Below are 288,358 nucleotides of genomic sequence, written 5' to 3'. Positions count from 1 at the left end.
CTATCAAAAAAAAGTTGAACGGTTGGGGGGATCATCGTGCTAACCACACGATACCTCCATTCTGGTTGGATGATCGTCCACCTCTGCTTCGGCATGTGGGCGTGAGGCCAGCAGCCGGCTGGTCGGTCTAGGCCCTTCACGGGCTGTAGCGCCACGGATTATTATTATTATTATTATTATTATTATTATTATTATTATTAGGCCTATTACTATTATTATTATTATTATTATTATTATTATTATTATTATTATTATTATAAAAAAGTTGAGAAAATATTTCTTTTGAATAAAAAAATCAAACTTGTGAAAAATGAACATCAAAATTAAAACTTACATTCTTATAATGCACATATACTTTTCAGTCAAATCTAAAAATTAACATGGATACAGTTTTAATAAGTTCTCTTCCCTTTATCCATTGAATCAGTGCTGGCCATCCCTGAATATAGTTCGACCAAGCGGCATATACTATCTCCTTCGTCTGTCTCTTTCCTTTCCGCTGTCAAGCACTCAGGCTCTCCTGGGCTCTAAAGCGCGCGCTTGCTCCTATGGGCATCAATTGACATGACTACTCTAGAGGATCCTGGTTACATTTTCTCTGTCATAATATGTTTAAATCTGCTATCCCACAAGAATTAATAGATTTCGTGAGTGCTCTGAATTGTCACTCTATAAATAATTCAAGGATTCTTTCTTAGGCAAACTTATTCTTTGTATTGAAAATTACGTATAATATATTTTCTAAAATCGTGTAATGCTACAATCCTTTGTACAGAGCAGAGGAGGGAGTCTTTGAGTTCAATGTATCTGCAAGGTCGTTCTTTCACATTGTGAATTCATTTGTACTTTCACTTCCCTCGAGCCGATCACATTTAATGGCTCTAAAAAATGTATCGAATTTGACAAACTTGCACTAAACAGCTGAAATGCTGGTCTGGCGTTCATTCTTGTAAGGAATTACGGCCAATATAACTAGACATAATTTTTGACATCCAGGTATGGAGTAATGGCACATACATGCACACAAGCGTAAGATTAGCGATGATGTTCTTCTGATTTTCGGGTGTCATGTCCAATTCTTTTTTTACTTTGTTATTAAACGATGCTGTATCAACTAGTGGGATATTTAGCGTCGATGGAATTGGTCATAGCCAATCGTATTTGGTAAAGGTGCATTGTTATGAGAAAGAATTGATGTCCTCTTGGTTGGAGATTTTCTCTTATTTTCATTTTTTAAGGTATCGAGGCAAGTTCGGGAAAATATGTAGTATGGCTTCCGGTTTTGGTCGCCAGTAGTTCCGTGGAAGTTCTACCGCTTTACCGTCAATAATAAATTTATCGGCTCTTACAATCAAAACCGCAGAAAAGTGGATATCACAGATATAAGAACGAGCATACAGTTTTCTGTCTTTGTGGAATTGCTCTACATCACTTCTGAAAAATAGCCTATTTTTGGATGGAAAAAAGGAACGTCTTACTTCCTTACAGATTATATAACAGAATTTACACCAAGAACAAAACAATAATTAGGCTTATTACTACTCGCTCACATAAACGGTAAAATAAAAATCCCCCGAACACCATAAGAAATATCTCCTTAATTCCATAGCAGAGTCAGTTCTACCTCCTCTGTCCACAGTATGAAGAGGAAAACTGCAGTATTAAAACGATCGTCACGCCAATGTTTCGCTCAGTTGCCGTGGCGACACCGTGGCGATACTAGGGCGTTTAAAAGTTCAATTAGATCCTTTCTGAGTTACCACACTTTCTATTCTAAATGCTCTGCTATTACTACTAGGTTTACTATTACCACTACTACTAGGCCTACTATTACCACCACTTTTAGGTCAACTACTACTACTACTACTACTACTACTACTACTACTACTACTACTACTACTACTACTACTACTACTACTACTCTCATACTACAACTGCATTAAAAAGCCTGAACTAACCTCTAACATGGTGATCATCAGCTAAACAATGAATAGATTGTTTTATGATAAAATTTGTTCTCGATGTGTTTTAAATCAGTTTTTCTCGAATTTTTATGATCGCATATTCCAGCAGTAAACATTTCCTAAGCATCATATACTTTCCTCTTCTTTTGCATGAAAGGACTGAAATGTAGATTATTTTAAATATTACAGTACATATAATATTATGTCCTTAAAACAATACCGATAACACTGGAATTTCATGTTGCCATTATTCAATATTTCACTTACTTATTCCGAGTACAATTTTATTTATTTTATAATACTGCCAAGGATCAGTCATATATATACTACTTCAATAAATATAGCGCAAGTCTGTGATTCGTCTTAATTTCATCATGACCCATTTTTGGTAAAATATGCTTAAAATAGGGTTTGTCACCAGACTACATCAATGAATTGTGGTACCGTACTTTTTTCGAATTTCGCGCCGCAAATACTCCCTTTAATGGCGGATACTAGGCGATTCAATTCCTGACATTTTCTTTGACTGCCACTCACGGATATGTGTCTCTAGTAAGCATTACAAACTCTTCGGGTAGGCGTACAGAGAAAACAATTCCCTCCCCTACAGGCATTTTTGTGTAAGTCCTTCAACAGGGGAAGTTAAACGAAAACGAAAATATATAGCCTACACTCACGCGCGCAGTGTTACCTCTAAACAAATATACACTCTCAATGTTTCATAAATGTGAAACTATTAATACTATCAGGAATCAGATTACACTGTTTTATGAAGTAAATCTTCAACCTAACTTTGGCAACTTCAAATGGTGGATGTGTGTCCCTTGTGTCACGCGACACGCATCAAGGCGATAGTGTAGGTCAGGAGAGGGCTCGTTAGAGGTATAATAGACGAGGCAAGACCTGTCTTGCGACCCTATCATGCACCTTGTCTATATTACCAGTGTGTATGGAGGGGGAAGATAGGTTTTTATTCTGAGCTGAACTTCCGTGTCTGCAGATTAGTGTAATATTAACGACCGTCACACCTCACACTCCAAACTCTCTTTCTGTTCGCTAACCTTTCCCTTCTCGCGCAACTCACATACCAGGTCTCGCCTCCTGAACTGTAGTAGGGACGTAAATGAAGAGAGGGGGTTAGAGAAGCAAGTCCACTCGACATGCAGAGTCAAGTGCCTTTGATATCGACTTGCAATCCGATGTAGAGGAGAGCATGCATATATATTGTTGTTAAACATTAGACAGTACACACCTATGGAGTAACGGTTAACTCGCCTAGTCGAGAAACCAGGTGGCCAGGGTTCGAATCCCGGTTGGAGAAAGTTACCTGATTGAGGTTTTTCCGGGGCTCTCCCTCAACCCAATATGAACAAATGCTGGGTAACTATTGACGCTGGACCCCGGACTCATTTCATCGGGATTATCACCTTCATCTCATTCAGACGCTAAATAACCTATGATGTTGACACAGATTCGGAAAATAACCTAAAAAACACTAGACAGCCTTTCATTTCGGTCTTGCTGTTCGTGTGATCAACGTGGTATAAGGCGACCGCTGAAACAACACAGGACAAAAAATAACAAGGGACAAACACCAATACCATGAATGGAAAACAAATCTCTTATGTTGTTCACGCTGAGAATCGAACCATAGACATCTTGGATGGGAGGCGCATATTCTGTTCACAGAACCCAGACAGTGAGCTCTCTTACATATATCTTTCTAAATTATAGCTGGCATATGTCATACAAACAGGTTGTAACTCTGAAATTACATAATCTTTATAGTTTATGAGCAACGAACATGAACAGCTAGAGGCTGTGCATGAAGCCGGCAATTTTGAATGATGTTAAACACAACATGAAAAGAATATTATTATTTTTGTATCAGCACCATAAAAAGTGAATGCATCGCAACCAAATGTTTCTTTCATGGCTTTGTGATTTTAATTATGATTTAGCATCTCTTTTAAAATACTACATAATCACTCATCTAATTTTAAATAAATAAGTTTAAAAATAAACTCGTAAAAACTAATGAATGTACAAAATCTATAGTTCGAGATAAATTTGTAGGCCATTTTAATCATGTTACTTTATTTAATATGGAACTAAATATTATTTATTTTTATAAAGAATAAAGTCTATAAATTGTAACATACTATTAAAACATAACTACAGCACGGATTTGATGCATTTCATCTTTTCCTCCTTACATCCTATGCCAGGCATGGGCACTCTGTTCCCGCACGGCCACTGTATATACCATCCCTTCATTTACACTTCCACAAATATAGTACCTGTCTGCGTGTACTCATAGTAAGCTGAGGTTGAACTCAATACCATAGCGTTCCAATCAGGGGTGCGTAAAGTGGTAGAATATGGCAAACAAATTGTTGGTTTCGTTTCAATTTCCAAGAAATATGGGGACAAGGCTATTTTGTTATTTTGAATAAAGGTAAATTTCAATGCCTCAACTGTTCAGTTAAGATTTGTATAAAATATAATATCAGGCGCCCAGGTAGCTCATTTGGTAGAGCAACTGACTACGGACTGGAAAGTTTCGGGCTCAATTGAAGATGGTGACGGGATTTTCTCGTTGCCAAAACTTCCAGAAAGGACTCGGTCGTCTGTCAAATAGAGCACCGGGTCTTTCTCGGAGATAAAACGCGGTCGGAGCGTTATGCCGACCACACCACCTCATTCTACTGCAGATGTCGTGAAAGTATGTAGCTCTAACTCCACGTCCCCCAAACGCCTTAATGACCGTCTTGTGGGTTGGGTTATAGCTACCTTTACCTTACATTCATATCCGTTTTCTTCTTTTCTCTTTTTGCAATATGATCGTTCTTTTCCAGTACCAAGATCACAATACAGGTATTTTTGTTCATTCATTTACCTGTATATAAATGTAGCCTATTATGTAAATCGTACTTCATCGTTGGTTTTATGAAACCTTCTATGTGACAGTATAGAGCATAATTATGTATGTATGTATGTATGTATGTATGTATGTATGTATGTATGTATGTATGTATGTATGTATGTATGTATGTATGTATGTATGTATGTATGTATTTATGTATGTATGTATCCAGTGCCTACCCACTTCATTTTATGTGATTCGGGTTCCGCTTATTGCGGATAGATGGCAGGACTGTGACCCATTTTCTAGTAGTACACCACTTCGGCGGGCCACACTGTACAGCTTGATTTAGCGATTTTGGCCCCTGCAAAAAGTAAGTAGATAGACTAAGAGCGAGTTACTCATCACTGCTGGTGGGCTGGGTCATACAAGTCAGGCCACGCAGTCATAACACCTAACACTTCCTTCTTATCATGTCGCGGTACACTCCGTCTTAAAACACAATATTCTTCCACATGTTCCGTTACTAACCACTACGTCTGTTGACTAAACAATGTCCTTCACCTATGAGCACAGATATTATTTTCATTCTTCCTCTTCCTTCTTCCCCTCCCAAGCACGTTTGTGATTAAATTTCTATCTTATGGCCCAACACACAGCTCGCTCACTAGCCAAACAACCAAGGACAGGGACCATTACCGTTGAATTGAGCTGTACATAATGCGTATTTGTGGAGAGTTATGTCGTGTACTAGGGTAAGTGTATGTGTAAGTGTTCGTGTAAGTGTAGTGTCTGGAATGAGTGAAGATGAGGAAGGAAGAAGGGGAAACCCGGTGCCGGCACGTAGCCTACTCCTGTCGAATAGCACCAAGGTGAGACCGCCAGACTTAACGTCCCTGTCGACCGTCTGACGAACGAACCATTATCAACAGTGACATATGCCTTCTCTTTATATGAACTGTGAAGAGATTTGGGATATAACCCAGGCATATTGGTGCACAGTCTAGTGATTAGAAGTTGCGCACCGCCATCTCTCTTAGTCCCGAGGTAGAAATTTTACATGAAAATTTCTGACCCCGCCGGGAATCGAACCCTGGCCGGCTAGTCTGGAGGCAGATGCGTTAACACAGAGTTAACTCGGTGGACTTAGAGCATAATTATTAGAAGACAGAAAAATATATTCAACTTCTGAACAAGATGGGTGACTATAACTTCCATTAAAATCACGGAAGAGGAAAAGAAACGCAGATCGTCCTGATGAGATATGACATCCTCGAAGCTTGAAATAACTAGAAGTAGAAGTGAATAATATTTGTAAGATCTTGAGATAGGCACCGGAATACTTTGTCATCACAGTTTGAGAGGTTTAAACCATGTCTAGGGAAGAAGAGAGAGACGTGCAAAGCTTTCTGTAAATAAGATCTGCACAAACACCGGAGGAGGAAATGCGGAATCAAAAGAAGACAGGGACATAATCCCTGCCAGAAGAATGACAAAGGAGGAAAAAGAAGCACGAAATCTCCTATAAAAGAAATCTGATTGGGACTTGGAAAAGGGGGATGAGAAATGAAAAGAGCGTCAGAGATCTAAATCCTGACAGGAAAAAAGAGGGGAAAATAAGGAGATGAAAATGTAAGGAAAAATATATCAATTAAGGTGTTTAATATTTAAATATGTGCAAAACAATTTACTAAAATTCTCAGTGGTAAATAGACGAAAAACATGTTTGGATCTACCACCAAAATAACAGCTGTCTTTTGGAAAGTACCGAAAACTGTGTGATTTTGAATTACGTTCCTTGAGAAAACATAGGTCTACTTAGTTATATATAGGCATTGGAATGTAGGTTATACGTAAAATATAATAATGTTTGAGTATTATAAGTTTTACTTAAACGTAAATAAGTAACCCATGTAATTGATGAAACGAACGTTTATGCTATTCGTGATTGTTATTGTTAGCATGGTTGGAATTGTAAGCATGTGTGTGACGCATTAAAATGTGTATATATCTTTACCTTTCTGTCTTTATATTAATCTCGTTTAAATATAACAAGGCGTAGCCTAATCATTAATTACTTTACAATTGATTGCTCATTCCATGAGGCCTACTCTTCGAGAAAACAATGCAATTGATAGTCGAAACGATTCAAACATCAATGGGACACTAATGAATTTTTGAAGTTATGAGTAATAATAATAATAATAATAATAATAATAATAATAATAATAATAATAATTCGTATGAAAATTGATACAACAGTAGTTCGATTGATTAAAATATCTCAGTGAAACGTACAGCAGAGTTCGTATAGGTCAGTTTCTGTCAGATGCGTTTCCAATTCACTTTGGGCTAAAGCAAGGAGATGCACTATCACCTTTACTTTTTAACTTTGTTCTAGAGTATACCATTAGGAAAGTTCAGGATAACAGAGAGGGTTTGGAATTGAACGGGTTACATCAGCTGCTTGTCTATGCGGATGACGTGAATATGTTAGGAGAAAATCCACAAACGATTAGAGAAAACATGGGCATTTTACTGGAAGCAAGTAAAGAGATAGGTTTGGAAGTAAAAAAAAAAGGTAAAGGTAAAGGTATCCCCGTAACATGCCATGAAGGCACTTGGGGGGCATGGAGGTAGAGTCCCATGCTTTCCATGACCTCGGCACTAGTATGAGGTGGTGTGGTCGGCACCACGCTCTGGCCGCTTTTTACCCCCGGGAAAGACCCGGTACTCAATTTCTATAGGAGGCTGAGTGAACCTCGGGGCCGTTCTGAAAGTTTGGCAACGAGAAAAAATCCTGTCACCACCTGGGATCGAACCCCGGACCTTCCAGTCCGTAGCCAAATCCCGAAAAGACAAAGTATATGATTATGTCTCGTGACAAGAATATTGTACGAAATGGAAATATAAAAATTGGAAGTTTATCTTTTGAAGAGGTGGAGAAGTTCAAACATCTTGGAGCAACAGTAACAAATATAAATTATACTCGGGAGGAAATTAAACACAGAATAAATATGGGAAATGCCTGTTATTATTCGGTTGAGAAACTTTTATCATCCAGTCTCCTATCGAAAAATCTGAAAGTTAGAATTTATAAAACAGTTATATTACCGGTTGTTCTTTATAGTTGTGAAACTTGGACTCTCACTTTGAGAGAGGAACAGTGATTAAGGGTGTTTGAGAATAAGGTGCTTATGAAAATATTTGGGGCCAAGAGGGCTGAAGTTACAGGAGAATAGAGAAAGTTACACAACACAGAACTGCACGCATTGTATTCTTCACTTGACATAATTAGGAACATTAAATCCAGACGTTTGAGATGGGCAGGTCATGTAGCACGTATGGGCGAATCCAGAAATGCATATAGAGTGTTAGTTGGGAGGCCGGAAGTAAAAAGACCTTTAGGGAGACGTAGATGAGAGGATATTATTAAAATGGATTTGAGGGAGGTGGGATTTGATGATAGAGACTGGATTAATCTTGCTCAGGATAGGGACCAATGGCGGGCTTATGTGAGGGCGGCAATGAACCTCCAGGTTTCTTAAAAGCCAGTAAGTTATAAGTAAGTAAGTAAATAAGAAAGTATACTACCCGCATTTAATAATGTCTCCCATCTAATTACGAATAAAATTTTTGTTACTTTAATATTAAGTGTAAAATTTCGTTAAGCTTTTATAATTCCCTTAAAAATCAGAATGAAAATAAGAATAATAACTAGAATGGGGATGGAAATATGAATGAGAATAAGAATACGAATGAGAATGGGAAAGGAATTGAGAATGAATATGAAAATTAAAATGGGAATTGTAATGTGAATGAGAATTGTAATGTGAATGAGAATAAGATTGGAAATGGGAATGAAAACGGGAATGAGGATAAGAACGGGAACGAGAATGAAATGCAAATAAATTGGGAATTGGAATGAGAATGAGAATAAAAATGGGAATGCAAATAAGAATGAGAAACGGAATAAGAATGAGAAAGAAATTAAGGATGAGATTTAGAATGAGAATTAGAATGAGATGGGAGGGGAGGAGAGGGAAGAAGAAGAGAGAAGCGGAAAAGAGGGGACGGGAGATGAGTGGAAGATAAGGTTGGGGAGGGGAGGAGAGGAGAGAGAAACGAAGGGGATGGAATAGAACGAAGGAGAAAAATAAAAGTCGAGAAAGGGGTGAAGAAGAAGAAGAAGAAGAAGAAGAAGAAGAAGAAGAAGAAGAAGAAGAAGAAGAAGAAGAAGGGTTTGACAAAGAGAAGCTAGTTGGACGATTAAACGAAGATAAGAGGAGAAGAAATAGAATAAGGAAGAACAAGGAAGGCAAGAAGCACAGAAGCAAGATGTAGGAGCATAAAAAAGAAGAAAAGCGTATAATAAATAGAATAAAGGTTCACAAGGAGGGCAAGAAGCAGAGAAGCACGTTTATAGGAGGATGAGAAAGAAGATAAGAGACGAAGAAATAGAATAAGGGGGAACAAGGAGGGCAAGAAGCAGAGAAGCAAGTTTATAGGAGAATAAGAAAGAAGATAAGAGACGAAGAAATAGAATAAGGGGGAACAAGGAGGGCAAGAAGCACAGAAGCAAGTTATAGGAGAATAAGAAAGAAGATAAGAGACGAAGAAATAGAATAAGGGGGAACAAGGAGGGCAAGAAGCAGAGAAGCAAGTTTATAGGAGAATAAGAAAGGAGATAAGAGACGAAGAAATAGAATAAGGGGGAACAAGGAGGTCAAGAAGCACAGAAGCAAGTTTATAGGAGGATAAGAAAGAAGATAAGAGACGAAGAAATAGAATAAGGGGGAACAAGGAGGTCAAGAAGCACAGAAGCAAGTTTATAGGAGGATAAGAAAGAAGATAAGAGACGAAGAAATAGAAAAGGGAGAACAAGGAGGTCAAGAAGCACAGAAGCAAGTTTATAGGAGGATAAGAAAGAAGATAAGAGACGAAGAAATAGAATAAGGGGGAACAAGGAGGTCAAGAAGCACAGAAGCAAGTTTATAGGAGGATAAGATAGAAGATAAGAGACGAAGAAATAGAATAAGGGGGAACAAGGAGGTCAAGAAGCACAGAAGCAAGTTTATAGGAGGATAAGAAAGAAGATAAGAGACGAAGAAATAGAATAAGGGAGAACAAGGAGGGCAAGAAGCACAGAAGCAAGTTTGTAGGAGGATAAGAAAGAACATAAGAGACGAAGAAATAGAATAAGGGGGAACAAGGAGGTCAAGAAGCACAGAAGCAAGTTTATAGGAGGATAAGAAAGAAGATAAGAGACGATGAAATAGAATAAGGGAGAACAAGGAGGGCAAGAAGCAGAGAAGCAAGTTTATAGGAGGATAAGAAAGAAGATGAGACGAAGAAATAGAATAAGGGAGAACAAGGAGGGCAAGAAGCACAGAAGCAAGTTTATAGGAGGATAAGAAAGAAGGTAAGAGACGAAGAAATAGAATAAGGGAGAACAAGGAGAACAAGTGCCAGAAAGAAAAAAATGGAAGAGGAAAATGAGAAGTGAGAGTCTGGCACAAGAAGACGAGTATAAGTATTACTTACTTACTTACTTACTTACTTGCTTTTAAGGAACCCGGAGGTTCATTGCCGCCCTCACATAAGCCCGCCATTGGTCCCTATCCTGAGCAAGATTAACCCAGTCTCTACCATCATATCCCACCTCCCTCAAATCCATTTTAATATTATCTTCCCACCTACGTCTCGGCCTCCCCAAAGGTGTTTTTCCCTCCGGTCTCCCAGCTAAGACGAGTATAAGTATAGTAGTAAATACAGAGAGAGACCGCGAGAGAGAGAGAGAGAGAGAGAGAGAGAGAGAGAGGAGGAGGAGGAAGATGGGTGGAGAACAAAACAAGGCAACAGTAACGGCTTCCAGTGGATCTAATCGCATAATAGTCTGATATCGACTTACTGTAAATGCTACATAGCATACACGCTTTCCTTTGACTTGTGCCTCCTGGAATTTCTATGGTTTTACACGGGAGGGCAAAACGTTCTCTTTGGTTACTACCCCCTGGAATAAGCTATGTAATGCGTCAAAGGATGCTTTCGGTACGGAGGCAGCTTACGTGCTTTGAAGTGGAAGCAAGGAAAGGGGCACAGACTTGGTAAGTTGTGAGTCGAGTCACGCCGGGTATTTATCAGGCTGTTTGTTTTAGACTCGATCGCACAGGCCATTACTCCTAATTGACTATCAGATTCACTCACACCAACCAATCAACACAGAGATTATCAGCAGTTCTGTTTATTAGTTTTAATTGTCGCTCCTCTCATATAAATTTATTATTCCCGACAATACTGGATTTTCCTCCACGGAGCAAATACTTGTGGAAAAATTGTCTGTAACTTTGTGAGAAGTTTACGCGGAAATTTAAAAAAAAGTAAGAAACAAACATTTCAATGCTAAAATATCTTTGTGCCTAAGCCATTTGGAGCAGGTTTACATCATTATTACAAAATAAGCCCTTAGATAGTGTTTTGTTTATATTTAATAATAGGCTAAATAAAATACATTGAATCTGAATAATTAAACAGTTTCTCAGCATCATTAAATCCTTACCCGAATGCAAGGCCTAGATAAATCATTTCCTACATTGAAGATAAAAAAATAATAAAAATTATAGTTCTTACATTGGCTAGACTAGACTGAACACTGTTTACCATACAAGTAACATGTCTATATTTTCTGACGAGAGATTAGACATTCTGTCAGTTGATATTGTTTTGGAAGACTTATGTAGACAGAAAAATTGTTGGTTGAAACCTGTTTAAAGTATAAATTTACGCATATACAGGGTGCTTCAGAAATACTTTAACAAACCTTGGGGACATATTCTTCACAACAAAACAAGAAAAAAAGTTCATACAAACATATGTCCGAAAATCCTTAGTTTTTTTTTTTTTTTTTTTTTTTTCAAAGAAGGAACTTAATGAAACATCTGTTAGATACTGTTGGCTTGATAGCAAGTGCTGCAACTTTAATCATGTCAGAAACTCATAACAATGAAAGTGGAAGCAAGAGGAGAATATCATGAACATTTGTTATGGATTTCTGAATAGATTAAAGTTGCAACACTTGCTGCCAAGTTGATAATATCTAACACACGTTTCATTATGTTCTTTCATTAACAACTAAAAACTAAAGATTTTTGGTCATGTTTATATGAACTTTTTTTCTTGTTTTGGTGTGAGGAACATGTCCCTAAGGTTTGTTAAAGTATTTCTGAAACACCCTGTATAAGTAGACGTGGCAACACTGAAAAGATTGTCATAGGATTCTAAGGAACGAGCAAAGGCAGAATAGGAAACACTCATTTTGTTTCGGCTTCTCGAATTCATTGACGCTACGATTTCAATGACTGAAGGAGAATTTGGAGATTTCACTTTCCATTGGGAATTTCGGCGTTAATTCCAAATGTTCCTGCACAACATCTCTCTGGTTATGTAGTTATAAAAATATTAACGTAAGGAAAAATTCTTGCAAAATAATATGAAAAAAAAAAAGTTTTTTATGCGATATGAAAATTTTACCAAAATATTATGCATCAGTTCGTAGCGTTTTTGTTCGTCATCACAACACTGTGTTGTTACAATATTGACATTTATTGCCAACAACTCAGACGCCTTGCGACCACAATTAAAGAAAAACGACCAGAAAGACTACATCAAGTGTTGCTGCAACACGTTAATGCACTCTCACACGTTGCTAACTTGACGAAAACAGCTGTCAAGGAACTTGGTTGGGAAGTGATTCCACATCCCTCGTATTCTTCCGATCTTGCATTCTCAAATTTCCATTTTCTCCTTTCTCTTTCCAAGAATCTTCAAGGAAACTCATTTAATAATGAAGTTGCTTTAGAAACTTGACTAACGACTTCTTCAACTCCAAACCAGCAGATTTCTTCAGACGCGTATTTGAAAAATTATCCCAACCTTGGCAGAGAGTCATAGATAATATAGGATAATATATTACTGATTATTTCTGTCTTCTGTTGGTCTAAAAAAATACTTTTGTCACAGCGAAAAGATGCTACGAACTTACATATGAAGCCAGTATTATGAAATATTAAATTTTTGGCGTTAATTGCATTCTGCATATTCTGAATCGTCAAAATTCTTGTTACCTGCTAACAGGAATGAGTTTAGAATATGAAATTTCATATTTTGCCTGTCTCTACTGATGATGTATACAAAAAGTTCTACATTACATAGTCACATCTCTTTGCTCCAGGGCTTCAGACACGACATGTTGTGGGCCCTTCTTCGCTTACGATATATCCAGCATCATTAGAAGACTCACTCACAGAGAAATGAAGTATTAGCTGGATTACAAAACAATTTTTTTCGCTATGCCTGGGAAATGTAGAAGCTGGACAGATGTGTTTTCCACCACTGCAGATGGTCTGCGAGATCATTCTCTAGTTCAAACAATGACTTATAGATTGCGATCTTAACCATAAGTGGTGTTTAAGTCGAAACCGGAAGTGTATGACAAAAATTTTGCTCATCTTTGTCATTCTCAAAATTCAGCTTCCTCTTCTTGCTGCATGATACTAGAAACGTGTATGCTGTCCATGAGTCTGATCGAAATTCTTTTCAGCACGAATTCCCTGTTCCTTTCATCAGTGCATCTAGAATATTTAAATGTAGGATCGAAGAGTGTAGCTTTCTAGTATATTTCTAAAATTACTTCAATCATTTGCTCTACCCATAAATCTTATATAGGAGCCCTTTTAAATCTAGCTACATACCGGGGATTAACTTCGGATGAACTTAAAGACAATTTTAGTGTATTGTTGCCGGCAATAAAACACTAACAGTAACATATTTACTACCACCAAGTAGGTCTGATATTTCTAATCATGGCTTTTTTTTTTTCTTTTTGAAAACCAAAAAGATGTTCTGACAAATTTAGTAAAATATAACCGATTAAATGCCGTGTTGAAGAGAAATTTTGGAAAATATATGACGAAAGATATTCAAATCAGACACCATAACGCTATTTCTAAACCATCTCTTCTATATGGATGCGAATGTTCGATTATGTTGGATTCTCCGGCAACATGATAAGTCAGAATTAACTGTTCACAGATGAGATTTCTACGCTCGTTAAGTGAAGTGACTCTACGAGATAGAATTAGAAGTGAGAAAATTATGGAACAATTTTAATGGCATGTCGAAGAAATGGTAACAGAAATAAAAAAATAGCAGTCTAAATGGAGTCATCACGTTCAGGAGATGCCGGTTAACCGTTTACCGAGGAAAATATTAAATTATAAACCAAAAGAAACCCAAAACATAGGAAGACCATTTCGCCGATGGACAGATCAGATTTTGTAGTCGCAGAACGGCACTGGTTATGCAGAACTGCAAAGGAAAGAAGAAGAAGGAGGAGAAGTAGAAGAAGAAGAAGCTTTTTTTCCTTTTCTAAGAGGGGCCCGAAGGTTTAGACTGCAGCCTGAGGCTTATTGTGCTGACCACTTTATTGTGGGGTGATTGTTAAAGTCCTTAGAAATGTATTCCTGTAAGTACGTGATTTACTTCTTGATGCCATCTATCGATTCAGCTACGCATCAATGTCTGACAGATTCTTCCTGTTGTCCGTAGCCTCCTCAGATCGATGGCGTCCGTTCGTAAGTCACGTGCTATGTCCTATATCTTATATCGCAGCACCGTAGATACCGTGATTTACTAGAGAGTTACACTTCCTGGTCTGTCGTAGTCCGCTATTAAGGCCCCTACGTCCCCCTGAGATTTGTGTAGTGTGCCCCCCCCCCAGACAGATGACATCTATAGGCGAATCACGATACCACGTCAACTGAATCTACCGATCGATGTGAAACTATTGTAGGCGATACTCTACGTTGAAATTAATGAAGGTGAACTGAGTCTGAGGTCCAACGCCGAAAGTTATCCAACAATTCTGTGTCAAGTGGTTGAGGGGAAAAACGATGGAAAAGGCTCAACAAGGCAACATGTGCCAACCAGGATTCGAACTCGAGCACGCTCGTTTCACAGACAGGCTTGGCTAACCGTTATTCCACAGCGGTGGACATGTTCATTGCTTAAGGAAAATAATATTTTTTTCTAGTGTTGTCTGTTGTAAGATTAATCGATCAATAATAATTAATCCAATAATGGAGTCTATTAAAATTAATCGGTTGTAGTTGATATTAATTATTACTTTGTTAATATAAACTCATACTAAAAATTCCGAAAATATTTCTCTCTCGGAAATTGCTTACTTAAAAGCACACTACTACTGTTATTTTCTAACTGTAAACCAGGTAGCGTAGGGAAAATCTTTGCACAAACACTTCAGAAAGAAATGCAGATATGAGGACAGTGACCTAGTCTACCTCTATTGAAAGTTGAAACACAATGCGAAACCCTTATTTTTATGGTTTTCCAAGAAAACTTCCACCTTGTTGTCAGCTCATCTTCCTAGCATATGAAATACTTACTTTTGTGGGATTTGTCCCCCTCATCCCTTATAAAATAGCCATGTCTACACTGTGTGCAAGTGAGAGCGTAACTACCTTCCTTCCTTTCTAAAATCTGGTAATTCGATTACAATAGGGGCCAGTCTTCTCTTTCGATCGCTATAGGCTACTTTTGCAGTTGCAGTTTCGGTACTAAGTTTGTATATGAAGGTTGTGTGTTTAGTTTGATAAACAAAAAAATCAGTTTTCTGTGATTTGTGAAAAGTGTAAACTCCATTATGTCATATGAGAATTTGAGAGGTAAACTCGGTGAGACATTTGAATTTAAATTGAACGATCGTAGAGAAGTGCTTGACAGGAAAAATAGTTTTTTTTTTTTTTCGTGTTTAGTGATGCAGGAAACATTGCTACTAAACGTAGAGCAGAACGTAATTCGGAGCATGTGAATGCACTCACTTACTTCTTACTGGCTTTTAAGAAAACCGGAGGTTTACTGCCCCCCTCACATAAGCCCGCCATTGGTCTCTATCCTGAGCAAGATTAATCCATTCTCTATCATCATATCCCACCTCCCTCAAATCCATTTTAATATTATCTTCCCATCTACGTCTCGGCCTCCCTAAAGGTCTTTCTCCCTCCGGCCTCCCAACAAACACTCCATATGCATTTCTGGATTCGTCCCGACGTGCTACATGCTCTGCCCATCTCAAACGTCTGGATTTAATGTTCCTAATTATGTCAGGTGAAGAATATAATGCGTGCAGTTCTGTGTTGTGTAACTTTCTCCATTCTCCTGTAACTTCATCCCTCTTAGCCTCAAATATTTTCCTAACCACCTTATTCTCAAACACCCTTAACCTATGTTCTTCTCTCAAAGTGAGAGTCCAAGTTTCATAACCATACGGAACAACCGGTAATATAACTGTTTTATAAATTCTAACTTTCAGATTTTTTGACAGCAGGCTGGATGATAAAAGCTTCTCAACCGAATAATAACAGGCATTTCCCATATTTAATTTCCTCCCAAGTATCATTTATATTTGTTACTGTTGCTCCAAGACATTTGCATTTCTCCACCTCTTCAAAAGATAAATTTCCAATTTTTATATTTCTATTTCGTACAATATTCTGGTCACGAGACATAATCATATACTTTGTCTTTTCGGGATTTACTTCCAAACCTATCTCTTTACTTGCTTCCAGTAAAATTCTCGTGTTTTCCGTAATCGTTTGCGTATTTTCTTCTAACATATTCACGTCATCCGCATAGACAAGCAGCTGATGTAACCCGTTCAATTCCAAACCCTCTCTGTTATCCTGGACTTTCCTAATGGCATACTCTAGAACAAAGTTAAAAAGTAAAGATGATAGTGCATCTCCTTGCTTTAGCCCACAGTGAATTGGAAACGCATCTGACAGAAACTGACCTATACGAATTTTGCTGTACGTTTCACTGAGACACATTTTAATTAATCGAACTAGTTTCTTCGGAATTCAATAAGAATATCATATAAAACTTCTCTTTTAACCGAATCATATGCCTTTATGAAATCTATGAATAACTGATGCACTGTACTCTTATACTCCCATTTTTCTCCATTATCTGTCGAATACAAAATATCTGGTCAATAGTTGATCTATTACGCCTAAAACCACACTGATGATCCCCAATAATTTCATCTACTGTGAATGCACTCACCTGTTTAAAATCATGGGTGAAGCAGCATTAACTAGGCGAGTCTTCATAGTTTTTGTTATTTATGTTTGTCTCAAAAAATGTCCGGAGAAATTGACACATTAAATTATAAGCCTCATAATAAATATGTTAGTAAGTAATTAAAATAGTTTTTTTTGTAATATAACGATACAATATACAGATATACAACATTTAATACTTATGCTTATCACCGAACACAAGTTAAATTTAACAATAATTGTGTATTACAGTATATCAAAACATTTTTTCAACTCGATCAATTCAATTAAAATAGTTAATCAATTAAATATTTTGATCGATCAGCAGCACTAATTGTTTCTATCTCTCATTCAGTTGCTAAAGGTATATTAGAATAGTAAGTCGATAATATGACTACAACACCCCTTTTAGCTTTCACGAGACTTTTGAACATGATATGAAGCGTGGCGGAGCAAAGTGATCTGAGTGCCTAAAAGTTGTTTGTCGGAAAAAAGGAAAGCAATGTCTTGTGAACATTGTTGGAACATAGCCCTACATCCAGCACGATCCAGCGATGCAATTGTCAACTGCAAAGTGCAATGAAATCGACATAGATTACATAGCTTGACATTGGTGTTGGCATTGGGAATACTTTGGGCGAAATAAGCCTTTTTCAGAAGTTTTGGCACTTGGATCACTTTGCCCCGGCACGCTTCAATAATATGTCTACCGTACCAAATCATAAGTATACAGATTTAGTGCTACACAGACTTCGCAAACCAGTTATATTACGATAATTTTTAAGCGGTTTGATTAATCGATTAAAACAAATTTCATAGGTTAATTGGATTTTAAAATAAATCGGCTAATTGATTTGATTATCGGATTAAGTCGACAGCTCTAATTATTTTCGTTTATCGTTGTAGTCGTCATGATTGCTTTCCCTTTCCGACAAATCCACTATATGACAGTATTACTATTGGCTATTTAAAAATTGAAATAAAACTAAGTGAATAGACGATATTTTAATTTTAAGGACATGTAATTAGTAGTTGTGTTTGTTTCTTTGTGATTAATTCAATAATTGCATCAAAATAAACTCAGCTAACTGTTCAAAAAATTCCAGAGGTAAAACTGCAGAACGTCCACTTCCGTAACGAATCAAATTTGCGAATTAATGAGAGGAGCGCAGGGCCACCCTTCCACTCCACAAAGCCTTTCGATATACACGGAGTGTTTTTATAATTTAATCTTATTTCGAATTATTTATCACCACTATCGGAAAACATGGCTTAAGCCCAGAAGGCTCGTTTGGACTTCATCAATGATTAAACTGCTTACTTCAGAGTTTCTCGGTCTGCGTGTAAGCTTCTGGCTATGTCATTAATTTCAGGGAGTTGTTCCGTGAGATATTTCAAACGAAGAAGTTTAATACAATTTTGCTCTTTTTGCTTCCTTTTCGATATAAAAATTGTTTTATATGAAGCATTTCATAGCGTGTTTTGGGAAATCCATCGATTTACTTCCCAATATGCTCAGTTAGTTTAAGAGAGCAGCGTAAATTATTGACAGTATTTTAATTTTGTCTCTTAAATATCCAGAAATTTGATCAGAACAAGTTAACGTTGTAAAATTCAGAACGAGAAGTTATATTTGTTCGGGTCAAATTTCTGCACATTTAAAGAACAAAACTAAAATTATTCATTTATTAACATTAGAGACCGGATTTTTAAAGAAAAATTTTCCATCAAAAAAGGAGAAAAAAGAGAAGGTTATAGCCAAAAAAATAGAACTTGAAAAAGGACTATATCACTCCCCAAAACAAAGTTCAGCAAATTCATGAATATACATGGCACATACAATCTTACATTTATCTCTTCATAACATAAGAAAGTGTTGTAGGCTATGGATATGGTCAAAAATTGACTTTAAAAAGGACCATATTACTCCCTCAAAAGAATGCTATTTTAATTGAAAACACACTTCAGCACATTCATGGATACACATAACACACACAAGCTTATACAGGGTGATTCAGACCACTCGTAACAGTAATTTATTTAGGAAACTAGTGCATTAAAATTTTCGAGACAAAAATATTTATTACTATAGCACATGTGAACGTTCACTTGAGCTTAATTTCATCTATCAGCCTTAACAGGATGTAGGGTCAGTGGCGTATTACTTTAAAATTTCAAATGAGAGTCGGGGTCGAAAATGGTACGGCATAAAAACACTATTTTTAACATTTTTAAAACTGAATATATTCATAGATTTGATGTAATACTTTGTAAGGCACAAAGTCATTATAATATCTATACACACAAAAAGTCAAAGTAATATCATTATTAGATTTAAAGATAAAAAGAATTTGTTTATCTCAAATGTTTGGTAAGTGGACTTGTGCTTTTTTAAATTCATGGCTTCAGTTGCGGAATGTGTTGGTAGAATGACGAGGTAAAAATGGGAGAACCCTGAGACAAAGCTTCACAGCCTCGATTTGTATATCATAAATACGACTCCGTAATCGCCGGGATTTGAACTCGGGTTCGTGGTTGTCGTAAGCCAGCGCTCTGGAAAATTAGCTGCCAAGACAGCCTGAATCCTGTGTAAGCCTACTGTACCGGCAGTTCATTTAACGCTGTTAGAGACTCGTAAGTGGAGGTGGAAAACGTGACGAAGAAGGAGCTCTCTCTAGTCACTCTGACTTGAGATCTTCGCAATTAAAAACAAGTTGCGAGTGAAGAAATCAACTTTACTATATTTCTCTCCGGTATTACGAAATACTCAATTTTAATTGAAGTCTATCGAATGCATGACTTTCATTAGAGTGGTTCTCTGGTATGGGAACGATAGTTCATTACTAGAGGATTTACACGCAAAGAATATTAAATTAGCAGTCGGGATGACTTGACTCACGTAACATTAGGATATAGTTCTTCATCGTATTCTCTGCTGTCTGTCTACCTTTACAGACCACCATTACGCATAGATTTGCATTTTTGACTTGGCCTTTCGAGAGCCCGACCTGGGATGGATATTTGCCCTTAGGCTAGGCTTATTGGCCCATTATGCGCTCTATAGTCTACAGCAGCGGCGACCAAAGTGGGTGTCGTGATTACATCGTGTAATCACAGACGTTCAAACAGGTACGAGGAGTTTCCTGTACATTGCTGTGTTTTTCATTCATGTACTGAAGGCAAGCAGTGGCAGTAACATGTCACTCTACAAGCAGTAAGAGGTGATTTCGTAAAGAATGAGAAAGAGAACTTCTTTGTTGTTTTGTCTAACAAAATTTAATATGTTTACTTTGCTCAACGGTTCAATCAGTAGTATATAGAAACAGTCACGCTGAATAATGATTATGATTATTATTATTATTATTATTATTATTATTATTATTATTATTATTATTACTATTATTACTAACCACTAAGTATGTGTTTCTATAATTCTTCGGTACAAGCATAAATATTGATATTTTTAGATCTTCTCCCTAAAAGGATAAAATTATAGATTTTATCTCAATTTTAATCTTCTTAATCTTTAGATGAGGTAACTATTTATTAGTTATTCATTTAATAATAATATTGTAGAAAAACTCATTCAATATTATCTGGCAACGAACTGTTAAACGTCAGGAATCTTAAATCATAGCCAGGAAGAGAAAGATGACATAAATAAGTGTAAGGAAGTCAGCTACCTAATGCGGTTTGAAATATCTCATGCTTTAAAGTCTTTCAATAGAACAGAATTTCTCAAAAGCGTAATGATTAAAATAGCTTAAATAACTTGTCCATAAGAAGTTTTTAATTTTCAAAAACTACGAATTTTTCTCGACCAAGAATCGAGAGAAGAATTTAGAAAATTCCTGATTATATTCAAGAGATACAGAGTAAAAAAAAAAGCAAAAAAATCGTATATTATTCACTGGCTCTTGATGACAGCAGTGACATTACTGATACAGCAAAGCTTGAGATTTTTATCCGCGGGATTGATCAAGATGTTAGTTCAGGAACCACCACTGGTTGTAGTTTTCATGCAAAGTACCTTTCCTCCGTCTTCTTACTTTATAGGCTGTTTGTCGCATGTAGTCACTGCAGTTCGAGTTTTGGTCACCACTGGTCTACAGGGTGGAAGTGATAAAACTGAGTAAATTGAAAGGGATAATAAAGTACATTAAAATAAATAAAAAATTTTATTATGAGTTTTTATTTTAGTGTAAGTTTAATTAGAAAATTAGGCTGAAAATCTGCGTAGTTGGCAACAGCGCATTGCCGGCTCACCTGCGAATACACACACGAACTCAGGTCTGAATAGCAGCATTCAGTCACTTAGTCCTTACAGTAAGGTTGTCAGACTTCCTAATAGCAGGAAATAAAGATACGTGTTAATCTTTTTTATTTATTTTGAAGGAAATCGTCTATTTTATTTAAAAACTGCAAAGGGATAAAGCATTCCTTAGGAGTTTCTCTAATGATAGACTAAGAGTAAAAATCAGAAACTTACGGATAATAGCCTACTTATTGAGTAAAACAGTGTTGAAATTTAGGAGAAAATATTTTTTTCTGAGGCAAGTATTCATTTGGGACTAATATGGGTACTAGATTTTCGTATTATATCCTATCCAAGGAATGAGCTATTCAAATTTTATTCGATCCTGTATCTGCAGTGATTGTCCAAATCCGGCAGTGCCCTGGATGACACTCGTGAATGCGATGCTGACAAGTGGGTCAACCCTAAAAGAGCTAGGTCCCAGCCCCAAACGAGTATCTGATGAGCCCCGGAGCCCCAAGCCTCCCCTATATCAGCATCGGAAAGCATGTAAAAACCCCAAGACTTCACCCCAGCCTATTTCTACTATCACAGATAGTAGATGAAATGAGGGTGAGGTAGAATGTGTTGGTGGAATGATAAAGAGGAAACAGGAGTACGACGAGAAAAATTCCTCAGTAACGTCTGTTTTGACCATCACAAATTCCATCATGACCAGGCCGGTGATCGAACCCGGCTCGACTGAATAGAATCTCCAGTCACAGACGCGGAGATTTGCACTCTTACCCTCTTATTCAGTTTTCTCTTTCTGCATGATGGGTGATATCCTGATATCTTAATTGAAGATCTGAGAATGATAAGTGGATAAAAACCAAAACAGTAAATTTGAGAAAATCGAGAAAAACTGTTTCCATAATTTTCCTTCATCATTCAGTAAATGTAGGATAGGGACCGGTGGCGGGCTTATGTGAGGGCGGCAATGAATCTGCGGGTTCCTTAAAAGCCATAAGTAAATAAGTAATTCAGTAAATGCTTTAATAGTCATTCAAATATGTCGGATAATTTTTAACACTTTATACCACTAAAGTAGCCCATATATCAATTGAATCTCCAGTGAATTATTAATAAAAAATGATAATGGAGTTATCCAGTTCTCACTCTCAATCAAAATTCTGAATTTCTTTCAATACAAAACTGACAAAAATGTGAACTTATAACACTATCTACCTTAATATCTTTACTTAAAATATGTTTCAGCTTATAGAAAAAAAAATAATTTCGTGCCATTATAGTGTTATGCCCCAGGGCTTAAGAACGCAGTGTAGCATGATTACCTGTGAGGTATTAAATTTGAAACTGTCCAGGAAAAGTGTCAGCGGAATACATGGCCTTAAAAGCAGACGCGCAATGCAATCCCAGCTTGTGAAGTAATTAGATGCTTAGCCAGCGTTAAAGAGTTTTGTCGCGCGTGCGGTAAATCACTGCCTACAATAAAAGTATTCTTACGCCACGAATCACTGCTGGACTAATCGCATTGATCCAGTGGAACAAAGCATACATTTTAATTAGTTAAATTAAATCACGCATTGTTCGAACTCTTTTCTTGAGCGTAGTCTCATTAAAGCGACTTCTCACTGTATTGCAATGAATCGAATTAACTGTAACAGATGTTTAAGACGACATATTTAAGCACGTAAAATCAAAATGGGTTTTAAACCCTTCTCACCTGGTAGATAACATGGGTGGTACCCGGTCGGGAAACCGATAAGAGAACATAAAAAGTGATGTGAGAAGATTGGCTGCACACAGTGATACAGTCGGATGGTGACACGGTCGGGCGGGGATCGAGGATCTAGTCCTAATGACGTCAGCAGAGACAAGAGATATACCATTGTAAGTAACTTGTGTATATATTTTGTAAATATTTAATAAATCAAGTAGTTTCATTCACAATTAATTCAGTCTAGAACCTAAGTTCAGTAACCATGTAGTTTTCCTATAATATCCTGAGAGCCCCAACTCTTCCAATAAAATCGTTCTTTTCCATTATTGAGTGTAATGGTGGTGTCAGAAATCCTGGTAAGTGTGAACAGGAGTCGAACGCAGTAGTCATCCGTTTAGCAAGTCATCCGACTTAAGTTGACGGTCGCACAACAATAGTAAAACTTAACTAACTCCCTTTATATTATTTTTAACAAATATAAGCAATAAATGTATCCAGTTCTCACACTCAAAGAAAGAACTCAAATTATTTCAAGACAACATGTGTATATAAAAATATAAATACCGTACTATTTACAAAAATATTAATGTCTGCTGTCAGGAAACACATCATATTTCTATGCTAGTATTGTCACTCTGAGTCCTTATGTGTCCTTTTCTTTACTATCCACACCTACCTACTTCACGAATCTGATCGCGAAGTTCTCAAGCTTCAAAATATCACCCAGTTTTTTTAACTTATTGACAATGGCGAATCATACAGATTTCCAGCTAATTCCAAATTAATTTCATCTACAAGCACTCCTTTCTTCATAGCAACAAAAGTACGAGCACGTGTGTCACGCTGAGAGTGAGAACAGTATAAATCTGCGCAAAGATTAAGTTTTTAATCCTACAGCAATGTAAGTTATTAAGGATAAGTCTGGTCTTTGCCCACTTCTCTTTCTTAATAAATGTGAAAATATAAAAATTAATAATATTCAGAGCTATCTAGTTTTCTTTGTATGAAGTATTTTACTACCATTTCACACCAATAGATGGAGTAAGATCGCATTAAAATCTCAATTTCATAAAAAATGATCTTCATCCATTTACCATTCCCAGATATTCAATTATGCTTACGACATCGAAAGTTGCACAAAGCATCGGTATTATCCTAGAGTATATATACCCAGATTTCTCTGCGTTATAGGCTTTGAAGGAAACAATTTTGACGGGTGGCGATCCTTGCGGTTGTTCTCTTCAAAGTGCTGCCGATTTTAACATAGGAATGAGCAATCTATATGTGATCTGGGGTATTATGTTCGGAAGGAAAAGGTATGTATTGCGCGTAAGTAAAAGAAACCTGTCCAATGTCCGCGAATGAAATGACTCCAGACAAAATATGTCAGCCTTTCTAGCACACTACAAAAAGTTACTCTTGATGTAACACAACGGATTCTTGTAAGTAGAAGAATTGCGTGGGGATTTATCTTTATAATTGGTCACTTAACGACGCGATAACATTTAGCCTACACCAGAAGTTCTCAAATAGTAGCATGCGGAAGTTTGATAGATGATACACCTTTAAATTTGTAAAAATAAAAAATTGGTTCTTTTAAAATTGCACTCGTCACTATCGCTAACACTAGAACTGACAGTGATGAGTGCTCTTTTGCTTTCCGCTTCTGTGTTTTCATTGCCTACAAAAAATAAATAAATGGATTTATTGAGCAATATTATACATACAGATATACTACATTATCAAAATTTTCTCTTAAATCCAGTGCACGGGTCTCCTGACAGTAAGTGCTGTGTAAAGCAAGTCCTACTTCGTAGATTTTACCTCCCTCACCTATGATTAGATCCAACCACTCTCCAAAAGAACACACAGATTAAAATGAAAGTGGCACAAACAAAACATATTATCTAGTATATCCTAACCTAAAACAGGCATAAAAGTGTATAATTGAGCATTTACCATTATCCCTTCGTCAGTTCGCATCACAAACTTCAACAGCTGATCGATGTTTGCTTATGTTGAAACTTTTGTTGAAGAAAATGACATTAATCTCAATCCTAAAGTGGCGGTTGGGATAGAGGAGCGCTGCAGTATTTTAGAACAGAGTTCTATAGCACAGTTGTTTAAAAGAGACATTATTACTCTTGAAAAAAGTTTTGTTTCGAAGATTTGTACTAAAATAGTTAAATTGACTTAGTGGCCTTCATACCACTCCTCCACCAAATCTGCCTGATTTTTTTTATTCAGAGACAAAAGAGTTTCTACTCATCATTGTCTACAAGTGCAGCACATTTTTTTTTTTTTTTTTTTTTTTGTCTTTCAAGACAACATACTTATGTGAAAGCAGTTTTTTTCTACAGTATTTTTAAGAAAAAAAGTACAAAATTAAACATAACATGAAATTGAAGGTTTAAAAGTTATTCTGACATTGAAAGCCTTACCAAAAATACGACTAGGTTTCTCATTAAGAACATATTTTATAATTCGTAAACATAATAAATTTAATTATGAAAATATTTTATTTAATGGTAAGTCTCTATTTTTCCTGGTTGGTCGTACTTGAGTCTTCAGTACATTGAATCAGTGGTAATTGGAGAAAAGTTTCATAGCTAAGTCCACCAATCTCAGTTAGAATGTGTGTTTACATATCCATGGTTAATTAAAAAGAATAAAATCCGATGCACCATCGACTTCGTTTAATTACGAAACCGCGGTTAGTTGCCACGCGTTTACTTCGCCATTATTAGTCTCCGAAGCAATTCATCATAGTATTCAGGAGCCAGAGACTAGTTGATTTTTAGAAGCGGTTAAATATATTAAATATATATATATATATATAAATATAAATATATATATATATAATGTAAGTATTATAAAATATTGTGTAAGTAAATAGTTGCAATTTGTATTTATTCGTGTACATATAAATGCATTCTCTGTTTATATATAAATAGTTATGAAAAGGAAAGGAATGAAAAAAGGCAGGGCACCAAATTTCAGTGTATAAAGAAATTCATTTTTATTCGTTCTTGTTAAGAAATACTATAAAGAAATAATAAAAATTAAACAAGCTGATGGCGTTAAAATGAATAAAAAAAAGATTGCTGGAAGAAAGTGTCGCTTGAATTTTGCGGTGAGTTGAGTAAGTCCCGGCCAACTCGTCACTCATAACGAGTGCACCTCAGCACATGTCTGGACTTCTGTCCTACGTTCATAGACATCTATGACGTAGTGCAGAGGGCGGCCACTAGAGGGAACCCAAGAGTTGGAGCTTAATCTGAGACGATTCTGTCCGACGCCGGGGTGGTATCTGGTGTGGCTTAGTGGATAAAGCATCAGCACGTAGAGCTGAAAACCCGGGTTCAAATCCCGGCGCCGGAGAGAGTTTTTCTCCGTTCCATTACTCTTACATCGTATGATGACGCAGAATAACTGCATGGAAATATCATATGTACTTCGGTACATTAAAATAATATATATGAGTAAGTTAAGTCCAAATACGTATAATGTTTTCCTATGCTTTATACGTGATGTAGAAACTTTTTTTTTTGTCTTGTTGTTTGTATCTGCTTATTTCTCAGTTCAGAGGAAACCCACAATAATTTGAAAAAAAGGCTATTAATGTTTAAAGAGGAAGTGTGCGGAAAGTCGCCAAATAGTAGGCCTAATTCAAAAGTCGCTAGATTCCTTATTAATAATGGATAAAATTGTATTTTTGTCGCTAGAGAATTCGGAAACATCGTTAAACCCTTATTTCAGAAATATAAAAATTAAGAGAAATTGTCTCCGAAAACAGTTAAAAGTCGCTAAATTGACAACGCTGACTATAAGCATAGCTGTGAATTAAGAGTTCGTGTGAATATGACCTTAGATACTGTGTATTGATATTCTTCATCACTTAATTGATTTAAACCAGAACTAGACTTCGTCAAGCCTCGTTCCTGACGTTCTTCCTTCTGTCAATATTATTTAATTTTATATCCCCTACTAAATCACCTTCAATGCTTGTAAATCCTATGACCTGACGCAGTAATTTTTTTTTTCTCTTATCTTACCCATAACTGAGCAAAACTATCTGGTACTACATACCATTATTGTTGTCACCGTATTTTGTCACGTGGCATTAGAGTATACCGTATCAAGAAACACGTTATTGCAAAAACTCTCTATCACCATACTCCATTTGGATTCACTGCCACGTTTAGCTGCTTAACCGCTCGCACTCGACCGGTTAGTAAATTCTCATGGTTAGCATCGTTTAACTCGTAGCCGAGCTTGATGCCACAGAAAAGCAACATAATGCGTGATTAACTAATAGCTATTACTTCAACGTTCCTACTGAGATTGGTGCACTCGGCCATCAGAATGCTTCAACTACAAGGTTATTTAGCGTCGATAAGATTGCTCAATTTTAAGAGATGAATTCGAGGTTTTTCCAGGGGATTACATAACATTCGTCTTACAGTTGGAGAAAGCACTGGAGAAAAACCCCAACCAGGAAATGAGCTCTAGCGGAAATGGAACCCAAGGCCGAATGCTATTTCGGATTAAGAGTTCTATTCGTTACACACAGTGGCTGTGAGTAAGCTTGCCAACTTTCGTAAGTAAAAATCAGGAACACAAATGTTACTGACAATTTTATTGCACTAATTATTTCTACCCATCAATCCACATATTGAACAGTAGTACTTTATATTAACAGAAGCACCTCTATTCATATGTAAAAAAAAAATAATACAAAAACTTACCAAAATCACCACAAAACAAGTTGAAAAACCGTATAAATTCCTTACAAAAGAAATGTTAACTCGTTGGAAACTAGGAACCCATCCTATTGATGTAATTACTAACCTAATATAAACTACCGGGTAACCGAACTTAACGTAACCTGAACTAACACTAACTAAACTAACCTGCCTACACAAAAGATTCCAGCCACTCTTCTCGGGAAACACAGAGACGTTTACGTACGGTAATTTATCATCAGAGCCATCAGATCTTATCACACGTGAGGGGCTGCGGTATTTTACAAGTCTTTGTTGTTGTCCTCGTTGATGTCTCTATCATAGAAGTGGTCGTATAAATTTGTCTTTTTTTTCTTCACTTTTCCGCCGAATCCAATGAATGACACGTCAAGTGGAACAAAGAGAGCATAATAATAAATGGCGCCAAACTAAAGTCAAATGCATAAGATGAGCATAGAGAATAGATGAGTCAGTAAGTATTCTGTGATCAAACCTGCCCTAACTAGTGTGTTATGATCACTGCACCTGTCATTCTGTTGACACATCAACGAGAATTAAATGTTTGCCTTAAACATGAGTTTGTCACATATTGGAAGCATGTCTCTGTGAGAGTGTGCGGAAATATCTTGCATTTCCGACTAAATCCAACAATATGATAGGAACGAAAATCAGCTGTAAATGTCTAATTTGCCATGAAATCGGTACATTTTGATGCGTGTGCAAATCATTTCGAGACGCGGGACACAATGGTCGAAATCGGGACTGTCGCGAGAAATACGGGACGGTTGGCAAGTCTAGCTGTGGATCACTTCAGACTCCTCCAACCCATTCAATCTTCCAGTCAAGGACCTTTACTATATTTCATAAAATAACACGAAACTAAAAAAGCACAATAACATAATACGATGCAGTGACCTCAGAGGCGAGAAACAGAAGGGTCCTGCCTGACTTGGCTTTTCTAGAGGTGAACCAGAGACGGGTACACATAGGCATGTTTTGGCCTTATAGGCCTATACGATGCGACAGGTGACCTGGATAGCATTCGTGAATCCGAGGCTGACAGGTAAGCCTGCCTCAGCCCCTGATAGAGCCAGGTCCCAGCCTTAAACAAGTAACGTCTGATAAGCCCCAGGGCCCCGGAGTCCCAAGCCCTTCCTATGTCAGCATCTGAAACCAGTACTGTCTCCAATACTTCACTCTACCCTATTTTTAACCATTGCAGATAGATGAAATGAGAGGGAGGTGAAATTATAGACAGAAATATGATTACTCCGACAAAAACCCTTTGCAATGGCTCTGTCCATCATACATTCCTCACGACATCACCGGGAATGGAACCCGGGCCGCCTGGATAGGAGACCAGCGTGCTAACACTTGAGTCTCACCGTCAGACGGGGCATGGAAGGGTTTTTGTTACATTTAAATCAAATCAAATCAAATCAAATCAGAGTCTTAAGTTTTGACTGGCTCATTTGTGGCCTATTTCTTTTCAGTATTATTACTCGGACAGTAAAACCTGAACCAAACTCGCGCAGCTAGATTCTCTTCCGCCGGTAGCGAGAAAGAGGAGTAGGGGTAGAAGAGAATGGATATCACGTGCTGTGAAGGTCAGGCAAGTCGAGATTACGTCATCGTAGACGTCTGCGCAACCGTTTGTTTGGTTCAGGTCTTACCGTCCGAGTTATACATACGTAAATGAGGAAGTTATAGATCTTTCTCTCTCCTTAACTACTTGTGACGAGGAAGTAGTGTTGTTACATTACCGGCTGATCTATTGCGTAACTTGAGGCTGGGGCGCTTGTCGGTTGCTTCATAGTGGGATCCGATATCTAGCACACTCGCTCGCATGCTAAGCACCCATTCAACAAAACTTCCAGTCAAGGATCTTTAATATAGTTCATACAGTAGAACAATAACTGGCCAAGCAAAACAATTTAATACCATGCAGTGACCTTGAATTGAATTGGATTGAATTAAATTGAATTATGGTAGGGGGCACTACGATCGAGGATTGCAACTTTTCAAGATCTATTGCGTTAAACCTCAAGTTAGACGTATTATCAAACTCACACAGTATAAAATATATTATCACAGTCTAGTATATACAGTCGCGAAGCTCAATACGTAGTAAATATGCAAACATTACATTGTTGCTCACCACTAGGATCGCTAATATCGCCTCATTACAGGCAGTGCAAAATAGTACCGTCACAGTCTATTGTTTCTAGCATCCTCAAAACTCAAGCTTCGTGACTGTATATAGTAGACTGTGATATTATTATATAAAATCCTTCCTTCATTGACTGCCACAATTTCGTTAAATCACTTAATATACAGAATGATTCACGCAGATTGTGCAATACTCTAGGAAGTGATTTGTGACATCATTCTGATGAAAAATTTTCATATATACATGTGTCCGATTTTGTATAGTTTCGGGTAAATTCACGTTTCTTTCTTCCGTAACACGCATTCTTGTGAACACTCTCTCTCGACGTCTGGAGCTGTATTGTATGTGTTACAGTTCAGCTGATATAGGTCTCGAAAGTACGGATTGCCGACGGAAGGAATGCGAATCAAACACTGCGATAAGGAAGAGCGGGCGAGAGGAAAGGTCACGAGATAACTTGAATGATATTCAAGGGTACAGTAGGAAGAGAAATGACATCGATAGAATCAGTCTTGGGTTGTGATAGTTACATTACGACTTTAGTTTGTTCCATTGCATGTGAATTCGTGTCTTATATCGCACGGTATTATTATTTCATTCGTAAATATATGTTGCACGTTTAATAAGCTTCGAATTTTTCTCTTGCTATGTTCTTCATTTCCACAGCGATGTCCTCATTTGTTCATCTTCTTGAAAGAGACAGTACTTCCATCGGCCCGTACCTCTTCCCCCCTCGGTGTGCCCACATGCACACGTCTAAACAGATAGCAACACCACTATTGGTTGTCGGTAATCGTTTCTTGCGCGACCTATAGCAGGGACACAAAATCTCGCGGCATCAGGGTCACGGTAAGAGATAACTCAACATCGGTACACCACCACCTAGCGTCCGAAGTTAGGGAATGCAGCGCCCGCAGCTCACACTCGGGTTTGCTACGTGTATTGCTGCAGAAGGTGGGGTCTTTGAAAACCGGCTTTAATACAGATTTTTCAGGTGAGTAATAATGTGAATGTTCTTTAATGAATTTATAATACACCCAGTAACATTGTTGTAAATAATTTAAATACTTAAACCTTCATAATATCTACGTTTATGTTTAACATTCAGTAGGGCGTAACTCACTCAATTTAAAAAATATGACATATGTTTGTATGAACTTTTTTTCATCAGAATGATGCCAGAAATCACATCCTAGTGTATTGCACAATCTTTGTGAATCACCCTGTATATGATTAACCTTAAAATTGTAAAAGTATTGACGACCACTTTCGCGCCTTCGGGCATCATCAGGTCACATTAGATAAATCAATAACTTCTTATGTACGTTCATGAAGTTAGAATACTATAGAATGATGACCAGGGTCACCAGATTTTGAAAGTGACAAACCGAGACACTTCTAGATGTGAGGTATTAAACATAAAATTTATGAACTAAAATTCAAAATTGATATTGCTTTAATTAAATGCAGGAGAGCATAGTTCTTCACATCAGGCCAAATGTTCATAAAGCTGAAAGTGCATTGCAGATTTATATTGCTTCCTGGAAGACAGAAAAAAACTATGACAATAATAAAATTCTGTTCAAAGTAACAAAGTTTTCTTTATACTTATCTGCAACACAATTCCATCTACTGGGTGTTCAGTTCAAAGTGTGTCATGGCTCGCTGTATGCCGTCATATGGCTAGTCGATGAACCTAGAGAATTCAATCTTCCTACACTTCCGCAGAGATGTATTACCTATGTGTCAGAGAAGTTGCATAGCAAGTACGGCGTTTATTCTGAAGAATACTTACTGATATGTACGGCAACGCCGGTAGTGGCAGGAATGTGAACTGTTTGGAAACATGTACTGAGGTGGGTTTTTTTTTTTCTTACTGTCAGGATATGGGGAGAGGGTTAAGACAATTTCTTACGTATTTGTTGACATTAACTTGGACGGTCAACATGGACACGGAGCATTTGATTTGTGTTGTGGAATGTTGCCGTACGCAACCGATAACAAATACCCTGCGTACGACTTGGCCGCGCAAAACACAGTTCGAAAGAGGCTATGGTAGCACACAGACCGTACAGACCGCCATCTGTTGCTACGACGTTCAAGTTATACCGTACATGTTCTCAAGTTCAGATTGAACGCCTTGATTAATAGGCAATTTCTCTGACTTAAAGCTGAAACTCGCTCCAAATCGCTGACTCACAACCGTGACGTCATGACACACTTTGAAATGAACACCCACTATAATTCACATTCTTTTGTGAAATCTGTGTGCTCCATGTAATTATATTAACTGGTTGGCTGAAAGAATCCCGTAATATGCCTTTTTCAGTTCCAATGATATGCTGGAAACCTAGAGATCATTCAACAGAGTTACTTTCTAGGAACCACAGATTAGAAGATTACAGAGAATTTGTCAGCGAGCTGTTTAAGAACTATAACATGATGGTGTGTCATGTATCTCTCAAAATAATTTCTTGGGTACCCATCCATTTTTTCTTTCCTCAAAACCTTGGGGTAGTAAGCAACGAACATGGAGAGCTTTTTCATAAGGATTTTTCTGAAATCGGAAGACGCTACCAGGAAAAATGGAGCCCAAATATAGTCAGACACTCAAAAGAGATGTTTCTCCAGCGAAGTTAGCCTAAAATCTATTTCACACACATTTTAGGTAAATAAATATGATTGTAGGTAAAATGTTACAAGGTACCAAAACTAGGGTGAACCGTAAGTAATGTAATTAATTTCAGGGGTTATTGTTAGAGATATTTCAAACAAAAAAGTTTAATACAATTTTGCTTCCTTTTCGAGATAAAAATTGTTTTATATTAATATTGTTTTATATTAAATAATTCATAGCATTGATTTAATTCCCAACATGCTCTGTCATTTTAAGAAATCACTGTATTATAAATAATTGAAAGAATTTTAGTTTTTTATCCTTTAAATGAGAAGAAATTTGATCCGAACAAATGTTAACTTTCCGTTCTGCAAAGGAATTTTATAATGTTACATCTGTTCGGTTCAAATTTATGAATATTTATAGGCCAAAACTAAAATTCATTCAATCATTTAATACCATAATACACTCCTCTCTTAAATTGAATAAGCATATTAGGAATCAAATCAATGGCTTTCCCAAAGCATGATATGAAATGAAGAGTCCACTGCAAGGATGATGGATGTCAGTTGGAATACATTTTGCAGGAGAAGCAATTGAAAGTTTGAAATGCTTAGCGCTCAAAGCTTTATTGTGATTTTCCGATCGTTACTGGACAATGACTATCAGTGTTAATGCCATATAACTCTCTATGCACATTCTATATGTCTTAAGCTATGCATTGACAGTCTTGGTTCATTTTCGACAAGAAAGTGACATCCATCATTCTTGCAGTGGACTCTTCAAATGTTTCATACAAAATCTTTATTTTTGAAAAGGAAGCAAAAACGAGCAAAAAATTATATTACGCTTTTTTGCTTGAAATATCTCAAAGAATAACCCCCTGAAATTAATAACATTACTTACGATTCATACTGTATATGAGTTTACAAAAATTAATTTAATTAATCTATAAAAGATTTTTCCGTAATTGAAAATTACTTTTTCCAAATTTTACTTGAAAGTCACTTCAGTATTTCCGAAATTGAATTTTTTTTCTTAATGTAGCCTACATTCCCAGAAATTGAAATTATTTTTTCTCAAATTGAGATAACTTTTTCAAAACCTGGAGTTTAAAAGATTTAAATGATTTTATAGCGTATCACGACAAAAAGAATGCTCCCGGCTGCGCTACATTTAATTAAGTTAATGACATTAAATTGTGCATGTAGATGAGGAAGTAGATAATGACTGTTTTCCAGCTGCACTTGTGACGAGGAAGTGGAGTGGAATAGACCGTTCCTATCTTGTTGCAATACAGCTGATCGGTTGCATAACTCGACCCTTGGGCACGTGTAGCTTCCTTCGTAGCGGGATCTTGAATCACGCACACACGCACGCTCTCATGCTAAGCCTAAGCACTTTCTAATCCACGCGGTCATTACAGCACCGTCTCGTCGCATGCTGATTATTGTCTTCTGCCGTGAAGAGAGGCAACAGCAAGTCGAAAATGCGTAGATTACTATTTTGCTAATTCCTTATACGAACTAATTACAACTACATTTCTCAAAGATTATAAATAAAAATTACGTGTAATGTAGATGACACTTTTGCATTATACGTTAAACGAGTTTTGGAAGAAGTTCTTTATCGTTTTATAAGATTCCTGTCATTTACAAGATATACAGAAATTAATTCACAAATTATTGGACTCAGCAGCACATTTGTTACATTTTCATAATTATCCTGAATTACTGGCCACAAGATAATTCTGTAGGACTCTATGCGGCAGGATCAGTACAAAAAATCCTAGAAACCCGAATTTTTTCATAAATGTGGGACTGGTTCCCTGATGGTGAATGTATCTTCGTGTAGGATGGAGCACCTTGTCACAAAGCCAAATCAGTAACTAATTTTCTGGCTGAAAATAATGTAGACGTCCTTCCCTGACCAGGTAACAGCCCAGACGCAAATCCAATTGAAAATCTTTGGTTTATCGTAAAGAGAAAAAAAAACGATTACCACCAAGGTGGACCTCATAGAAGCACTTATCCAAATATGGCACAGGGATGAAGACATCAAGAAACAATGTTAAAATCTGATGAACAGCATACCAAACCGCATAAAATTGATGATAAAGAACAAAGGGTTTCATACTAAATATTAATTGTTGCAAACAGTGTGTAATAAATGAGTTTTGTAGGTGTAAATGTTACTTGAATCATATATATCATCGTTTGACTCTAATAATTTGCACACGTCTGTATTGTACACCGAAATAAGCTGACAAAGCTTTCAATTCTTGCATTGTACACAAAACATAATTTTTTTAACTCTAAAAATGGACAACAAAATCTGACCAAGTATCGAGAGTTAAATAACAAAAGACCGTACAACAGAAAGGTAGTTTCTCACAATCACTAAGATAGTGCAGTAGGTGTATCAATTTTTTTATTTATTTTTTTACTGGGTTATTTAACAATGCTGTATCAACTATGAGGTTATTTAGCGTCGATGGGATCGGCCATAGCGAAATTATATTTGGCGAGATGAGGCCAAGGATTCGCCATAGATTACCTGACATTTGTCTTACGGTTGGAGACAACCTCGGAAAAAACCCAACCAGGTAATCAGCCCAAGCGGGAATCGAACCCGCGCCCGAGCTGAACTCCGGATCGATAGGCAAGCGCCTTAAACGGCTGAGCTACACCGGTGTCTGATTTGTTGTTATCAGATCAATATTTACTTCTGTTAACTCCAGTTCCATTTCAAGGTTAAATATCCCTTAATCCACATCGAGTTATTCGGCTTGGTCATATGTGCTCGAAGAACTATCCCAGCTTTTTTTGGAAGAATTTCAACAGCAATTTGCTCTGCCTATGTCTTTGACAGATGACATTGTGATAACCAGGGAACGGATTTATATGGACTAAAAATATATGAAATATGTAAATATATATGTAGTTATTTTTACCAAAATATGGAATTAAATATGGATTTTTACCAAAATATGGAATTAAATATGGACTTAAAATTATAAAAAAATGACTATGTACGTTAAATATTGGTACATTTTAATCAAACTAAACAAAAAATATAATGGACGTACCTTATCTTCCAATGTAGTTTCAACAAAACACAATTTTTATTGTCTGTTACCATAACAATAGGTTACAAACATTTCTTTCAAGTGCTGAAAAGTGAATCTTCTTCTATTGTCTCTGAGGATAGATTTATACTGACTAAAAGAGCGTTCGACGTCACAAGAAGTAACTGGTACATAATTCAATTTCACAATGTCTGCTGGGGATAAGTCCAAGTTAATCTTCACTGTTGATTCACCACTCATCACAGCAACAACCTTTTGTAGTTCTTCATATCCAGGGTTTTTTGAAAGTACAGTGTCCACCTTAGCTCTTACTGCATCTGCAACTTTACCTCTACCACGATTCAGTTGTTCCACAGTACTATTTATAATTTCAAAACTTTCAGATAGTGAAAGGTGCCTATTTTGGAGACTTTTGAGCGTTTTTATGATGCATGAAAATGTATGCTGAATGTGAGCTAAGTCATTCTTCACACTTATGTCACAGGTAACTGTTTTCGCAGTATCAATTGAGACTGCATCTTCAGAGTCCAATGCAAGGAGAACATTGTTAATAGAGTCTATATGTTCGGCATAATATTCAACTGCTTCTAGCCATGTACCCCATCTAGTTAAAATTGGCTTTGGTGGCAATGGAATTTCAGGGTACATTTCTTTCAACACGTTAACTCTACTGGGAGCTTTGAGAAATACTTTTTTCACTGATGAAATCAACAAATCTACTTTAGGGAAATTGTCTCTGACCACTTCTGCCACACAATGAAATGCATGCGCCACACAAGTAAAATGAGTCAATTTAGGATATACAACAGATAATGCTTGTCCAGCTTTGACCATATAAGGGGCAGCATCGCTAATAAAGAATAACACATTATCGTACATAATACCCTTTGGCCACAGGATACCCATAGCTTCGTTGAACAGTTTAACTATAGTTTTGTTATTGCACTTTTCTAGAACATCACAATGTAAAAGAATTCGTTCAGAATATTGTTCACTTAACAAACCGATAACTACATTACCAACAAGTCTACCTTCTTTGTCGGGAGTCTCATCAATGGAAACCCAAATTGAACTATCTTTAATTTCATCTCTTATCTTCTGTATTGTCTCATCGTAGATGGATGGAGCATACGTCTTCCTAAGTGTTGACTCATCCGGGATTGTATGTTGAGTATATTTTTCAAGGAATTCCCTGAAGACCTTATTCTTTAGTTTGTAGAGAGGAATATCAGCAGAGATGAGAGAACGGCACAGGTCGATGTTAAACTCAGATCTTACATTCGATGTTGTTGGTTGTGTTAAAAACAATTGTCTCTGCTTGGAATTTAGTTGTTTGTTGGCCTGATGTTTACTAGTTGTAATGTGTTGTTGCACCAGGAACTTTTGTGTAGATGATACTGCACACTGACACAAATTACAAAATAATATTTTATTGTCAGTTGATAAACCATCTTCTTTAAATTCTGAAATGTAACTTGTTCGTTTTGATTTTAAATTGACTGAATGACGTACTTTTGGCATATTTACCGTCTTTATAGTATGATTTACAAAACTGAACCTATGTGTACTCTGACTGGCATTTAACTGTTGAGCTGCACAACTGAAGTCTGTTAAAAATTTTAAATTAAATTAATACAGTTTTGTAACTTACTTTCCCATTGTTGATAGGACTGCTAATTTTCAAATAACTCTGATGTTAAAGGGATTACTGAACATGTGTTTAAATCTCTATTGTTGAAATGTATTTTTAAAAGTTAATGGAATTTTGTTTTGTTTTATTGTTAAACCTAATATAATATGGACTGTTTTATATGAAATATGGAAAATATATGGAAATTAACGAAAATATGTACTAAACTCTAAAATATGGAAAAATATGGAAAATAAAAGTAGGATTTTTCAACCCTACACATTGTGAAACATAAAGATAATGCAAAATATAAATTATATTAGCTTTATAAGTAAATATGTATTTACATATAAATCCTTTCCCTGGTGATAACTGTGTTAAAAAATCCTGTCAAATCCATATTAATCATATGTTGCCACATTAATGCAATTGTAATAAACCAACCATGTAAAAAGATCACTTTTTAAATTTTCATATGTTTCATAACTAGGTTCTACATACATGGAAATTGTTACTATGAATGTACTAGTAAATGTCATTTAACTTTAATTTAGTTTGTTTAATTGGCCAATAACTACTCAAAACAAAATCATGCATGCTTCGTAAAAACTAAATGGAATTATCATTAACATGGCAAAGCATCATTTAAATGAACCATGCTAATACATCCATGCTAATGAAAATGGCGATGTCCATGCCAATGACAAAGTAGTCATCTTTGATTTGTCTCTTCTAGAAATTAGGTTGTATGGGAGACTGTTGTGCCTTTAAACACTTTTCACATTTTATTATTTTTTAATTTTGGGAAGCGAAATTTTTAATGAGAAAATGCTTGAAATAATTTTTGAAGATTCCTTTACAACTTTTTGTATGTATTTTCCTGATTTACAGATCTATTAAGGATGGAAAAAAATAAAATCAAGGGTTATGTAATGTGTTCAAAGGTACTACAGGTTCATGTACCTTGGAAGGTACCCTTTTCTAAGTTGGAACACAAGGAAAATAGGTGAGAATATAGCTGTAAAAACTGACAATCATATTTAAAATGTATTTCCATTATAAACCAGAGCAGCCTCCTGTGATTGAGATTTTATTTAGTGGAGGAGCAATAATTGTTTCAACAGCTTTCTTCAAGGCATCCCGATCAATTGGGGGCCTCTTAACTGCAGACGTACTTCGTGACATGATCTTACAATAAGAGAAAAAGAAAAACCGATAGTATTGTGTACCTTGGAACATGTTCCATAGTAAAAGATATTTTGTGTTCAAAGGTACAAGAGGGTGTACATTTAAACAAATATGGCTCCCAAAACTAGAGATTCGAATAAATCATGGAAATTAAAATATGTTATTACTCACCAGGTGATAGGGAACAAACCGTACTTGATAGATAGTAACAAATACAATTTGGTTTTGTGTTAGAAAAAAAAATATATATATATGTCAATGAACGAAATATTTACTTTAGGGTCCACATCTGTGGAGTAACGGTTAGCGCATCTAGCCGCGAAACCAGGTGGCCCGGGTTCGATTCCCTGTTGGGGCAAGTTACCTGGTTGAGGTTTTTTCCGGGGTTTTCCCTCAACCCAATATGAGCAAATGCTGGGTAACTTTCGGTGTTGGATCCCGGACTCATTTCACTGGCATTATCACCTTCATCTCATTCAGACGCTAAATAACCTAAGCTGTTGACAAAGCGTCGTAAAATAACCTACTAAAATTAAAAGAAAAATTTACTTTAGGTACTAAAAAAAAATATTTGTCGACAGAAATCACACTTTGCAATAAATCAAACTGAAACTACGACCAGAGCTACTTAGGGGCTTTCACTACACTGTACTTCAGTTTGAGTCTTCTAGATAACAGCAAAAAATAAAAAATAAAAAATGTTCAAACCTACATAATGCTAAAGGTACAACAGTCTCCCCTACTGTCCCCAAGTTTCGGCTCTTGACATTGAACATTTCAATAAGTAAATATATTATGTTATAATAATTTTACTATTATTACAATGAATTATGCTGACATTGAACATTTCAATAAGTAAATGTATTATGTTATAATTTTACTATTATTACAATGAATTATGCATAGTCCATTCTAATGACAATAAATTTGTGTACTAATCTCAGTTTCTGAACAGTGAAGATTATTATGGTTGTATATTATTTGATTTTAGGTGTCTGAATAATAATTTATTTATGCAGTTGTCTTGCCCAGATTGCCTGAAATTAAGTTCGATCACCATTTATGTTATAAAAAATAAATGTTGTGGTTTATCTGAACGTATGAATCTAGTTTTGTAGTAGGTGTGGTTATTCACCAGGTGAACAATTTTCCAGTCAAAAGTGCCACCTATACAGGTTGCAGTACTTTGAGATAAATAGACGTTTTGTATGCTACATGGGAGATAGAATTTGGTCATTCAGAGGAAAGTAGGTTATGTTACCAATGGTTTGTCTAAGTTTTTGAATATCCTTCTATTCATATATATACACAATAGCAAGCGTTGAAAAAACGAGCTTAAGTAACGCCCTCACTAATATTGATCTACACGTGCGTTTTTAATCCCACACGACAAAAAAAATTAATGGAGTCAGTGTAATTAGTCTGGACGTACAGTGGTTTTTGTTTGCAAATTGCAACAAGTTTACTAGTTGACATGTAATATCAGTGTAATGGGACATAATAGTGAGCACATTTTTAACGTGAGCTGAAATGTTGTCATACCAGATGGCTCCTGTTAACTTCAGTCAACAGAGACTGTGAGGATATTTACATTTTTTTCTAGCAATGAGGTGGTCATTCGTCAGCCTTACTAGTAACCTCTTTCCGCATACTGGGACAAAAATGGCATATATCGGTTTTATATTCATGTAACTTATATGCTTATGTTATAATATTTCAAACTGCATACTGGGGCAGATATGGCACATACCGGTTTTATATGCATGTAACTTATAATATAAGCATATAATATTTCAAACTGCACACTGGGACAGATATGGTACATACCGGTTTTATATTCATATAACTTATAATATAAACATATAATATTTCAAACTGCACACTGGGACAGATATGGTACATACCGGTTTTATATTCATATAACTTATAATATAAGCATATAATATTTCAAACTGCACACTGGGAAGATATGGTACATACCGGTTTTATATTCATGTAACTTATAATATAAACATATAATATTTCAAACTGCATACTGGGACAGATATGGTACATACCGGTTTTATATTCATATAACTTATAATATAAGCATATAATATTTCAAACTGCACACTGGGAAGATATGGTACATACCGGTTTTATATTCATGTAACTTATAATATAAACATATAATATTTCAAACTGCATACTGGGACAGATATGGTACATACCGGTTTTATATTCATATAACTTATAATATAAGCATATAATATTTCAAACTGCACACTGGGAAGATATGGTACATACCGGTTTTATATTCATATAACTTATAATATAAACATATAATATTTCAAACTGCATACTGGGACAGATATGGCACATACCGGTTTTATATTCATATAACCTATAATATAAACATATAATATTTTAAACTGCATACTGGGACAGATATGGTACATACCGGTTTTATATTCATGTAACTTATAATATAAGCATATAATATTTCAAACTGCACACTGGGACAGATATGGTACATACCGGTTTTATATTCATATAACTTGTAATATAAGAATATAATATTTCAAACTGCATACTGGGACAGATATGGTACATACCGGTTTTATATTCATATAACTTGTAATATAAGAATATAATATTTCAAACTGCACACTGGGACAGATATGGCAGATACCGGTTTTATGTTCATAGAACTTATAATAAATGAATAAAGAATATTGCTGAAATTGATCATGAAGAGGAAAAAGAATGCTGGGTCACTGGCTAGGAAGAAAGTATCTATTGAAAAATGCACTGGAATGAATGGTGAACGGGAGAAAAGTTTGGGTCGGAAGAAAATATCAGATGACAGAGAAACTCAATATATGGATCTAATGCGGAGACTAAGAGAAAGACGGAAAATATGGAATATTGGAAAATGCTGGGTTTGCAGTTAAAGACCTGCCATTGATCAGAACACTATGAAAGGAAATGAAAAATAATCCGTAGCGCAGCATCTAAGATAGGGCCAAGGTGTACCTGTCGATTGGCAGCACCAATGTAGAGACCGAAAAACAAAATTTTGCGAAACAGGATAAGAAAAAAACTAAATTATTGCTTCGGTACGCATAAGCCGTAATTTTTTTTATTTAATCACGTGTAGAAACATACGTCATTCAACCAAGCGTCCTCATCTTTAGACGAAGCGCGGAAACTATAATTATTTTACCCGTTGCCCTTAGTGCAGCATGGGAGGTGAACTACATAGCATTGCATCATTAATGTAGAAATGGTGGAATATCGGTAGGGTAAACGGGTCTACCCCGTTAATACCTGCCACCAGGAACCATCTTTATCCACCACGAATTCTAGTTATACCCACCGGGACTCGAACGCAAGTGACTACCGTGAAAAGCCGACGTTGTAGCTCTACGGCTAATGGTATTTCATACACAGAATGTCCAGAATTTCGAGCACACAGCCTACATTGTGTGAATCTTGGATGAAAATGAAGACGAATATATTAGTGACATTTCGTCTGAAGAATTTTTAATAGTACAATTAGGCAACACTGAATGTCTAAGTTGTCTACTGTCGTTAATGTTTACCGTATTTATAATTGTAAGTAACGAACAATAAAATAAAATTATAAGAATTGGATAAACATTAACTTGTTATGAAGTTATGAAAGAAGATAATGGAACACAGAAATAATTCGTGCGTTACAGAAAGATTATTTGGATTTAAAAATAAATAAAATGAGGAAAGAAAAAAACGACGAAAGTGGTTTGTATTAGGAATGTTTAATTTTAAAGCATCACACGAATAACTAGAATTAGGCTACAGAAGAAACATTTTTTTTTTTTTTTTTGTGAATTACAATGATGCCACAATGTATAATTAAAAATTCTTCTTACGAAATTTTGTTGCTAATATTTTCGGCTAAATTTTGATCCTGAATGTAGCCCATGTCCGAGAATTTCTAGAGAAACTGTGTAGCGAGAAAGTTGTGTCATCTTCATTGTGACACTGATTTTTAAAAAGATGTGTATTTTTTTTTTTTGCAAATTACAATGTTGCCACATTGTGTAATTAAGAATTCCTTTTACGAAATTTTGTCGCTAGTATTTTCATCTACATTAGAGATGAACAACGAGCGAGAATGCAAGACTATCAGCGCCCACAAAGCCAAAAACTCGCACGACAACATTTCCTATCGTTGGCTACTTGTAATCAAACGTTCAAAACATCGGGACTTCGGGGGTGATCAACTCTCGAACGTCAAGCAGCCTTGAATCGTCACAGTTGTTTATATGAGACTAAAATTGTATCTGTTTTGACAACTGTTATATATGTAGGCCTATAAACAATCAAGTAGCCTATTTGAAACATCATCTCTACCTTTCAGTGTAGTAATCCGTTCCCCAATCTTTATTTAAATACTAGGCTCTTATTAAAAGACTAGGAAATTTTGTTCGTATGTTTGAGATCAAGTATACAATCTCAAGCAAAAAAAAACTCTTTATTTAACGCTATGTTTTATGTTTCTAAGAAATTAAAATTTATTTAAAATTTTTGTTTTATTTTTTGATAACTGTGATACTGTTTTCCTTTGTCTTTTTGTATCAATTAAACATCTGTAATGTTATTTATTTCAATTATATATGTTATTCAAAGTTACGAAATCTTTCCACGTCGAATAAATGCTATTTCGAGAATGATGAGCGAGACTCGAAGCGCACGAGAGTTACGAGACGAGACTCAAAAGACAAGTGCAACGAACACAGCGAGCGAGAGGGGCAGTTTTGTTCATCTCTAGTCTACATTTTCATCCTGAATGTAATCCATGTGCGAAAATTTTTAGGCATCTTATGTAATGAGAAAGTTATGTGTCATCATTCTGACACTGATTTTTAAAGAGAAGAAGAAGAAGAAGAACGTCTCCACTATTGATCAGAAGAATGTTGCTTTTCGGAGCTATCTTTCGTGGTGTAGAGGGGATTTACTTTAATTTCCTAGCTCTCAGTGAAAGTTGAGATAAAACGAGTCCCTTCACGTGTAGGCTGCACGTGCTAAGAGTAAGAAGAGAACAATAAGGAAGAATTAGTGGATTCTGCTTACGACTTCACGTTTCATTATGTTCACTAGTCCTTCGCAGTGAGGGAATTAAGTGGAAGCGATAGGAACATTTCCTGGAAGGAATACGCAGCGACACGAGGACCTGAAGAGCGACGGGAAATAAACCAGTCAAAAGAAGTAAACAACTTTGAGTAAACGAGTAGCGATAATGGACAACTCAAACACAATGGATGCAAGAAGGACGATGGCAAACATTCGGAAAAAGAAAACGACGAGTGCAATCCAACTTCAGAACTTCTAACTTCTAACTTCTGAGTGTTTGAACAGGTTAAATTTTACAAATGTGTCAGTTGGTGAGTTTATCACGTGAATAAATTTTATTTTCTAGCGACAGTGGGTTTAGTGGGAAATATGATGTGAACTCAGAAAATGTTTTCGAAAACTTAAGATTCTCAAGTCATTCTCTGTTGTCTAGTGATGGTTATAATAAGTCATTCGTTATCTCGTGAAACTAAATGGTAGAGTGCACCGTAGCATATAGTTAAGTACCTTATGGTGGGGATAAGTGAGCTCGCTCGCTACGAAAAGAAGCGTAGCGAGGAAGAGAACCTTCTCAGTTCACATTGTTCTTCCCCTGACACGCAGGTAGGTTTAACGAGATACCGAATGGTTTATACCGGTATACTACCATTCCAACTGTTGAATTTGAGGTTTTCTAGCACTGCCGAGGGCGATGGATTTTAAAGGGCGATAATTAGAGACCGGATTTTAAAGGGAATCCCTTTTTTTTTATTTCAACACGAAACGTGAAATAATTAATTACGATGTAGGCTACAAAACTATCTTCCACCGACCAAATGACGTGGTTTTGACTTCCTTTTTTTCCTCCCTTTTTCAATCTATATTTCCCTTTCTCCCTTTTTAAAAGCATCTCATATTTGGTTCATTTTTAACAGAATATCGCAAACATTTAGATAATTTTCCTATATATTTTTCCGATAGGACTATAACTTCCTGAGCAAGCGAAAATAAATATCGTACTTCTGATTCCAGACACTGAAAAACTAATAAAGTGGGCTGATTTAGAGTTCAGGTTAAAAACAAAATTTTCACCTCTGTTTTCAGTTGATGTTGAGCGGTCATTTTCTGTTTATAAAGACATTCTGCATTCAAAGAGGCAGAATCACATTGAAACATATTGGAATGTGAAGCAGTAATTAGGAGAGGGAGAGACCGATTTATTAGCGAAGTGATATCTCCATATTTTTATTACATGTATTCGCGGGGATGTTCTGGCGACTTCGTTAGAATTAGCTTCCCACGCAGGTATTCGTCTGCGTCACCTGTCAGCATCGGACAGATTTAGGGCCACCTTGTGCGGGATTGTATATAGACACTCGGCGATGCGTAAAATCCTAAAGTTGGACTGGACCCGTGGGAAAGATACTGCCAAGCTTGGGTTTTCCAAAGAACGGGTATTCTTGTGAGATATACAAACTAATTAGATGTTATGGGAAATCCAAAGTTTAAATTTAGAGATGACGTATTTCGCGCCCAATAAGGAGAGATCTTGGTTTAGCTTATGAGGTCACTTTGGACCAATAGAGAATAGATTTTAGGCCGGTTAAGTGACGTAGTTTTTAACCAATAGGATAGTTAGTTTTAGCGTAGGATAGGTTTTTATAAATAAGGGTGACGGGGAGCGGAGATAAGGACAACATCTCATCGTGTCGGCGGCCCTACATACAGGGCACAATCACTACTCCTTTTCGTGTCGACGGCCCTACATACAGGGCAGAATAACTACTTCGTTTCGTGTCGACAGGATAACTACTTTTATTCGTGTAGACGGCGCGACATCTTTTTTTCGTGTCGGCGGCCCAACTTAATAGTCTTTCTTCCGGCGAAGACTCGATAGTTAGAACTTTGTCATCGGCGAGACCACTCGTCAACGTTTAGGACCTTCGGTCATAGTGTACTGGGCAGAGTATTGAATTTACAGTATCGGTTAGAGCTTATTCAGAGCTGCCATAGAGTCGATGCAGAAGTGCGACCAACGATTGAATTATTAGTCATCAGCCGGAAATACATACTCTAGGGTTTACCAAGTGAATACGACAATAAACTTATAGTTTTGGAGTTTACACTGCCTTTTATATAAGTAGCCGGCTTGGTATTATTCCCGACATCATCCTACACCACAACCGTACCTCGGCTACCCTGAGTGAATCTCACGCAACACCGAGACGCACCCACCCTCAAATGTTGAATGTGATCAAATACAACACTTTCCTTTTGTTGTGAAACAGTAAATGTAAGCTTGTGTGTGCTATGTGTATCCATGAATGTGCTGAAGTGTGTTTTCAATTAAAATAGCACCCTTTTCAAGGAGTAATGTAGTCCTTTTTGAAGTCCTTCTTTGACTATATCAAATACAACACTTTCCTTATGTTGTGAAGAGATAAATGTAAGGTTGTGTGTGCTATGTATATCCATGAATGTACTGAAAGTGTATTTTGAGAAGTAATATAGTCTTTTTTCAAGTCCCTTTTTTTTTGGCTATAACTTTCCTTCTTTTTGTCCTTTTTTGATGAACAATTTTCCCTTTAAAATCCAGTCTCTAGTGATAATATATTTAAAATAGCGTTATCTAAGAGGAAAGTTAAGCTGTGGGCCTAGTGTCATAGATGTAAAAGAAATTGTTTTAGCAGACGTTCAAAACTGATGATTAATTGATAGACATAATTTCTTCTACAAGAAGCTCTTAGTCGATTGAACTACTGTTAGACACAATTTACTTTTCTGTAAACAGTCGTCGCGATCTAGCGGTAGGTACTGTTGTTTTTACAAGAAGGTTTGATTCAATTGATTCACTTTGCAGACAATTTATTCTGTAGGCAACCGTAAGTTTTAAGCTAGTAATAAGCAATATTGTTTCTACAAGAAGCTCTGAGTTGATTAAACTACTTTAAACACAATTTATTCTGTAGAAAGTCGTCAATCATGAGTAAATGATGTACACAGTTATTTTCCCTACAAGAAGCTCTTGTCCAATTGAGCCATTGCTAGACACAATTTCTTCAGGTAATAAATTGTAAGTCATCGGCAATAGGTATATGGAATTTCTTGTATAAGATTCTCTTACATGACAGAGTCACTGCTAGACATAATTTCTTCTTATGCAGAAATCGTGAGTTTTGCGCAACAAAATCTTTCGGCCGATTGAGTCGTTAGAACTAATTTCTGAAGTAAAAATCGTCAGTTTTAAGTAGCTGGTAGGTACAATTTCTTCTACAATATGCTCTTATCCCTTGGAGTCACAGGTAGACATAATTCCTCCATCCAAGAAATCGACAGTGTTGAACAAATGGTAGTTACAATTTCTTCCACAACAAAATCGTATCGATGGAGCCGCTAGTTCAAGTAAGAAATCGTCGATCGCGAGCAACTGATAGACAGAATTTCTTCTACAAGGTGCTCTTATTCGATTCAACGACTACTAAACACAAGTTTTAGTAAGAAATCGTCACACTTGAGCAACAAAGAGCTCTTATCCAATTGAGCCACTGCTGAACATAAACTCTTGAAGTAACAATCGTCACATTTGAGCAACTGATAAACACAATTTCTTCTATAAGAACCTCCTACTCGATTGAGCCATTGCTAGATACAAAATATTTAAGTTAGAAACCGTCGATCTTGAGAAACTGCTAGGTATAATTTCTTCTGCAAGAAGATCACCCGATAAAGCTTCTACTAGACACAAATTCACCAAATAAGAAATAGTCAGTCCTGAGCAAAAAATAGACACAATTTATTCTACAAGATGCTCCTATCCGATTGAGCTAGTTATAGACACAATTTCTTCAAGTTGGAAATAGTTTTGAGCGAGTACCTCTTATCCTATTGAGGCATTGTAAGACACAATTTCTGTAATAAGAAATTGTCATTCTGGAACTACTGCTAGTCTAGACACTGCACCTTTTCCAATAATTTCTTATTCATTTGAGCCATTGCAATAGGCCCTATACTTTTTCTCAAGTAAGAAATGGTTAGTGTAGAACAAATGATAAATAACTTCTTTCTACAAGAAGCTGTTACTCGATTGAACTACTGGAAGACACAATGTCTCCAAGTAAGAAATCGCCAGTCTTAAGCAACTGAAGAGTACAGGGGAAAAACGATCACGGTGACAATGCTCTTAAGGATGATGTCATCATCTAATTCAGTATATTACTGCAAAATTTGTGTTTCTCTTATCAAAACTGGTAAAGGAGAATTATCTTCACGGATACAGTCATCCTCTCCTACTTTTTCATTAGGCATAGCAATAAATTTTACAGTAATATACTAAATTAAATGATAACATCACCCTTAAGAGAATTGTGACTTTGATTATATTATTTATATCCTGTACTCTTCAACTGGTAGATAAAATTTTTTCTGCAAGATATCTTATCCGATCGAGTCTTTGAAAGACATAATTTCTGTAAATAAAAAATGCTCAGTCTAGAGCAACTGCTAGCATAGACAAAGATTCTTCTCAAAGAAGCTCCTATCCGATTGAGGTGCTGCAATTCATAATTTCTTCAAGTAAGAAATCGTCGTTTTTTTAACTTCTGATAGATACAGTAGTTTCTTCTGCTGGAAGCTGTACCCGATTGAGCCACTGAAAGACAAAAGTCTTCAAATAAGAAATCATCTGTCTTCAGCATCTGGTAAATACAATTTTTTTGAAAAAGCTCTCAGGAAATTTTGCCACTGTTAGACACAATTTCTTATGTAAAAAATTATCGTCAGTCGTGAACTCTTGAACAACTGGTAGACACAATTTTCTTCTACAGAAATCTCTCAGCTGATTGAAACACTGCAAGACAATTTATTTAAGTAATAAGTCGTCAGTCTTGAGCAACTGCTATACAAAGTTTCTTCTGCAAGAAGCACTTATGCGATTTAACCACTCGTAGATATACGAGTATATTCTTCAAGTATGAAATCATCAGTCTTACAAAAAGTTCTTGTTTGACTGAACTAGTAGTAGACATTTTCTACAAGTAAGAATTGGACAGTCTTGAGTAATTTGTAAGTAACAATTCTTTTGCAAAATCTCTCAGTCGATTAAATAGCTTCTCGACGCAATTTTGTCTGTAAGATTTCCTCAGTCTTGGGTGAATTCTAGACACAATTTTTTCTACAAGGAGAAGATCGTTCAATGATCCTTGTGCTATACCTCAAGAGTTGTTTCGTTAGAGAGAAGCCCAGGCAGTGCAAATTAGTGGTTATCTCAATGTGTAGGCCCATGTATACCAACGGAATTTGTCAGTTGCACAAACAGTTTCCAGGTGGTCTTTGCATATTAAACAAGAGCACCAACGTTAGAAACACTGAAGACACGTGTGTCTCTAGCCATTCTACAATATACGGTGTTTTCGTATTCGGCATCAGTTTATCCGGTCACTGCATCCGAACTGTAAAGTACTATTTATTACTCGTATATTGTGTTTCTGTTTCCGTGGGGCATAGAGAGCTTCGAGGAAACACTTCGTGTAATATTCCTATCGGAAAGGAAAGGATTCGTCCACTGATATTAAGTTTTAATTCTCGATGTTGATTGAATTCTGATTACACAGGGACACCATTTTATTTTTACTAACATTTCTAATATTAACCAGGCTATACCTTTGGATTAACGGTTCAGAACCGGAAACACAGTTTGCTACCCCCTTTCACAACTGGAGTTCGATGATACTGCGTAAAATACAAACAAATCACTTTACTAGGTATAGGAGGGCAGAAAAGTAGTTCATTCATTTACGTAAATGAGGAAATATTGCGATTTTGGGTTTGATAATTTTCATTAGGTTTTTAATTAATCAAAATACAGTACAGTATTAACAATAAGTGTTTTTACTCACGAATTCAGCTATCCAATCGGACGTATTCATTATACAGTGTATATTAAACTGTCTACAGCACATTAGTGTACAATATAGAGAATGAAGTTAAATTTAAAAGTAATCATAATATGGATATTTAAATACAGTTTTGAAAATGGTGGCCGTTCATTTCGATACAGGCGTCAGTTCTTTTGTGCATATTATCGCACTGTAGACTATTGTACCTAATTCTAATTACCAGTTTCGTCCTTCGTACTAGTAACTCATATTGATATAATTCTGTATTTTTATAAAAGAGTAGGCCTACCTTACGTACTGTAAATTCAATCTTCACTTCTGTCCGATCCGAGAAGATAAAATTACTCAGAATGCTATCTACTGTCCGTCCAAGTAGTTTTGTCGAAGGGTCGTAGAAAAAGGGGAAATCACGTGACAGTTAATTACTTAACGAGTCTCTTTTGTTTGTTATTTTAAACAGTTGCATAATATTACGTAGAGGTCCAATTCCTAACAGAAATTAATGTTTTCAAAAAAGAGCTAAGACAGTTCAGCTACTAGCCTTTACAGAGGGGCGAGCAGAAGCAGATGGGAGAAACCGGGATGTGACGTAGGCAAACGGACGACAGTACCTGTGTGAAAATATGATTCAAAATTGAAAGCTCTTTGGCCACGTGGAAACGCGAACATATTTCTGGAACGTACTATACTCACTCAGTACTCTTTACTAGCCTATAACCATAAGGCGACTTTAACTGCATACGCGACCTTGGTTCTGTGTGGAGGACGATTGGAAGTTTACTAGTAGAAGGGGTGGAAGTCAAGTACATTAAAAAATTCAGGTACAATAAAAAGTGAAATAAAAATAAAATGTCTCTGTATAAATGTATTACAACAGAAATGGTATTTTAGACCGCTGGAAAAAGTTTTGCAACCTCAGTGGACAGATGGTGAGTCTAAATTTGTTGCGCACGCTCAAATCTTCTCATAGTAGTCAAGAAAGACATGATAATTCATTCTGTAGTTTTCATTAGGTGTTTACTATCACCCGACGCTCTCAGTTAAATTAGAGATTAACTAATGCATCTTTGACATACTTATTTCCGACGTGATCAGGCTTCTAGTATTCAGAATTTCACATAAAAGGCGCATTTTTGTCATCGCAATACGTCGTCGGTTTGCCAGAGACCAGAACTTCGGTCTGCATTCAAGAGATCCGGAGTTCGATTCGAACGGCTGACTATCCAAACTTGGTTTATCATATGATTATGTTTTTAATTTTGATCCTACAGAATTCTCTGTTGTATGTATGTAAATAGGTTATTTTACGACGCTTTATCAACATCTTAGGTTATTTAGCGTCTGAATGAGGTGAAGGTGATAATGCCGGTGAAATGAGCCCGGGGTCCAGCACCGATCGTTACCCAGCATTTGTTCATAAACCCGAAAAAAACCTCAACCAGGTAACCTGCCCCGACCGGGAATCGAACCCGGGCCACCTAGTTTCACGGCCAGACGCGCTAACCGTTACTCCACAGGTGTGGTATGTATGTATGGATGTATGTATTAACACTACAATTGGGTATACACCCGGTGTCAATGATATATAATATACGATAATTACATTACAATAATTATATTAATAAACTATAAATAAATAGATTACAGGCTGCAGAGATGAGGTTTCTTCGCAGAGTAAAGGGATGTACAAGAAGGGATCTGATAAGAAATGAGGATATCCGTAAAGAATTAAATATATACAACATAAACGATAAAGTTGAAGATTATAAAGGAAAGTGGAAAGAACACCTGTCTCGAATGGATAATGAAAGAATTCCAGCACTGATACAACAATACCAACCTAAAGGCAAAAGAGATGTCGGACGTCCTAGGAAGAGGTGGAACTGAATAAAATGTGAAGACGGAACAGGCACTAAGCCTAAACCATGAAGTGAAGATGATGATGATGATAAATAAATAGATGGAATAAACCTAGGATTATAAATAAACACTATGCTAAAATACGCCTACTATAAGCAAAAGTAAACCTAACTTATAAGTACTTCTATTAAACCAAACTATTACCAAATTATCAACTTAAGTAATTACATATCACATTAATTAATTACATATCAACTTAATTACATATCACCTTAACAATTATATGTCAACTTAATTAATTACATGACACATGTCAGTCAACACATGTGGAGTAACAGCTAGCGCGTCTGGCTGCGAAACCAGGTGGCCCGGGTTCGATTCCCGGTCGGGACAAGTTACCTGGTTGAGGTTTTTTCCGGGGTTTTCCCTCAACCCAATATGAGCAAATGCTGGGTAACTTTCGGTGTTGGACCCCGGACTCATTTCACCGGCATTATCACCTTCATCTTATTCAAACTAACCTTAGATGTTGATAAAGCGTCGTAAAATAACCTATTAAAATAAAAAAATGACGCATGTTAGATAATTACACTGCACCTACAATTACATTTTCAGTCTAATCTTTTCAACCTTTCCTTTAATAAATTCGCTCCGGCGCCGGGGTTATTATTTATCAATAACGAAGAAAAGGGGGAAAAATAAAAAAAAATAACCAAAGAAGAGGAATTCGATCCGGTGTTGTGGATTGAGCATCGGCGTAGCTCAGTGGCAGAATATCCAGTGCGTAGAATTGGGGGTCTTGAGTTCGGTCTCCAGCGCCGGAGCGAATTTTTCTTCATTATAAGTAAATTGGTTTTTCATGGTTTCTCAAGTCCCTCCAGACGAATGCTAGAATAGCTAGTATCAATATAATGACTCACAACCTGACTTCTTCCCAGCCATAATTAACTCTTTACCGTCACTTACCGTTTACCACGCTGTAATCGACTGTGATAAGCCTGCCGCCTATCTGTGGAAATATCGCAAGCGGCAAAAGTATATTCTTTGGCAAGATGGCGAACCACGTCTTTGAGGAGAAAGCTACGAAAAAAAACGAAAGATTGTACCACAATGTAGAATATGTATTTTCATACGGGTGTTTGCAAAATAATGAAATATCGATTTACATAAAATGTTCATTGTTACTACTTTTACATTTGGTTTTCAAGTAAATTTAAGTAAAGTACCTTCTTGAGTTCGCCCATGCAGACTGGAATTCAGTTCAGATTGAGGTTCATGTAAACACGGATTCTATTAATACGGCTCTGCATGTGTATGTTGTAAGCGAAACTTATACAATAAGGGCGTTCTAAATTTTATTTCCGTATCTATACATTTCGTTTGGAAGCTATTATCTATCGACTGGTAATTAACGAAAGCGGTAGTTTTGTCTCTATAATAAATTTTATTTATTTTTATTGGGTTATTTTACGACGCTGTATCAACATCTACGGTTATTTAGCGTCTGAATGAAATGAAGGTGGTAATGCCGGTGAAACGAGTCCGGGGTCCAGCACCAGCATTTGCTCGTATTGGGTTGAGGAAAAACCCCGGAAAAAACCTCAATCAGGTAACATGCCCCGATCGGGATTCGAACCCGGACCATCTGGTTTCGCAGCCAGACGCACTGACCGTTACTCCACAGGTGTGGACTCTATAATAAATTTTAGGAACTACTTATGAAATGGCGACAGAGTTTGCAGAAAAAAGTTACAGTTTTTGTATCTTATGGAGTGTAGACATTTCAAGTCAAACGAAAAATTTATAACAAATTGTTTCACGAAGTGCAGTGCAAATCACACTCACAAGAAGTTCTCAAAGAAGGTCTGTTTTAAATCATTAGGTTGGGTTAGGTTAGGTCACGGTGACTACGGCGGGTTAGGACGACCCTTTGGCACGTCGGCCATACTGAGGCCTATTGTGCACAACGAATTTATAAGATGAATGAGGATGAGGGTGTACCAGCCCACCGGCCGCATGTGACCCCTCACCCGCTCACTCGAGGGGGTCTCCTACCCCTCCCGCTCCAAGTTCACACCGCCAAGGTGACCAAGCAGCACAGGATCTATTCCAATGGCCCTTGCAAGGTATCGAAGCGCCCTTGGAAGTGCTCTTAAGGAATGAATCCTGGCAGAGATATTGCGGAAGGCTGAAAACCCAGGAACGGTTGCGGATAGGGCGCCCCCTCCCGTAAGCAGCTGAAGAAATGCGTCTTGACCTGAATATGACTATTGAATGAGATGAAGAAGATGAATGATATGAAATGAAAACTAAATTCTTTTTCTGCACGGGAGGGGAAATGAAAAGGACCGTGGTAATGAAAATTCCAACCCGGCATTTGCCTAAGTAACTGTGGAAACCACGGAAAAACTACAGTCAGGTTGGTCGGTCGGGGATTCGAAACACGGACCTCCCGAATGCGAGTCCCATGAGCCAACTCGCTCGGTTTTAAATCATTATCTGTACCTGTTTATGCCTCTAATTTAATTGGATTGAAATTCCCACCTCACACCGGCTGACTACACTAAGGTTCGCTGCGTACCCAGGAAGCAAACCTCACTTGTCCCTAGGCCAGGCGCCTCCGTGCGTCGCCAGGGGGGGGGGGTCGGGGAGTGTTGTGAAATGATGACGAAAGGGAGAGATGTTGACGGAATTATGTAGAGGCCTAATATGGGGAAATCGGAGTACCCCGAGAAAAAACCCAATTGCGATCTCGTCAGTCACAAGAGTCACTATGGATTTTTCCCAGTTTATACCGGGTGTCGAACCCAGACCGCTTACGCGATACGCCGTAGGTTTGCCATCTCAATTATCCAACGTAGATAATTAGTTTAGGACACTTTGACTAATGAAATGTAAACATCATCCTGTGATGTATTTCGCTGCCAGTTCCAGGTCTGGTGAAGCGGGAAGCAAAATGTGCTTATCTGATTGGTTTCAGTGTGTACGAGTAATTACTTTTGTCTACGAGTGCCCTTTTGGTTTATTTAAATATGCACTTTTGAATTATAAAAAGAATGATATGTGCGGTTGTGATGATCACTGAAAGTAAAACTCTAAAAACGACAGACTATTAGTTATTTAAAATGTGAAGGGTTAACAAGGAATCGCACGGAGAGTCAGGCTGTTTTAGTCGGTTTATTTCTTCCGGGCGTCATTATCTCCATGTAACAGGTTTCCATTTGAATGTCGTAATAGATATGCGGGTAGAACGTAAGACAATCTGCTCTCATCACACTGTCCTATATGTTATTCTCTTACTTGGATGGCGTATCTTTTCTAATGGCCTCCTGGCATCTAGATTCAAAGACTGGTTACAACCGGTTCACACAGCGGGTGTTCACAGACTTGTAGCTGTTATACCGAAAGAAAAGTAAACAAGATGGTACTGTTGTACCACTGCACAGTGGGACGGATTGCGATTCTAGCTGGAACAAAATCTAATATTAATAAATTCCTTTCGAATCGTTGAAAATAACAAGATGAAGGTAAATTATTATGACATTTGATGAAATATTTGTATGAGAATTATTATTTTAGTATAGAATGCCTATTTGTCAAAAAAAATCATACAGTAATAGAAATTACATACAACTAATGCGAATAAAAAATTAAAGTAAACAGAAATTATTTCACAGACTACTATGTAGTGCTGCTTATGATTAGGTTTTCTCCGGAGCGGTTGTTTGCGCGCTTTCAATTGGAGACCTCCGGTTGATGCCGCGCAGGTTGTATATGTGCTGTGGCGCAGACATACACTTTCCGCTGAGCATTCCTTTAATCGGACCAGGTAGTGATTCGAGTCCGCTGACGTCCGCGTATCTTTTAAAATAAGTTCTAATTTGTTGTTTATTCTCTCTTTTATGTTAACCTCTCTCTCTTTCTTCGGCTCTTTTTTGTGTTGCTTAAAGTGCTACGTTAGCTGACAGATTTTTTTTTTTCTAGTTTTGAAATTCATAGTGTATGTGGAAAGCCGTATTAGTTTTATGTCATTGATCAAATTAATAACATTCAATCTAACTGCAAAACTAACGCAGAAGTAAAGCTTTTCAGTATCTAATGTAAACATTTATACTTTAATTCTCCTAGAAACTCTCGTTTAATCGCAAACAGGGTTTGTCAATTATTATTCTAATCGGTTTAGTTAATGTAAAATATATTAAGGGAGCTTCAGAATGAAACAAAAAAAACGTGGGCTATCAGTGGGATAAAGTTTACTGTCCAACATAATTTATTCAGATTCTTCAACGGACAGGATTGTAATTATTGTGTTAAAGGGTGTCAGTATTTGAACTGCCTCTTCTAAAACGCGCCACTCTTGTTCTGTAATAAAAATATAAGTGGATATCAACTTAAGGATAATTGTAATTATATTATTACCAGATATTTCTTTAGTTTCATTCAGAAATATTTTAATCCAAACAGTAAAATATAATTCAAGTTGTCTAAACAGTAAATTATAACTCAAGTCGTCTTGTAAATATTTCATTTGCTTTTTATTGCCTCGAAAGTTATGTTTCAGAGAAATTTCAAGACTTTTTCATAGACTGTGAGCCTTTGGGAAAAATAGCACTAAAACAATTTAAAAAGAAATCGTATCAAATGTTTTGCGTAATTGTTTTCATCAAGTTCACGTTTGTGCGATCGCTTCAAATGGTCTAACAAATTCGAAGTTCCACCACCCTTAGAGTAAATTCGCCCACAAAGTTTACAATGTGCGACTTCATTATTACCTTCAACTAAATTAAAGAATTTCCATGTGACGGATATCCGATTTGGTGCCATTTTATTCCCCTCAACTGCAGTCAGTCCGTACGCGCCGGTAGTCCTTGAGCTAACTGTCGCTTCGCTCCGAACCCCCGCAAACCTCCGTATGTCCCCTGTCCCACCTACGGTACTATCGGAGATCACCGGTGGAGAGCTTTATTCGTAATCTCCGATTCGTCCGCGGTAGTAGTCACTCCGATGAGCAGCACTGCTACTATGAAGAGAAAAGTAATATATGTAGTAAATTTTATGACTCATGTTTAGAAATCTGAAGCGTCTGTTGTATCTCCAGAAGTGTCGGATTCGCTAGCGCTACTGTCCTCCTCATCTTGGGGTTGCAGTTGAGCACTCGCGCTGGCACTTTAGCAGTTTAATTACCTCAACTTACAGTTTTGATTTTCTTGAACTTGGATGTCGATTGATCTGAGATATGATGGGATCAGTAGTTACTAACAACATGTGTAGGACATCTTCTAAGTTTCTCTCACGAGAACACTTCCTAGCGTGATCTAACCTGTACTTTCGTGAATCTTTGTGTCTAGCCTCTTGAGCATCTTCAGATAACATCCCAATAGAAATTATCGCAGTTTCTGCAATTTTTCCTCCATGTATCAGTATTTTATGCACGCTGGATGGCATGTAGTATCATGGATATAATTGTACAGTAGTGGCAAAAAAAACGGACCGGCCCTTGTAGCTGATTTCAGAGCCTTGTTCACTTCAGAGCACGATAGACTGGTAACTAAGACTTTCATGGTTCGAGTCCTGCCTGGGAAGGAAACTTTTTTTCGTTCCTTATTCAAATTTATTCCCAATAATTTTCGATTGCAACGATATTTTACTACTTAATTAACTTATTATTCCCAGAACATGAATTTCACCAGTAATCGAAAAGTATTGGGAATAAATTTGAATAAGGAACAAAAAAACAGTTTCCTTCCCAGGCAGGACTCGAACCACGAAAGTCTTAGTTACCAGTCTATCGTGCTCCGAAGTGAACAAGGCTCTGAAATCAGCTACAAGGGTCGGTCCGGTTTTTTTTTTGCCATTACTGTACATATAAATGGGTTGTAGTCTATCATTAGTGTACTTCTCAAACGCCTCAATATACAGTATATTGAATATCCACATGAAATGGTGCATAACATTACAGAAAATCTGTGAATGAGGTCTTACTAATGCCCGTAATATTGGCTGTAATTTGTAGGTTTTCAAAAAACCGACGTGCAGTGTTGTCATCATTTGATGTCCCAGGACCACCAAGTTTCGGCTTGTCAATAAGAATCCCTAATTGAGAGCGAAATATAGAAATGCTCTCCTCTTTTCTAGCTGCAAAAATATCTTTGTTGTTTCCTCTGACCCGCCAAGAACAATGTTTTTAAAGAAAATAATCCTTTTCACGGTGTCACTGCATCCAACGTGTGTTAGAATTACTTCGAATATATTTCAAAATAATACGAATGCACTTCTCACTGTTAGAATCACATGTTTCAAAACATAAATTGTTCAAAACATATCTACATAGTTCATCTAAGTCGCCACTTTTATTGGCAAGTATTGGAAATAGATCACGGCGCGAAATCACCGGTAGTGGTTCCGAGTCTGAAAAAAAATTAACCACATGCAGAGCGGTCAGTAGGAGCAAATGAAACTACGTTAGTCTTAAATTGCATACTTAAACCTACATTCTGACATACAAATAAATGTGACTCTGTGTGACTCTGCTGTTATAAGTCAACGTTTACTTTGATAAATAGTTTTAAAAAATCGCATTCGCCTCCCTTAAGTGAATATGCCGTTTCCAAAAATTCAACGTTATTATTGACATAAAATTTATATAATAATTATCTACCAACCTTGTTCTTCATTTTCCATTTCAGAATCACAAAATGTTTCACTTCCAGAACACAGAAAACAAGTTTGCTTCTTACACTATTTCAGCGTGGCTGAGCAATAAAACTGGTTACAGAGAGGAATCCTCGTCAACATCATTGTGTGACGTCCGTATGTTTAGTGTCAAAGATTCTCTCACTCATAGATAAGCATTCTGTGATTCATTAGCAACAACTTGAGATAGGACACGCATAAAAATGAGAACATGTGAAAATTGATTTTGTTCCGGCTAGAATCGCAATCCGTCCCACTGTGCACTGACCATCGAGGAAAAGAGACTGGTTCACTGGTGACGCAACTGGTTGCCATTTTTCGGTGAGAATTGGAAAAAATGCTAGATCTAGTCGACATCACTTCTTCCGAAAATATTTACAATTGAATATTCTTTTTAAATTAATATAGTTACATTTGTTACGGATCTCAAGATATTGTCCTACACATCTTTAGAGCGTCTCTGAGAGCGTTTATTTGCTTTGCATAGATATTTAATATTGTTTAATATAACCTGTGTCCCGTAGAATCACTACCACTTGCCCCCCTAATAAAAGATGTAGATCATCCCATATTACACTGGTCAAAAAAAGTTAAGCATAATTAGGCATATAACGGTTTTTATTAATTAAAATAAAATAGATAAATTATAATTGGGTTTCTTAGTTCCACAGAATAAATTTAAAAGTAGAAATACACTATTTGTTAACAATGGACTCAATATGAAATGAAAAAGTTGCATTGTTTGGAACCAACGGGAAAGATAAGGGAAGTTGAAATTCGTACATCATCAAAGAAAAGGAAATGGTGCTTTCAGTACCCTGTTTAATAACGTGTTGGTCCTCCACGAACCCTGAGGCACTCTTGTATGCGACGGGGCATACTCAGTACCAACGCATCTAAGCTCTCCTGAGGCAAATTGTCCCATTCTTCCAAGGCAGCATTCCTGAGTTCTTGAATCGTTAATGGGTGATGTGGACGATTGGAAATGGCTCTCCTGACAAAGCTCCATGCATGCTCTATGCAGTTCATATCCGGTGAGCATGCTGGCCAATCCATTCTTCGGATCCCATGTTCTACCAGATACCGCTGCACACTATGAGGCACGATGAGGCCGAGCATTATCGTCCTGTAGAGTGAACCCTTCTCCTACAGTCTCTGCAAAACCACTTACTATGGGTTGGAGGATGTTGTTCTCATACACGGCAGCAGTCATGTTTCCCTCTATTGAAACCAGTGGTGTGCGGCGGCCAAACATAACACCTGCCCAAAACAAGATTGAACCACCAAACTGTTGGTGACGTTCCACGGTCATTGAGGGATGATTTCGTTCCCCTGTTCGTCTCCATACGCGAATAGAGTTGTTGTCAGGGTGTAGGCCCATTCTCACTTCGTCTGAGAATAAAGTTCTGGTCCATTGGTCTCGTGTCCAATTCTCATGTGCTCTAGCCCATCTTGCACGAGCACCCCTGTGATGTGGACGGAGTGCTGGAGTCTTGAGTGATCTTCGAGCATACAACCCTATGTCATGAAGTCTATTGCGCACAGTTTGGCTACTTTCAACAACACCAGTGGCTTCGCGCAGGTCATGGCGCAGAGTTGTAGCTGAGGCTATAGGGTTCCTACGTGCAGATAACCTTACATACCGGTCATGACCTGGTGTTGTTTTGCGTGGACGGCCCTCGCGAGGTCGATCTGCTATTGACTGGGTTTCCTGGAACTTTCTCCACAGTCTGGAGACAATACTCTGATTCACATGAAGGATGTTAGCAACATCAACTTGTCTCATGTTTTGTTCTATCAAAGTGATGATTTTGATGCGGTCTGCCATTGTAAGGGTGTTCCGAGCCATTGTACTGCACTATGAAGCACTATGAAGCAAAACGATACTGATTGAACTTTGCTCGAATTACAGTCTTTGTTTACTAGCTGTGATTTGGACGTTACCTAGTGATGCAGAATAAAACAAATGAAAGAATTTGAATTGGTAAACATAATACGTGCCACATAAAACCAAAAGAAACATAAATATCAGGTATTATTGGGTAAACTGGAAATATGCTTAACTTTTTTTGACCAGTGTATTTGCAGATGACACAAGTATAGTAATTACAGCCAATAACTCCAACACATTCCAATCTTCAACAGAGGAAATTGTCTTCAAAATATGTGACTGGTTCTTAGTCAATAAATTAGTATAAAATTGTAACAAAACTAACATAATTCAATTTAAATCCTGTCCAAATTCAACATCGCAAATTTCTAGCGCAATAATTAATAATATATCCCTATTAGAAACAACAACAACCAAATTTCTTGGCTTAACAATCGATAATGTGTAACATTGGAAAAATCATATTAAAGAAATTACCCCCAAACTAAATTCAGCTTGTTTTGCTATTAGATCTATGCAAAAGATAGTAAATATCAATACCTTAAAAACAATATACTTTGCATACTTCCACTCGGTAATGAGTTTTGGAATAATATTCTGGGTAAATTCTACAGATAGTAACAATATATTTCTATTACAAAAAAGAGTAATTAGAATAATAGTAACTAATTCAATAGTTCATAGCATAAATACACGTCAAAAATGACTTTCATACTCCATCGTCAAGTCTATCGTGCTATCAAAAAGGAGTGCGTTATATTTCAGTAAAAATTTTAATAGCCTCCCTATCTATATAAAAAATGAAACTCAAAACATGAAATTATTTAGGGCCAAATTAAAGAAGTACCTAATTTCTCACGCCTTCTATTGTATAGGTGAATTCATGACATTCAATAACACTTCATGAAATTGATACGAAAACTTTGTGTTGTACTAGTAGACTATATTGTAAATGTCGTCTGTATATATTTCATCTAGACTGTGACTATAAATTAAGACTTTATAATAGTATTAAGTTTTTTGACTTGTTCCATATTCTAGCTGTAAGCATGTATGAATACTATGGAATGTTAATAAATACAATAAAATACAATACAAAGAAATATAAATATCTCGTCATTCAGTGAATTTAGAAATATATTTCTCATCTAGTGTTATGTAGAAACTCTCCAAGTTTGGTAATGATGAAAATTATAACTCTAGTTATGACAACACACAGAGTTAAAATGGCGGAATTCACGGTACAGCAGAAAGTGAAATGTTATTGGTTAGCCGAATTGAAGTTCCCAATTGCAGTGCAAAGACGATTTAGGCAGGAATATGTACTAAAGCTCCAGAGCGTCAGACCATTGTGAAATGTTATAACCAGCTGTTGGATACAGTTAAGGAAGAAGGGAAGCGGCAAAAAAGCAGTGTCCGCAGCTAAAGTTGAAGATGTTAAGCAAGCTATTTCAGCGCAGCCCAATGAAATCAATTCGACGGGCCAGTTCAGAGCTGGTTATTCCGAAGTCGACTGTTCCCAACATTGTTCATAAAAGATTGCGAATTGGAGCATACAAAATCCAACTTGTGGAAAAGCTGCAGCTTGTGCTTCCGTTACACGTCCTTTAATGCTGCGGAACACATGGAGGGAGATAGAATATCGTCTTGATATTGTTCGGGCCACCAGAGGCGCACATGTGGAGATCTATTGAAACTTGGCGAGTGTTTCTAACATAAAATCTAAATCTGGTTATTCTGTCATTATTAGTTTAGGAGATATTCAGGTTTCTTTGTGGTAGTGATTCTACTGGAAACACTGTATTTCAGTAAATGTATCCTTATCCTAGCTCGAGTGGTTTCCTCATTGCATATCTAGACAAAATGTGGTGGCTCCTGAAAGTAAAGGGACTAGCTTATGATTTTTTTTTTCATCTATCTCTAGTAAAAATAATATTTTATTGCGTATAGTCTGCCTTTAAATATATACAGTACTTATTTATTGTTGTTATGAACTCCAAAATCCAAGTGGTATTCCTGTTCTTCGCCAACTTACACACACAGATACAGGAATAAAATAAATGTATAAACACAGTAACGGTGCATGAGAGATACTGCCTTGTTCACTGAAGCGTGAACTGTTCAACTTGCTTTCCGTACGAAGCTAGTATGATCGATGTACACCTAACTTGTATTCAGACTAACCAAACGCAGGACTGTAATTATCACCTTCATCTCATTCAGGCGCTAGATAAACTTAGCAGTTGATAAAGCGTCGTAAATAAACAATTAGGCCTAACCCTTCCTGTCATCCTTGGTCATCCTGCCTCAGCCCTGATAGAGCGAGGCCCCGTTCGCACACGAGCAGCCTGATGGGCCTCAGGGCCCGGAGTCCCAAGCCCTTCCTATTTCAATATCAGAAACCTGTACTACCCCAAGACTGCACCGCAGCCTACAGTATGTTTACTATTACAGATGACCAGGGATGGAAGTTCGAACACCGAATCTATGAAGTGAACTACGTCGCGTATGATATGATATGATATGATATGATATGATATGATATGATATGATATATGATATGATATGATATGATATGATATGATATGATATGATATGATATGATATGATATGATATGATATGATATGATATGATATGTGGTGTGATGTGATGTGATATATGGTACGATATGATATATGATATGATGTGATATGACATGAGATATGATATGATATATGTGATATGATGTGATATGATGTGATGTGATGTGATGTGATATATGATATGATATGATATGATATGATATATGTGATATGATGTGATGTGATATATGTGATATGATGTGATATGGTATGATATATGATATGATATATGATATGATACGATGTGATGTGATGTGACATATGATATATGATATACGATATGACATGAGATATGATATATGATATACGATATTATATACGATATGATATATGATATGATGTGATATGACATGAGATATGATATGATATGATATGATATGATATGATATGATATTATATGATATGATATGATATGATGTGATGTGATGTGATGTGATGTGATATATGATACGATATGATATATATGATATGTGATATGACATGAGATATATGATATATGTGATATGATGTGATATGGTATGATATATGATATGATACGATGTGATGTGACATGAGATATGTGATATATGATATACGATATGACATGAGATATGATATATGATATGATGTGATATGACATGAGATATATGATATATGTGATATGATATGATATGATATGATATGATATGATATGATATGATATGATATGATATGATATTTATTCCACCAGCTTACATCGGTCGTGTTGGCCCTTCACATTTCTGTATACAGTGCCATCACTCCCTTGGATACATATTCTGCTTACGCTTTTTTAAACATTCGGCTATTACATATAAATAACCCTGATCACTTTTTCTATCACGTCTCTCACCTCTGTTTCCCTCCCTTCTTTTTCTACTTGCCTCTCCCTTTCCTAGTTATCTATCTTATTCTTACTAATCTCATTTAACTAAACAATCACTTCTCTTAATTCCTTATCAATTGTTCCCACGTTGTTTACATTAACTCCTCCATAGTTGTCAACTTATTTATTTATTCACTTGAATCACTCACGTTCACTGACCACTTATTCCCATTAATCTATTCTGAACTGCGTATTATAGGATAAGTCGTCTCATTGTAATCATCTCAGGGTAGTACAGGGACTTGTACAGAGCACTGCTGTGTTTGAATCAAAACACAGATCGGTATAATCAGGTGACTAAAACAAATAGGGTATAACAAACTTTTACGAAAGCAACTTACCTCATTATCTTCTTTGTAGAAAATGGTGATAAACTTTAAATAAAAATGAATTGTGTACTTTAAGTGTCACTAATTTTACGATGTACATCTGTGTACATTCTTAAATTGTCGAATATAAACCTGTTTCGATTGTCACCCAAACAAGAAAATGTTCTTTCGAAACCACACGATGTTATTGTTGCGAATTTGAAATAGTTTTTATTTATTGTAATCTTGTGCCTGTTCACTATTTCATTCATACTGAACTTAACACAGTTTCGAATATGCAGGATGATTTTTCTCAGAAACACTCTTCAGTTTCAGACTAAGTCTTTAATTGTTACCAACAGCTGATCGTATAGAATTCAAAGTTATTTCGTAGCACGAGGATAATAATGTGTACGCATGGTTGTTGGAGTTGCAATTTTCTAGACTTATACTTTTCAATGAAACAAAAGGTATGACTTTTTATTTATTTTAGTTGGTTATTTAACGACGCTGTATCAACTATTAGGTTATTTAGCGTCGATGAGATTGGTGATAGCGAGATGATATTTGGCGAGATGAGGCCGATGATTCGCCATAGATTACCCTGCATTCACATTACGGTTGGGAAAAACCTCGGAAAAAACCCAACGAGGTAATCAGCCGAATCGGGAATCGAACACGCGACCGAACGTAATTTCAGACTGACTGAGCCACGCCGGTGGCTAAAGGTATGAATTCTTTAAGTTATTGGAACCAAAATGCAACACTGCTACAGTATTTAATCATAGTAGTAATTTAGGCCCAAGAATATGTAACAAATTTATATTTAAATATCCTACTCTTGTCAATTCTCATAGTTCTAATATTAAATTTAAAAAGTTATGTATGGATTTTATAAATAATGAAAAATTATAAATTTAAATTTATATATTCTTATTGTATAGTAGACATAAGACAAATTGTATTGTATACTTTTTTATTTCAATTAAAGAATCCGCCCCTGAGCACAAGTTCTACTCTTTCAGGGGTGAGCTAAAGTTTTTTCTGTTTATATTGTATTTTATGTTGCAATTATTAGCAAAATAAAATAAATGAATAAATAAATAAATAAATAAATAAATAAACGAATGAGTGAATGAATGGATGAATGAATAAATAAATAAATAAATACATAAATAAATAAATAAATAAATAAATAAAGTGTTTAAAATGTGGATTGTTAAGTTTATGGAACAGAATATTCACATGTCAGCATCATACACAAGTCGTAATAAGAGTGGACTGATCCGAAATCGAATTACAAAATAATTCCAGATTAAAGTCATAGGGTGCTATTCATAGACATTTCGCTAGCCCGCGCTAAGAGCGTGCTAAACAGGATTCATATCATATCATATCGCTGACACTCGTTTATGAGTACGAAAAACGTTAGTTCGCTGATCATCCACCGAAAGCCCGCGCTAAGAATGTCTATGAATACGGCCCACAATGTTTTTGTAAATCATGGCGCTTAATAACTTTTTATGTCTAACTTACTTTACGCCATAATATAGTTTCGTCATTGATTGAACAATAGGCATCTCCGAAGTCTTTTACAAGCACAGCCAAAGTTGCAGATTTTATTGGCGGTATTTTAATATATCTTTACAGTATCTTTGCTAAATCACAATTAAACTCCTTACGAAAGATTTACTTTTTAAATAGAAAATAGGCATGCTGTGTCAAAACAACCTATTAAAATGCAGTAAACAATACAAAACTCGTCCACACCTGTGGAGTAACGGTCAGCGCGTCTGGCCGCGAAACCAGGTGGCCCGGGTTCAATTCCCGGTCGGGGCAAGTTACCTGGTTGAGGTTTTTTCCGGGGTTTTCCCTCAACCCAATATGAGCAAATGCTGGGTAACTTTCGGTGCTGGACCCCGGACTCATTTCACCGGCATTATCACTTTCATCTCATTCAGACGCTTAATAACCAAAGATGTTGATAAAGCGTCGTAAAATAACCTACTAAAATAAATAAAATACAAAACTCGCACCCATTAAACTTCGAATGAACAGAGCTCCCTTCACGCACCGTCTTTCATTTTGCATACGAACCTAAAGGTACGTCAGTAAAATAAATAACTAATAACATCCTACAGTCAATATTTAAGCCTGTAGCCGCTTCTAGGTAATATTTTGATGTCCAGTTTTCGTTCCCTAAAGATGATAGATGAAATGATGGGGAGATGGAGGGTATTGGTGGAATGATAGAGGAAAACGGGAGTATCCAGAGACAAACTCTCTACAACGTCTACTTTCTCCATCACAAATTCCATCCCGAATTAGTCGGGGATCGAACCTGGGCCGCCTGGATGAAAGATCAGCGGTAGTCATGCGTTAGGTTGAAGCTGAGTCTTCCAGTTCGACCAAGAAGAAAAAGGGTATAGTCTAATTGGACCACAGAAGAAAAATAATAGTTGAGAGTAGCTAGAAACGTTGTTTCTACTACCACCAAGTATAAAAATACAATGCACACATTAATACACGAATAAAGTTATTCACAGCCATAATTTGTGACTAGATCACTTAGCAATTTTATGAAATGAACTCCAGCCTACACAGTATGTTTTTACACTATTGCAGTGTTTATGGAAAGTTCATTTTCGACATTACTCCAACAAAATTATTTACGGAAAGTTTATTTAAGTTTGACAGTGTATAATGTAATGTCCAACCGATCACTCTTCTTTTCTATGCAATTTTTTTTATATTTATTGGCCTTGTTGATTTTTGCATACGTGTCATTCTGAATTTTCAAAACACGTCGATAAATTTAAAAATATTCGAGTGCGAGATGTAAAGCCTGCAATTGAAGTGACTCACGAGTTTGTAGTGCTTGACATGCTGCTTGACACGCTAGCCCATAGAGAAAAGGGGAAATGGTGCCGACTCGCTTATGTAATTGTTACAAACATAATAGATTCTTCCCTTTCTCGCTTAACTTTAACTGGAGGACAGGAATAGTGACAGCAAGTGAAATACTGATTTGGTCGCACTGGGAACAAGTCTTCTGTTAGTAACGCTATCCAATCGATCCATCTTAATCCGATTTGAACAACAGTTCCGGTTTCCTGATCGAACTAGCATACGCCCGGTTAAAGCATGCGTCTGATAACAGCGTTGCCAAATATCCATTGCTTAAGGTGAATTATTAAGAATAATTTGAGTATTAAAATACTGTTAAACCCTAAACGTGACAGAAACGTTATTACAACATTATGCTGGAACCGAGAAGTTTAATGTAAAGATGTTTATAAAAATGTGTAAGGCCCAGTTGTAAGCCTACGACCGCGAAATAAATCTTGAAATAGCTATTCGTGGAATAGCTTAACTGTAGAATAAATGGAGCTCCGTGTTGTATGACGTTCGTTTATTCCAAAGTTATCTATTCCATACATCTTTATATTCTTCATCCTATACAGTTTCAGTTGCTAGAAATTGGAACTCGCTTCCGAGTGATATAAGGGGTTGTTGGACAATTGCTTAATTTAGGTCAAAATTACATAAATTCTTACTTAACAGATGAATTGCTGATTAATATTTGTTACTTATAATGAAACTAACATCTGTCCATTCTTATTATTATTATCTTTAATTTCTCTAAATAGATTTACAAAACCTCTAATGGCAATTACATTAATATTCTCATTATAGAAATAGAAATATATATATTCTCCCTGTAACATAGTCCTAGTAAGCTTATATTAAATTAATTTTCATCATTTTACTAGCTATCTCAAATATTAAATTAATTATAATTCATTGAATTAAATTAGCTCATAAATTAAGTTACTACTTTACCTTATAGATTTATCTAAATTTAAATAAATGTGTAGTGAAGATTATTGCTGGAGAACCTTTTAAGTGTAGTGAAAATATTTGTAATTTAAATTTATGTATTGTATTGATTGAGACTGGTTGAGTGGAAGAGAAGGCCTTATGGCCTTAACTCTGCCAGCGAAAATAAAACATTATTATTATTATTATTATTATTATTATTATTATTATTATTATTATTATTATTATTATTATAGTTACCAGAATTGGAGCAGAGGTTGGTAATATTTTAAATGGTGTTTTGTTTTTTAATATTTCTGAACATATTATTACTATTTTGTCTACGGAATTTATTATAAAGAAATGAATCAAAAGGAATTAGAAATCAAATCTATAAGATAGAAGATACAATTAAACTACTTGAGATAGTGAATGACTATAATAAGGTGCTAGAAAATAAAAAAGAAAAACTGATGTCGTGTAATAAATTCTATCAAAAGGTAAAATCTTGGGAGTCTGTAGTTTGATTGTTTAATGCTCACACTAATGCCTACAGGAATTCAGAATGTAATACTGATATTAGGCTATAATATTCCAATATTGCCTTATGAATTTGTTTAAAATCCAATTTTAATTACTTAAAACATTAGTATCTCTTTAAAACGATAATGTGAACTATTTTCACTTGTCTGTCATGTGTTCCTAATAATCATCATTGATTAATTCCTGTATGCTTAAAAGTGTCCATTTTTAGTCTACATCTTGCCAGAAATTCTTCATAGTGATAATCATTTCATACATCAGGTCTATTATGTCTTATTTTATTTTGTTTCCGAGTTCTCAAAAATATATCATATATTAATTCACAATCAGTATCAGAGATTTATGTTTAATGTTGCTGCCATTTTATAATTTATTCTCTAGGTCAACGGTGGCAAAAATGTAATCGTGCGCCGAGCCAATGTATAACCTGTAACGTGCATAGCACCTATGGAGGGAGGCGGACACCCGAAGGGGAAGTGAAGCAATTGTCTGACTTATTAACGGATTTTAATTTTCCTTACGTCAAGCACTTAAATACAATTTTATATAGTACAAGGCTACAAACTAATGTTTAGTACGTGTAACGAAGAAAGAAATGAACAAGAAAACATAGGACACATTATCACAACCTAAAATTAACTGTCTTTATAATGTCTGCGACAAAGTTTCAAAATCAGGAATTATGTCACTTACTGCCAGTCGTAGTTCATCTGTCAGTCGTGATCTAAATATGGTTTTTACTATTTTAATTGTTGAAAATAATTGTTCACAAGCGTAAGTTGTAGCGAACATGGCTTCAACAGAGCAAGCCAAAGAACGAAGCTTCGGATATTTCTTTTTGGGAAAGATTTGAAAGTTCAACATTTGTCAAGTCCTTACATCTAGCTTTCATTTGACATCACATAGCAAATCAGTGAGTTCAAATTGAAGAGCTAGCAGCATTATTCGTACATCTGCTGTAAAAGATTCGACGTACAGATATGATAGTAATGATGATGATCACAACAACAATAACACTTAACCTTTTAATGTTTCATCAGTAACATGTAGTATAATGCCGTTTTATGTTATACAATCGTTTTCCTCGTAATACTTGTGAACAAATCATACATTTAATATTCTCATCATATTGACAGCAAAAAAGTGCGTCCTTCCATCCTACTTGGAAGTTTCGTACATGGTTTCGAGAGAGACATATGCCACTCGCAGATCAGAGACAAATACAAGTGGAACGGAGTTTGACTCCAGTGAGTGAGAGGGTGGGGGTTGGCGGAGGATAGAAGCAAGCGAAATGCACAGCTACCACTGCGAGCCACAATGTCTCGCGAGTCATGTTCTCGCCATGGCTGCTCTAGGTAACAATTTAACAGCAACTGAAAGTCTGGAATAGCTTATTCGGAAGATATCCTCTGAATAACGCACTGTTCCGAGTTCGTACAACACATTTCTCGCGTAACCATGGAATTAATTTTAACAGGACTTTGTTCCGTGTTCGTACAACTGGACCTAAGCCTATTTATAAAATACGATAAAGATAATGGAATAACGATTTCTGAGAAGTCTAAGAGCAAAGGAAATAATGGTAGAGGATTTCTGCATTCAGAATATGCTCAGATTTCGACCATTGAAAGGACTTCATTAACACTTTCCACTTTGTATAGGCGTGTACAGTGCCGAAAGTTGATCGCTTTATTATACAGTACAATAATTATTACAATTAATTAATTGTTAATTAATTTTTAAACGCTATATTTAGGACTAGGATCGATACCCAGATAAACCAAGAATAAAATATGCAAAACATCTTACTCTTAGAGAGAGAGAGAGAGAGAGAGAGGAAGAAAAGAGAGAGACAGAGAGAGGTAATATAATTTAAATAAAAAAGAAAATAATCTTTACAATAGAACGTTCACAGCCCTGCGTCACTGAGTCAATTACATTAAATCAGCGTGTAAAGTCTTCTGTAGCACACACGTGGGTGGTTTTTTCAGAGTGTAGTTATTCCTAGTGAAATATAATTACATCCCATATATTATTTTTGTAGGAATGAACTATAGGTACTAAGTATGTTGTATGTGTTCATGTAATGAGCGTGTAAAGCGTTTCTTTTAAATAGGTAAGACAAGGTATATAATGCTACTGAACGTACAAAAAGAATGTCTTCCATTGCGCCTGTCGTACGAGCCGAAGTTCAAGGGCGTTTGTCGGGCGTTGCATGTGTACACTTCACCTCAGTCTGTACCAGCTACTAAAGGGAGTATGTAGCGCAGTGATAATCGTTTTAGAACACTGAAAGGATGACTGATTCGTGCTTAATATGTTTTATTTTATGTAATTATTTGAAACACTGACCGCTGTGGAGTAACGGTTAGCGGTTCAGACCCTGAAACGAGCGGACCCAGATTCAAATCCTGGTTTGGACAAGTTACCTAGTTGAGGTTTTTTTTCTGGAGTTTCCCCTCAACCCGTTACGAGAAGTGCTGGGTAACTTTCGGCGCTGGATCCTGGACTCATTTTGCTGCATTATCACCTTCATTTCATTCAGACGTTAGTTTAGTTTAAGTATTTTGTTCATTTTTACATATGTAGGCCTGGACTACATCCAATCCGCCATGACCTGAGTAGAGAACGGTGTAATAAATAAATAGATAGATAGATAGGTAGGTAGGTAGGTAGGTAGGTAGGTGGGTAGGTGGGTGGGTAGGTGGGTGGGTGGGTGGGTAGGTGGGTGGGTAGGTGGGTGGGTGGGTAGGTGGGTGGGTAGGTAGGTGGGTAGGTGGGTAGGTGGGTGGGTAGGTGGGTGGGTAGGTGGGTGGGTAGGTGGGTGGGTAGGTAGGTAGGTAGGTGGGTAGGTAGGTGGGTGGGTGGGTGTGTGGGTAGGTGGGTAGGTGGGTGGGTAGGTGGGTAGGTGGGTGGGTAGGTGGGTAGGTGGGTGGGTAGGTGGGTAGGTGGGTGGGTAGGTGGGTAGGTGGGTAGGTAGGTGGGTAGGTGGGTAGGTAGATAATTAAATAAATAGGTAAGTAAATAGATAAGTAAATAAGTATATAAGGAAATACATGTATATAAGTAAGTATATAATTAAATAAATATGTAAATAAGTATATAAATATGTAAATAAGTATATAAATATGTAAATAAGTATATAAATATATAAATAAGTATATAAATAAGTAAATAAATAAATAAATAAATAAAAATATTCATTCACTCTTCAGGTTATTGATATTTTATTGGTTTATCCTTGCGTTTATTTATGTATTTAATTAAACATTATTTATTTATTGTTATTTTTATTGATATATTTATACTGTTATTAATTAGATCATAATTTATTTTTATTTTATTCAATTATTTATATTTTCTTATATTCATTCATTAATTTACTGTTATTTTATTGAGTAATTTGTACGTTGATTAATTCAGTTATAATTTTATTGATATTTTATCGAATCATTAGTTAATTTATATTTTATTGCTTTATTTTTGCGTTTATTAATTAACTAATTTATTAGTTTATTGACGCATTTATTTATTCATTTATCATTTCCTACCGCGCATTATTCCTGGAGGCTCGTTCAAGAAGAAAGTAAAATCCATTGACAATTTTATGTCGACTTGTGTGCCGATTTAACCGTTCTTCCTGCTGGGGCGGTTGACAGCTTGTTACCCCCGGAGAATGTGACCTTAAGGTCGATTATGTAACATTAGACAGGTCGTGACTCTCTCCGGTACTTCCGCACGGCACTGTAATCAACTCCCCCGGGAGGCAAAGGCAGTGCATAGACTATGCTGCGCTTTCCGCGGCGGTCCCCACTCGAACAGTGATCCATAACCGAAGCGGAACATCTGGGCATGGTGCTGCCTTGTTTCGGAGGAGATTCGAATAGTGCTCGCTCGACAAGGGTAAGACATTCAAGTGTGTTCCTAATGTTATCGACTTACAAGGCCGTTCTATGGAGCTGAGAGGTCTGATACAGAAATACAGTGAGAGACTTCATGAATAGGATATGGGACAATGTATATTTGCTGTAATTCTCTAAGGGCGCTGAAGTATGAAATTGCTATAGATTTTAACCTATTTTCCTGAAAGTCTATCACAGACTATTAATTATGTTAATATATTAATTACCACATTTCGCTTCTCTATATTAATTATTACTAATGTTATTAAATTTTATTTTTTTTTTTAATAATAACGGATTAAAAATCTCCAACACAAATTTTGGTTCTTAACATTCTAATTTTTATAGAAGTTACCCTATCAATATGTGTATGCAACTTACTACATATTTTATGCAGAATATCTCAGACTAAAGAGAATAATATTATAGTTGGCTTTTCTATAGTACGCAACACTGAAACTTACAACTTGCATTTTTTTTTTCCAAGTTCTACGTTGTAGGTCGGCGTAGGTAGCGTAATCGGTATAGCGCTGGCCTTCTGTGTCGAGGTTGCGGATTCGATCCCGGCCCAGGTTGATGGCATTTAAGTGTGTTTAAATGTGACAGGCTCATGACGGTACATTTACTGCATCTAAAAGAACTCCTCCGGGACAAAATTTTGGTACACTGCCGACGCTGATATAACCTCTGCAGTTGCGAGCGTCGTTAAATAAACCATATTTTTTTTCTACGTTGTGGGAATCTGTGATGATAAGTTGGTTTACTTTAGGCTTTTCGTATACCATGCATATACGAATCAGTGACGGGTTATGTTATGTTAGGTTAGTTTAGGCTTTTGGTATGCCTTGATACATGTATCTCTGACTGATTAAATTAGGTTAGTTTAGGCCTTTAGTATGCCTTGCATATACCAATTGAAGTGACATGTGCGTTTCGCGTTCATTTTGAAGTGTTCTTTATTTCACGCGTTAAATAATCACTTTTAGGTTACCTACACCGATCAATTCTTTTCAATTGTTATCCATTTTCTAACGTGTTTTCAAGTCGACTGATGTCCCACGTGAATTCATCCCATTCCAGACTACCTTCCGTCTAAAAATCAGACCACTTTTTCAACATTTTTCTCAAAAAACCCTTTAGTGCCCCTGAAAACCCTTATAGTTTACTAATTTTATATGTCGCTTATTTCTTTTTTTTAATTTTTGAATATTTGTAAAGAGGCAAATCTGAAATATCATTTTAAAAAATAGTTAGTTTTCCTTATTGTTTTATCTCTGACATAGAGTAAAAATGGTGTGTTCAATCAAACAACATTAATTGCGGACATTGGAGTATTTTTTACATTGCATAAAAATGTTGAAAAAAGTGCCAATTGTGGACATGTTAATGTGGTGAGAGTATATGAAGGGTTCAGAACCATAGTGGGCCAAGTGTTATTTAAAATTAAATTGTCATAATTCAATGAAAACATATAGCAAGTAATATAAAGTATACACATTAAAACTAATTGTATATCAATCTTCATTAAACTATGGTATTTACTCAACTTTAATCTTTGCTTTCTCCGTTTTCAATAAATGGCGCTTGGCCCACTATGGCTCTGAACCTTTCATATACATCTCAGCGCCCTGCTTTAGAAAATGGCCGCTAGGGGATTTAAATAGAGCGAAAATGCTAAAAAGGTACTGTATGTTAATCTAGTAAAATGAGCTTCGAAGGGTTTTAGTGCGTTAGAAAAATATTTTTTCATCAATTTCTTGTCATTTGAGAACCAAATTCTCTGAAGCACTGTTTTCCACCAAACGGACAAGTCGAGTCAGTGTTTTGTCTCCGAATTTTGAAAACACTCCCACAGCTAAGCAAAGCCAAAGCAATCGAAAACTCTGTTTCAACTAGAAGGACATGTTTCACTCGAGGTTGTCAGCTGTTTCTACTGGAGAGGCGCATTGTAGGACAAAACGTTGAGTGAGAACGGCTTTCTTATGCTTGCTTGTGGGCGGTTTATATTTCATTCCATAAAAATAGAAGAAAGAAGTGTCGTACACAATGATACTGGGTGAGATCGCTTTTGTGTGAATAGGGTTAAACAACAATGATAATGGATTGCATGGACAGCTAAATATTTGTACTTTAATTTTGTAAACTATATTAATTATTGTTTAAAGAAAAAAAAATAAAATAACAGGAACATAATTACACAACAAATTCGCATCCTTCCTGAATTTGTTTTTTGTGATGTAGGAAGCTAATTGCATTATAACCAAACCATTTTGTTGTAAAAATACGCCAACCTTTATAATTTAGTTTTTAATGCTGATAATGCAATTTTTTCTATCGGCAACACAAGAGAAGTAGACCTCAAAAGAAATTACAGTAAGGTCCGAAAGTCTTGTCACCCCCCCCCCCCGCCCTTGTGTATGTATGTTGATGTGCATCCATTTTGAACATGTCATAGCAGATGTGTGACAATGGTTGATACTTTACGTTCCAGTTTGTTTAGTGATCCAGAACATCAGTATGGGAACAAAATGATGCGGCGCCATGTCCTGTGTGAAATTCTCCGCATCAAAGACGGTCTGATTTCCCTTTGGGGAATAATTAAGCAGCATGTCTCGAAACATCGAGACCAGACAATTGAAGGTTTGAAGCAACCTGTTAGGAAGGCATTCAGGGAAATCACACCGCCTTTGCTGCGGAAAATTTCACACAGGACATGGCGCCGCATCATTTTGTGCCGCGACAATGATGGTCCCATACTGATGTTCTGGACCACTAAACAAGCTGGAACGTAAAGTATCAACCACTGTCACACATCTGCTATGACATGTTCAAAATGGATGCACATCAACATACAAATAAGGCGGGGATGGGTGACAAGACTTTCGGACCTTGCTGTACAGAGTTTTAATCAAATATGCGGGACAGTTAGAAGTATCCTCATTCACATGGATAATAATATCAACTGGGACATGCAAATCACAGAAACCTGCAGAAAAGTATATTCTATTATTCATGTGCTAAAAAGGATAAATGTTCGTCTTCCCTCTTGCTTAAAAAAGTCCCTTGTGCAGACCCTTGTATTTCCCTATTTTGACTATGCTGACATTTTACTGACTGACCTTTCCAGCGACAACAAAATGAAACTTCAACGTGCTCATAATTTGTGTGTACGTTTTGTAAGCAATGTTCGTAAATATGATCATATTACCCCATCCCTGGAAGCAATAGGTTGGCTTAAACTAGATAAGAAAAGAAATTTACATTCACTTCTCTTTCTCTTCGAAATCTTGAACTCTTCTATTCCTTCGTATCTGTCGTCTCGCTTCATTTACCTTTCTTCCCACCACAATCTGAACACACGCTCTCGCCATGAAACAATACTAACAATACCATCCCATCGCACCTCCTCATACTCATCCTCTTTCACAATAGCCCTGCCAAGACTCTGGAATTCGTTACCTGCTAGCATCAGGGACTGTCGAAATAAAATTCAATTCAAACGCAAACTTACTAGGCACTTGGTCAGTAATTGAGACTCGTTCAGACATGGTTTCTTGTAAATAGTTCTTTTAATATACCACAAAATATCTCAATATCCGGTAAGTTCATCACTATAGAATTTTGTTATTGTAGGTTTAATTTGTAATTTAGTAAATACAAAAATATTCTTTGTTCTTAACTTCTATGATAAAATGTCTAGCTTTCATTAATCAGGTATTCTTGTCGTACTTTAATTTTTATTGTAATTGTAATTGTAAATTTAATATTAATTGTAATCTTATTGTTCATGTTATAGTTGTAATCCCCTGGTAGAGGGGCAGAGAAGGCCTCACGGCCTTATCTCTACCAGGTTAAATAAATAAATCTAAAATCTAAAAAAAAAAAAAAAAAAAAATCTATTCTCCTAAATAAAACACGAAAAGATTAGATTTTAAAATGTTATAAAATCTTAATAGTTCCAAGTCATCTTTATGGCTCGGAATGCTGGGCTCTTACAAAAAGTAAAAAACATAAAACGGAAGTATCAGAAATGAGATTCTTGAGGGCGGTTGCTGGATATAGGTCAGATAAACAATGGGCTATAGTGAGGCAAAAAGAGAAGAATTTAACGTATTTAATTTAAATAATTAAAAGAATATCAGGAAAATTATTACCGTATGTTCCTGTCACGGATGCGAGATTCCCGCATTCCCGAAAAGATCTCAAAAGCCTAAAGAGAGGAAAGAGAGAGGTAGACCAATGAAGAGATGGATGTACCAGTTTCTTTGAGAGGACGGAACAGGTCGAAAAACCTTATCCCAGAAGCTGATGATTATTTTTCTATCAATTTCTTCCGAAGTAGTGCCTTTTTTTAAATTGATTATTTTACGACGCTTTATCAACTGCTATAGTTATCGAGCATCTGAGTGAAATGAAGGCGATAATGCCAGTGAAATGAGTCAGGGTCCAGCGTCTAAATTTACCCAGAATTTGCTCTTAATGGGTTGAGGGAAAATCCCGAAAAAAAACTAACCAGGTAACTTGTCCCAACCAGGATTTGAACCTGGGCATGCTCGTTTCACGGTCAGGCATGCTAACCGTTACTCCACAGCAATGGACAAGTTGTGTTTAACAATTACTGCAAGCCTATTGTATTCTATTGGTATGGCTAGGCGGGAGAGAAGGTCTACTGGTCTTAGCTCTGCCAGATTAAATCAAATTATTATTATTATTATTATTATTATTATTATTATTATTATTATTATTAGCTGCTATTATTATTATTATTATTATTAGTATTATTATTATTAGTATTATTATTTCCTTGTGTGTGTCTATTTTTAATTTGATTCTTTGAGTTAACACCTTTTGCGGCCACCGGCGTAAGTCATGTGGTAACTCTTTTGCCTATTGCTTCGGACTTGCGCTCGAGCGTGAGTTTGATTCCCTCTGGGCTGATTACCTGGTTGGATTTTTTCCGTAAGGCGAATGACAGGTAATCTATGACGAATCTCTGCCTCAACTTGTTGAATACCACTCGCTATCACCAAATCCATCGACGCGAAACAACCCAGTAGTTGATACAGCGTCGTTAAATAAGTTAAGTAATATATTTTTTGTTCCATAAATTAGCATATTCCGAGGAAGTCTTAATTGTCGGTCTCGGTAGCGTAGTTGGTATAGCGCTGCCCTTCTGTGCTCGAAGTTGCGGATTCGATCCCGGCCCAGATCGATTGCATTTAAGTGCGTTTAAATGCGATAGGCTCATGTCTGTAGATTTACTGACGTAAAAGAACTCCTGCGGGACAAAATTCCGGCACACCGGCGACGTTGATATAACATCTGCAGTTGCGAGCGTCTTAAATTAAACTGATAACTTCTTTCGTTGTTCAAATATTACTTTTCTGTAATTTTTTTACGATGCTTCTTGCCTTCACAACATTGTTTCCACTATACCAACAGTTTCTAAACAAATACAAAACCCTTCTATGTTTACGCCTTCAACTGGAACTCTAAAAACAAAATACAAACAGTCTTCACCAACTCGGGTTTCCAACATGTTTGTCTTGCAACTAGTTGCAATTGTGTTTAGAACGACATGAATTTCTGTTTCGTTTTTATTTTGTTCGTTAGGTGGAAAACCGTTCTAACGTTTCCACCCGTAAACTTACATTTTTCATAGGTTGGTATTTTCGCGGATGACTTCAATGATTAGAACCGTGGGGACATTCACTGATAGTGCTATTTTAACGTGGAACGTTTAAGTGGGATAAATATCAATTATCATTCCTGTAATACTGTACGCGCATCTTACTCCTTAATAACCTGCAATATATTATTGGAAAAATAAAACTAGTTTTAATATCATTGTCTATATATTACATTCAGCATATTACTTACAAGTGGCCTTATCAGCGAATGCTACATTTATTATCTTGCACTATACTCATTAAAACTTAAAGTTCATTGTTTTATGATTATGCTAAGATCTTGCTCATCATGAAATGATCTACTACTACCACAGTCTAGTACATACAGTCACGAAGCTCAATGCGTAGTAAATATGCATCCATAGATAGTTGCTAACCACTAGGATCGCTAATATCGCCTCATTACAGACAATGCGAAATAGTACCTGCACAGTCAATTGTTCCTAGCACCCTCCCAATTCAAGCTTCGTGGCTGTATATACTAGACTGTGCTACTACTAAGTCTTTCTGACACCCAATTTATGGGTATGCACAAGATCATAGACATCATGGAGAAACATAAAAAACAAAGCAATCCTCTTTCTAATAACAGCTGGCCAAGGAACTGGTGGGTGCTGCACTCTATCGGTAAAGAATGAAACAACTTCTGAGGATACCAAATGGAATCATCAGGCAAATCATACGAGTCGGAGATTACAGAAAGTTTGTAATTATGAACTCATTCGAGCGGAAAGGGTTAATGAAATCACACAACCACCAGCCACTTAAGTTACACGCAATTATAGGGGTTGCATGAATCCCCTGATATTTTTGTTAGGAAACGTCTTGTCCGACATTCCTATGAGAAATCTTTCAAGATATCCACCGAAAAATGCAGCGATTTCAAAAAGTTGTTTAATTGTAACTTATTTCAGAATGAACAAATAATTCAAAACGAAAAAGGACTAGTTTACAAATTCAGAACAAAACCGAATATGGAGATGATGTGTGTTAGGTACTTCATAAAATTAATAGGCTGCCTATCACACAATTTTGAATTTCGGCATTATAAATAAGTCTACAACGAATGGAGGTACAGTTATCGATGCTGTGTTTCAGAGACGATATAATTACGTTATAATCATATGTACAGAGCGTAAAAAAGGGTGTTAAGCAACTAAGTAAAAAAAAACTAAGAAATGAGCAAAGAACCCACATTATAAGTTGTGCTGGTGTTTCAATTTCAATTTCACAGTCCTTTTTCGCCAAAGATATTAATTTTAGGACCCATGTTTGTTAGAATTTTTCTTGTTTTTTTATGAATATTACCTCCTCTCGAAATATTATAACCTTTTTTCTTAACTCGCATTAGAATATAGTTGTTACAATACCAGTTTCACAGTCTTTGTTTCTTCAAAGATAAAGTTTAGGACCTATGTTTATTATTTTTTCTTGTTTTAATGAATACTGCCTCCTTTCAAAATATTAGACCCTTTTTTTTTACACATCTTTTAGATGCATCGTACTTTAGTTACTATAAACCTATTGTGTCAGGTTTACCGCAGACTGAAAATTTTCTGGAATCTTAATACAGGGTGAACCAGTCAGGGCTAGACTCCTAACCGCACTTAATGGCGGCTGATTCGTACGTAACGACGCTACCATATACGGAGGATTTTGCGTTTAGTATTGCGTAATGATGTACTTACCGAATTCACAATTCATGCTCGAAATGATGTTCTTGTGATATCTGACAGACTGCACATCTCCTGAAGATATGTCCAGCAACTCGCTGCAGTTCGTTCTCCGAATGGCTCGAATTTGTTGTTCGTGAAAACTGTGTGGATTTTCACTGTTCCAGTAACGATTGTTCTGAGTGTTCACGTAACCACTGAGATGGAACCATGCTTCGTGACTATAAAAATGAAGGTGGGGTCAAGTAGTCCATCATATACTAACTGTTGGAACCACATGCAAAACTTAAGTCTGCTCTCAACTACACGAATTTTGTAAGATTTTAATTTTACTTATTTCGTATCTCTTATCACTAAAGACTGTGACAACCCTACTTGCTGAGCTACACGGCGGAATGATGTCATAGGACTTCTCTGTAGTCGGTGGCCAATTTCATCTAACATCTCCTCAGTGAGAACACGCTTCACACGTGTCTTTTCTTATCCAGTACTGATCCAGTTACACGAAATTTCTTCACTAAATTGCAAATCATTGCTTTAGAAGGCTCTGACGAATCCGGGACTGACTGACGGAAGTTTGTTACAACTGTTCTCCAAGATTCGTGTTTCACAAAGTTATCGTAAATAAACACTCGTTATTCAAGGCTATATTTCATAATGGACACACTACAGCATTCTAAATGTACGGTACACAGCTGGACCTCACTGTGAACGTGTTTACGTAACTAAATACGAAACGTACGCGAGCAAGATGTCTGATCACTAGTTACCACGCATACGACTTTCCGCCGACACCGGTCTAGCCCTGGCTGACTCACTCTGTATATTGTTCGAGAAAAATACGGGGTTCTAATTTTCGAGGTTTACATTTACACTTTACGTCACAATTCAATTATCACAACCCTTTTTTTCCTTCTTGTCCTTCTTGTTCTTCTTTTTCTGGACACCTCTTACATCAGAGATAGCTGTTACTGCACGCTACACCGAATCACCACATCTTATGTTGTTAATGCCAATTTGGCCATTACCATCACTATATTACCATAGGGTACTAAAGCCAAGATGTGGTGAAATTGAAAAAGACGGACACCAAGCGAATTGGTATTTATCATGATTAATCTTCGAGTACACATGCATTAGATATATTTTTTGTGTACTTTCTTTTACTACAAATAATGTATGCTTCCTGAATCCGCCATAAAATAATTTACAATACTATGGTATCTATTTATCTATTTATGTTTGTTGTTGAACATAACAGGGAAAGCCCAATTACAATGTTCACGACTAACAAATTAATTTATAAAACATAAACAAGGAAAAGGAAACATACACTTATTAAAAACTGAAACAAAATAGAAATAAGAGAAATAAAAAAGAGAAATTGAAATAAGGTGTGAAAATAGCTTCAAATTAATTAATAACAATATTCTGTAAAATATGATAACAAATAATTCTGTATCTAGAGAAATTCATATTGTAAATATCAACATTCGGATGAGCATGTAATTTATTGTATAACTGTAACATTTGGAAAACTGGGGAATTTTTGTGGAATTCAGTATTTGTCCTTGGTATGTAAAATAAATTTCAAAATTTCGTTTTAAGCTTAGGTGCATATAATGTTATATAAGAAAATAAACCAACACAGTCCAACTTATTGTTAATAATTTTATAAAGAAAGTTTAATGATTGACAATTTCGTCTAATTTGCAAACTAGTAAAATGGAAATGTTGAAGCATTGTTGCATAACTCTCATAGGTAGGATAATCATTATAAAGTTTATAATATAACCATTCATAAATTTATTTTGAATTTTTTCTAGTAACAAAATATATTTATTAGTAACTGGGTTCCAGATAACAGCAGCTTACTCTGATTTTGATCGAACAATGGAATTATACAAAATTATTATAGTTTTGACTTTAAATTTACAAGAATTTCTCATAACAAAACCTAAACGTTTATAGGACAAATTTATAATATTATTAATATGACTATGAAATGTAAAATTACTCCTAAATAATATACCTAAATCTTTATGTTCATTTTCTGCTGGTAAAACTTTTGCCTCTATTTTATATGAACATTTAATTGTATTTTTCAATCTAGAAAAGGTCATATGTATACACTTATTAATATTAAATAACAATTTATTATTAATACTCCAAATATGTAAGTTTGTAATATCTGTTTGAAGTAGCTTACAATCTGATATAGTTTTGATTTATTTACACAATGTAATATCATCCGCAAATAATAAAATTTTAGAATGTTGTACACAATTCACAATATCATTAACAAACAATAAAAACAATAATTGCCCAAGATTGGAACTTTGAGGCACACCAGAATTTACTGTAAAAGGCTTATAAGTATGTCCATGAAAGTTCACAGTAAGATTTAATTAACGATAGCAATGAGAAAGAAAATCCAAATTGCTAATATCATGCGCTATGGATATATTTATGTAATTATGCCACGTGATTTGCCTAGACCATAATGATTGGATTTATAATAAGGACAACATCCGATATTTTCTACGCACTGAAGTGTCTTCGTATCTCATTGGCTTCGTAATCCAAGGACTGCGAGTATGATCAGTAGGGCTAAGAATTGTATGCCGTTACATTGCGCTTCATGCGCCTCTGACTTAGGTACCAGTACGTAATTGCGTTGGGGTGGGGGATTTCAGTGTGTTTCGTTCAGCAGTGAACTTCAGTTGATCGGTTACATTACGACCGAATACTGCTATTCGTAACAGGCAACATTCAACGTCCTGTAAAGAAGAATAATAGCAAGATGCCGAGGACGAAATTTGTGATAATTTCAAATGAGGAAATGTGAAATAATTATACATATTTTGAGATAGATAATGCTTGTGTAAAATATTTCAAATATCCCCCATTGTTTCTGCAGAAGTAGAACGAAGTTTCTCTAGATATGAGGCTGTGTTTTCTAGCAACACACAATCATTTACCTTTGAAAATTTGAAAATGTGGTTTGTTATTCACTGCAACAATATAATATGAAATGAAAAATTATGTAAAACAAAAACGTAATATACCATCATTTTAACATAGTGAAATAAAAAGTATCATACTTGTCAATGTTATATTAGATGTATTTTCTATAGACAGAAAATAAAATGTCTTTAAAATAGTGAAATTTCTCTTTAACAAAGAAAATAATGTCTTTAAATTTTTCTTTAGCAGATAGTTGTGTTTCGAAGTCAAAGGAGTGGCTTTCAACCACCCAAATGCTGAGGACTAACTTACCGTGATGATAAGCATGAGTTCAAACGAACGAAAGACACTGCGTTAACTCACCCCAACTCTGAGACGTACTCGAAGACAGAGGCACATATATTTCTCAGGCCTAGTGATCACATTGAGCCTCAGTCGAAACTATAGTACGAAGGAGGGAACGTTGGAATTTTAAGGTGATGTGTTGTGCGCTACGGAGCTCTCCCGACTTCGGCGTTGTCTATCGAGCTAATGGCACTGAAAGAACCGAGTCCGTATTGTCTGACAAAAAATGCTTGTTGTGTCCTCCTTTGCCACCTCTTAAAATTTTTCATGGACTTCTGTATCATACATACATACATACATACATACAACCATACTTGCGCACATACAAGCTGATTCAGCAGTAATAGTAAATATTTTAGCGTCTGATTGTAGTATGATCTATTCTTTTTTTTAGTGGGTTATTTTACGACGCTTTATCAACAGCTTAGGTTATTTAGCATCTGAATGAGATGAAGGTGAAGATGCCGGTGAAATGAGTCCGAGGTCTAACACCGAAAGTTACCCAGCATTTGCTCATATTGGGTTGAGAGAAAACCCCGGAAAAAACCTCAATCGGGTAACTTGCCCCGACCGGGAATCGAACCCGGGCCACCTGGTTTCGCGGCCAGACGCGCTAACCGTTACACCACAGGTGTGGATTGATCTATTCTGATAGCTAAAATGTACAGGGTGCTCCGTCATGCTAAAAGTACATACCTACCCATCCTTGTAGTCAAGTGAACTACAAACAGCTTCTTCTCTACATCCATTAAGAATAGTGGTACGTAGTACGTAAAACTTTGTTGTTCCTTATACCACATGTAATGCTTGTTATGCGTAACATTCAAATAACTGTATTTCCACAGCCATTGAAAATTGGACACATATTTATATTAACTTTTTTCCTCGGAATAGTCCACACTACCATCCCACAAAGTATTTACTATTCCTCTTGAATTATGCTATGGAGAGTGGAGAAAGTTGTGAAGGACCTGGCCGGTAGAGACAGGCAAAATGTCTATCAGGCTTGCCCATGACTGTTTACGTCCATGAGCGGGCCTACGCTTAGTATCGTTCCCCCGCCTGCAACCTTCCCTCACAAGCAGGCAGGCAGTGCGGTTGCACGTGACTCCCAAACAGTCCTAAGAGTGCCCCGAAAGGACTGTTGGGTTCCGCCGACCTGTGCCAGACTGTGTTGCTTTCAGATGCATGATAAATATGAACCAAATCATTCAAGCCTGACAAGAAACCTACAGGTATAGACAAACTACTGAAAACTTAATTTGTTGTCTTCTGAAAAGTACCGTTAATAAAGACAAAGAAAACTAGTTCTCGTCAATATAATATCCATTAAATGCCAACAGTTATTATAAATTATTTGCATTTTCCTTTTCATCGTAGTAATATAAATTTAATGCAAACCATTCAAACTTTCAGCTTCATAAATAAAAAGAAATCTGTCCCTTAGAAGTTAAATAGCAAATCAATATTCTGAAGAACGAAAAACTTTTATACATTTTACAGGTATTCATTAGGCTTTTAATTGTTGATAAGGAAAATGTTAAAATGAAATATTTTTCTATAATAGTTGTTGATATTCATAATAATTGTTACCAATATCTTTTCAACATATTTCCTCCTCTCCTCTCCTCTCCTCTCCTCTCCTCTCCTCTCCTCTCCTCTCCTCTCCTCTCCTCTCCTCTCCTCTCCTTCCCTTCCCTTCCCTTCCCTTCCCTTCCCTTCCCTTCCCTTCCCTTCCCTTCCCTTCCCTTCCCTTCCCTTCCCTTCCCTTCCCAACAAGTCACAAGTTACGAAATGTTACTGTTTTGTTGAGTCAGATGCACTTTGCAGGAATATGAAATGTATAACATTGTCTTATTATTTTATGAATTCTGTAGCGCAATAAATCGTAAAACTGTGTTTATTTAATTAAGAATTATCTGCGGTGTTGGACCATAAGATAAAGATTTTTTGAAGTGACTAAATGGCCAACGAACTTAGATTTCAAACTAGTACTGTTTCATCTTAACCAGCGCATACTGGCTTCCGTGAATGCAAGTCACTCTACCTTATAATACGAGCAAACAGGCAGGCTTTCTTGGGTGCCGCCTGGACTGAACCCATAAAATCCGGGCTCAATGGGTTCAGTCTTAGAAGTTAACTTGCTTTGTAGGGTCACCGGAACCAAAGCCTGACGGCAAGCAGGTACGGGCGTGAGTCTTGTCTGATTTGCCGGTCTCTACTTACCGGGCATCGAACAAGTACTGTCGGGATAGAACAATGCTCTAGCTCTGTACCACAGACGCTGCTTTACGTGTAGGCGAGCTACGAAATGTCCAAAGAGTATGTAACACATGTTCAACTGATAATTAACAAATCAAGTTACTTTACGGCGACAGTTCGGTAATTGAAATCAGACTATTTGTTTGTGGCGCTGTAAACACTGGCGGGCACGACTCTTACAGACCTACTAAGTGCCGTGTAAAATGACTGTTCGTCAGGCCACAGGCGCGATGTGCGCAGCTTAATCGACTATGTAATCAACAAGCAAAAACATGTCATCTAACAGGAACTCTGAATACAGTCCACAGTAAATTACGAGCTTCAAGTGTACACAGAAAAATAGCTAACCACAAGTTATAGGCATAGTTGATAAAAAAATATTTATATATATTTTTTTTCCTAAACACCAAACAGTTTTAAAACTGTTACAACTCTTATAAACGTTGGTATAGTCTAGGTATACAGGGTGATTCAGTGACTATGTTAGCCTACATACTTTTAGGGATGATGGAGGAGACACTATGAACAACTTTCATATAAGAACCTATGTCCAGAAACGTTTTTTTTTTTTTTTTTTTTGCTAGTAAAAAGCCAAGATGTGTTAGTCAATGTAACCAGCTAGATTCGAACTGAAGGCCATCCTTTTGAAGTTTTGGTGCAGACGACTTGTTTCCTGTAAACATTGGTAATTTCTCATAAACATAATATAAGCACAGTTTAGTATATAGACCTACAGTCGTGAAGCTCAATACGTAGTAAATATGCAAACATTAGATAGTTGCTCACCACTAGGATCGCTAATATCGCCTCATTACAGGCAATGCAAAATAGTACTGTCACAGTCTATTGTTTCTAGCACCCTCAAAACTCAAGCTGTATATAGTAGACTGTGATATAAGCTAGTTGGTATCGTAAATTATATTTTGATTGATTAAACCCTGAAACTTGCTGATATGCATTTCATTTATGGAAGTGCAAAAGGAAACGGAAGGAAATTTGCAAGGTTTCATCGTTCAAAATATCATTTACTACGCCGACTAACTTATATCGCGTTTGTGAGAAATCACCAACGTTTGCAGGAACAGGTCGTCTGCAACCAAACTTCAAAAGGACGGCCCTGAGTTCGATTGTAGCTAGCTACACTGACTAACATATCTATGCTTGTGACTACGAAACGGAACGTTTCCGGACATAGGTTCCTGTATGAAAGTTCTTCATATTGATGACCTCTATCATCCCTAAAATTTTGTAACATAGTCACTGAATCACTCTGTAGATCAATGTATTAGTCCATACTGAAGTCAAGTCCGTAAGCATACTCTGTAAACTATTCATTCGTTCAATGAATGAAACAAATTGAAAACACATCATTCGCCAATTTTGCCCAGAAACGCACTCCCTGACAAAAGTATTAGATCGTCTCGCAAGGAAAGTCTGTATTTAAGTTTGGTCTTTTGTAAGATTTTAACGATTTTCTTTAGTTAGGCAATGCAACTTACAGGACTTATGGTTTTTATTAAATATTGTGAGCATGTCACAGCCGTCAATTCTTAAAATAATTTAAAAGAGAGGTAATAAAGTTTGAGATTAGAGTCCTTCTAAAGCACTACTGCAAACAAGATTATAAAGCTCCTGTCGAGGGTGAAGGTATATTAATTAGTGTGTAGTACAGATGGGTTTCCAATTCACTGTGGGCTAAAGCAAGGAGATGCACCTTTACCTTTTAACTTTGCTCTAGAGTATGCCATTAGGAAAGTCCAGGATAACAGAGAGGGTTTGGAATTGAACGGGTTACATCAGCTGCTTGTCTATGCGGATGAGGTAAATATGTTAGGAGAAAGTCCACAAACGATTAGGAAAAACACGGGAATTTTACTGGAAGCAAGTAAAGAGATAGGTTTGGAAGTAAATCCCGAAAAGACAAAGTATATGATTGTCTCTCGTGACGAGAATATTGTACGAAATGGAAATATAAAAATTGTAAATTTATCTTTTGAAGAGGTGGAGAAGTTCAAATATCTTGGAGCAACAGTAACAAATATAAATGATACTTGGGAGGAAATTAAACACAGAATAAATATGGGAAATGCCTGTTATTATTCGGTTGAGAAGATTTTATCATCCAATCTGATGTCAAAAAATCTGAAAGTTAGAATTTATAAAACAGTTATATTACCGGTTGTTCTTTATGGTTGTGAAACTTGGACTCTCATTTTGAGAGAGGAACATAGCTTAAGGATGTTTGAGAATAAGGTGCTTAGGAAAATATTTGGGGTTAAGAGGGATGAAGTTACAGGAGAATGGAGAAAGGTACACAACACAGAACTGCACGCATTGTATTCTTCACTTGATATAATTAGGAACATTAAATCCAGACGTTTGAGATGGGCAGGGCATGTAGCACGTATGGGCGAATCCAGAAATGCATATAGAGTGTTAGTTGGGAGGCCGAGGGAAAAAGACCTTTAGGGAGGCCGAGACGTAGATGGGAAGATAATATTAAAATGGATTTGAGGGAGGTGGGATATGATGAGAGAGAATGGATTAATCTTGCTCAGGATAGGGACCAATGGCGGGCTTATGTGAGAGCGGCAGTGAACCTCCGAGTTCCTTAAAAGCCAGTAAGTAAGTAAGTAAGTAAGTAAGTGTAGTACAACGTTGGTGTCAGCTTTTCAATAATGACGGAGACATTTACGATTTATAACGTCCTGGAAGATAAGAGGTATGGATTATTGAGAATATACGCCGAGTTTTGGAAGAAAATCCACAAATAAAGTTTCCGTAGGTACTTCAGAATACATAATACATCTCCACATTAAGACTCTTAGAAAATCATACATGAAACAAAAGTTATAGATCTGTTCCTCATGATTGACACCTGAACAGGCTCAAAACAGAGTGGATATCTGTCGTCAGCTTATCGCTAATTCCATGAATGGTAGATTTATCAGAAGAATTGTCACATGTGATGAAAAATGATTGTAGTACCGCTACACGACACCTCAAAATAGTTGTTCGATCCCCGTCAGCCTGCCAAAGTCTTCGTCAAACAAAATCGGTTCGACTTCAAAGTAAAAATTTTGTGTCCGGTGGAATTTTGAAATGGGGAGTTTGTTTCAAACGGACATACAGTCGATACAAATCTTTATTCTCAACAGCTATAACGAGTTAATGCATTTGATAGCCCCCGCCTTAGTATTATCTTGCAAAAAGTCTATGCGAAACCCCCATATCACTTGAGCAACCATGCAAAAGAATTCAGGAATTGGGTGGAATGTAACTGTTGCCACACACGGCATATAGCCCTGAGTCGGCCTGGGTGGCGCAGTCGTTTCTGTGCCGGAAGTTGAGGGTCGGTAGCATTTAAGTATGCTTAAATGAGGCAGGTTCATGTCAGTACAATTACTGTGGGAGGGGTTGCACTTTACAGTGCAGTGACGGATTTACAGACAGTTGCGCCATTACACTCCTACTTACCATATGTAATTAGAAAAGTTAATTGACGTGATATTTAATTAATCATTTTTGGATTTATATCTATGCATGCTATTTTCAGTTGCGCAATGAGATTAGCATCGTTTATGCGGGATCTGAGGCTGGATTTTATAAATTTCATTTTAGAAAACAAAAGTTTGCACTGATACGTTGATAAATACCTACTCATTATTTTTGAAGCAAACTGTCTGAGCAGTGGATATGTGGTACTGGACATCATTTAAAAAATTTTAACACATTCTGCTTTCAAGAAGCTATCATTCTGCAAATCCAGTACCTCTAACTGCAATTCTGGGAGAACATTTTCAATTTCAACATGAAAAGGAGTGACAAAAATATTGAAATTTTCTCCATCCTTTGAAAATCACCGAATCCATGATCTTTGAACTCGTATAAGGATGTTTCTTGTAAGTGTGATTTCAACAACTGTAGTTTTGTTATAAATGATCTGACAATATCAAACATGTTAACAATATTTTGGCCGCGGCCTTGCAGGCGGAGATTGGGTTGATTTACATGTTCACAGATATCAGTGAGAAATGCCAAATCTCTGATCCAGACGTCTTTTTTCAGTTCATCAATAACTGTGTTTGCCTGAAAAAAAAAAGAAAAAATTTCTAAATAGTAAATTTATATTTACTGTGAAGAAATTAGGTTGTTATTACTACCATTAAAATAAATAAAAGAATCTAACTTTTCCTTCATGAAATATACATTATTTCTAGCAGATTGAAGAAACGCTGAAGCATTTTGCCTCGACTCAACAACCTAACCTCCGTTTAATACATAAGGTCTTCATAATCTGCAGAAATATCTTTCAGCAAGTTTTTTAACTGACAGTACTTTAATTAATGAATTCGATTTTATATTATTCACTGTATTTATCACTGTATCCATAATATGTTTCATATCAATAGTTCTTGCACATAAGGCTTCCTGGTGTATAATGCAATGAAATCTGATTAGTTGCTCATTACATCCAATTTCTTTTAGAAATGAAACCAATCTGCCGACAAACCCCTTTTTTTCTCCCAATCATAATAGGTGCACCATCAGTAGCAATCGACACGAGTTTCTGCCATTGTAAATTTTTGAATCAAGGGATAAGCGGAGAGCATTAAAAATATCCTTGCCCGTTGTTTCTTTTAAAGGTAATAGATTTAATAAAAACTAGTGTGGCCGCGAAACCAGGTGGCCCGGGTTCGATTCCCGGTCGGGGCAAATTATCTGGTTGAGGTTTTTTCCGGGGTTTTCCCTCAACCCAATACGAGCAAATGCTGGGTAACTTTCGGTGCTGGATCCCGAACTCATTTCACCGACATTATCACCTTCATCTCATTCAGACGCTAAAGAACCAAATATATTGATAATTGCGTCGTAAAATAACCTACTAAAATAGAAAAATAAAAATAATAAAAACTAATGTGTGGAAATTTCTTCATCTACACCGCGAATGAATATTGCTAATTGAGGAATGTCAAAGATATCAGTGCTTTCGTCCAAAGCTGGGGAGAACGCAACAAATTTGACATATTCCTTGAACTTTACTTTAAGATAAACAGCAATATTTTCGATTTTTCTTGCAACAGAACGCCTCGACAGTCTGATGTTTTGAAATTCTTCTTTATATTCCGGGCACACTACTTCTGATACTTTAGTCATGCAATTCTTTAGCAATTCCCCGTCGCTATATGGTTTTATTGCACGAGCTAATTCCCAAGTATCGATATAACACGCAGTACATAATTTGTGTTTTTGGTTGGTTTGTTCTTCTGAACTTCTAATGACGTTTGCTTTTAGTTCTTTTAGCTGGTTAACACGTTCACACTTTAAACATAGCATACACTTTCGTGCCAGTACTTCGAATATACACAAGTATACTGTACAGTGGAGTAGAGTACAGTGTGTGAATATTTGAAATGAGAATCTGTATCATAGCATTTGTTTTCTAATAAATGTAAGAATTATATATAACTATACTGTAGAGTGGAGTAGAATACAGTAGGTACGTGAATATTTGAAATGAGAACCTGTATCAAAGCATTTGATTTCTAATAAATGAAAGAATTATTTTGTAACAACATTACTGAGAAGTGAAAACAATATATACCTTCGATTGTTTTGTACTAAAGGTGTTGTTTGAAATAATGCCTTTTTATATATGTAATATGAAACTCCTGCATAATTTCACAACAGAGTAGACATCTTGCATGATCTCCCATAGAAATAACAAAATATTTATGTTCCCAACCTTCTTGGAAACGTCGCTTATATCCTCTCAATTCAGATGCTTCTGCGAAAGACATTGTATCACTTATGAAGCTCCGAAGTACAGCAATCCAGTAATTGCTGTTATGTTGACAGCATAGTTTGTCTTCGCACATGCTGTCAACGTTCATGAAAAAAGTTACTAGCTAGTGTTATTTGAAATTTGAACGTAATTAATAAGTAATCTTCTTATTCTTCTTCTTCTTCTTCCCTTCAAGTATTAGGCCATATGGCCTGTTATGATTTCACAGTTAAATTTTCAATCCAGCGCTTCTGTGGACGACCGAGAGATCTCTTCCCGTTTGGACGATAGTGGAGCATGACTTTTGGGATTCTACCTCTACGTATGCGATGCAGATGATTTATCCAGTTGTTCTTATAATGATTTACTTGATTACTTACAGTTCTAGTTGTAATTCTTCCATTACACCTTCATTGCGTTTGTGATCCCATTTTTTATATCTCATAAATTTCATTTCATTGGCCGTTATTCTACTTTCGAATTAATAATATTAATAAATAATACAGTAATAATAAAGGATTTAAAGCCAGACTGACATCTCACAATATCGAAAAAATTAAGTTTCTCTTAATCTACCTTGCTGTAAGCATTAATTTTTTTTTTACTGATGAAGGCTGCAATTGCGAGATTAAGTTTGGTAACGTATGGATTTAACAGTTCGCAGTTATTACTTGAATATCTGGGAAACTTTTCATTTGGATTAGTCATGTCTCGTTTGAAACCATTTAATTAATATATAAACAACATATATTTTAAAAGTTGTATTCGGTTTTCGGAGTTCGGAGTAGTTGTTTCATGTGATGAAACGGAATAAATTTTTTGGTTAGATGTCATGAATGGTAAACTGTTTAGTCGCCGGGATTTGAACCCGGGTTTTCAGCTCTACGTGCTGATGCTTTATCCACTAAGCCACACCGGATACTAAGCATCAACACGTAGAGCTGAAAACCCGGGTTCAAATCCCGGCGCCGGAGAGAATTTTTCTCCGTTCCATTACTCTTTCATCTTATGATGACGCAGAATATCTGCATGGAAATATCATATGTACTTCGGTACATTAAAACAATATATATGATATGCGTAAATCACTTCCTGATTTAAGACGGCGCTTATTCCGTCGGATTCCGGCCAACTAGTCACTCATAACGAGTGCACCTCAACACATGTGTGGACTTCGATCCTACGTTCATAGACATCTATGACGTAGTGCAGAGGGTGGCCACTAGAGGGAACCCAAGAGTTGGAACTTAAATCTGAGACGATTCTGTCCGACGCCGGGGTGGTATCCGGTGTGGCTTAGTGGATAAAGCATCAGCACGTAGAGCTGAAAACCCGGGTTCAAATCCAGGCGCCGGAGAGAATTTTTCTCCGTTCCATTACTCTTTCATCGTAAGAAAACATTGAGACAAATTTTCAATTTTTTCAATTAGTAACATAGAAGCAATAGTTCTCAAGTGTTTCATTTGCTTGATGGTATCGGTTGTGAGGATTCGATTTGTACTGTGCGACAACTGAAAAACAGAAACAATGCTGAAAATTAAGTGATTCTGTGAGTGAACAATCTGAGCATTGTACCTACACATTGTTTAAACGTTAGTGAAGCAATGCAAAGGAATGACGGAAGGCTTGATTGGATGGATCATTGTTTTGTTACAGTCCTTTGAGTGGTTTTCACGTATCAAAATAATAGCCTTTCAGTGGTGCTTTGAATTTCGAGAACAAAGATTCACACGGTGCCAAGCTTGTGAAATGAATGGAATGCTCCAACACACATGGTCAAATGCATCAACGTTTGTTAGTGTAACCATGAGTTAAAATTGCCAGGTAACCGCCGAGTAAGCATTTTTACAGTGCATCGACCACGGTTAGGATTTAAACAGGTTAACCATGATGATCTCTAACCGGCCATATTCAAATTGTTAAGGGTACTGGGACATGACGACTACTTATTTTAGCTCTTGAACTTGCAAATGACATGTAGGCCCTACTGAACCATTCCTATGTCACAGAATTACGAAATTTATACCATGCATTAAACAATACTTATAGTATCTTTTGATGAAAAATTAAATCACTTATCCCCAACAGAATATTTATAGGTGCCCGCAAATACGGTAATTAGAATTTCCCGTAACCTTGATTTTTTTCAAAACTTAGGTACAGCTGTCAAAAAAAAAAAAAAAAAAAAAATGGCCGCACTCGTGAACAGCGAATATTTTTAAGTCCACTTCGGGTCGCGGCGATGTTACACGATGCATGTGCTTGTACAAGCAGTTCCGGAACTAAGAAAGTGTTCCGTATCTGCGCCTCGTAGACCAGCGGTAGAGTGCTTGTATAATGATTCAAAGGTCGTGGGTTCGGGCCTTCTTCAAGTTTTCATTTTATTTTTTAATCGTTCTTTAGCGATGTAAATGATATTCAAATTATCATTTATATCCAGTTATCGTTCTTGATGGATATCACGTCATTTATATTTTGTTATCGTTCTTTAGAGATATGAATAAAATTCAGGTCATCATTTGTATTCTGTTATCGTATTATAACGATATGAATAATAATTATTATTGTATCTCCAATGGGGGTTAGCCCTATTTTACATATGTATGTTAGGGCTATAGTTTTATACACAAAAAAGATAGGCATAAAGAGAAATGGAAAAGAAAATTAAATTAACTTACGCGATGTAAACAAAACATAAACAATCCGTAAAATAGGCATTGCGATTGCAAAACAAATATCAGGTATCAATTTGAAACATACAAAAACATTAACAACACACATACGTAACACTTCTATAACACAAATATGCAGCTTTCCGTACCATACATCATAAATTAATACACAATAGTCACACAAACACAATCAAACTATAATTACGACATTGCGACGACATCAAGCATCCCATAACTGACTCACATACATAACATATCAAGCATCCGTTACAACACATACACTTCAACATAGTAACCACACTTTTAAAAGTTACAAATTTGGCTCCAAGAAGAATAAATAGGACACTGTTACTAATTACTGTTCTTCTACAATTTCTTAAATACATCTGTAATAAATCTGTGAAATTCCGATATGAATAATATTCACGTTTTTTATATTGTTATCGTTCTTTAGCGATTTAAATAATATTCAAGTTATCATTTATATTCTGTTTTCATTCATTAGCATTATAAAACAATATTCAAGTTATTTATATTGTTATTGTTCTTTCGAAATATATTAATTAAACAAACTGATATTTATCATTTTTATATTCTGTTATCGTTCTTTAGTGATACTGTATAAATAATATTCAAGTTATTTATATTGTAATCGTTCTTTAGCGATATAAATAACACAAATTTAATATTAGGTTTGGAAAAATCCAGTTGCATAATACTGCTATTAGTTTTTCTTTTTGTATTATTACATTATACTATCTTGAACCACAATAAAATGAAAAGGAGTAACGAGGAATTGAACGTGAGACGTTGACATCTAAATTCCGACGTTCGTCTGCTGAGCTACGAGAGCAAAAGTGTGGAAACATTTTCGGAAAAATTGGCCCAATCACACTCTAAGATTTTCTGATGATTCGTAGAAGCTAGTCCAGGATGCGGGTGGCAAAGGCTAATTGAGATTTCCCGGTCTCTGACCGGGTCAAACATCCTGATAGAATTAATATTTAACCCTTGCCGTGACTTTCGGTGAAGTCCGGAGGGCCCAATTAGTCAAATCCACTCTCCTCATCTCCACGCTTGGGCCCCCTGGAATTTAATAAGATGCGAAAGAGATAGTGGTGTGCGGAAAGCAACGGGATGTTACCGCATTTAGGCCTATCCTTCCCAAGAAAACTGCAAACATGAACAAAGGAAGCTTTTAATAGAAGAAGAAGGATCTTCTGAGGACCTCTGGAAAAAAACTAAGGAAGAGACTAGTGAAGTGCTTTGTGTGGAGTGTGGCATTGTATGGTGAAAGAACATGGGCATTACGACGAAATGAAGAGAAACGAATTGAAGCATTTGAAATGTGGATGTGGAGAAGAACGGTGCGTGTAAAGTGGACAGACAGAATAAGAAATAAAATTGTGTTTGAAAAAGTGAGTGAAGAAAGAATGATGCTGAAACTGATTAGAAAGAGAAAAAGGAATTGGTTGGGTCTCTGGTTGAAATGAATAATAGACGACATTAGGATATGTGAATCATATGCGGAGACTAAGAGGAAGGCAGAAAATAGGAAAGATTGGAGATTGCTGGGTTTGCAATGAAAGACCTGCCCATGGACAGAACATTTATGTGTGTATGTTCAGAATGCCTGGAATATCGTGTCTAAGAACAGTCGCTATTTGCAAAGACTAGTCAATTCCATGCCCACTCGACTGCAAGATGATCGAGATAAGAGGAAGATAGACTAAATATTGAATTGTGGCATTTTGTTTTGTTTTTTGAACGCTTAATTGTTTGAATGTTTTAAGGCCGACGCCAGTAAATTTGTTATGTTTATGCCACGAAAGATATTTTATTGAGAATAAAATCTTTTTTCTTTCCATTTGCAGCCACAATATCATAATGATAACGATAAAGTCGTGGCATAATATATTAATGAACCTGATGTTAATTACTAAAATAATCATAAAAGAGAAAGGAGCCATTATGTCTAGTTTGTCTCTCTCAAAAACAGAACAAAAAAGGACATAAAAAGCACGAGGTTGTAGTCGAACGCAGGACCTCATGAATAAGAGGCCTGAACGCTACCATTATGCTATCGAATAACACACAGTATACTTCAATTATAACTGTAGATATCAGGCAACGTGGTCCAACAACATGTAACATCGCCTGTCTCCGAATTGTAGCGAAGATACCCGAAGGGAACTTTGTTTCAGGAGAGCGACCACTTTTTCTTTTGACAGCTGTACATCTCATAAACTAATGAAGATAGTCATGAAATTTTTGTGGCAGGTACATATTAATTAGTTATTTAAAATGAATGGATTGATTTGCTTTTAAACTTCCTCATTGAATTTTCAAAATATGCAAAATTAAGGAACATTTTTTAAAAAAAGTTCTTTTTTTTTTTAATTTTGTGGTGTTTAGTTAAGAAAATAGTCCATTCATTTAATAATGTGATATGTTCTCATTGTACCAGAAAAAATTAGAGAGGTTTGACCAAAATTCTATGAGATATGTGTACCTAATTGATGAACCATGCATAAAAATTTATTTTCTAATTACCGTATTTGAGGGGACCTTATAAATATTCTCTTCGTGATAAGTGACTTAGCTTTCCATCAAAATATAGCCTACTGTAAGCATTGTTTAATGCATGGTATAAATTTCGTAAACCTGTGATATAGATTTTATTTTTTTTTTATTTTATCGGGTTATTTTACGACGCTGTATCAACATCTAGGTTATTTATCGTCTGAATGATATGAAGGTGATAACGCGGGTGAAATGAGTCCGGGGTCCAGCACCGAAAGTTACCCAGCATTTGCTCGTATTGGGTTGAGGGAAAACCCCGGAAAAAACCTCAACCAGGTAACTTGCCCCGACCGGGATTCGAACCCGAGCCACCTGGTTTCGCAGCCAGACGCGCTGACCGTTACTCCACAGGTGTGGACCTGTGATATAGAAGTGTTTCAGTAGGGCCTATGTCATTTGCAAGTTCAGAAGCTAAAATAGGCAGTCATGTCTCAGTACCCTTAAAGGAGATAACTAGTCTTCGAGGTTTATAGCATTTATAATTTTAAATGTTTGTAATTTGAATTGTAATTTTAACATTTTGTAGAATTCATGGTTTTCAAAGTTACCATGTTAGAGGATATTGACAGGAAATAGTAATACAAGGATAATAAGTTACAAAATAATAAACTGAAAAAAACTTTGCGATGAAGTCAAACTATAATTTACATCGGAACATGTATTATTTGTCTTTCTCGTGTTAAATTCTATCGTATCTGGTTAACATGTTTCGGCCTGTTATTGGCCTTGTTCAGAACTGGCTGTTGCTGACCGAAACATGTTAACCAGATACGATAGAATTTAACAAGAGAAAGACATATAATACATATTCCGAAGAAATATAGTGTTAAAAGTTGTGTAATCAAGATGTGTAATTTACACTCATGATCAACGTTACATTCAGTTCAGGCATTGAAATCTAACATTGCAGTCCACACCTGTGGAGTAATTGTCAGCGCGTCTGGCTGCGAAACCAGGTGGCCCGGGTTCGAATCCCGGTCGGGACAAGTTACCTGGTTGAGGTTTTTTCCGGGGTTTTCCCCCAACCCAATAGGAGCAAATGCTGGGTAACTTTCGGTGCTGGACCCCGGACTCATTTCACCGGCATTATCACCTTCATATCATTCAGACGCTAAATAACCTAGATGTTGAGACAGCGTCGTAAAATAACCCAATAATAATAATTTAACATTGCACATGCATATGTTTCGATCGAGACTTCGTTCATCCTACATGTTCTGTCTGTCACAATAAAATTATACCTATATACAGAAAAATCTTTCAACATCAACACTATTTGTTGGGGCCCATGTAGATTGCAGATTCAAAGGAAATGAATTTCAGTGGGACGCACATATTGCATTTTTATGTAATAAATTATGCAAAATGATATATAGCTTTGTTGTACAGGGACATCATTTTATTTTTACTAACATTTTTAACCCTAGATGGACCAAGCTTTTTTTTGTAACACGCTGGACCAAGGGAGGGCTAATTAATGTCCACCATTATATTTTACCCTTATGGTTGTGTTTACAATTTTTGCGTAAGTATTATTTCTTTATTGAGTGAAGTAGGTAAGAAATAATGTATATTAAGAAACAAATATTTTTTATATCTTGAAAATTGTCAAATTAAATTAAAAATTGAAAGTTAATGCTTGAACAAATTCTTATTCATCATTCACATCTTCATTCACATTCTTCCAACTCATTCACACACTCACAGCGTATTTTTGTCTTTTGACTGTGTTATCCACACACATACAAGTTGCATTTTCCACAAACAATGGTTGTTTTTGCTAATTTGTTTAGTTTTTCATTCTTGGGGCGACACTGTTTGCTACATGTATGGCATCTCTCTTTCCCTGATGGCTGCTGCTAATCCCGCGTTGTTATGGTGATTTTCTTCTTGAGGATGGCTTCCATTGACATGATGATATTGTTCTTCAGTCCAATTATGTTTGCAGCTCGATGTTCCACATTTGGTTTGATTAGTTGTAACCCCAGTTCCTGTAGATAAAAGCGCTACCTGGTTTTCTTTTTGTACCAGTCTGGGAAAGTCATAATATACAGTGTATAAGAATTTATGCACGGAATATCAATTAGGGTGTAAAACAATGATAGCGGTCAACGACGGGTACCTCTCTTAGTAGTATACATCCTGGCCGTTTGATCAACAGAGCCTTTGGTTGAGTTATAGAATAAGTTAAATTTATATCTGATTTTTTTTTTCCACCTTCAGAAACTTTGGCATCTTGATGTGATAACAGCATGATTAGGTTCTTCTTAGGTTTAGGAATATACGACACTAACATGACAGTTGGTTTTCCAGATGCAGGGTCAGTGAATGCGAACTTGCTTGAGTGCATTTCTCTTCCACTTATGGTTTCAGTTCTTCAAGAATATATTTTCGATTATTTTTCATGGTACCAACTAAAGTAATTTTACACTCGTACAGATCTTCAGCAAGTTCGACCGATGTATAGAAACGGTCAGCAGCTACATTCCGACCTGTGTCCTTTATAGGAGCAACAGACCTTTTGACAACTTCTCTAGGGCCTCTTGATTCAGGAGTTGTTCTTTCTTGTTTGTCAGCATAAACTTCCATACTCTGAACGTATCGATAGTCACAGTCAGCAAGAAGTCTGATGAGGATCCCATATTTATCCGATGTTTCTTTGAAAAAGACTTTAAATGGGCATCTGCCTCGAAAGAGAGTAAGCATTTCATATATGGTAGTGTTTTTACCAGCTGTACAGTACTTCGGAAATATGTCATTCAAAAGTTGAAATATTTCTCGTAAAGGAGCAAATTTGTCATTAGATCTCAAATCTGATGACAGAAGATCACGAAATCAGTTCCGACTCATACTGGCTATGTATACTGACCTTCCAAGCTCTTGGGACCATACGTCAAGGTAATCTAGGTTGTTGTCGTTATTTCCGCCCATCAAAATGAGAGTACCTATGAATGCAAAGATTTCAGTTGGACTTGTTTCTTCGACACTTTTTCTCTCTGATTCCTCGTTTGTGTGTTGCACAATTTTAGACACAACTTCATCAGTAAAGAACTTTCCAAACGATTCTTGTATTGAGCTTACTTTTACCAGTTGGTGGCAGTCCAGACTCTCCACGTATTGTATTTGCAACAGTTCTTCGCGTGGGACGAGGCGGATTAGGTACATAAACCCTTCCACTTTCAGTCACATACTTCATAATTCTTACACTTGCACTATTGTTGTTATCACTAATATTCCTATCAGTTTCACTGTCACTTGAAGTGCATATAGTGAAATTGGGTTCTGCGTCATCATCATTATCACCATTATCATAATCACAGTCCATGCCTTCAATTTGATGAACTTCATCTTCAGTTTCACTAACACACTCATCAAAAATATCATAACTTTCTTCCTCGTAATTTTCTAAAACTGCTTCCGATTTCAATTTCCATATTATATAATTATCTGCTCGTATTTCTGAATCATACCACGGTCTGAGACGGAATGACACTGTTTATAAAATGAGTTTTCAATACATGCGGCAATGTCAACAATGTATGAGACGAGTCCATAAAGTAACTTTCCCACTCGTCCCCAGCTAGAAAACCATATGTTGCGCGAAGCGACTGCGTGTACGTGATAGAGCAATGTCCTGGAATGGTGCATGTGCCAGCGGAACTTCCCGAGTGCTCTCAGTAGCTTCGTTTCACTGGTTGAAGATGGACGCTCCTATTCCAGCTCCCGCCGCGAGTGAAGTGCGATCAGTGATAAAGATTTTGAATGCACAGGGCATAGCGCCGATTGAACTTTATCATCAGCTGTGCCAGGTCTATGGGCCTAACATCATGAGCAAGCAGATGGTGCGTTGCTCCACAAGGTCGTCTGTGATGATGGTTGGCCTCCCACTGCGCTCCTCGTCATGCACATTTTGGCGTCCTGCTGAAAATTGTTTACAGCAGCGACGCACCATCTGCTTGCCCATGACCTGGCACAGCTGAAGTTCAATTTAAATCGGCGCTATGCCCTGTGCATTCAAAAACTTTATCACTGACCCACTTCACACGCGGCGGGAGCTGGAATAGGAGCGTCCATCTTCAACCTATGAAACGAAGCTACTGAGAGCACTCGGGAAGTTCTGCTAGCGCATGCGCCATGCCAGGACATTACTCCATCACGTACACGCAGTCGCTTCGCGCAACATATGGTTTGCTAGCTGTGGGACGAGTGGGAAAGTTACTTCATGGACGCGCGTCGTAATATAATGTTGGTTTTCAAAACAGTCTATTGTCACAACATATGTTTGCAGTTTCGAATAATAAGTTCATTGTTGTAACATAGCCCCGCACCGTGGCATCGTGATCTAAGGCATCCTGCCTAGGAATCGTGTTACGGAATGCGCGCTAGTTCGAGTTCTCGTGGGAGAAGAAATTTTATCATGAAATTTCGGCCAGTGTAAGGACCGGTGCCCACCCCGCATCGTGATGCACTTGGGGAGCTATGATAGGTAGCGAAAATCCGGTTTCACAAACCAGCTATAACGGCTGAGGAGATCATCGTGCTGACCACACGATACCTCCATTCTGGTTGGATGATCGTCTACCTCTGCTTCGGCATGTGGACGTGAGGCCAGCAGCCGGCTGGTCGGTCTTGGCCCTTCATGGGCTGTAGCGCCATGGATTTACTTTTTTGTTGTAACATATATTTATAATGTCGAATTAAAAAAATTGTTACAAGTTGGACCAAGGGAGGGTTATTTTTGTGACCACTTCGAAATTTGATCCATATAATTAGGCTTTCAACCAAAAAAAGAAAATATCTTTATTGAATCATTAACTTTATACTATTTCTGACACAAAATGAGAACACCATGGTCTGAACATGTTCCATACTATAATAGTAATAGTTCTGAAAAAGTGTGGACATAAATTGACCCTCCCTTGGTCCATCTAGGATTAATATTGACCTGGCTATACCTTTAGAGAACTGGAAACACAGTTTGCTGTCCCCTTCCACGACTGTAGTTCGATGACACTGGCGTAAAACACAAACAGATCACTCTACTAGGTATAGGAGGGAAGAAAAGTAGTTCATCCACTTACGTAAACTAGGAAATATCGCTATTTTGAGTTCCATAATTTTCATTAGGTTTTTGTTTAATCAAAATACAGTACTGTATTTTAGTGTTCTTACTTACGAACTGAGTTATCCATGTGAGCGTATTCATTATGCAGTGTATATTATACTGTCTACAGCACATTAGCGTACAATATAAAAAAAAAATTAAATTGAAAAATAATCATAATATGAATATTTAAACACATTTTTTAAAATGGTGGCCGTTCATTTCGATACAGGCTTCAGTTCTTTTGTGCATATTATCGCACTATAGACTATTGCATCTAATTCCAATTGTCAGTTTCGTCCTTCGTACTAGTAACTCACGTTGAAATAATTCTGTACCTACTCTATAAAAGAGTACCTTACGTACTGTAAATTCAAACTTCACTTCTGCCCGACCCGCACAGATAAAATTACTCAGACATACTATCTACTTTCCGTTCCAAGTGGTTATGTCGCAGAATCGTAGAAAGGGGGGAAATCACGTGACAATTACTTAACGAGGCCCTTTTATTTAAGTTATTTTAAACAGTTGTTAATATTACGTAAACGTCCAATTCCTAACAGAAATTAATGTTTTCAGAAAAGAGCTAAGACAGCCCAGCTTTTACAGAGGGGGCGAACAGAAACAGGTGGGGGAAATCGGGATGCGACGTAGGCAAACGGACAGTACCTGTGCGAAAATATGATTCAATGTTGAAAGCTCTTTCGTCACTGGATAACGCGAACATATTTCTGGAACGTACTATACTCACTAACTCAGTACTGCTTACTATGGGGGACAGTTGGAACTTCATTAGTAGAAGGGTTGGGAGTGAAGTACACTCAAAAACTCGGGTACAATAAAAATTGAAGTAAAAATAAAATGATATCCCTGTGCTTTGTTCTTACTTCTCTATTAATATTTTAAAAGTAATGTATTTATCCATAGTGCATTCTGTATTACGTTATGGCATTGTCGGTTGGGGCAATGTTTCTAAATCAATAAGAAAGCCACTGAATTTACTACAAGAGAGAATAATCAAAATTTGTCTAGAAAAAGTCTATTGATTACCCTTACTAAACTTTTTATTTGGATTTTAACGTTTTCAAATTGGAGCAGTTATACAAATATACAATATTAACTTTCTTTCATAAGAACAAGAAAAATTTCAACACATGTTGGCATAATTATAATACGAGAAAGAACATAAGCCTATTATTTTATTTCACAGAATCCAAAAGTTTAGTGGTAGCTGGTATGAAACATGACTTCAACTATGACTTAAAGCTGTACAACAAATTAATTTCTCAGTATCCTGTTTTGGCTAACATAAGTATGATTAAATATAAATTAAAAATTAAAGAAATTATTAAGGAAACTTAACATAGGGTTAGATAATCAATTGCTAAATATTGGTCTTGTATACTTGTGAATATTGGTTATAAACTTTTTCAATTGCGATTGATTTTTATCATATAGACTCTAAGACGCAACATGTGTTGTTTACGTTAAGTGATTCCACAATTTACAACTCTCAGCCATCTGCTAAACTTTTAGGAATTGTACTGGATTCCAAATTATCTTGGGCCCCACATATTGATTATGTTTGTACTAAGCTCTCAAAGGTTATTTATTTACTTATTTATTTATTCATTTATTCAATTATTCATTTATTCATTCATTTATTTATTTATTTATTCATTTATTCAATTATTCATTTATTCATTTATTTATTTATTTAATTATTTATTTATTTATTAAGCAAGTTGAAATCACTGGTGCCTAAAACTTATGTAATAAGTGCTTATTTTGCCTTCTTCAATAGTATAACAACCTATGGTAATTCTATATGGGGAAATAGTTCTAGGGTATCTAATGTTCTCCTTCTACAAAACAAAAAAGCCTTACGTATTTCAACTGGTTCTGCTTATGATGCGCACTGTAAGCCATTATTCATAAATGAGGCCATTCTGACTGTTATGTTATGTTTTATTTAACGACGCTCGCAATTGCAGAGGTTATATCAGCATCGCCGGATGTGCCGGAATTTTGTCCCGCAGGAGTTCTTTTACATGCCAGTAAATCTACTGACATGAGCCTGTCGCATTTAAGCACACTTAAATGCCATCGACCTGGCCCGGGATCGAACCCGCAACCTTGGGCATAGAAGGCCAGCGCTATATCAACTTGCCAACCAGGTCGACTTCTGACTGTTATTAATCTTTACGTCTTCACTTCTTTGCTGAAGGTAAAGAAAAATTTAGCAAATTATTATCATAGATCTGATCATCATATTTATAATACAAGATACAATTTTCACTTGACTGAACCTAATGTATAGACTGGAAACAACTAAAAAACAATATAGGCTATGTTCATGACCGTATCTATAAGTCTGCACACACACTGTTAACTATAACACATTTAAGGATGTTTTAAAACTTTGGATGATTAATCACCCCTTTTATAGTATTGGTGAATAGTGAATACTTTGAGTCCTCTGTTAATAACTTAAGTTTCTAATATAATCTTATTCACTCTGTTTTGTTTTTATTATCACTATAGCCATAGTATTTGTATAATATTCATGACTTTAATAAAATCTAATCTAATCTAATCTAATCTAATCTAATCGTTTTTGTAATCTGTGCTATTTTATTGCTTATATTTATTATTTTGTCTTCTTCTTTCCCCTTATCTACAGTACATTTTTGATCTTCCGACCACGAGCGTTTGTCCATACGGGGGTAAATTAATTTAATTTATATTTGTTTTGTTTCAGTATTTGCCATGGTAATTTTTTATGTACCTATACAATATTCGTATTGTGTTTTTGTTTATATTATATTTAATACGAGTAAATAGTTTTGTAGTTTCCTGATTGTAATAATAGCCTACAAGTAATGTGGTATCTCCGTGGCTAATATTAAAAAATATCAATGATATTAAAATTTGAACACGGTCAATGTTTTGGTCATTCCTGATGTTTTCACACAACTGCATATGGAAGGATTCAATCCCCTATACAAATTAATCTGGTGTAACAGTATCAAAAATGACAACTGGTTTCCAGACATGATGACGACGACGACGACGATGATGATGATGACGATGATTGTGAATTATGGACGAAAGTTGAAATGGTGATATTATAAGTGAACAAGAAGTAGGGAAAACCCGGCTAATTCCGCAGTACGGGTAATTCCGCAGTAGTGCATATATGGTTTTACTGCGCTTTACAATAGCATGAACGTAAGTCTTGAGAGGCTGTCAACAGGAGGCATGTCCTCTGCAGTATTATAGAAAAAAAAAATCAAGGACATTGGTCGACACCTTTGACGACAATACAGTGAAACATCAAAAGTTGACTGTTTTTTGTATTTTGCTACACAGCTGTGAAGAAAGTGAGCATTGTTACATATAAATTGTTCCTTTTATGTTACGTTCATAATGTATTTCATAATTATTTACGACTGCGTAATTAGCCAGGTCCTGTTGCGGAATTACCCGAGTTCTTTTTCAACTGTATATTTTCATTTTATTAGGTCTCTTTATCTCATTTGGTAATAAGAGGTTTCGTCCATGTCTACATACCTTGATAATATTTTTCAATAAACATTTTGATAAAAATATGATAGATTTACTTCTTAATATTGGGTAATTAGCCGAGTCTCCCCTAATGGGTATAATATAGGCCTAATCTGCTCCAATATTAATATTGACGATTAGGCTACATTATACTTCACATGAAAACATACCAAACCCTGCTTCCAGCATAGATGTAAGTCATCTAATCGCTCAGATGGTGATTGTCAACAGCAATAAAATATCGTAAAAACCGTCTTCTGATTTATACCAACAAGGGGATGAGAGCGGGACAGATGTGACGAAAACAAATGATGATGTTCGCACATTGTATAGCTAATTACCATGCAAGAACGGATATGATATCCCTTCTGAATTGTGTATGAAGGAACTCTAACTGATCACCTTTGTGACAGGATAGAAGCTGACTTTTTGTAGCAGAAAGGAGCGCCATAATTTTAAGCTTAGTAGCTGCCATGAATTTAGTTAATACATATTCATATCACATGCGGACGTGTGAGTTTAGGAAACTCTCGTGTGTTTGTGTACTAATAAAAACGATCCGCTCTCAAACAAGGGAATTTAAAGGATTACAGCCAACGCTTATCTCTGCTATAACCCGGCAAAGGCCTGTAGAATCCAGATAGGAGAGGGCACAAGAACAAATGAAGTATTAGTATAGTCTAGTATATAGTCACGAAGCTCAATACGTAGTAAATACGCATCCATAGATAGTTGCTAACCACTAGGGTCGCTACTATCGCCTCATTACAGACAATGTGAAATAGTACCTGCACAATCTATTGTTCCTAGCAGCATCACAACTCAAGCTTCGTGACTGTGTATATTAGACTGAGGTATTAGACTGAAATTCAAATACAAGTTGGTTATAATTAAAATGAGCCCACTTAATGAGCTCTATAAGGAGAATTATTGACCCTATTAATACGAAATTAAGTACGAGTTATGTCCAGATTATGCGCTTCATAATTCTTGTAGTTACACATTACGCAGCAGTTATCACGTGACGCACAGCAACGTGTTGACTTTCCACTTCGATTGCTTGCGAGGGTAGACGTTAATGACTCCTGAGACCTATCGCATGAAGCTAAAATTACTATCCTTACTAGCGAAAAAAATAGTAAATAAATAAAAAAAAAACAGTAATTTTCGTTGCATAAATCTCTACCGGTAATATTGTCACAAGTGACAAGCGCTAGTAATTACTAACAGATTCATTTCTTTACCAACGAATTGTTGCATAAGATTTGTTATTTTTTAAATAGAATCGCGGGCACGTTCTCTACCAAACCTTTATGCTTGGTAAAGTTTCTTAAAAGTGTAGAATTAACACTTTTAATGTAATATGATTTCATCTTCAAGCAGTGATCGTGAAAAATAATTCATACGTGGGCGGAGGAGAGCATTTAGGCTTAGGATAAAATATTTATTTCGAAGAATTCCAGTTTGAAGACATATTTTAGCATGTCAGGAATTAAATTTGAGACATTGCTTTCTGCGGCAGATCCTTATTTACTTCCTGCAACACATAGGTTTTTGCCTGTAACCAAGAGAAGACTATTTTAGTAGTAATGAAACATTATATTTAAAAATAGCCTATATAAAATTAGAAATGAATTCATTTGAAATGTAATATGTAAATAGGCATTATACATAAATTATGTTTCGTCTATATTCTCAATCCGTATTCGGTGCTCCCAAACGAATTGAATGAACATATCTGTTGAGTTCTTTCCATTTATTTCATGTTACTTCCGTAGTCAAACTGTAACAAAAATGTCCAAATGATACATATTTTTCTTCTCTCTATCAAGTAACACGATACGAAGATCGTTTCGCGCCATTTTTACAACAATGAAGCCCATACATTTTTAATATTTTGTATGCGCAATAGACTACGATTTTCTTTCTCCTTTCACATACTAAATTAATGCAATTTAAATAACACTTAAAGCCGATTTTACATTATAATACTACTTTTTTGTGATATTTTAAAACAGAATTTTTCAATATGTAAAATAATATGTTGGACATGATAAGTTAGTAAAATTCTGTTATGAAAATGAATTACTAAGACTTATAATTTTCATCCACATATTCTTAAATTGTCACTTGTCACTAGTGTCGTTTATGCAATAGACCCCTGGACCTGTTTCCTAAAATTACTACTTTAATTAGTGACAAGAACCAACTATGCCTAGTTAGATTTTTGTATTTCCTAAACACAAAGGGCCACATTCATAGATATTCTTAGCGCGGGCTTCCGGTGTATAATCAGCGAACTAATATTTTTCGTATTCATAAACCAGTGTTAGCGATATGATATGATATGAATCCTGTACAAGTAATCAGTCGACAGCCGGGGCTAGTTTAGCACGCTCGTAGCGTGGGCTAGCGAAATGTCTATGAATAGCACCCAGAGTGACTTGTGACGAGAGAGAAATGAGAAGCAAATTAGGAGTAAATTTTACTAGTCTTACTAGTGTTCTGTTAAAGATTTTATTAGAACTTGTAGATTATTTTGAAAAGCTTTAGACTTATGGTGAAACTTAGTCGTTCTATAAGTTCATATTTCTGGAGCAATGAAAAAGTAATAGTAGGAAAGAATGTGCTAAAATGATTCAGAAGAACAATTTGTAAAAAAAAAAAATAATAAAAATAAAAGATAATGTAAAAGGAAAATAATATACAGAGAAATCCATAGAAAATAACATTATGAATTTCATGAGAGATTCAGATTAGTCTCAACAAACTGTAATTGATAGTGAATTTAGACAAAACACTGGTCGAATTAATGCTTTATCAATCCACAGAGCAATTGCCTTCCACTTTTGGTACTTACGTAGTTATTTTTGGTAAAAATTTTCAAAAACAATTTCCTTTTCTTCTCTGATTTTATGAAGCATTGCTATATTGTGATCAGCTATTTTACTTGTCAATCTTATTAAGAATTGACAATCACTTGACACGTTAGTCAAAGAAATAAGTAAAAAATCAAAGCTACTCGGTCACTTGCCTCATGATGAAGGAGTCGAACCCGGGTTTTTAGCTCTACGTGCTGACGCTTTATCCACTAAGCCACACGGATTCCAGTTCCGGTGCCGAATTGAATCCTCTCACAAGCAAACGTTCTGATGTGGGCAGATAAAAAAGTTAAAATTTTTCTTCCATCATGTTAATAATGTCAAAAGAAGTGCTTATACAAATTTTGGCCATTCGACCCCAATTAAGAGGCAGTCCAGAAAGTGATTTTCCCTGAGGCCGTTTATAGAAAAAAATTCAATTGCATAGAAATATTTATTGAAACAGATACAGCTATTGTTGCGCTATTTGTCAACATATCCCCCACTGGAATTGAGACATTTGTCATGCCATAGGATCAATTTCTGTGTCGTAGAAGTCAGCCGCCTCAGATCGGAACCAGCGTTTGACTGAGTCTGCTCCTCTCTCTGTGGATCCCATGATAAGAGAAATGTATCATTTCCGATGGAAAATATGTTTAAAAATAGCTCAACAATTGCTGTACCCGTTCCAATAAATTTGTCCAATGAAATTGTGTTTTCTTTTCTGTTAGCGGCCCCTGGCAAACTTATTTTTTTACGGCCATCGTAATTGCCAAAATTTGTATAAGCACTTCTTTTGACATTATTAACATGGTGGAAGAAAAAAAATTAACTTTTTTATCTGCCCCCATCAGAACGTTTGCTTGTCAGTTTAAGTTCCACCTCTCAGTTTCCCTTTAGTGACCAACCTTCATCGGAGAGAATTTTTCTCCGCTCCACCCATCCTTCATCACATGGTAACGCAGAATTCCTACACGGAAATATCATAATATGTACAGACGTGGACAAATTATTAACAAAATTGACGATTTTTATGACAATTCTGTTAACAAAATTTGATTTTTCAATTTAGACTACAGTTGACAATTTTGCATATTTCTATCACTACAATAGACAGAAATATGCAAAAATGTCAACTGTAGTTTAAATTGGAGAGTTAGATTTTGTAAAAATATATAATTAAAAATCTTCAATTTTCTTAATAATTTGTAAATTAGCAAAAATGTCAACTGCAGTCTAAATTGAAGAGTCAAATTTTGTAAAACTATAAAATAAAAATCTTTAGTTTTGCTAATAATTTGGAAATATTCAAAATGTCAACTGTATTCCAAATTGAAGAATCGAATTTTGTAAAAATATATAATAAAAACCTTCAGTTTTGCTAATAATTTGTAAATATGCAATAATATCAAATGTAGTCCAAATTGAAGAGTTAAATTTTCTAAAAATATACAATACAAATATTAAATTTTGCTAATAATTTGGAGATACGCAAAAATGTCAACTGTAATCTAAACTGAAGAATCACATTTTGTAAAAATATATAATAAAAATCTTCAATTTTGCTAATAATTTGTCCACGTCTGTACTTCGGTACATCACAATAATCTAATGTCCACGTTAGCTTGTCTCTGGTCAAAATAATTATTTCAAGAAACGGACTTCTGATCTTTGGATATTCTGTTGAATGTTGAAGCACGTCTTTCTCTTACTCATGGGATGAATAATAAAAATTTCCAAGTTGGGCACCTGTGCGTCCGAACGATATTAATGAAATTACTCTTTTTAATGAATAAATCACTGTTTCCTTCGAACCGATTCCTTTGAAAAACTACAAAGCAAAGGACCAAGGACTTGTAGCAGTGATAGGTGAACGTTACTGCAAGCTTGTGTGCCAAAGTCTGATCCTAACTCTATGGAAAATATATGCTTTGAAGTCCTTAAAGTTTTTTTTTAACGTTCTTTGAGGAGGAGGATGATGGGTTAAATTTCTATTTTATAAAATTGTTAAGCTACAAACTTGATTTCTGTACACACCATCCTCCTGGTATACAGTAGGTAATGATCAGAGCTGCGACAAAATCTACTTTGGCATCAAGTTGCATGCACTTCGACCATACGCTTTGAAAACAAATGATAGCACTGTGGTACGTCACGTAAACAATGACACTTCGTTGAGATACACAAACCGTAGCACATCATGTTGGACTTCATAATAATTGAATGAACTGTAACTCGAATTCAAACAATAAGTACGATTGAAATTATATTCTACTAATTTCTTGCCCGCTTTTAAAATAATGATGCGCCATCAGTTACGAATATCGATGCACTACCATTCATTGTGGAAGAGATGTCTATACTGATACTGTACAGTGTATACCTACCTCCTCCGTCCACCCAACGCAGTAATCCCTCCTCCAGCTTTGTCTTGCTACCCCGAGTCGTACGTACGCTGATATCTTGTCGAGGTACATTTTGTCGCAGCTCTAGTAATTATACGTAAATTTCATTATCCTCGGTTGAGATCTCTTTTATTCAAGTTTTAAAAATGTATTTCCAAAATCTGTCTCACGCTATAAAATTTAAATATCATGCTTGCCTTTTATTATAACTATGATATCCAGACGTTTGAGATGGGCAGGACATGTAGCACGTATGGGCGAATCCAGAAATGCATATAGAGTGTTAGTTGGGAGGGCGGAGGGAAAAAGACCTTTGGGGAGGCCGAAACGTAAGTGGGAAGATAATATTAAAATGGATTTGAGGGAGGTGGGATATGATGATAGAAACTGGATTAATCTTGCTCAGGATAGGGACCAATGGCGGGCTTATGTGAGGGCGGCAATGAACCTCCGGGTTCCTTAAAAGCCAGTAAGTAAGTAAGTATGATATGTGTATAAAAATATATAATCCAAAATTGTAATTGAAGTATAGAAATAGAGAAAACATTTTATATTCACTGATATTCAAAATTTCATTTTTATGTGGCCAACTTGTTATATTTCGGTTTTTAATTGAAAAATGTATTTAGTCTGCCAGACAATTGAACTTGGTTCGGGAACTACAGTTTATAAGAACATGCACTAAAAGTTCCATGTTCCTAGCATTCAAATTGTGACAGCTTTTCCACTTTGAACATGAGGAAATGTGCTGAAAGAAGAAATGTGAGAAAACAGCTTTTAATGTTTGAAATATGCTGCAGCCTCATAAGCAAACGAGTAATCGACGTCACATCGAACGCTCGGAGGCAAAAACGTCCTGTCCGAGACAATGTCCGATGCAGTATGCTGCCGGTCTAAGTGTTAAGTTTTGTTTGCATGAACGTAAGTTGTCGTGCAAATTGAAACACGTTGTACTGTTGTTCTAGTCAACTGTCCGAATACATGTTTGAACCTCACAAGTGACACCACATCATTCACGAGGCAAGTCCACACCTGTGGAGTAACGGTTAGCGCGTCTGACAGCGAAACCAGGTGGCCCGGGTTCGATTCCCGGTCGAGGCAAGTTACCAGGTTGAGATTTTTCCGGGGTTTTCCCTCAACTCAATATGAGCAAATGCTGGGCAACTTTCGGTACTGGACCCCAGACTCATTTCACCGCCATTATCACGTTCATCTCATTCAGACGCTAAATAACTCAAGACGTTGATAAATCGTCGTAAAATAGCCTAGGTAAGGTGGCCAGTTTCTTTCCCCCTCCATTGCATACAATCACCGATTAGCTACATATTCTACTAATCAGACTTCAGACATTGTATTGATAAGACGATTTTAACAGTTTAGTTCCATCCCAGATCACATATAACATTAATCAGCCTTATGAGCTTTGAAGGCAATAACTTTTACCAATTTCACTATGCTGCCATCTAGCGACTGCAGAAGAAGTCATGTTATAACTCTCATTTGAATTGCATGGAGAAACTGTACTTCTAGCGGTCGCTACCAATCGACAGTGGCGATCCTGATGGTTGTTCTATTCTGCACGTTACCGTTTTTAAAATGGAGATGGCCAGTCTGTTGATCAGGGGTTCTATCATTATTTGCATATGAGCAGAATCAATGTAGCTGAAAATTTCCTCTATTCTATACAATACTAAGAATCCATTTGTTTGAGTATCGCAGTAGGCTACTTTTTTATGTACTTCATAACATAAGAGAAAAGTGGAAGTTAGGCCTAATACAAGCCAACTGTGAAGTAACATACACCCCTTATTAAACATCACAACTTGGAGAGGACATTAGCTGGGACTCCACCTCTTGCATAATGGCGTAACACAAGAGTAGATGCACTCTCACCCGGTATTAAATTTCACGAAATGCGATCCTTTGTCAAGTGCCCTTCTGATGAATTCGCTTTACCTAATAAGTCGCTGGTAGAACACAATAGCCATGTAGGCCTACAGTACAACGTCTGCAGTTCAAACCTATCATTAAATGGCGAAGAACTCTTGTAAATGCATTGAATGCGTGGTACATTTAGATTGGCGAGGACGTATGCGCAATATACAGATTGCGGAAAATCCATAATAGGAAATATGAAAGTAAAAAGCGGATATCGCACAAAGTATTTTCGAAATTGAAACAGCGTATCGTAAACAATTCATTACGGTGCTACTTTCGTCATGTGTCACCTTTAAAGTGTATTTGTAAATTACTTTTGTGAATAGTCACTTGACCTAACGCCGGTAGATTTCTTTCTCTGGAGGATTGTGAAGGACATAAGTAACGAGGATACTCATTTGAGAATGAAGAAATCTTAGTACAGTTCTTTCATTATATTTTTGCCGGTAAGTGACCGGTAAATTTTAAGTGGCTTATCTTGGTCGGCCGTCGCAAAATTAGAAGTTATTGAAACTTCTATTATCTCTCTTCCTCACCGCGAACTGTGACGCTGCACACAGACGCAGAGATATAATGAAAGAACTGAACAGCGCTTTATGGCTGCAGCAGAAATAGTGATGATAATAATAGTGATAATGATACTAGTGATAGCTAATACAGGCAAAATATGAAATTTCATGTTCTTAACAATCGCTGCTAGGGAGTTGTATGGGAAAGAATATTTTCACGATTCACGATGCGTAGAATGCACTTAAACATCCAAAGTATTTCATATATCATAATATTTTGATGTAATATTCTTCTTTCATGAAAAATACTTATTTATTTAATATTTTTCACGATTTTTTACTCTTGATTAATATTTCTATAACTACAACGGAACCGGACTTTTCATGTATATTATAAGGTGACAATAGAGATGTTTTCTAAAACAAAAGCTTCAAAAAACGAAACCCATTCTATCAACATTCCGGGATTCCCAATGGCAATTGAAATCTCCAAATTGTTCTTTAGATTCATTGAACTCGAAGCGTGAATGAATTCGAGAAGCCAAGAACAAGTGGTTCACATTTCCATTTTTCTCATTTTTTCGAATCTATTGAAGATTTCGTCAGCAACTACTTACTACTATGTCTACTTATATACTTGTAAATGAACGTTTGAAACCTGTTTCTCCTCTTTCTGCAATTTCATGAGTACACGTACATCGTACAAAATATTGATTTACAGAAGGTATAATATTTTGCCGAAAAATATAGAAAAGTTTCCTTCTACACGGTTATTTAACGACGTTGTATCAACGATTATTTAGCGTCGATGGAATTGGCGATAGTGAGATGGTATTTGGCAAAATGAGGCCGAGGATTCGCCATAGATTACCTGACATTCGCCTTAAGGGTTGGGAAATCTCGTAAAAATCCCAACCAGATAATCAGCCCAAGCGGGAGTCGAACCCGTGCCCGAGCGCAACTCCGAGCCCGCAGGCAAGTGCCTTAGCTGACTATAGAAAAGTTACTTGTGTAGTATTGTGACCAGTGTTGAGTCCAGCAAATGTAGGCCTAAGAATTTGTTCTTCTCTTCACTCTACAAAATTGAGTTGTCTAGTTCTTGTATTCACGTAAGAATTCGACGCTAACAAATTGTTTAATTATGCATACTTATTGCATTTTATTTCGTAGCATTTTTAAAATGCAGACAAAACTATGAATCCCTAAACGCTTATTTTGTCGCAGATATTTTAGCATTTAAATGTTTCATATTTTGGCAAACTAAATATATTTTGGCATAATTTTCTTCATATTGTGTTACTCTCTATTAATAACGATTAGGGCTTATATTTCGTTAAAATTTATGATCATTTATTAACATTTTGTTTATCTCTTCTGTTGATCTGTTCTCAGTTCCTGTAGATGATTAGATCTGTTACCCCTTAGTGTTTCTTAAATGTACTATTGCTCTTGATGATGATGGCTAATCTTTTATCTTCTTTATTTCAGGACGTTTAAGATAATCTACCTCTACCTGCATATTGAAAAACAAATCAGGTAAGTAGCAATTATAAACATTACAAAATGATCTTCACTGCAATTATTTTAATTGGTTTTGGGTGAAAATAGATGAAATTACCATTTTCCCTTCTGACCTCTCACATTTCAACCAATCATTGTGAAAAAAAAAATCGACAAGGGCATAGTGTCCTTACGCAGAAGGATTAACGAACAGCGAGCGGAAAAATAGAGAACAAGGAGAATAGTGGTAAAACCATAGGAACTTTAACTGTATAAGGAGACTATTCAAGGAGTACAGTGAGAGCGTTCAAGGAGTACAGTAGGATCGTTCAAAGAGTACACTGGGAGTATTCAAGAAGAAGAAGTGTCTTTCAAAGACATTTGGTACAGCGCATATGGTCCAATGCTATAAAATCTCCGGAGATATTTGGTGCAATATATCTGCAGTGCTTGGGAAAAGTGGCATAAGTCGGTTTCTACAAACATTTTTTATTAATTTATTGACAACACGGCACATCTGCTCGCTTGGGAAAAGAGATATAAATATTTCTCCCATTACAATAATTCATACAGGAGAAAATCAAATCCACATAAACCAGTGTGAAAACAGTTTTTTTCTTTCTCCTGTAAAATTAACATTTTTGACTTGTGCCACTTTTCCCGAGCACTATAGATATATGGTCGGTACATTGATATTTGATACAAGGCATATGGTCCAATAAAAAAAGTCCAAAGATATTTGTTACAATATATTTCTTCTTTCGGCCAGTTCAAAAGAGAAACGATTCAAAATTTCAAGTTTTGAGAAAACTGCATTTTAAAGCCCCATGTTGCTGTGAAAAATCTAATTAACACACTCCAATATCAAACTTACATTATATAGGTATAAATTTATGTAAATCATATTTAAGTAATAGAACCCAGGTAAATAAAATTCATAATCAATCTATTAGTATTCAAAGTGTATTAAAATTAGGCGTGTCACAAGGTACAGTTTTACGGCCAATTGTATTTTTAATATAGGCCCTATATAAATTACAAAATGACAGTGCCCATTATGATGTAACATTGGCTTCTGTTTGTATGAACAAATATTTCTTTCATGTTATTTATGATTTGAAATTGCGTTTATGAAACACAATGAAACTGCAAACTTGTGTTTGTTGCCGACTAACAGTCAAATGGGGACAATACAACAATCAGCACACATATCAGACATACTATATTTGTGCGAAAAAAATAAACCAAATATCCTGGACCCTTTTCAACATTGAACCAAATGGATTTTATCAAATATAAACATTGAAGCAAATATCCTGGACCTTTTTCAACATTGGATAGTACCAAATGTCACTGGAATTTTCTGTCTGTACCAAATGTCAATGGTCCATTACTACTATTGGACGATATGGACTGTACGAAATGTCTGATAAAATCAGTGGGGTTACATTTTTATGTGACAGTTAGTTCTCAAGTTACCCCCATAACTAGTGACGAGAAAGATGTAGTTCTCCGTAAGAAATCATGAAGTGTAATTAACATTAGGCCTATAAGGAAGAAACCTCAATATTAGGTGTCTTAAAAATATTTGCATTTTGTTATTTATTTCTATGGAAAATAAACAAGAATGGCGACTTATCGTTTGGTATATGCAAGAAATTGCCGACAAATGTACAGAGAAAATGTATATGATTAAAAAAAATAATAATAAAATTCAACATAATTGTTTAAGTTTTTAGTGAAGATTTTGAAAAATCCGGTGGAGCATATAGATAGGCTATATTAAAGAGTTTCTGAACATAGAATAAGGAAATTCGAGGGGAATTTCAGAAAAATCCAAACAAATAACATTCACAGAGTATGAAGACAATTCAACATACCGCCGACAATTCGAGGTCTGCAAAATCGTCTCTATTTAATGTTCATACACAATGCAGATTATCCTAGAACTGAAGGCTGGACACACATTACGCAAACAAGAATTTGCTACGGAAATGTTGCGTCTTGCAGGCATCAACTCTGTCTTTCTTCCGAAGACGTAACTTTCCAGTAACATTGCACCCATCAGGAACAGTCGACTATTACAATGCTTGGATTTTAATAATAATTGTTTCTATTTAATACAAATATGTACAACTATCAGCCATTTTGTTGTGGAGGCTTGGCGCGGGATCTCAAAGAGTGAGGGTGATTGTGGAGTGCTTGCAGAATGATGATTAATAATTGTGGAGGAAGAACTTCGAGGAAATCCCTCGCCCACGTTTTGTCCACTACAAATTCCTTAATGACCCAGACGGGTATAATGTTCGGTTCTTTTTTTATAAATTGTAAATATGTTTTATTTAAAGACGCTCGCAACTGCCGAGTTTATATAAGCGTCGCCGGTGTGCTGGAATTTTGTCCCGCAGTTCTTTTACACGAGAATAAATCTTATTTAAGCACACTTAAATGTCATCGACCTGAGCGGGGATCGAATCCGCAACCTCGGGCACAGAAGCCCAGCTCTCTACCGGCTGCGCACCCAGGTCGACTGTTTTTTTTTGTACGTGTGGGATATATCAGGACTTATCCGTAATAGTCTGAAACTGAACGTCTCGTCCGGTCCGGTCTGAGCTTATGAAGAACAGGATAGCCGGACCATTCTTCTGTGAAGAAAAAGTAACCAGGGTCGTATATCTTGGCATGCTGGAACAGTTAGTGTATTACCAAGTACTTGATCAGCAGCTCAACGTATTCCTTGGTCAAAATGGTGCTCCCCAGCTTTGAAGTCCGTATTTAATCGGTACCTTACTTCCAGCGGTCTTCCTTAGCATTCATAGAAGCTCTCTACTATTTAATTTCCTCTTTGTACCTAAATAATGATTTTTGCGGCCTAATGCTACGTATGCTTCATTTTACCACTCATATTAAATTTATATTCTAATATTGAACATTTGGTATTCCCAAGAAACTAGTTCGATTAAGTAAAATGTCTCGGTGAAACATACAGCAGAGTCTGTATAGGTCAGTTTCTGTCTGACGCTTTTCCAATTGACTGTGGGCTAAAGCAAGGAGATGCACTATCACCTTTACTTTTTAACTTGGTTCTAGAATATGCCATTAGAAAAGTCCAGGATAACAGAGAGGATCTGGAATTGAACGGGTTATGTCAGCTGCTTATTCATGCGGATGATGTGAATAAGTTAGGATAAAATCCCAAACGATTAGGAAAAACAAGGGAATTTTACTGGAAGCAAGTAAAGAGATAGGTTTGGAAGTAAATCCAGGAAAAACAAAGTTGTACATGATTACGTCTCGTGACCAGAACATATTACGAAATGAAAATATAAAAATTAGAAATTTATCCTTTGAAGCGGTGAAAAAATTCAAATACATTGGAGCAACAGTAACAAATATAAATGACACCCGATAAGAAATTAAACTCAGAATAAATATAGGAAAAGCATGCTATTGTTCAGCTGAGAAGCATTTGTCATCTAGTCTGCATTCAGTAAAACTTAAAGTTAGAATTTATATGTATGGTTATGAAACTTGGACTCTCAATTTTGGAGAGTAACAGAGGCTAAGGGTGTTTGAGAATAAGGTGCTTATGAAAATATTTGGGGCTAAAAGGGATGAAGTTATAGGCGAATGGAGAAAGTTACACAACGCAGAACTGCATGCATTGTTTTCTTCACTTAACATAATTAGGAATATTAAATCTATACGGTTGAGATGGACAGGGCATGGGCGAATCAAGAAATGCATATAGAGCCTTAGTTGGGGGAAGAATATCTTTGGAGAGACGGAGACGTAGCTGGGAGGATTATATAAAAATGGATTTGAGGGAGGTGGGATATAATGGTAGGGACTGGATTAATCTTGCACAGAATAGGGACTTTTGGCGTGCTTATATGAGGGCGGCAATGAACCTGCGGGTTCTCTAAAAATCATTTGTAAGTATTGAACACTTGACGGCACGTAGGATAAAGTAATGCTTCCAATTTGTATTGAAATCCTACTACATGATGTGATATCAAAATAATGATGTCTTGAAATCGGATTGAGACTACAACGTGCACACGTGTAATTCAGAAGCTTCAGATGAACTTAATCACAATATTAGAACATAAATTTGTCCTACTTTCGTATGAAGTCGAGCTTCTAACTGGGATGCTTAATATGAGTAGATGCAGGAAGAGAGTATTTCCAATAACTGACATGAAATAATTGGCGAGTATGTTTGTTAACATAATAGGAAAAAATAAACGTTTTCTTCTTTTTCTCCTATAATTGTGCCGCCATGTTTCGCATTGACTTACTTTTAAGTTTTCGCTTAGTTTAAAACAGTGTGCGCCTTACAGTTGCAGTAGAAATCATCCTTACTATCCTTAAGGCTTCAGAGAACGAGTCACAAATTGTTCTGTAGCTGTGGGTGTTTACCATAACGTCAGAGGAGTTAATTTTTAATATTTGTTAAGGAAACTAACTTTTACGACTACGTGAACACAGAGATAAACACTATTGTAAATCTTATAATATTTAAACTGCAAATTAACAAAAAAGTTACATCTTAATTTGATATTAATTAATCATAGGAGTGAGACATTCATTTTGCGTACGTAGTTTCTCTTTATTAACTATTACATGCTATTTAAAAAAGTGTTTATCAATTTCCGTGTGAGAGTATGAGTAAAACATCTCAAAAACTAATTATGCGAGAAGTTTGAAATTTTTACTGGTAGTTCTTCGTACCATAATTTTGTTTACAGGCTGCTATAATAGTCTTTGTCATAGACTAATTTTATTGAAACAACTTTGATTGTCAGAAATCACTAGGGGACGGATTCATACACGTTAAAAACGGCAAGATATACATGCACGTATGCACTCAGAAATATTATTTATGCACTAAAAATAACAAAATATGTACTGTTCAAATTAAAAAAAAAAACTTATTTTATTTTAAACAAATGGCGTATTATTGATTATTATTATTATTATTATTATTATTATTATTATTATTATTATTATTATTATTATTATTATTATTATTATTATGTACCGAAGTACATTTATGATATTTCCGTGCAGGAATTCTGCGTTACCATATGATGAAGAATAGCTTAGTGGATAAAGCGTCAGCACGTAGAGCTGAAAACTCGGGTTCGAGTCCCGGTTTCGGAGAGAATTTTTCTCTGTTCTGTCTATCCTTCATCATTATTATCGATGGTTTTCCTGTTATACAAAAGAATACTGAGACATAACTTTACTTGCCTATTTTTTTTCTAAATTGTCAGGCAACAAGTTTCTTATATTATCCACAAAAGAAATCCATGACGCGACAGCTTTTTAAGTGCCCAGACCGACCAGCCGCCTGCTGGCTTCACGTTCACAAGCTGAGAACAGGTGCACGATCATCCAACCAGAATGGAGGTATCATGGTTCGCTCGATGGTCTCCCAGTCTGTTACAGCTGGCTTTCGTAACCGGATTTCGCTACTTATCGTAACTCCCCAAGTGCATCACGATGCTGGGTGGACACCGGTCCCATACACTGGCCGAAATTTCATGTGAACATTTCTTCCCCCATGAGGACTCGAACCAGCGCGCATTCCGTAACGTGAGTCCTTGGCAGGATGCCTTAGACCACGATTTCATGGCGCGAGGTTTCTATTGTCCACAAGAATCTTTTTAATTGATGAGAAACTCCTTTCAACATCACAGGATCAGCAATACATTTAATTATAGAGTGCTTTGTTGATTGCCGTGTAATTTCCTACAATGATTCGCCGACAACAGTAGACTATCTCCATGTTGTCAGATTGCAATAAATAAAATTAACTCTAATGTGTTTCAATGTCAGCTCTTCCTCTGCATTACATTCGTTTTTTAATTTTATGTGCTCTTGAGCTCGGTTTAAGCACTAAATGCTTAAAAACAACAAAAGTATGCTTTTATGTGTGCTAAAAGCTGAAATATTCATTAATCCCTTAAATATGCATGTAGCCCTAAATAAAATTTCGTCGTTTGGTTGCAAATAAGTTGAAACGCATTTGTGTAATAGTAGCATATAATTTTTAACTAAGAAATAAAACATACAAATATGCTAAAATCCGCTCCCTAGAAAGCACTATTATTAAAATTAATAAACAGTGTAAAAATATATTGAATTCTTTCACCAATAATAATAATAATAATAATAATAATAATAATAATAATAATAATAATAATAATTTTATTTGAACGATAATAATGTTACACGTATGGTTGGTACTCCCGATGAAGCCAAAACTTGTAGCCGGTACTGGAGTTTACATTAAATAATTAAAAAGTAATATTACAAGTTTAAGCCTACACGAAAATAATTATTTAATTGTTTAATTTAAGTAGTCAAATATATGTAAGCAAAAGTAAAGTGATGAATATCAAAATAATAATACAAGGAATACAATGAAATTATATCAGGTAAAATTAAGAAGTGTTGATTAACTAGAAGTACAAGGGGCGATGGCACCTTTAAACAGTAATAAAGTAAAATGAAAAAGTATTAAAATATACAATTGTAAAACAAATACAAAATATTATACAATAAAATAATGGAGTAATATATTATATACATAAATGATATTTTATTTCTGTTTGATTTATTGAATTTTGAAAGATTCATAATAGAAAAAAATACATTTTTATCTTTAAAAAATTTCATGTAAGAGAGAAATATAAAAAAAAATGAAAAATATAAAAAATATGTTAGAATACTAATCAGTATTTCAAATCAGTTGAAGTGCTTATTTTTTAAATAGTTTAATATTGGAAGATGCTAATTTTGAATGTTTTTAATGAAGTTATTCCTACAATTTCGGGCCGAAATTTGAGGCATGCCTTAGCCCTGCTTCAGAAATAAATACATAATTTCAATTATCTGTGAAACGTATCTCATTTTGTCCGATTTTGTGAATTTTAGCCACATCCACTATTTATAAATTTAAGAATTCCTTTTATAAATATGTAATAGTGAATAAACAACTATGTACCTCGAAACTACGACTCACACCTTAAAATATTCCTAATTTATCCTTTATAACGCTGTAAAAATGACATCAGATAATGGCCCTAGAGCTATATTCTTCATTTGCAACTTAATTATCAGCAAATTTATTATTCTTTCCATATTCGCGTACAATTCAAATTTAATATTCAACCAATTGCTATTAGTAAACAAACATCCCCAATCCGATTAGATAAAGCGGTAATTAAGGGAGGTTGTTCCAATAATTACATGTAGTCCGTAGAATCCTTTTGCAATAAAGAATGTTGATTCATTAACAGAATCTACAACAGTGAGAGGTGCTTCTGAATATTCCCTTAAGGCATTTTAAATTAAACACGCGCAATTTGGAAAAAAAAAAAAAAAGAGTTTTCGTTCCATCTGACTAGTCACAAATACAATTCATTATCGCAGTTTTAAAGCTGATATATGTAGAGTCGTAACGAAACATCTGCGAACTCATTTCTACCACCAAATACAGAGTTATTCAAAGTCACGAAAAATGTTTAACTTGCGAAATTCTGTTATAATTCATTATAATGGTTGTCTTCCGATAAATCTAATGTAAAACTTTAATTAACTAAATATGTATCAGTCTAATGACTTATCTAATTAATACAAAAACCAGTATTATACCATATAATATACACACATTGAAAAGATAGTTTATTCCGTGATATTACGTTTACATCGTGTACAATTATTGTAAATTATATTATAAGTATTTTGTCATTTTGTAACTTCTAACCATGAGTCCCACTTATATTAGAATTCAGATGTATTATAACAACCATGTTACTCTTGCTTTAATAGTTTTTGCATGTAATATTTTATTGTCAATCATTATTGTAACGAACATTGACATGCATAAAGAGTTAGATATTGTAATTTATGGCCTGATGATGCCAATAGGCGAAAACGTTTGCATAAGAAAAAAATTGTTATAATATTTGTTTTTGTAATACTCAGATAAGTCCTTAGGCTGATACAATTTTTATATGTTATAAGATTTGTTTTTGTAATAATTAGATAAAACATTAGACTTATATATATATATATATATATATATATATATATATATATATATATATCTAGAATAAAAGCAAATTATTATACAGAGTGTAAGGGGTATAAGTGCCGTTCTTTTCACAGTCGCCGGGGACGGTCTACAGGATCAGAAAATGTCCGTACAACATAGGGTCAAAATTCGATAGTTTTCCCAGAAAAAAATATATTTCTTTTCTTATTTTGTTTGCGTTATACTTCCTATATCGTTAGTAAAATTAACAATTAAATCAGTAGGTACATCTAGCAAAGAGTTAATATTAGTTTAAATAAATATTATTGTGTGTTCTGTTCCGTTTTCGTGAAATTAAATAAAAATGTATGCTTAAATGTGTTAATATTCTGGCGTGAGAGACGTGGCGACGTGTTCAGCAGGCAGTACTCTGCACAGACGTAAGTACGAGTCAGCTGAGTTCAAGCTACCCTGTCCATAGGTATATTGCCGAGTGAATGACAGTTCAATACAGGGTATTCGATAAACAACTTACAATGTCATTTACAGTTTAGGAATATCATATATTATTAAGTTATGGAGAAAGTCGTCGTAATTCAAGTAAGGCAAGAAGGATGTACCGTCAACGTTTTCCTCAAAGAAGGTTACTTAATCGGCGAACTTTTGTACCAGTTTCTCAATGATTATTAGAGACTAGAAGTCTCTTAACCAGTTTATACAATCACACAACCAGAAATTTGTTTTAAAATGACACTGCTTTAGGAAGCGGGAGAGATTAAAATTTTGCATTAGGAAAAAAGGTCGTGTGATTTTGTGCAGAAAACCATTATTCTTTATTCTTTAGACGTACAATAAAAAAATGGAGCAATATTGTTACATAAAATGTAAATCTACCATAAAGTTCTATTAATGAGATTGAAAGTTTGTATTTGCTCCTCGTTTTATGTAAACAGTCATGGTCGCTCTTGCATTAGAACAGAGCATCTGTTTTGTACCTTGTCTGCACCCGCTTGAGCTGTACTGTGGACTTCTAAACCCACTCCTCCCCGCTTGAGCTGTACTGTGTACTCCTAAACTCCCTCCTCCCCATCCAGCAACGTTGCAAATGTCTATTATTGTAAACTTTAATAATTAGTTAAATATTGTAATTAGAAAAAAAATTTAAGAACATTTTTCTTTCTTATGACATGAATAATCATCAGTTAAAATAATGGCACTTATACGGCACACCATATATATATATATATATATATATATATATATATATATATATATATGAAATCATTTTTGAGACCTCTATCATTATATTTTAATCTTCTTTTCTAATATTGTTTTCTTCCAAAACAACACGAATACTTGCCTAAAAGTTGTATTGTTGTGCATTTCGCTTGAAAACTAACTCAGTCCGTAGACCAGTGGATAAAAATGGACTTAACGCGTTTTAGGATCACACTCTTCAATTTAGTTGTTTGAAACAATGGTTAATTAAATCTGACATGAATTTTGAGAACATTTACAACTCTCAACTTCGGATATCAGGTTAAATCGAGGTATGTTAATCGGAAATACATTATCCTTAAGCATTTTAAGTTCCTCCTGAGATACCCTGCATATAAGCAACATTATTCAACATCATAAAGGTACTAAATTTTGCAATGAGTTATTGTACCATCTTCGTACATATCGTTTCCTCTTTCTCTGTTCAAACAGTTTAGTCCCAATTTTTCTCAGCAGAAGTAATTTCTAAATTACTACAGATTGACTTAAGAGACCATTACTTGTTCATTCTCTCAATGTATTTTAATCTCAATTTATGTAACATTGCAATATTCTTCATTTATTAGATCCAAAGCCACCTGAGCTACTCAGGCGGTAGCAGGTATTTCTGCCGATCGGGAGCTACGCTTGAGCGTGATTTCGATTTCCGCTTGGACCTATTTTTTTATTTTATTGGGTTATTTTACGACGCTGTATCAACATCTAGGTTATTTAGCGTCTGAATGATATGAAGGTGATAATGCCGGTGAAATGAGTCCGGGGTCCAGCACCGAAAGTTACCCAGCATTTGCTCGTATTGGGTTCAGGGAAAACCCTGGAAAAAACCTCAACCAGGTAACTTGCCCCGACCGGGATTCGAACCCGGGCCACATGGTTTCGCAGCCAGACGCGCTGACCGTTACTCCACAGGTGTGGACGCTTGGACCTATTACCTGGTTGGATTTTAATCTGATTTTTTCCCCAACCGTAATCTTCCAGTTGTTACACTTAACAATACACTAATCCCTTATTCATCTGTCGTAAAAAAGCTTGGTTTCTTTCTCGATAATTATCTAAATTGGAACTTTTCAAGTTTAAGAAGCGATTAAAAAAAATCTGTTCCTCCATTCACTGTTTGAGTCGCTTAAGAAACTTCTTGCCCCAGCAACTAAAACTTACCCTAGTACAAATCCTAGTAATGCCGCACTTCGATTATTGTGACGTTCTGTTAAGTGACCTAAGTTCTGAACTGTCAGTCAAGTTACAGCGAGTTCAGAATATGTGCGTCAGATAAGTGTGCAACATCCGACGATATGATCACATATCACAGTCCTTCGCAAGTCTTTCGCGGCTCCGACTTAAAGAAGGTAGAACTTTACACTCTTTGTCTTTACTGTTTCGAATTCTGCACATCTCAACATCAAATTATCTTTCGTTTCGTTTCTCTGGAAACTTTTTTCAACTTAGACATCGATTCATTTTTATGTTTTACGGAGCATTGGTTGCGTGGTTATAATATTGACTATATAAATTTTGATGGCTTTAAATTAGGTGATTATTTTAAAAGATCCAACCATATTCATGGAGGATCAGCTATTTTTGTCAAAAGCAACATAGAATTCAAACCAATGGAATTAAATGAATTAAAAATAGAATTTCACTTCGAATGTGCAGGAGTAATGATTGATTCATTTAAATTGATAATTATTTCCATTTATAGATCTCCTAGCGGTTCTTCAAACTTTTTTTAATACAACTCGAAAAGCTTCTTCAAACACTCACAAAACGGCACAACTACCCAGTAGTAATCGGAGGAGACGTAAACTCTGACTTTGATGTCTTAACAGATAAAACAACCGTACTTGCAGTGGCGTAGCGTCAATGTAAGCTAAAAAAACTCAGCTTCCCCAGTTAATAATAATTTCATAACAAACCTGCAGTTTATGAACAAAATTATTTATTAATTTTAATACAATTTATATTTACGCGTTAAATATTGTGATGCGGCAGCTCAGGATGATTTGTGATGCAGCAGTAAACATGAAGCCTGCACACATCAGCTTCCAATCCCCTCATTCTTCTGTGTAACCCACCCCGCAGATATTCCATCTCTTTCTAACAAAACTACCCTGGTCGCAAGGTTCGCAAGAAGCTAGCTTTAACATTGAAAAGAACTTAGTTTCCGAGTTATCCCTTTCGTTAATTGTGTTTAGTTGAAGTGTTAATGTGCATTGTGACTGATATAATAAATAATGAGTGAAATAACTGTTGCTTACACTAATTTACTTGAATTTTTTGGACAATTCCATTATCAAGACTGACTTATGAACAAAAGTGTGATTTTAAAAAACAAACGACCGACTCCCTTGCTGTCAATTAAGGACACAACCAAGACAGACGCATACTTACGTAGTTACTAACTGTATTTATTGACCGTTAATATTGTGATTCCTCTAAATATGACAGAGAGTGAGCTAGTGTTAAATTAAACGTATACGTGTCTTTTTGTTAGAGATATGTGTAAACCATTTAATCATAATTTACTACGTACCATTTGAGGTGATGCCTTATTGGTGTTACTTACGAGGTTCCAGCCAATCTTCGAACTGCTGACTTGACATTGACTACTATTTACTTTAAGACTATATTTTTCCAATACGTTATCTCATATGTAGGCCTACATGGAAGACAATTTGAGTTAGCTTCCCCTGCTTAAAATGTCATGCTACGCCACTGCGTACTTGACCTAAGGCAATATAATTTCTATCCAGGAAATTATACTCCAACGAGAGGAAAAGCTTGCCTCGATAACATTTTTATAAACAGCCAGCAGGAAACATACAACATTCTGGTAAATAACTTCCCATATTCAGACCACTCAGCTCTCATATTAAAATTACATATTCCATTGAGAAACGAATATAAACAACCTCAAATTGTTAAAAAACGTTTATTTACCACTGAAAGAGTAATGGAATTCTGTTATAATATAAACAATATTTGTGTATGATTTGAGGCTTTCTCGGCGTTGGTTCGCTAATATGTTTTCGCGGGATATCAGCCGAGTTAAGATTTTGGAATGCTCCAAGCTTTCGACTGCTATCTCTGCAGCCATCTTCAGGGAAGTGATGTCCGAACAGAAAGTCGAAAGGTTATATAGATGTGGCTGTCTCAGGTGAAACGGGATTGGTTGGCGGATCGGCCAATCCGGGGCCGGGAATTGTCATCGCTCGTAAGCTCCGCCCCTCCCGGGATTACTGCGTGAAGTTTGGCGGGCGGCGAGCCCTGTTCCGCCGGTTGGAATCGGTTGCCGTCCTCGGTCCGTGATCTTCATGACCTTGATTGTAAGAGGGCCTGAGTTGGTCTAAGGCCGGTGTCCATGCCTGACTGAGCTGGAGTCCACTGTCTCTGTTAAAGTTGTTTTTCTCCAGCTTGATCTCTATGGCCTCCTTGATTGTACGATCCCAGTAGTGGCTTGATTTGTTAATGACCTTGGTGTGGTCAAACAGTATTTTATGCTCCTTTTCTATGCTGTGTTGCGCCACTGCAGATTTTTCCGGGTAATACAGCCTCAGGTTCCTCTTATGTTCTTTGATTCTGTCTTCTATTGTGCGGCCAGTCTGCCCTATGTATACTTCGCCACACTCGCATGGAATCTTGTAAATCCCTGGAGTCCTTAAGCCCTGACTGTCTTTAACTTGACGTAGATGACTCCGGATTTTGCTCTGTGGTTTATGGATGGTTTTGATATTAACCTTCTGGAGGATTCTGCTTATTTTGTGTGACACGCTCCCGCAGAATGGAATGAAAGCTTTCTTTGTCGGTTCTTGCTTGCTGTCTAAGTCTATTGTGTTACATCTCGTGGTAACTTGTTTGAGGGCTTTGCTGATGTCTCTCCGGCTGTAGTTGTTTTGCTGTAGTGTTCTACGAAGATGGTCCATTTCTGCAGGCAAGTTGTTGATATCGGAAATGACTATGGCGCGATGTAGTAGACTAGTCAGGACGGACTTCTTCTGCGAAGGGTGATGGAGGCTGAGTGCATTCAGGTACAGATCTGTGTGCGTCGGCTTTCTATACACGCCATGTCCGAGAGTACCATCTGCTTTCCTGTGTATGTGGATATCCAGGAACGGCAGTGAGCCCTCTGACTCCACCTCCATGGTGAACTGGATATTCGCGTGGATGCTGTTGAGATGTTGTAGGAACTCTTGTAGCTTGTCTTGTCCGTGCGGCCAGACCACGAAGGTGTCGTCTACGTAGCGGAAGAAGTGGCTCGGCTTGTGTGTGGCTGAGTCTAGGGCCTGGTGTTCGAAGTGCTGCATGTAAAAGTTAGCAATAGCAGGTGACAGCGGGGAGCCCATTGCCACGCCGTCGGTTTGTTCGTAGAACTCACTGTTGTACGTGAAGTAAGTAGTAGTCAAGGCCAGTCTGAAGAGTTGTAGAATATCATCCGGGAATTGTTCCGCTACCAGTTCAAGAGCCTCTTTTATCGGAACCTTTGTGAAGAGTGAAATTACATCGAAGCTCACTAGTAGATCTGATGGGACCACTGTGATGTTCTCCAGAATTCTAACAAATTCTGTAGAGTTTTTCACATGATGTTCACACGTTCCAATCAGGGGTTGGAGCATGTTGGTTAGATGCTTGGCCAGGTGGTATGTGGGCGACCCGATGGTGCTAACAATGGGTCGTAATGGTAGCCCTTGTTTGTGGATCTTGGGGAGCCCGTAAATCCGAGGTGGTGTGGCCGAGTGTGGTAGTAGAACTTTTATAACCTCGGCAGGCAGCGAGGAAGATTTCAGCAGCGTGGTGGTTCTTCTTATGATCCTGTTAGTGGGATCACGTGTCAGTTTCTTGTAGGTCGTGTCTGCTAGTAGTTCAACAATTTTCTGGTGGTAAGTTGAAGAGTCCAACACCACCGTAGCGTTTCCTTTGTCGGCCTGGAGAACGACTATACTCTCATCTTCACGTAGCTCCCGGAGCGCTAGTCGTTCATTCCTCGTGATATTGGGTTTGGGTGGTCTGGCTGTGTTGATTATTCGGCAGACATCTCTTCTCACTTCTTCAGATATTCCAGGAGGAAGAGAGGAGATAGCTTGCTCCACTCCACTGATAATGTCCTTGACTGGATATTTTCTTGGAGCTGGAACGAAATTTAGGCCCTTGGCTAGTACCGATATGGTGTCTTCGTCCAATGTTTTACTTGATACATTAATGACAAGTTTGTTCTTGTCCAGCGGTTGGATGCCTGGCTGTGAGGGGGCCAATCTGTGGAATTTCTCCATTTGCCTCCCTCTGACTTTCTTCATATGCATCTGCACCTGGGCGGTTAGTGACCTGTCGATCCATTCTTGATCAGATGGTTGTAGCCTCCCGTAGCATTGTAAGCGTAGCTGTAGTAGCTCCCGTGAGATGTTGTTGAGTTCCAGGTATGTGTGATGAATTCTCTCCCTTATGAGGGCCAAGCTGGCTCGTCTGCATATTCTCTGGGCCTTCACGGGAGGGGCGGAGCTTACGAGCGATGACAATTCCCGGCCCCGGATTGGCCGATCCGCCAACCAATCCCGTTTCACCTGAGACAGCCACATCTATATAACCTTTCGACTTTCTGTTCGGACATCACTTCCCTGAAGATGGCTGCAGAGATAGCAGTCGAAAGCTTGGAGCATTCCAAAATCTTAACTCGGCTGATATCCCGCGAAAACATATTAGCGAACCAACGCCGAGAAAGCCTCAAATCATACACACATCACCTCTACGGGGAGGAAGTATACCATGTCCTTCAGAGATTGGAACAAGGACACAAGAAGAGGGCAAGTCTACTATGTACACTTGCCTTCCTACGTAGATGTCGAGACAAGAAAGTCGTCCCTAAATTTGCTGTCGTTAAACATGAAATTCGAACAGTGAAGGCCCAGAGAATATGCAGACGAGCCAGCTTGGCCCTCATAAGGGAGAGAATTCATCACACATACCTGGAACTCAACAACATCTCACGGGAGCTACTACAGCTACGCTTACAATGCTACGGGAGGCTACAACCATCTGATCAAGAATGGATCGACAGGTCACTAACCGCCCAGGTGCAGATGCATATGAAGAAAGTCAGAGGGAGGCAAATGGAGAAATTCCACAGATTGGCCCCCTCACAGCCAGGCATCCAACCGCTGGACAAGAACAAACTTGTCATTAATGTATCAAGTAAAACATTGGACGAAGACACCATATCGGTACTAGCCAAGGGCCTAAATTTCGTTCCAGCTCCAAGAAAATATCCAGTCAAGGACATTATCAGTGGAGTGGAGCAAGCTATCTCCTCTCTTCCTCCTGGAATATCTGAAGAAGTGAGAAGAGATGTCTGCCGAATAATCAACACAGCCAGACCACCCAAACCCAATATCACGAGGAATGAACGACTAGCGCTCCGGGAGCTACGTGAAGATGAGAGTATAGTCGTTCTCCAGGCCGACAAAGGAAACGCTACGGTGGTGTTGGACTCTTCAACTTACCACCAGAAAATTGTTGAACTACTAGCAGACACGACCTACAAGAAACTGACACGTGATCCCACTAACAGGATCATAAGAAGAACCACCACGCTGCTGAAATCTTCCTCGCTGCCTGCCGAGGTTATAAAAGTTCTACTACCACACTCGGCCACACCACCTCGGATTTACGGGCTCCCCAAGATCCACAAACAAGGGCTACCATTACGACCCATTGTTAGCACCATCGGGTCGCCCACATACCACCTGGCCAAGCATCTAACCAACATGCTCCAACCCCTGATTGGAACGTGTGAACATCATGTGAAAAACTCTACAGAATTTGTTAGAATTCTGGAGAACATCACAGTGGTCCCATCAGATCTACTAGTGAGCTTCGATGTAATTTCACTCTTCACAAAGGTTCCGATAAAAGAGGCTCTTGAACTGGTAGCGGAACAATTCCCGGATGATATTCTACAACTCTTCAGACTGGCCTTGACTACTACTTACTTCACGTACAACAGTGAGTTCTACGAACAAACCGACGGCGTGGCAATGGGCTCCCCGCTGTCACCTGCTATTGCTAACTTTTACATGCAGCACTTCGAACACCAGGCCCTAGACTCAGCCACACACAAGCCGAGCCACTTCTTCCGCTACGTAGACGACACCTTCGTGGTCTGGCCGCACGGACAAGACAAGCTACAAGAGTTCCTACAACATCTCAACAGCATCCACGCGAATATCCAGTTCACCATGGAGGTGGAGTCAGAGGGCTCACTGCCGTTCCTGGATATCCACATACACAGGAAAGCAGATGGTACTCTCGGACATGGCGTGTATAGAAAGCCGACGCACACAGATCTGTACCTGAATGCACTCAGCCTCCATCACCCTTCGCAGAAGAAGTCCGTCCTGACTAGTCTACTACATCGCGCCATAGTCATTTCCGATATCAACAACTTGCCTGCAGAAATGGACCATCTTCGTAGAACACTACAGCAAAACAACTACAGCCGGAGAGACATCAGCAAAGCCCTCAAACAAGTTACCACGAGATGTAACACAATAGACTTAGACAGCAAGCAAGAACCGACAAAGAAAGCTTTCATTCCATTCTGCGGGAGCGTGTCACACAAAATAAGCAGAATCCTCCAGAAGGTTAATATCAAAACCATCCATAAACCACAGAGCAAAATCCGGAGTCATCTACGTCAAGTTAAAGACAGTCAGGGCTTAAGGACTCCAGGGATTTACAAGATTCCATGCGAGTGTGGCGAAGTATACATAGGGCAGACTGGCCGCACAATAGAAGACAGAATCAAAGAACATAAGAGGAACCTGAGGCTGTATTACCCGGAAAAATCTGCAGTGGCGCAACACAGCATAGAAAAGGAGCATAAAATACTGTTTGACCACACCAAGGTCATTAACAAATCAAGCCACTACTGGGATCGTACAATCAAGGAGGCCATAGAGATCAAGCTGGAGAAAAACAACTTTAACAGAGACAGTGGACTCCAGCTCAGTCAGGCATGGACACCGGCCTTAGACCAACTCAGGCCCTCTTACAATCAAGGTCATGAAGATCACGGACCGAGGACGGCAACCGATTCCAACCGGCGGAACAGGGCTCGCCGCCCGCCAAACTTCACGCAGTAATCCCGGGAGGGGCGGAGCTTACGAGCGATGACAATTCCCGGCCCCGGATTGGCCGATCCGCCAACCAATCCCGTTTCACCTGAGACAGCCACATCTATATAACCTTTCGACTTTCTGTTCGGACATCACTTCCCTGAAGATGGCTGCAGAGATAGCAGTCGAAAGCTTGGAGCATTCCAAAATCTTAACTCGGCTGATATCCCGCGAAAACATATTAGCGATAAACAATATTGATTGGGAATCCATCTTTAATGTTAAAGACCCAATAGCTGCTCAAATTTTTAATACATTTTTTAATTTATTATTAGAATATTTAAATTTAACCTTCCCAATCAAGAAAGTAATACGGTACTGAATAATAGTAAAAAACAAGAAAACAAATGGTATTCAGAAGAATTAAAACAGATAAAACCCAACTACTGTTACTACATCACATCAATAACGAGACTGGTCTGCCCATGGCTAAAAATAAACTAAATGAAATTAAGAAACAGTACAGAAGTCAATTAAATCAAGCAAAACTGGATTACAATACTAAATTAATCGTAAACTATGATAACAAGTGTAAAACTGCCTGGAATCTCATAAATAGAGAAAGATCCAGTATCACTCAAAATCATATAAACAATCATAATATATCGCCGGAAGAGTTCAATGAATTTTTCATTGACTCAGTGGACATAATCAAATCCAGAATTCAACGCTCTGAACTATCTCCAATGGATATACTATGCAGAAATGACAAAATCTCTTGTACTTTTAAATGGAAAGATGTCACCACCGAGCAGGTATGGGATATAATAAATACCTTGAAAAAATAAAATTCAAAAGATGTTTATGATATGTCAAATAATTTTTTAAAAAGTTATAAATTCCGTATATATTCCTCTAACACATATGATCAATATTTGTCTACAACAAGCCATATTTCCCGATCAACTAAAAATTTCGAAAGTAATCCCAACATATAAAAAAGGTAATAGAACAAGTCCAAGTAGTTACAGACCAATCTCTACCATTCCCGCGTTATCTAAGGTATTTGAATATGTAATTTTCAATCAAATTTATGATTATTTTGAAAACTTAAATCTCTTTAGTACTAACCAATTTGGCTTTAGGAAAAGTAAATCAACAAATGATGCAATTGAACTTTTAATAACGGAAATTTTAAGAAATTTTGTAAATAGGTCACCAGTTAATGCTACATTCTGTGATCTCACTAAAGCGTTTGACTGTGTTGATCATAATTTAATTTTATCAAAATTAGAATTCTATGGTATTCGAGAGAACACACTAAATATTTTTAGAACCTATCTTCATGGCAGAAGTCAATTAGTTGCTATAGGTGAAAATTGGTCAAGTCTCACCACTACACATTATGGGGTTCCACAAGGCTCAATAATTGGTCCTCTATTATTTTTAATAGCAATAAATGACCTTCCAGAATTCATTAAAGCAATAACAATTATGTATGCAGATGACACTACTTTCCTATGTTCTTCCTCTGCTCTAAATCAATTAGGCCTAGCCTACATGCTCTCAACAACGACACTCTATCACAGATGGCTTTATGGTTTGAATCTAATGGTTTCTTGCTTAATCAAGAAAAAACTATCAACATAACTTTCAGCCTAAATTATCTAATAAATAAGGACAACAGACCCAACTACACAAAATTTCTAGGACTTTTTATAGACTCCAGTTTAACATGGGATAAGCACATCGAATACATATGCACAAAGCTATCAAGAGTTTTATATTTGTTAAAGAAATTGACGACTTGCGTTTCTCAAAATTATTTAAGATGTGCCTACTTTTCTTTCTTTCAGTCGATAATCCGATATGCCCTAATTTTCTGGGGAAATGGAACCAAAATTGGAAGCGTCTTGATTTTATAGAAGAAAGCCATTAGAATTTTATGTAAAGCAAATTATCTGGAACAATGTCGGCCACTTTTCAGACAATCACGGATTTTAACAATCATAAATTTATATATATATATATATATATATATATAGGCTATATATATGATCTAGTACTTTACACTCGACAAAATATCGACATTTACTCATTAGTGGCCAATATACATGATCATGAAATTATAAATAGTGAACAAATTAATATTCCATATTGTAGATTACACAAGAGCAACACAAACTTTTTAATTGTGGGGATGAAATTATATAATAAGCTCCCAAGTCAATATTATAAATTACCAATCAATAGATTCAAAACTAGATTTTACAATTGGTTATTAAATAATCCTTTTTATTCTGTTGCTGAGTTTTTCAACACAAATTTGTATGAAATTGTATTTCAATTAAATAAGTTTAATTGCAATTTAGTTAGTTTTATTTAATTTAAATGTTTCAAATTATTTCATGTTTTCATTGTATTATTTAAATATTAGTGTTTCTTTTATTAGTGTTTTTTAAATGTATTTATATGTTTTTCAATGTATTCTGACGAAGCCTAAAACTGTATGTCTAATGGCCAAATAAGTTGAATTGAATTGAATTGAATTGAATATACTCTAACCGCGACATAAGTATCAGATCACTTATCTGTGGCACTCTAAGTATACCTCTTCATTGAACATCTTGTTATTTACCATCTTTTACAGTATCCACCTGGCGACAATGGGATTCCTTGTCACAAAGTATTAGGGGCTGTAAGACAATAAACATTTAAAAAAATAGCTTAAAGGATAACCTTCTTAGCAATTCACTCTAATAAATTACACTGACTTAACGGTCACTGACTATATGGAAACTTCTTTCTTTAGACATGCATCCTGATAGCGCTGTATTTTCAAAATTGCCTCTCAGTAATCTCTTCCTATTATCCAACATTACTTGAAATATATTAACATTCTATGTATTTTAGTTTAATTCTGCTACACAGTTTCTATTTCCACTGTTTAATTAATAGTTCATAGTATTTTATGGTTTAATTTATAAGTAAATTGTATACACGTAACTTTCTTCTAAATCAAATTGTTGTATTCTTTGTAGCTTGTAAGTTCATACATATGTATATACACTTTTTGCTGATTGAGTGGAAGAGAAGGCCTTACGGCCTTAACTCTGCCAGGTAAAATAAATTATTATTATTATTATTATTATTATTATTATTATTATTATTATTATTATTATTATTATAAAGCGATGTCATGTAATCCACGGTGATTTCTTGGTCTCATTTCGCTATCAATTCCTTCGACGTTAAATAACCTAGTAGTTGGTACAGAGCCGTTAAATAACTAAACTATTATTAAATCCCAATAAAACTAGTTCTCTAGAAAACTAAAGAGGTTTGTAACAGGACTTACAATAACATTTAAGTTTTACGAAGTAGAAAACCTTTAATAAAGGTCACGTCTTTTGAAGATATTTTTCCATGTTAATGTGATTATTCCATAGAAGATTTTTTTCAACCAGGAATGTCTGTTACGAAAACGCTACTCTTTGCTCTTTATGATGCTATTTTAATTCAAGGTACTTAAAATCTATAGCAGCTTTGAACTTGAATAGGGTCACTGACATTGTTACTTCCTACGTTCAACCTCAGTTCTTTACATTTTGTATTTGTAAAAATAAGTTGAGTGAATGTGCTTCTCAATGTAATAAGAAGTAAAAGCCTGTATACTGTATAGACAGCGATGAAAGCTCGTTTTAAAATAACTACTCTTTATGTCTCTTTGATATCTGCAGAGAAAGATTGAAAGCATTTTCATACGGCACTAAACGTAGGAGAGGAAAATATGCTAGAAATATACCGAGATAAGAAATTAAAATTCTATTAACAGTGACGTCTGCTGAAGTCTTTGAGTTATTCTTCCGATTGTGGCAATGTGTTTAAAATCTGTTTCGTTTTGACTAACCCGATGAGATTAATTTTATTAAAGGATTTTAAATGCCCGTTTCTAGGCAAGGTGTATATCTAAATTTAGGCTGACACTGGCGTCTTCGGTGAATAAATACATACAGAGACACCATTCTTTTCTCTTTGGAGAATAGAAACCAACTTGCGCGTGAGGGTAGAGAAAAAGTGGACTGGGAAACTTCCCTCTCTCGCTACGCGTCCACTTGCAGCTAGCTAGCACACTAACCCCCAGCATGAGGTTCTCAGTACTGCGCACTTTGGTTTCACGAGTAGGTTCTGTAGCTGATTCTATAGTTCGTCGGTATGATTAAGATACACCATATAAACATGAAATAAGCCTGATTTCCATTCATCTCAAATCGACGCCTGTTTGTGTATTATAAAACAAAAAATACCAGGACGGACTGGAGTTCTCCAGTTGTATTGTCAAACACGACTCTGCGATGACAACGGACATTGTCAGTATTCATAGCCGCTGGTACTGTACATCTACATGCGGACGAAATCTCTAAAAGTCCACGTGCGACGGATAAAAAATCGTCAATCCAAATGTTCGTGATTTTCTAGAAAGCAACTGCATATGAAGAGCACAGGGGAAAAACATTCAAAGTCCAATTCTTTTAAGGGTGATATCGTCTAATTACTGCAAACTTTAGTGTTTTTTTTCTATCAAAATTGGTAAAGAAGAATTATCACCACGGATATAGTCATCCTTTCCTACATTTTCACCAGCAATCAATTTTGCAGTAATATACTGAATTAAATGATCAGCCTTAAGAAAGTTGTGCCTTCGATTGTTTTCCTCTGTGCTCTTCTTATGAAACCATCAGACGTACAATGAATGGAATGTTAATTCAGCTGTTTCTGGTTAAGTTTCTTTAGACGGTCGTGTATCGAATCCAGTACAGAAGATGGATATGAATGAAACATGAATTTAAAAACTTATAAGCGGTCATATTGGAAGTTCATGTTCTAAGGTCCAATGAACAGATATGGAGATTCAATTCAAATATGGATTCCATGGATTCACTGTAAAAACAAGAACTTTAGTAATAACAATGAAAGTCCACCGCTGTGGAGTAACGGTTAGCATGCCTGACCGTGAAACCAGCGGACTCGAGTTCAGATTCTGGTTGGGACTGGTTACCTGGTTAAGGTTTTCTGGGACTTTCTCTCAACCCATTAAGAGCAAATGATGGGTAACTTTCGACGCTGGACTCTAGATTCATTTTGCCAGCATTATCACCTTCATATCATTCAGACGCTAGATAACCACAGCAGTTGATAAAGCGTTGTATAATAACCAATTTAAAAATACAATAGGAACCATTTTCTCTACAATTTAAGTCTCCGTACCTAGGCAGGTGCTTAGCAAGCCTACAATATAAATACGCTACCAGCTATGCTTTAACACCACCATCAATACCGGTACTACTGCTACTGCCGCTACTACTACTTCTGTAGCTGCTGTTACTATTACTACTGTTGCTGCTGCTGTTACTACTGCTAATAATTTTGAACCTCCTAATACTATTGTGAATGTTACACCATTACTTCTGGATTTTATACTACTACTATTATCACTTTTGTAGTTGATACCACTACTATTGCTTTTGCAGCTGATACTACTATTACTTTTGCAGCTGATACTACTATTACGTTTGCAGCTGATACTATTATTTTTGCAGCTGATACTATTATTACGTTTGCAGCTGATACTACTATTATTTTTGCAGCTGATGCTTCTATTCCTTTTGCAGCTGATACTACTATTACTTTTGCAGCTGATATTACTACTACTGCTACTACTACTACTACTATTATTGAAGATGATACTGCTACTAATTCTGCAACTGATACTACTACTACTATTTCTTTTGCAGCTGTTACTACTATTACTTTTGCAATTGATACTACTATTACTTTTGCAGCTGCTACTACTACTATTACTTCTGCAGCTGATACTAAACTATTGCTTTTTCAGTTAATATTACTGCTACTACTACTACTACTATTACTACTATTGAATTTTGCAGCTAGTAGAGCTAGTATTATTACTAATATTGGTACAGCCTATGCAAAACACTACACCATTATTATCTTTGTGAAACTAAATAGCAATTCATTATTACCTTAGACATAACTTAATACTGCGGAGAAAAGATGCAATGCATGAAATTGTTGAAGAAAGTTCAAGGAATACGACGATTGGACGGACTTGGATACGAATTTTCGAGTAACACAAATAAATGTGTAGGTTGTTAATTGTTAATAATTATAAAAATGGTGCATGTAGGAAGTGAAATATGATGGGATTGTTTACTAAACAATGAAAACCTGAATACTATCCCTAGAAAAGCTCAATAACAGTTACACAATTCAAGAGCGAGTTTTTCAACCTCTTGTAGACCTCATCAGAATATGGAATTGCGCAATAGATTGCTGAATAATTTTGAACCGCCAGATTTGGTCCCTCCCCACGATCTGCAAACCTGTTCATCGTCTGGTGTTGCATAACAATAGATCGTTTCAAGTGTGTTCGATAACAAAATGACGCCCGTAGAAAGTTGACCTTTCACCTGGTTATGCAGTTTTCTAGCTATCAAGCCTTTCTCTCCTCCTATTCTTTCTTTGCTTTCTATGCTGAAGTTTTCTTGTGTTGTGCGATCCTCTTTAGGGAAGGTTTCAAGATCTGAAAGTATAGGCACCGACTACGTGGCTGCTCCATTGCTCAAGCATCTAACGGATATGATTAATGGGTGATCAGCACACAATGGATGTTTATGTTGAAATTAAATTCGACTTCGATTTTTACTTTCGTGCCACGATGGGATCAGAAAATTATTTTCATGGATCATGTAATGTGGACTTGCCCAAATAATATGATCTATCCAATTTACACGAAGCAATATCGATCTTGTTCTTTTTCACTGCAGCGTACGATAGCAATCATTAGATTCCCGAGTCAAAATCTATAAGAACTTGGATTATTATCTTATTACTGCCTTACATTGCACGAATACTGTTCATTGTTTTTTTATCTTGCATGTCTTATTTGTAACGTTGACCTTACCTTTAGTATTATCAATGAATAACTGCTCTATGTAGAAAGGTAAAGTCATTAAGCCGATTCAGCGCTAAAGCAACGTTGCCTAGTTTTAATGTTAAGACTCAGTCGCTGTTAGTTATGGTTAACTTAAATATTTCATGCGTCCAGAAAAAATATTTTAGCTGCGAAGAAGATGAGACGTATGAACTAAGTCACGTCAAAAACATTACAGTTCCGAAGTGTGAAAGAATTAAGTCAGCGCCTATTTTAGAGTGGTCCATAAACAGTTTGCTGAATATTAACTCACACCAATAATTTGATTTACGATCAGTGAAAATAAAACTGAATGGTGTTCAAATCGTCCATGATTGTTTTTGTTAGGCCGTATACACATGATTTTCTTTAGTAAGAGTCTTTCATGTCTTCTAGAGAAATGCTTTATTCTCTTTCAGTTCTGTTGTTACTTACATACATTTGAAACTTGAAAAAGTCAATATTCCTAACTTTTCTTGCGAACACTCGGTTCTTTATAAAAAAAAAAATATAGGAAGTTGAATCGAATGAACAACGAGGCCAAAATGTTGTCACTAGGCGACCAATCCAATCCTGAAAACAAGCTCGTAAAGTTTAACATCGATTCCGATAAGCTAAAGGGAGAGCAGATTATATATTAATATTGGAAGAGGGCTTGTTTTGTAGATCTGGCAGGATAACATACAGCATTTCAAAATTCTTCTCACATGTAACAGTTTGGCGGCGGCAGGAGCAGCAGTAGTAGCAGTAAATAGTAGCAATAGTACTTTCAGTACGCACCTAATAGTTCAATGCTAATTAATAGCTTTAATTGAAATACTACCAAGTCTCGGTATAATTATGTTATTCACAGTAACGCATATTCTTGAGGATAATAATTATTTATCAACATCATCTAAAATTGTTAGGTATACCATAATTTTAGATTCTAAATTGACTTACAATGATCTTATAACTTTTTTCTGTAAAAGACTATCTAGAATTGTACCGGTATATATGCTAAGATGCTTAAAGGGATACTGAACTAAAACTCGCATTCTAGGTTGGTATATTCTAAACAACATGCATTTAATTATACACACAATAGCGCAGACTAGAACTTTTACGACTAACGGTTTCCAAGTAACATACCTCTAAACGTGGATACTGGTAATTCGTGTGACGTCACACTATATGTCGCACCGCAACAAGTCCACTGTTGCGTTAGTTAATCATACTATATCCACTATAATTCATGAAAATACCGTTATTCTTTTCATAACGAAGCGTTAAGCAGTTGCGAGCTTACACAACGCAAGCCACGAGTGGGGCAGTGTGACGTCAGCAGCAGTGGTGGACAAAATTCCTTTGCTCGTATATGAAGGACCGTTTGATATTGTGAGTTACAGTATTCAATGCTGTCATCAGCTCCCTCTTGTCTACAACATATGAAAGAAAAAAAGCATATATATATATATATATATATATATATATATATATATTGTTCAGTCTCCTTTTAAAGAACGAAATATTCAAAAGATATTTTTAAGAAGCTTATTTTGCTTTCTTTTAATAGCATTCTGACAAAAAAATACATGCTGTATTCGTATGAGGCAGTATCGCTAAAGTTCTATTTTTGCAACAGAAGGTCTTACGCATTGTAACTGGTTCGTCTTACGATTCTCACTGCAGGCCTTTACTTATTGGAGAAATAATGTTGACAATAATTATAAATGTATATATCTTCAATTGTTTAAAAGGAATTTGAATAGTTACTACTCTAAATCCGAGGCATAGCAATTCTAGTCTATATACAGTATTAATATTTTGTATGCCTTCCTTTTTACCTTGGTAAGCATTTAAAGTCTCTTTGGCATGTTGTGTATAAGATTGTGAAATACTTCGGAATTTAAGTGTGTCTGTACCGAACAGCTACTAATGATTGTATTAATGCAACTTTAATGATAATGTTGAATTTCTTAAATCTCCCCTTAACAAATACCAGAGATTCTCGATTGGATTCATATCAGGACTGTTACCTAGCCAGTTAGACCAATTATTTTGGTGAGGGAATACTAAATAAATTTCGAAACTTCCTTTGCACTATGGCATGGAGCACCATCTTGCATGAGTAAATATTAATTATCAGGAAATCATTCTCTTATCTGTGGCAGGAACCTTCTGTCATAATAATTTAAATAGTAGTAGGCTCAGGTTGCGAATGTTACCAAACAATTGACAATGGTGCAAATAGTTGAAAGTCTGTTTTAAAATATTTTTCACACTAGTGATGAAAACACTTTTTGCTCGCTATTGTATACAGAGTGGCGCAAAAGTACCTGCACACTTATTTCACTTGTTAATTTTGAATAATTTGAACATGATACAAGCCCTATCAACAAATTACAGTACACATCACTTCTTTGTATGTTCAAACTGTCTCCTTCATCAATACACCGTTGAAGTCTACCTGGAACACTCTCACGCACAGGCAAACACAGCTGAATGTTGTTGTCCATATCGTTGGTTTTCCGTATACCAATAAGTACAGTTATGACGGTTTACATGTTCCGATAACTTGAATGTGGCCTCATCAGACCACAAAATGTTAAGAAAGAAATTCTAGTCAAATCGATACTGATCGAGTATAATTTCACAAAATTGTAGCCGCTTGTCTGCATCATCTTCCAGCAATCCATGTATCAGGCGTGGAATGTACACTTTGAGTTCTGCTGATGCATTATCCTTTGGATTGACCGATTTGACATTTCTGGAATCTCTAGGCCTACCGTTAATCATCTTGTGAACTTCCTTGGACTAGTCATAACAGCCAGACAGATAATGAGTTCATTTTCCTCAGTTCGTGTTGTCCTAGGTCGCCCACTGGGATGTGCATTCAAAACAGAACCTTCAGCTTCATATTTATGAATTAAATTGAGGGGCTGGGTGCAAGAAGGGCATTTTAGAGGATGTACCCTTTTTGAGTAAAACTCTTTATTGTGTTCTCTGATCTGTTATGCCTATTATGATCACCAAGTTGTAGTTTAGTGCTGTAATCATAGAGGTCAGGAGTACCCAAAATGTAAAGGCGTGTATAGATCACATTATTACGGTTTGAATTTTCAACATCAATTTTCTCAAAACTTGCATTTGAGAGAGATGCCTTTCTTGCACTCAACCCTTCAATTGTAAACAGCCTTGCGTGTTGGTGGATTTGACTCGAAATGTTCTCTCCATTCCCTCAGTACAGCACTTACACCGCTTTGGTAAGTGGTCTTCAAAGCGAAAATTCTTTCTTCGTTCGTTAACATTTTGTGAAAACTGTTACTTGTATTTTCAAGACTATGTTACTATAGTTAATAAATAAATGATTCATTTTTTTAACACTACGCGTCATTTCCTGTTTTCTACCAACCATATCATATATATAGTAGTACGTCCTACCAACCTAGAAACTACATCCCCTAAGTGTGTAATTACTTTCGCGCCACTCTGTATAATAGTCAATTTTGAATATGGTTGCTTATCATTAAAAGATCTAACTCTTCAGTTGGTACTTGTCAGTACGGAACATTAAAGAACTATAAAATTTATCGTCCTCAGCAGGAGTTGATCGTCGGGTCTCGGATCCAACGTCAGCATGATAATGCAATAACTAGACCGCCAAAGAATGACAAATGTTCCGAGAAACCCGTTCTGAACTCCGTTTGTGTGCACCGGAAATTCCACTTGCACTCCCAGAAGAGATTTGAATACAGATCGTCCAGTTGGAAAGATAACTCTCTAACCGTTATGCTGACACTGCACGTGCTTAAGGCTATACTAATTTATTCAACTGTTAGGTGACAGCATGGGTATGGTGGAAGTCCTTAGGAATGGAAAAGGAAGGGGAACTGTTGCACAATAGTACCTTTTACAAGTCCATTATGAAAAAAATAAAATCTTACAGTCGCTTCCGGGATCTAAACTCTTGTTCCGCGATCATGTTTATCTCAGCATTCCCCATCACTCTCACGTCCATCCGCAGCACTAACAGCATTCGATCTCCCGGACAGTTACAAGTGCTATAAATGCTAAGACACTTCCTTGTTCACTTCAACTTTTAAGACACGTGTGGTCTTTTCAACGAACACTTCAAATAATTTAGCAATTCTGTGATTTGCAGCGAGGGATATGGTTGTCGAAAGCACTGATAACGTTACAATGGAACTCGTTTAATTCGAAAGATTTTAATTCGAATTCTGTAAATAATTTGAATTTTTAGCGTGATCCTTTGACATTCCTATACAACGCAATGATAAAAAAAAAAATCGCCTATAATGCGATTTTCTTAACAGTTCAAAATGAAATCCAACGAAATTCAGTTCCAAAAGTGCAAAAATCAGCCCGCAATATAACTCGAGCAGGCTTGTGCTCTGTGTCCAGTTGCAGAAAGGCCAGAACATCCCCAGAAACCGTTGTCTACAATCGCCTAGGTTATGGACCACATCGAGGAATTAATATACTAATTTAAGGACAGCAAAATGTGGATGGAACAATTTTCAAATCGTTCAGTAAACTTGAAAAATTTGGCATTAATCAAAGATTAAATTCTAAAAAAAGAAACAGAAGCTTTTTTAAAAACTTGGAATGTCCTGTGCTACACAAAATCTTGAATAAATAGTTTTAGTTTTGTTCTTACTGGATTGCATTGATTTTTATACAAGAAGTTACACGATTCCAATTGGGGCTCCATAAATTTAGATTGTTTCTCTCGAAAAACATTGGTATAATTAAATTGAAATGTCTCTGATGGAGAAAGATAGGAAAGAATTGAAACTTATCTAATTCCAAATCATTTATAATTAGATTTTTAATCGTCGCTTCAACTTCGAATTAACCTAGTTTGACTGTTGTATCATCGTATCGCCTACTTCTCTCTAAAGCGTAATAAAATAATGGTTATTTTTATCATGTTACCGTTGATATTAACTTCTATTTTTATATTATTCCACTACTATTTAAGGTGACGGCGACGACAACGGTGGTGGTGGTGGTGGTGGTGGTGGTGGTGGTGATGGTTGTGGTGGTGGTGGCGGTGGACCTTTAATTCCCTCGGGAACAGAGGGCATAAACAAAATATCGTCATTGAACTTTGTTTCCGTTCATGCATATCGTCTCTTTCCATGTTTTGCCTAATTCTGATCATTCTTCTTTCACTTTCCTTCAGAATCTTTTCATTCTGTCTTTACATTTTGGGATCCTATTCTAGTTCCCTCTTCTGTAGGCTATTTAGTTGACATTTCTTAGAATATGCCCCATCCAGTTCCATTTCAATCTCAACGTGTATTCTGTACTTTTTTTTCCTTCCCCGTTTGGGATTCTATCAGGCTAGATGTGTGTGACTTTCCGGAGACATCTGATTACAAAATGTATTTTTAGTTAGCCATTCCTAAAATTATATCTTTTAATGATAAACAGACATTTAAAAACTGACTTTCACGGTAGCGTGTAAAAAGTGCTTTTTAACATTAATGCGAGAAATATTTTAACACTGACTTTCAACTGTTTGCACCATTGCCAGTTATTCCTCACCAGATGTTGCATGGTAGTATTCGCAATCGATCAATAAAGCAGTTAAAAAAAATGCCAGACCTACTTTTAAAAGTGATTGCTTTTGGCTAAAAAATGTGCACAAATTAGAATTACTACAACAATTATTTTATTTGTAACTACATGGAAAAATTATGAATTATAATTATCTTTAAATATTTAAAAATAATTGAAGGAGCAGAAATGCGATTTATAATAAACTTCTGGTTATACGTTATGGGATGGAAAATACAGTGAAGATACATTAAACAAACTGGAAGTTACACCTATGTTAGTACATATTCAAAATTACAGAAGAAATTGGATTGAAGATATCAATAGAGTGGAAAATTCGAAATTACAGAAAGAAAAGAAATTCTAACTTACTTAGGCATATGGAAAAAGAAGATTTAAAATACTTTAAAAAAAGTTTTCCATTATTGGTTATAGTACCTAAAGGGGGGGGGGAGCTTTTTTTGTTTTTGACAGTGAAATGAAGTACTTTATTTCAGCGTTTTCGGAGAAAGAGGGTTCCAATATGAATAGTAATGAACAGTTTATAGCTGTGAAACAATTAACATTTATTTTGTGATATAAATCAAAGAAACTAATGGGTTGCAGTACTGTGTTGATGGTTAGGAGGGGCGCAGCTTATGCTTACTACATTGGCGGATCCATCCGCATTATTTATTTTTTATATTTTATGAGTTTATGTTTATCATAAGCATTTCATGAGAGAAACCACTCGGGCATCTGGGTTGTCTTCTCTTTATAATGATGATAATAATAATAATAATAATAATAATAATAATAATAATAATAATAATAATAATAGTAATAATAATAATAATAATATTGGTGGTGGGGGTGGTGGTATTGGCAGTAACATTTTATTTATTCTGAAAGAGTTAAGGTCATAAGTCCTTCTCTTCCTCTCGGCCAAAGGATGAGAAGGAAACACATATAGGCAATACCAACAATAACGATGACGTACAGTATTAATAAGTGAATAATATATTTTAAAAGTAGTTTATTTCAATGAAATATATTTTTATACAAGGGGAGCCGTGTTAAGAACAGTTGCTGTAGATCTGTGATTTTGATTTCAAACGAATTCGGAAAAGATTCACGTGGGAATTTTTTAATTTGTAAACGCTTAGAAAATAAAATTTTCTTGCCTCCTCTTGCGAAGTTTTCTTGTTCTTCAGGCGAATTATCAACTTCAAAACATTCACTCACATTTTTATTTACAAAAACAATCTGGTTTCAATTAGAATGTCTCCGGATTCAAATTCCGATGTGGTTTAGTCGCTAAAGCGCCAGCACGTAGAGCTGAAAACCCGGGTTCGAATCCCGGTGTCGGAGAGAATTTTTCTTCACATCATCATAAAACACAAGGCGTAAAATTAAAATTATTTATAGCCTACAATAACATTGTTTTAACCTAAGTACACCATATTTTTAACCTTTTCATATGTATTTTAATCCATGTAATTTTAACATTGACATTTTGTAACTATGTCTATCAATATGTAGCCTATATTCAATCATGTAACCTTTTGTACGCACTCTATGTAGACCTACATGTCACTTAGTATATTTAATGCAATTGAAATTTGTTCATATGATTTCTAAATTCTTTTCATTTGTCTGAAGATGCCGAACTTAAGGCGAAAACGTTCACAACAAATGTATGTAATGTAGACTATATTGTAGAATACATTACATTAATGTCACATGACTGAATCACAACATTTTAAGTAATAATATTAGAATTGACTTAACTGAACCTTCAAAATGAATTGTAAACTTAGTTAAAGTTTATTTTGATTTAAACACGTTATTAGACACCAGTAACCTTTATGAAATTGTTTTGTTTATGATTAATATCAAATTGACTTGCATGTAGAACAATGTTACGTAAATATTTAAACTGATTTACCTGCTTCATAATTCGGTTATTTATAACGATTTTGTTTCTTATCGATAATTTATTTATTGTGTATATTAACTACAAGTTTTACAATTAGTTTTGAAAAGTATTTATTGTACATATTAACTGCAATTTTTTACGATGTCTGAAAAGTAATTTAATTTATCTATCGTACATATTAACAAGAACTGTGGTACGATTTTTCAAAATGAGTCCCGATGTGAAAGCTATACATTTTAATATTGTTTCATTATTTATAATGATGTAAAATTTATTAGGTTAGGCTATAGAAAATAAAAAATACTTTTGTCTCCTAATTTGTTTTTAGTGACTTAGTTACTATAATCAATGTAAATTCAGTTGTTTCAATAATCGCATCATAAACAAAATCCTGTCGCCTCTCTCCCCAACGAGATTGTCAAAATTAACAACACATCAAAATTGTATTAACAGTGAAATTTGAAAGCGGATAAAACGTTGTATGTAGGCTACAACATTCGTATCAAAACGTCATATTACCATGTTATGGGTTATCAGAATTGGACTTCGGCCACATTTAACAATTTTCCTATATCGCACTCTAATATACAGTGCGTTTCAAAAGTCACGCATATTTTCTGCTATAGCTAAATGGAAATGTTTTTCGAAAAATGCTCGGACACGTCAAACAGTATATTTTAAGACACTTTTTCAGAAAAAAAAAACATTCTTGATATTATTGTTGTACGGCTTGTGACATCATCTGAAACATTTTTAAACGACACTCTATATTTTTCTCTATATCGCCTGAAAGATTTTATTATCCTCCATGGCTACATAAGCCTTCAATTGTTTTATGTAACGAATGTTGCTATGGTAACAAATAAATATTGTAGTTGGATCTTCTGGTGTTGTGGAAGCAGTTTATTCGTAGAAATGATCAGAAAATAACGATATTAAGAGAAAGTGAGAAAATTGAGATGTCAGTGTGATTGGATATGGTGACAAGAAACGTACATAAAATGAAGAATGTGCACTTTTCAATTAAACACATCCAGATCGACCTTCTATTTATCAATCTTCTGCGAGTACAATACAAAACAAATTCAATGAAAATGGACATGTGAGAGATGTCCAAAGATCTGGTAGACCATCGTCAACTACTAAAGAATTGGAGCTAGACATTTTGATAACAGTGAAAGATAATCCACATTCTTCACTTACTGAATTACAATCTACATTTGATGTATCGAGAACAACCATCTGGGGACTGCTGCGTCGTAATAAATATCGTCCTTATAAAGTGCAGCCCTTGCAGGAGCTAATGGAAGATGACAGAGACAGAAGATTGCAATTCTGTGAGGCAATGACTAGCCCTTGCGATAAGAGACCCTAATTTCGTATCGAGCTTGCTTTTCTCTGATGAATCTACACTTTGTCTGAATGGAGAAGTGAATAGACAAAATTGCAGGTAGGCCTACTGGTCAGAAACTAACTCACGTTGGATGATAGAAACTATCACGGAATTTCCTTAGAAGGTAAATGTATGGACAGGGATTCTAGGATGCAGAGTTGTGGGCCCCTACTTTTTTATGATACACTTACTGGGAACCGCTATTTAGAATTATTTTCGTGAAGAGATAATACCAGCCCTTGCTGTCCTTCACCCAAACCTCCAGGATCCAGACTTACCTAATGATTCCATCTGGTATCAGCAAGATGAAGCTCTTCATTATGCTTTTCCTGTACTGCAATATATGAACGAAATGTTTTCTAATAGATGGATCGGAAGAAGAGGATTTGTAGAGTGGCCTGTAAGATCGCCGGATCTTTCCCCTCTTGATTATTTTCTACGGGGTTATTTGAAATGTAAGGTATCTGCTGATATTGATTAGTTGAAAAGAAGAGTACGAGTGAAGCGCAAAGAAACACCACCAGCAGTCATTGAAAATGTTAAACAGGAATTTGTCCTGCGCCTTTCACATTGCCAGATCTTAAATGGGCAACATTTTGAACATTTAATTAATGGAACATTTGCTTCTGTAACACATTTATTTTAACTATTTATTTGTTACCACAGCAATGTTTGTTGTGTAAAACATTGATAACTTGTGTAACCATGGAGAATAATAAAATATTTCAGATGGTATACAGAAAAATACAGAGTGTCATTTAAAATGTTCTTAATGACGTCACAACTCTCACAACAATGATATCAAAAATGATTTGCTTTTGTAAAAAATTGTCTTTTAAAATATACTGCCTGACGTTTCCGAGCATTTCTCGAAAAACATTTCCATTTAGCTGTAGCAGAAAATATGCGTGACGTTTGAAACGCACTGTATGTTACGATACTCATATCATATTCATAACGATTAAATATTTTATTTAAGTTTCATATGGGAATTTGTGACGTTGTGGTACTAGTAAACGTTTGAAGTAAATGTACTGTGTAAATTAGTATTTTAGAAAATAGCATTTAAAATATTCAAACTGATGCTTCCCGGTGTATTTAAAAGCGATAATCTTAGCAGTAGCATGAATTGACATGGATTAGGTGGAGGATGGAACAAGACCGTCCGTACTTAAGCACGGATATAGACCTATTGTGGTACTGTCCCAAAATTTCGACGCATAAGAGAAATAGCTGACAAATTTTGCTTGAGCCCTCTATTAAGAAAATAACTCTTTTGCGTGTAATAAATCTATGCACTTGCCTCCTAGCTTTACTTCCTTTCCAAAGGAAGCCATTTTAATCATTCTAATTCCCTAAGAGGTACAATGTACATCCACACTTGAGCTCTACAAACAAGGATAAAATGAAATATTGTTTTCTCAGAAGACAGAAAATATAATTATTATACTTGGAACTGGTGTGATAAATATTGAATATCTCTACTTTAAGAAACAATATAGTTTTTTCTCTTGTACGGAGGAGGGACCCGAAGGCTTACACTGCAGCCTGAGGCAACAATATAGTTACCGGTAGTTAAATGTTCAAAATGACCCCTATGAAAAATGCAGTGGAGAAGCTTTTACCATTTAGTTTTTATATTTAACAATAAATTTTTATGATTCCATTTTCAGTGTATTCTTATATTTTACCAGTATATCTAGAAAATAGGCAGAAAATAGGAAATATTGGAGAATGCTGTGTTTGCAATGACAGACGTGTACATAGGCAGAACACGCATGTATGTATCTATGTTATGTATGTATGTAGGTAAGTATGTGTATGTGTATGTATGTGTGTATGTATCTAGAAAATGTACTAGAATCAGTTTTGTAACATGAATAGATTAGATAATAATAACAATAATAATAATAATAATAATAATAATAATAATAATAATAATAATAATAATAATAATAATAATAATAATAATGATAATAATGCAACATAAACTGTCCTCAAATTTACAAAATTCAATACTCCTAAAAAATAAAATAATTACATTTATCACATGAAAATTCTGGTATATTTTCTAGATATAGTCTAATATTTAAGAACAGGTTGGAAAAGGAATCATGAAAATATATTGCGACAGGATTTGAACTCAGGCCCGCTAGTTTCACGGCAAGTCCTGTTAACCGTTAGGCCTACTTCACAGCGGTGGACTCGCCGATGTTAAATTAAGAGAATTGACACACTCATATTCTGCAGTTCAGTGAAGACCGTTTCATTGTATGGTCTTGAACATCTTTCAGTCAACAATGCGATGCAGAAGAAGATTGTTGCTACCGGTACCATTTATGTGGGCAGTTAGAAAGAATGGACATTTCGCAAGGTTATATGAGGACAAATTGAATGTCAGTAATGAGATTTTTGATCTAGAATTTTGTCTAGAAAACTTAAATTACAAATAGACGGAGACAGAGGATATGGAAAGAAGTAAGAAGAATGGAAATGAAAAAGATAATAAATAAGCAAACTGGTGGAGGAAGAATGGATGGAGCCAGAAGAAGAGAGATTAATAGAGAACATTGGAAGTGAGGTCATTAACCATACGAGAAATGTCTGACACAGCAGGATCGGAAACAGCGAAAGCAGACACGAATGATGTCTACTTGGACGCGAATAATGCAGACGTCACCTTATAAGCAACAAGGATACAGGACTGCTGACAATAGCGGAAGCGATAGGATGATGCGACAGTTGATCAACACAAGGGAGACGACAACAGGAAGGAGAGGTCAAGAACTGGAGGACAGGAATGAAGGAGAACTCTTGAGTCAACAAGGAGGAGAAGTAAAGAAGAACTGGATACGTTAACTACAGTACTTGTGAGGGGAGGAAAGGCGGAAATAAGGGACCGCAGAACTACAGTCCACGAAATTGGTGCTTAAGGGGGAAAGTGATAAAAGAGTGGCAAAAGATATGGAAACATTAAGTTTACAATCCATAACAGTGACTAACAAAAAGTAATCCAAGGATAAAGAAGAAAATGAATAAGCTAATTAGTGACTAGAGAATTAATAGATAAGGGAGGTGACAAGGGGAAATTGGAAGTGTTTGTAAATAGGAGATGGAAGTGAAGGGTTACTAATATAAGAAATGCTCGCAAAGGATAGTGTACAATCAGGGAAATTTTAAATGATAGGAGGGGAGTAAGTAGACAAAAGCGCGTCCGGACTTTTCGTCACAGTGTATTAAAATGTCACGCGGGCATTATGTCACAATATTAATATTGTTACAGGTACAGTACACCACACTAAAAATTGCCACGTGGACATTATGTCACGATATTTAGATTGCCAGTATACAGGGTGATTCACTAGAATTTATCGTCCTTTACGGAGCTTATTTCTGAAGACATTTTGAGCAAAAAATGTCATATAAACATAGTTTCTATTCTAAATATTTTCAGAGTTACACTAATTTAAAGTTGTTTGTAAAATATGTTTTTCTTTAGTTTTAAGGTAAAAGAATAATACAAATATAGAATGAACCATTCAGAAGTATCATTTCTTTACTTGACAAGTATTATGAAGCTAAAATGTGCTGTGAACTCCTTAGTTTCTTCGTACAGACATCTTTTTCTAATTTTAGTTAGAAAATGACATTATTCTTACGCACTTATCACAACAATTATTACAGATCGCACCACTATCACCGACTTAATTATTTGCAGTTCAATTTTGTATCCTAATTTACAGTCTCGGAGAGTTTATAACACGTTTTAAAAAAATGTAATGTCTCCGTCCGCTTGAGTACACTTGGCCGCACACTTGTGAACGGCACTCATCGCGTTACGTAACTGCATACGGCTGTCTTTGATTTCTGTAGCGCTCGGGCTGGCTGCTGCCGCACGCTGTCCAAGATCACGCGTTCACAGCAATGCGTTCCAATAACGAAACGTAACTCTGTAAATACTGAGAATAAGACTCTTGTTTATATAACATTTTTTGTTTAGAATGTCTTCGGAAATAAGCTCCGTAAAGGACGGTAAATCCTCGTGAATCACCCTGTATACAGTATTGTAGCCTATATTGTCAATACAGTGTGCAACAAAGTAAATGGTAACAACAAACGAAATGGCTTTTATGGTAACATAAGCAAAATTCAAGTTAACAAAATTAAAAATTCGTGCAGTTTAATTTCTAAATGACAGATAAAACAAAATTCATACCTATAGCGAAAGGGAGTAAAGGCCCATTCACAATGAAAATTAAACATAACCGTAACATAAATACAGAAGTTTGCGGCCAGGCTATCAAATGGGATCATTCACAATGATTCACATAAAACTGACATTAGCATTACCGTAAGACGTTAACATGGAAGTTTGCAAACTACAAACTTTCGTGCTTATGTATACGTGATTTGCAAACAGAACACAATCGTGAAGCACTAAAGTATACGGCAGAATATGAGGAAGTGGCGTCGTTGTTATGTTTCCATGGTTACCAAGTATGTATGCTGTTGTGTTTATGTTCCCATCGTGAATGATGGTGTGACTAATACCGTAACGTTTACATTTTTAAGTTAATTCTTACGTTATGTTTAATTTTCATTGTGAATGAACCTTGAGAAATTAATTTGTAAGGGGTACATGTACCTCAAACATATGCCTGTGAAAAATGGTGTGCGATATTGCAAGACTGGAAAGCGGACACTCACAAAAGAAAAAGAAAAAGTACTCGCGTCTTGACAAGCGGGTCGAAAGGGTTGTTGCAAGGTATCAGGAATATCTCGATGAAAACAGGACCTTACAATACCTGCGAACACTTGGGTACAATTTTGCAGATGTATTTTGAACTGCGTCAAAAATATTTTATAAAATATCTAATACATTATATTTACCTGTTTCTTTACAAATGTCAATAAAGTGAAATATTTTATAATATTTAGTAAAATACCTAATACTCGCAATAGATTTACCTGTTTCGTTACAAATTTCAATAAAGCAACACATTTTGTAATATTTAGTAAAATACCTAATACTCGCAATAGATTTACCTGTTTCTTTACAAATTTCAATAAAGCAAAATATTTTGTAATATTTAGTAAAATACCAAATACTCGCAATAGATTTACCTGTTTCTTTACAAATTTCAATAAAGCAAAATATTTTGTAATATTTAGTAAAATACCTAATACTCGCAATAGATTTACCTGTTTCTTTACAAATTTCAATAAAGCAAAATATTTTGTAATATTTAGTAAAATACTTAATACTCGCAATAGATTTACCTGTTTCTTTACAAATTTCAATAAAGCAAAATATTTTGTAATATTTAGTAAAATACCTAATACTCGCAATAGATTTACCTGTTTCTTTACAAATTTCAATAAAGCAAAATATTTTGTAATATTTAGTAAAATACTTAATACTCGCAATAGATTTACCTGTTTCTTTACAAATTTCAATAAAATCATATATTTATATATTTTGCAATATTTAGTGAAATACCTAATACTCGCAATAGATTTACCTGTTTCTTTGCAAATTTCAATAAACTCATATATTTATATATTTTTGTAATATTTAGTAAAATACCTAATACTCGCAATAATTTACCTGTTTCTTTACAAATTTCAATAAATTCATATATTTATATATTTTGTAATATTTAGTGAAATACCTAATACTCGCAATAGATTTACCTGTTTCTTTACAAATTTCAATAAAATCATATATTTATATATTTTGTAATATTTAGTAAAATACCTAATACTCGCAATAGATTTACCTGTTTCTTTACAAATTTCAATAAATTCATATATTTATATATTTTATAATATTTAGTAAAATACCTAATACAGCTACTGCCGTCTTCCTGTGCCAATCCTCCAAAGCCTTCTGTCTTGTGCGTCTTCAGTCCTCATCCCCTCTTGTGCATGACCTCCATCATTTCGTTGTCCCAAGTTCTTTTTGGTCTACCTCTTCCTCTTCTTCCTGGAGGTTTCCACTGGTAAAATTGTTTAGGCCATCTATCTTCACCCATTCTCATCAATGACCAAGCCACTTCAAACTCTTATTTTCTATTCTATTTAACACTGTCTCTTCAGCATCCATTCTATGCTTAATTTCTTCCTTTTTAATGTGGTCCAAGCGGGAGACTCTAGCACTTCGTCTCAAATAATCCATTTCTACGGCCAAAATTCTTTTTCTATAATATGCATTCGTTACCCATATTTCACTTCCGTAGTTTAATACAGATTCAACTAACATTTTGCCAATATATTTTTTGGTATCCTTCCAAAGATGTTTATCCCACCATATAGAATTTAAAAAAGTTGTATCATCAAGGTGTATATTATTTTAACTATCTTACCTATATAACCTACCTTATCTTGTTTGTCTTACCTATCTATCATTATCATTCATTATTAAACAGCCAGGAAGTTATAAAGGAAAATAGTTCTGTTGGTTCATACTATTTTAAGAATTTGCGTCATTTATCTGTGGAATAGATGGAACTTAGATTGCAATTTTGAGGATTTTATCTCTGTATTAAAATACAGCATCTATCCCTTTGCTGAATTGTTGCTTCTCCACAGAAACGTCGGCTTATTTTCTCGACACCCTATCGCTGTGTCCGCGCCGCCTTGAGCGCGTGTGTACTGGGCGACCCACTTTCACTCTCACTAGCGCGCATCTTTCCAATATTCCGGTTCAAGAGCGGTCGACCTTGGCACTGGCAGTGTACACACGCTACGATGAAGTAATATCTTTTTTATGAATGGATTATTGTCACCTTAACGGTACTTGGCGTAGTAAAAGCTTTTCCACTCCCAGAGAGTTTACCTCTCGCATCGATTGACTATCAGTACAAACAGTCCCTCTCCTTCGCCTTGCTTTCAGCTGCAGCCAATGAATTTCTCGTAAGAAATGTTTTTACGTGTTACTACTATGCCAGTCCTAGCGATGGCTGTGTGGTATAGACCATTAGCTCACAACGCAGGCAGTCCGGGTTAGTTTCAGTTAGGGCTGGGATTTTCAGTGACACTTTCGCGGACAAGGTCGCAGTAGAGTTTTGGCTTAGAACTACGTCTTTTTCCTCGATATATATGGGGAGGAAATTCACCGACACATAAAAATACAATTCTTTTCTTTGTACACCTTGTCTTTTCCTTGTTCTTCCATCCTTCTTATTCCATGCTTGTTCTCATTGCATTCCACATGTTTTTATTCCCTTCCCATTCTTTTCATTCCCTTCCCATTGCTCTCATTCCATTCCCATTGTTCTCATTCCATTCCCATTGTTCTCATTTCATTCCCATTGTTCTCATTCCATTCCCCTTGTTCTCATTCTATTCCCATTGTTCTCATTTCATTCCCATTGTTCTCATTCCATTCCCATTGTTCTCATTTCATTCCCATTGTTCTCATTCCATTCCCCTTGTTCTCATTCTATTCCCATTGTTCTCATTTCGTTCCTATTGTTCTCATTCCATTCCCATTGTTCTCATTTCATTCCCATTGTTCTCATTCCATTCCCATTGTTCTCATTCCATTCCCCTTGTTCTCATTTCATTCCCATTGTTCTCATTCCATTCCCCTTGTTCTCATTCTATTCCCATTGTTCTCATTTCATTCCCATTGTTCTCATTCCATATCCATTGTTCTCATTTCATTCCCATTGTTTTCATTCAATTCCCATCGTTCTCATTGTCTTCCCCTTTTTTTCTGATTCTATTCCCATGATTCACATATTATTTCCCTTATTCTCATTTTATTACCTTGTTCTCATTGTATTACCTTGTTCTCATTCTATTCCCATTGTTCTCATTTCATTCCCATTGTTCTCATTCCATATCCATTGTTCTCACTTCATTCCCATTGTTCTCATTCCTTTCCCATTGTTCTCATTCCATTCCCATTGTTCTCATTTCATTCCCATTGTTCTCATTCCATTCCCCTTGTTCTCATTCTATTCCCATTGTTCTCATTTCATTCCCATTGTTCTCATTCCATCCCCATTGTTCTCATTTCATTCCCATTGTTCTCATTCCATTCCCCTTGTTCTCATTTCATACCCATTGTTCTCATTTCATTCCCATTGTTCTCATTCCATTCCCATTGTTCTCACTTTAATTACCATTGTTCTCATTCCATTCCCATTGTTCTCATTCCATTCCCATTGTTCTCATTTCATTCCCATTGTTCTCATTTCATTCCCATTGTTCTCATTCCATTCCCATTGTTCTCATTTCATTCCCATTGTTCTCATTCCATTCCCCTTGTTCTCATTCTATTCCCATTGTTCTCATTTCATTCCCATTGTTCTCATTCCATATCCATTGTTCTCATTTCATTCCCATTGTTTTCATTCAATTCCCATCGTTCTCATTGTCTTCCCCTTTTTTTCTGATTCTATTCCCATGATTCACATATTATTTCCCTTATTCTCATTTTATTACCTTGTTCTCATTGTATTACCTTGTTCTCATTGTATTCTCTTGTTCTCATTGTATTCCCATCGTTCTCATTCCATTCTCCTTGTTCTCATTCCATTCCCATTGTTCTCGTTGTGTTCCCTTTTCTCATTGTATTCCCCTTATTCGCATTGTATTCCCCTTGTTCGCATTGTATTCCCCTTGTTCTCATTGTATTGCACTTGTTCTCATTGTATTCCCCTTGTTCTCATTGTATTCCCCCTGTTCTCATCAATTTTGTTGTGAACCTAAATTTTACCTCTTTCGCAACTTCATGATAGAAAACAATACTAACTGACAGAAGATGTAATATTCTGCAAGAAAATATATTTATTTATTTATTTATTATTTTGCTAATAATTGTAACATAAACTGTAATATATACAGAAACACTTCAGCTCGCCACTGAAAGAGTAGAACTCGTGCTCAGGGGCGGATTCCTGAATTGAAAAATTATACAATACAATTTGTCTTATGTCTACTATACAATTATAGTATATAAATTTAAATTTACAATTTTTCAATTTTTATAAAATCCATACATAACTTTTTACAGTAAATTTAATGCTAGAACTATTAGAATTGACAAGATTAGGATATTTAAATATAAATTTGTTATATATTCTTGGGCCTAAATTACTACTATGATTAAATACTGTAACAGCGTTGCATTTTGGTTCAAACAATCTTAAAAAATTCATACCTTTTGTTTTATAACTAAGAGAAGACAATTCAAAATTATTTAGATTTTTAGGTATGAATTTTATTAATACAATATAATAAATTTGTCTTACGTTAAGTACATTAAAGTCTAAAAACAAATTTTGAGATGGAAAATCAATAAAAATCACTTGTATTTTTTTTGTAACCAGTTTGAGTCCAGTCAATGTAGGGGAGAGTCGGGTAGTATGGACATCGGGTAATATCGGACAGTGAGTTTCTTTCATCTACCACACGATGATAGTACCTGATTCATATGGTTACGTTTCTGTGATGTCGCATAGAGAAACGTAACCATGTCATTCAGGTACTACCATATGGTGGTAGATGAAAGAAACGCACTGTCCGATACTATCCGATGTCCGATACTACCCGACTCTCCCCTAAGCACTTTTTATTTCTCTTCTGTCTAAAAAATTAAGTTATATAGTTGTTGCATTCAGGTACGGATTTGATGATGCTGGCAAATTGTTTAATTATACAGATTTATTACATTTTATTTGGCAGCATATTAAACGGTAAAACAAAACTATTAATCTTTAAAGACTTTCTTTTAAATAGTAATGGAAACTTACTTCAATTGGTATAGGAACGGAGATATTTTAGGATCTAAATATTTATTTCATATTTGTCAAAATAAAGTTAATATTTTGGCAAAATTGTCTTCATATTATGCGGGTCTCTACTGATAGGTAAGGTTCTTTGATTCATTGGAGTGAAGCAAAATATGACGGACTGCACAAGGTTCAACGGTGAAATCAGACAGACGTGTAATATACATCCAATAAACGAGTGGACTACAGACAGGTTATGGTGGGATGAGCATGTAAGACGAATGAGACGAGATCGTTTCTGGAAAATTGCGTGATATGAAATTCCAACCGGACAGAGAAGCGTGGGTCGTTAGGATGAAAGATGGAATGTTTGTGATGGGACGAGGATGACACTTCGACCAGTGGCGGCCGCTCTTCATATGTCAATGAGAAATGGCGCACTGTTTATTTTGTTGAATAAAATATTTACTTTTATCATTAAACCTGCACGGATTTACGAGATGGTAATGATTTGCGGTATAGAGAAAAGCCTACTATGTTTTCCACTATATACTGGGATTTAATATCGAGTGTTTACACAAAAGTATGACATATTTTCATATCAGGTAATATTGGCCAAAGCAAGACAATGTTTCTATGAACATATATCCGAAAACAACTATCTGTTTAGATATGAATGATTATATTTATTGTGGCATGTTATTGTTAATCTCTTCAAAACATGAAACAAAGGTTCGTATGTTTCGAAAATGGGAGTTATCCTCAGCATAAATAAACCGTCTAGCAAACATCTGCCCTAAATTTAATACATTATTTTCCAACATATTTTCATACTTGTGCAGAATATTCACTGCTGTAGGCTATCTTTCTGTCTGAGCTCTTTGACCTATCTTATTTGTTGTATTCACCTTTCAGTGCACTAACGGATGTAGTTCATGCCCATATTCTACACGCCGTGCGACAATACCTAACCCAGACATTTAATGACCGATTGATTGGTCGAGGAGGTCCAATAGAGTGTCCTTCCCGATCACCTGACTTAACCTTTTGAATTTTTTGTTATGGGTACACTTAAAATTCTTGGTATGTGCCACATCCATCAATAACATACAAACATTAGAAGAGCGTATGTGCAATGCTCTTAGCAAATCCGAGAACAGCCAGGTGTGTTCGGAAGTGTACTTTTTTTTTTTTTTCAGAGACATGGGTCTGAAGGATGTGTGACAGTGCGTGGTAACCACATAAAGGACTTCCTGTAGTAACTATTCAACAAATACAACTCGGTCCATATGTCAACATATTTTTTTTTCGGACATATGTTCATGGGACTGACTGATTGGTTGTTTGATTTCAAGAGAGAAAGATCCGGATTGTTCGTTTAGGACCATTGTACGCCCAATATGCGATTATTGTCTAAATCCGACGGATGACCCGTCTGGCATTCGTGAATCCGACGCTGACAGGCGGGCATCCTTCCTGGGCCCTGTAGGTAAGGTCCCATCATCTACTGAAGAGCCGGAACCCATAGGCCGGAGCCATAAACTCTTGGGGCCGTATTCATAGACATTATTAGCGCGGGCTTTCGGTGGATTATCAGCGTTTTTCGTATTCATAAACCAGTGTTAGCGATAGGATATGATTTGAATTCTGTACTAGTAACCAGTGGATAGCCGGGGCTAGCTTAGTACGCTCGTAGCGCGTGCTGCGAAATGTCTATGAATCTAGAATCTTAGAATCTAGACCACACCAATCTGTTATAACTATTATAGATCTTAGATGAAATAAGGGGGAAGTGAAGGGTATTGGTGGAATTAAAAGGGGAAACGCGAGTACCCCGAGAAAAACCCTTCGTTAGGCGGATCGTACCCTGACGATGTAGGAGCTTGCATACATCCTTCCATATCATTCCTTGAGCAACGCGAGATGGACGAACAGGGTTGTTTGCTTCGAAACCTGGATACTCAGCGAACCTTATGGCAGTCAGTTGGTGTGGATTGGTAATGCGCATAGCTGAGGACCGCACCCGCATGGGGGTTTGCGGCAGTGTCCCATCTCCGTAAACTCCAAGTTATCCAAAACCAGGTGATTCGACTCATTACCCATCTCCCCCGAGTCGCCTCGAGAAGAAAGTTCCATGATGAACTAGAGTTGCCAACCATAGACGAGTTCATTGCTCGACTGGCTAGGAACCTGTATGCGGAATCTCGTGCTAATCCCAACCCGCTCATATCTGGCCTCGGCCAGTATGATCCTAGGTTACGGCGTAGACACCAGACAGGTCCATTAGCTATACTATTGAGACAGGAGGACAGGGAGGCTGGCGTTACTCCCAGGTTTTGGTAATCACGACTCAACTCCATGCGACTCCTCGGATAGTGCAACCGCTTTAAAATGACCTTGTCTTAACTGGGCTAAACAAAATCCCTCCCTAACAATATCTACTTTTGTTGATCAATGGAACTATCATAGAGCCAATTGGCTAGTATATATCCATCGATTCATAGAGTCATTCAACCTAAGAGCCAACTGGCTAGTCTCTGATATTGAGACAACTCATCCTGCATAAGGTTTTCCGTGGTTTTCCTGAGGCGCTAAGACAAATGTCGGGATGAGCCCTAAAAGAAATGGGCCACGGACCTGCACTCATATTCCCGTGAATCTCCGTAATTACTCTAAATTAATTAACAATTACATCTCTCCCCCCTCTTCGTAATTGAGCCATCATATAGCCAAATGGCTGGTCTCAAAATTGAGACGATTCAACAAGGCTCATGACAACAATCACCTGCTACATAATAGCCAAATTGGCTAGTCTCTTATATATGAGACAACTCATCCTGCCTAAGGTATTCCGTGGTTTTCCTAAGGCGTAAGACAAATGTCGGGATGAGCCCTATAAGAAATGGGCCACGGACCTATATGCCCTTCCCCATATATATTCCCCTTTAATATAAACGACGTATGCCCTAGTTCAGAACCTATAAATTGTCTTTTAAATATACGCGGTCACTCAATTAGTCGCAATTTGAAAGGACAGGGACCTCTCAAATTGCAGATTTAGATTTCACGGCGCTTCTTCCGACGGCCTTCACATGCTTTGTTCATCGAACAACAGATGACAGCATCTCGCCATCCTAACGGCAAACACCAGCCATCTCCTCCTCGCCCCGTTGCGTGATCACTTGATCAAATCTCAGTCCCCCTCGCGTATGTGGTACCTAAGAGGTTACGTCCAATTTCGGCTTCCCCTTCAAAATTTTCTAGAGCTCCTTCAGAGGAGCAGCGTAACCCGGAGTGAGACTAGTGGCCAACAGGCTTGGAGCTCACATACTTAGTTTTGTACAGCCCCCAACCCCTTGCAAGGACGCGTTTTGCGTACCTTTTAAATTTGTCCTCCCAATTCTCTTTCGATTTTTCGATTTTTTCGAATACAGATTTTCTCAGATATTATTATTATTATTATTATTATTATTATTATTATTATTATTATTATTATTATTATTATTTAGATCAGGCCTGCACAAGGTTTCCGCTCTCCGACCCAGCTCACAGCTCATGAGCGGAATGCAGATATTAGCTGCGCTCAGTATAGGGTGGACTGGAAGAAGGGGTGATCTCGTACAAAATATACACAAAAGGGAAGTACTAGTACGAGTGTTTATGAAATGAATTCCCGTTCAGTGTTTGCAAAACTATCTTGGACTTATTAATTAATACAGAAATAATAGAAATGTTATACCTACGTAAATGTACAATATCATTTTGTTATATTTTTATTTATCAGTAAATGAAAACGAGGTTTTATGCTGTTGGTAGCTGAAAGGAACAGTAGCCTACTGATCGTAATGATTGTTACAGATGTTCGATGCCTGCGTTTATTAAAGTTGATTATAGAGATCAGTTGCTCACAAATATAAATGTTGAGCCAAACATAGCAATCATTTTCACAGCCAGCCTGTGTAGTCGTGGGTATTATTGCTAATGTTTAGTCTTGTAAAACTCAACCAGGCTAGTAGTATTATTCAAACGATCTTTAGCCCTTAGGCCACATTGAAGATCAATAAATCCGAGCTGTAAATCGTTAAATGTTATGTTTTATTTAACGACGCTCGCAGCTGCCGAGGTTATATGAGCACACTTAAATGCAATCGACCTGGCTCGGAATCGAACCCGCAACCTCGGGTATAGAAGGCCAGCGCTTTACCAACTGCGCCAACCAGGCCCACCTGTAACTTATATGGCATTGTTTCAACTGGTGTTGAAGAATTTATTACGATAACTTTACACTTCTTTCCAATTAAGACAAGATTTTTAGTAGGTTATTTTACGACGCTTTATCAACAGCTTATGTTATTTAGTGTCTGAATGAGAAGAAGATGATAATGCCGGTGAAATGAGTCCGGGGTCCAACACCGAAAGTTACTCAGCGTTTGCTCATACTGAGTTGAGGGAAAACCCAGGAAAAACCTCAACCAGGTAACTTGACCCGGGAATCAAACCCGGGCCACCTGGTTTCGCGGCTAGACGCGCTAACCGTTACTCCACAGGTGTGGACCTTAAGACAAGATCTTAGAACCTAGAATTAAATTCATTTTGAATTTCACTTAATATTTGCACATAATCGTTTAACATGGCTTCATCACGAGCAGTTTCTATCGTTCGAAAGTAAGCCATATTACCTTACCGAAACTGACTTACGAAAAGTGTAAGTTTACGACTGAAATCCCGTAATTTATTCAACATATCAACACTGAGTTGGCCTTTTCCCTGAAGAGAGATATTAAAATTGTTGAAGATTAATATCTTTAGTAGCTGTATGTCTGGACTCGTAATGACGCATTATGTTATGTTTCCTTCTATCTTTCAAAATGTTGTGGCAGATAAGGCACTGAGTATTTACTCCAGCAGCTATGAAAAAATTAGCATTTTCCCATGCAACACTGAAAGAATTTGCCTGATCACTACTTTTCCGTCTTTTAGATTCCTCCATACCGTACTGTAGCAGTAGGTAAGCAACTGAAACAGTTACTGAGAATACGCACTGCACTCCACTAGATAGCTGAGTGGTCGTTTCCCTTTCCTCTATCTATAGCAGGTCTATGTCATTCTGACGTATCTTCCTCTCCGATTCGGCGAGCGGTAAACACAGCTCTCCCGCTCGGAAAGAGCGCGCGTGCTCGTTGAGCACTGATTGTGCAGGTATGATTTAGATGATGATGATGATGATGATGATAGTAATATAATGATACACTAGACTCTTACTAATCCGTGTCAATTCAATCTCTCAATTATCTCCTATCACTTCTAATGTAATATTGTTTTCAGAGAATTTTCATCGGTGCCATGTGTTACACCGTATTACTTATACACTATACTTCTTCAAATAACTTAAGGGATAAGGTGGGAAGCCTTTAACTTCTAAGTAAATAAAATTATCTATAATAATCTCAGACCTCGGGTGACATTTATTAGGACTCTTTCGTGAATAAAATAAAAATGTAAATAATATATCCCTAAAATTCGCTCACAAAATGTTAATAATTGTATATTTATGAATACTTAATCTATTCAGACATTGTGAAGTCGAAATAGATGAATAACGATTACTGTAATAAAGAAATTGAATGTTACTCAGTAATGCCAATTGAGAAAAGCGAAATACAGGTTTTAAAATGTTAATTACATGTACTGCGCTTTTCTTTTGTTATTATGACAAAAATATGTTTTCATTATCTGCTGAAATCATAATTTAATTTCAACATTTTATAGTATAGTTACAAAATATGACCTGATTAATACATTAATTAAATGAACAATTGTTATGAAAGAGTGTCATTTTTTCCTTAGATACAATGGACATGGAATTATAAGATGGAGATGATGTGGAAGTAGGATTTCGCATTTTATTTAGTACAATGGATTCATGCTCATCGATTTACTTCGATACAGTTGGCGACACTGACTAAACAAAAGAACGACCATGCGATAAATTGATAGTGATAAATCGAGCTGCAGATATTATCGAGAGGTATGACTGTGATTGGATGGAATTCAAAATTGTATTACACTTCATTGGCCGAAAATGGAATGACGTCATATAAACGAAATAGTCAAGGTATATTATTATTAGGCAGAAGTATTTTCCCCCTCGCTGTTATTTATACTCGCTTTAACATCTTTGGTCATATCGCGAGATTAGTCAGAACTCGTATTAATTGTTACTGTAATTGACATTAATAATTAGTAACTATAGTGACATAGAAGAGGCTGGATTACTCGTTCTTGAGGCGTCCCGACTTCAAGCACTCCGCGCCGATCGTTCCTATTTATTACAAGCTCAACTACACGGGAATTAGTGTCAATGTAAGTAACCATTTATTGCAGAAAGATCGTAAGGTAATCCATGGCAAATCTTCGATCTCATTCCGCTAAATACCATCTCGTTATCACAAATCATCGACGCTAAATAACTTAGTAATTCATTCAATCTTGTTAAATAACCAACTTAAAGCTATTTCTTTAGATGTCAACTACTGCATGCGCCGAGTGCTTTCGTAGAACAATTATGAGAGATTCCCTGCTGTATCTGCGTATTGAGAACAAGGCTGAGGAGAATATACTGTGCACGCGTAGTTAATTATAATATTGAAGGGTCGCTTATAGCTGTGTCAGACACGTGTGTTCCAGGAACCTAAAAAAAAAAAAAAAAAAAGCTCAAACGCAGGTTTTAAGCTAATTTAGGAAATTGTTTTTTGTGCTCTACAGCTCGTACTGGCAGCTAATGCTTCGTAATTAACCTTTCCTGTATTGCATTTTAAGGGGTTTGAAACGGATGGTTTTTTAATATCCCTTTCTAAGTTAAATTAGTGTTGAAATGGGTTATTGATACAGTTCGATTATTTATACATGTAAATGCCACAAATAAAGACCCGGATAAATTGAGTAATAGATATTGTACAGCAGAGGTCTCCAAAAAGCGTATCGTCATTCGTGCTCTCGATGCTGCCCGCCGAACACAGTGTGCTGTAAGGCTAGAGAAGGGGAGAGACTCGTACCTCAACAGATGGAAGCGATCAGTGGGGGATCGCGGCAACGGTCTGCTTATGTTTACAAATAATAACATCAAAAGAATAAGAAATATCATACGTTTGTATATTATTTTGACATATATGAAGCTGGAGCACCGTCTGTTGCTATAGACACAAGCCATTTCAAATCCAACCTCTTCTGTTCTATGGTGCCTTTCAGTGCCTGGAAAAGATCTTCTCCAGTTGTATTTTGTAATTACATCTAGAAGACATTCAGACACAGTAAAATGTTCATTAACTCCTCGGATGAAAATGGCTAGGTGAGCTTTGTCATTTCTATCTGTGCTTTCGTCCAATGCAAGTGAGTAAGCTACAAACTGGTTAATTGTGGTTTCGACTTCAGATTCAATTACATTTACAATCTTGAAATTCCTTCTCTGAACTGTAATTGGAAACAATTTAATTTTCTTAAACTTTGACTTTGTTCTGGACACAGTATTTTAGTAGCGTTTTGTATGCACGATTTTATAAATGATGCTTCTGTAAAGGGCTTCATTCATTTTCCAATATTTCAAGCTAGAACATAGCTAGCAAGAAGCTTTTTTGTTTAAGACTGAGAACACGTGTGTGATTTGTGTTTGTATTTTCTTGTTTTATATTTATCAAAATATTTGTAGGCCTACGCATTTCACCTAAAATTAAACGAAAATCTATATGTTTGTCATGCGGAACTGAGTGTGAACGTATTGTAATATACGGATTATTATGTATAACCAACAGTTATACAGATAGCCTCAAAATAAATTCTTTTCACATGTCCAGCATGCCTGTAATTGTATGATAGGCTATTCTTTGTGAAGAGTCGAGTAGTGTCGTCGCATGTTGAATTTTAACACACGCTTAAGAATTTTGGAACAAATTAAGCATTTCACATTATCCCCACTAACACAAAAAACATGTCTCTTCCTATTCATCCTTGAATGTACTAAGTCCACGATTAGAAGACATTTTGAAACGGTCGAACACTCCGACCAACACAATGATAATGACTGACTGTTCTCTTGTTCTTCCTGTTCTTGTTCTTCTTGTTCCTGTTCTTCTTCCTGTTCTTGTTTTCTTGTTCCTGTTCTTCTCCCTGTTCTTGTTCTATTATTCTTCTTCCTGTTCTTGTTCTCTTGTTCTTCTTCCCGTTCTTGTTCCTGTTCCTGTTCTCTTGTTCTTGTTCCTGTTCCTGTTCTTGTTCTCTTGTTCTTCTTCCCGCTCTTTTTCCTGTTCCTGTTCTTGTTCTTCTTCCTGTTCCTGTTGCTTCTTGTTCTTGGTTTTCTTGTTCTTGTTGTTCCTGTTTTTCTTGCTCTTCTTCTTCTTGTTCTTGTAGTTGTTCTTGCTGTTCTAGTTCTTCTTGTTCTTGTAGTTGTAGCTGTTGTTGTGACATAGTGATCATCGCTTCCACCTTAGATTCTGGAGGTACGTGGTTGGATCGCAGGAGCTAACTATGCTACTAACTTGTACAGTACTATTATTCGTGGTTTCCTAAGTCCCCTAGGCGAATGCTTAGTATCGCTTACAGAGAGTAACTACCTCCTTCCTTTTCAGTCATTAATAACTTTGTGTAGGTCATTACTTCTTTTGTATTACCAGACCATTTTCTGCGATAGGGCTACCACCTATCCCTGAAGTATCGGCCTCTGCATACGCGAGCATGACGGAAAACCACGCTATTCTCGATAACTTAATATAGAAAGGATGAGTTTTTAATATTGTTATTATTCCTGTGGATCCGGGTTCGATCTCTGACGTACCTGATTTATAACTTGTGTTGGACAAGCCCGTGAGCCAGGTAACACGGGTTTTTTTCCGGGAGCTCCGCTTCCCCTGTCGCATCCCAACATATCTCCATCTCGTCTCTTCGCGGGTGTAGCTTAGTCCAGCCTTCTATGGCGTACACTGGGCAACGACTCTGTCGGTAAATTGGTCTACAGAACTGATTTCATAAGGGTGAATGACGAACAGTCAAGTACCAGCCATTAGTAAAACTATTATTATTATTATTATTATTATTATTATTATTATTATTATTATTAATACTCGATCGAGGCGAGTGGAGCCGCATCTATCGCGATGACGCTATACGAACGCAGGAGCAGTACAAGTGGCGCTCCGGGCTGCAGGACTCCAATGGCCTCCGTCGAGTAATATTATTATTATTATTATTATTATTATTATTATTATTATTTGCAATTTTTTTTGTGTTCAAGTTTTAGTGCATTTTATTTTAATTAATCACACTTTCATTCTTCATTTAATCGATTTGTTATTTAAGGTTATTATATATTAGGCTACATAATAATAATAATTATTATATATTAGATCCTATGTATTCCTTAGTTTTTTTTTTTTTTTTTTTTTTCAAATAATTTGTTAACCTATACATTCGTTTATGATTAAAGTACATATATTTTTGTTCACTTCTAGTTCACATGAAAAGCAAGTCAGGTGCATGCAGAAAATATATCCTAACAAATCAACATGCTTCCTAATTGTTACAGCCATGTGGCGGAAATGTCGACAATGTGAGAGCGCGGCTCGCCTCGACGGGAAAACGGCGGTCATCACTGGGGCCAACTGCGGCATCGGCAAGTATACTGCTCTAGATTTCGTGCGAAGAGGTGAGTGCTCGCATAAGGATGTATGTAAGGAACGCGACCGGATTTTGAATTTATAAATACAGACTCAACATGAGTTAACGGAATGAAGATTTAAATGCATCCTCGTCTTCATTTCTCGGTCTGGTTGTGATGGAATTTGCGATGAATAAAACGAACAACATCCTCCACCTCCCCTAATTTTATCTATCTGCAATATTTAAAAATAATCTGGAGTAGAAGTGTGATGTGACAGCATTTTGCCGTTACAGCTCCGAATTTTGAGAGCTCCGGAAAAATCACTGTGGTACATAATAGTGATTTTGTCAGAATGTGATTTTTGTCTCTGATGATTCTTGGCGATTGTGAGGCTTCGTTTCCTGTCTGTAGATTTCCAAGTCGTCTAGAGCTCAATTTAACTGCCATCTACTTCGCTCTGAACAAACCACGAGTAATACAGAGTAATACCAATGTTTCTTAAAGAGTAGACAGATGTTTACGTATATCGCTGTTCTGCGAATTGAGCTGATAATATACCGGCTCCATGTCTTATATCAGCAAGAGTGATTAGCACGACGAGTATACTGAGTATTTGCGCTCTGACCTCTGACCTGTGTTATCACTATGCATGAGCGCGTATATTCGCCCAAGAATGTTAACGAATAATTAAATGAATCATTTATGAAATAACATAGAAAAGTTCACAGCTCCAGGATCAAAGAGTTGCCTTTTGAGTGGGATGAAAATTAATTAGATCCCAGTTATGTTGTCCTTCAAGTTAATCTTCTTACTTGCAGTTGTCTGGACTCTGAAGCTGTCACATATACGTACATCATTTGCCTTCGCTGTGAGTCGCATATTGAACAGGATGAAGATTTCTCGGAGCTGTGATTTTGAAAATATAGTTTCAACTAGTGACAAACCTTTCACAGCAGCAGTCACAGGTCTTCAAATAACCTAGCCTAGGGTGAAGTTTGAAACAAAGTAGGAGTTCTCGAGGCTGATGAGGGCATGAGCATTTTTTGCAGTTTAATTTTTATATTCCACTTTTGGAAAATTTATCAGAGTTATTAAGTGAGTTGGTAATCGTATTATTTAGCTTATTATTTATCTTTGTGGCTATTTTAATGTTCTGGCTTTTGAAAAGTTGTTAATTTTATTTAAAATTCTATGAAATATGTAGGACAAACTCGAAGAAATTTTCGCACCCGATATAATGAACATAAATCCGATTTTAAATATAACCGCAGTAAATCAAAATTTGTCCTCCATCTCACTGAAACAGGCTATGAACTCTCTAAAATAGAAACCACCGAAGAATACTTTATTGCAAAAGAATTTAATCTAGAATTCTACTTCTCAACGAACAAATCCCTAACGTACACAATCATTTGTTTAATTTATTTAAATTCATCAATATTTACAAGCCTTCGCAATCGGTTCCTTCCAAGCCTCACTCACCGACCATTTCACTGAACCCCTCCCACTTGACATAACATCTTCGTATGCACCTTGTAAGCCTGCTTTGTAGAGAAGAGATAACCTGCTCTTTTGTGATCACTGTTCGACCTGTGATTGCTCATTATGATCACAGTGATCTTAGACAGTGAAACAGTGATAAACAGTGCTCGAACTGCGAACTTGTTTGAGGTGAACACTGAACAGTCCATTTTTCCCCGCTCGTCAGAGCGTCTCACTGCGATGTTTCGATGCTTTTAATATTTCGCACATGATAAGAGAGGGCGAAAAAATGTTGAGGTTATGTATTTTTACTTCATAAAGTCAAATGTGAGCACAATACTGAGATGTAAATATAGGCGTTTCATCATTTTAAAGACTTGAAAGTCAGTATTTGTTTGTTTCTTTGTTTGTTCGTTCGTTCGTTCGTTCAAACGAAAAATTAGTAATTTTGACATAATTCACGCAAGACTCAGAAGATGAATGAAACATTGCTATTTTTTTAATCATTGTCATATTTGATAAAATTTTGTTATTATTGTAATTTTGCTAGTTGAATAGTGTAGCCAATTAATAACTTCACTGCTTAAAATAATGGAATCAATTAAGCAATGTAAAATCCTGTAAGATTTTTGGCTGTTGGCTGACAATAGTTTATTTTCCGGGTTTAAAAAATTGAAATCTTCCAGAATCAGCCTCAAATCTACTGAGTTGGCTACACTGAATGAATTGTTAAAATCGGGAGCTCACAGTTCGTGGGTGTAGTTGTTCCCAGTTTTGTCACTACTTGCCCTGAGGGCTACTGGGTGCATTAGCACAGCAGCGCAGCGCACGCACTGAGAAAAGAACCTGAACTGTCTCAGCTGGTGAGCAGTTTAGCTCTCGAAATGTGATCACTGTTTAAAGAGCTGTTTAATCACAGGTGTGATCGTGATTGTTCGATCACCGTGATAAGATCACAGGTCAGAGATGTTTTGCTCATCACTTGCTTGTGTCCATCAGACCGACCGCATCATTCAACGATATAACTACAGAGCTTCCAACATAATAAGTTTCGCACATTCTAAAATATTTTTGAAAAAGCGTTAATTACTGGTTATAGTTAAACATAATAAGTTAGTAATTCCTTTCTGTTTGATTCTTTTTGTTTAAATATTTGCAGTTACATATGGCCTGGTTGATTTACACAACTTGCAACGATCTTTCTTATGAAAGAATGTTAGGCCTACTAACTTTAGTTACAAAAATCAACAAATGTGCCACGAAAACAAACGGCTATAAACAATAACATTCGTGATACAACATATTAATGGAAGCTAATTTATTTTCTTCATTGTTTTATTGTTACATTTTAAATAACTTATCAATTATCAGAAATTATTTTAAATATTTTAACTTTTTATATGCTAACTGATTTTAACCTGGACATTGTTTGTACTCTAATCCTGTAAAGTGTTCGTATTGTATCATTCCTACCTAAATGATCTGAAGATGGCAAAACATTTGCCGAAAACGTTCATCTATGTAACATTGTCATACATTATCCTAACTTAGTGAATAAATTTCACTTAGCATTTGATAAGCTAATTTAGACGGCAAACACATAATAAATAAGTTTATATATCTCGGCTCATCGGAACCTATATAATATGGCTGTAAAAATGATTCAGAATGTTCAGTTTTATTAGAATTTTATTAATTTTTTTTCGAAATCCATACATGATTACTATTTTCTTAACTCCGAAATTTCTGTTTTCTATAATTCAAGATCTTTGTGGTCTATCAGTGTTACTGGTTTGATGTTTTTAATTTATATAGACCTATATAGTACATCGATGGTGTTTTGTAAAAAGGGCGCTATCAACGAAATCAGGAGATCTAAAAAATATATGCAAATCTGGCTTTCAGGTAGAAGCTCCCTGTGAAGCAGGCTTGAATAATTTAAAATTGCCTAAGATCCATCATTTCATAAAATGCGTTACTTATTTTATCTCAGTATTTTCACTATTTTTTTTATTTTTCATACATCAAGAAAATGAGTCGATGGAGGAATTTTTTTATAACCTTTTATTAACGTAAAGTCACAAAATTGTTGATAACTCCCTTCTTACAAAACAGCAGGGGGGAGTGTGCGTGCGTGTGTGTATGTGTGTGAAAACGTAAGTAATGTCATTAATTTCAAGGGCTCATTCTTTAAGATATTTCAAACGAAAGAGTTCAATACAATTTTGCTCGTGTTTACTTCCTTTCTGAAATAAGAATTATTTTATATGAAACATGCCATAGCGTATTTTGGGAAAGCAATTCATCTAATTCCCAAAATGCTCAGCCAGTTTAAGAGAGCACCGTATTATGATAATGCATTATTGAAATAATTTTAGTTTTGTCCTTTATACGTACAGAAATCACCTTCATCTCATTCAGACGCTAAATAACCGAAGATGTTGATAAAGCGTCGTAAAATAACCTATTAAAAATATATTCCTATGCGAATACAGAAATTAAATGTGAAGTGAATTTGTATTCAGTTATGTGTGTTGCAATACTTTATTCTGAAGTATTTTACTTTCCTTCTGAGATACCGAGAAGATGGCGTGAAAGAAATGTGGAATAAAAAATGGGTAGACGGAGAATAAGAAAAATAGAAGGAAAGAACATAAAGAATAAAGAAAATATTGGAGACAGTGGGGTGCTGTCTGCTTCAAGAGTTGTTTTCTTTCACCGACAGGTGCTCGCGTCATCCTGGCGTGTCGAGACGTGAAGAAAGCAGAGTATGCTGCGGACGACATCCGCCAACAAACGAAGGGCTCGGAGGGTGCAGGTGAGGTGGAGGTGGTGCAGCTGGACCTGGCGTCCCTCGCGTCGGTGCGACAGTGCGCCCAGCACCTGCTGGACACCCAGACACACATCCACATTCTCGTCAACAACGCAGGTAACTATAAGACTGCTGTGTAGGCAAATGATGACGGTGCATGCAGCTTCTCCTTGATAGAAGATGCGAAGACAAAAGAGGAGGGAATTGAAGTTGGAATTACGTTAGGAGTTGCAGTGTAGGAGATATAACATGTAAGCTCCAAGCCCCAAGGGCACTTCCTCACTTCCGTGTTCGCTGTTCCAATGAAGAAAGTTTGATTAATTTTACAGTACGTGTCGCAAGATTATCAACATTATGATTATACTCGAATTCACCCTCTTAATTTACTAAAAACTTTATATTACAAATCAGGTACTGGAGGACAGGCCAAAGGAATGCTTTGCGAGGGAGGCGGTTGGGGTGCCTGGGTAAACTTTATTAATACTTGGGTTTTACGACTATCATTGGTAGGTAATGACGCACAGAGTGTTAAAAAAAAGTATCCAATAGGTCAGTTTAAAAATCATGCGCTCTCCTCCATATGTTATTTCCTGTATGGAGGGATTAAAAGACCAAGAGATTAATAGTTATCTAATTTTGTAACTAGGATAGTATAAAAATGTGTTATAGTTTGTGCTTTGAGAGATAGCCAATAGAGATATGAGTACCCACGTGTGTGACCTTATGATATCTTATGACATCAACATTCATTCACAGAATCACCCCGCTTCGTTTCAATCCCTGGAGACTTTCTCGTGGTTGGAGTACAGTAATGTGCATCTGTGAGACAAGAAGGCGTCATCTACAGTATTCTGAATTGCTTATGAGAAATATAACAGTAACTGTTGGGGTTTGTTACCAACTCAGTCGTCAAGAAAAAAGGATCGGGAATTCTGGTCAAGTGATTTTACTGCATATTAGGGGATTTTACAGCTAACATTACAAAAACGATCACTGAAGAACTTGGGAGAATGTTCCATATGCACCCTATTCCTCTGATCTTGCTCCATTAGATTTTCATATTTCCCGCTCCCTACCAAACAATCTCTGAGGAAACTCATTTAATAACGAATATGTGCTATTCTAAATTGCCTTGCTGCATTCTTCAACTTCAAACCACCTACCAGATATCTTCAGCTTTGAAATCGAAAACTTGTAAGAACGTTGGCAGTCGGTCATAAACAACCCAGAAGAATATATTATTGATTTGGTATATGTATTTTGTTTATGTAAAATAAGTACTTTATTTAATGAAACCTAGCCACCGGCGTGGCTCAGTCGGTTAAGGCGCTTGCCTGTCGGTCTGAAGTTGCATTCGGGCACGAGGTCGATCCTCGCTTGGGCTGAATACCTGGTTAGGTTTTTTCCGAGGTTTTCCCCAACCGTAATGTGAATGTAAGGTATCTATGGCGAATCCTCGGCTTCATCTCGCCAAATATCATCTCGCTATCACCAATCTGATCAACGCTAAATAATCTAGTAGGCCTACTTGATGCAGCGTCATTAAATAACCAACTAAAAATATATTTAATGAAACCGCTACGAAATTATGCATAATCGAAGACTACTATTAATAAGTGAATCATGGTGCGCTATTTCGCCAACTCGCCGCAGTGTCAATGAATTCTTTCATTTGAATGAAACGTTAAATAAATAATTTATTATAATTCCGACAGTAGCAAGGAAAGTTACTTAATATGAACCTGCTTTAATATAGATCAGATCAATCTTTCCTCATTAACTATTATGTATTATCTAATTTCAGGCGTATGCTATTGTCCGAAGACCTATACCAAGAATGGTTTTGAGATGCACATAGGAGTGAATCATCTCGGACACTTCCTCTTCACTTGTCTTCTGCTTCCTCTTATAATTTGTTCGGCTCCCGCCAGGATCGTCACTGTATCATCTTACAAACATTGCATCGGTAAGCTCAAAACTACCACTTACAAACTCATAAAATTTACACATCTGGATTTGCACATACAATTTGCTCAAAGCAACTCCATTTTGAAGACACCTAGTGACATATACCTTGAAGGCACCTAGTGAGATATACCGGGACATAGTAGTATTCGCCAAAACAAGAAAAAGTCTTATAAACATGGGTCCGAAAAGCAGTATCTTCCTAGATATGAATAGGCCTTCTTCATCAACATCGTTACAGAAGGTCGGTGTGATTTCCATTTAAAAAAATAGCCTAATATTCTGAGATGTGGCAGTATTCATCAAAACAAGAAAAAGAGTCTAATAAACATGGATCCTAAACTTGGTATCTCCCGAAATATGAGCACTTGTTCATCAACATGAAAGGAGATGTCAATCTGATTTCCATTAAAGAAATAAAGCATTCAGTATTCTGAGACGCGGTAGTATTCATCAAAATAAGGAAAAAGTATTTCTAATGAACATAGGTCCTCAGATTACATTTTGTATGAAACAAGGGCTTTGAAAATTGGTACTGTATGAACAGCACAACTGCTAATGTGAGCTCTGTACTTACTTCTTATTATATATCGGAAGTGCAGTAAACAAAGGGTAACGAGATGTAATATCCTAAGACTTGAAGCAAAAAGATGCGTTACAATGAATAGAAATTACATTGAGCGCCTCCTATGATATTGATGAACAAGTACTCATATCTTGGAAGATATTAATTTTAGGACCCAAGACTTTTCTTCTTATTTTTCAAAATATTTGTTTTTTTTTTTAACCCTATATATTCCAGGAGTGTGAGTATTTATCTTCATATGGCTCTACCACCTATCTTCAGCCGCTTATTCTCAAGTCTATCTAGCAGACTCTGTTATCAATAATTAAATAGTATCATTTGAAGAGTTGTAATTAGTTTGTTATAGTGTGCATAAATATCGGCTCAGACTGTTGCAGCGAACAAATTTAATGTGGATTGTGCAAACAACTGAATCCAGAGCATGCGAGTTACAGCTTCTACAAAGACTATGTGAGACTTCTTAATCATTCAAACCAAATCCAACTATAGACAGATTGTCCGATAAGAGGTAAGAAATCGATTACAGAGCCATCTGAATATAAGCGCTTACACATATGGTATACAATTCTCATCAGATGACTCCACAATATAATCGCTTTATACAAATTTGCTTGTAGGAACCAGTTTGTTAAAATTTTATGAGGTTGTAAATGGTACTGGGAATTATAGTACTGCTTTTCAGTTTTCGAACCAACTAAATAGGAAATAGTTATAAGATTGAGAGGAATGAGGGCTAGATAGTACAACGTTGAAATTAAATTGGTAAAATTGGTGAAATATCGTCTCCTGACGGTAAATCAGAATAACGATCTATGAATCTAGTAAGGTATTTTTGTCTAGCCTGACAACATAAAGTTTTTAAATTTCTGTCTGTACCAGTAACGAGTTCGTTTATCGTTGAATTAATGCATTCCTATGTTCACTTGTTTTGTTTGAAGTAACGAAAAATCCAATTACCTCGATTTTGTACATGACTATATTAGAACAATCTGTCCTGCCTGAGCTTCAGAAGTTCTATAGGAGTATCGTGTTCCAGCAAGATGCGCGTTTTAATATGAACTCTTAATGTTAAGAGAGCTCCTTGATAATAATTATCCTGAACCATGGATTGGTCGAAATGGTCCAATCGCCTGACCATCAACATCAACAGACTTTCTAGGCATGTTCTACATTTTGTAACTATATGAAAAGCATTGTTCGAGCTATAAACGCTAACCATGTAGGGAGAAACTGTAAAAAGAACTCCCAGTTTCTGTGAATATTATGTATAAAATATAATAAATATACAAGTTCAGAAGTTTGACACCCTTTCGAAAGCGATGCACTACTGTTCTTATACTTATGTGAAATTCCCTGATGTTTATAAAAGGACTAAATGCCTGTGAAAAATGAAGTTTATTTTACTGCAACCCAATTTTTTTATCTTTCAAAACTGTGGATTAGGGCTATATAACAATTTATTGTTATGAAAACTTACTGAAAAATTACATTTTTTGTAGGAAAAAATGAATTAGTCCAGAATGGATGTGTTTAGATCAATGAATTTTGGGATAGAGTTAGATATTATCTCAAGCCATTCTTTCACATCCCAATAATCTGCCACTTCACATCCATTCTCCTGAATTTCGACCCATTTTCACTTTTTTTTTTTTCAAATAAGAAATCTAAGCTTTCCACACTTGTAGCAAACTTCATAATTATTTACTATAATTAAGGGAATAAGATGATTTACCAGTATTAACAACCCCCAATGTTATAATGTAAGCGGCAGTGGCGGTCCCGTGTCAATATGCTTCGAATTTTAAACTGAAGTATTTTATAAAAAGTCAATTTTTTCTAGAGAAAATAAAGAAAAAATCTGGATTTTAATGCGTGAACGAGCTGTCACAAATTTTTAAAATAAAAAGTGGTAATTGCACAAGAAACATTTAAGATATGTCTGACTTTATTCACAAACTCATTGATCAAAGTACGTTCATTATGGAGTAATTAACAGTTTCTCCTACAAAAATGTAATATTTCAATAAGTTTTCATAGCAGAAAAATTATTATATAATCCGCAGTTTGAAAGATAGAGAGTTTTAGGTTTGCAGTAAAAAAAATTCATTTTTTTCACAGGCATTAAGTCCCTATATAAACATCAGGGAATTTCACATAAGTATAAAGACAGGAGTGCAACATATCTTTCGAAGGGTATCCTTAAACTTCTGGTAGAACTTGTATGTGAAATACTTGTGAAGTTGTTATATTTAAATTTTGTAACATTATTATGTAGATACGCTGCATTTCATGTACTGAAGAAGTAAGAGATGTTAAAATGAGAGGAGTAAAGAACTGTACATTCATTTGACTTCGAAGTGCCACTTATGCTGATTTGATTAGGTTTTAAGATAAATTTACGGTACAATAATAGTAAAATAAACGCACACATTATGTTAGAAATGACAACTTTCTCATATATGGAAGACGCAGCGATTACAAATCATAAAACAATTTTGTAAGCACGAAAAAATTAATGCTCGATCGTAGTTGGTTGTAATTATTTCCGCGGGTATTAATTTTCTCTGCGAGGGGAAAATTTCCCCTAGGTCACCCCTCAATTTCATCACTGCCAGAGACAACTAGGCAATCAATGAAAATTGAACCTGTCACAACTCTCTCTGTTGGCCATGTGTTCCTGCTCGAACAATCATTTCCACCTGTTAAAAATCAACGGCACAAACAATTGTAATTTGTAGTAAAAACAATCGAAGTATGAGGGATTTTCCTGAATTCTTCAGTTTCTCTCAACATTACAAACTTCATTCCAACAACACTCTCCATTTCGTCCTATTCTTCTATTTCATGCAATATAAGTAATAAATGGTTATAGAGTAATGTGTACTTCCGTACAAGCATCGATGATGTTAGAATGACACTGCTGTAAAACGATCACGTTCCTTCATCTGTGCCAGACTGAATGAGCGATATCCGCTGGCACTCGAGTATCTCGGTACTAGAGATGGACGCCTTGAGGCGAGACTCGCTAGTTTCCGAAGGAGTTTAGTGCTATTTGAGAGGTCGTATAAGTGACGTCTCATTGATTTTCGGTGACGGTTTCTTGTATCTAGTATCTAGTGATCGTAATAGATCCATGTTATATTTGTGTATCTTAAAAAATACCATAGACCACCAGTAGGATTTTCCTTTCCTGTCAACTTTACCTTCTGGGAACCTATCTAAATTGTCTTCATCCAGGAGGATATTCGTTTACCCACTCAGCAAAAATGCGCGCGCACAACAGAAATTGGGACTAGTAGAGTAGGTCTGTAGATTGCAGTGTACATATGCGTTCTTTATATGAAAATAGTTTTTTGTAGCTATAATGTAATATGTGTAACAATTTGAATGTAGCCATTTTCAGGAGCAATGCTTTCTTTAAGTTGTGTTTTCTTATGCTAAGCTGAAGGTATCTTCTTGAACGACCTGCACTGGGAGAGGAGGCCTTACAGCGCTTTCTATGCATACTCAGAGTCCAAGCTTGCCAACGTTTTGTTCAGCGCTGAACTCTCCAGGAGGCTCAAAGGTAAGTAAAAGATCATGGTGACATCTAGAGTCCAGAACAGTATTGAACATGTCCAAATTTACACTGATATATAATTATTATTTTATGTAAAATTTTTCGTTTATGTAACAATTCACGAAAAAAATGTAGGCATCCTATGAATTTCAACCATGGTTACATTTATCAATGCAATATTGTGGATTTTATATTGTTATTTATTTCTTGTCGCTGACAGTCCAAATTGCAGTGTGTGTATACAGGGTGATTCACGAACGAGGTGGCCACAATCCTCGACTAATTATTCTGTCACCAAACACACTTTGCAATTCATGCATAGAATTCGCAGCGGTGTGCGCTGTAGCTGAATCCTGCAGAAACCAGCCACTCAAGCGTTCATTTCTTGTTAGTTACGGAAAAAAAAATATTTAAAATTGAAGTTACATAATCGTGTGAATCAACTGTTGTGTCGAAAAATATGCGACCGATAATTCTACTCGCACTCAGTGCACACCAAACCCCAACCTTTGCAGCGTGGTGAGGAACTTCATGAATAGTATGGGGATTTTCGGTAGCCCAGTATCTATTGTTCTGAGTAGAAACGTGATTGTGAAGATGAAACCACGCTTCATCAGTGAAGAACGTTAAAAGTGGGTCCACGTCGCCATTATGAGCAGACTGCACAAACCAATTGCAATAATTAACCCTACTTACAGGATTTTGTGGTTGTAAAGCATGAACTACAGTTACCCGGTACGGCGTAAGTTTCAGAAGTTTCGTTGCCACAAAAGATGACGTCTTGGAAATGTTAACCTCTTGTGCTAAACGTCGCAGTGATTTGCGGGGTGAGTGCTCTAACCGGGCCCCTACTTCATCAAGCTTCTCTTCTGTGAGTACACGGCATTGTTGAACACGTTTCTTGTTCAAAAAAGATTCTGTACGTCTGAATTTATTGACAAGGTCATGACTAGTTGACCTGCTAGGAATTCGAACACCTGCAAACCGAATTCTCTTCGACACTTTCTTGGAGAAGAGTATTTCACATACGCATCAAAGAGAAAAATACGTTGTTCTAAAATGTACCCAACCATTATTAATAGACACTTTATCACCACGAGACAACACAATTTTACTCGCAACACGCGCACAGACGTCTTTCCCTCACGACTGGCGCGTCAGCGGTTGCTACAGCGCTACTCTGGCGGCAGGCGCGCCAATCTTCACCCAGTCCAAGGCCGCAGCGGAACGGTCCGGCCCAGCTACGAACGCACTGTAGTATTCATATTGTTTACTAACCTGACTACAGAAAGTGTTCAAAATGATGTCCTTCAGCTGCAACACATTCCTGACATCTCCGAAGGATATTGGCATTTACACGTGCAAGTTCGTCTTCTGTAATTCTCCCGATTTCTCGTACAGTACTATCTTTTAACTCACGGATTGTGTGCGGATTGTCTTTGTAGGCCAATACTTTATTTTTAGATTTCCACATAAATAAAAATTGCAGGCTGACAAATTGGGGGACCTAGTGGGTCATAATCCTCTACCAATAACTAAACATTTCGCGTATCATATTCAATCTTTCGGCTGCTGTATGGACAGTTGCTGAATTCTGCTGGAAATAAGCACTCTGACGCTCGATATTGGTTACTTGTTCAAAAAATTGAGTTGAGTATTTGTGTTCTGTATCTGTCACCATTGGTTTTATCGTCAAAAAATATAGGGCCTATAACCCATGTGCAGTTATAGAGCACCATACACCAGTCGCCAACCTTCTCATCATGTAAAGGAGTTTCATTAATGAGATGAGGATTTTCTGTACTCCAGTATGTATTGTTTTGCGTTATAACATGGCCATGTAAAGGCTGGTTCACAATAAATCAGGAACGGAAACGACAACGAGAACGAGAACGGAAATAATGTTAAAATAAATGTATTTAAATGTGAGCATTCACAACAATTAATTTGAACACTCACATTTAAATACATTTATTTTAACAATATTTCCGTTCTCGTTCTCGTTGTCGTTTCCGTTCCCGGTTTGTGAACCAGCCTTAAGTGAAACTATGCTTCAGCTATGAAAATATTTACTGTAGGATCCACATCGCCATTGGTAACACTCTGTAAAACCCAAGTTACAAAATTTCACACGACCCACATTATATCTAGGCTGTAACTTATGTCACTCTGTAGGGATTAAATTTAATAATTTTAGTGGCTTTAATTGATGTGGCTTTCGAAACACCCGCTTCTTGTGAGAGAGAGATTTTCGAGGAGAATGTTCTAACCTTGTCCTATGTGGGAAGGGAACAGCAGGGAATTGCGTTGCAAAACGTCGTCGCACTGTTTCACAATTCTTCGTTATCAAATAACACTCGACAAGATAAATCCTTTGTTGTAATGTAAACTTTTATGGTGCCATATTAAGTCACAATCTTCAATCAAGACGTACGCACATTAATACAGACGTCAACAGAGCTCATAGGCAACTGAAGAGTAGATATCAGTTGCCATGTGACCATGTGCTGTGTCATTGAAGACAGGGAAAGAGAGAGAAGGCAAGGACAGAGAGCGTGTGACTGTGGTGGACCCCATTCACCGGGAATGACGAGCGCTGACGCCGTGCCCGCTTGCCGCCGAGTGCCGTAGAGAATATCATAGACCGCTCTGTGGTATTTCAACGCCAAAGAGACGTAAAACATCACCTGCCAATAAAGTTGTCCTTGATGATATGGATAAATGTATAATAAGACGCAAGTTTGAACAATATTACGAGATGAAGAGAGAAATCCCAACATTAAACACGATTCGTGAGTTTTGTAAGAAAGAACTTACGTTTGGTGGATCCAAAAAAAAAAAAAAAAAAACCCCTAACAGACTTACAAAAATTAAATGTTCATGGATCCTGAATTTATGTATCCATAGTGATGTAATTAGAAAAAAAATATATGAAGGGTTCAGAGCCATAGTGGGCCAAGCGCCATTTATTAAAAACGGAGAAAGCAAGGGTTAAAGTTAAGTGAATACCATCATCATGAAGATTGACATATCATTTAGTTTTAATGTGTATACTTTATATTACTTGCTATATGTTTCCATTTAATTATGGTAATAACTTCATTTTAACCCCTGTTTCCTACGGTTTTTTGTAAATGGCGCTTGGCCCACTGTGGTTCTGGAACCTTCATATGAACATTTTAATTTGTTAATTTAGTTATAGTTTATTTGGACATGTCCCCTTTTGCAAATCGACGACAGGCCTGTTCTACAGGGATCGCAATAAATCTACCTGGCTCATTCACCTCGTATACCAAACGTCGATCCTGCTGGCAGGGTTGAGATGTTCCGTTCTACTTATACTAAATGTACTACATTTGTCGACGACTGATAGCTCCGAAACGTTGTGTGTTTCCACATTCATGACAAGGTGAAAAGTCCGAGAATTATCCATCAGGAAGTATATGGGCTATTCCATATGAAATCGATCAGTAAAAAACCTCGCATTTTCTTATACTCTAATTTTTCCCCTATTTATACAAGGTGCTGAGGAGAGCGCATTTTAAAAAATATACTATCGAAAGTCAAACGGTTTTCGTATTATTGAGCGACAAATTTAGCGTATTTTATAAAAACAAGCCTCTTTCAGCGCTCAGAACTCTAGAACCACTTACTGCAGAACATTGAACGAGAGCTCATTTTGAAGCTGACATTCGGTAGGTTATGTTAAGAAGTAATCCTTATTTTTATTGTATACAGAGAGACAGATAATCTGATTTTACTTACTTTTAGGCTTTTTGCCAATTTGTAAAAATGTAAAAAGTATTGAGAAAAAACCTTGCATTATTAAGTGGGATTCGGCATTGTTTGGTTATTGGTACGGCAATAAGTTTCGAGGGTATTAAATAGAATATTTTCACACGCCTGGACTTCAACGGCGCAGTACCGCACGCACTGGCCGAGAGCTGAATATAAGCGAGCGTTGGGCGTCATTTTACTCCTGTGTTTATGAAAACCTGTGACAAAGCTAGCACAGCCATGACTGCTAGACGACACATGACGTGTTTATGTCTCCTGGCCTTGCTTACCTCGGCTAGCTCCGCCTCACAGTCAGCTGGTTAGTTCACGCGCGTACTATTTATTTTCTTTATTTGATATTTTCAATACTTTCTTATCAACGTGCCATCAGTAAAAAATATGTGTTTATTTCTACTTTCAATGCGGAATCTAACTATATATTTTTAAAATATTGTTTCCTTGGCAACGGCGTCTTAGTGAGGAAAAATCTAAATTTCTCAATTTCCATAAAAAGTAAGAAAATCTGTTTATATGTCAATATAAATTTTAATTTCTCAGTATCAAAATAAACCATGATTTTGATCATTGGGTGAAAGGGTTTGGGAGCTACAACAGTTTAAAGTTGCAAAGTTTATGAAAATACGATAAATTTAAATATTTTTAATTTAAACCCTATGAAGTTCTGATGCCTCAAACTTTGCACAAAGCCATTGTATTACAGTTCTATACGTACAAAAAAAAAGTTTTATTGTATTTAGAAATTGTAAGGTCAATTTTCTCTATATTTCGGTCGATTTGAGATGGAATTGCTCATATGCAGTTTTGTGCGGATGTGCAGGTCTCGGTGTGACCACGTACTCCGTCCACCCGGGGCTGGTGGCTACGGAAGCGGGGCGTTACGCGGACGAGAGCTTCTTCCCAGGAGCGCAGTGGTTCTTCGATAATGTGCTGGCGTACTTCATCAAGACCCCGGAGCAGGGCGCACAGACCACCATCCACTGCGCCGTGTCGGAGGAGGCGGGGCGGGAGACAGGCCAGTATTACAGGTAAAGTGCTTCCAGGCGCCCGTTGCGCTCTCTCAGAAGTGAATTTTAATTATAGGAAATCAGTATAAATGATGGAATTTACTTTGTCATTACAAGTTTTGCAGGTCTTACGTCAATTCAGTTCTTATTTTCTTGCAAATAATATACTTGTTTGTGGTTCCTTTTCTTGAACTGTTCAACCATACGTGTAACACAATAAAATTTTATTTTCTACAGACGTGAACAAATTATCAGAATAAACTATACTATGATATACCGAAGTACTGTACAGCTGTCAAAAGAAAAAGTGGCAGCTCTCCTAGAACAAAGTTCCCTTCGGGTATCTTCGCTACAATTCGGAGATAGGCGTTGTTACATGTTGTTGGACCACGTTGCCTGTTATCTACAGTTATAATTGAAGTATTCTGTGTGTTATTGATAGCATAATGGTAGCGTTCAGGCCTCTTATTCATGAGGTCCTGCGTTCGACTACAACCACGTGCTTTTAATGTTCTTTTTTGTTCTGTATTTGAGAGAGACAAACTGTACATAATGGCTCCTTTCTCTTTTATGATTATTTTAGTAATTAACATCAGGTTCATTAATATATTATGCCATGACTTTATCATTATGATATTGTGGCTGCAAATGGAAAGAAAAAAGATTTTATTCTCAATAAAATATCTTTCGTAGCATAAACATAACAAATTTACTGGCGTCGGCCTTAAAACATTCGAACAATTAAGCGTTCAAAAAACAAAACAAAAAGCCACAATTCAATATTTAGTCTATCTTCCTCTTATCTCGATCATCTTGCAGTCGAGTGGGCATGGAATTGACTAGTCTTTGCAAATAGCGACTGTTTTTAGACACGATATTCCAGGCATTCTGAACATACCCACATACATAAGTGTTCTGTCCATGGGCAGGTCTTTCATTGCAAACCCAGCAATCTCCAATCTTTCCTATTTTCTGCCTTCCTCTTAGTCTCCGCATATGATCCACATATCCTAATGTCGTCTATTATTCTTTTCAACCAGAGACCCAACCAATTCCTTTTTCTCTTTCTAATCAGTTTCAGCATCATTCTTTCTTCACTCACTTTTTCAAACACAATTTTATTTCTTATTTTGTCTGTCCACTTCACACGCACCGTTCTTCTCCACATCCACATTTCAAATGCTTCAATTCGTTTCTCACCATTTCGTCGTAATGTCCATGTTCCTTCCCCATACAATGCCACACTCCACACAAAGCACTTCACTAGTCTCTTCCTTAGTTCTTTTTCCAGAGGTCCGCAGAAGATCCTTCTTCTTCTATTTAAAGCTTCCTTTGTTCATGTTTGCAGTTTTTCTTGGGAAGGATAGGCCTAAATGCGGTAACATCCCGTTGCTTTCCGCACACCACTATCTCTTTCGCATCTTATTAAATTCCAGGGGGCCCAAGCGTGGAGATGAGGAGAGTGGATTTGACTAATAGGGCCCTCCGGACTTCACCGAAAGTCACGGCAAGGGCTAAATATTAATTATATCAGGATGTTTGACCCTATCAGAGATCGGGAAATCTCAATTAGCCTTTGCCCCCCGCATCCTGGACTAGCTTCTACGAATCATCAGAAAATCTTAGAGTGTGATTGGGCCAATATTTCCGAAAATGTTTCCACACTTTTGCCCTCGTAGCTCAGCGGACGAACGTCGGAATTTAGATGTCAACGTCTCAGGTTCAATTCCTCGTTACTCCTTTTCATTTTATTGTGGTTCAAGATAGTATAATGTAATAATACAAAAAGAAAAATTAATAGCAGTATTATGCAACTGGATTTTTCCAAACCTAATATTAAATTTATGTTATTTATATCGCTAAAGAACGATTACAATATAAATAACTTGAATATTATTTATACAGTATCACTAAAGAACGATAACACAATATAAATGATAAATATGGGTTTGTTTAATTAATATAAGATATTATATAATACGTATTTAATTATCTAAATAAAATAACCTATTTTACAAAGAAAGATGGTTATTTGTGTTATAATAATTACCTACATAAAATACAGATTATTTATATTGCGAAAGAACAATAACAATATAAATAACTTGAATATTATTTTATAATGCTAATGAAGGGAAACAATATAAATGATAACTTGAATATTAAGTATATCGCTAAAGAACGATAACAATATAAAAAAACGTGAATATTATTCCTATCGGAATTTCACAGATTTATTACAGATATATTTAAGAAATTGTAGAAGAATAGTAATTAGTAACAGTGTCCTATTTATTCTTCTTGGAGCCAAATTTGTAACTTTTAAAAGTGTGGTTACTATGTTGAAGTGTATGTGTTGCAACGGATGCTTGATTTGTTATGTATGTGAGTCAGTTATGGGATGCTTGATGTCGTCGCAATGTCGTAATTATAGTTTGATTGTGTCTGTGTGACTATTGTGTATTAATTTATGATGTATGGTACGGAGAGCTGCATATTTGTGTTACAGAAGTGTTACGTATGTGTGTTGTTAATGTTTTTGTATGTTTCAAATTGATAACTGATATTTGTTTTGCAATCGCAATGCCTAATTTACAGATTGTTTATGTTTTGTTTACATCGCGTAAGCTAATTTAATTTTCTTTTCCATTTCTCTTTATGCTTATCTTTTTTGTGTATAAAACTATAGCCCTAACATACATATGTAAAATTGGGCTAACCCCCATTGGAGATACTGTAGCTACAATAGTAATAATTATTATTCATATCGTTATAAAACGATAACAGAATACAAATGATGACTTGAATTTTATTCATAACTCTAAAGAACGATAACAAAATATAAATAACGTGATATCCATCAAGAACGATAACTGGATATAAATGATAATTTGAATATCATTTACATCGCTAAAGAACAATTAAAAAATAAAATGAAAACTTGAAGAAGGCGCGAACCCAGAACCTTTGAATCATTAAACAAGCACCCTACCGCTGGTCTGCGAGGAGCAGATATGGAACACTTTCATAGTTCCGTAACTGCTTGTACAAGCACATGCATCGTGTAACATCGCCGCGACCCGAAGTGGACTTCGAAAATATTCGCTGTTCACGAGTGCGGCCACTTTTTTTTTTTGACAGCTGTACATATGATACTTCCGTGCAGGAATTATTCACAATAAGACTAAATATAATTATTTACATACATTTTTATTCGTTTATAAAATGAAGTACAGTTACAGTTACTTACAATAACAATTATTATTAATATTTTTCATGCATTCCTTTTGCCTTGGCAAGCATTTCAAATCTCTTTGGCACGTTGTGTATAATATTTTTGCAAGACTCGCGAATTTTAGTGTTTCTGTGCCAAACAGCTATGATTGTATCAGCCCAACTTTATGGTAATGTCGAATTTACAACAGTAAAAGAAATAATTAATTTACCTCATAACTGCCCAAATGACATTGTCTATACCAGGGATGGGGAACATTTACTCACCGAGTACCTTCCCCTCTTTTTCTCCTTCAACCCAGTCCAATGCAGGTGCCGAGCACGTGGTCTTGAGTCCTCTCTGCTGTGGTCACTGGCGTTGACTCATTACTCCCTACGAATCTTGTGTTTATTTATCGAGAAAATAAATAAGATGGCTTCCAAACGAAGGTTTAATTTCTACGGTGAATGGGAAGAAAAGTATTTTTCCCTTCAAAGCGGAATGTTTACTTAGGAACAAACATAAGAAACTTCAGTCATATTCAATGCTAAGTACACACCACTGTAATATTGATGTTGAGTCAATGTTCCGCTCCGCTACTTCATAAACAAACGGTGCTAAACTTTGGAAGGAGTTGAAATTGAATTTTTACCCATGATGCTCAGTTTCCCATCGCTTATCTACACATCAAGGAATCATCGGTGGTTAGGACTGATTATAGCTGTATGGGAAGCTTATATCCAGCATTTTAATATAGCACACAAATTATGGAGAATAGAAGATGAACATTTCCAATTACGTAGGAATTTTCAAGAAGAGAAGGAAGAAGCACCGTCTTCTTTAAATGTTCAGTGTGATGAAGAGACCATGTCCAAATCTGATGGTTGGCTTCGTAAGAAAATACAGTTAAATTCCTATGGGGCATGATGTAGGTTAGCTCACAAGGGGAAAGGGGCCGAAGTTTACGGCGACTGTCCCAAAACAAATAAGTGGGTGAGTAACAGGAAATAATCTCTCGTGTTCCGAGTGGACGACAAATGTAGTACTTAAAATATCCTGCAACATATCAGCAGTTCGTTCTGTTCCTGGGAGGAGTCGGCAAACAACGCTTTGCCGTCAGCCTGGCTGTAAAGACATCGAGATCCTTGGCCATGTACTGTGCCAGCCGTGGCGAAAATGTGATCGTGCGCCGAGCCACTGTGTAACCTGCAACGTGCATAGCACCTATGAGGGAGGCGGACACCCGAAGGGGAAGTGAAGCAACTGTCGGACTTATTAACGGATTTTCATTTTCCTTACGTCAAGCACTTAAATATAATTTTATAGAGTATAAGGTTACAAACTAATGTTTAGTACGTATAACGAAGAAACAAATGAACAAGAAAACATAGGACACATTATCACAACCTAAAATTAACTGTCTTCAGAATGTGTCTGCGACAGAGTTTCAAAATCAGAAATTATATCACTTACTGCCAGTCGTAGTTGATCACGAAGATATTTCATTCGTGATCTAAATTAGGTTTTTACTATTTTAATTGTTGAAAATAATTTTTCACAAACGTAAGTTGTAGCGAACATGGCTTCAACAGAGCAAGCGAAAGAACGAAGCTTCAGATATTTATTTTTTGGCAAAGATTTGAAAAGTTCAACATTTGTCAAGTCCATACATCTAGCTTTCATTGTAACATTACATTGTAAATCTGTGAGTTTAAATTGAAGACCTAACCGCATTATTCATACATCTGCTGAAAAAGGGTCGAAATAATAATAATAATAATAATAATAATAATAATAATAATAATAATAATACTAATAATAATAATAATAATAATAATAATAGCAATAATAATAATAATAATAATAATAATAATAATAATAATAATAATAATAATACTTAACCTTTTAATGTTTCATGAGTAACATGTAGTATAATGCCGTTTTATGTTATACAACCGTTTTCCTCGTAATACTTGTGAACAAATCATACATTTAATATTTTCAGCAAAAAAATGGTTCCTTCCATCCTACTTGAAACTTTCGTTTTTGTAGAGGTACATGGTTTCGAGAGAGACATTGCGACGATACGCCACTCGCAGGTCAGACACAAATACAAATGGAACGTAGTTTGATTCCAGTGAGTGATAGGGTGGGGGTTGGGGGAGTTAGGAAGCAAGAGAAATGCACAGCTATCATTGCGAGCCACAATGTGCTCGTGAGTTACATTTTCGCCACGGCTGTACTAGGGTAACACCCGTCACCACCGTGTGCGATCATCTATTTCCACAGCCCTGCGGAAAGTTAAATGGGAGGCGTACGAAGAAGTCCATTGTGTTTCCGTTGATGGCAGCCACCGACGAGCTGATATTGTAGCGATTGACAGGAAGAGAGAAAGAGGGCTTTTTCTAGACCCCACCGTGAGAATGGAGCAACAAACACAACAGGCAACGCAAGTGAGCAACGAAAAGGAGGCAATTCATCGTCCATGCAGCCCTCACTTCAGTGACAGCTATAATTAACCTATACAAGCATGGAAGGTGAAGGGTCTTGTTTTCGGAGCTCGGGGAAGTTATTTTAAATATACTGATACAGTAGTTATTTGAAATCTCTAGATATACTGCAGCATGATATTGAAACTATTTGTTTCTAAATCCTTAGTTATACTAAATACCCATTTATATTCTACATATTAATGTTATTGCATCAAAGTTTTATTACAGTTATTATACAGTGCGTTCGCTTCCCCCTGCGGCCGGCCAGCAAGCGCGGAGCATTAGTTATCGACGTGTATGAATCCTCAAGCTTATCCTACTCATTTATTGTTATCACTTGAGTACTAACCTTGTTACAAAAGATGCTGAAAGTGGTGTCCATCTGCATTGATGCATTCTTGACACTGACAAGCGTAAACTGACTGCTCACGGAAATCACCACGCGTGCCCTTGAGGCGTTTTTTTAAAGCGCTTCAGTAAAGCAAACTGATTGTTGAAACAGACGCAATTAGGTCAGCTGACTGCAAAATGATGGACAGCTGTTGAGTAATTCTTAAGCACGGGTGGCAGCACGTCGGTAGGCTATATTATTGCTGCTCCGTGTGGTTGCTGTTCATCGCCCGGTCGCCGGGGGAAGCGAACGCACTGTAGTTAGTAATGCTAGTTTCCAAATTAGTACCGTTTTCATGTTATTTAGTTAAATTAAATTCTTGTATTGTATTGCAATCTGGAAATGAATGGTCACCTGGTTTGTCAGGCAGATGTCTTCCTTTCTTTGTGAGAAATTATTATTATTATTATTATTATTATTATTATTATTATTATTATTATTATTATTATTATTATTAATTTCTCATTAAAAATCAGTTTCTCCATTGGGTTCATATCGGGACTGTTGCCTGACCAATTAATTGTTTCGGTGTGCGAATCCTGAAGAAATTTCGAAACCTTCTTCGCTCTATGGCAAGGAGCAATATCTTTAATTAATATGCACTAATTATTAGGAAAGCAGTCTCTTTTCTCTGGTAGGAGCCTAGTCCGTCACAATAATTGAAATAGTAATGGGATCAGTGTTGTGAACATTACTGTATGTATTCATTTAGAAAAACTACAGAATGGTAAACTTGAAAAACAGAAAAATTATATGTTTAGTATAATAATTTGTCCATGTCTGTACACTGCTAACAAAAAAGGTGTAAAGAATGTGAGGCATATTGCCATGTTACATTTTATGCGGTTTAATATAATTCAGTTTATTTTGCATTTAGCGAATGGTATTACTGTTCATAGTTTAACCTCTTGAACTAATTCAGAAGTCACTTCAAACTTTTAAGCATTATTAATATTATAATATTTTAGGTAAAAAAACACTATTTGGATAAAATAATGTTCTTCGTTTGTTACTTTCTGTATTCCCATAGTTATCATTTTGTTGATGAAAACATTAATGATTTTATTAATGCTCCTACAGAAATTTTTAAGTTATACATCATGGTTTAACATTAAAGTAGTTAGAAAACAGTTAGTCCAATGCATTTATGTAAACAATAGGAATCTTTCTGACGATCTGAGAAAATTTAGAAAACTTAACAATTTAAGAGAAGGCTCATGTTGACTATTGGCTCTGTTATCGGTGCTATTGATAATGATGATGACATTGTAGATGTGGTTTTTAAGATGCCATAAATCTCATTATTGGAACCATGTGAGGGCTCATACCAATACCAAATTCCCTAATCGGTGAATTGAGTGTGGCAGTACCATTCCCTTGTGATCAAGTTCTTCAGTCTTTAACTCTTTGGATTTTTGTTTATGGAGTTGGATGAAGGATGAAATATACAGAAAAAAAAGTTAATACGGGAAACGAACTGCTTGGCTCATATAATGGATGCTGTTGCCGGCTTAAAGGAACGTCACGATGATCTTATACCAGAAACACGTCATTTTATCGCACTGGTTGAAAAATGTGTGGACATGGACGTTGAAATTTTTGAATATGTACTGTAGAATCTTTGTCACTTGAACAGGAAAGAACATGAAATAGAACAAAGAGAAAACAATATTTTTAACTTTTACATTAAAATAGATTAAATGTTAAACATAGGAACGCTATTTTGTAATTTTAATTAAGAAACACGCCAAACGAATTATCTTTACACCAAAAATGGATGCTGCCTGGATCAAGAACTGTTCTGTATACACCACATATTCATATGAAGTTTTTTGTTCAAAATGACCGATACTGTTATCTCTCAGGTATTGACGTTTTCTTTTGGGACACTAGTATATTGTTCATCATCATCATCATCATCATCATCATCATCATCATCATCGTCATCGTCAAGAATTGGTTCCTTTTGAATCAGTTCCGACTCCAAACTTGTACCAATAATACAATTTACTGTACTGCTCATCTTATCAACTATCTTCCCAAATGCTCCTGCGAGTTGCTGTATAGCATAGAATCCCCTCTGTTCTTTTCATCCGTAGTACATGCCGTGTTCTATAAATTGCTCAAGTTTTGTGTTTAGTTAGTCTATTACTAATAAGTTTCTTATATCTTCATTTCTTTCTTTGCCTAGCAATATGTTGCCACCCACGGTTCTTAGAAATTCCATTTCTGAAAACTGCATTTTCTAAATGAATTTAATTTTCTAAAGTTATCATGCATTTCATGGTCTGCCATGAGACAAAATATACTAATCAAGTATAATATGAAGTATAATATTGAATTTAACAAGTGCGATTGAATTGGATATTAAAGTACCGGTAAGGAAAACAAACTCGAGAGGTAATAAAAGATGTAGAAGAAAAGCGTTCTTAAAGTACGCTACAAATGAACTGACGTATATTAAGTTATAGTTTGGTATAGATGGTTCCTTAAGATGGTGAGTGACCCCTTCAAGGCGGCTAACACCAACCGTTCAAGCAGGTCTTTGAAAGTTCCTGTAGCCTTCAGGAAGAGCTGAGTTTCGAGTGGGATTGTACTTTTTGCACCGATGAGCATGCCTTAGACCAAGTTTCGGCAAGTTATGCAGTTGTGACGTCGCAGCAAGTTCAGTCTAGATGAGCAGCTCAAGAGGAGCACAGCAATCGCATAGAGACAGACTAGTGCAGTTCAGTACCGACTTGTGTAATTGGTAATTCGGGAAAATTCATTTAAGTCCTGATTTAATTTATCCATGCTAATTTGCCTCTATATTTAAACGAGTATGTCATGGCGGAGACACAAGAGTGTACTAGTGAAAGAATGTTAACCTCTGTATCATTTTTATCAATATGAGAATAGAGAATATTTATTCTTATTTGTGGAGTACAAAGGTATGGTAATTTGTCGTGAGATACTTCAAAAAATGTCCACACCTGTGGAGTAACGGTTAGCGCGTCTGGCCGCGAAACCAGGTGGCCCGGGTTCGATTCCCGGTCGGGACAAGTTACCTGGTTGAGGTTTTTTCCGGGGTTTTCCCTCAACCCAATATGAGCAAATGCTGGGTAACTTTGGGTGCTGGACCCCGGACTCATTTCACCGCCATTATCACCATCATCTCATTCAGACGCTAAATAACCTAAGCTGTTGATAAAGCGTCGTAAAAAACCTACTAACCTCCTTCAAAATGTTAGGGAGTTTAATTTACAGTATCATTATTCAGCATATTATGTCAATTAATATGACAGATTGAGTGACTTGATCTTAAGGTAGGCCTACTACAACAATTGAAAGACAAGTTGTTAAATATTCTGTTCCATTCTACTTTATATTTCCTTCTGTCATTTCATTTTGTGTTCATAGAAATTCTACTCTAATCGAATTTAAAACAATCAGAATATCTGCCCGTTTTTTTTAATTAATTTACAGTGCTATAAATATTACCGCGGATTACCAGATGCACGAAATCAGATGTACTGAATATCACTGTAACTTTCAATTGAAGCTTATCAACCCTTCTTCGCTCACTCATAGGAGATTGCTCGAAGGGACGACGTCAAAGAGCACCGATACTGCCTATCACTGGCTTAAAGTATTTATTTCTATATTTGTATGTTCATAGCAGTTTCGGAGCCTCGTTTATATATGCGAATGCTTCTGCAACTGGCTGTATTATGAATTTCATGTTATTGTAAGTAGGCCTATATTAAATTGATTACAAACAAAAATATTTTGTTACATTGATTTAGCTATCACGGTTGTACAGTTTTGTTTTCGTACAAATGCATTGTAATTGTGCTGTTTCCATACTATCTCAGAAGAATGGATCGCGCTCTGTCAGTGCATAGGCGCCGTACCGCCACTGTTCAGTTGAACCTTCTCTCCACCCTGTCCTCAGCATGCAGAGATTGCCGAGCAAAGAGCGTGGCGGTTCCGTGGTATGACGTCACAGAGCATGGAACATGCCGCCACTGCCTTAGACTGTGATGTTGGACAGATTGTATTTTTCTTTGCAGTACAGGATGGTTGGCGTATAGCTACCAGTCTTCTCTTCATAGTCCAGATCTCTGATTCACAGAACAGCGTTGGGATTGCCGTAATTTTATACAATTGGTTTGGAATTTTTCTTCGTTTCAGTAGGCAAAGTTCAGAAAAGTCATGAATTTCAACTCTTAAACAACTTCTCTCGATATGTCACGATAAAACTTCCGACAAAGTAAATAGAAACAATTTCTGAAACATATCTTCTCTTATATTTCTTATAATTATAAGTAAAAAAAAATACTTAATTAGTTTTAAGGACTGCGAATAAATTAACTTCGGAGAGGTAATCAGTACGTAGTTAATTGTACTAGGGCTAGCCAAAAGTGGATGGGTGGACGACGGATAATAACCTCATTATTCTTACACTTCTATAACCTGTTAAAGGAGAACAACGCATAGACATAAGCTATAGCCATATATTTCTACTGTATGAAGCCGCTATTTCTGGCTAGTCAAATCACAATTTCAAGACTAAAAAAATATAGTTCTTCCAAGAATTTAATTCTTTCAGGGACTGCAAGAAGGGTCGTCAAAGTTCTTTGGCGTTCGATGAGAAGCTGGCTGCAGACTTGTGGGACAGGAGTGCAAGACTCGTAGGTCTTGGAGACTGGGATCCCTTCACTGCGTTGGACAGGCCACCCAAGATATCCATGACGACACCAGGAAACTGTGAACAAACGAAAAATATATATGGTTACCTACCAAGTTAAATGCTCAACGCACTCTTCAACTTGGGAACACTTTAATATTTGCATTAATTGATTGTAATAGAGATCTACAGATAACCCAACGGCTGGTACATCAGGCTTGCCTCGAAGTTTGTACATAGAAACAAAAGTTATTTTCGAGGCAATATCGTTTGTATTATTTTTCCGCAAACTTACACTTGATACGCAATTATATTTTCGATATGAAAGGATGAACTTCACTGAACCCAACACATTCGAAGAACATACTGTAATTGAAACTAATAACAATTAAGAAGACTGTTTATAAAACTGTTGAAGAAGGTAAGGCACGACTAACTTTCATTTTTGTGGTAAGTTCGTGAGAAGTACTAATATTAAAGAAATGTATTCATAAATTATATTATTTTTCCATTCTTGATCCATACACTTTTAACGCTTCCGTATCACTAAATATAATGTTAAAATTTATTAAAGTAACAAATTTTTTAGCTGCACTATGTTAACTAATAGAAACCCAGTAAGATACGGTAGGCTACTTTACCTTTGTAACTATATTCAGCGTTGTTTTTTCGTCATGATAAAATATTCTAGTGACATTTTGGCATTCTTTCGGTTTCTTCTTGGGAGGAATATGTGTGGGTAGTGTTTGTGATTGGTAGTGTTGTGTTAAAAAGGTTATGCCAAAAACTGAACATACTAGAACATTATGGCCAGGTTTCTCCAACCTTTGTTAAATTATAACAGTGTGTTATTCCATTTTAACTGTAAACTTAACAGTTGAAGCATTTCTTCAACTATTGTTAGTACTAACAGGCTTTATGACCCATGTTAATTTAACTGCCCAATTTTATGCAGTTAAATCATTTAACTCTTTGTTAGCATAGAACTACGTATTGAATATGGCTGGTGCGTTAGATGCTGAACTTTTACATCTTAATTATTTAGAAAATAGTATTCATGAATACATAAACAGAGGGGACGATTTCAGTGATTTGACAGAACATACCTTCATACAAAGCTACAAACTCTTTTCTGCCTCACTTTTCGCTTTCAACGTAGATTCGTTTGTTTGTTTATTGTCAATAATTGGTTTATACTACGAAATTATTTCAAGCAGAAGGCTTCTCTCGAACGAAAAGAAATTATTATTAGTCTCACGACTTCTTTTTGTTCCAGTATTTTCCATTTCACAACAGCAATACCAATACGCCGATCCGCGCTACTGTGATACAGACGACGGAAAGAAGCAAAAATCAAACCTGAGAGAAAAGGAAGACTTCTATCCTCTCTGAATCAAACAATGGAAACAAGCGAGAATCGCAATTCTCAGAGTTCAGAAAACAGAATTGAGCCTGTACTTGGTTATAGGTTATGGTTAAACTCTAGAGCAGAGCTGGGCATCGGGAGCGTGTCCAGACTCTAAAGGGGAACGCTTAATATTCATCGGTCACGGAATCAACGCTGCGCTGTGTTTGGCGGGGAAGAAAGGGGATGAAGAGAAATCAAATGGCTCCCCGTGAGAGAGTAGAATCCGCTCTTGCTGCCCAGCCCTGCTCTAGAGTCTCTGGTCCTAACAGAGACTTAACAAACAGTATGTTAAAATATGAAATATGAAGTTGAAGAAACGCAATATTTTAACAGAAATTTTATTTATACTTTTAACTTACAGTTAATTAACACTGTGTTAGGTGCATTTTAACAAAGGTTGAAGAAACCGAGCCTACCAAATACATAAACATACAAAAACATGAACACAACATATCCTCAACACCCAATTGAATTTCAAAACTCGGATCCTTCTCGACACAACACTACCGAACACAAACACACCTCCAGTCTACCTACACATATTCCCTTCACAATGACACCCAGTAAGAAGAAACCCGAAGGACTGTCAAAACATTAGTAGAAAGTTTAATAATGGCAAAAACCATGCCGAAACTAGTCACAAAGATAAAATACCTTATTACGTTTCTATTAGTTAATACAGTGCAGTTCAAGCGTTGTTAATTTAACAATTTTTAAAACTATAATAATTAGTGATTGTATTTTTCTGTTTCTTTCAGCAAATGATATATTCATAATTTTATTTTGATACCTTAAAATGTGTTCAAATTTTATTTCGGAATAACATTTTGTACGGTTTATTAATACAATTTGGATATGTTGGATAATCTTAATAAAATGTTATAATATTTGACTACTAAGCGAAATGGGATGTTGTGTGAACAGCAAAAGTAGACTATTTGGATAGGTTGATCAACCTTTATGAATATTTAATACTTCGGAATTCTATCAAAATAGAGCATCATAATATGAATTAGCAATATTCTAACGAGGATCAGTGCAATACTTACTTACTTATTTACTTACTTACTTATTTGCTTTTAAGGAACCCGGAGGTTCATTGCCGCCCTCACATAAGCCCGCCATTGGTCCCTATCCTGAGCAAGATTAATTCAGTCTCTATCATCATATCCCACCTCCCTCAAATACATTTTAATATTATCTTCCCATCTACGTCTCGGCCTCCCCAAAGGTCTTTTTCCCTCCGGCCTCCCAACTAACACTCTATATGCATTTCTGGATTCGCCCATACGTGCTACATGCCCTGCCCATCTAAAACGTCTGGATTTAATGTTCCTAATTATGTCAGTGCAATACAAACATAAAAAAATTCAAATTTTACATTCAATTCAAACTTACTGTGTACTTGAAGGACATCGCCAAATGAACATGTATACCTCAACAGAACTGAGAGGCTACTACACTTTTCGCTGAATTAAGAGCTTGTTCGAGGGAGAAGTATTAGTCATCATACAATGTTAGAATCTGAGTCAATATGACTTGTCTATACAACAATGTTATCCAAATAACACGTTATATTATATATTATATTATTTGCGTATATTATGTTATTTGGCCAATATAGTTCTATGGATGTCATATTGACTGAAATTTTAACATTGTATGATTAAAAATATTGCAATATAGACTTGTTGAAAATTCTAACAATGAATAGTAGGCTAAGCGAGGGAGAAATGTTTTATGCTGTCATTTTGTCATTTTCTTCATAAATGGTTATCATTGGTATTGCATCAAATTCACTTGGTAGAGCATGATGGTGATATGATGTCACGATAAGGATCACCATCATCAACTAAACTTTTGGTACGTACTTTGGATCATTCCTTACTCATTTCTGTTAGAATTCTGAACCAGTATTCTGTAACTACAGATACACATAGGCCTAGATCTTTGGTCTTTCTTTGGACCAACACAGTACTCTCGCATGGTTGGCGAGTGGGGATATACGTCACAGGACAAGTACAAGACAAGCGACAAATACCCAGACCCGTGAAATGGAGATAAATCTCTGTCCACGCCGAGAATCGAACCGAATACCTCTCCATTGGGAAGCGCACGCGCTACCCATTCAAGCTTAGCGACGTACACACGCACACACACACACACGCGCGCGCGCGCGCAAACATATACAGAGTATTGATATGACGCTAAAGGTAAAGGCAATAAAGAACAAACACATCTAAATATATACCTATCGTGTTTCAGAATTACGGTAACACTTTCATGTGGACATTAGACTATTAAGTAGTATTAATGATAAAATTACTTGGTACATATAATTTGTTCAAGAAACCTTGAAAGTTATTAGTTAAACACTCAATGTGAGAATAATTGGCTCTTACACTGCATACGTCAACAAAATTGTCAAATTTTTGCCACATACTCTCCAAAATATGTCTCTCTGTTGATGGATTCTCGGCAGTGTCTTAATTCTTCAAGATCTTGGGGTAGATGTAGTATAAAAATGCACTCTTCACATATCCTCAAAGAATGAAGTCAAATGATATGGGAGGCCAAGGGCGATAGACTATATCAGCGGCACACTCCAACGATGTGATAGATGGCCAATTCGGAAATGTCTACGAAACAACCTTTGTAACATTCTTACTGAATTTGTTTTCGCAAGCTGTAAACCGCATAACGATTTATGTTGTGGAGTTGTCATTTTTCAACATGACAACAGAAATAATGTATTTTGCGAAATTTAGATCTTGTAACTTTGAGAGTTTGACTGCTAAATGATGTGTATCATGTTAATTTCTCATAAATACCTAACACAGGTATTTACATTAAACAGCTATTCCTATTTTCAAACACAGCGTATTTATATTCGTACATCTTAAATGCATGGGGAAAATAACAAGAGAATTAAGGTAATCATGAAAATAATCATTCTTCTCTTCCTTCTTAGTTTTATTCTTTTCTCTTCTCCCCTTGTTATTCTTTTCTTCTTTACTTATCTCATTTCTTAAATTTCTTATTCTATTTCTTATCTTTGTCTTTCTCTATCATTAATTTCTTTCTCATCTTCCTCTCTTACTCTCCTTTTTTCCCTTTTTAACTTCTATATCTATTTTTCTACATTGTTTTTTCATTCTTCCCATTTCATTTATTTTTCTTAATTCTTAATTTTCCGTTCTTCCTTATTTTCCTCGTTATTTTTCATTTATTCTTCTTCCTCTGTTTCATCTTCCTATTTACATTCTTTCTTGTTTTCCTTACAATTATTTCTTTTTCTTTTACATATTTTTCTTTTTCTTTGTAACTTTCATATATTTGCTTTTTGTTCTTCTTTTTCTTTTAAATTTAATAAACATGTTGGGATAGGTCCGATAAGCAAATATCTAGCCTATATATTATAGGTGAGTTAGTGGGCTTCGTTATACTTACCAATATACTTGTACAATATACAAAGTTGTTACATAATTACATTATTATTTTAAACTAGACAGATTAATGTTTCCGGCTTAAATGAGCCACTATCAGATGATACATATTAACAAAAACAATTATTAATACGCTATGTGTACAAGTGATGTGAATGATAAAATGATTTTACAATAAAATAAATTTTCAACGAGCTACACATTAAAATATATAATAATTAAGTTAAACAAGTTCACAAATAGACGTTAACAGTTAAAATTATAAGTAAAATATGCGGATAGTTGTAGAAAGTAGCATTTTATCAACATTAAGCACGTTGTAGGTATATGATCCTTCAGGTTGAAGTTGATTGGATGATGTGTATCAGTCAAAGACGTTATAAAAACTGTGGAAACTATCCGTTTATTGTGAGATGAATTTCTCATATTGTATAATTTTTTTTCTCGCTGTTATTTGTACTCGCTTTAACATCTTTGGTCATTTCGCGAGTTAATCTTTTGGGTGAAATCCAAAGGCCTGTGTACTATTATTGAGACTGGTTCTATTGTTGTGAACTAGATGGCGACTATATGTAGGCTATTACTGATTTGTTATGAAGATGATTTCGGTGATGAAAGAGGCCGGTGATATTCAGCGATGTTGTGGCCCGAATTTCCTGGCATTTGCCTTACGGTTGAGGGAAAACCCTGAAAACCCCAACCAGTAAATTCAACCCAACCGGGAATCGAACCTGGGTCCTCTGTGTAAGAGACCAGCATGCTGACCCCTACACCACAGAGGTGGTCTGTGTTATTATTGTGAATCTAAGTTTTATAAAAGCAAAAGTTGAATATAAAACATATGGTGAAAATAAACTTACATGATCGTGAGAAACAAGTAAAGCACTGTGCTGCTTGAGTGATCGGTGTACTTTAGACTGATGCTTACATCGTGTTCACATGAGGTTTTACAATTAGTGCACGTCATATGACCAAGGGAGAAGGTGGGAGGGTGAATACGGTGGTTCAAGCCAAGAATTGTGTAAGGTGATTAAATAATGCATTTGAAATGTTGGTAATTTGTTGATTTAAGAGAGGAGTTCTTAGTTACACGCTTTAGTAATATAATATTCTTCTGCAGTATTTATAACATTATTACTTAAGACCAACTATTTGTAGGGCTTGTTCTATTTCCTTGTTTTCTTCTTTCTTCAAAACAATCATCTTTCTTCATTGTTCTCCTTGTTCCTCTTTCTGCATTTATTTTTCTTCTTTGTCTTTTCCTTCTCACTTTTTTATTTTTCTTAATTTATTCATTTTTTATTTCCAATTTCTATTATTTTCCTAGCGTTTTCTTTCATTTCTCTGACACTTGCTCTTTTCTTTTTTTCTTTTTCTTGTTCACTATTATTATTATTTAGACTTTTTCCTTTATTCCCATTTTTATTTTTATATTTCCTGTATTTCTCTCCACATTCCAACTTGTCTTATTCTTTCGTTTTCATCGTATTTTGCCGTATTCATTTTCTTTTCTTATTTTTCTCCATATTTTTCCTATTCTCAATCTTGTTTTAAATTATAATTTTCTGCTTTGTTTTTTCCTTCCTACTGGCAGAGCTCAGGCGGTAACGCGTTTACCTGCTGAGATCATGCCTACGCCCGGGCGTGTGTTTTATTTCCGCTTGAGTTGATTACCTGGATTGTTTTTACGACGTTTTCTCCAACTGTAAGGCGAATGTCAGGTAATCCATAGCGAATTATCGAACTCATCTCGTCAAATATCTCGCTATCACCAATTCCATCCACGTTAAATAACTTAGTAGTTGATGCAGCGTCGCTAAGTAACCGACTATCTTTTCATTCTTCCCCTTTTATTGGGACCAATATTTCTTCATATTGAATTTCTCGTTTCCCTTCTTGTTTTTCTTGTTCATTTGCTTTTATTCTTCTTGGTTTTGTTTCTTACTTATACTCGTATTCTTCTTACTTTTTAAATTTCTTATTCTTATTCCTATTTCTTTTACACACACACACGCACGCACGCGCACACGCACACGCACACGCACACACACACACACACTTTTTGTCTGCTTCCATTTTCTTCCTCTACTTTCCTTTCTCTCTTCGTTTCTTCACCTTTCCAGTTTTTTTTCGTTTTCCTCCATAATCTTCAGTTATTAATCTCTTTCTCCTTTGACTTCTGATTCTGTTATACCAATGTTTTTCCTTCATTCCCTCTCTTTTCCTTCTTTTCTTAATTTCTTTATCTTGCAGTTCACTTTTCTTTCTTATTTACCTTGTTCTCATATGTCTGTGCTTCTTCATTTTTCCTCAGTCCTTATCTTTATTTAATTTTTATTATTTTCTGTTATTCATATTTTTTTTCTCTCTCTGTTCATTTTTGTTCTCCCTCTCCATCCTTTACTCTGTTTTCTTTTATTGTTTCTATCGTTTTATTTTATATTTTATCCTTGTCATTTTTTATTTCATTCTCCTTCCTCTTCATTTTCTTTCTTTATTACGTGAAGTTTTTCTTTCTTCTCCTCCCATTTAGCCTTCATCGGTTTCACTTTTTTTTTTTTTGCTTTATATTTCACGAAACGAATCGCCAATTCCGAATGCACACCAAACTGTGCAGTCACACAGTTTTAAAACTTTGCATGTTAATGTAGCCTTACAGATTTATGAATATAGCCAATGAATTCTTTATGACGACATAATCTCATCAGTTTTTTACTATTATAATTCTAGGCCTACTATTCCATTCCCGCAAGCGTTCCAGTTCATCCCTTAAGATCGAATCTCTAAATAGTTGACGATACACCAGGGAGTTGCGGCTCATAGGTTGATAAATACTGCACTAATTACATTCGGGTAACGTTGCTCCCCTCATAAGCTTCGTGCATGAGGCGCATACTCAGCCCGCCCTGCCTCGGTATCGTAGGCTTATATAGGATTTTGAATTTACGAGGAAACGTGATTTAGAATGGCTTGCTTCCATTACTTCACTGCTGCTGACCAAATGAGTAACAGTAACTGCGTGCGCCACCTGGTCTCTGCTCCTTACCATTTCGAAGTGAAGTCAGACAGAAGAATCACTGTACTAAATTTCTCTTGTTCGCTGTAATTCTTGATTTAACGACATTTTAAACTACGGAGCTATTAGGTGTCGAGGAACTTAAGATTTGACGATAGTAAAACAAGAGAGTATTGGAGTGAGAAGGGGAAACAAAAGCGCTGTCTCAAAACCGTTTCGTCCCCATAACTTTCACAGAATCTTTCACCGTCATAGGACCTTTGGTCCACTACGTTTCGTCCACTTTTTTCTGTCCACTGACACATTTGTCCATTTCATGATTCGTCCATTTAGTTTTGTCCACTGACCATTTAGTTCATTTTCATGCTTCCTCCATTATGTTTTCGTCCACTGACTATTTCGTCCACTATGGCATAAAAAATAGGTGGCATGAAACATATTTCATTTGGTGAAAAATGTAATTTAGCTATTTAAATTTAGATGTGTTTTTGAATGTACATACTGTTTGTATTATACACATGGTTAGTCATCATTTTCTTCTTCCTGAAAAACTTCAGCAGGGTTAATTTTTAATCTATATGGAAATTCTCTCAGATATGTTTCCAGCCGGTCGTCGTCCTTGTAGTCTTCATATCGTGTAAAAATTTTCCTGATGCGTTCATTATTATTTATATATGTCTGACTTAATGGTCCACGGACTCATTGTGTCCTCTCAACAAATTAGATCACCATTGATTCCTGTTCATCCAACAATACTTCCAAAAACTTCCAAATGCTGGGATGATGAACAACCATGAGTTTTTTTTTTTTTAAATTTAGCTATTATGCCAACCTTCGACGGCATTTTCCCCACTCAAGACTGCTTCGTACACATTCCATGTTTCCGGTGGAAATCTTGCATTGCGTCCCTCCTCCTTCCTCCTCGACGAATTCCTCTCACCTAAACTCTTTCCACGAATTCTGTAACTTCTTCAATCTCTTCTGTTGCTCTTTCTGCCACAAAATCAAATATTTCGATAACATCTTGTAAAGGTACAAATGGTAGCCCAAACAACATTGCGGCATCTCGGCGACAATCATGTCTGCAGATGCATTCTAATATGGACGAAAGGCTATGGACATAAAAGATGTGGACAAAATGTATGGATGGACGTAAATTGTTTGGACCAATCGGTTGTGGACGAAAGTTAATGGACGAAACAAATTGTGGACAAAAGGTAGTGGACGAAAGGCCCACAAACCTCTTTCACAGATGGAATAGTTCCCTCGGTGAGAAGTCCTCCACCTATAGGGAAAAGAAGACTATTTTGTAAAACAGAACGCAGCTAAATATAAAACGGTATGATAACGTAAGCACCAGCAAAAAAAGTCTTGATACAACATTGAAAGCGACACAAGGAACACATTATTAAATTTTGCTATAAAATGGAATATACAGAATAAACCGTAAGTAATCTCATTTTTATTCTTTGAGATATTTCAAACAAAAAACGTTCAATACATTTTTGCTCGTTTTTGCTTCCTTTTCGAGATAAAAGATGTTTTATATGAAACATTTAATAGGGGGTTTGGGAAAGCTATTTCTTTAATTCTCAATATGCTGTCAATTTAAGAGAGCAGTGTATTATGATAATAAATTATTGAAAGAATTTTAGTTTTGTCATTAAAGGTGCAGAATTGTGATCCGAACAAGTGTAGCTTTCTGCAAAGGAATTTTACAATGTTACAATGTTTATCTGCTCTGTAATTTTGTAATGAATTTGAATTTACAGCGACATGGTGTCTTTGAAATTCCATGTCTGTTGCCACAGTTAAACTTCTTAGTTCTCGAGAGCTAAAAAATTACTTCACCTACATTGCGACTCACTTCAGATTACTACCATAGGTAATCGACCGACTTGTTGATGGAAATAGTACTATGAAAGAAATTGAAAGTGTGCGTAGGGAGGAAAAGGCTCAGTGGTGATAAAAAGTGTGAGACTGTGTTCTCAAAATGTTCAAATAGACCAGAAAAAAAAACACATTTTCCAAACTCTACACGTTAAAATTTTATTTTGTTGAAGTAAAAATGGATTCATTTCTTTTCTTTTCTTTAAAGTTATCCACAATAACTTAAGTTGATGTTCATAAATTATTTTCTAATCTGAAAGCTGTGTTCTGTGATAAACTCAAGTTACGACAGTAGATATTGAAAACATTAAATATGATTGTAATACGTAAACAGTAGGTTTGTGACAACAGCAACAAGTTCAGTTAATATTATAGTAAATTTTAACCAGTAGTTTTCCAATAATGTAATACAAGTATACTTTTAGTTAATTACCAGATTTATATGTCTTTTCTTGCCTATTTTAGCTGTCTAATTAATTTAAGTAATTCTAAAATAATGTATATATGCATTAGCTTTAAATTTTATGTAGGCCTAGCTTTCACTGAAACTGTTTGCACAGAGACCGGCAGAAAAACCTATGTTGAAGTGCATATATGAGTAATAAAATTTATTGTAATGAAAGGTTTAACCATCACAATATTTACAAAAAAAAATAGTCATTTTCAGTACTTACATTAAGCTTATTGGTTCATTGTTTTGAAAATTGTGTCCGATAAATGACGACCACCATCTCGTACACATTTCGGAAGCCTTACACAAGGGGGTTATCTGGCGCCCAGTACCGAAAATTCTGTTTTACACATCCAGAAAGATGGAAGTGAGCTTTGTCAGACATTAAGACGAATGCATCATAATTCAGGTATTCGAAATGGACTGTGTACTCTCTCCTCGTTTTTGGATCAAGTTCACTTAGCTCTTCAACTACCTCCATTTTGTACGGGTGGAAATGAAGATCCAAATGCAGCATTCTCCTAGCACCGTGGTCTGACATGCCGAAAGCAGCGGCATGTTCTGATGACTGATTGGCGCAAAAGTCCACATTTTCCGGGGTACGACCAGTACAGGGACGACCCGTTGGTTTCTTTTTTTGAGCTGAGTTTGTATCTCGAAAAATTTCTGACCCAAAGCCCAAAGCTCTGTTATGTTGCGACAGGGTACACCCACATATACAGTCGCGAAGCTCAATACGTAGTAAATACGCAAACATTAGATAGTTGCTCACCACTAGGATCGCTAATATCGCCTCATTACAGGCAATGCAAAATAGTACCGTCACAGTCTATTGTTTCTAGCACCCTCAAAACTCAAGCTTCGTGACTGTATATAGTAGGCTGTGGTACACCGCCGTGACGATCAATATTGAACTCTCAACGAAACCATCGTGTTTGGATAACAGAATCGACGGTGTTAAAATAGGTTTCAATTACAAATGCACGTTGTCGCCAGGTCCACTGCTCTATCTTATCTGAAATGAAGTGAAATGAAATGGTATTGTTTGACAAAAACAAAACACTAATCAGCATTTACCCCAGCGGTGACCAAAGCGGGTGTCATGATTACATCGCGTAATCACAGACATTCAAACAAGGAGTTTCCTGTACATGGCTGTGTTTCATTCACGTACCGGCTTTTAAGGAAGACGGAGGTTCATTGCCGCCCTCACATAAGCCCGCCATTGGTCTCTATCCTGAGCAAGATTAATCCAGTGTCTATCATCATATCCTACCTCCCTCAAATCCATTTTAATATTATCTTCCCATCTACGCCTCGGCCTCCCAAAAGGTCTTTTATTATTATTATTATTATTATTATTATTATTATTATTATTATTATTATTATTACTACTACTACTACCACTACCACTACCACTACTACTGACCATTAATTATGCGTTTCTATAACTTTTCTGTACGTGTAGGAATACTGATACGAGTATTTTTAGATCTTCTCCCTAGAAGGATGAAATTATTAGGTTTTATCTCAGTTTTAACCTTCTTAATCTTTAGATGAGGGTAACTATTTATTAGTTATTCATTTAATAATAATATTGCAGAAAAACTGATTCAATACTATGTGCCAACGAACTGTTAAACGCCAGGAATTGACATGTCTTAAATCATAGCCAGGAAGAGAAAGATGAGATAAATAAATGTAAGGGAAGTCATCTACCTAATGGGGTTTGAAATATCTCGATAGAACAGAATTTCTCGAAAGAGTAATGATTAAAATAGCTTAAATAACTTGTCCATAAGAAGTTTTTAATTTTGAAAAACTACGAATTTCTCGACCAAATATCGAGAGAAGAATTTAGAAAATTCCTGATTATATTCAAGATGAAGGTTAAGAAACAAGCAAGAAAAATTGTTTATTATTCACTGGCTCTTGATGACAGCAGTGACATTACTGATTAGCAAAGCTTGAGATTTTTATCCGCGGGATTAATCAAGATGTTAGTACAGGAACCACCACTGGTTGTAGTTTTCATGCCAACTACCTTTCCTCTGTCTCCTTACTTACTTCATAAGCTGTCTGTCGCATGTAATCACTGCAGTTCGAGTTTTGGTCACCGCTCACTTACCCCAATGAATTGTGGGACAAGTACAGTTTCGTCGAAAATCGTTATTCTGCCTGTCGCTGTAGTAATTGACACTATTTGTATATAATTTCCTGTGCAATAAAAATAATTCAGTTGTAAATTAAACTTCATACTAGTAGTAAGTGTGTGTTTTGTACTACATTATGTATTGTAGGCTATTATTGTATACTAATGTTTTTATAATAGAAAATATATAGCTACTTTTTCAAAAGTAAAATATAAATATAAACCCGGAAATTCAGATACGATTCTCAAATCTTATATCTAGAATATTCTCTTCTGGAATTAGGTTTTTGGGTAATCCACCGTGTCCTGGAACTTGATATTTCCAATGTTTTGAGACTACATACAAGTTCCATTATCAGAGTAAGACCAGAGAGGTCGTCTACTCTGTTGGACTCGTTTCGCCAGGCTAATAAGGACTTGCATCACAGGACAGCCAGATAGCTCAGCTGGCTACGAACTGGGAGGTCTGGGATTCGATCCTGAGTGGTGACTAGTTTTGCTCATGACCAGACTTCCAGAACGGGCCCGAGGTTCAATCAGCCTTCTATCAAATTGAATACTAGATCTTTCCAGGGAGCAAGAGCGTGGTCAGAGCTGATGCCGACCACACCACCTAATAGTAATTCTAGTTCAGAAGTCAAAGAATACATGGAAATCTACCTCCATACCCCCATATGTGCCTCAGGACATGTATAGGAATACCTTTAGCTTTACCTACCTTTCATTTCAAGGCAACTCCTCAACACCATAAGTTTTGACGCGGTGGGAAACGGTCATTTACAACCATGAACATCCATAAAACATTTGGAAATAATTTTAGTTAATTGTTGTATTTTAAATATTTGAACACCATCTACAAAATAATGAAATCTCAAAAAAAGGTTCCATTAATAATAACTTATAACCAGTACCGTAGAATAACCTTAACACATACGCTTAAAATAATAAAATAAAATAATGGAATCCAAAGATCGTGTAATACAAATTGCACAAAATCGAATAATTTTGAACCAGACTAAGACAAAAAATAAGAAAATTAAACTACAAATTTAATTTCATATCCTGGAATTTTCATCACATAGACTACCAACGAGGGTAACAAGATCGTCTTGACCACCTCTGTGGTGTAGGGGTCAGCATGCTGGTCTCTTACGCAGAGGGCCCGGGTTCGATTCCCTGATTGAAGTTTTTCAGGGTTTTTTCTCAACCATAAGGCAAATGCCAGGAAATTCGGGCCACAACATCCCTGAATATCGCCGGCCTCATTCATCACCGAAATCATATTCATAACAAATCAGTAATACATATACAGTCGCCATCTAGTTCACAACAATAGAACCAGTCTCTACAATAGTACACAGCCTTCGGATTTCAAACAAAGATTAACTCGCGATATGACCAAAGATATTAAGGCAAGAGCATAAATAACAGCGAGAAAAAAAAAAGATCGTCTTACATGAATAACGTGTATTACTTCTTAAAGTGGATTAATTATTATTTAGATTATTCTTACTTCAAAATGTTAGTGAACATATAACGAACAAATAAATACATGGAATTTCAATACGAAATGTCGGGGAAAATTAAAATAATATTGAAAAATTATTTGTGGGGTAAACTTATTACTCACTTGGTAACAGAATTATCAGAAAATTTACATGTAGATTTGCAAGAAAAGTAAATTGCATGTTGAGAAAAATTATTTTTCAGAGGGTCACAAAATCAAAATTACTGGCATATCATTGGAAGAAACGCAGTGAGTCTTCCGGAAACGTAAAGAAGAGAAAGAAGGGAAGCCAGAGTTGTCCGAAGAGAGGTTGGAACCTCATAAGTGACGCCAATAAAGCATTACCCATGAGGCAACTAGGCCTAAGCCAGGAAGTAGGTAATGGGTTAAGCCTAAAGTAATTGACTCACAGATATTAAGGGAGGGGATAGCGGGCCTAGGCAGCGCTCCAGCAGCTTCAGCCTATTGAAGTGAATGATTTGTATAATCTCTGCATCTGTAGTTGTATTGAATAAATATTATGAAACTATATTTCTTTTTCATTCGTGTACACCTCAACATCATTCCACACTCATAATTTTACCGCTTTTATATATATAATATAATATAATATAATATGTCATTCACTTTTTTATAGAAACATTACTTAGTAAACCCTACTAAATTGAATTTTGCATGTTTATGCATATTTAGCGTTTCATTATGGATGTTTCAGACTTTGTTCATGCATATAAATCCTGCATTTAGATATTACTATATAGGCCTATATTTTATTTTCTTGATCTGTCTTTTAAAATATACACAAATAAAATTATTTAATATGCCCAAAAAAGACACTTTCGTTTTATGGATTCAAAGACTATAAAAAGCATTCCTTACAATTCCATATAATAATAATAATAATAATAATAATAATAATAATAATCATTATCATCATCATAATCATCCGTGGCGCTACAGCCCGTGAAGAGCCCATACCTACCAGCCGGCTGCTGGCCTCACGTCAACATGCCGAAGCAGACGTGGACGATCATCCAACCAGAATGCAGGTATCGTGTGGTTAGCACGATCCCCCAGCCGTTATTGCTGGCTTTCGCAACCGATCGTGGCTCCCCAAGTGCATCGATGCTGGGTGGACATCGGTCCCATATACTGGCCGAAATTTCATGAGAAAATTTCTTCCTCCATGAGGACTCGAACCAGCGCGCATTCCGTAACGCGAGTCCTAGGCAGGATGCCTTAGACCACGACGCCACGGCGCGGGACTACAATTCCATATATATATATATATATATATATATATATATATATTTGATATATTATCATAAACTGTACGACTTACGTTGATATGTGTAATTAATTTTTTCACAAATTAACATGAAACTTAAATACAGAGCGTTCGCCAGGAAACAGGTTCTGCTCAAGTATTTGCCGCCGCCCTTTTACTGTTATAGATCGAAAACGACTGCCGAGAACATACTGTAGTATGTACATTTCCCCTCGATCGAGTGTGGAAAGGTCTTGTGCTTGCGTAGTATGGATAAATGATTCAGGCTAATGGAACGTTAAGGTTAGAGCATTAGTATACAGCTAATTTTCATTCAGTGCAGTTCAGCATAGTTCATGGCAATGCAGTAAACATTAGAATAACAAATGTTCATTTCTGATACACAAAAGAATTGTACAAAAAGTATCTTGTGTAATTTTCAGCAGTTGACAGTTCCAGCACTTATTATGAGGTACGCCAATTAATTAGACCAAGGTTTTATTGCTGAAAGCTGACGCGCTGAATCGCCGCTAAACATGCTGTTACTTGCCCATGTCACTTTTTGAATGGTGCCGTACTAAACCAATCTGTTTCCAGGCGTGCACCCGTTACATTGTAATCACTAGAACTCTGATTCGTATACACTAAACCACCGACGAAGCTCAGGCGGAAGGTGCCTTTGTCTGCTGATCCAGGGCTGCAATTGAGCGTTGGTTTGAAACCCGCTTGAACTCAATACCAGGTTGGGTTTTCCTCGAGGTTTTTCCAAACTATAAGGAAATTTTCAGATAAACATATGGCGAATCCTCGGTCTCATCTCGCCAAATATAATCTATCACCAATTCCATCGACGCTAAATAACCCAGTTACTGATACAGCATCGTTAAGTAATCGATAAAGAAACTAAACTATATGCACTGAAAGTTACTTTTTTATTCGAAATAGTTTATAAACATACAAGTCACGTTTCCATCCATTTTAGATGACATTCTTGTCATTCAACTTTTCACTCTGGTACCGTTTGGGAATGAGCCTAGTTTGAGGGTTAACGCAATAGATCTTGAAAGGTCGCAGTGCTAGGTCGTAATACCCTCTCTCGAAATTCCATTCCATTACAGTACCGCTATTAAGTTTAACAAAATATTTATAATTGCACATACTGCCAAGTCCCGCCTCAATTTCATTTTTCAACAACTTGTCAAAGCTATAGGCCTAAGTCTATTCATAGACTATAAAAGGTCGCCCTCGATAGCGTAGTTGGTATAGCGCTGGCCTTCTATGCTCGACGTTGCGGGTTCGATCCCGGCCGAGGTCGATAGCATTTAAGTGTGTTTAAATGCGACAGGCTTATGTCAGTAGATTTACTGGCATGTAAAAGAATTCCTGCTGGACAAAATTCCGGCATACCGGCGACGCTGATATAACCTCTGCAGTTGCGAGCGTCGTTAAATAAACCATAATTTAATTTAATTTAATTTAGACTATAAAATAAACATTGGTTTATTCTTTACATTAATCATCACCCCCATTATACCGGATGGGCTTGTGTTTTCTAATTGATTTCTGTTGTAGGACCTATTGGTGGTCATGTTTTATATAGTTAATTATCTATCCTACGATAGAACTTTATATCTCGAAGTGTATTCATATAATCGATATAATATTTATTACTACGTACAGACCGATTATTTAGTCCTGACAGCTCAGCGACGCGAAAGGGAAGTAATAGGAGTAGTGAGGAGAGCTCCGGAGTAGATATAAGGACGAGTGGTCGGTAAAGGAATGCAGTACAGCTTAATTGTACTAGAAACATACCGCTCTATCATACGCATGACATCGCTCCGACGGGAAGCGAGAGACTAACCCAAACACCCCTTGGCGAAACTAAATGGACTCGCCTGACCCAGGCGCACATCGCCGGGGACTGTCAGGACTAAATATTCGTACTGTATATCCTACTATACTGTAACCAGGTAAAACCTGGGAACGCAATTTACATAATATGAGGCGCTAAGTTCTGAAGTGGATCAAAACCATGAGACCTAGTTTTGAGATATTTAACCTAAAGTTAACGTCTTGCTCTAGTGAATTATCTAGTTTGGCTAGAAATAATTTTATTGCTCATCATTTATTCAGGGACATAAGCTTAAATAAGTTATAGGGAATGACGTGTCAGCTGCTATGATGTTTATGTAAAGATTAATTTTTTTGTCCTACAGAATACATCTGTTACGGTAACAATATTAGAGGAGAAAAATTCGCTCCGGCGCCGCAGCGAATTTTTCTCCTCTGATATATTAGTTGCTATGGTGTTAGTTAACGCTCAATCACATTTTGAGAAAAAAAAAAAAGTGGATTGATCCACTTCAGCTTTGAATATTTTTTATCATGAACGTGAATCAAGTAAGAAAAATGTGTGAATAATAGAGTTTTATTATTTCTTTGCAAGAAAATCAACGAGTCTATTCTTCCACAACTCACCTCATCATTCATCAACATTAGAGGGGCACATCGTTATCTGAAAGCAAATAATTTTGGTAGACCATCGACTTTGTGACCATTTCTTCTGTAGTTTTGGAAGTGGTTATGAGCAACGTGTAGGTTGAATCGTAAAAGAGACATAATATCTGTTTTCTTCGCTGTGGTAACTATCCTTGATGCTGACTCACAAATTTATACTATGACTTAGACAGGGACACTTTCGAGAAGTCTACACCTGTGGAGTAACGGTTAGCGCGTCTGGTCGCGAAACCAGATGGCCTGAATTCGATTCCCGGTCGGGGCAAGTTACCTGGTTAAGGTTTTTCCAGAGTTTTTTCTCAATCCAATATGAGTAAATGCTGGATAACTTTCGGTGCTGGACCCCGGACTCATTTCACCGGCATTGTGACCTTCACCTCATTCAGACGCTAAATAACCTGAGATGTTGATAAAGCGTTGTAAAATAACCTACTAAAAAAACTTTCGAGAAATTCATCAGTGTGTTCAACGTAGTTTTAAACTGCAGAGTCCAAGTTTCTTTTCGCCCCCACCTCATTCACCTCAGTTCCAAACACTTAACTAGTTGGCCATCATTGGTCTTCTTTCTTTCCTATGGCGCTAAACAAATTTCGAGATGAGCTCTAAAAGAAATGGGCCACAGACGTGCATTCACTTCTCCATGGCATTCACTTCCCCAGACATTGGTAAAGGCTCAAAATTAATGATTATTCACATCTAATTCGGGCTATAACAGAATCTAATCGTCCCCTTCCACAGATCAATGGAGTCTTCAAAGAGCCAATTGGCTGGTCTCCTGATCTGAGAAAAATCATCAAAGAGCCAATTGGCTATTACTGTTAAGATGATTAATTCCTACGCGTTCGAATCTTCAAACAACCGAATTGGCTATTACCTTTTCGTTGCCTAGACTTCAACCACTTCTCCTCCTAGTTGGTACCTTCGCGTTTCTAACTTCTCTGGGTCAACTCGCTGTACTTCTCCCCCTCCCCCCCCCCCCGTATGTTGTAGCTAACAAGTTTCGTCCATTTTCGGTTTTTCCTTTCGAAAATTTCTAGCGCTCCTTCAGTGGAGCGGCGAAACCCGAAGTGAGAGAAGTGGCCAACAGGTTTGGAGCTCACATATTCAATTTTTTCAAACCCAATTCCCTTGCAAGGACGTATTTTCACTGCCTTTAAAGTTTCTCTTCCCATTTCATCTCTCATTCATTCACTCATTCATTCATTCCGTCTTCTTCCTGTTGACTATCATTTTCTCAAGTTTTTTGGTGGGTAAAATCTCAGTTGTTATTATTTTGATTACTTTAAACTGAGGTAAAGAAATGTTTATTTTATAGAAATAATATAAATTTTATAGTTACTTAAATATACAATATTATTTTCTTATATTTTTATTTATCAGTACATTAAAACGGGGTTTTATGCTGTTGGCAGTTGAAAGGAACCGTAGCCTACTGATCGTAATGAAACATCAGTTACAGATGTTCCATGTCTGCCTTTATTAAAGTTGATATTAGAAAACAGTTGCTCACAAATATAAATGTTGAGCCAAACATAGCAATCATTTTCACAGTCAGCTTGTATAGTCGTGGATATTATTGCTGAGGTTTAATCTTGTAAAACTTAACCAGACTAGTAGGCTAGTATTATTCAAAAGGTCTTTAGCCCTTAGGCCACATTGAAGATCAATAAGTTCAAGCTGTAAATCGTATGACACTCTTTCAACTGGTGTTGAAGAAATTTATTATGATAACTTTAAACTTCTTTCCAATTAAGACAAGATCTTGGAACCTAGAATTAAATTCATTTTGAATTTCAATTAATATTTGCACATAATCGTTTAACATGGCTTCATCATGAGCAGTTTCTATCGTTGGAAATTGAGCCATATTACCTTCCCGAAACTGACTTACGAAAAGCGTAAGTTTACGACTGAAATTCCGTAATTTATTCAACATATCAACAATAAGCTAGCCTTTTCCCTGAAGAGAGGTATTTAAATTGTTGAAGGTTAATAAATTCGAATGTACCTTACTTCATGTAATAATGCAACTTTCAACTTCTGAACCTTTTTACTGCGATCTTCACCAACAAAACCATCCTATCTCTATGTGTGGACTAGTAATGACATATTATATTATGTTTTCCTATTTCTTTCAAACTTTTGTGGCAGATAAGTATTGATTCCAGCTGCTGTGAAAAAATAAGCATTTTCCCATGCAATATTGAAAGAATTTTCTTGATGATCATTTTTCCGTCTTTTAGATTTATCCATTATGTAGCCGTAGATAGGCAAAGTGAAATAGCTACTGATAATACACACTACACCAGATAGCTGGTAGTGTACTTTGTGACCTGGTAGAGTGTAAGAGAAGGTCCTAAGGCCTTAAATCTGTCAGTATAAATAAATTATTATTATATTATTATTATTATTATTATTATTATTATTATTATTATTATTATAGCTGCATGGACTATCCTCTACCTAAAGCAGACATACGTCATTCCGACGTACCTTTCCGGCGAGCTGTTAGACGGCTCTCCGGCTCCGCGCTCAATGAGCGCCGTTTGTGCAGGCCTGAACTAAACACAATTTATGAAAAATTGTGACTTGATCACTACAGCTCTGGACGCCTCATCTTATATCCTACGAAATCCTGGGATGGATTTTACCAATTCGATGAACACCACATTTTCCTCGGGACTCAAGTCATGTAGCCCCATATTGGACATAGGCTAGACAGAACCTTGTTTCAGTCTTCGGTTGCTTTTTAGTTTCTTCGACTGATGAGTGTCCAGTTTCCTGTATAGTTCTGTATTTTTTATTCGTATATACTCGTACAATCCTTAGGGGATCTTAGGTCGGCTGCATATTGCATGGGTCATTCTGTTCTGGACAGGATAGTTGTCTCGGACCGTTCGATATGATGGTGATTGCATACATTCTTATGACGCTGCAGCATATTTCATCGAACATTCTTCCACATAAGAATGCACGTAATTGAACGATCCGAGACAAAACCGTCCTGTCCGGGACAGAACGTCTTATTCAGTATTCTGCCGGCCTTATTATGTTTTGAAATTGGTTTATACTCTAATAAACTCCATTGTTTTATGAACAAAATTGTATTACTGTTTTTCTATAAACTTACTTCCTAACAAAGTTAGAAGATATTCAATTCTTTCTTGACTTTTGAATAACCTTATACTGTGTATAAAAAGATACTGAATCTCTGCAACGGAGATTATTAATAAAATATTTGTTATAATATCCATTTTTTAATATTACAGTCATGTTGACTCACAATAATTCAGTAAACATATCATCTAAAACATGAGATTATCGCATAATTATGTATACGTTTATGTACTCATATTTTACTCATGTCAGTAAAAGTAGTGTTGCTGTTATTTACTGTCATTTTAAATAATGGTGTTGCTATTATTCAGTTTGATATTGAATTGATGCACAGTAGATTTTTTAAGTACGGTACAAAAATAGACATCATTCGTTATTGATGTCTTCTGTAGGTTGCTATACGCGTACTTTGTGAATTTAGCCTACTAAAACGGTATGACAAAAAATATAAACCTCGAAACAAGCTGACCCGTTCGTGTTTAATCCTTGCTGCTACAGATACGAAGCTAGCGTCTCGTTTCTATTTGCCAGCAGTTGAGTGAACATGTGCGGTACGTATAGACCTAGTACGAAAATGTTACAGAAGCCATCCGAATTGCAGGATACAAAAGAATAATTATAATTTATAAATTAATAGTGTTCTGTAGACTAGCAGTGTTTCTAGTTTAATATAGCCTGTATAACAAAAGACAGGGACAGGCATTTTAGTAAAATAATGGAATGGAATTTTCGAGACGAGTACACTATGATACAGCACTGGTACCTTTTACGATCTATTATTGAAATAGTTACTCCGATCTTTAAGAAGAGAAAGATCATGGCTAGTTCTTACAAGACGAAGCAATCGTATATACTTAGATTTCTCAGTGAAGGATATTATGAAGACATTAGTGATCGTATGATTAGTGGAGTGTTGTGACTGCTGCAATTTATGTCTTTACTTTGTTTCTAATGTATTTATGGATATGGAGTGAATTGAAGATGGTGTGTAAAGACAATTCTTGCAATACAAATAAGACTGTTTTCTTGTTGAAATATGTAACTTCACCGGCAACTTCTCCACGTTGCTGGGAGCATGAACAGTTTACAAGATGGAGTCCTCGCTTCGACCTTTCGCTCTACATTAAGGTAAGTGAATAATAGTATGATTTTATGTTCGGAAATCAGAGTTGGCAGTAAGTCACACATTTTTAATATTGACCAAGGCAGTGGTCAAAACTGATTTCCAATTTTGTCGAAAATTGATTTTAACCTGGATAAAAATGTTTCTTTACCTAATCGAAACTTACATTTAACAAGATCGAAACTTATCTCTTATATTTTCAAAATTTGCCGTTTATATTTTTACAACTTGTTTTTTATGTCGGTGATTCTCGAACATTTTGATGATAAGGTCCCTTTTTTCCTCACATTACTTAAGTGCTGTTCCCTGGCCTAAGTTTAAAGTAGAATGTAAAACATAGTAATGTGAATTTTGGTATCAATTTTCTTTTAACCAATTTAATTGTGTTTATTTAACGCAAAATAGTGGAATGTCAAAATTTTCAAATTCACTTCACTTCACTTCCGGCTTAACGACACTACTGCCTACTTAAAAGACTACTGTGTCATAAATTCAATATAAAAAAGGTCCTAGTTGAATAACGTAGTGCTTGATACTATTGAACTTATTTGGATACTTAAAATTTCCTAACAATATTGTTAAAATTTTAATAAGTTGAAAAATAATCTAATGTAGTATTTCTTAAATCTAATGCAGTACTGCTCCTCAGCCTCACTTCACCGAAACGAACAGGAGAATCATTTTCAAATTAGGACAGTTAGTTCCCTTCATACTCCGTTTATAAAAGTTCTTTCGTCGGTCATACCAACATAACTTTTATGACATGAAAGATTCACGCTAGTGTACACTCACTCCATGCCTTGCATATACGAATATGTGTTAGGTTAGTTTAGGTTTTTGTCATGCCTGCATATACGAATATGTGCAAGAATTTGAAGTGCTGGGCAAAGACTGATGATTTTTTGTTTTGTGATTTTGTCAGCACTGATCACTTCCGAAATCATCAGAACTAACTGTGCGCTAGTTTCTCGTTATTTTACTCGTGGCCTCTATTAACTGCGCTTCGGATCCCCAGAGGGCTTTCCCCCGTGATTGAGAATCCCCGTTTGATATTATCGAAACTTGTCTTTTATAATATTATCGAAATTTGTACTTTGTTATCTAAACTTGTGTTTAACATAGTTGAAGCTTGTATTTTACACTACCGGATCTTGCCTTTAACCTAATCGAGGCATGTCTCTAACCTTATCGAAACGTGTCTTTAACCGTATTGAAATGTGTCTATAACCTTATCGAAACTTATGTTTAACCTAATCGAATTATGTTTAACCTTATGGAAAGTTGTATTTAACCTGATCAAAACTTGTCTGAGCCTGAACGCAACTTGTCTTTGAACAAGCAGAACTGACTTTAACCGTTAAAACTAGTCGAAACATGCGTAATTAATAATTATATAGAGTTTAAGGAGTATAAGTTCCATTATTTTAACTCATGATTATTCATGTCATGAAGGAAGAAAAAATGTCCTTACAATTTATTTTTCTAATTGCAATATTTAATTACAGTAACTATTAAAGTTTACAATATTAGACATTTTGCAACGTTGCTGGATAGGAAGGAGTGGGTTTACAAGTACATAGTACAGATCAAGCGGATACAGATGCTCTGTTCTAATGCAGGAGCGGATCATGATAATACTGTTGTTTACATAAAACGAGCAGCAAATACAAATTTTCAACCTCATAAATAGAACATTATGGTAAATATTGCACCATTGTATGTCTAAAAAGTAAAAAATAATGGTTTTCTGCACAAAATCACTCCAACTTTTTTCTAATGCAAAATTTTTATCTCTCTCGCTTTCGTAAGACAGTATACCATTTTTAAACGGGATAAGAGGCTTCTAGTTTCTAAAAATCGTTGAGAAACTGCTGTAAATGTTCGCCGATTAGGTAACCTTCTTTGAGGAAAACGTTGACGGTATATCCTTCTTGTCTCACTTGAATTACGACGACTTTCTCCATAAATTAATAACATATGACATTCCTAAACTGTAAATGACATTGTAAGTTGTTTAGGCCTATTGAATACCGTGTACTGAACTGTCATCCACTCGGCAGTATACCTATGGACAGGTAGCTTGAGCTCAGCTGACTCGTACTTACGTCTGTGCAGAGCACTGTCTGATGAACGTGTTGTCACGTCTCTCACACCAGAATATTAACAAATTTAAGCATGCATTTTTATTTTATTTCACGAAAACGTAATAGAACACACAAATATTTATTTAAACTAATATTAACTCTTTGCTAGATATACCTACTGATGTACAGTAATTGTTTTCGTAATTTTACTAACAATATAAACAGTCTATAACGCAAATAAAATAAGAGAAGAAATATTCTTTTCTGGAAAAACTATCAAGTTTGACCCTATGTTGTATGGACATTTTTTGATCCTACAGACCGTCCCCGACGACTGTGAAAAAACGACACTTATACCACTTACATCCTGTATATACATAGCCATCCTACCCTATTATCTCCTGGCTTAGTTGCTTCATGAGTGATGTCTTATTGGTATCACTTCGGATAGTTAACTAAACAACAATGGTCAGGCCGCCATCTTCCCTCAATAGAGATTCAGGGTGCATAATTTCCCATTAGAGTATCAAGAAGCTGACAATATACAAATCATAATAAAATGTTGAAAATGCAATTATTAAAATATAGGCCTATGTGTATATTTGGTAATGTAGCTCTATGTGCCCTGGACCTCTATTGCGGAAAAATGGTCTGGCCGATGCTTAATAGGCCTATATAATTACCGAAACATTAAATAAATCACCCTTGAGCTGTTTCAATATGTAGAAGATACTGTCCCTTTTTAAAAACAATTTAAAGTAGGAAAGTGATTTATGCAAGTGACACCATGTTTCTAGTCCCGGGTAATATTTTTTATAATAGAGTCCAACCATGTTCAGTGCTTTGTTGGTATCACTTCAGACAGTTGACTAAACAACAACAGTTAGCATCGGCCAGGCCGTCATCTTCCCGCAACTTTTAAGTACACCGAACATATTATATTAGGTTTGTTCCAGCAAGCAATTCAGAACGCTTCCGAACTAATACCGAACTTCTTTCGACGCATGCGCCAGTTGTGTATGGTGTCAAAACTAGTTCGGGATTTTTCGATGTTGTAACGTTTCTTGAACTGTTCTTTCCCGATCCTCATATTAAAATGATATTAATCTTCCGAATTAAATTCTTCCTACAATATATCACTATCATCTTCCAAGCCATCATCATTATTGTTATTATTATTATTATTATTATTATTATTACTATTATTTACTTACGACTTTTAAGGAACCCGGAGGTTCATTGCCGTCCTCACATATCCCCGCCATCGGTCCCTATCCTGAGCAAGATTAATCCAGTCTCTATCATCATATCCCATCTCCCTCAAATCTATTTTAATATTATTCTCCCACCTACGTCTCGGTTTCCCCAAAGGTTTTTTTTTACCTCCGACCTCCCAACTAACACTCTATACGCATTTCTGGATTCGCCCATACGTGCTACATGCCCTGCCCATCTCAAACGTCTGGATTTAATGTTCCTAATGTCAGGTGAAGAATACAATGCGTGCAGTTCTGCGTTGTTTAACTTTCTCCATTCTCCTTTAATTTCATTCCTCTTAGCCCCAAATATTTTTCTTATTCTCAGACACTCTTAATCTCTGTTCCTCTCTCAAAGTGAGAGTCCAAGCTTCACAACCATACATAACAACCGGTAATAGGCCTATAACTGTTTTATAAATTCTTTCAGATTTTTTGATAGCAGACTAGATGACAAAAGCTTCTCAACCGAATAATAACAGGCATTTCCCATATTTATTGTGCGGTTAATTTCCTCTCGAGTGCCATTATATTTGTTACTGTTGGTCCAAGATATTTGAATTTTTCCACCTCTTCGAAAGACAAATTTCCAATTTTCATATTTCCATTTCGTACAATATTCTGGTCACGAGACATAATCATATACTTCGTCTTTTCGGGATTTACTTCCATACCATTATTATTATTATTATTATTATTATTACTATTATTTTATTTTATTTTAACTTGCATAGTCTGGAAGTATTTTAACAGTAACGTCATATTAAACCATCTACACATCCGCAGCAATTCACAATTCCCAGTTTCTGCTCTTAATCGAGAACCAATTTCAATCGTTCCGAACGAGTTCCAAAGCACGTTGGAACTGGAGATGAACAACGATCGAGAAAGCAAGACGAACAGCGCCCGCAAAGCCGAAATCCTTCACGACAATGTTGTATATGTCGCGTCGTTGACGTAAAGACTGCTTGTGAGTATTTCGAGACGTCGAGATTGATCACTCCCGAAGTCCCGAGCGTTAAGCAGCCTTGAATCGCCACAGTTGTTTATACCTGACTGAACTTTGATCTATTTTGGCAACTGTTATGTATGTATAATATTATAATATATTTATATTATAAACAATGAAGTAGCCTATTTGAAACATCATCTCTACCATTCAGTGTGTAATAATCCATTCCCCAATCTTTATTTAATTACTAGGTCCTTATTAAAAGGTTAGGAATTTTGTTTTCATATGTTTGAGGTCAAGTGTGCAATCTCAAGTAAAAAGATATTAACGTTAAGTTCTATGTTTCTTAGAAATGCAAATTTATTTGAGATTTTTTTTATACTTATATAACCATAGGTAATATCATATAATAGAACCAGAACATTTTGATAACTAAGATACTGTTCTGTTTTGTCTTTTGTCTCATTTAAACATTTATAATGTTATTTATTTCCATGATGTATATGTTATTCAAAGTTACGAAATCTTTCCACGCCGACCAAATGCTATTTCGAGAATGATGAGCGAGACTCGAAGCGCACGAGAAAGATGAGACGAGATTCGAAAGACAAATGCAACGAACACAGCAAGCGAAAGCGGCAGTTAGTTTTGTTCATCTCTAGTTGAACTATGGAACTGGGAGTTCAATATCGGTTCGGAACCAGTTCTAGTCTTGTTGGAACGCACATTGAGCTGCTGCTCATGAGCAGGCAGTTCAGAATCGATCCTGAACCGTGCTGGAACAAACCTATTATCAAAATTTTAGCAAGTTCATGCCCGTAGCGGGGAGAGCTGGTGTCATTGGGAGTGGTTACACATTTTATATTGGTTCATGTTCTAATTACTAATAATATTATCATTCAACTGTGACATCTTGTTAAATAAGCACTTTAAATTGTCATTGTTTTGTTTCACCACGGATCCCGGAACGGGTGTCCACACTCTGTGCTGGAAAAGAAGAATTTTACATCAAAAGTAGGCAGAGACGCAAATGTCTATACATACGCAGATATGCGCGGCGTTAGAAAAATCAAATGTTCTCTAATATAATTTTTATGCGAGTGGAAGTCAGAAAATTTTCCCACTTCCTGTACTTTTAAAACTTTTTGTATCGCAATTTTGATCATTTGTAGACAAAACTAATTTTAGCAGCACGATTAATATCGATCAAAATTGAGGTTAAAGTCGCTCTATGGTCAAAAGTCGCTAACTGTGCGGGAAAAGGCGTCAAACGTTTATTGGATAACGGTAGACTGATTTATAAAATTGAGGTCGCAGCAAGTTAAAAAGTGGGCTATATTTCACACACAGTGACGCAGAGTTATGTAAACTAATTATTCCTCCGAACGGTGATGCTTGTACTGTAAACAAATCGATCCGATTATATGATATGGATGAAGGCAGGAGCGCTCAAGGTAGAGAGGAAAGGTTACACTCTAACCAGTGGCGACACCAGCATTTGCGGAAATGTTGTGATGCTACGAAATATCAATTTCGCTATTCTCGCTGAAATACAGTACTCGTCACAGTCTAGTATATATAGTCACGAAACTTGAGTTGTGAGAGTGCTAGGAACAATAGACTGTGCCGGTACTATTTCGCATTGTATAATGAGGCGATATTAGCGATCCTAGTGGTTAACAACTATGTATAGATGCATATTTACTACATATTGAGCTTCGTGACTGTATATACTAGACTATGGTACCCGTTTTCGCCATCCTTGATAACGAAAAATAATTTTCGGCATTCAGTGTGTCTGTGTGCAGTGATTTATCCTAAACATTTGAACGGAGTTGGTTTATACTCAGTATCAATAGTACGAGTTAATTTATCCTGAAATAATGCAGGTATAATTGAATATTATTTAATAAAAATTAATATCTCTTTATTTCAAATGAAAGAGCACATAATGGCGTTGAACTAGAAATCTATCGAAATTATATTCTTTAGCCTTTCTCGTCCCAAGTTCTAGATACATATTGCTGTCAATAGAAAAAGTGGCCGCTATCTAGAAACTAACAAGCAAACATTCTGATGGGGGCAGATAAAAAAGTTAAATTTTTTTTCTTCCACCATGTTAATAATGTCAAAAGAAGTGCTTCTACAAATTTTGGCCACTCGACCGCAATTACGAGGGTCGTAAAAAAATAAGTTCGCCAGGGGCCGCTAACAGAAAAAAAAAATTCATTGGACAAATTTATTGGAACAGACACAGCAATTGTTGAGCTATTTTTCAACATATTTTCCATCGGAATTGAGACATTTCTCATATCATGAGATCGACAGAGAAGGGTGCAGACGCAGTCAAATGCTGGTTCCGATCTGAGGCGGCTGACTTCTACGACACAAAAATTGATCCCATGGTATTACAAATGTCTGAATTCCAGTGGGGGATATGTTGACAAACAGCGCAACAATTGCTGTATCTGTTTCAATAAATATTTCCCTGCAATTGTGCTTTTTACTACAAACGGTCCCAGGGAAAATCACTTTCTGGACGGCCTTGTAATTGCGGTCGAGTGGCCAAAATTTGTATAAGCACTTCTTTTGACATTATTAACATAGTGTAAGAAAAACATTTAACTTTTTATCTGCCCCCATCAGAACGTTTGCTTGTAAGTTCCCTTCGGGTATCTCTGCTACAGTTCGGAGACAGGCGATTTACATGTTGTTGCACCACGCTCCCTGATATCTACAGTTATAATTGTCAGGTGAAGAATACAATGCGTTCAGTTCTGCGTTGTGTAACTTTCTCCATTCTCCTGTAACTTCATCCCTCTTAAGGCTGGTTCACAGTAAACCGGGAATGGAAACGACAACGAGAACGGAAATAATGTTAAAATAAATATATTTAAATGTGAGCATTCACAATAGTTAATTGTGAATGTTCGCATTTAAATACATTTAGTCTATTTTAACAATATTTCCGTTCTCGATGTCGTTTCGGTTCCCGGTTTATTGTGAACCAGCCTTTAGCCCCAAATATTTTCCTAAGAACCTAATATTATTAATCTAAATAACTAAAAGAAAAAGGGCAATTAATAATGCAAACAAATATTTATAAATGATTAGACGATGCCTGCAATCAACACGTCTAATAACTTATAAATTTCATTTTTAATTAGACAAAAATATGTTTCTAACTTAATTTGAAGTTTTGATAACGTCCGGCAATGTCACTAGGTAGAAACTTCCGGGACGAGATAATGATACTGTATAATGACGTTCTGTGATGAGGGATAGAAAAAAGTGCTTGATTCTGATTCCGTACTGTTGTGAGAAACTAAAAACTGTTACTGGGTAAGTGAGATTAGAGGTATGCAAGAGTTTAAAAAGCTGTGTCAGTGAATGCATGATTTTTCGTTCCTTCAGGCGAACCAATGATAGAAGCTTAAGGGATAATAACATGATCAAATTTGCGCGTATTGTAGACGAATCTTAGAATTATAAGCACGCTGTATTTCCTCAGCTAAGTTATTTGTCAGTAAAGAAACACAATAATCAGAATGGGACAACACAAGCGTGTGAATAAGGATCTGAAAATCGTATATTCACAAAAGTTTATTATACCCCAATTGTGTAATTTGTTGCAGAAATTTTATCAACGTGGGTAATAATTATTTATCTACATAACCATAGGCTACGCAGAACAGTTTAAGAATTAATATAAAAAAGTAAGGTCCTAGGATTGAATTCTTAGCAACAATTAAACAATTTATTATACAAAATTGGGGTACAGCTGTAACTCGCTTGCATGACGAAGATTAATTTTGTTTCTTGTGTAAGATGAAGAGGCAAAGGAATTCAGCTGGCAAAGATTTCCCAGACCTCTGTGATTCGGATAAATTGCATGCAGAATTATTTATACGTACTTTTCGTCGAGAAATATTTTAAAGACTGGCGATAATCGGTATGAAAGACCCGTAGATTCCATTTTGAAAGAAATTTTCCGTTAGTTATAAAAATTTAAAATCGTTTGTTACACGTGGGTGAACTATTTAAAGAAAATTTGTAAAGTTAGCAGGAAAAGGAAATAAGGCTACATCGTAGCCAGAAATGGGCTTATTGTGCCTTACTTTACCCTTTGTTTAATGTTCGTGAGGTCCGATATCGTGTCTCAGCTATGTGGTGCCATCTGTTGATTCAGCTGTGTAGACTCAAAGTCCGATGAAGTGTCCTAGAGTGTTCTTTCACTAATCGAGAATATGGAGAGAACATTTTGTAGAATTTCCGGGGTGACTTTAGCACAGGTTTCAATGATACGGTTCTTTAAATGTTCCACATTCTCAATTTTCTCTTCATATAAAAAGCTCTTTATGTAACCCAGAAAGAAAAAATCAAGGGGTTTTAAATCTGGAGACCAGGCCGGCCATTCTACTGGTCCACGCCGACCAATCCAATGTCCAGGGAACTGTTCATCCAGTCTGCTGAACATTTCTGTGGCTTAACCCACCAGAATGAATAATTATATCAATTCTTCCCTCTTTCGATAATGCCATCACGAAAATCAAGAAATTTATTATAGGAAAGCTTCAAATAATCACAACAATGCATTGAAACTGTCACAGGTTAACCAAACAGTAAAGCAGGAAAAGTTAATTATCAGAATTGCATAAAAATACCTTTTCCAAAGCCTCTTTAGTACTGTAACATGTTACAAAATATCTGTAGATGCAGTAACTAATGTTTGTGTCATTATGACAGTTATCTTTAAATAACTTGACAACTATTGTAGATATCTCAAAACGGGTTGCACCATTGACTTTTTCAGAAAATTTCACGTGATTTTGAGTATCTACATGACCCCCTTTCCATTTAAAATTTCAAAGTTGCCTCCAAAATGGCGGCTTTTGAGATAGTTGAGGGCTAGAATCGAATGTGTCACTGGTAGAGCATTTGGTCTTACAAACACTGGTAACATAGTAATCGAAAACCAAGGATATGGAAGATATTTTGTATGGTTCCAGACTTTCGATTCACTCTGTATATCACGGCACACGGTTTTGGATAGTTACTGTTAAAATTATAATGAGTGTCGGAATGGAGAGTGATGGCGGAATATTGGAAGGAAACTGGAGAACCCCGAGAAAAACCTTAGCCGTTGCATACCACGAATACGACTCCGCCATCATCGGGATTCGAACATAATATGTTAGTAAATTAAATTTCGTATCTTATTTAATTATTTATTATTATATTCGTGAAATAGTTCTAATAAATACCGCACGGAGTATTGATTTTTCATAGATACATTTACTCGGAAATAAAGTTCCAATAACTTTATGAGAAAATCAAACCCTCTTTTGGCATTATGTATGATTGTTACCATTGCTTTAGTGCTTCTAAGAAATAAGGTCGTTTGGTTTTCTGGAGTACGTTTATTAGTTCTTTATAGTCTGAAACCCTCGAGAGAAGGTTATAGAAGAAAAGAGACCACATTTCAGTAAATTCCAGGTCAAGTGTACGACGGTGCAGAAAATAAGTAGGATAGTTACAATGTTATTAAAACAAGGTGGAAGAAAAGCAAAGAATCGTTAATGTGAATTGTGTTGCTCATAGCCTTAATCTTCTTTTTAAATAATGCTGCATGAGAAATAAAAAAGTTGGACTGTTTTATTAAACCATAATTGAAAAACAATAACTTTTTTAGCCAAAATATAAAGAGAAATAACCAACGACGGAAGTGTAGTGTGCGGCGCCTGCAGGGGGTTTCGAGAACTAGTGCCCAACCAAAGTTAGCTCGCACATAAAATTCCTCGGTGCTGGTGATTTTGAGCTTGTTCGAGTCCTTTTGATCTGCTCTTGCTCCTGTTGAGATTTTAGCCAATTTCATTACGTTCATAAGCGGTGTTATGTGGCATCTTCAAAATATAGATTTGTTACCAAAATTATACAAAAGTAATTTTGTGTTGAATAAAGTAAATTCGCGTTTTATTAGGTAGATTTCTTTCTTGTATTCGGTAGGTTCTGTGTTCGATTCCAAAGGTCGGCTATCCTGACGCGTTTTTTTGTCTTTGTGATTTACCAAGACTCTGCATTAGAATCAAGAGGACTTAGGACTTAATATAACAGAGGGGTTCATCCCTATCCTTTTCCCTGTTAACCGCTGCTAAACTCTTTTAACCAACACTACGAGCACTACCATCGTTTCTTACCAACATTCCGCTACTGAATTCAGATTCCGTATAGTATAGCATCAGTCGACATGGGAGGCCATAATCCCGTGACTCTTGAAATAATTCTGTACCTACTCTATAACAGGGTACCTTACTTACATAGGCTATTGTAAATTCAATCTTCACTTCTGGCCGATTCACACAGACAAATTTACTTATATTGCTATCTACTGTTCGTCCAAGTAGTTACGTCACAGGGTTGTTGAAAGGGGGGAAATTACGTGACAATTGTTTAAATTATTTTATGCTCGACCATGCCGAAATGTAGTAATTATACACCTGGTAGCAGTCCTTTAATGCGTGTCATTAAAGTACACCTACTCATTAAAGTACAGGTGTTCAGCCAATGACAAGTCAGCTTACAGGTGTTCAGCCAATGACAAGTTAGCTTTGTACCGTTATAAAACCGCAAGTATCGATTATACTCGGATATGCAATCGAAAGAGAATTAGCGAAAAGTGACGGAGGTTGGAAATCCAATACTGTCGCAGAAGGTTATGTTCTGTTACTATAATAATTACAGTTAATTGTAAATAATATTCAAATAAATTCAATTTGTCATCTCATTTTTCAATTCTAAATCAATTTTCAGGTTATACCAGAGTAATGTTCATCTTATTCTGTGCCAAAGTCAATGAAATTCGGCCTCGGAAAAAATCAATACTTTCGCGTCTGCGCACATCTCACAATCCAGGTCAGTTCGCACATAACCATAATTTTGAATACTTTCAAGTTAGAAATATGGTCGAGCATAAAAAGTCGTATGAAACTTGCCTATAATGGTAATTAAGACGCTCGTATGAAAATTATGAAACTCGCTTGCGCTCGTTTCATAAGCAATCATACTTGCGTCTTAATTACTACCATTATAGGCTCGTTGCATAATGCACTATTAAACAATTGTATAATATTACATAGACGTCCTATTCCTGACGGCAAATGTTTTCAGAAAAGAGCTGACGGCCCAGCTACTAGCCTTTACATAGGGACCAGCAGAAACGAGTGGGGGAAACCAGGAAACGACGTAACCAAACGGACACAGTACTTGTGCGACCATATTTCTGGAGCATACTATACGTCTATACTCACTCAGTAATGTATACTGAGACCGTAAGACGATTTTAACTGCATATGCGGCCTTGGTGGAAGTTTAGTCTACTAGTAGAAGGGTGGGAGTAAAATACATTAAAAAACTCAGGTACAATAAAAATTGAAGTAAAATAAAATGATGTCTCTGTATATAAATGATCAGGTACTAATACTGATAGAGAACAAACACATCCACATTTTGTTATATCCTATTAACATTGATCTTGCACTGTGTACTGGATCCCCTAAATGAAAAGCAAACATTGAAGAATCCCTCAACAGTGCCCGTAAAGATTTAAACAAATTGTGCAAAGAAAAGTCTACGACTGTAAACATTAAAAAACATTGTCAAATATTTTCTCTTTGCTACAGGCAGATTATACCAACATATTACTGTAACTTCCAACTAGAACATGTTTCTAAATTGAAGCATCTGGGTGTTACTCTTGATTCAAAACTCAACTGGAAAGATCATAATGATACAACTACAAGAGCTCATGGATAACTCTGTATTCTAAAGCGACTTGCTGGAACCAAATGAGGATGTGCAACATAAACACTAAATACCACATATAAGCAGGATGCGAATTAATAGGGAGGGATGGGTGGATTTCTCCCCTGCTGGAAAGTTATCCTCCCCCTCTCATAAATTCATATTAACATCCCTGCAAGGGATAACTTCTATTCCCCTCACAAAATATAATTGTTTTAATAGGAGTATAGCAACTTTACAAAGTATAAAGTAAGCAAAGGCAATAATATTGATGTATTATCATCACTGGCAAGCTGACAACAATCAATCACTTAGGAATTACACATCATCTCCTCTAAAAGTGTCTTTCGTCCTTGGAATACATCAATACCAACAAGATGTCTTGTAACGTCACTGCAGTGAGATCTGTCCCTGGCAGAACCATCCCAGCTGCAGCGAGACTGAAACACTTGGTCAGTGACCAATGGTTACATACTGGGATTCTGTAAGAAAGGAGAGCTACTACGTAACAACAGACATCATCGTGCCCGTACAGCAATTGTCAACCTGCTAAGAAACAGAGAATGGGAAGTATATGAGGAGATTCATTGAGTGTCTGAAGATGATTCTCATAGAAGAATCGATATAATTGCCATCAATAGAAGAACCCAGAAAGCGATGGTCTTAGACTCTACGATTTGCTTTAAACGAGATACGAATCAAGCACTGCAGATAAATGATGACAAGCGAGCTAAATATGTACCTTGTCTTCCATACTTCAGTGAAAAATATGGCATTTCACTTTACAACTGGGATGTTACAGGCTTACTATTTGGAGAGGGGTTGTTTACCAAAATTTACATGTAATATCCTTAAATCCTTTAAAATTCCCTTTTATGAGGTTCAGAAGATTGTAATGGAAATTCTGAAGGCCTCTCTTCAAATTCTACATTATAATCTATATGTTAACACGTAAATTTTTGTTTTAATGTACAAATCGATTCATTATTTTGCTCGTTTCATTTCCCTTTATCTTTTATGTTTGCTAATTCTGGATCCCAGTGGTCAACCTCACTTGAGGACGGATGATTTGAAATAAATCTTAGTAGTAAGCCTGCTCTGGCTATAATTATTTTTATGATCAAGATGCAAGACAAGCAACTCAGTGCAACCAAGCGTTGAGTCTTATCGAATGAGGATAAAAATAATTTTATGTATGGTATTATCTGGCTAGGATTCTATCCTCCCTCATCAGAAATCTTAATTCACACCCTGCTCAGCAGAAGGACAAAAGCAAAATTATTGTCCGTGTCTATATTTGACAATTGTGACACAAGAAATATTAGGCTTACTCAGTTATATTTCACAAGGCAGTGGTTTGTAAAGCACCATTTATTAACATGATTTTTATAGGTACAGTATTTGAAGAAAATATAAATATTGCAATAATTTCGAAACAACAAAAAACGAATACAATATTACATTTACGTAGTAAGCACTAATTATTTTAAAGTAATACTTTTTCATTGTTCGTCAAGCATTATTTTACTTTCAATTACATGCAGTAGAACATTGTGAGGCTTTTATACTGAAATCATTTCCTTGCTCTATATTAACATTAATATTAATAAATTGTATAAATTAAGCTTAGAATTTAAATTTACACATAGTTTATTTGGAAAATGTTCGTCAAGCATTATTGGAACCATTGGTACACAAATGTCAAAAAATATATTTTACTTTCAATTACATGCAGTAGAACATTGTGAGGCTTTTACACTGAAATCATTTCCTTGCTCTATGTCAATATAAATTAACATTAATATTTATAAATTGTATAAATTAAGCTTAAAATTTAAATTTACATATAGTTTATTTGGAAAACGTTGAGAGCAAGTATCAGCAAGTTCGGAGCATTAATGAAAGACGTTAAAGCCGTAGTTCACAAGCTGTGAAGTGACTACTTTCTCTTTATGTCAGGTTTAAAGAATTATCATTAACGTAAGTATATTAACATAACATACTGACGTGAGATGGAAAATTTATCATATTTTTCCAGAAAATTTTTCTGTCTTGCAAATAGCTCCCTTACAGCCTCAAGAGCCTCACATGTATTCCTCATTCAATATTCTCATCACTTACCAGCTCATCAAATAGAAGTTGTAAGTCTTGGCTTTTGATGGCTTTGTTAGTACAGACTTCAAAACAACGCTATTGTCAAGTTGTTTTACTGTGAGAGCACTGATTAAGAAATAAGTGCTGGTGAATATCATATTTTGAGAACTTTGCTAATCTCATCTAGACTGTCACAAAACTATTAGCTCGACATGGCCTTTCATTTTAAAATAATTATTGTTGGCTGAGGAAAACATTATAACAATAATTAAGTTATATGATTCGTAATTTCTCTCCTTCGTTATAAATGTGGACTCATCACTTTATTTTTCATAACACATTCACAGTCACAGCTCAATCAGCACCCGTACTGTTCTGTGTTACTGAAACAAAAGTTGATCTGATACTACAGGTACTGTACAGCCCTGTTGCACTCCCCGTCAATCCAATTCATTCCCTTCAGGTAGGGGAATAGAAAGTGTACATTGCACAGAGACAACTACACAATGTGCTGGGTTTTGGCATGCCTTGTTTAAGGTGGTCTATCACACAGCAGAACAATGACAAAGTTAAAATGTTCATATAATTCCTATGTCAATATGACATTAGTTTAATGTGTGTAGTATTAAAATCTATGTAAATTTAAATTTAAATGATTTCACATTTTCTTGATTTTGCATTCATTTTAAGTAGTCCCTTCAAAAACGTAAAATCCAAGTTTCACTGTAATTATGCTAAATGGGTGACATAACATGACATTCCAAGAACAAAAACCATTTGTAGGTATCAGTAATGATGAAAACATGTAAAAACTTATATTCCTGCAGCACTACAACATTTTTTTCATGTTTTGTATAACTTCACAGTATTTGGAAATGTGAAACAAAATATGACAATTATCTACAAATGACTTGCTTATTTCAGCACATCTTCAGTTCATCACACATACGTAACAATTTCGTAAATGACATGCTCAAGGAATGGAAGAAAAACTTATATTTATTTGATGTATCCTACAATAAAATACAAGTTTTGTTGGAAGATTGGTTAGTGCTCAGCTGTTTGGCTATAAATTCGTCTATCATCTTGCAACCCAATAGCGCTGGACAGTGATAGTAGCTTTAGGAAGAGCTTCTTCAGAAGATCTCCATTTATGGGTAGATCTCTTTTACACTAAACCATTCAGTGAAGCTAAAATTTCACTCTTGCATAGATGTTTGGCCAGGTGATCATGTTGAGTAAGAAATCTGAATTTTGTTTAACAAGCATATATTTCAAGTTCTTTAGCACATTGAGAAGACATTCTTGTGATACACATACAATGCATACAATACCTGATTATAAGACAAAGAGAATCACATAATTAAAATTATTTTGTAAAGAGAAGTAATATGATGTTTTTACTGTAACAAATCAAATCAGTAACATAAAACCGACTAGATTTCTTAATACATTACAAGATCATGTTAAAGGATTTTTCGCAATCATTTTTTCGATCCTGTGATGCTGAGTATATATGACAGATAACAGCAGTGTTGTAGCATATCATCTCATTTGGCAATTGGTAATCTTGCTCTTATAATTCCTACATCCATTGTGAAAAGTTGATGTTATGAGAATCACTTCAGCAGCATGCTGTTTCATTTTGGCTTCCTGGATGCAAAAAACTGCAAAGATAAAATATTAACTTGCACAAAAAGAAGAAGAAAGAAAACACAAGAATATTGTTTGTCACAGGTTTATCATTGTTTGGTACACTCTTTTAATACTTTATCTATACAGATTAATATTACATCTTCTTTACTGTGTTAATATTGTGACAGCCACGTCGAGAGTCGATCTCGTGTCCCACACAAGGGGGGCACACGAGAAGATATGAGGCCCGATAGCCGAAGCGAGCTCCATGGAGCGCTGAGGGTGCGGCGCGGAGGGGAGACGAAACACTGGTCGCTGCAGTGTGGCACGACGTAAGGGGAATGGCGGCATGCTGGGCCGCAGCAGAGAGGGGGAAGTAAGCAGCTGCAACTGTGGGGCGAAATCCAGAGAAGTCTAGAAAGGCGCCATCTTCTCGGCATCTGTAGAAATCGTACTTTCTGGAAACTATGGTTCAGTTATAAATAGGAGACGCAAGTGAGCTGACAGCAGTTAGTTGTAGTCATTGCTAGTTTTTGGACAGCAAGCCAGCCAGTCAGTCGAGACCGGAGTTCGACTTGAGTGTGTCCGCAACTGTTGGGAGCGTCCTGGCCAGTGGACTGTCGCCGGAAGTCCTGAGTTCGAGTGCAGTGGACCGCAGTTGGGGGACCTGAGTTCGAAGTTCAGTGGACTGACTCTACAAGTCCTGGGTTCGATTTTCTGTGAACTTGAGTGACTGAGCTAGAAGAACTAGCGAAGGCAAACGAACTGAGAACTGACAGTTTTGTGTTGTAAACAGTGTTTTGTGAACATTGGTTGAGATTAGGAGTACATTGTTGTTCGCAATAATCTAAGTGAATTGTCATTCTCGTCTGTGGAGTGCAATAACGAATACTGTGTTGCTGTGTAGAGTTTTCCACTCCCATTGTTGACGGGAGTGTTTAAATTAAATTGTAGAAAGTGATTATTGTTGTGAGAATAAAATTACATTATTGTGTTGAAATAAAAGTTACAATATTATAAAAAATACCTGGCTGACTAGTTTCGACATGGTGTCCGTCATTGTTCGAAGCCTAGTCATTTTTATAATACTAACACAGTAAGAAGTTAAAATGTTAATCAGTGACAAAGAAATATAAACAGTTAAACAATTTTATCATATAACTTGTTACAATACCGAAAACGAAATATCGTAATTTCTGTAACATTATTATTCCTAAGATTTTACATATTGCATAGACCCAGGCACATATGAAATAAAAATTAAGGAAAATCATATTCCTAGGTAGGAATGGGAGAAAGGGAAGAACAAAATGACAACAAGCTAACAATTTGCTAGCGAGTAACATTGAGATCACCAAGAATGACAACACTTATGAGCTGAATACCTTGCAGAGCTGAGCAAAGGCAGGACCAAATTTAACATGTGATGCAAGCGAGGTTCTGATCCAGGTTGGAAGTGCAGCTTGCGTATGAGGCCTCGTGTATCGATGGTCCAGCAGGAACACAGTAGCATAATCTCCTCTATGTCGAACAGCACGTCCAATAGATTGGTTGACAGCTTTCATACATAAATTCTCATAGTGCTGCTGACCTGCTGTGGGACTCTGCAAAGAAAAATATCCCTTAAACTAGATAGTATGAATACTGTAATTTTTCAAGTATGGTATTCACGGCCTCTGACATCAAAGTTTTGGTCAAATTTTGATTCTGAGATTTAGGTATTTGCTTACATCTTTTTCATTCTAGTTTCAAATGTACTTGTCCTCTTCATAGTACATTCTGTTTTAATGCATTATTATTGGAGGATTGACTTTTGTTCATAGTTTATTTCATTCCGTTCATTTTACACACTTAAATCTTACAGAAAACTGTATTTATCTGCCATGGTATGAAAGAAAAATTTCACAACCTCGAGCGGGAATCGAACCTGCGACTTCCTGTTCTCCGGTCAGGCGCTCTACTACTGAGCTATCGAGTTCGTCTCACGCCTGACCGGAGAACAGGAAGTCGCAGGTTCGATTCCCGCTCGAGGTTGTGAAATTTTTCTTTCATACCATGGCATGATTGTGACTATAATAGTATTTAAATTCATTAATATGTCACATCAACGGACGTATATACGTCACCAAACATCGTAAGATGAAGATTGTATTTATCTATTTTAATTCCATTGCTTAATTCCTGTATTAAACGCAATTATAATTACAGGGATTTCCTGAAATTTCCTGTCACTTTTTTAAATTGTAAAATGTGTATTAACATTAACATTGAACTTCCCAGTTTGGTTTAGTGTGTTCCTTACTTACTTACAAATGGCTTTTAAGGAACCCGCAGGTTCATTGCTGCCCTCACATAAGCCCGCCATCGGTCTCTATTCTGTGCAAGATTAATCCAGTCTCTATCATCATATCCCACCTCCCTCAAATCCATTTTAATATTATCCTCCCATCTACGTCTCGGCCTCCCCAAAGGTCTTTTTTCCTCTGGTCTCCCAACTAACACTCTATATGCATTTCTGGATTTACCCATAAGTGCTACATGCTCTGCCCATCCCAAACATCTGGATTTAATGTTCCTAATTATGTCAGGTGAAGATTACAATGCATGCAGTTCTACATTGTGTAACTTTCTCCATTCACCTGTAACTTCATCCCTCTTAGCCCCAAATATTTTCCTAAGAACCTTATTCTCAAACACCCTTAATCTCTGTTCTTCTCTCAAAGTGATAGTCCAAGTTTCACGACCATACAGAACAAACGGTAATATAACTGTTTTATAAATTCTAATTTTCAGATTTTTTAACAGCAGACTAGATGACAAAAGCTTCTCAACCGAATAATAACACGATTTCCCATATTTATTCTACACTTAATTTCCTCCCGAGTGTCATTTATATTTGTTACTGTTGCTCCAAGATATTCGAATTTTTCTACCTCTTCAAAGAATAAATTTCCAATTTTTATATTTCCATTTCGTACAATATTCTGGTCACGAGACATAATCATATACTTTGTTTTTTCGGAATTTACTTCCAAACCTATCTCTTTACTTGCTTCAAGGAAAATTTCCGAGTTTTCCCTGATCGTTTGCGGATTTTCTCCTAACATATTCACGTCATCTGCATAGAAAAGCAGCTAATGTAACCCGTTCAATTCCAAACCCTCTGTGTTATCCTGAACTTTCCTAATGGGATATTCCAGCGCGAAGTTAAAAAGTAAAGGTGATAGTGCATCTCTCTGCTTTAGCCCGCAGTGAATTTGAAAAGCATCAGACAGAAGTTGGCCTATATGGATTCTGTTGTAAGTTTCACCGAGACACATTTTAATTAATCGAACTAGTTTCTTGGGAAGACCAAATTCAATAAGAATGTTATATAAAACTTCTCTCTTAACTGAGTCATATGCCTTTTTGAAATCTATGAATAACTGACGTACTGTACCCTTGTACTCCCATTTTTTCTCCAATATCTGTCGAATACAAAAATCTGTTCAATAGTCGATCTATTACACCTAAAACCGCACTGATGATCCCCAATAATTTCATCTACATATGGAGTTAATCTTCTCAAAAGAATATTCGACAAAATTTTGTACAATGTCAACAAAAGTGATATTCCTCAAAACTAACTACAGTTCGTCTTGACCCCTTTCTTGAAAATAGGTACAATTATGGACTCCTTCTATTGTTCTGGTACAATTTCCTTTTCCCATATAGCAAGTACAAGCTTATAAATTTTGCTAGATAATGCGTTTCCACCCTCTTGTATTAATTCTGCTGGAATTTGATTGATACCTGGAGACTTGTACTTTTTCAGATTTTCTACTGCAATTTCGACTTCTGAAAGTGTGGGTTGGGTATAAATGGCTCAGGAGTTTATATCTGAATTTCGCCCTGATCATTTCTATTTGGCCTATGTACATTTAGTAGTTGCCCAAAATAGTTTCTCCATCTGTTCAGGATTGAATGAGAGTCTGCAAGCAAGTCACCATTCTCACCTTGATCACGTTTACCCTTGCCTGATATCCATTCTTAAATTCCTTTGTACCCTTATATAAATCTCGAATGTTTTTATTCTTACTATTTGTTTCTACCTTATTCAGTTTTTCCTTCAAGTAATTTCAAACAACAACTGAATAGACTACAGTGGACTATAGTGGACTTTGTTGTCAGCAAACAGCTGATACATTAAGAAGATTGATTGATTCAAGTAATTTCTCTTTTTATTTCAAAGTGTACGACTTGCTTCCTATCTTTCATTGAAATAATTATTTCTATTCCCCTCAACTGGAGCCTGTAAGAATTTCGTTTCTAAGATGTTCTAAAAATATCTTACAACAATTCACTAAAATTTAGAGTTAAAAACAAGTTAACATTTTTAGTCATTAATTTTATGTGGTTTCCTTGCCCCAGATTATGTTAATTTGATTTCTCCTCTCACCCACCAAAAACTATTAGTAATCAACCACAGACGAAGTTGTGAAATTTTTGCAAAAGATGTATAAATTAAACTTAGTGAAATATAGAAGTGTTCAGAAAATAGGTAGCGTGCACTTCAGAAATTCCAAACTTTCTTGATTTGTGGCACTCTTAATTGGTCTCAACAATTCTTACACAATCTTCACGGACCAAAAGAAATATCTAATAGTTCTATTTATTAACTAGTTAAGCCCAAAAACTTAAATTTATGTCTTAGCAGAAGTCAAAAGAGAGAAAGAAGACGTGAAAAAAATTCCTAGTATGAACCAAAATTTCAGCGAATACAATGAAAACCAATGGTGCAACAGATAGAATTGTACCAGTTTATGAAACTTACAACATTGGTATTAAGATAGTTCATCTTCTCTTGCAATTCTGGAGATTTGATGTTGGGGTATGGCAGACCAACTACAATCACACAGCGACCCAGATCATCACTAAAATTGAGGCCTTCGCTCAACTTACCACCTAAAAAATGCAATCAGACATAATTATTTAAGAAACTGAAATTAATTAACATGATTGGATTATTTTCAATGCCTCCATACATTTTGTAGTGTCAAAAAACCCGATTTTGAGGAGAGCGGATGTATGAAGTGGGATTCATGAAACCCCATGACAGGATGAAAAGCAGGATGGTGACTTCGAAAGTCCGTACTTTTGACATGGGATCAATGACATCATTTTCCTTCTGAAGAAAAAGTCCTGGTAGGGGTTTAATTTCTCTTAAAAATTCATTGCTATGAGTAAGATCTTGAACGCACGCAGCCTAACAGAAAGTGAAATCATGACCATCAAATATGAAAAAATTCCTTACAGTAGAACTCAGATTTTAGGCAAACCTCCATTTACTATTTTTCTGGATTTAACATTAAATTTTCATGGCTCCAATAATTATTACATAGGATTAATGTATTTTTATATTCAATTTAATATTATTTCGGAATATGTATTATATGTCTTTCTCGTGTTAAATTTTACTTTACCTGATTAACATGTTTCCAACCAAAAAGTCAGAAACTGAACACACTAGAACAATATAAAATATACAGACACACAAAAACACATCCAAATGATATTCTTACACACAAGCTCTTTGACTACACATTACACTACACAAACACACCCCCACAGGAAACAAAACAAAAGGTGCCAAGACCAACAATAACCAGTTCTGAAGAAGGCCAATAGCAGGCCGAAACTTTAACCAGGTAAAGTAAAATTTAACACGAGAAAGACATATAATACATATTCCGAAGTGATGTAGTGTTAAAAGTAGTGTAATCAAGATGTATAGTTAATATTATCTTCGTTGTCAAACCAGTATCTTACATTAGGAAGTGTTTTTAAATAATTTTTTTTAACTGTCGACTAAAGAAAAATGCATTTCAATTCAACATATAAAAATTACTATTTTAATAGTAATTTTCTGAAGTCAGTGACTAGACAACACTGTTGGCTCACTGCCATCCACTACTGGTGTGGGCCGCATGCCCCTCTCTGTATTTCCTTTAAAATAGCAAAATTAAAATTTTTCGAAAAAATGCTTCATTAAAACTACCAATGGTTATAAAAATGACTGACAGTAAAAAAAATTCTTGATGTAGCCTAAACGTACTTATGCAACTTCAAGACACTTGAAAATGGTTTAGGGTAGAAATTGTTGCTTGGTTGGTTGGTTGGTTGCTTGCTTGCCAATGCTCTGCATTGTCATGATATCATCAGCCGTCTTACAGTCCAGTATTTTTCTGTGATGTTGAGATGAACAGGCAAGGCTTCGCAATTTTCCAACTGATGCTTATCCATGATTACGTCCTTTCCACATAACACACAATTGGGTGAGGGGGAGATGCCGATTCTATATAAATGAGCTGCCAAACTATCATGCCCAGTCAGAAAGCGGAAGGCTGCCACTGCTGAATTTCTTGGTTCTTCAGGAATGATGTTTAAATTTTGGAGGAGGAGTTCCCATGATTTATCTTTAGCTGATTTCTTTATTCTGTTCGAAAATGTTTCTTTGTATTGGAATTTTTTATTGAATTTAACAGAAATAAATTATTTTTGAGTAATTTGATTTTGTTAGCCAGTTGATCCGCCAATTCATTACCTGCATTGCCAGAGTGTGCTGGAACCCATTGCAGAACTATTTCCTTGCCTAGTTTTTGGAGCTGCTTGATCAGGGTACAGCACTGAGAAATTTTGTATAGCTGCTTTTGAGTTGATGAGAATTGCAGCTTTGGAAAATGTACTTATTATTTGAAGTAGATTGATTAGAATAGTGAATACAGCTTCAACTTCTCCATCAAAGTTTGTGGAGAAAAATTTACAAGTTCCTCCAACTCCTGCACCATCATAGTCGTTTTGGTAGAAATGTTTGAAACCTACACTTTGTTAGTTAAGGGGTTAGGTACAGCTTACAGCAGTAAAATTTTGGAAATATTCAACATTTTTTTCCTCCATTACTGTATCTTATTCAATAATGAAAATTAGTATATGTAAAACAGTGTCCTTCTGCTATATGAAAAAAAAATATTTTTATGATTTGAAAAAAATTATTTACATTTTTTTTTTCTTTTCAAAATTGAGTTCACTGTGCAGTGAAGAAGCGTTTCCCTCATAACTCAAAAACTATCTAACATTCTGTGATGAAATTTTTTGTGTGTATTTATGCATCTCATATCTACAATATTATGCAAGGTCACTTCTCTACCTTTGATAGATTGTCTCATAAAAAATAAATTCATTTTAAAAAAAAGGTCAAATATAGTATTTTCTTTTAACATAAAATAAAAAAAATATATTATTTATTAAGGAATGTAGTTGAAACAGCATGGTATTGTAAACATGAGTTTCAGCAATAAAATAAAAGAGAGAGAATATGAAAAAGTTAACAAGTTTATGAGTTACGAGGGAAACGCTTCAACACTGCACAGTGAACTGCCACCTTTTTTAATTTTGAAGAAAAAAATAATAATTTTTTTAAATCATAAAAATATATTTCTTTTTTTTTTTTTTTTTCAGATAGCAGAAGGACTGTGTTTCACACATACTAATTTTCATTATCGTACAAGATAAGTAATGGAGGGAAAAAAATGTTGAATATTTCCAAAAATTTTACTGCTGTAAGCTGTACCTAACCCCTTAACATATTTTCATCAGCACAGTTCACTATAAAATGCATGGTGAAATACTGTAGATAAGCTGATAATCGCATTTTGTTCATTATAACGTAATTTTGGCTATTAGTTTACCACATTTCTAGAGTACACTTACCCACGACACTCATCATGATTGCACCACTTGATCCAGGTCTGTTAATACATGCTGCATAATCAGACAACATCTTGTCCACCATTCCAGACCTCTTTGGTTCACGGAAAACCTATTAAATATGTATAAAGATAAATCAGGCACAATTAAAATAAACATATGCAAGCTGTATACAATATTTATAATAAAATCTGTTATACAATTTGACACTGGCTGACATTACATTATTATGTTAGACATACCTGTATAACATATTGCCAAGTGATAAATAACTTTGAACCCTAATGAGAAACATATAATTTTATTTATACCAAATGTGCATTGATGGCAGATTCTTTTAAATTGAAAGTACTGTATGTCACATCTACATAGATTAACAAAAATCATAACTAAATAATTAAGCATGAAACTGCTAACCTTCTTCTTTGCTTCAAGTTTTGAGACAATTCCATTCCTTTCAAAATGTTGATAAACAAGTTTCTCGTAATCGTATGATGGGAAAAAACACACGATTCCAGCCGGTACAACATTGCAGACATTTGTTAGAATTCTTCCCAGTTCATTTAACTGAAAGAAACCAACAGTAGGTAATTATAACTAAGTATGACTTGAGACTTTCATGGCATTTAATCGTTATGCGATATTTCTGGGTTCTTGCACAGTGTCACAGGTGTAGAAATATTTAAAGTTTTGGAATCATCATAATCTCTAAATGAAACAACGACTCAAAGTCAGGATAGGAGAAGAAATGTCAAAAGGAAGTGAAATTGGGAGAGGAGTACATCAAGGATGTCCTTTATCACCTACCCTGTTCAACATCTACTTGGAGGATTTAGTGAAGAACTGTTTTCAGAACATGGGAGGAATGATAGTAGGAGGAAGAAGAGTAAAGTGCATAAAATTTGCTGATGATATGGCGTTGTTAGCAGAAGAGGAAATGATACTAAAGGATATGTTACTAGAGCTAAATGCCAACTTTGAGCAGTACCAGATGAAGATAAATGTAAATAAGACAAAGAGCATGGTCATAGGAAGAAGAATACAGAAGATAAACTTGCGAATTCTAAATGAGGCAGTAGAGCAAGTGAACAGTTTCAAATACTTGGGGGTGTACTATAAGCAGTAACATGTGCTGCTGCCAAGAAGTCAAGAGGATGATAGCAATGGCCAAGGAAGCTTTTAATAGAAAAAGGAGAATCTTCTGCGGACCTCTGGAAAAAGAACTAAGGAAGAGACTAGTGAAGTGCTTTGTATGGAGTGTGGCATTGTATGGGGCAGAAACATGAACATTACGATGAAGTGAAGAGAAGTGACTAGAAGCATTTGGAATGTGGATATGGAGAAGAATGGAACGTGTGAAGTGGACAGACAGAATAAGAAATGAAGCTGTGTTGGAAAGAGTAGGTGAAGAAAGAATGATGCTGGAACTGATCAGGAAGAGAAAAAGGAATTGGTTGAGTCACTGGCTGAGAAGAAACTGTCTACTGAAGGATGCACTGGAAGGAATGGTGAACGGGAAAAGAGTTCAGGCAGAAGTACTGTAGATATCAGATGGTAGACAACATTAAGGTATATGGATATATGAGGAAACAAAGAGGATGGCAGAAAATAAGAAAGATTGGAGAAAGCTGGTTTGCAGTGAAAGACCTGCCCCTGGACAGAACACTAAATCAATGAATCATCACCATCATGAAGACAAACAATCTCTTATTTCTTACCAAAAGCTACTCTCCAAGGCTGAACCAATAAATGTAAATTGAGAACATCACAGGAGACGGATTTAAGATATGTCTCATGAATTGGTATCAGTTCTTATGAAATGGCGGAACTATTCCTACAGTAAGAATATTCTCTGGGCTGCATCAGACCGAACATACTGTTTTATTTATAACAATTTAGGAATTATATCTTGATGACATCTGATAGGGAAATCAACAGGACACAGAAATTTGTCAAATCTGAGGACAGCCATTGTATGTATGTATTTCAAATAGAATTTTGAATACTGAGAAACTATGAGCTCCGCTCTTGATTCTTACATAAAATTTATTCTGTACCTTCCAATAGTGTGTTACATCACAGTCTCGTAGAACTTCATCCAGATGACATACTGGTATCAGGTCATAATTCGTTTGTCAAATTGTTATTTCGAAACTGTTATTTGTAATCTTATATGTCAGGTGAATCCGAACAGAAGGAACTGATTCAAAAAGATGGCAACTTTTCCCTCTCTAAATTGGAGGTAGTTGTCCTCATTCATAATTTTGTTGTTGAAAGGAGTCTTTTACAAAAACAGCCACAGTCCAGAAATTTCACTTTTAAATAGTAATCATTGTTTGACAAGTAGTTTTCATCTCGTGAACTGAAAATTGTCAATAGAATTAATCTTTTATCATTTTATTTGAATCTAGTTTAATTAAAAATGTGTTCAAAGATGACTTTGGACACAGCTGTCTTCCCCCATTGAACAAATGTATTTCTGAACTCTGATTGCTTTTTTTTAAAGACAAATTTCAACATAGAACACTAATATTGACATATTTCATCCCGAATTATAGATTTTAATTTTCTTGGAATATGAAAACAGAAAGAGGTCCAGTAATTTGGATGTTACTTTTCACACTATAAAAAAGATGGTAAATGAAAACAAAACATTAAAGAACAAAAGTCTGTAAAATTGACATACACCATCACTATAAAAAAACTCACCATGCCTGGCATAGTACGGGCCTGATAAGAGAAGTCTAGCTGCTTGCCTGATGGACCAGCTGCTAGAGCAATGGGCAGGATGTTTTCTGGAGGAATTACATGACCACAAGAAAACTCCAAGATTCGGTCAGCAGTTCCTCCTGCTGACAGAAACAACTGTTCTCGGAACTCTTCCAATGGTTGCATTGTGCCACCTGCTACAACCACTGCCCTAGAAATTAACACAATTTCATTGTCTTCGTTACTCAAGGTATAGTTTATCATGAGCTCCTATTAAAATTTAATATCTAATGAAGTGTGTAGTAATAAATTAACCAGTAAAACATAACCTCGAGTATAATAAGAAAGTATGCAATTTTTATTTCACGAATCACTATCACAGTGTGAAGATCATGCAGATTAAAATTATTCTCTCTTAAAACTGTTATCTTAAGAGCTGCTAATATGCTCGGTGGATATGTTGCGGTATTCATCAGCAATGCCAGATATTGGACTTCTAAGTAAAAATCTATTTTATTCCTGAAGAGATAGACTCATAATAAGTTACATTAACACGTTTCATGAATTGTTATAAATAGGGACACCATAAAATGGTGAATGAAATACATTAAAGTCGGTAAATAAAATTACTGTAATTCGTGAAAAAGTCATTATTTAAGTATGCAAATCGTGAAAAAAGTCCTTATTTAAATATTATATGTTAATCATGAAAAAAAGTAGCAAATCATGAAGAAAAGCTCTAATTTAGACATGGAAATCACTTTAAATTGACAATAAAACACTCATTCGCATACAGACTTCCCCAGTACTAATAAGGTTGGTTACACACTTGAAAAAAAAAAAAAAAAAAAGCATTGCGCCTATGTTTATTTGCACACTATGATTGGTTGCTGAATTATCCAAGTACATTATTCCTTAATCTTTGCTGCGTACTTATGCTGAAAATATGGTAAATAGCTTCTACACATATTTTCTCATTGTGTTGGTGTGTAATGAACCAAAGCATGCGCAACACACAGATTTTAATTTTTCACACATTATAAGACATGAAAGACAAACCCATTTTCATACTTATTTTGAATGTTTCATTTTCGAAAATAAAGTAATGCAATTTCGTGACCAATGAATGTACAGTTCAAATACTGTATTCGTAAAAGAAATCGTGTTTAAAGGGAAAAAAAATAAAAGCCAAATTCGCAAAAAATAGGAAAACAAAGCAAAATTCGCAACAAATAGCGAACGTGTTTACAGAACGAGTCTCATTCATACCTATAAAAATTGTTTAATTCTCTGACTCAATTAGTAGAAATTCGTGAAAAAATCATTTGCGAAAATTATAATTTTATAGAGCCTAAAAATGCCAATTTTATATTAGAACCTAATATGCCTACTTTTTATTTCTGTTTTCTTTCTTTGTACGGTAAAGATAATTATTATTTCTTTGGAAGATGATGCAACTTGCATCTTCTATGTTCAGGATCTTCATAAGAATGACTCCATTCGCATTGAGGTGGCATACATAAAGTCTCGTTTTACATTCTTGGTTGCAGTGATTACTTCTTTGGAAACTGCAGGGAACCAATTTATGAGCAACTTCACCTTAAAGCTCATGAAAGAGACAAACTTAACTCAGCATCCAAACCAGCTGGAGAAAAAATACGCAGAAAATTATAAAATGTTCTCCAGAAGAATTCTGGAATTACCAATCTCAATGCAGTAGCAAATGTTTTGTCGGGAAAGTATAACAAGAAGAGAAAATGTGACTTTTCAGTACAAACAATTCCAAAAATTTAAATCAGTGGATAAGCTTTCCATTTTCTGCCTATATAAAAAGTAGCCTAAATTGTCTCTCAAAAATTGGAAAAGTTACTGGTATTGTAAATACAGTTAAAAAAGTACATGTGGTTAAAATGAATGAACTTAATTTAAATTTATGGAATAAAATAATCTATCGGTTCTTCTTCATCATTGCGCACTTCCATTTAATTTTATTCCTATACAGCCAGGTAGGGAAATACACTATTGTTTAAGGCAATTTCTAAAACTCAAGATTTTTATAAGATGTTTAATATTAAACTAATAATAATAGCTATAACAGGGGCCCGTTTCACAATCCTTACAAATTACAAATTAACAATTTACAAATAACAAGTAAAAGTTTACAAATGCTTGTAAATTGTGTTTCACAATGCTATTTTATTAGTTTGTAAAGTCTGACGAACTTTACAAAATCAGCTAGAGAAATTTACAAATACGTATTATTGGTTACACAATATCGCCAACGACAGTTTACAAAAATCACTAAGGAGCAGAGCTGAAGTCACTGTATTTTTACTACTATCGATACATATGTTTATATTTTGTACTAAAATAGATTATTCTAAGCTTGCTGATTCATATTTCACCAACAGAAAATATAAAGTATTGTTAAAAAAAATTAAAAGTATTTAGATTTTTATATATTGGCGAAAATGGAGTTTCATGTGATGTAATTGGTCGAGTATACCAATATGTCTGTTACTTAAATGACCAAAGTTAGCACAAAATTCAGTCAAATAAGTAAATAACAGATTTGGTCCACGTACAAATATGCAATTTATAAAATAATTACGATGTCTAAACACAAAATCAGGTTAATTTTTTGTGTTGATCCATCAGTATTTATTAATGTTGCATTCCTAACCTCTCAAACATTAGTGATCCCATCAGCAGCATAAAAATTCTGTGCTATAGTAAATAACATTATGGTGATCAAAAACCTGCCCCGAATTTAACTCTTTTAACAACATCAACTACCCTGTGGGCACTTTTGCACACTGATATCTTAGAAATTCATGCTTATCTGCTAACCCACGGAACTGACAGCTAGTATGCATCCAATGCAAAACAATACAGTTCTCGTTTTGAGGTTAGGGCATCACTTTTCTCTTTTGGATGTTGGATATGATGTCCCATATCTTGTAGGAGAGATTCCAGCGAAACAGGACTCGAAACGACTTCAGAATATCGCGTAAGTAGTGTCGCTATTGCATTATTTATTTTTGGTGCAAGGAACTTCTTTATTAAGTGCGAGTATTTATTAAATACAGTCTTTGTATATAAATGCTTACGCGGTATTCTGAAGTATAGCGCGGGACTCATTCGAAACCTTTCATTAAATTTATACAATGATACTAATGTGTTATTAATTCTCGCCCACGAGAATTTTACGTATACGTCTTCGTTTGATTAGGCCTAAATTCAATATCTTTGTCTGAGTCATTAGAACTCCTTAATAACATCAAAACTGGTTTAGTTTAATTCTTAATATTATCCAGTTACTCAAAAATTAATTTAATAAGTATTTCTTTATTGTATTTATTCATAATTTGTTGCAATATCAAACTTTACACATCTCAGAGGTATTGTAGAAAATGTGCTAATTTTACAAGTAAAATTTACACGTTTGTAAAATTAATCTTCATTGTGAAACAGAATACTTGTAAAGTGAGCAAAATTTAATTTGTAAAGATTTGATTTCCTTTGTAAAATTCAACATTACAAACAAAGATTGTGAAACAGAAGTTTACAATTTACAAGCAAAGTTTACAATTTACAAAGATTGTAAACATTGTGAAACAGGCCCCAGGTGTAAGAGACATGTATTAGTTTCGAGTAAGGTCTGATGAAATATAATTTTAGATATGATTTTTGGAGCCTATTTCATAGTTTTATTGAGCCTGATTTTGGTACCTAAAATCTCATTTTCGTAGCCTAAAAATCCGATGTCTACTCATGACGTGATGGGAAGGACAAAAAGTTTGAGAAAACAAATGGGAGTTCCCCGAGAAAACATAAACCAAAAATTCACAATCATTTTCTCCCCATCTCCACGAATGTTTCACCATTTCAGCATTTAAACTGAGGTCCACCTGTAGCACCTATGACTAACTAGGTTCCCCCTCCTGTGAGTCAGATTTTCTGATTTGTATCAGAACATGGCACACAGCTTTAGGAACATTGTTACAGGACAATGCTGAAAAATTCGATCTCACGATTTAACAAGTGCGGATATACAGTTCTCATAGTGGTGTCTGATCCATCTGCACATACTCACCAAGGGAACTGAAGATTTCTTCATATACAGAAATTGCATGTCTTAGCTCGTCTTGTATTTGTTTTGCATTATCTGAAGCAGTGCCTTTTAATTCATACTAACCATATGAACAGGAAGTCTGCTAATATCTTATCTAATGTGATTTATTTATTTTATTTAATCTGGCTGAGTTAAGACCATGAGGCCTTCTCTACCACATCACCAGAATACAAATAGACATATAGAAGAAACAAATGTAGAGAGAAGAAGGAAATAAGAAATAGAAGAAAAATTATAGACACTAATACAAAAAGCACAAAGCACAATTTACTTCTCCATACTGTTGAAAATTGGACAATAATTTCGTTAATCTAATTTTAAAAATTCAGTGAAATGAATTTACCTTGCCTCCTTCACGATGTCTGAGAAGTGAGCTGCTGGGTTGAGGAGGAGGAACTTGAGGGTGCCTTGCCCAACTGTCGCATGCCTGCTGCATACCACTCGACCATCACTACAGTGGTTAGTTAGTGCCTCCATAAAACCCAGCACCGACAATAAAGGATTGCTCATGATTGCTTCAGAGGTAGTCTCTGGCACAACTTCTAAAACAACGTTAGCAAGCCCAGTGAATACAAATGGATGGATGGGTGACTGAATGAATGAATGAATGAATTAATTAATAAATAATATATGTCTGAAGGCAGGTTAGACCTACATCAGCTCAGAGCAGTTTGGATGCAGTGGATTCATTATGACTACATATTTTATACAAAAATGAAGGGTTAATTAAAATTAAGAAATGTAACTAATCCATTCATAGACTACATGCCAGGTTTTTTTAATGTCACTTTTTAAATAACTTAAAATATCTACATTTAGGGTTTTCAGTACAAGTTCCAGCCATGTATGTATTTTCTAGGAGTATAGAGTAGGCGAGAAGTCCATATACTTCTGCCATCAATATAGATTTACAACGATTTGACATGCCTGTTATAGATCGGAAACATACGCATGTACTCCTCCATGGTCGTTGCACAGACGGATGCATCTCCAGATCTATTTTCTCATTTCCCTTGGCATTTGTGGCCTCACAGTCAGCTATCAGATTTGGATTTAAAATGGCGCGAAGAAGCATGCAACTTGCTTCTTCACCATTTCCCAAACAAAGAAGTAAAAGGAAAGTTACTTTTTCGGATGAATGTGGCAATCGTCGAAGTTATAAAGATCTGAACTTATTTTTTTTGTTCAATGAGAAACCACATTTCTATCAAGAAACTGAACAAAATCCACCTCATGTTATGAATTGGGTGGGGGTATCTAACTGTACCGTGTTTTTTTGATGACCAGCGAATTAGACTTTTCTTTACTTGTGACATGATCATCACAAAGCCCAAACCTCACCACGCCAGACAATTCTCTTTGGCGAATCATAAAGCAGGATGACAGAAAAAGGTGCTAAATTTCAAAAACCGAGTTGAAGAATGCTGTGAACAATGTCTTTACGACTGTCATGTCACAAATGCTATGGAAAATGAGCAAATAGACCTGGAGACGCATCTGTCTGTGCAGAGACCATAGAAGAGTACATGCAGATGTTTTGGATCCGTAATAAGCAAGTTAAATCATTTTAAATCTAGATAGATGACAGGAGTATACGGACTTTTCGCTTACCCTATACAGAAATTAGTTTATCCTCTTTATTTAGAATTTATCCTTTCTTTATTCTGAAAATTCCACCTTGTGAAAGCGAGTTTGCTCATGATCATAGTTTCAGGAAATTTGAAGCAACATCATAATACGGAAGACAACTTTTTATATTGTGTGACTGAGATGAGGCATTGGACATGAAGACGTGCCCATCACTAACAAGAGACAGTCTTAGCGGCTGATACTGAGAACCCTATTTGAATAAAGAAATAAGTCAATTTTACTCCAATCATGTCACTTTTTAATATTTTTTATAATATCAAAGTCCATGTGGTATGGAATATTGTGTTTGAATTCTCATGACATCTGATGATTTACATATACCAGTTCTCCAATACCAGACACTTAAGAATCTTGTAATATACAAATTATACATTACCTTTCTTACTATTAGACGTGTTGTCAGTAGAGATTTCTTTGAGAAATGCTCTAATACCGGTCTGTTGTACTGTTTTGCTAGCATTGTTCACCGCAACTGATGGATGGTAACGCTCAGCAAATCCATGGAGCTACAAGTAAAATAAGTGAATAATTTGTTATACAACATTTACAGAATCTTTAAGTGTGATTGAGGAAACCCTGGAAATGTTAATACTCTCTTGGAGATTCTGTACAATGCTCAGCTATTGTAAACTCAAAATAATTTGTATTTAATAAAATTGCATGCTGTCCTGTATGAATACAGGTAGGTAACTATGATAGGATCTCTGTTTACACTAAAACACAATCCTTATCAGATACTTTACGTAATAAGGAGCCAGATAACGCAAATTGATAAGGACCAGCATACTCAGGCCTTTCAGCAAGAAGCATACTCGTATCTCTGTATTCTTTGCTTATCACCTACCCCGTTCAACATCTTTTTTTTTAGTAGGTTATTTTACGACACTTTATCAACATCTTAGGTTATTTAGCGTCTGAATGAGATGAAGGTGTTAATGCCAGTGAAAGGAGTCCAGGGTCCAGCACCGAAAGTTACCCAGCATTTGCTCTTATTGGATTGAGGGAAAACCCCGGAAAAAACCTCAACCAGGTAACTTGCCTGACCGGGAATCGAACCCGGGCCACCTGGTTTCGCGGCCAGATGCACTGACTGTTACTCCACAGATGTGGACTTCAACATCTACTTGGAGGATTTAGTGAAGAACCGTTTTCAAAACATAGGAGGAGTGATGGTAGGAGGAAGAAGAATAAAGTGCATAAAATTTGTTGTTAGCAGAAGAGGAGATCATACTGAGGGATATGCCTACTGACGGATGCACTGGAAGGAATGGTGAACGAGAGAAGAGTTCAGGGCAGAAGAAGATAAATAATAGACGACATTAAGATATATGGATCATATGCAGAGACTAAGAGGAAGACATAAAATAGGAAAGATGGAAAATGCTGGGTTTACAGAGAAAGACCTGCCTTTGGGCAGAAAACTATGAATGAATAAATAATCCAATTCAGTTAAAACTTGTTTTAACAATATTATAATCTAGTTCAAATATCAGTTGTAAGAATAGATACAATACTGATTATAACTCTGCTTGAAAGTAATTTCAAGATTATTTATCTCTTTAATTAAGTTATAAATTCAAACAAATGCAAAACTAAACACTACTGGAAAGTAACAAACTAAATATTTACCAGTAACTTTTACCTCATTTTTTTTAATGTTTGCAAATTGTGATAATGAACGAAAAACTACAGAAAACCAAACAGATCATAACACAGAGTAACTAGCTATTTTTCATTTCTTACAGATAACAGTGAACACTATAAAATGTTGTTGTTGTTTTCTAATGCCAGGCGTTTGACAATAAAGTCATTTGACCTCTTGCACTCCAATATTTTTCAAAGATATTATCATGACCAGCCACTGAAGCACAGATTTTGAGGTGTTCCGAATCCATTTCTTGGTTTGAGTTGCACAATGGGCAATTAGGGGACTGATATATTCCAATTCTATGCAGGGAACACTATAAAATAAAAACCAGTAAGACAAAACTCAACAATACTCACCTAGGCTATGTTTTCTAACAACAATTAGAAGCCGTAAGTACATCAATATTAATTTCGATTAAATACCTGAATATGGCATCGAATTTATATAACAGAGTGAGAGGGGACCAGTAAGAAATTACTATTACTATTCATACCTTATGAGCAATCTTGCTATTCTGACAAAATTCCAGCAGTTTGTACATATTAATATTGTCTATTTCTGCCGATAATACAAAGTCAGCCAATGTGTACAACTTCGTGTCCATGACATTCATGCTACCTTCAGCAGGATTACATCCTGGCTTGCCACCTGAAAATGGTTGTTGGACAATGTACATTTAAAATAGTCAAATTTTCTTAAGAATTCACAGTTAAAACAGATATATTGTATATCATTAATTTCACATAAAGTAAGTTACGTGGAATGGCAGGGCCCTTAACTTGCTGTTATTTGCTCCGACTCTATGGCCGTGCTGATAGATGTCATTAGTGTCAAGAAACATAGATCACTTACAAGTAAACATTCTCATGGAGGCAGATAAAAAGTTAATTTTTTTTCTTCCACCATGTAATAATGTCAAAACAAGTGCTTGTACAAATTTCGGCCACTCGAGCGCAATTATGAGGACCATAAAAAAATAAGTTTCTCTGGGGCCGTTTACAGAAATAAAACACAATTTTATTGGAAAAATTTATTGGAACAGAAACAATTGTTGAGCTATTTTTCAACATATTCCCCAATGGAATTGAAACATTTGTCAAACCATGGGATCGATTGAGAAGTGCAGATGGCTGTCACACTTTGGTTCCGATCCCAGGCGGCAGACTTTTACGACACAAGAATACAAAAGCTGATCTCACGGTATGACAAATGTAGTGGGGAATATGTTGAAAAATAGCTCAACAATTTGTGTATCTGTTCCAATAAATATTTCCATGAAAGTGGGTTTTCTATCTGTAAATGGCACCAGAGAAACTTACATTTTTTACGACCCTCGTAATTGCGCTCGAGTGACCAAAATTTGTATAAGCACTTGATTTGACATTATTAACATGGTGGAAGAAAAATATAACTTTTTTATCTGCCCCCACGAGAATGCTTGCTTGTCAGTTGGTCAGAGACTAACCACAGTGCACCACGACAGTGGGTCAACAATGCACTAGTGGTGGTGGTGGTGGTGGTGATGATGATAAATTGTTCGGATGACGCAGGAAAACCGGAATAGCTGGAGAAAATTCCTGAGTTGCCTGGACCACAGGCTTGTCTAACACAAGTTATAAATAATTCATAGTGAAGGGAGATCTGAATATGGGCTCCCTGGCATATAAGCCCAATGCGCTAAGCACTGAGTCAATGAGGCAGTCAAATAACTACAGTAAAACTTCTTTTTTTCCAGAGGTCCCAGCAAAATTCCTATACTTTCCTGTTAATTTATTTTGGATATACATACATTTTTCGATTATTCGTGTTTTTATACTTATATGATCGAACCTTAAACCACAGAAGATACGAAACGTCATTTACATGTTCTAAATCAATTTTTCTCGAAATTAGATTTGCTGTGAAAAAGTAAAAGCGCGAAAATTCAGTACAAACATGTTCACTGTTTTGAAATTCGTGGAAATTCAAAGTTGCCCCTGCTTGCCTCCAACACTCTTCCGTCTTTTAATGACACTGTTACTGCTTTAGAAACGTTTCGTAACAAAATAATAATAATGCAAATTATGAGGGCATGGTGTATTCCTTAGAAATAATCAGTCCAAAATAACTGAATTTTTGCTCTAACCAGCTAAGATATCCTACAAATAACCTTACATTCTTCAAGAATATCTGTTATAAATTTGAGTATTGGATAAGAGACTGAAAGATAGCCAATTATGAAGTTCTAAATTTGTCTTGTGAAAATTTTACTAAATTAATTTGATTCTTCCCATATAGTCTTCATATGCTATTTTAGGTATTATTAAATGTCATTTCGGTTACATGCTTTTCTCACTTATGCGTTCTTTCCTTCAGAATTCCATAAAAACGTATAAAACGAAGTTTACTTTATTTGTATATTGTAATCATTTCGTATACAGTAATTTTTCAGTTACCTAAAATCAACACTTGTAATATGTTGTTGTTTTTTAAGCCAGGCGTTTGACAAAGATACTGTATTACCATGGTCAGCCACTGAAGCATAGATTTTGAGGTGTTCCGAATCCATTTCTTGATTTGAATTGCACAATGGGCAGGTAGGGGACAATATTCCAATTCTATGCAGGTGCTTGGCCAAACAGTCATGGCCTGTTGCCAATCTAAATGCAGCTACAGACGATTTGCGTGGTAAATCGGGAATTAACTGTGGATTATGATGCAGAGAGTTCCATTTTTTCCCTTGAGATTGTGTTATCAAATTTTGTTTGTTGAAGTCTAAGTGTGTAGATTTAATAAATCTTTTCACAGAGTAATACATAGATTTAATAACAGATCTGTAAGTAGCAATGGTCTCCTTCTTTGCTAAACCATCCTCATTCTCGTTTCTCAGGATTCCACAATGGGATGGTATCCATTGGAATACAATTCTTTTATTGAGTGTTATTAATTGAGAGAGCATTTTAGTTATTTCTGCTATTTGAGATGAAGGTGTGTGTTTAGAGACTACAGAATAACTGCTTTGGAGTCTGACAATATAACTGTATTCTTAAATTTATTGATGTGGCATAGAAGATTCCTGAGACTTTGACTTATTGCAACGATTTCTCCATCAAAACTTGTTGTTCCATATCCAAGAGATCTATAAAGTGAGAAGAAACAGTATGTAACACCTGCACCTTGTTCCCTGGAGATCAAGGACCCATCGGTGTATAAATGAAGCCAGTTTTGTGGAGGGTACCTAATATCAATTGTCTCTGAAGACAATTGTTTCATTATTTCAGTTTTTACTTCTGATTTCAGTATTTCTTCTGTTAAATTTAGATTGTACTCTTTATTTAATAGAGTTAAAGGGTTTGGTTTAATTTGTAAGTTTTCTTTTAAATTCGGGAAGTTGATTCTTTGTTTTAATTCTTGAACTATGGATGTGAAACTTTTTTGAGTTTTTAATCTACATACTTGTAAAATAAATGTTAATGATTTTGTGGTTTATGAGATAGAAAGTACGTTTCTGTCATTCTGTCACAATAAAAATAAATAATATTAAATAACAAAATTATGGAACATCAGCTCATACTGCACACATACAAGTATCTGAAAATAATCTACTTTTTGTTTGCCTTCATTGCCATATTCGACAGATAGACAGATTTTTTTGAAATTTCATTGGAAATTTAGAAAAAAAATTACCCGTACAATAAACAACATAGCTGTGTACATCAGTTTAAATATTAATGAGTACAAAGGAGTTTGAGTTTACTCAAACTATTTCCGTTTCTGAGGGCACTATTTTACTTATTTTACCCAAGCAGTCTATTTATTTCTATCCCATAACACAAAGCTCGAGTCTTTCCATCAACTACCACAGTACATCCTTTAGAACACATGGTCATTATATCTTACTGGCTATTTAAGATAGAAAATATGAGTTCGGTGTGATATACAGTGGAATGTCTTGTACACTGATAAAGAAACAATATTATGAACAATTTTCTTTTGCAAATTCCTTTGAGATTGCAATGTACTGTACTTACCCAACATTCGAATAAGTTTTCCAACAATGAAGATGACCTGCCCAAGATATAATAAATTGGCAGCACTGAATCTATTTTTATATTTTTCCCGATATTGAGTTAATTGACTGTAGGCATGAGTAAGCTGCAATGAAAAACAGGCAACTATTCAGAGAGTAATATTGTGTAAAATGATCACATGGGACATCAAATTAAAAAATGTAACATTGTAATATATAAGTTAAATCACTCAATACTTACACAAATAAACTATTATACCATATTCAATTTAATATTAGTAACTTCTCTGTCTCAGTAAAACTGTTAACATTAATAAATAAAAACTCAAACTCATTTTATTGCAGAAACATTGTACAGATGTATGGTAATTCGTAAATATTTTTAAGTGTTCATTGTTATCGTATAAACAATTTAAAAACAATACTGTCATTTTCTAAACTTCTCATATGTTTTGGCAATGTATTATTATAATTTAATACATACCTATTTCGTGAAAATTATTTTTAATCGAAATTTCACCGAAATTTAATCTGAAATTATTTTTTTTTCTCGTGTTATATTCACGAGTACCATTATTTAATAAAATCAAGTCAATATTTTCCTTAACATAAATCAGGTATTTAATAATATGTATTGATACTACCATTAATATTTTAATTTTTTAAATACAAGTTCACAGTGGGTTCTACTTTCAATATTACACACTAATCTTACAGCTTTTTTTTGGTAGCACTAATGCTGTGTGACACAGAAGTCAGTTGACAAATGGTAAACATTACTCTAATTAGAAATACAATTATATACAATATGTTCACTACCACTAATGTTAAAAATGTGCTCCATTTACTTGAAGATGGTACCTCACTCAATCCTGACATTCTTCTGTCATGCTTAAAAGAGTTGCAGGTGGGGTATGCTGGATAACATGGGTGATCCTTTGTTTCAAGTCATCTATAGATGTAGGCTTTGTCTAAAAAAAGTGCTGTTTCACAAATTCCCATAGAAAAAATCGAGGGATGTGAGGTCTGATTACTGTGGAAGCCATCACTGAGGTCCACCTCGTCCAACTCAGTGCACACAAAACATCTCATTTAGTTTCTGGAGAACTGTTAGAGCATAATGTGCCTTGGCCCATCTTGTTGAAACCACATTCTTACCCTTTGTTCAATGGCAAATCATACAGAAACTCCATTACAGTGCTGTCCAACAATTACCCATACGGTATGTGTATTGATTTACATTTCCATCAAAGAAATATGGTCCCACATCACGCCATAACTTTTGGAGTACCAGGGTTGTTAGCTTCACGCATCCACCTTGGTTTTTTTTTAACTAGCATCATGCATTTTGTGAATGAGCGTGCCCATCCAGAAAGAATAAGCATTCGTCACTGAACAGAACATGCTGAAGGAAGGATCGATCAGTACACAAACGCTGTGTGATTCAGTTGCAATATATTCGCCTCTTGTGTAGTTCCTCTTCTTGCATTGTGTGTAAATGCTGTAATTTGTAGGGATGAAAACGTGCAGATTTCAATATTCTGCAAACAGATTCTCTACTAATACCACTTTCTCGAGCCACATAGCACACTGAGCTTTCAGGACTGGTTGTCATCTTCGCAATCAAGTCTACTGAATGCTGTTCATCAGTAACAGATTTGGGACGAAACAAAGAATCACCCATGTTATCCAGCACATCCCACCTGCAACACTTTTAAGAGTGACAGAAGAATGTCAGGATCGAGTGAGGCACTGTCTTCAAGTAAATGAAGCACATTTTGAACATTTGCGGTACTGAACATACTGTATATAATTGTATTTCCAATTAGAGTAATGTTTCCCATTTGTTAACTGATTTCTGTGTCACACGGTATTTTCTTCACATTCGGGTTATTATCCCAAACAAGAATTTCACATATAATTTATTTCCAAAAAATTGTCTGCCCAGGTATCTTGGTTGCCAAAAACACAGAATAATATTATGCATACAAGAATAATAAATAACTGATTACAGTAAGTAGATGAGTCAAATTTACATGAGTACAGAACATGAATAAGAATTTCATTATAAGAATTATATGCAAAATTAACACTATCAACACCTGTAGATTTTCTTTATGTTTCGGCTTTCTTATAAAAATATCCCCTTTGATATCTTTCATCTTTTTTTCATATAAAATCTATATATCGTTGACTTAGATGTGATACCTCGTATCTGTAAATTTGCAGATGAATCAAAAAACTGTTTTAAAAATTAATTTTTATCAAAACAGACAACCTTTATATATTATATACTTTTGCTTTGCAAGATCTTCTACTCAAGGACAAAATATTAGTTTAACTGTCCAAGTTTGTGAACATAATAATAATGTAGTTAAACTAAATGACCATTCTTGTAGATACGAGGTATCACTTCTTAGCCATCGATATGTACTTTCCATTTCAAATTAGACTCGAAGTGTATATTCAGAAATTTAGCATTATCACTACAGTTGTTAGAATTCAAACAAATTATTAAGTCCTCAGCTTTGGTCATATTAGTTGTTTGTTTGTATTTATTGCTTTAAGATTTGGAGAACAAAAATTTTTCTGTTTAGAGTGTCAGCTTTTCACCCTGATAATCCTGATTCGAATCCCAGTGCGTCAAAGTGGAATTTGTAATGGACAAAGATGGTATTCGTTGGTAGGTTTTGTACTCTCGTTTCCTCACTGGCATTTCACCATTGCTCCATTAGTCATCGTACTAGTATGCTGTAGACAATCTCCCACAGTGCACCAAGGGCAATGCTCCAATGGCAAAGAATCTACAATATCAGCGTGTCCATTTCAGAGGGCAATACTTGAGTGAATGAATTAAGTCAAATACCCAGCAATGGGAAAAAGTAATTTTATGGAATCTGCTAGTGTAGAAAAATAGAATTCTATTTGAAGGTTGAGGATGGATGAATTGTTTAACTGTTCATCTTCATGAAATTTGCATTTTGGTCAGAATGTTGGACCATCACTAAGAGCAATTGTAAGAGGATTGAGGGAGTGGAGATGGATTTTCTGAGGAGAGCCATTAGGGTGTTGAGGTTGGAGCACATCACAAATGAAGAGATATGGCACAGAATGAAGAAAGAGGACACGTACTTAGGATGGATCATTATAGGATACCATATATGATTTCAATTACCAACTGCTGGATAGAAGAAGGAGAAGAGGTAGACCATGGCCACAGTGGAAGAAAGGAGTGGAAAGGGTGGTGGAAGAGAGGAATTTGAGGCCCGGAAATGTTCAAGATAGAGCTCTCTGGTGATGAAGAGTGGAATGCAGCTGGAGCCATAGGACCCCACTTGATGATGATGATGATGATGAAAATTTAAGCCTGTATTTTTAGTTTCGATATATGCCTAGCAATGCCATGCATTTCTCCTTCTAGTAAAACATATCTCGATAAAGTAGAAGTGTTTGAGACCACATATCAAGGTACTATTTCCTCATTACATCGTAACTTCTCCCCAGCCAAACATGATACCGAAGACAACAGTACAATACTTACATCATTATTTAAATGAGAAAAAATTTCAAACTTGCTGTATCAAGATGCGTGATGTTCTCATACAAACACAATCGAGATTTAATATAATTATGGTCTCACCTGATGGCCTGTCACTTCAGAGCTGTGAATATGGCCGATTGTGTCCAATAAATTATGTGCCTCGTCAATGATGACAACACTACCTGCTAGATTAATACCACAGGCTTTGCGAGTGTTTTTATGGAGCAGTGTGTTGTACGGAACCACAACTACCTGTAAATTAGACATCAGAATTACTCCCAGACTGGTTTTCGGAGAATTAACAGCAATAAGATGAAGATGGAACATGTAAGGAGGGAAAAAGAAAAGGTTTGTGAAGAGGACTGAGTATGAACAAGACAAAAAAGAAGAAAAGAAATGGAAGAGAAATGCAAAGAATAAAGTAAAGAGAGAAAAGAAAAACTTCAGGAAGAAATGACGAAAAGTAACGCAATGAAAAAATCTGTTCTGTATTAGAAATGTATCAGCATGTAGAATATGTCGGTTTCGGAATGAAACTACAGTTGGGTTGGTTTGAATATTTTAATTTTGTTTTGGTTTATAAATGAAAGAGTATGTGTCTATAGTAAAATAAATAATTAATGAAGAGCATCCAATAAATTTTCTAATCATATCCAAAATTAGTCCCAGCTCATAACAAATTTTTCAATATGGTTCACTCAAAATGTATCGTATGTGTATATTATTATCTTTACTTTAATATTGCAGAACTCGTGGTTATAAATCAAACGAGTGGTCACACAGGTCTATCTATAGCTGCTCTCACTGCAGAGACATTATTGAGAAAGTCATACAGCACAGTTTATTTTATATGCAACTTCGGTGCCCTCATACTGTAGTAAAGCAAGGTGGGTCAATGGTCATGGCCACACAAGTTACATTGGTTCATGGCATAACTACTAATGACAATAACATTCAGATGTAGTGTTGTTAGAATAAGTATTTAAAATTCTGCCATTTTTTTTTTCAACATGAATCCCAGAACAGGCACAGGGAAAGATGTAATCTACGCTATATATATATATATATATATATATATATAATAAAAGAGCAAATGAAGAAGGAAAAAAAAAAAAAAAAAAAAAAAAAAGGAACAGATAGTCTAGGCACAAAATATGTTCTACGTAAAGATTAATTTTTGGTCCTACAGAATATATCTGTTATGGTAACAATTGATATTAGAGGAGAAAAATTCGCTCCGGTGTCAGAGATCAAACCCGGGTTCTTGGTTCTACGTACCAAGCGCTCTAACCATTGAGCTACTCCGAAGTTCAATCCACAGCATCGGATCAAATCCCTCTCCTCCAGTGTATTTTCCCCTTTGTGGCCTGACATGTATGTTGACATTTATATTAAGTCAACTGCCATTATACAAGGAGCGCACTCAATTGAGTGACTTGGTTCCCAGGATTCCACAGTAATATGCACTGTTGGGCGAAGATTAATTGTTACCATACTTACTTACTTACAAATGGCTTTTAAGGAAGCTGGAGGTTCATTGCCACCCTCACATAAGCCCGCCATTGGTCCCTATCCTGTCTCTATCATCATATCCCACTTCCCTCAAATCCATTTTAATATTACCGTAACAGATATATTCTGTAGGACCAAAAATTAATCTTTATGTAGATTCTTTGCCCAACAGTACATATTACTGTGGAATCATGGCCACCAAGTCACTCAATTGAGTGCGCTCCTTGTATAATGGCAGGTGACTTAATATAAATGTCAACATACATGTCGAACTTGAAGTCAGGCCGCAAAGGGAAAAAGCACTGGAGGAGAGGGATTCGATCCGATGCTGTGGATTGAACTTTGGCATAGCTCAATGGCTAGAGCGCTTGCTACGTAGAACAAAGGACCCGGGTTCGATCCCCCAGTGTCTGAGCGAATTTTTCTCCTCTAATATCAACATCGCTATGTTGTTAGCTAATGCTGAGTTCTTGACAATAAAACCATTAACTCTCATCCTCTCCAATATAGGAGAGTAATGTAGCAAAAAGTATGACCACTTTAATATAGGCACCATATTTTTTATGTTATGGTGGTTATATCACCTACACGCAACTCCCAAACTCTTTGGAAGACCACACCTGTTGTTGGTTACTGAGTCCATATGACCTAGACAGAAGGATTGTCGGACAACTCCAATGACCACATCCCCTCTTCATCACTTAGGGGACGCTTATGTATGCCATGATAAGTCAGCATGCTGAAATGGCATTTTCTCCATTTTTGATGGACAGTCAGTGTATTCCGAATCTCACCGGACCGGTGGACAACAATGACGACATGCTGCAGCGAAATAGGGATATCTTATGCGAAGTTTTACCGTCAGATGGCAGGAGCGTTCCATGCAGCGCAACATGTTGTAGGGCTATGTTTTGTCATATGCTACAGTTGATTACGTTTTCCCGTTGTTGGTTTTCTATGCGTGTCAAAATTATATTTACAGTTATTTTGTATACCTAGTATAATTTAATATAATTCTATATTTTCTTACCTCATAATTTAATTTAATTTACAATAAATGATAACGTAAACCTGTATAATACTGAGCGATTCCCTGAGATGGATGGGGAAATCTACAGTATGCAGAATATAAATACGAGTAAATTGAATGTTCATAAACCTAAACAAGAACTTTGAGAACAATATGCACGAATAAAAAATAGGAAATATGTCGAAAGTGAATATTGCCCTCTTTAATAATTAGTATTTAAGAACCGTACGCTAAAAACAGGATATGCAGCCACCAATGTGTTTTTTTTATAGGGAAGAGACTATCGAGATTGAATTCCTTGTATTTTTTCTGTAGTTGCAGAAAAATCAAATGCAATTTTTAATAGGATGATATAATATGATTGATACAGCGTCGTAAAATAACCCAATAAAATAAAAAAAAAATATAATATGATCGCAATAGTATAACGATTAGTAGTGTGTTTTGTAGGTTAAGGACGTGCAGTTTTGAATACTGTGTGGGATGATTTTGAAAATTTGAACTTAAAACATGGCTTTAATAATTAGGGTACAGGACATTAAAAACATGGATTTCACTAGGGATCGTCCTGGATAATAAACATTCCAGTTTATCGAGAGTTTACTGCAGGCGTAAAATTCGGAGACTCCAACTACTGTATACAATCTAAGCTAACATAGCTCGCTGTCGAGGTTGCATATGATTTTATTAATTTTTCTTTTTCCTCTTCCAAAATGAAACTATAGTCAACAATTCCTTACTTGAAGTAGTTACTTTTATTTAACACTTTCGACGTCCAATTTTATTACTTATATTTTTTAAGGTTTAAAGCATATATTCAGAATATTTCGGGACCTAATTGAAGACAAAAAGCTTTCCCTGGCTTTTACATATAGGAACATAACAAAAATTTGCCATTTTTAGTTGTTTTTAAGAGTATTTAATATACTAATACACTATGTATATCCTCAATGTTTATATACCGAAAAACAAATGCACACGCAAAGCGCACCCCTCATAGTACACGTGCGCTATCTGTTGGTGCTAGTTCAGGATATCCCTATAGGAACAAAACTGCTGGAAGGATCGATGGCTGTCATGGCGACTGTATAAGTTGTTGTCTGTGCTACGCTAGCAAAATTTTGCGAAATTTCCGTACTGCCATATCTTTCCAAGAAAAGAGAGCATAAACAATTTATTTCTTGAACCGGTAGTAATAACTGGTCCGTTGACATGTTCGCTCATAAGCCATTAACATATAGTTTTTACGTTGTGCTCATTACAAACAATACAGCAGAACTAAAGCAAAACACACTGCCATGACACAACAGTGCATGATGTCATTCGTCTGCTGATTCCCGCCCTATACAAGAACCAATCAGATTCATTGATGGAGACTGCCACCAACTCTGCAAGCTGATGGCACAGGTGCGACACTGGTGGAGAATCAGTGACGCCATCAGTGAAATTCGGAACACTGTAATGCCATCAGATTGCTCAGCGCTGAGATTCAGAATATGCTCAGTTATACTGCTGTGACTTGGTCCCCAGAGCCTCGTTTGTTAAAAACAAGTTGCACCACGGGAAGATGATGATGGAGTTTGAGTGAGAGATTATGAAATGCACTTCACTACTCTTTGCAACCCTGGTACAAAATACTGAAAACGAGTCTGAAGGACTGAATGAGCGATTATTGGTTCAAACTGCGCCAGTCAGTTGATAAGGCCATTTACTGACCTGTGCATCAGACACAGCTGCACGGGATGCATAATATGGACAAGCAGAAAGCTTTCTTCCCACAGTGACCAACTGCTCCACATCCTGCACTTCAAGAAGAGCCTCCTCTCGCAATCTCTCCACTGCTCGCTGTTGAAGGTAGGGACATCCACATGAGCCACGAGACTTCTTAACACATTTACCTGAGGTATCCGCTGCTGTTGTGCGACCCTTCTTCTTACGCTGCAAATCTGTACACCTGTACAATATGAAAATACTGTATACGAGGGTCTAAGCTATCTAGACACATATTACCTCTACTTTTTCAGTACACAAAGTATATAAAAGCTGAAAAAGGTCCATTTAGAGATCTGGAACGAAAAAAATACTTTTGTATCTAATTTTTCGATGCATGTTCTATTTACATAAACGAAGTTTGTGGATATTCGGTATTATCAGCATGCCTGTTAATTTCATTACCTAATTCTGCTTTATAAGTGAGGATGTAATTTTATTATGTTGATAGTTGAACTAATCCTATTAACTCACTGTTCATTAATTAAAGAAAGACTCTTGAGTTTCTGCACAGTCTTGTTGATGCAATAGTTTTGTCTTGAAGCCAGAGATATCAGACGGATATCTTTTCCATATGGACTCCGTTGCACCTCTCCAACAAACTGCGCAAGTTGTGAGTGTGTCCGACTGCAAAAATAAACCTGTGCAACAAACAGAAAATTGCACACACTAATATCTAGGTGCTCTACGAGCTGTACATTGTCTTCAGTTATGAAGATATTCCAGAAAAACAGTCCCACAATTAATTTCTTAATTCATGAATACCACACAAGGTTGATTATGGTTTGAACACAGATCTTTAACATGGAAAACCAAGCTCTAGTTGCCAGACTAACAATATACTCATGCATACTAAGAGAAAATGTACATAAGGAATTAAGGTATAAAGAATAGTACGAGTATAATTCACATCATGATAAAGGGATTACATTTTTACAAAACGTGTAAAGCATAAAATATATAGTGAGAAAATTGCATGGTCATTTGAAAATCTTTTGCCGAGCAGTAGCTTTTAGTTACAGTAATGTTAAACAGCTATTCAAACTTATTATATAATAATTTCTTTCTATAATGACCATGATACTGTTAACAAAATGATTAGATATTTTTTTTTTACACATCACTATACCTATATGTATGAATGGTTTGAATAGAATAAAATCAATTAGAGCTTATTAAGATATACAGGAATTTTCCTCTAATGTCATATGTTATTTATGGTTTTAAATATGAATATTATACTGAATTACAGAATATATAGCTGAGAGTGCTAGACTACCAAGATTTTAAGCCAGAATATTATATCTACAATTACCACTGCAGGAATCTCTTTCAATGATCTAGAGTTGACTTGAGTTCCTAGAATTCTGTAAGAGGGATAATTAAAATATATATTAGTAAATGTAGTAGGTAATGGGAAAATAGTCCTGAGGCATATTTCACAAGAGCGTGAAGTAATCACAATCAGCATTATTATAATAAACAGATTGAGTTAGGTGGGTCATACAGCATGCATGGATAATAAAGAATGCATCATGAAAATGACAAACCCAAATTCCAATGGCCGTGAGGACGTAGCAGACCTAACCTTAGATGGATAAGTGGAGTAGAAAATGAGAAAGCTGGGCTGCAGGAATTGGAAGATTGTTGTCCAAGACAGGAAATTATGGCGAAATTTTCTCCTAACATATTCACGTCATCCACATAGACAAGAAGCTGATGTAACCCGTTCAATTCCAAACCCTCTCTGTCAAAAGAATATTGGACAAAATTGTGTACAACATCAACAAAAGTGATATTCCTCGAAAGTTACAACATGGCCGACTCAAAATAGTTTGATAGAAATGATAATCTAGAAAAGATGAATGAGAATGGTAGTGGAAAACTGATTTGGTTCAATTTGTCTACCACATATTATGTAATCAAACAAAAGGAAATCTCAAATTTATGCAGTCAAAAATCCACAGATAGGTGCTCTGAAAGAATGGTAAAAATAAAAAATAAAAAAAAAATCTGCCAATACAAGCCATGAAATACAAAAAACAACTTTCGCAACTTTCAACAAAAACTGTTTTTGAATCTTTTGACTCACTTCGAAAATAAATCACGTTGTTTTTTTTTTACAGTGTTACTTTCAATTTACAACCTTCGGTTTATACATATCAAAAACGCAAATGTAAATTACTGTATTTACCCGCATAATAGACGCACTTTCTTTTTCGATTTTTATAACAATAAACTAGGGTGCATTCTTTATGCGAGGAAAAAACTTTAGTGAAAAAAGAAAACATGTATGAAAGGTGCACCAGTTCGAATGCTAAAATAATCGATAGAATATGTAACGATATATGGGTCACGACTAATTTATATATCGATTGTGTCACATTAAAGACGATCAATTGTTAGCAGCAGTTGTATAAACAAATGATAACTTGTAAAATGAATACAGCGGCAATAAGAAGAGACACTTTCTTGCTATTATTAACACTAGCCTTACTTCATTCACTGTCAGGTTCAGCATCACTGCCATCATTTGTCACAGATTCACATTCCTCTATGCATCTATTAAGTGGGGAATTTTTTTTTTGTTAATTTTAACGCGAAAAAAAGAAAACATGTAGTGCGTCCATTATGCGGGGGCGTCTATTATGTGGGGGCATCCATTATGCAGGTAAATACGGTAGTTATATAAGTAGAAGAAACACTCCTTTCCTGCTATTTATCTGACAAGAGTTACAGGAAGAACACAAATTAAGCAAGATATTCATTTTTAGATGATGTTGTTTTACCTTGATGCCTCTGTATTCATCATCTGGCTCGGTATCAGAGACGTCTGCATTGTCTGTCTTCTCTTGACATTCTTCTAACAAAATATCGTCATCATCTATGTCAGGAGTAGCATCACCAACTGCAGGTTGTTCAGTTGTCTCATTAAGGTCCTTTGTCTTTTCTGCATGTTTCTCCAGCTGACGCTCAGCCCTCTAGAAGACATTTCAGTAGTTAAAATGTGTACTTAAGTCATATTTTGAAGAAAAATGCACATTTTGATTATAGCCTATATTTAGGAAATAACATTATTTTGACATTTTGTTTTAAATTTTACATTTTGAGACTATATTTCTAAGAAAGACTTACATTCTACATGACTGTAGTTGGTAATTAAGGAGACAATGTAGTAGTGACAGTTTTAACCCTTAGTGGCTATAGTAATAATAGTAGGTAGCCTACATGCTGAAGGTATCTCCACCCTTCAAAGTATAATATTATCGAAGCCTGTGTTGGAGACCTATGTCGCAACTGAGTGTGTTAAAGAAAAGGGATTTTTCACTCTTAGCTAGGATAAGAAGAATACTATGCATACCGTAACTATTTGTCCTGGTTCGTAATATCATCAGATAACCCGCCACACAAGTTGTCTTGATATCTGGTAATATAATAGTTATATAGGAAAATGTAAATAGGTCTAAATATTTAAAAAATTATAAATATTCTTTTTAATTCTAGTGTCTACTTTTTTGATTAAAAAGTAGTCAATATTTTACGTTTTTGCAGTTATATTATATAGTTATGTTAAGGCAAAATTTCCTTGCATGGTTCTCAGCTCTTATGTTATGAAAGGAAAACCTAATTGTAGCAGATAGGCATATATAAAATGTAAAACAAGTACAGTAAAACCCCTCATTTACGGACATCGAAGGGACGTAACAATCTATCCGCATCTAGGAGGTGTCCTTTATTGGGAGGGAGGCTCCCCAATCTAACAGTAAGTTTATAATATGCATTATGTATCCCTTCACGCTTTAAATGAAATGAATTACTGTAGTTTAATTCCAAATACAGTATACAGTACTACAGTAAATTCTTTGCAACTCTAAACTACAGTAGATAAAACTGAAAAAGGAAAATACAGTACTGTGCCATGCAATTTTATTCTAGGTCTACAGTTATGCAGTACTGTAATTTAGTTTTCAACTTAACCTTTATGTTCAGGTGCCATGTCTCTGGAAACAGTACAACTGAATGAAGTGAAGAGAATAATCTTACTAATCTCATCATGTGTTGAATACAATTTGACGATCGTAGAAACCTTGGACCCATCAGTCAGGCTAAATTTTATGACTCTGTTTATCCACCCGCTTCCAATAAATTTTCCATTTTTGTAACACTTTAGGTCTTGAAATTTAAGTTCCGTCCGCAGTCAGGAGGTAAAGCAAGCTTTAGTACTGTGAAACAGCTGTCCATGTCCGTGTCTGAGAGTGTTCATAAACGAGAGTTTAATATATCATTATTTCTATATTATTTCAGTTGGGACATAAAAATCTGTCCGTATATGAGGAGTGTCTGCATCTTGGAGGTGTCCGTAAGGAGAGGTTTCACTGTATTGACATCTTCAAAATTTTTGAGGAAATAAAGGTGTTCACCATCTGATACCTAAAAAGTAATTGTTGGTATACTATTTTTGTCTGTGTATAGCTATTTAATTTAAATAAATTGGATGGCTAAAGTTTTGTATTGGCAGGCCTATTTGTTTATCTGCTTTGGAGTTGTGTGTGGTTTGAGAGGAGGTTTCATCATGAGTTCATTGACAGTTCTCTTGTAAGTTTCGCAGATTGTTGTTTATATAACATGTTGTTCATATTGTGTAACAAACTTATCAAATCTTTAAGATTATCTTTCATTTTGGTATAAAATTAATCTTGACAATGTTACAGTCAATGGAATTCTCATGTAGGCACAGGACAGACAAGAAAAAGTTCTCAAATATAAAATAAATCCTTTTCTTGTGTTATATTTTATTGCATCATTTAATTGTAATAATTAATAAGTAAGGTCCAAAATGTGTGGATTTTAATTTCCATTGGGAATATTCATACAGTAGAATCTCTCGTATTTGGGAACTATGGGACAAAGTCAGTGCCAGATAACTGATTTTAATTGGGAAAGAAGTTTACACGTTCAAAACAAAAATTGTACACTAGTGCAAAAGTGTCGCCATCTTGCAACAGTTGTTTCCAAATCTAACTAGATCGCTACCTGACTGACTTAGGCCATGAATTAGCTGTTCTGCCATTTGTCGAGAAGGCAAGAAAGTATGTATTACTCATGTAATAGCTGTTCATGATCCAAATGCAGCAAATAATATCAGCATTTTGTGATAACGTCAAACTCAGTATGTATACTGCACATCTATACAGAGTAGTAGTGAAATAACCTTCCTGATCGAAAGGGACGATAGGGTACACTTAAGTGAATAGAAAACTTACATTACATCTTGTGATTAAATGCACAGTTAATTAGAAAATTAAGTTTAAAGTTTCAGCAGTCCAGCAACATAGCTGCTAACACACTCTTCCCGTGATACAAATGTAGGAGGTCAATGAACTCTATGTTTTGCTAGGTGAGCTGTTCTATGACACGACGTTGCAATCTGCTTACATTGTGCAATGGCTTGAAATTGAGGTTTTTAAAATTAAATTTACACAAAAACCATCCACACTATTGAAATACGCCAGAGGGATAAATTATTCTTTATTAGACTTCCTATCGATATGGGCAAAAATCACGATCCTATTCGCAATAGTTACCGAATAAGAGGTTGTTAAACATTTAAGAAAAAAAAACACTTTTTTGTGAAAAAAAAACTATCAACTTTCCACCAATATGATCTTATAGGTTTTTGTTACATAAAACATGAGCTATTCACTCTGAAAATCCGCAAGGCTATTTCACTTTCACCCTGTATATAACATATAACAAATCTGTGAAGTAAACACAGGTTCTTGTCCATTTTAAAAACAGCAGCTTTCAGTCTCATTTCCTGCTGTGAAATTAGTAATCTAAATGACTATTTCTTTGTTTTGTTTGTGCAGACATCAATAATACTGCCATCTAGTAGTATAGCTTTAGGCTTTCTATTCAACAATGCAGGTCGCTACTTCATTTCGTAACTTATTTACAGACTCTTCCTCATATTTTCATTTTTGTTTTTCTTATTCAAAAGTGTCATTGTTTTGGAATTGCCGGTTACAATAGTTGGTTGCCAGATACGAGGGATTCCACTGTACGCCTTCTATGTACCACATTGTCTCACTCTTGTTGCAACTGGAAATGAATAAATTGTAATTCAAGGTATTCTTCAGTGCTTTTTTTTCTTTTTGCAAATTCATATTAGAAAATAATAGTTGTGCCTCTACAAATGCGAAATGGCCTTATTCAGTGTTACTATGAATGCAACAGATTGTTCCAGTGTGTTAAGAACATTCAGAACTCTAAATTAGGCTAACTTAATTGATGGATTGTGGTATGGTCCCAGTAATTTGTCGTCACTGTGGGAGTTCGTAAAAAAATTTTGAAGATAGGTATTCCACAAGATTTTCTTTTCACTGCTGTTCATATCCTATAAAAGGGACTACTAATGAAACAGGAGAAAAATGGCGACCACATCTGAATGTTTTTCAACTAGTTTATACCTGAATAAGCCTTATTCTATTATGAAAAAAGCAGTATATTATTATTTTTCTCCAAACTTATTTCTTAAAAAAGTTTGAGAACTTTAAAATCTTTCTCGACTTTTGAATAATCCTATACATCACTGGAAAAACTTTTGAAGTGTCGTGCACTCATACAAATTTTCTGCTCAGAGCACTAACGGGTCTGCATTGCTGTAAAAAAATTAGAGGGAACACTGGAAGTAATATTGCTTGCCAGGCATTAGTCACAATAACCTGTTCTTTGCGTTTACGTAGTTGTTCCATTTTCTCATCTTTCTTCAGGATTTTGTCAAGTTGTTGTTGTAGCTGGTGCCTCTGTTGTGTGACCTGCATTTGCTGTGCTTGTTGGTTTAACCAATCAAAATCTCCACCACCTGCCTCTTCCTTCACTTCATCCAAGTGGGCTATGCCTGTTTTGAGTTGTTGTCGTTCCCTCTCTTCATGATCTTGTAACCATCGAAGAGCACCACAAATCAGACTCAAAGATTTTCCCTGAAAATGAACATTATTACTTACAAAGTTTCAAATAGCAGTACTTTGTAAAAATTAGCAAACCTAGGGGTACCGTATTTCAGGATTAGTCTGGACAGTCTGGGATTTTGAGAATTAGGGTACAGGATGGAAGTATTATGTGAATATTTTAAAAGCTTATTCTTTGGATAGAGTAAAACAAGTGATTCTCATACTATATTAGTCCAAAATGAATGTTTTTCTCAGACAACAATTTTCCACTAATTTTCAACACTGTTTTACTCGATAAGTAGGCCTACTAGCTGTAAGATTCTAAGTTTTACTCTTATCATTATAGAAAGTGCAAAGGAATGATTTAGGCCTATCTCTTTGCAGTTTTTAAATAAAATGGATGGCATTCTTGCAAATGGAACAATCAAGATGTATAGAAACAAACAGATTAACATGTACAGTATCTTTATATCCTGCTATTAGGAAGTCTGCCAATCCTACTGCAGTGACTAAGGGATGGAATGCCACTATTCAGACCTGAGTTCGTGTGTATATTAGTAGGTGAGCTGGTGATATGCTGTTGCCGAATTACGCAGACTTTCAGCCTAATTTTCGAATTAACTATGCACTAAACTACAACACTCATTATAGGCTCTTTAATTTATTTTAATATTTTCTATTACAGTCTTCAATCTGAACAGTTATATCACTTCCATCCTGTATATACATTTTCTTCTCATGCAGTTTCCAAAAAGTATGTTTTTTTTTTATGACATATATAATTATAGAGACAGCTACTTTTATGGTCCAATTCTGATGTGCGCAATTTACTAGAAGGCGCAAGTTATCTTATTTGTAAGAATTTTAATTGATTTAGAAAAGTAATTTAATATAAATCGTAACTTTCGTTTGAATATACTTAACTGTTCCAGTGGGACTTTCAAAAATTCCCAGCTTTCCTTCCTCTAACGTTTTGTATAAGTGCTTCATAAAATCCTGCTGGATTGAGTATGGTGTGAATGGAAAAGGAAAGTCCTCCGGAGCAGTCAGTTTCTCTTCAGGCATCATCTGAAATAACTTAGCTGTAGGCCACTATATACTGATTCAAGTAAAAACTTAGTTATGTAATATGTATAGCCTATATAATAATAAATAAATATATTAATAACATCGCGTATTTGTAAGAATTTTATTAACATCAGTTAATGTACTCGGAATATCACGTTTTTGCTGGTACGTCACATTCTAGTGCGGCTGGGTATAGCTCAGGCCCCGGGGCCGTCCTGAAAGTTTTGGCAATGAAAAAAATACTAATACCACCCGGCATTGAACTCGGGACCTGAGTTCAATGCCGGGTGGTACTAGTATTTTTTTCGTTACCAAAACTTCCAGAACGGTCCTAGGGTTCACTCAGTCTCCTGTCAAAAGGCTGTTGGAATGTGGTTCCAATCACATTACTTCATTCTAGTGATAAGGCCATGAAAGCATGGAGCTCTGCCTTCATGATATGTGAAGGGGATAATTTTACCTCCATTAATTTTATATTTAAAATATACAGTGCTAGATATAGGCCTAGATGTAAAATGACAACATAGGTCACATGACCCCTGAGCTAAACTTAAAACCTGTAGTCTGAATAGCTGTAATTAAACGAGTACTACAGAATGAACTGTAAGCAATGCTTGCAGATCATTAACCTAACAAAATTGTAAAAGAAAAAACAAAATGAGAGGAAAAATGAGAGTGAACATTTGCAACAAACCAAGTTTTGAAATTTTAAAGGTGATAAAAATTCACTGTTTGCAGTAGTATACGAGAAATCACAAATCTGCTGTAACAAAAATAACTAGTAAAGAGCTTTAATAAAAGCGGAGGCAATCAATCATTATAACTCTGTCATTCATTAATACCTAGAAAATTTGAGAACATCAAACGTCAATTAGTTAGGTCTAAGAAATTAAAAACGACTTTAGCATTTATCTAATGCTTTCACAAGTAAAATCACAAAAGAGCGTACCTTGTTTAATACGTGTAACGTATCTCAATAGAATTATTAGTATTAATCTTGCACAAAACCACAAATTTCGTATATTATACGTGCAATAACATCACAGCAGAACAAACCATATTTATGATAAAGGCGGGAACTGGAGAACCAGTCTTGTTTTCATAACAATCGGCTGTCAGTGTCGCCAATAGTCATTTTACAGCCAGTTCTAGTTATTTTGAAACGTCTGGCTACTCTCCTAGGTAAATACGTAAGTTATCAGCAGGATATTCCACCACAATTATATATATTTCACAAATATTAATCTATTATGTAGCAGTTTTAAACGAAAGCATAAAGTATAAAGCTAATGTACGATTTAATGTTTATTTTATAAAGGTAAATGAGAATCGTAAAATGTCGATGTTTTTTTATACTTGAATGGATAATTTCGTAAATGTGGTAAGGAAAATGACGAAACTGGAACCTGCAAAGAACACATTGATCACTTGTGGTTAACTTTGCTATATTAACTGCTTTCGTAATAAGTTTAGGTAACAATTTTGCTACTTTTATTAAGTGCCCATTGGCTTCCCTGTTGGATGCCTGTAGTCCTCGCTAGTCGCTGTCCGTCGGGCGTCGATAGGAATAGGAAGGAGTGCAGTACCCCGTGATAAGTAGTGTTGAATTTAAATCAGCGTGTTTAATTGGAATGAATTTTTAAATAGTAATGCTCCAAAGATGAGGCTTCTACTTAGTATTTATTGTAACTTATTTTCTCAGTTAAATGAGTTTCTAAATTTACGACGTCCAAAGGTTTTTAATGATATTTATTCTTAGTCAGTGTTTTATAGGTTATGTCGTATGTACAAACATTAGCTACGAAAACGCAAGATAATAAAGGAATAATGGAACAGTAAATGAATCACCTTGTTTCATTAACTTCATCATTCTAGAATAGGGTTGTGATCATGTGTAATTGGCAATAATTATGCTGGTGTTACGGTATATGTAACGTAACATGTGATGGATTGTTTCCCAAACATTCCTTAGCCAGTACCGTAATATTCTGAGATAACTTTAGTCACCAGTAAGAAGTAAGGCGTCCTGATGTATAGGTGATTAAGCACTTTCACATGAAATAAAAACATTACCGGTACTGTTCACTTTACAAGTTTTAAATCAGGGACCCTGTGTTTAATAGTTTCTGCATCTTTGTATTCAACAGTTTATGATGTAGTTTAGCATCTTTTTCTTTCGTAATTATTTACTTTAACTGTAACACATGCTCGTATTAGTGGTAGCGTGTGATCATGGGGATCGTGTTGTACTCTCTTTTACCCTTCGTTGGCGCGTATTTCCGTAAATATTATGACTTGAAGGTTATGTTAGGTTAGACGAGATGATAGATAGGTGACATGAGGCGAGAAATGTGACAAGGTTAGAGTGAGTTTGATGAGAGGGTAGTTAAGCAACATGTGGCAGAGAAATGTGACAGGGTTAGAGTGGAGTATACCTAGAGTGGATTAGATAAGGGGATGGGTAAGTGATATGAGGCCAAGGATTGTGAGAAGGTTAGAGTATGATAGATGAAGGAATAACTGACAGGAGACTGAAGATTGTGTTAAGGTTACAGTGAATTAGACCTATATGAGAGGATAGGTAAATTGGTGCCACTGAAGTAGCGCAAATATCTTTTCTAATTAATTAATCAAATGCTCAGAATATAGAATTTTCTTCACCTGTTTTCTAATATACTATTAAATGTCTGTGATGTTATTAACATTTTTATTTGAAATGTTGATAGCTTTATAGGCCTAGCTTTATAATCCTAGTTTAGTATGTGCTGCAAGTTTATAACTTAGTTTACTCTTTTTCTGTGCAGAGAACACATTTTGGTGAAGCATAAATTTCAATTCAGAAGAGATGCGCTGCCAAACAGTCGTGTGTAGATACTAGTTTGAAGATAATTTCTTGAAAGATTAGAAATAAAAATAATTCGTGGTTTTTTTTTTTAATTTCGCACCAAGATTTATTTTCACCAATGTTTTTGTTATTATTTAATAACTTATTGGTCGTTTATACTTAGCCTAATTTTTCTTTATTCATAATTTTGCTGAATAATATGAGAGCCCAGAACGAAATCATTGTTGAATTGTATGTTTTTTTTTTGCCAATAGTCTGCTTTTTCATTTCCTTCTTCTTCTTGCAAGTTTCTTGTTTATGTTAGTTAATTAGTTAGGATACAATTAATTACGATACTTAATCACTCATTTAAAGTTTGTGTGACTGCAACTTGTGTATATTTTTGTGTGACTTCACTTTGTTTATAGTGTTTTCTCTCTCTCTATTTCTTGTGTAGCTTTACTTTGTATATAGTGTATTTTTTTTCTTGTTTATTTCTATTATTGTATGTGTATTCGTGGTGTTGTGGAAGAGAAGGCCTGATGGCCTTAACTGCACCAGAATAAATAAATAAATAAATATTCACAATGAGAAGATACCAGTAATCATTATAAAGCAAATATTTTTGTCTGTTTCGTAGAAACTTTACTTTGGTATAGATTTTTTCACTTTCTTATCTTCTGATATTATTACCAATAACCTAAATTACAGATTTTGTATCACAAAATACGACTACTTTCGTAATTTAATTTATTGTATAAATTAATTGTTATAGTCCGCTATTATTCTAATTCACCATCATAAGTTAGTGTGTAGAGTGTTCTAGTGAGTTATAGGGTAAAGGCAACAAGATCACAATAAAACCTTCATCAGCAATATTATTTTGTTGCAGAAATCCATCTGTGGGCCACCAATGTAGCTCAGTCGGCTAACATGCTTGTCTGCCAATCCAGATTTGTGCTCGGGCACAAGTTCAGTTCTCGCTTGGGTTGATTAGCTTGTTGAGTTTTTCCGAGGTTTTCTCAATCATAAGGCGAATGTCAGGTAATCTATCGCGAATCCTCGGTTTAATCTTCAATATTAATAATATATATTTTGTTTTAATGCATTATTATTGGAGAATTGATTGTTATTCAAACTTACTTCATTCCGTTGTTTGCACACTCTTAAATCGTATTAACAGGAAATTGTATTTATTTACTCCCATTCCATTGCCCTAATTGCTGTATAGCCGTTACACGCCATCGTAGAAATTTCCTCAAATCCTCTGTCACTTTTACTTACTATATTATACAGGCCTACTTTTGCCGCTGGTGAAAGATATGTTTTAGAAAATAGGCTACTGAAAAGAAAATAGACAAATAGTAGGCCTAATATAGGCCTAGGGTGTATTTGTAATATTATGAAAAAACTAAATTCTTGTGGAATGCGTAGAATTATTATTGGGTGTGTTATCTTCATGAAGCTGTTTTGTTTAGCAAATATTGCAAAACTGCTAAATATGAAATTTAATAAATATACAGTAGTGTACATGCTGAGAGCTTTTCTTCGGACAGTCATGATCATGAAAAATATATGGAATTATTTTCTCATTTATGTATAGGCCTGTTATATACACGAATATCTCTAAATTAATTGACCTTACTCTTAGTAATCAAATTTCAGCCATGTTAATTTGTATAATTTTCATATAAACCAAGTTGCTGAAAAGCGCCACAAGATATAGTTCACGAGACTTTGCTGCCATCTATAATAACACAAAAAATGTGTCATCTCTATCTGTATATTTGTGGCAATCGTGGTAGTGGATAAGAAATGCGTTTGGTGTTTCGCTTTAAGCAGAATAAAAATTCGTCGAACGAGATACAGAATTATATTTGAGGACTGTAATATGTAATCTATTAGTTTATTAATTAGGTGGTTGTATTTAGAAACGAAGTGGAGATATTATATTTTAAGTGTTACGAAATTAAGAATGACAAGTGTGGTAGACGTAAAAAAAAATTTTGAAAGTAAATTGGCGAGTCGTTGTAAGACAGGGGTCGTCAGCACAGAGCACGCTGGGGCTAGCCTCTGTTAGTCGCGGAAAACGCAGTGCACTATAGTGCTCTCGTAGCTGGTAGCGGGTATACTCTCTATCTCTCCCACGGGACGGCACCGCGTACTCATTGCACATTTCAGCGAGTGCTGACCACCACTGTTCTAAGAGGACGTTTAGTGTTGAAATAAGAAATAGTGACTAAATTACTGTGCTGTATTTACATACGTTTACATGTTTACGGTGTAAGTAACATACAGTAATTACTCGTATATGGAATCCGATATGATTTCGAACTTGTCTACATCTCAATGTTCTATAGTGGTATCCGTTTTATCTTAGTAAATATCCGGAATACAGTATAAAGTATTTTGTTTCTACAATTATTAGATAATTTGTTATATTCGTTACGCCTACATTTGTGATCTGCGACCACATTTGGATTTTATTTCATTGTTTACTAGATAGTAGGCCTATAATTTATTATCATTATAGAATAATTACTTTGTGGTGTATGTTCAAGTTCTAGTCTTTGTCTTCCTTGGAATGTAATTTTCACGTTCGTTTGTTTTCCACGGAACAATTTTGACACGTAGGGCCATATTCATAGACATTCTTAGCTCAGGCTTTCGGTGGATGATCAGCGAACTAACGTTTTTCGTATTCATAAACCAGTGTCAGCGATATGATATGAATCCTGTTTAGCACGCTCGTAGCGCGGGCTAGCGAAATGTCTATGAATAGCACCCGTAATGTTTGCGATGCGTATTATCAGTGGTTTAGGACACGTCAGTTTAAGTATGAAAATACAGGGAGAAAAGAAATTAAACCTAACTCCGAGAGGTTGTAGGGACACCAAAACTGTTTTCTCTAATGCTATAGGCTATTTTCTCAGAGTCTTTATTAAACCGGCAGAAGACGTATGCGTTCTTAGTTAATTTCGTATTTTTTTGTATGTCTTGACCCAGTGCAGTGCTTTATTAAACCAACCGGTCTGGTGACTCGGATATTTGCTGCAGCAGGGGAAATAAACGATAATCCTGAAGTCTTTCACCGCGTTAGACAATCCATGTCCCACCGATGTAACCTTTGTGTACAGGTCAATGGAGATATTTTTGAACATGTTTTGCAGTGATTTTGGTGTGTAAATGTTTCATAAGGGACTCGAGCAATAAATCATGACACTGGTTTGTGTTACATTAAGATCTGGTGTTCTCGTGAAATAGTGCCTCAGCACAATATGGCATTAGAGAAAAGTATTTGTTTTGGTATCCCATACAACGTCCCGGAGTTTGTCGGTTTAATTACTTTGCATTCTGTATACACATTGAAACGTTAATATGTGCACACTCATTTGAAATAAATATAACACTTTTAATATTACTGTATGATCGCTAAGCACTAAATAAACTTCTAATTTAAGCCGAAGCCAACACAACTTAATCCAGTGGGCAATTGGGATGGTAATCGTTATTGGCCGGTGGAGAAAGTTTTAGAAATGGATAGTTTAACCAGGGCTCGTCATGAAATTCTCAAATATTTAAAAAAGAATTGAGATGATAAAAATCTTCATTATTTTAAATGTATATCTCTTCATTTTACTTTTTTGAGTACCCCCATCCCATACTGTTGTGTTCACCATTCCTTCAGCTGTTCCAACAGACAATTGAGCAACGTCGAATCATGTTTTTGTTACAGACTTTCTTGCATGAACGAACAGTGAAGACCACGTGTCAAGAAAAACCGACGCTGCTATGCTCTGGTTAATTATTGTATTATTTACGTGATGTTAATATTATGAATGATTTCAAAAAAGTAAACCCATCTGTTATTAAATAATTATGCAAACAGGAGTGTGTAACACGTTTATTTTTTCCCCGGACTATTCTTCGTTGAATGTTGACGTCTCGTGCTGCAATGCATTCAGTTGCGTTACAATCCAAATTCAATATCGGAATTACTATACGAAACTTCCTAGCTGTCATTACAGTAGAAATGAAAAATTTTCTTAAACAATTATGGTTTAATATTATGTACCATATACGAGATACACTATTAGATTCACAAAGTAGTTCACCTGATGATAATAAGTTAAGATATACTGTATCATATTTCAGATTTGCTCCAGTAACGTTTTGTGACGTAAAACGGATATTTTCAGAGTACAGATATTATTTTTTTTCTGAACATAAAAGGAGTATTTCTTTTGATAAAATGAAAATTTTAATTGTTATTTGGTATAATGAGGCTAGAATCATAATTTTATACTTTGTATGTTATATATATATATGGGTAAATTATTTTAGTTTGGGAGTTTATAATTACAAATTGTTGCTTTTTATATTATTCGTTAATTATTTTGTTGTTCTAAGGCTGTAGACGTTTGGAGCACATATTTGATTACTACTCGGCTGTACATGTTTGTCGTTCTGGTTCACGGATATTGAGAGATGCGTTATTATTTTCCTTCAATAGAGATTATAGTCCAAGTTCATACATCTTAACAGTTTCGGTACCAACTTTCTAGCTCTGGTTATAATTGTGCTGTGTTTATGAAAATGTAAGATATTCTAGAAATAATCCACTTTTAGCTATTTTTGAAACTTGGAATTTGTAACGTTTAATTTAGTTTCAGAAATTTTAACTGTTTCCCGCCATTTTTCAGTTACTTTTCGTTTTCGAAAAACAATGAAATATGGCCATTTTTGAAAGAAAAATAAAAGAAAAAAGACAGCCATGACGGGCTACAGTTTTACCACGAAATTAAAAAAAAAATGTACAAGTTACAAAATTAATGAAAGCAGAGAACATGATACTAAAAGGATAATACAATCTACGTTTTATATGTATTAAATCAAATACAGTTAATCAGTTTTCGGATCCTTCGGATAATGCGTTGAATGTAAGTCAGCTGTTGACTAATTCTGTAACATTGACGTCTCTTAAACATCTGCTATCTATTCATACAACGCAAGACGAATCTTCCCACGCTCTTTCGAGGGAAAATGTAAACGCTGTTCCTCGGCAGCCCCTTTTGATCTTTAACAGTAAACAGCGGACTGCATTTAGCTAAGCCAATGTGTTTCATGGCGAACCCGTTTAGTATTTTCGTACAAAACACCATACAAATGATTCATATTTAGTATTTTTTGTTGTCCGAAAACAATAATTCATTGTTGACATGAATTCTAATATGTTTATTAAGGCCTACTAAAGATTTTCAATAATATAATCTTATTTTTACCACAGTATTTCTTCTAAAATAACCCAAATATTTCCATCCATTAACTTTATCCCTGCAGACTTAACTAGGGAGAAATACTCTACGTTGACGATATTAATATTATGATTATGGATTATAATACCTAATAGAGATAAAAAAAAAAGAATGTCGTGTCAACGTCAGGGTTATTATGGTGTGACAACTGAAATGGAGTGAAAAGTATAGTGTAGGTTTTGGGAAGACTATTCTGATATGGTTTTAAATCCTCTTGAGCTTTCTACCGGGTTAGGTTTATTTCAAGGTTTTTCCCAACTATAAGTCAAATGCCAGGCAATCCAATGACGAATCCTTTGTACTTTTCTCGCCAAAATACCATCTTGCTGTTATGTCCACACCTGTGGAGTAACTGTCAGCGCGTCTGGCCGCGAAACCAGGTGGCCCGGGTTCGATTCCCGGTTGGGGCAAGTTACCTGGTTGAGGTTTTTTCCGGGGTTTTTCCTCAACCCAATATGAGCAAATGCTGGGTAACTTTCGGCGCTGGACCCCGGACTCATTTCACCGGCATTATTACCTTCATCTCATTCAGACGCTAATTAACCTAAGATGTTGATAAAGCGTCATAAAATAACCTACTAAAATAATAAAAAAAAATCTTGCTGTCATAGTTTTCACCTATGCTAGATGACCACGCAATTGATACAGCGATTAAGAGGAACTGAAATAGAAGTGTCTTTTGCAAAAAAAAAAAAAAAAAATGAAATTTAAGTATGTTTTGCAAAAGTAACAACCAAGTCCAGAAATAAATTCTTTCTGTCGGAAAAGAAAGGAATTGAAATGGAAGTGTCTTTTGCAAAAACAACCAAATTGAAATTAAAATATCTTTTGCAAAAACAACCAAGTCCAGAAATACATTCTTTCGATCGGAAAACAAAGGAATAGAGATGGAAGTGTCTTTTTTTGCAAATATAACATCATTTATATTTAGGTGTTTTTCGCAAAAACAACAACCAAGTCCAGAAATAAATTATTTCGGTCGGAAAAGAAGAAAGTTTACAGATTTGACCAGGTTTTTATTTTTAATTAAACACGATTTAAATTAAACTCAAAGAAATAATTCTCATAAAAACAGACGTTTAGTTCAGAAGATGGACGACATTATAAAAGTGACACTATTTAAAAATGTAATTTTCTGTCTGTGATTGTTTTTGGAAAAGACGCCATAACTGCTAGAGCAGACGTCTCCAAAAGCGTACTCGCGAGTAAGCCCCTGAACGGAACCGAAGCCAGTACGTAATGAGGCCGCTCCGCCTCACCCATCTCCACCTGTACTGTACTCAATGTTTATGCGTAAACGAAGAGCAGTGGCGGACTGCCATTATCATTGTGTTGGTAGGCGTGTTCCACCTTTTCACAATGTCTCCTAATCATGGACGTAGTACATTCAAGGATGAATAGGAAGAGACATTTTTTTGAGTTAGTGGGAAGAATGTAAAACGCTTAATTTGTTCGAAAATTCTTAAGGGTGTGTTAAAATTCAACATGCGACGACAATACTAGACTCCTCACAAAGAATATCATACAATTACAGGCATGTTGGACATGTGAAAATAATTTATTTTGGGGCTATCTCTATGACTGTTGGTTATACGTAATAAGCAGTATATTACAATACGTTTAAACTCAGTTCCGCATGAAAACATGTAGTTTTTCGTTTAATTTTAGGTGAAATGCGTAGACCTACGAATATTTTGATAAATATAAAACAAGAAAATACGAACACAAATCACACACGTGTCCTCAGTCTTGAAAAAAAGTGCTAGCTATGTTTTAGCTTGGAATATTGGAAAATCAATGAAGCCCTTTACATAAGCATCATTTGTAAAATCGCGCATACAGGACGTTACTAAAATAATGTGTCCAGAACAAAGTCAAAGTTTTAAGAAAATTAAAATGTTTCCAATTAGGCTACAGTTCAGAGAAGGAATTTCAAGATTGCAAATGTAATTGAATCTGAAGTCGAAACCACAATTAACCAGTTTGTAGCTTACTCACTTGCATTGCACGAAAGCACAGATACAAATGACAAAGCTCACCTATCCATTTTCATCCGAGGAGTTAATGAACATTTTACTGCGTCTGAATGTCTTCTAGATGTAATTACAAAATACAGCTGGAGAAGATCTTTTCCAGGCACTGAAAGGCACCATAGAACAGAAGAGGTTGAAGTTGCAATGCAATAGACGGGGCTCCAGCTTCATAATATGTCAAAATAATATACAAACTATGATATTTCTTATTCTTTTGATGTTATTATTTGTAAATTTAAGCAGACCGTTGCCGCGATCCCCCACTGATCGCTCCCATCTGTTGAGATACGAGTCTCTTCCCCTTCTCTAGCCTTACAGCACACTGTGTTCGGCGGGCAGCATCGAGAGCACGAATAACGATACGCATTTTGGAGACCTCTGTGCTAGAGCTATCATGAGCTACAAGCTATTTTTGTTCCTAACACGCAACTTTTTATTGTCAGAGCAACAAGATTGCAAATATGAAAAATCGATGAATTAGCAACTGTCCGCATTTCTCTGGACTCATTTGAAAGAAACAATAGCTATTGCTACAGTTTGAGCAAATAACATCATTATCGATTAAATGTTACATTCCAAATAAACCAGCGATGCTAAAACAATAACATACGATGGCTATAGAGCAGGGATGAGGAATAGAATGAAATTTTCGGGAGAGACTCACTATGACCCACCACTGCGACCGTTCACGATATATTGCGGTAAACTAGGCGCATTCCCAAACTTACAGCGCTGACTACTATTAAGATTCGCTGCGTACCCTTCCTTGCGTTGTCAGCCGGCATTCGGGGAATGATGACGAAACGGAGAAATGTTGACGGAATGATGTAGATGCCTAATATGGGAAAACTGGAGAACCTCGAGAAAACCTTAACTGCGACCTTATCCGCCAAATGTAACATTGTAAAATTCCTTTTCAGAACGAAAAATTACATTTGTTCAGATAAAATTTATGCACATTTGAAGGACAAAATTAAAATTCTTTAATAATTTACTGTCATAATACACTGCTCTCTTAAATTTACTGAGCATATTGGGAATTGCAGGCTATGAAATGGTTCATATAAAACAATTTTTGTCTCGAAAAGGAAGTAAAAACGAACAAAATTGTATTATTTTTTTTTGTTTGAAATATCTCAAAGAATAATCCTCTGAAATTGACATTATTTACGGTTCACCTGTATATTTTACACGAACATTTTAAATAATAATAATAATTGTACATTTTGTTTAGTCAACTGTTCGAAGACAGGTCTGAACCTCACAAGTGATACCAACATGGCACTACATAAGAGACAACTAGGCCAGGAGATAATAGGGTAGAGTGGCCAGTTCCTTTCCCCCTCCATTGCATGCATCGCCGATTAACTACTTATTACACTAATCAGACTTCAGAAATAATAATAATGATAGTTATTGCGCACAATGTACAATATTTTAGGACATCGCTGTCAGTGATTATTTTCGTTGTCTGATCATTTAACTTATTTGTCGATCTGTCGTACGGTTTTTTCCACGTAACAGACATAAATTTATCGTTCGGCGTGTAGCTCGTGAAGTTCTCATCTTATAAACCACGTTTCTCCGTTCAAAAGTTTTGGCGTGAGTCGTGTCGGCTGTCGTGCTTTTCCTCGTTCTCTACTGCGTTTGAAGTAGTTCTGTATATGCCGATGTAGATGGCAGCACCAGTTCCATTCCCAATCCCTCTGCAACAGCTACAAGCAGTGCGTGGTACGTTTGCCAGTGTTGTTAACGAGAGTATTGGAACTAGAAAGCAGTGTTGGCAACTCTATGGAAATTTCTCTAGATTTAGGGAAAACATACGTTATATAGGGAATTAGGAAAAGTAGGCTTGATTCTAGGGAAATTTCTCTTGAGTCGTGTTTTAAGATTTTTTCGCCCATAACGCTCGTTTCCCGATTGAAAGTGTACACCACATGTTCTAAAAATGTTCATTTGAAAAACTTGGTGTAATTATTTCACATTCTGTCTTTGGCTAAACACATAAGTTAATAGCTTCATTACCAGCTGAATTTCTTTCTTGTATAAAAGAAGAACATAAATGACGCTGACAATATTATTACACAATACTGCTATTCCTAACTCAGATAAATTTATGTATGTGGAAGCTTTTTTGGGAGGACATTCCTGAGTTAAAGAAAATGACATTACGGTGGTATTTCCACTCCTTGTTAATCTTGTTGAGTATATTTTGATATTACTATAGGTACTCTACTGCTTCTGCGGAGCGGATTTTATCGTCTGTATACAATATGAAAACAAAGACAAGGAATAAAATTGCCAGCTCAAAAATAATTTCAGGTCTATTACAAAGTAGGGAAATAATAGAAGTGGGTCTTTGTTACGGATTTTATGTAAAGAATGGCATGAAATAAAAAGTCTGGTAGCAAGTGTATTCTGTTTCTTGCAAAATTTTCTGAACTCTTTTTGCATAAAAAACAAATCTACTTTTGAATATATACTGTAATTAGGCTGCAGAATTAAATAATTTATTTTCTTTCTTTAATATATTTTGCAGCTTTTAGGAGAATTTAGTCCTTTTTTTAGAGACAAAACGAGCAATGGCTAGGGGAATTCCAGCATATGCGGTTGGCAACGTTGCTTGAAAGGTGAGTGTTTATACTGTACACAAACAGGCCCTTTCTTAGAGAAGTGCAGGGGTGCATTTCAAGCCTGGCGTGCCCTTTTCGAGGCCGAGTGGCGCCAGGGCACTTTTAACGATTTTCATATTATCGTCAAATTTGACATTTATAAGAAGTCATATTTTATTCATATTTAAACAGTTTCATAATAAGGTCTACTCTGTCGACCTAACAACCTCTATTATCTAGATTCGAAGTCATGTATTTTCGCTTGAATTCTGTAAGTATTTCATTCATTCATTTTATTCCATAAATCTTACACGAGCAATGAAGCTTTAAAATGTGGAACAAGTCAAAATTTTACAATATTACAATTACAATTTTTACAGTTTTACAATTTAGTAATTTTCTACAATTTTTACAATTTTGTGCAATTTTTTGCAATATTTTGGCGAGTGTAGTGAGATGAGGTGAGGTCCGAGGATTCGCCAAAATATTACCCGGCATTTGCCTTTTGGTTGGAGAAAACCTCAGAAAACCCCAACCACGTAATCAAATCAAAGGGGGGGGGTAATCAAGTCAAAGGGGTTGATGCCAAGGACTCGCCATGGACTCGCCATAGACCATCCGGCTTCAGTCCCACGGCTGTGGAAAACCTCGGAAGAAACCAAAGACCAAAGGGGGATCCAACCCAAGCCCGAACGCAGCTCCGGATCAGCAGCCCAGCGAGTCTGCCGACTGAGCTACATCGATGGCTCTACTAAAAGTATACAATACATAGCCAATCAGATTATTAAATTTACAAACGCAAACGATCATTCATCAGTTGAGCTATATGTATAATACAAAACAAGTTAATTAAATTTAAGGCATAAACAACTCAACCAGTTGTGATATACAGAAATTGATAATACATATGCGGAAATGGTGATAAAGACGATGAAGGCGACGACGAAGACAAATACTACCGAAATCCCAGAGCCAGGATATATTCTTTGTTTAGAAATACACCACTGGAGAAGTGCTTTTACTTTTTTTCTTTTTTGCTCTTCTATGTGAAGAGTTCCCACCCGATTCCCGAACATATGTCAGAATTTATATTGAAAAGTTTACAGCCATGTCCAACAAGACTCAGGTCAATATCTGGAAGTCTTTTATAGCCAAAAGGCTGGCAGTTCTCTCCTGCACATGTGTTGTGAATGTATCTTTTGTCTCTAACGTCATTGCTAAATATTTGAATGTAAACAAACTTCCCCTAAAATAGGGGTTGCCCTGAAGGACAAAGTATACCAAATATACAAGTATTAGTAAATGCGTACAATTTTATGAAAATGTTTTCGTGAGAAATATAATTACAGTCTATAATTTTTCGTGTTGGTACTAAATCGACAATCAGTCTACCGCCTCATGTAAGGTTCATTTCACAGTCTTTCGTATATTAATTTAAGTCGGTTGAAGTCCTTCATCAGTCGAACTAACACTGTCTTTAGCCTCATGTGATCACCCTGATCACATCTATAGAGTGGTTCATATTGAAAGTGATCCTACATCATTGTGTTAGTGACTAAAATGGTAGTTCTTGAAAATGATTGCAAGAAAGTACATTAATTCTGCCCTGAATTTTAATAACGACCATTTTCTTAATTCAGTAAATTCTGTGACACTTGCAAAAATCGCTGAAAATATTGTTATTCAAAATAATACCAACGTAAGCAGCAATCAACATTGTCAGAATGGAAGCTTCCATCAAGTGGATGACTTCCTCAATAAATAATAAAAAAAAAAAAATTAATTCCAGAATAGGTAATGGATTGGCCCACTTATACATAGTTTAGTTGATAGTATCAAGAGGTGCAATGTTTTATTTCCGGCATGTGCAAAACTGGTTGGTCTTCCTTCGTTTCATGACTGTCCTTTGAAGTCTCTGCAGTGGCCCTGCATCGTGCCGACCACACGGTCGGAGGGAGCCTATACTTGCTATGTGAGAGCGTCTAGTGTTCGTTCAATCGTTCAAAGAAAGACGAAAACATTCGATTGATGATGGCTGGTAGTAATTTTGCGAAGGTGTATGCAAGTTCTACATTTGATAGAATTTACAACAGTTTGAAAAGTACAGATATTAAGGCATACTGTATTCACGTAGAATAAACTGCATTCAAAATTTTCGAATTTCTCTGTGGGCACGAATAAATAAATTTCTAGTTATGTCAGTGACACTGTGAAGATTTTACTTGTGAATTTGTACAAAAAGTAAATTGTGAATAGGCCGTCACGGGGGCCTAGTGGCTAGATTGCTGAATAGATCTGTAATCCTGTGGATCCGAGTTCGATCATCGGCGTACCCCTGGTTTATAACTTGTTTTGGGCAAACCCGTAGTACAGGTAACACAGGGATTTTCTCCGGGAGCCCCGTTTCCCCTGTGAAATCCTAACAATCATCATCATCATCATCATCATCATCATCATCCAACCTTTGCAAAAAAAAAACATGTAAAATAATTAAATCAAATTGACATATTCTTAGGCAGAGTTATGTAATTAAATAAATAAATTTGAAATTAAAGTTAAGATTACCAGTACAACGAGTAGTAATCTAAAACGTTAGTTCATTTTTTTAGTTGGCAATTAAATTATGCTGTATCAATCAATTCTAGGTTATTTAGCGCCGATGGTATTGGTGATAACGAAAAGATATTTGGTGAAATGAGGCCGAGGATTCGTCATAGATTACCTGACATTTGCCTTACGGTTGGGAAATTCTCGGAAAAAGCCCAATCAGGTAATCAGCCCAAATATCTGAGAGCAACAATAAAAAATATAAATGACACTCGGGAGGAAATTAAACACAGAATAAATATGGGAAATGCATGATATTATTCGGTCGAGAAGCTTTTATCATCCAATCTGCTCTCAAAACACCTGAAAATTAGAATTTATAAAACAGTTCCTATTACCGGTTGTTCTGTATGGTTGTGAAAGTTGGACTCTCACTTTGAGAGAGGAACAGAGGCTAAGGGTGTTTGAGAATAAAGTGCTTAATAAAATATTTGGGGCTATAAGAAGGGTGAAGTTACAGGAAAATGGAGAACTGCATCTGACATAATTAGGAACATTAAAACCAGACGTTTGAGATGGGCAGGGCATGTAGCACTTATGGGCGAATCCAGAAATGCATATAAAGTGTTAGTTGGGAGACCATAGGGAAAGAGACCTTTGGGGAGGCCTAGACGTAGATGGGAGGGTAATATTAAAATGGATTTGAGGGATATGATGGTAGACTGGATTAGGCTAATCTTGCTCAGGATAGAGACCGATGGTGGACTTATGTGAGAGCGGCAATGAACCTACGGGTTCTCTAAAAAGGTATTTGTAAGTAGGCTAAGTAGGCCTAAGTCTTTAGATTATTTCGAAGAATATCAATATAAACGTAATTGTTCATGATGCCTTCGATAACATTAACTTTCCCACCACATGTTATCCTTGTTGATCTCGCGGTTTTACCATTAGATCCGAGTTCGCGAGTTCAAGCCCGGTCCAGGACGATAAAATCCTTAATATAGCATCCTCAGAAAAGAAATGAAGTCGTGTGCCCATGCCCTTCATTTTTAACACATAAAAGAAGTTTCAACACTGGATATGAAAATCATTCATTTCCTTTGTGTCATGTATGAGGAAAAAGTAATGAGAACATGGTTTCCGGCGATTTAAAATATCTGAGCATTAAGCACAATCATTTGTCAAGTAAAATGAAAACCTGCTTTATTGGTCTGTTGTCATAGAAATGAAAAAAAAAAACAAAAGAGATGGAGAAAATAAAAACTATGTCTTGATAGTGTACAAGTAGCAAGTTATGAAGTAGCCGGTCATTTAAAGAAGATATAGCCCCATACTATAGGCGAGGTGCACGGATCATCTAACTAGTACGGGGTAACGTGTGGCTAGCACGAAACCACCCTTCTTCCGTTATGGCCGACTTGCAAAACCGACATTCGCTACTCAGTATTTAGTGTAGATCCCCCAAGTCATCACGATTTTGAGTGGGTACCGATCCCATCCACTGGCCGAAATTTCATGAGAAAATTCCTTCCCCATGAGGACTCGAACCGGAACTCATTCCGTAACTGTAATCCTTTTAGACAACGAGGCCACGGTACGGGACATTCTTAATACCGTTTTCAAATACAATCAAACCTAGATAAATCGAATTCCAAAATACTTTGGTTTATCGAGGTTTTTAATAATTGAGGTTAAATTTTATCATTACTGTAGCTGTCTTAATAGAGTTTTCCCACCACCTGGTTCGCTAAACGGTTATCGCTATGTTGACGTCATTGTTAAAAGAGCCAACCAGAGCCATTTATCTCACGTCATTTCAATAGCGGACCCGCTATTTCTAGACGTATAACGTGGATGTGAACGGAGTTTAGCGTAGGCCTAATTCGATGTTAAAACATAGCATCTCGTTTGAGATTTACCACCATGATATTCATCTACTTATAACAGCTCAAGATGGATAAATTATTCAGGCCGAAGTAAAAGAAGGCTCAGAAAAAAGAATTCTAACAGACAAAAGGTTGAGTCGTGAGCATTCCGCGAAGCGAAAACGCTCCTTTCTTTAACTCGCCGTAACTCGGAAACCAGTAAAGATTTTGAGTAGCGACCACTTTTAAAAGTAATTTACATTCTTTCTCAACATTTCTCTCACTTTAAACTCCATCTAACATAAAAAATTAAAAAAAAATTGCCGCTTACAAACTTTTGAAGGTGTAAATATCTATTCTGAACAGATCACATCGAAGTTAGTATTTTTTCTCACTTTTCAGAAAGATTTTCACTTCGAATTTTTTTCTATGCTTACCTTAGACATTGAGCTATAAATTAAAAAAAAATACAGTGCGATTGATTCACTGTCATAGGTATTACGACATGATAAATCTTTAAAGGTGTGGGAAATATCGCATAATAGTCTTACCGTTAAAGAAATACGTTCGCTAATCCCTTACGATTGTTTCCGAAGTTTTACGAACTTGTACATATGTCACCACATTACTGACGTCGAAATACTATCGTTAGCCGTATAGCGGGCGATGAGGGGGCGCAAACACTCTAATAACCTGATCTGAGCCGTAACACTGTATTCACTCAAGACGGCTGGCAAAAGAAACCAAACGAGTGGATTGGTAGGGAAGGGAAGGTGTCTTGCGAAGGTGAGAGGACTGAGCAGCTTTGATTTATGGAGGATCGGCCTACCTTATATTCTATTTACAAAGGTTTCCATGAGTAGATCCGATTTGTAGAGGATCGGATTGCCTTAATTCGAATTATAGAGGTTAAATTTTCACAGAGTCCATCTAAACCACTGACGACCAACTGGGTGCTCGCGGTGCTATGTGCAGGTATTGAGCACGATGCGGGCTCAGTGCGAGCGGAGCAGTGGACGCGTACTTGTCCTCGGTAGCAGTGGTGTCTCGTAAATCGGAGCCTGTTTGTCATGGGGGGAAAAAAACCGTTAAAGCGAAGGCCTTTGACGCCAACATACAATTTCAATCCTGAATGGAAAGCAACATACTTCTTCATGGAATGTAGCGAAGTTCTATGTAATTTTTCGAATTATTGGAAGAGATAAATTCGTCCCTGGAAATGAGTTGCAGAGCTCGCAAATATTAACTGGAAATATGATCTTGCATTCATGACTGATATAACTGAACATTTAAACGTTTTAAATGGATCGCTTCAAGGGAAAAACAAATTGATCACAGATATGTTCTGCAGTATTCAAGCGTTCAAAAATATGCTGTCGTTATGGGAACGTGAACTGTCCAATGGCAATCCCGGTCATTTCCCCAGGTTTGGCACTTGTGGTCCGGGACTTTGATTTCTTAGAGGTGGACTGTTATGTTGAACATCTCCAGTTGCTTTCTTATGAGTTTGAAGGCAGATTTCAAGATCTAAGTCACTTAAAAATGGATTGCGATCTATTTGTTACACCGTTTAGCATACATATTGGTGATACTCACAAAGATGTCCAACTGGAACTAATAAACTTGAACAAACGTAGTTTGCTATACTTTTATAGCCGATTTCCTAAACCAAGATTACCTCGTCTTCATAGACGTGCGGTATCTTTGATTTCAATATTTGATTCGACCTATGTGTGTGAAGCTTTATTTTCAGCTATGAAGCGTATCAAAGGCCCTGAAAGAGCTACCTCAGGGACCATAACTTAAAGTGTGCATTAAGGGTATAGAGTTGTTTCATTATGTCCAAATTTATTTCATGTCGTACAAATGAAAAGACGTCAAAAGTAAGAGCGTGTACCGAGTAAACCAGCCAAAGTATCAGACTCTTAATTGAGATATGTATCCATTGTACAATTTATATCATTTTAATTTGAAACCATCTTTCCAGTATTATCGTTGTATTTGTCAATATGTTTTTGTTTACTTTTTTCAACATGCCAAGTGTATAAAATATGTAGGAATTTCAATTGCCAATTGTATTATTTCGTATTATTTCGTTCTTGTATAACTATATTTAAAAATATGTTGCAAGTATATTCTACAATTAAGTTGTATTTAGTTATATTGGTACAATGTATTATTTCTATTGCTATAAAGTAGGCTATTTGCATTTAGTTATTTAGACTAAAATTTAGTGTTGGCACAAGCGGAATAATTAAGTGTTCATCAAAGCGCATGATGTATTCTTCTTTACTATCCAATCGTCTATAGTGTAATCACAGTCTAGTATATACAGTCACGAAGCTTGAGTTGTGAGGGTACTAGGAACAATTGACTGTGCCGGCACTATTTCGCATTGTCTGTAATGAGGCGATATTAGGGATCTTAGTGGTTAACAACTATCCATGGATGCATATTTACTACGTATTGAGTTTCGTGACTGTATATACTAGACTGTAGTGTAATGTTAAACGCAACTACAGATTGCAGACAAAGCAGGACGCCACTGCGCTACGCTCCCGCCGACACAGATCCTGCACCGTGCGCACAGAAGCAATACGGCGTGCTTGCGAGTTGGTTGACGGTGATCCTGAAAATTCCTCTCCAAAAATTCAATTTATCGCCTTTTATTCGAATTGGCATGCATGGTCTTCGTTGTGCAGCGGAAGGGAACAGACCAAAACTTCGAATTACCAAAGGTTTCGACTTATTGCAGTTCGACTGTAATACAATTTCATGCCGTATTGGAGATATATCCTTTAAATAAATTGTGGGTGAAGATTGTGAAAAAAACTCATTAATGGATGATCTTAGGTTTTCTTTACAGAAATAGTAGTCGACTGATGTAGGTTAGAAATGTCGGCTACATCAGATTCACTGAATAGGATTCTATTATTCAACAATCTTTTTTTCATTCATTGAATTAACACGCCACCTGGATAAGATTGTACATACGTAACGCTGTCATGATAGTGTTGAAAGAGAGTGGGTTGTTCCTGGGAGAATTACATTTCTGTTTGTACGGACGGTGCACCAGCAATAAAAGACATGTAAAAGGTTTCGTCTCAAGACTAAAGCAACATTTCCCACGTGTAGGCTTCACACATTGCTTCATACATCGTGAAGCGCTTATAACAAAACCAGTCTCACCTGAGCTTGGAAGTTTCAAGACGCAGTTATCAAGATGGAAAACTATGTAAAATCAAGTGAGATGAAAGCAAAATTTATTACACAGAGC

At 36.0% G+C, this 288,358-nt stretch overlaps 2 protein-coding genes across 2 annotated transcripts; one reads left to right on the top strand and one right to left on the bottom strand.

Annotated features, from left to right (window-relative positions):
- The first annotated feature begins 71,738 nt into the window (after window positions 1-71,738).
- Window positions 71,739-199,252, top strand: LOC138710607 (retinol dehydrogenase 11-like). Its single transcript, XM_069841612.1, has 8 exons — window positions 71,739-71,875; window positions 113,724-113,771; window positions 166,350-166,469; window positions 170,632-170,835; window positions 172,523-172,684; window positions 176,712-176,834; window positions 181,444-181,651; window positions 192,319-199,252. The coding sequence occupies exons 3-8, from the start codon at window positions 166,352-166,354 to the stop codon at window positions 192,515-192,517; spliced, it is 1,014 nt and encodes a 337-aa protein (XP_069697713.1). The 5' UTR covers window positions 71,739-71,875; window positions 113,724-113,771; window positions 166,350-166,351; the 3' UTR covers window positions 192,518-199,252.
- A 28,801-nt stretch (window positions 199,253-228,053) lies between these two features.
- On the bottom strand, window positions 228,054-268,978 carry LOC138710605 (ATP-dependent DNA helicase DDX11). The gene is made up of 17 exons (XM_069841609.1): window positions 268,835-268,978; window positions 267,742-267,885; window positions 266,590-266,847; window positions 262,654-262,845; window positions 260,339-260,505; window positions 259,811-260,048; window positions 255,652-255,804; window positions 252,013-252,136; window positions 248,496-248,650; window positions 246,731-246,860; window positions 245,048-245,246; window positions 240,570-240,780; window positions 238,278-238,427; window positions 237,864-237,972; window positions 234,928-235,058; window positions 231,500-231,718; window positions 228,054-230,146 (listed from the first exon to the last, which is right to left on the bottom strand). Exons 2-17 carry the CDS (start codon window positions 267,883-267,885, stop codon window positions 230,120-230,122), a joined length of 2,607 nt encoding a protein of 868 aa, XP_069697710.1. The 5' UTR covers window positions 268,835-268,978; the 3' UTR covers window positions 228,054-230,119.
- Between the last annotated feature and the right edge of the window lie 19,380 nt (window positions 268,979-288,358).

Source organism: Periplaneta americana, chromosome 12, assembly GCF_040183065.1.
Source record: "Periplaneta americana isolate PAMFEO1 chromosome 12, P.americana_PAMFEO1_priV1, whole genome shotgun sequence".
Lineage (NCBI taxonomy): Eukaryota > Metazoa > Arthropoda > Insecta > Blattodea > Blattidae > Periplaneta > Periplaneta americana.
The sequence above is the reverse complement of the archived record's forward strand: the minus strand, read 5'-3'. Positions and strand labels throughout refer to the sequence as shown.

What these genes read in the sequence shown, in the direction of transcription:
- LOC138710607 (XM_069841612.1), top strand. Translation starts at nt 166,352, where the DNA reads ATGTGGCGGAAATGTCGACAATGTGAGAGCGCGGCTCGCCTCGACGGG. An exon ending in TCTAGATTTCGTGCGAAGAG is followed by an intron (nt 166,470 to 170,631) that starts GTGAGTGCTCGC and finishes TTTCACCGACAG; the next exon opens with GTGCTCGCGTCATCCTGGCG. An exon ending in ATCTTACAAACATTGCATCG is followed by an intron (nt 172,685 to 176,711) that starts GTAAGCTCAAAA and finishes TCTTATGCTAAG; the next exon opens with CTGAAGGTATCTTCTTGAAC.
- LOC138710605 (XM_069841609.1), bottom strand. Translation starts at nt 267,885, where the DNA reads ATGATGCCTGAAGAGAAACTGACTGCTCCGGAGGACTTTCCTTTTCCA. An exon ending in AAAACTTATTCGAATGTTGG is followed by an intron (nt 248,651 to 252,012) that starts GTAAGTACAGTA and finishes AACCATTTTCAG; the next exon opens with GTGGCAAGCCAGGATGTAAT. An exon ending in ACTATCTTAATACCAATGTT is followed by an intron (nt 231,719 to 234,927) that starts GTAAGTTTCATA and finishes TTTTCTTTGCAG; the next exon opens with AGTCCCACAGCAGGTCAGCA.